This window comes from Cetorhinus maximus, chromosome 4, assembly GCF_964194155.1.
Source record: "Cetorhinus maximus chromosome 4, sCetMax3.hap1.1, whole genome shotgun sequence".
Taxonomy (NCBI): Eukaryota; Metazoa; Chordata; class Chondrichthyes; order Lamniformes; family Cetorhinidae; genus Cetorhinus; species Cetorhinus maximus.
The window spans coordinates 112,844,710-113,133,067 of NC_135882.1; the positions used below are offsets into that span (position 1 = coordinate 112,844,710).

The following is a 288,358-nucleotide window of genomic DNA, read 5'->3' on the forward strand; positions in this document are numbered from 1 at the left end:
CTTCCTTATGACAGACTTGAGATCATTAGTATAGTTTAACTTGAAACAATATTAAGATCTACTTACAAAGATCTCAGGGTAAGAGCATGTTTTTTCAAGACTCAGGCTATTCTTCGCCTAGCTCTCTTGGAACCTTTTGGTCATCTGATTCCTGATGTCACAATTACATCATTAATATCATCATGGTCTCATTAACGTAACATTAAACCATTACTCTAAGTTCCTGACTGTCAGCCACACAACCAACTTTTGTATCACCTGCAAACTTCCAATTCATGTCCTTCCATTTAAGGCTATTTCATTGATATAGACCACAAAAAACAAGGGTCATATTATTGAGCCCTGCAGAAGCCCATTGTAAACAACACTCCTATTACAAAAACCGGCCAGTGTCCTATGAGGAGTGATTGAGTAGAATGCTTATTCAGACTTCTTGTTCACAGGGTACAATGAAAAATATTATCTAACCGAACCAGCCAGTTCCTTGAACTGGTTAAAGCTCAGAGCATAGTGAAATGGTGGCAGACAAGTTGCCTGTTTTACAGCCCAGCTAATCATCATCTCCATTGATTTTAATGAAACAGCAAATTGGGGTGGGTACAGATGGTCTGGGGTAAATTGGTTGGGGTTTAAATTAGGCTGAGTGTTAAATGGACTGATTCATAAATCACTGATTTTTCACCTGGTGGCAAATGTTAAAATTACCTCTCCCCACTGTCAGCCTAATTATTTTGTTGTATTTTATTTTCTGTCTCCTAACAGAATCTGTATAATTTATTACGGTGTTAAAATTAACATGCAACCAGTTAAATGAATTGATTCCATTTCCAAACAGGAAATTTCCCAAACCATTTGGACAAGTGAACGATAAGAAATCAGTCTCAAAAGTAATGCAGTTTGTCTTAGCATGAACTGGATATTTTCTGAAAGAAAGAACCTACATTTATATAGACTTTTCACATCCTTGAAACGTCTCAAAGTATTTCACAAAACCAACAGGCTAAAAATGGCAATAAAAAATACAGATCAGTGATTGACACACAGCAACAACTTCCAAAGTTAAGTCCAACCAGTTAGTTTTGAAGTGTCCTTACAGCTACTTATTGTAGGTAAACACAGTAGCAACGCTGTCCTTGATGTCCCTCAAACTTCGCTGCAAAAATTCCTTGGGGTAGTGCCCTAGGCCCAACCATCTTCAGCTCCTTCTTCACTGACCTTCTCTCCATTGCACAATGTTCAATACCATTTGCAACTTCTTAGATACTGAAGCAGTCCATGCCTGCATGCAGTAAAACCTGGGCAACATCCAGGCTTCGGCTGATAAGTAGCAAATAACATTCACATCACACAAGTGCCAGGCAATAGCAATTTCCAACAAGAGAGCCTAACCACCTCCCCATGACATTCAATGATTGGGAGCAGCAGGTCAGTGTGCAGCAGGTCAGGATCATTGTGAAGCAGACCAGGAGGAGTGTGCGGCAGATTAGGATCACTGTGAAGTAGCCTGGGAAAATGGTGAAGCAGGTCGAGATCATTGTGAAGCAGCCTGGGAGGAGTGTGAAGTAGGTCAGGATCACTTAAGTGAGAGAAAAAAAAAATCAAACTGATATTACAGGAAGGCCATGGGTTGGTTGGCTAGTGAGCACTGTAGCTTTGTTTCCCTTTCTCCAAAGTCAAGAAGTTAGTCTAAGTGGCTGGGAAATTTATTTTTTCTTTAGAAGGGTCAAGTAAAGCATTTCAATAAATCCCCCTATATTTAAGTGATAGCAAAAGAAGAGAAGCGAGTAGCTAGTGAGCCTTTATATTTTTAAATGGCAAGTTTTATTAACTAATAGATGGCAGAATGGCAGGGCAGCTCTGACCCCTGAAGTGCACATCTTGTTCCATTTGGGAACTCCAGGAGATTTCCTAATCCTGGATAACCATATGTGCAAGGAGTGTCATCAGCTGCAGCAGCTCGAGCTCTGAGTTTCGGAGATTGAGCAGCAGTTGGCATCACTGCGGCACATCTATGAGGTTGAGAGCTTTCTGGGTAGCATGTTTATAAATGTGATCACCCCTCAGCTCAGGAGTATACAGGGAGAGAGTTGACCACCAGGCAGTCAAGAAGAGTTAGGCAGATAGTGAGCAGACAAGTGGAAGATGAAATTTAATGCAAAGAAGTGTGAAGTGATTCATTTTGGTAGGAAGAATGCAGACGGACAATGTAAAATAAAGGGTACAAATCTAAATGGGCTGCAGGAGCAGAGGGACCTCAGTGATAATGCATAAACCATTGAAGGTGGCAGGGCAGGTTGAGAGAGTGGTTAATAAACATAGGGCACCTTGGGCTTTATCAACAGGGGCATAGAGTTCAAAAGCAAGAAAGTGTATGTTCAAGTTGTACAAAGCATTTGTTCGGCTTCAACTGGAGTATTGCAGTGTCAAGAAGATATAATAATGTTATTGGAAATTATTTTTTAAAGTAGCGTTCTAATGTGATCTGTGTCTATGTGTGTGTCTGTATGTATCTTAACTGGATTAAAGCCAGCTAGTCTGGGTGCTTTGGTATATAGTAGTTTTGAGATGTTAATTAGGTAAACATCAGGAGGGTAGAAGGAAAAGCGTAAATTTGCATTTGTTAAAAGAAACCATTCAAGACTGCGGGTGAAAACTTACACCTAGCTAGAAGACACCAAGCAATGTGTTTTTTTTCAGCTTACTAATAAAATTGGTGGGATGAAAGGATGTTATTGTTAGAAGAGGTAAAGTTAAAAGCTAAGTGATACAGTGGAAAATTTACATTCGAAGAGAAATATATGTATAAAGGAGAAAGGAGATTGTGTGTAAGGTAGAGGCATTTTAAGATTCAACAAGTGTGAGAAACCTCCAGACTGTAAGCCTCAAGCTGCTGTCTGCAAGGACTCAGAGCTGAAAGAAACTTGTTTTGAATGCAACTGTCCAGGGTGTGTTTTGTCAGGTGTCTGTTTAAACCCATGAGATTTACTGTTGCCTTAACTGGGATGTAACTGAGAGTCAGATTAATTAGAGGATTTTTGTAGTTATTATAGTAGTAATTTTGTAGCCATATGTATGTGCTTACAATCTTTCTTGTATTAATAAATGTTTAATTTAGTTTTATAACAAAACCTCTGATGACTGAGTGGTCTTATTACTACTGAATTCAAAGCCTGCATCTCGAAACATACAAATTGCAAAAATGGGTTATGACAGTTGTTTCAAATTTCCTTCTGGGATTTGGACAACTCAGCCTTTACCATCGGCTGTGTCATAATAAACTGCCAGTTTGGAAGCCACACTTTAGGAATGATATGAAGGCATCAGAGAGGATGCAGTAAAAATTCATGAGAATAGTTCCAGGATTGTGGAACTTCAGTTACGTAGAATGACTGGTGAAGTTGGGACCGTTCTCCTTGAAAAAGAGGAGTTTGAGAGCAGATTTGATAGAGATATTCAAATTCACAAGGCGCCTGAGCAGAGTAGATAGGGAGAAACTGTTCCATTGGTGGAAGGATCGAGAACCAGAGGGTACAGATTTAAGGTAATTGACAAAAGAAGCAATGGCAACATGAGTAAAAGCTTTTTCATACAATGAATGGTTAGAATCTAGAATGCACTGCCTAAGAGTGTGGTAGAGGCAGGTTCAACTGAGGATTTCAAAAGAGAATTGGATCATTATCTGAAAAGGCAAAAAAGTCAGGGCTAGTGGGAAAAGGCAGAGTGACACGAGGTGAATTGCTCCTACAGAGGGTTAGCACAGACATAATGGGCTGAATGGTCTTCTGTGCTGTAACCATTCTATAATTTTATTATCATCATCGAATGCCCCACCATCAATATTTTGGGGGCCAGCATTTACCAGAAAATTAACAATACCAGCCACATAAATACTGTGGCTACAAGAGCAGGTCAAAGGCTGGATATTCAGCAATGAGTGATTCAGTACCCCCTAATTCCCTTCCAAGTCAAACACCATCCTGACTTGGAACTATATTGCCACTCTTCAATTGTCCCTGAGTCAAAATCCTAGACACCTCTTCCTAAGAGAATTGCAGGTTTACCTAAATCACATGGACTGCTGCAGTTCAAGATGGCGTATCACCACCATCTTATCAAGGGCAATTAAGGATGGGCAAATAAATGCTGAACTAGCCAGAAATACCCACCTCCCATGAACAAATGATAAGATACTCTCCAAAGCCTTTCTGCCACCTAAAAGCTCAGATTTAGAATGTGATGAAATGTTTTCAATTGCCTGGATGAGTGCAGCTCTGACAATAATCAAAAAGCTCAACACTATTTAGGATAAAACCGCCTGCTTGATCGGCAGCCCATCCCACCTCCTTAAACATTCACTTCTTCTAGCACTGTCATTTGTTTATTTTATTGTATTGTTCTTTTTTCACCATTGAAATTTATTTGATGGCAGTTTCCATTGTGTTTTAGATTGATAGACAGAATTTTCAGTTCCATCAGTTAACATTTTGCTATTTTAGTATTTCAGTCTTTCATTTGACATTAGAATTTTATAGCTCAATGTTTTAGACATGAGTTCTTCAAATTTTAAAAATTCAATGTCAGATATTTTCCTGATCAGGGTTGCAGTAATTTAAAGGTCAGTGAAGTGATTACCACAGCAGACTAGCTGGTCCCATTGCATGCCCATCCTGTTCTGTGTGGGAATTGCCTTGTTTTTTTGTTTCAATGATGCTCACAGGTCGTCGACATTGTAGCTGAGCTAACTTTATTGATAGCACATTTTCCTAACATAAATGCATATTTCTGCAGTAACTGAATTCTATCAAGACAGATTCCAACATGTGCTATATGACCTTCAAACCCCAGGTCATGTGACTCCCTATCTAGTACAGAATACTGTATAGCATCTAATACTGGAGTCTGCTCCCACAATCAGCTATTATCATGACAGGAATGAGCTAGTTTCTGTGATTCATGAAGGGAGGCAGGGTAAATTGGAAAGCACAGTTGCAGAATAAAGCTGTAGCACAACATTAGTATGTAATCAGAAAAGAGAGGATTCAGGTACAAATTAGGCATTTTACTTTGAAGGATGAAATAGAATACCCAAAGTTAATGTGCTCTGGATGACAAAGGAAATAACAATTTGAGTAGAACAGCAAAAGGAGGCTAATGACAAATGTCAGGAGCAAGATTCAGTTAATAACCAGGAAGATTATGGAAAGTGCATGAGTGAATTGAAAAAGTTAATATAAGAGACAAAGAAAGGTTATGAAAAAAAAGATTAACAGGCAACATTAACTTGAACTCTCAAACATTTTATAAGAATGTAAAGTTTACATAGTTTGCTGTGGCAAAAGTTGAACATATTAAGGATTCAAAGGGGAAATATTCATACACAGGTTGAGTGTCCTTTATCCATATATCCAAAAATCGAAAACATTCAAAATCCGCAATTTTTTTGAACCTCTTCGACCTATAGCGAGGGAAGCCTAGTTGTTTGTCTACCCTGTTTATCTCGTGATTTTTGTCGTGAACATGTCGAAAAGAAACTTATTACAGGTGCTTCATATATTATTCAGTGATGCATCTTTCTTTTCTAGTCATTTTATTTACTTTAGACAATAGTTAGCATAGGCTTAGGTTACTGTAATGTATGTTTATATGAAGTATCCAAAAACTGAAATTATTTGAAACTCAAAATGCAAACGGACCCGAGGGTTTTGGATCAAGGATACCCAACCTGTAGAGGCAGAGGATGTGGCTAAAGTATTAAATGACTACTTTATATTTATCCTCATAAAAGAAGGACATTATGTGAAGATTACACTAAAAGAGGAGTGGGAGGTTATGGACTGGATAATAATTGATAGAGGAGACGTACTAAAAAGATTATGATTGCTGATGTATTATCACCGCTGCTCACCATGTTGTATTATGGCGCCATTGCTGTGATGTCTCAATTATGAGATCTTGAGACTTGTATGTTTAAACATGAACCATTTATTATTAATCTTTAACTATTTACAGATATTGTCTTGCATGGTGCTGCTGCTATGCAGGTAGGCTGCTTCTAGATTGTTCTTTCTAGACTGTCCTCTCAGTCCATTACCATGTGACTCTATACATCATTCCATGGGCGGTGCCAGTCCCACATTAACCCTTGCCCTGCCGAGCACCTTTATATTACAATGGCATGCAGCACATAGAACATCATACAACATCCCCCTTTCTTTTCGAAAGAAAACATTCCTCCCTTCCAATGGGGTATAACTGTTTACAATACAATCTTTACTTGCTATCCCTCCTCCCCCACCCCAAGTCTCTGACTTTATGAATTCAGATGGCCTTGAGGCTTGGCAGGTCTTCCTCACCTTGGTCTGTCACATTTGGAGGAATGGTAGTCATACTCTGTGTTTCTGGTACTTGGTTATCTCCATTTGATGTGCTTTTTGTGCTCCTTCGAGTAGCATTTCTCTTTATTAACAGCCCGTCTTTCTTTTCAGACACTGTGTGTTTGTCCCGTTCCTTCCACAGGTCATGTGCCCTCTGTTCATTCCTAGAGTGGACTCAATTTTTCTTTATCCATGGTGTTCACCATGTTCTTGCTGGATGTATACGCTTTGCACATGGAACCTTCATTTCCACTTGTTTCACAATCTCAGCCAAATATTTGTTTGCTGTTTTATTTTCAAATTGTTTAACAAGCTTATGAATCCTTTCATTCAGCTCAGCTTTTTCTTCTTCTAGTTCCTTGCGCTTCAGTGTCAGATTTACATTTTTCAATCTTATTTCTGTCTTTCTTTCTCTGTCTGCAACAGAACATTGTCCCTGTCTTTCATGTTGGTTTCACTGTTGGCCAGATCTTATTCTGGTGAAGTCTTAACTTGTTTCAGTTCGGTAACTGTGCTACTCATAGCATCATTATCAACTCGCAGCTTGGAAAGTTCAAAGACTTTTTCTTTCAATGTCTCCTCATTGTCATTCAACTGCTTCTGCAGCTCTTCAGTCTGTTCCTTGTAGCTTTTGGCTTCCTCCTAGAATATAGAACATGAGAACATAAGAACTAGGAGCAGGAGTAGGCAATTCAGCCCCTCGAGCCTGCCCCGCCATTCAATACAACCATGGCTGATCTCAATTCGGCCTCAACTCCAATTTCCCGCCCTCTCAACCTTTCAACCCATTACTAATTAAAAATCTGCCTACCTCCTCCTCAAATTTATTCAGCGTCCTGGCATCAGCTGCACTCTGAGGTAGTGAATTCCACAGATTCATGATCCTTTGAGAAAAGTAATTCCTCCTCATCTCTGATTTAAATCTACCACCCCTTAGCCTAAAACTATGGCCTCTCGTTCTAGAATGCCCCACAAGAGGAAACATTCACTCCACGTCTACTCTGTCTATCTTCTTTAGCATCTTATATACCTCAATTAGATCTCCTCTCATCCTTCTAAACTTTAGCGAGTATAGGTCTAAACTGCTCAATCTCTCCTCAAAGGACAAGCCCTACATCTCTGGAATCAATCCAGTGAACCGCCTCTGAACCGCCTCCAATGCAACTACATCCTTCCTCAAGTAAGGGGACCAAAACTGTGCACAGTACTCCAGGTGTGGTCTCACCAATGCCTTGTACAGTTGCAACAACACTTCCCTATTTTTATGTTGAGTCTTCTCTGCCAACTGGCTCTTCAGTTTGCTCAGAGTGACGTTAAATTCATTTTGCTTCTCTTTGTAATTTTCGAGAAGAATCAGTTTTGTCCTAAGGGATTCTTGTAGCATGTGAAGATTCTTCAGCAGGTTTTCCTTTTCTTTGTGAAGCTTGCTTGCTTCATCTTAAGTTTTCCTGTAATTCAGCAAAGTCTCCACTAGTTTCTTCTGCTATGCTTCCAATCTGCTGTTTAAGACAGCCTTCATTTCTTTATGTTGCTGATGATTATGCATTTCTTTTGCATTTGATCTTGAAGGATAGTCAGTTGTTCATTGAACTGTTTATTTTCTTGTTGACCTCTTGCCAACTCACTCTGGGCTTCAGTGCATCATTTCATAGCCACTGATAATTCCAACACAGATTTTTCTGAAGTAATATTCAACGTCCTTTGTAGTTCCTCAGCTACATATTGACTCTTCAAGGAGTCTTTCAGGGTTGAAACGTCTTTGCATGCCTCTTCTGCCTGCCATTTTGCCTGGTTGTACATCTGGCTGTACAACTCTTGATTTGATTTTCCAACTGTGGAATTGAGGGTCATTATTTCCTCCTGGTACATTGTGTCGTCTCTGAAATTTGTTCAGATTTCAAACAGCTTGGCTCATTGAAGACTTGAGTTTATCGTGCATTTTCAAAGGTTGAATCTGATGCTTCTAATCTTTCAGTTCAGCTCTGATGCGAATATTTTCCTGTAGACCAGCTTAATTTTCAAAAAACTCAATTTTTAAGCCCTTCAACTGCTTTTCAGCCATTTCTTTCTTCTGCAGTGAACTCTTTGCATTTAATTGCATTGACATGGTTAGCAACTGTCTTGTGGTTTACTTGAATATTGTCTCCTTCACTCTGGGGTCTTCTGTCTACCTCTCACTGGAGTCTTTTGTTGCTCTCTCTCTGGCGTCTCTTGTTGCCCTCGGCACTTTATGGGGAGTTGCCCTCTCTCTGGGGCCTCCTGTCGCCCTTGGTGCTTTATTAGGAGTTGCCTACTCTCTGAGTTCTCTTGTTGCCTTCAGTGTTTTATTGGGAGTTGCCCACTCTCTGACGTTTCTTGTTGCCCTATGTGCTTTACTGGGGGTGTGCTTCCTCTGGGGTCCAGGCTCTACCCAACTTGGAGTTTAAAATATCTGTCAAAGACTTTTAATATCTCACCAAGTTGAGTATTGATCTGCACATTGGCTGTGGAGTATTTCACAAGCAAATGAACCAAAGATGAATAAAAACTTATCAACTTGTACTTCTCCTGATTCCTTATTTAATCTTGTACTTCTCCTGTATACAAAAAATTGCCTCCTCCAAGACTCCCACCCTTGGGTCTGGGTTAGACCTTTCCATCACAAAATTGGTTTGGCTCTTCTGATGTGCTTTTTTCATTAGTTCATGCTAAGCCAGCATTTATTGCCCATCCCTAAATGCCTTTGTTCAGAGGGTATTTAAGAGTCAACCATATTGTTGTAGGTCTGGGGTCACATGTAGGCCAAACCAGATAAGGACAGCAGATTTCCTTCCCTAAAGGGCATTACTGAACCAGATGGGTTTTTATGACAATTGCCATGGTTTCATGGTCATCATCAGACTTTTAATTCCACATTTTTATTGAATTCAAATTTTACCATCTGCCATGGTGGGATTCGAACTTGGGTCCCCAGAGCATTACCCTGGGTCTCTTGAATACTGGTCCAGTGACAATACTAATGTGAGACCACCTTCCCTGCTTTAAATTTCATTACTCCTTTAAAGGCTATCGGTACAGTAACTATTTTTTTCACTTAAGGCTGCCTGTAGTCTGTCAGTTTGCTTTCTGAGTTTCCCACGCTTTTCTGGTTTTTGGCAAGCTTCCCGGCAATTGTGGCTGCTTTGGTTTTTTTTTAACTTTTGTTTTTACTCTGCAGGTTTTCTTCTGTTTTATTTTAATATCCCGTGCTCCAGGAGATATGGTGGGCTTCCATTCTGATTGGGGCCCATTTGTATTAAACTTCTCAGCTGTTTGGTGGGCAGCCTTTTCTTTTATTTAAACTTAAGCTACAGCGCTTCTTTCTGTTTGCTGTTCTTGCTGTGAAGGGAATTCTTTCCTTTTAAGTCTTTAGAACGGCAGAAATTCTCTTTTTTTAACTTAAGCTCAGCCACCTCATGTTATATGGTGCTGGCTGGCATTGCAGCTTTTCTCCAGCTGCCCTCTGGATGCTGAGCCGTGGGACTGCCACCTACTCTACAATGTTAGTACAGCCTTTTTTGTATTTTTACTCACCGTCTCGTGAACTGTCCAGGTCCTTTGACTCTGTGTCACTGGGGTCTTGCAACTTTCTGTAGTGTTTCTCACTCTACTTGTGAGCTGAGCAGTTTTTTTTTGTCTGTGTCACTCAGGAGTCTTGCAATTTTTGTAGTTGTGCTCACCCATCTTTGCTTTTCCTTTTTTCCTCTGTGTCACTCGGGGGGTCTTGCAATGGACTTCCACTCACTCTGGTGGATTCCTCAATTTCTAAGTCTGTAGTGAAGCTTCTTCAATTCATTTGTGTAACATTCGCGTCATGCAAGTGCCAGGCAATGACCATTGTGCTTGCTTCAGCAGCACATATACCATCTCCAACAAGAAAGAATTTAACCATCGTCCCTTGACATTCAATGGCATTACCATCACTGAATCCCCCACCATCATCACCCAGGGAGTTACCATTGACCAGAAACTGAACTGGACTAGCTAAATGAATACTGTGGCTACAAGAGCAGGTCAGAGGCTAGGAATCCTGCGGCGAGTAGCACACCCCAAAGCCTGTCCACTATCTACAAGGCACACGTCAGGAGTGTGATGGAATACTCTCCACTTGCCTGGTTGAGTGCAGCTCCAACAACACTCAAAAAGCTTGACACCATCCAGGACAAAGCAGCCCACTTGATTGGCACCCTATCCATAAACATTCACTCCCTCCACCACTGACGCACAGTAGTAGCAGTGTGTACCATCTACAAGATGCACTGCAGGAACTCACCAAGGCTTCTTAGACAGCACCTTCCAAGCCCATGACCCTTATCATCTAGAAGGATAAGGACAACAGACATATAGGAACACCATCACCTGCAAGTTCCCCTCCAAGCCACTCACTAACCTGACTTGTAAATATATCGCCGTTCCTTCACTGTCATTGGGTCAAAATCCTGGAACTCCTCCCCCCCTTCACTCCAACAGCAATGTGTGTGTGCCTACACCACATAGACTGCAGCAATTCAAGAAGGCAGCTCACCACCATCTTCTGAAGGACAATTTGGGATGGGCAATAAATGGTGGTCTAGCCAGCGATGTCCATATCCCATGAATGAATTTTAAAAATTGTTTCTCCAAGATTTCTTCTTAGGTGCAAGTCTCTCTGTCAAGCTTTGGCTGCTTTTAGTTTCTCATACCTTGGGATCTGGGTTCATTGTTTAAAATGCCACCTTTCAATTTCCCACCACTGCCATCATGTTGCATTATCACCATTGATCACCATGTTATATTATAGTGCAATTGCTGTGGTGTCTCAATTACGAAATCTTGAGACTTCTATGTTTAAACATGAACCATTTATTTTTAACTATTTACAGACCCCAGATATTGTCTTGCATGGTCTTGCTGCCAAGCAGCTGGTTGCTTCTAGAGTGTTCTTTCTAGACTGTTCCCTAAGTCTGTTACCATGTGACTCGATACATTATGTCGTGGGTGATGCTAATTCTCCAGTCCCATGATAGCACTTGCTCTTCTGAGCACCTTTACATTACAATGGATGCAGGCATACATAGCATCATACAATAACTGAAAGTTGCTAAGTCACCTGGTCCAGTTTTTGGAGTACTAGAATTCTTGTGTCAACTTAATACTTTTGCTTTTAAACTTTATTTTTAAATAACTTGTCCACTGGATGAAATATGTGGAGGTCAAATAATTTGAATGTACACATATATCACCGCAAACCTTTAATAAAGTATCACACAATATAGGTTGCTCAACAAGTATTACAAAAAATCTTATATTGTGCATCAAATATGAGGACCTGGAGTGAACTCTATGCACTCGCTTTCTCAGTGCAATTCACCCAAAATCAGGGAAACCGGCTCAAAAGATCGCAGAATTTCAGGCGTAAATAATGTTTAGCATAAATCAAGTATCCATTTTTTTTTGTGTTAGTTTAAAAAGTGTTGAGCTAGAAGCCTGTTTTAAACCTTTGAGGAGACACTTAAAAATAACCTTTTTTAAGGTGCAGGACATATATGGGCACAATTTGAAAGATTTGGACATAGTTATTTTTTAATTTGTGAAAAACCTGGCTAATCCTGTCAAAATAGGTTATTCACATGTGATAACCTCAACACTGATTAAAATGCTTATTTTTTGTGATAAATGCATTTTCAGTTGCATTAGTCAAACTGTACCATGTCAACACTCTTAAATATATCACACAATACTTTTGAAAGCAAAACTTAAAAAAAAACATTCTAAAATGCTGCCCAATTGGCATTATTCAAATGTGTTAAAAGAAAGCACAAGGGTAAAAAAAAATTTCAGGCACAATTTAACAGAAACTCCACCTCAACATGTGTATCTGTTTTTAATATATGTGTAAAACAGTTTGTTTGTGGTACATTAAAAAAAAAGAACGTGCATTTATAACATCAATAACAACAACAACTTGCATTTATATAACATATTTAACATAGGAAGATACCCAAGGCACTTCACAGGAGTGTTATCAGACATACATTGACACCGAACCATACATGAAGGTATGGTATAGACGACCAAAGCTTGATCAAAGAGGTATGGAGTAATTTGAACACTAGGATGAGAATTTTAAATTTGAGGCATTTCCATACCGAAAGGTGGGTGAAAGAGTCTTGTTGTGAATTGACAATAGATTTTTGGATGCACTGAAGTTTATAGAGGGTGGAAGGCCAGTCAGGTGACCATTGGAATAATTGTTTGGAAATAACAGAAGCAATAATAATAACAACTTGCATTAATATAACACCTTAAATGTCAGAAAAGATCCCTAGGCATTCTACAGAAGTGCAATCAGCAAATGTAATGATATGAAGCCAAAGAAGAAGACATTAGCAATGGTAAGACATTAGCTTGGTTAAAGAGGCATGTTTTAAGGAGAGCAACTTGGAGAGATTTAAGGAGGGACTTTCGGAGCTTAGGGTTTGATGGCTGAAGGCACAATTGCCAATGATGAAGCAAAGGGAGTGGTGCATTTTTAAAAAATTCATTCATGGGATGCGGGCTTTGCAGTCTGGGCCAGCATTTATTGCCCATTCCTAGTTGCCCTTGTGAAGGTGGTGGTGAGCTGCCTTCTTGAGCCGCTGTAGTCCATGTGGTGTGGGGACACCCACAGTGCTATTAGGAAGGGAGTTCCAGGATTTTGACCCAGCAACAGTGAAGGAACGGCGATAAGTCAGGATAGTATATGCACAAGAGGCCAGGGTTGGGAGAACATGGGGTTGTCAAGGGGTTGTAGAGCTGGAAGAGGTTGCATAGATAGAAAGGGCAATGTCATGGAGGGACCTGAACACATGGATGAGAATTTTAAATTTGAGATGCTAGTGGATTGGGAGCCAATGTAGTTCAGCCAACACAAAGGTGATTGCTGAATGGAACTTGGGATGCAGGCAGCAGAATCTTGGGACAGATTCATGGATGATATTACAGAGGGGTAAGTAGGTGACCTTTGTGATGGAGAGGATTTGGGGCTGAAAGCTGATCTCAGGTCACAGACAATATAAATTATGATTTTGATTAAGGCCTTTTTGTAATGTGGCAGTGCGTACCTGAGTTTGAAGCATGGAGCTTCAGGAGAGGTGGGAAAAGATTTGGGAGATGAGGACGCAGGCAGGACTTTGGAGACAGAAGGGAAGTTGAACATGGAGCAGTAGTTTGCAAGGACAGAGAGGTTTTTGGACGGTTTCTTCAGCAGGGGCTGATGACAGTAGATTTGAAAGAGAAGAGGACAATACCTGACGAGAGGGAACCATTTACAATTTAAGGTAGCATAGGGGCTATGAAGGGAATTTGCTCAGAACTTTAGTTAAGGGAGCAGGAGGTGAACCTCTTGAACAAGATGAGCTCAGAGATGACATGATGGGAAATAGGAGTGAGATTTGATAGAATGCAAGTAATCTGAGCTAGCGCAGAGGGAGAATTTGAGGGAAACTTGACTTTGGCCAAGAGGATGGGATGAATCATGCAGAGGCAGCTGACCAATTGGTCCAAACCTTGGTGATGATGATGAGGTCTGTGAGCTGCTCATACTTGTTATTGGCAAGAAGATAGTTGGAGAAAAGGAAGGGGTTATCTTAGCCTTCTAAGATTGTTGGATGAGTTCATGTTTATGAAGCTGGAAAACAAGAACTCATTCAACCCAATTGGAGTAGTCGAGCCTGGAGGTCATAAAAGTATGGATGAAGGTTTCAGCGGCAAATGGACTGAGGCATAGATGGAGAAGTGAAAAATTCTGGCAGAGAGAAGGGCCCAATAGCACTTGATAATGTCCAGCTAACTGATGAAGAATGACTAAAAATTGAAACCTGTTTTACTTAAGTGCATGGGTTCAAGGGTTTGGTTGCAGATTCGAGTAACAACAATCAAGGATAAGGGATTGTGGGTTGGGGTTCTAAGTATCGGTTGGGGTGGGAGGTTGCGAGGGATGATGTCGCTGTTTGGGGCTAGGAATAACAGATTAGATAAGGAGCAGAGGAGAAATTGGGATCATGGATCAGGTGGGAAGTAGAAATGATAAGGGAGAGGGCAGATGGTGATTGTGTTCTTTAATATGGAATCTGAAAGAGCACTCTGTTTCTGATCCCACATTCAGGTAAGTTAATTGGTTTCTTTCTTGCAAGCAACCCATAGGTTTGGTTTCTCTGAGTGCAGCCTGCAAGTGGCACTGGCTACCTCTACACAAACCAACCTTGGAGACGGCACTGCAAACATATACTTGGACACATATTTTTATCTGCAAAATATCTCTTGATTGTCCTTACTCAATATGGTGAGTGGCTGGGAACATGCACAGGCTTCCTGACTGCCATAGTAGGACTTTAGGTTCTACTGTCCTTAGAGTGGACCCCAAGTGGCTTCCATACCAATTTATGGGGGAGAATTTCTGTGGAGTTGGCATGATCACTCATTGAAACTTCAGTAGACAATTAGGGAAAATCCTGAAGGTACAACGTGTACCATTTCTCCGGGAGTTCTACTGATTTCCCATCCAATTTACAAAGAATTCTTGCAGAAATTCCAGTAGTATCTGTATTATAATTAGATTTTTTTTCAGAAGTTGCAGGTATGCTGTGAATATATATGTCCTGTCTGGTGGATACTTTGTCAGCTTATAATAGTTGAATAAACAGCACAATTTATCATGCAATAATAAATGATAAGGGTAATTTGACAACATTGCACTGCTTCTAGGAACCCTGCCAGCAGAGAGTTTGTCTGAATCCCAGACATTTGATCAAATTCTTAACATGATGACAGTAGGTCAGGCTCACCACCAACAATGTGATGTTCTAAAATTACCTTCATGCAGTATACTTTAACATGCAGTGAAATAACACCCAAAATTGCTATAGTCCAGATTGCATGGTGCAATGAAACTTTAAATCATGATTCAATTACGGGAATCAGTGACTGAGTGGTCAGCCACAAAGGAAGGAATGAAAAGGGAAAATTTCATGATGCTGGAGTCAGAGCTTTGCTAGAAAACAGTACAGACTGGAGATAGTGTGATAACTCTGTAGCCCTGATCCTCTGTTCAGTCTCACTGCATTTGACCTAAAATCACAATTTCAAACTTCACATACTCATTATAAGAACGTCTATGTCAAGAATGTAGCACAGCTGAGGAATCAGATGACATGATAAACCATTTGAAATTTCTCCTAATAGTTTATGACTCGCGGGAGTCCTTTAATACATTTTGTAGCATAATCCAATCTGTGTGTTATTACCTTGGCTACTGAGGGTGGATGGAAGTAATGTTTTCCTCACACTATTAGCCTGTTTGTCTGTAAACCATATCTCAAATTCTAATGGATGGATTCCAAGAAAACTTGATGTATGGGTATGGCCCAAAGGAGAACTGATTAGATTTTGGTGGTGATGCAGATCTGGATCTGGATCCTAGAATTTTTTAAAGGATCTCTTATCATTGGGAGATAGGGGGAACTTACTTTTTATTTAGAATGTTGTGGATTGATTAATTTAGAACATTGTTGATAGTTTTACAATGTTGTGGATTGTCTCAGTTGCTGTGCTGGAATTTGTCACAGCTGTCAAAATGTGAGCAGAGTTTTCAGAGTAGGTTGCTGGATATGGATTGGCCTAAGGCCTCCTCTGAGATGGAAGATCTTAATATAAAAGTTATTTTTCAACTATATGGTTACAGAGCATCAGCCAGCCAGGGAAAAGCCTCAACGAAGAACTGCATTGAGTTAACACAGGGTGGCACTCAACTGGGTGCCCTCTTCACTTGTTCTATATATACTACTAATGTACCTAGTATTTCACACTGATACATGATACAGAATTTCTGTCCACCATGAAGTCTTGACAAGATAATTCTTGAGTGAATTAGGTTTCTTCATTTTTAAATATATCTTGTATTGATACTGTGTATATTTTGTAACATTATCTCTTTATTCTTTCAGTCATTTGGATTTTGAAACATGGTTGAATCTGATGCTTCTTGTATTCTACAAGATTGTGACAGCTGCTCAGTTTTCATGGAGATGTCGATTTCACCAACTGTTTCTTTGTTTGTAGTTGAGCTTGAAACTGTCTCCTCAGGCAATTCAGGAATCAATATTGGATCGGGAGTTTCTTCAATTGCAATAAACTCTTCCACGTGTGGTTTTCTCATATCTGTATGCATTACAGATCAGCAATATAGTCAGTGATGAAGCCAAAAATTGATGGGACACAAAAATGCATAGAACTTCAAACATGACCCCAATCTGTCTGGAACCCACTCACATTTAGTTTTAATGAAGGTGGGATGGGAGGGGAGAGGTGAAGATCAATCACTCCCAGGATGTGGATCCCTCATTTAAATATGCTGCATTGCTCAGATTTTTTTCCCCTGTTCCAGCTTGAATACTGGCTGACTAGATTTTGTGGGCCTTGGGAAACATGGCAGCTAAAGGGAGGCGAGGACTGCTGCCTCGATCAGGTAAGTGTCTTCACAGCACTGCTTGTGGGTCATGAGGGGTGCTTCCCCTGGCCCACGAAGCAAGCATCTTAGCATGCCAGTGATTGGACTTACCACTGCCACACCCTGTTGATCTGATACCCTTCCAATGTCACCCATAGCCTTTGATCTCCCACCACTCTGATCTTTCCAGCCCTCTACATCCTTCTCCCATCCTCCCTTGACCTCTCTGGCTCTTTGCAGTCTTCTCATTGCCCCAGTTCCCCCAACACCCCATCAATGTCTCCCGTGATTCCCCCGTCCCCTCCACCACCATCCCCTCCCCCATCTGTCCTCCGTCCTCTATGCTCCCCAGTTGCAGCCAGGACCTTCATCTTAACCATCTGACAGGCAGTCAACCTCTCAATCTTGCTGGCTGTGGCTAGCAAATGGATTTCAAAAATGGTAACTGGATTCTGTCATTAAATTTGGCAAGATCTGAGGTCAACCCATTCTTCCAGGTCTTGGGACTGCAAAATTGACCCCCTACTCCTTCACCACCTCAGTAAATATCGGGGCCTGAATGTTCATTGATATTTTCTGATACAGCATTTCAGGATTAATTGTTTGAAAACAAGTAATGCAAAATGATATACAGTGAGTTTAAACCAGAGAAATTTGTTCAAAAAATGGCTTCCTACCAAAATCCAATGATAGTATAGTGATTTATGATTGTTTTATGTTTGATTTAGTATAAATAACAATAAAAAGATGATATCGGTAATGGAATAATCAGTTACAATAGGATACTGCAATGTAGCAAGCAGGGCCATCCCGAGGGGATGCGGGGCCGGGGGCAAATCGCACTGTGTGGGCCCCCCTGTAACATTTTTAGACAGGTTTCCCCTGACAGCTGGGCCCCTGAGCGTGTGTGTGAAAAGGAGCACCAGCAGCATCTCAGCTATTGAGCACTCGGTTACGTACTGCATATTGACTGTGATAACTGTGTCACATGTATAACTACACCTTGCTTCCAAAGCTCAACATAATTGTTGGCTCTCCTTTTGTTAAAGAGAAATACGTGGGCAAAATTTCTAATTCGGCGGACGGGTGCGCGTGGGTGGCGATCTGCTCAAGCGTGAAATGATGCGCGTTGACACTGGGCGACCGTCCCAATGTCAGTGCGGTGATATGTCATGTGATAGTTCAGTCAGCAGGCGTGCTGCCAACTCCGGCACACGCCCACCGACAATTAAAAGGCCTGTTAAGGCCATTTAAGAATCAATTAAGTTCAATTTTTTGCTGCCCATCCAACCTTACGAAAAGGCCAAGCGGCCTTTGCAATTTTTTGGTAACCTCGCCCACAGACGGGGATGAGGTTTCCAAAAGAAAATAGAAATTAAATTAAAGTTTTAAAATTTAATTAATAACATGTCCCTGCTCATGTGACAGAGTCACATGAGGGGACGTGTTTTATTACATTTTTCAAATCTTTATTCTTTTAAAAAAAAATGCTTCATTTCCCTGAGGCAGCTCTGTGCCTCAGGGAGATTCTCAAGCGCACATGCGCAAAGTTCGCGCTTGCCCCCCCCCCAGCCCCACTCGCACTCCCCAACACCCCCCCCACCCCTCCCAACTCCCCAGCTCGCACTCCCCACCCCCCACCCCCCAACTCCCCCGCTCGCACTCCCCACCACCCCCGCTCGCACTCCCCAACCGCCCACCCCCCCCACGCCCCCAACTCCCCCACTCGCACTCCCCAACCACCCCCCCACCCCCCCCAACTCCCCCGCTCGCACTCCCCACCCCCCACCGCCCCCCCAACTCCCCCGCTCGCACTCCCCACCCCCCCCACCCCCCGCCCCCCAACTCCCCCGCTCGCACTCCCCACCCCCCCCGCCCCCCCAATTCCCCTGCTCGCACTCCCCAACCGCCCCCCCCCCCCCCCCCCCTTGCCCACACAGGCACCACTGAGCGCTGCCGCTTGTATTTGACACTGAGCAGGCCTTAATTGACCCACCAGCATGAAATCACCCTCCAGCGGCTTCCCAACCGCCCCCGCTGAGCCCGCCCAACATGGGCTAAATCCTACCCCATGATCTCTAAGGGATTCCGTTATAACATTTTTACTAACACACCCCACATCCCAACTGGAGAAAACTTTAAAACTTTCCAGCCCCTCATGCCAGCGGGTTCTTTCAGTCCTACACGATGTCAATGGAGATTTCAATGGCTTGCCAGCCCCGCCGCGGGGTGGGGGGGGGGGACGCTGGAAAATTCCAGCCTAAACGTTGGAGTGATGACATTCACTGCGCTCAACCTTTTTTTAAAATTACAAACACGATGCAATAAATAGTTCGCCTTTAAAAAAACTGACTGTCCATCTTCCAACATTAAGCAAATGTGTGTTGCAAATGCCTACTGGAAGAAAAATAAAATAAGAAGCGCAGGGTTTCAGTCGCATGGGACCGAAAATAAATACAGCATGTGAGTGACTTACCCTGCAGGTCGGATGCTATGCACTATATGCTGGCTTTAAAGACGTTAACTAGTTCAGAATAATTCATCTTGCCCCTCTGCGGTGAATGAGAGTTGGAATAAAAGCTGCTCCGCCACTGCTGCTGAGGTCAGCGCTGCTGTCGCCAAAGGTGACGGACGGTGCTGATCCTGCACCACGCTTCCAATCACCCGACCTGCTGCCTTGGTTGGGATTTATCCCAGTTCATATGGTTTTAATCTGCTTTCTCTTCTACCCTTTTATGAGTTTTGGAGAGGGAATACTTGATTTTATTATTCGCTTATATTCACCAGTAAACGCTTATTTTGAGCTTAGAGTGCGAGAGACAGCGAATCAGCTGGTATGTACTACAGGCTCTCTTACATCATGATGTCAAAGCACAGGGCCCGAGGTGGTCGCTCTGATTCGCCGTACCCTATGGACGGCTCTGGTAATAAGAACATCAAGAGATGGCAAATTGAGAACAAAAGATTTAATTAAATCCTTCCTCTCTGATCATGTTAAATTGATTCATAAATAAAGTGAAAATTACTTATTATGCTTCTTGGTTGATTAGGTTTTCTGACTGCTGATTTAAGAACTCTTCAGTAGATTTAGCTGTTAGGTAATGATATCTAAGATGGATAAGTGGGGTAAAAGCACCAGTGTAAAACGATAAATAAAATAATGCTACTGGTTACTCCACTCTTGGAATTTCTAACTTGTTATGTTTAACAGTTGAATGTCAGATTCATGAGGCAGCATTAATAAGGCTATAAATGCATTGTTGCTGCCACTCAAGAAAGCCTACAGACCCCATCACATTTTGGAATTTCCAATTATGCTGCCATATGCCTTGTGTAATATATGCTAAAATGCTATGACTATGTTAGCTTTGAAGTGATTAAATTCATAAGGCAACAGGACTGGAGATGTGGCTTAAGATTCCGGCAGGAAGTCTGAACTAACGTGTTTTCATCAATGAAAGTAAATTTCATTGATCATTCATATCTGATTTGGTTCAGCTGATGATTCATTTGAGCTCAGCAGGGGTGGTTGCCAGGATGGTTTGGTAAAACTTTGCTTTCTGGAGTCAGAATCAGCAAAAAGAGGCAAAAGACAATGGGCTGTAATTTCTAACTAGCGACGGAGATGGCCCATCAGAATTAGAAGAAATAAATACATACTTACCTGTCCTTGAAAATTACACTGACCCTTCTGTTTGCCGGAGCTGCTTGGAGCCTACATCGAAAGACGCCTTTGCAGACCCCAGCGAAGTGCAGCTCTGCCAGATTCAAAGAGGCCACGCCCCTTTTTTTTACCACAGTAGCTACCGTAAAGCAGGTAAGTTTAAAGGGTCAGAGAAATTGTCAGGCCAGGGAAAAGGTAACGTCTAAGGTAAGTAAATAGGATTGGGGGGGTGGGTCGGCGGGTGGGGGGCGGGTTGGAGGTCAGGGGGTGGGTGGGTTTGGAGGTCAGAGGGATAGGGGGGTTGGAAGGTCGGGGGATGGGGAGTCGGAGGTTGAAGTGGGGGAGGTTCGGAGTGAGGGGTCGGGGCGGATGGTGGGTCGGTATGGGTGTTTACAATAGATACCCAGAAGTTAGAAGAGGTTTTAATTCTTCTAACTTTTTCTGGGTAACTATTTGTATAATTCTGGCAGAACCATCTGAAGTTTGTGATTTAAACAGTATTTTCAGATGGTTCTCAGTGCAGGGCTATTGTCCAGAGGAAGTGTGCACTTCTGGGCAATCGCTGTGCAAACCCTTATCTGGGAACCTCCAAGAGAGATTCCCAGTGCGTCTTTGGGGCACCCCACACCCCCCCAAATCCAATGCTGGGGAGCTCGGAGGTTATGGCCCATTGTTGAGGATCAGTCAGGTCTAACAAAAGTTGAAAGAAGGCAGGTCTAAGACTGCTGAGAATTAATATCTAGGATCCAAAGGGAAATAAAATATAAAGTGAATATTCCATCTTCTGTCTGGGTTTGCATGTTGTGCTTTTGCTGTTTTGTGTTTTTAGAAGAAGCATTGCAAAGGAAATTCTTAAGTCTGGGACTATGACTTTTTCCAGTCACATTTTCAGCAACATAACTTTTTTGATTTGTCATGAACCTTGTCTTATTATAATGTTCATCAGTTTCACATATCAAAAGGCTAGAGAATAACATTTTGGGGCATGTCCAAGTTTACTGCATCCAGTTCATAGGTTTACAGGACACATTGGTACGCCTCTTGGCTTATGTTATTGTATTGTATCAGTAAATATTGGGCAGTACGACTCAAGACTGGAATGTAAAGGATGTGGGATCTGCTTAGTAAGAAACTGATGCTACCAAATCCAATAAGATATCTATGGCATGCCCCAAATTTGTGACAGTCATCATCTAATACAAACAAATAGATGCTTTGTTTCAAACATTCAACTAACAAAAACCCTGTGAAACCCAGGATTATGTCAATTACATGTGATGTAATTGTTACAAAAATTACATTTTTCACTTTCTCTCCAAACTAAAGATTTGCAAATATCTATGTTTGCCGTAACATTGCCTTTTTAAAGGTGTGTTTTAAGTGCGCTTGCTAATATTTGCTAAAATGAATGGTGATAATGATGATTGTGTGGCAATTTATAGGTTACAAATAAACTGATTGTTCAAGCACACTGCACTTTCCTTTAAATTGTCCACTTGATGTAATTCAGGTGTCAATATTGTTTAATTAAGTGTTTTAATAGTTGTATAAATAGAGCTGTATAAGTGTCATTGCAGAGTAAACTGACAAACATATTTTCCACTACAAAGAAACCACAGCTATTACTCACTTCCATCTGTATCGACAACGGTTTTTCTTCCAGTTGTAGTTTTTGCTGTGTCTTTGGTCAAAGTTTCCTGAACGTTTCCAGCAGCATCAGCAACGTACATAGCTACGCAAAGTTCTCCGCAGCATTTGGAAATCATCAGCTAGTCAGAAAAATCATTAATTGGTTATGAGAAATCATGTTGCCCTGTGCAAAAGCAATGACATCTAGAGAAGAAACAAAACTGTAATAATGATCTTGCATCCTCCCAATCCCCAGGGATTAATAAAATTACCCACTGAAGGCGGAATTTATTGCCACCATGAGGGAAGTTTGGTGGTGGGGAGGGCATTTAATTGGGTAGGAGGTTACTCAGTGCCTATTCGAGGGACCCGGCATCAGAAGGAGGGGAGGCCCACAGAGCTTGCCCCTGCCCTTTTTTCTGATCCTCCCTGCTCCCACCCTCAATCCCCCCCCTCACTAACCTGTGGCCTTGGTACTTCGCTGATCCTGGGCCTCTGGTGGGTGCGTTGCAAGCAGCTACCACCGCTCCTCCGGTGGCTCTAACAGCAGTGAAGAGCTGCTGGCCTCTGATTGGCAGCTAACTCTCAGAGGGTGGGATTTCTGCCTCCAGGATCTTTGATCCTGGGAAAGGTCTGCTGCGAGCCACTAAAGTGCCTGATTAACATTTGATACGGCGGGCCTGCTCCAAAGTAGGCGATGCAGGGTCTTGCTGGCTCAATATCTCGTGGATGTGACCCCTATTACTTGGATTAAATTCTGCTCTGGTTTACCATTTGACAATAATAATATAAAAACTAGTTACCTCAAAAATTGTACAAATTTTAAATAAAAATGTTAACATAAAAGTGTTGTTTATAATATGAAAGAATGGCACTACTTCTATATTGAGCCATTAAAAAGAACTATTCAAGACAGCACACTGATTCCACAAGCTATGTTTATAAATTAAGCTGCATGGCTGGTACATCTCTCTTTTGATAAGTAACATTTCAAATTACTAAGGCAACTAGCCTAGTATCATGTCTTCCAGTTAAAGCTAATTGATAAATGCTGCATTTAACATTGTAAATAGCATTTTAAACTAACAATATTGTGGGCAGCAATGCAAGTACAATCTAGAATGCTGCAAGCATACGGGATTGTTGCACTACCTTAAAGCTACTGTACAAGTATAAATTGTTGTAGACATCCAACAATAAGACACAAGCTAGTGGAGTGACTCATATTATATGCTATATTCTTCTTAATTCTGAGAATGGTGATGCATCTGCTTAATGAAATCAATGGAAAAGAAAATTGAGTGGAGTGTAAAACAGGTCATCGATTTGCCATTGCCTGTTTTCCAGTACTGCCCAAGACAAATTTATATTTCCTAATATTTTTGTGGTCATAGCAGCGATAAATATTCATATTAACAACAGCATGGGACAAAGTTTGATAAACTTGTTGAATTTGAACTTGGCATTGAAATTGTCCAGGGTAATGAATTTGGTCAAAATTTTACAAAAATGTTCTTCATAAATTCTTTTTAAACTATGCAATTACTTTTCATTAGTAAACAAAGGTGAAGTGTCCAAGTCCCAGTGGGGCTGACAATGGAAACAATCCATCACTATTTACTCCTTATAATCTTAAAGGTCACTATTCCAACCTCCTAGGTTCCCATGAAAAATGTTCCAACTTTACAAGTTTCACTGGTGTGCTTTCTTTGTAGGACAAACTTGGACTCTGTATAGCAACCACAACTTGTATTTATATAAATATCCCATGTTGCTCCACAGGAGTGCTATCAAATAAATTGCCACATTGGGCGACGTAAGCAGATATTAAGACAGGTGACCAAAAGCTTGATCAAAGGGCAGGTTTAAAGGAATGTCTTAAAGAAGGAAAGAAAGAAAGGGGAATAGGTTTGAGAGGGAATTCCAGAACTTGGTGCCTCGGCAGCTGAAGGCAGAGCCACCAATAGTGGAGTGTTTAAAAATGGGGATGCTCAAGAGGCCAGAATTGGTCATGTGCAAAGAACTTGGAACATTGCAAAACTAGAACAGATTACAGAGGTAGGGAGCAGTGAGACCTTGGAGGGATTTGAATAAAGGGATAAGAATTTTATAATGAACCATTGCTGGACCAGCATCTAATGTAGGTCAGGGGTGATGGTCGGGAAGATCTTCTCAGAAATGTTGAAAACTTTGGAAGGTTTTGAGAGTAAATAGTGACAGATTATTTCCAATGTGATTTCATTCTGCAAACACAATCCTGTTGTGTACTCCGAGCACACACAACTTTGTTCTGGGAATGTTAATTGGCAATGTCAACTCATTGACATTTTTCTGCTACAAATAGATATAATGCTACCCTATACATTCAGTGCAAGATTTTCGATTCAAACCGTGAACCGTGATTTCAAGATCCAATGCTCCCAGCAAGGAGCAAGGCTCACAGGGAGCATAGAAATGACAGACATAGGATCTGTCATTTCCAGGAATAAACAATCATAGGCAATGCACTGACCATTACCAGCAACATAACAAGTACAGCTCCCTGCCTGGAGAGAACAACAGAATTATCTTTTATATGGATAGATGAAAAGCAAATTAAATATTGCGAAGTTAATATATAAAAAATGTTACTTATCTCCACTAGAACTTTAGGGAGGGGATAGAAATGAACATAGGACAAAAGAAACTGCAATCTACAAAATCAAAATAGATACTTTGAATATTCAGGCAATATTTTCATAGAGAAACCACGAGGAACAAAGAATACTATTATCATATCAATGTTTTTAAATGGGCTGCAAGTATTTATGCAAAAATATGTTCGTCATTCCAATTTTTGGATTTCCCAACCTATGAGCATTTCGACTTTTGAGAATCCAACAGCTGAAAGGTCTTCCGCACAGCAGCACCTCATCGGAAACTGGGAAGTTTCAGCAGCGAGTCTGATAGTCCCTGTATAGCTCAACCACAGTATTTGCATCTTACTTCTGGATTTCCCAACCAATTAGAGCAGGTAGACGTGATGATGTCCCAGCAATCTGTTTCAGCTGCACTATTTAAAACCACCTGTGAGGGTAGGAGTGGAAGCATTGTCAAAGTATCAAAACAGAGCCAGCAATGGGTGAGATGGAGTGTCAACATGCAAAAGCAGCACTGCACTTTTCAAATGCGCCCCTGGACATCATGTTGTGGCTGTAAGGACCTGTAGGGAGATTCTCTTGCCCATTGGTGGGAGGAAGAAGCCTATCACAGAGAACAAACAGTTGTGGCTGTGGAAATCAATAGCATAAGTGTGTGCCTTGCGCCTGGATACAGTGCCACAAGAGGTTTAATGATCTGTTCAGGGCATGCCATTATTCAAGTACAAACCCTCTCACTCTGCCTTCCCTAGCCTCTGCACAACAGTCCCAGGCCAACAAACCTTGCATATGCACCCATCCCTTTCTGTCAAGGTACCTCATTTTCCCATGTGACCAGCTACCACTGACATGGGGAGCTGGTGGCATGGTCACAGGACTAGTAACCTGGAGACCCAGGGTAGTGCCCTGGGGACCTGGGTTCGAATCCCACCATGCAGATGGTGGAATTTGAATTCAATAAAAAATCTGGAATTAAAAGCCTGCTGATGCCAATGAAACAATTGCCGATTGTCATAAAAACCCATTTGGTTCACTGATGTCCTTTAGGGAAGGAAATCTGCTGCCCTTACCTGGCCTCATGACACACATGACTCCAAACTCTCAGCAATGTGATTGACTCTTAAATGCCCCCTGAACAAGGTCAATCGCATGGACAGTAAATGCTGGTCTAGCCAGCGATGCCCATGTCCCACATCCCATGAATTAAATTTTTTTTAAAATGCTGTCATCTTCATCTTCATGCCGCATCCATCCCTCATAGTGGCCTTCCACAAATGATGTCCTTCCATCCCCACAAAACATTATACTTCTCACATTCAGAGGTTCTGTCTATCCTTTCAGGAGAAGAGAGCACAGAACAGAAGGGAGGAGCAGAGAACCAGAAGTGTGCTTCCAGTCATTGCCACCTTGTTAGGATGAGGAGGAAATGGAAATAAGTTGGGTTTTAGCATGCATGGCCATTGGCAATGGAAATATGGGAATACCCGGTGGCAGAATCAAATAAAGCACAGCCATGTAGTATTTAACACTTATTTTGTTGACTTGATGTTAGTAACCACTGAAATATGATGATCTACAAAATGATGACTGAGGGACCATTGATGAGGGTCAGCATGCACTCAGTTGCCTGCTGCATCTAATATCCTTTGCAGATGGACACTTTTTTCATGGATGTAGACATCAGTGCGAAGGCTCAAGACATCGTGGTCCTCATGCTAAAGTTGGACTCCTAACATCTTTCTCCAATTGTGTGCAGTGCCTCTCAACTCGTCGGTTCGAATTAGTGTACTTCACCTCCCACAGGCCCTATGAGTGACCTCTATGAGGTGATGCCAGAGGAGGGCAGAGGTCATTCTGAGGATCCACTGCCACAAGATTCAGAATCACAGAATCTTAACGGCACAGAAGGCCAATCGTGTCTGCACCGGCTCTCCAAATGAGCATTATGACCTAGTGCCATTGTCCTGCCTTTGCCCCATACTCCGGCACATTGTTTCTATTCAAATAATCATCTAATGCCCTCTTGAATGCCTTGATTGAACCTGTCTCCACCACACTTCCAGGCAGTGCATTCCGCACCTGAACCAGACGTTGTGTGAAAAAGTTTTTTCTCACGTCACATTTGCTTCTTTTGCAAATCACTTTAAATTTGTGCCCTCTAATTCTTGATCCTGGAAACAGCTTCTCCCTATCTACTCTGTCCAGACCCCTCATGATTTTGAAAACTTCAGTCAAGTCTCCTCTCAGCCTTCTCCTCTCCAAGGAAAACAGTCCCAACTTCTCCAATCTATCCTTATAGCTGAAGTTTCTCATCCCTGGGGCCATTCTTGTAAACTTCTCCTGCACTCTCTCCATTGTGTTCACATCCTTCCTATAATATGGTGCCCAGAACTGTACACAATAGTCCAGCCGAGGTCTAACAGTCTCTTATATAAATACAGCATAACCCTCCTGCTCTTGTACTCTATGCCCCTATTAATAAAGCCCAGGATATTATATCCTTTATTAACTGCCCTCCAGCTGTCCTGCCACCTTCAATGATCTATGCACATATACACCTAAGTCTTTCTGCTCCTGCACCTCCTTCAAAATTCCACCCCTTATTTTATATTGTCTGCCCATGTTCTTCCTACCAAAATGCATCACCTCACACTTCTCCGCATTTAACTTCATCTGCCGCCTATCTGCCCACTCCACCAACTTGTCTGTGTCCTCTTGAAGTTCCAAACCTCCTTCTCGCAGTTCACAACAATCCCAAGCTTCACATCATTCGCAAACTTTGAAATTGCCCCCTGCACTCATTCAGACCAGCTCAGATATGGGGTCACCAAATCAGATAGTCGGGTTGTAACATTGTGAAATCTGGACACTTTTTTCATGGACGTAGACATCAGTGCGAAGGCTCCAAGATCTGTTCAGCTATGCGTTAATGCTGAGGCTCAGGAGTTGTGGTTCTGTCAGCCTTTCCAGAGGCACTGCACACAATTGGAGAGTGATGTTAAGAGTCCAACTCTAGTAAGAGTACCATGATGACTTGGACCTTCATGCTGATGTCTATATGCCCATGGAAAGGGTTGCCACCTGAAAGGGGCGTTAGATGCAACAGGCAACTGAGTGCATGCTGATCTTCATCAATGGCCTGCATACTCAGACTGCCACCTTAAGCAGAATTGAGGAAACCCTTGCCTTGGCCATTCAATGCCTCACTGAAATGTAGCAAAGTGCTCCCCAGCTCTTGGTTAGCAGGAAAGCGTGAATGGGGCATGAGAGGGAAGATGAACATAGGGCATATAGAAATGGTGATTCACCTTCCACTTCTGACTCCTTGCCCGCTCTCATCACCCCCCACCACCCGCCACCAGTCAGTCTCCCAGATCCTGCCTCCTATCCTGATGGTCGAGTCTGCAGTTGCACAGGTGCAGGTGGGGTAGCCTTTGGCAGGGCCTTCAGAAGTTCAAAAGCCCAGAGGATGTCAACCAAGAGCAACTAGGCAGTCAGAGCAGGGAGCTGAGCAGTTTGCTTCCAACTTTGCTGAACTACAGAAGTTGCAACACGTAGGGGCACTAGAAAAAGCAAAGAAAGAAACTTGCAATTTTCATGATCTCCAGACATCTCAAAGTGCTTTACAGCCAATACAATACCTTTTGAAGTGTCGTCACTGTTGTAATGTAGTGCCCGTTGGCGGCGTGAGTGGACGATATGGTGAGAAGGCCAAAAAAACAGTTTCATGACGTCGTGACACCAGTTTGAAATCGTCCACTCTGCCCATCAATGGTGGGCCGTGTTTCTTGCCATCGGATGTCGGTACTTCATTTTAATGTATCTGCATATCATTAAAAGCCCAGCTAACAAATCATTCTCCAATGCTGGATTGTCCGAGATCACGTGACATGTTTCAAAGCGGCCTGTTTCCTGGGAATGCATGATTTGTGAAGCGGGATTGGGATGATACAGCGTGAAAAACCACCGTTGCAGCCGGTGGGTAAAATGTTCTTTTTACTACCCGCTATCGCACTTGGTGCAAATCTGGGATGATTCCGCCCAATCTGTGCACATCACATTTCCACAAACAGCAATATGTTAATGACCAGATCATCTGTTTTTTGTGATGTTGATTGAGGAATTAATATAGGTTTGGTGATGCCTTCCCTGCTCTTTCAAATAATGCTATGGGACCTTTTGCATCTATCCAAGCAGGGAGGTGGGGCTGTGATTTACTGTCTCTTCTGAAAGACAGCACCTCCAACAGTGCAGCGCTCACTCAGTACTGTGCTGGAGTGTCAACTTTGATTTTTGTACTCAAGCCCTGTGAGTGAGCCTCGAACCTGGAACCTTGTGACTCAGAAACAAGATTGCTACCAACTGAGCCACAGTTGCCACGAAAAGGGAAAGGATTTGTAGTTGCAAGTAAAAGTGTCATGATTCTGTTTTATAGTTTTCAGCCATAAACCTTTTTTCAAAACTCTAATGTCCATTTTTGACTGCTGGTAGCCACGTGTGCCCTTCTGCCTTCTGAAGAATTATGTGATAAGAGTTAAAGACAAGCAATTTGTGTCTGAGAGGAATGAATTGAAGCTTGTGGAACTGCTTTGTGATAGGGGCTTGTAGAGGGGTGGGGTTGGGGAGGCACGGTAGGTTCAGATTTAGATTGTTAGATAGCTGCACTGTCTCAAATTAACTTAAGTATGCCTGAATCAGTCCTTTCCAGGCATACCTAGCAGCTAATTGTGAGCTGCAAGTACCCTCGGTACATCAGGCTCCTCCTCCTTCTCCTCCTCCTCTGAAGATGCAGGCCTCTTATCTCTATCCTCCCCTCCTGGAGCTCCTGTCTCACTGCTGAGTAATGTTGTGCAAGGCACAGCCGAACACTATGATTTGGGAAATCCTATTTATGGTGAGCTTGCTACCAGCACAAGACCAACAGGTCACTCACATCTGTGATATAAGGATGTCTGTAAGCGAGATCTCAAGTTGGTCGGGATCAGAGTTGAAGCATGCAAATTCCTTGCTGCTGATCGGAGTGCCTGGAGACAAACAGTCAGGAAGGGCTTGGAAAGCGCAAAGGACGAAAGAAATAACCAGATAGTGGAAAAGAGAGCTCGCTGGAAGGAAAAAACATCAGTAGACCTTGAGCCAACGCTCTTTAGCTGTTCCAGCTATGGAAGGGACTGCCTCGAATCGGCCTCTACAGCCACAAAATTGGTGTTCAATCCAGAAGTGACATACACCTCGTGAGCAGTCCATTGTCTCCCAAGATGGACTAATGCCAATACTATACTATTTGGTGCATGCTCAAGGGCATTCCCAGATCTGATCAGGCACCTGAATCGAAACTTCAGCAACCCAATAGCTTTCTCAATGACAACTCTGGTGCTTAGATGGCTTTAGCAGTGTTCTTTCCTTGGCATCAGTGATCAGGATCCTCAAAGGTGTCAACAACCATGTCTTCAGAGTCACCCACTGACTCTGCTTGGAGGTGCAAAGACCTATGGGGGACTTGACTGGTGCAGGATGAAGGATTATGCAGCTCCCTAGGAATCTTGCACAGACATGTATGCTGATCTTTCGGTGATATTAAACATTGATGGAGTGGATTCCTTTGCATTGATGAATGTTGCTTAGTGATCTGTGGGCACCTTGATTGCCACCTGTGAGCAATCTATGACTCCATGCACCTGTGGGAAGGAATCTAGCCAGAGCAGCCAATCCAAGGGCCCTTTCATTCTGACTGGACTCATCAATAGCTAAGTGCACAAAAGGCAAAAATGGCATCCATCGTATGGGGAATGCACTTGCAAGCAGCAGATTGTGACATTATACAAATATCACCAACAGATCCCTGGAAGGAGCCACAGTGAATGGAAGGAGGTCTTCTTCAGGAAGCATGTCAGGAACTGTGTGACACAAAAGTCTGAATCTCCTGAGGCACTGTTTCTCAGCAAGCTAATTTCCTGCCTGTATACCTCATACTGGAAGTATTGCCTTCGTCGAGCTGAGTTCTGTGTCTGTTCCCTCTTCTGTGGAGCAGTAGGTGGCTGAGGAGAAGGCAGCTGCTGCTCTCACTGCTGCTAGTGTTGCTGGTGCTGCTCTTCTTGTTCATCATTAGAGGTCCAAGGCAGAACTGCATAAGCAGCTCTCATAAGCAGCTGATCTGAAGGTTGACAGCTGGAAATGCAAATCAAAGGCAAAAATCTCTAAGGTAACAGAAATGACATCCAAAGTTTTGGAAATCCCCTTCAAGGTAGTGAAAGCACATTCTCAGAACAAGCCCTGTGAGCACAAACCTTTTACTTAGACAAGGAAGCAGCTGTCACATCTCAGTCTTAAAGCTATCCTTGTCTGTCAATTGCTCAGACGCGTCAATGTCTGCTGTCTTCCATCTTGTTGTGCCTGACGAGCTCCAGGAAACTTTTGTGACCGGTTAAAGGCAGAGAATATGGGTTAAAACAGCACTTCGTTACCATTTAAGATATTTAAATCTCAGACTCACCTATTCAATGGGGGGTTTCCCGTGCGCTAACAATGCACTCGGGTTAAATGCGAAAGACATCCGTTCCTGCCTGCTTCCCAACACTTCTGGCCTTTTAACCTGTCACCCACCAATCTGGCAGGTGAAAATGTGTCACCTCTCATATCCATGCTCACCTTTCCCAGAGCTCTATGTTTAAAATCCTCAAGTCAGGTTTTTGCTCTGCCAAAGTACCAATGGCTGTGAGAGTGGTAAATTATTCCTTCTTGATCTGTCTGCAGCCTTTGACACCATTGACCACACTACGTTCCTCCCATACCTCAGTTGGGCAGTACTGCACTTGCTTGGTTCCATTCATACCTATCCAGACATAGCCAGAGAATCATCTGCAATGGTTTTCTCTTCCTGCTCCCATACCATTTCCTTGGGAGTCCACCAAGGATCTAACCATGGCCCCCTTCTATTTCTCATGTATGTGCTGCCCCTTGCCAACATCATCTGAAAATATGGCATCAGTTTTTACATGTATGTTGATGATGCACAGTTCTACCTCACTGCCACTTCTCCCCATCCGTCTGCTGTTTCTAAATGGTCAAACTGCTTGTCTGACATCTAGTACTGGATGAGCAGAAATTTCCTCCAACTAAACATTGGGAAGTCCAAAGCTATTGTCTTCAGTCCCTGCCATAAATTTAATTCCTTAGCCAACATCTCCATCCCTCTCCCTCAGCCCAAGGCTGAACCAGACGGGTTTGCAATTTGGATGTTGTATTTGACTTCATGAGTTTCTGACCACATATCTACACCATTGCTAAGACCGCCCACTCCCACCTCTGTAATACTACCCAGCTCTATTCCTGCTTTACCTTAGCTGATGTGAACCCCTCTCCCTTGTTATCCCCAGACTATTCCAATGCGCTCCTGGCTGGCTTCCCATCTCCCACCCTCCAAAACCTTGTGCTCATTCAAAAATCTGTTCCCCCATGTCCTAACTCACACCATCACCCTTCACCCGTGTGCTCACTGACTTGCATTGGCTCAAGGTTAAGCAATACTCAATTTTAAAATTCTCATAGTTGTTTTCAAATGCCTCCATGCACTCACCCATGCCTATCTCTGTAACCTCCTCCAGCCTATAACCCTCTGAGATATCTGTGCTCTTCCAATTCTGGCCTCTTGTGCATCCCGATTTTGAGCACTCCACTATTGTTAGTTTGCCTTCAGCTGCCCTAACTTCTGATTCTCTTCTGAAACTTCTCTACCTCTCTTTCCTCCTTTAAAATGCTCTTTACTAATCTCTTCATCATCTGCTTTAATATCTCCTTATGTGGCTCGGTGTCAAACTTTGTTGATAATGCACCTATGAAGTGCCTTGGGGTGTTTTGCTACATTAAAGGTGCTTGTATAAATACAAGTTATTGTTGTTGTTGGTACCCTGGATTGCAGCCAGCTCACTACACAGGAACTGCATTCTGGTCCTAGTATTCTGCAGATACTCCTTCAGAGGATTTGGAAGAAATGGTTAGAAATATGCAGGAGCTATGGGTAGAATTTAACGGTCCCTCCCGCTGACCGAACCTTTTGATCCTGCTGAAGTCAATGAAGTTTTGAGCAGCTCGCTACATTTTTTAGCCCCGCCCCACCTCAATGGAGCTATAAAATTCCACCCTATGTTATGGAAGCAAGTTAAGCCAACTAGTCTGTGTCAACATTTATCCTCCAGTTGATCAAATTCTACTTACGCCCTTTTTCTATGTCCCTCAAACAACTTTAGCTTCAACAACATATCCAATCCAACCTTGAATGTTGATGTAGGGCAGAATCGTCCCAGATTTGCATTGAGTACAGTGGCAGGCGGGAAAAAGAATGTTTTACCCGTTGGCCACAATGGCGGCTTTTCTCGCTGTATTGTCCCAATCCCGCCTCATTATTCACGCATTCTTGGAAAATACGCCATTTCACTGGCGAATGGCCTTCATTTCACCCGCCACGCCGTTATTTCACTGCTTCCTCATGCCAGGTGCCAGATTGAAAGTGCAGCTGCATGTACACCTCTCAGTGCCTTCAGCCCAGGACTGTTGCACAGAAGACATGGCCCCTAAAGGCAAGAAGACTGCAGCCCCATGATTCAATGATGCATCCCTGGGACACTTTTTGGACACCGTTGGAGCCTGCCGCCATGTCCTCTACCCCGGCTCTGGCTGCAAGAGGCCCATCAATCTTACCACTCCGATTGGGAGGCGGCGGCAGTGGTGGTCAATGCCAATGCTGCACAGAAGAGGTTTGCCATCTGGTGCAGAAAGAGGATGAATGATCTCATCCGTGCCACCAGGATAAGGCAACCATCTCATCACTCTAAATTCATACACAAGACCATCACACATTCGCAGGCATCTCACTGACTGCTAGCTCAAGGGACATCACCAATCACTCTCTCACACACACCCTCACATCTCCATCTGGCCTCATCTCCTCTGGAGACTGCATCCTCAGTCCTCACCATCTAGAGGCCACTTGCAAAGATCAGCATGTATCCCTACACACACCCTGGGATACCCCCTTCCCCTGTAATACCCTAGCCCTACAGCGTCTTCCCTTGCTTGAGGCCACTTCTCCCCATTCCCCAAGCAAACCCTAGCCCTGCAGCCATTAAAAAGCCACCGCTGCCTCACGGCTGGTATTGCAAGTAGAGACTTGCCCATGAGCCCCCCCCTAAAAGTGATGTGATGCTGCCTGCGAGGCCTGTCGCTGATGATGGCGAGTACTGCTCAAAGCAGGGTAGGCAAACAAGCCTCAAAGTCCCGAGTTACATGCAGCTCGCCAAGTGCATGTCGCTTATGTTCAGTTGTGAAACACATCGTTGTGCAATCACGCCGATGTGCCCAGATGATCCAACTTGACGGGGGGATGACTCCGGCAAGCAGGACTTATAATGATATGCAGATGTATTAAAATGAAGTTCCCGACGGCGGCTAATCTTGTATCTGATAGAAATTTGAATAAGGTAAATGTTGCAATTATGCTTTTATAAATTCTAGGGGAGTGAATCTTTGGTTTAGTCATAGCATTCTGGACATTAAGTCAGAAGTTCAAAGGTTCAAGCCCCACGCCAAACAATCCAACAAGCAGAAACTAATATATAATCTCTAAATAGTGAGTTGACATCCAGCAGGACGTTCACATTTAGACAAAGCAGCTACTGACTCAATGACAATATTCCCACTTTGGAGTCAGACGACCCCACTGCCAGTTCTGAATACTGGATTGACATTCAGTGAGGGTACAGGTACTTGCACCCAATAGATGTAAGAACTCCCAACTGCCCACTGACTCCTTCCCCTCCACCCCACCATCATAAAGGGTATATAGAACTCTTTAGATTTGGTTGTAGCCCACCCAGGAAAAGGTACTTAGAGGTTAAAAACCATAAGAAAACTACTGTTCCCCAGTAGGTGTCTGAAAAATCTTGTGTGCCAGATATGATTCAGATGGTAGCATTCTCACCTTGAGTCACAAAGTTCCAGGTTCAAGTTCCCAGGACTCGATCAGCACAAAAATCCAGGTTGACACTCCAGGACAGTACCGAGGGAGTACTGCACTGTCAGTTGTGCCGTCTTTTGGATAAGATATTAAAACGAGGCCCCATATACCCTCTCAGGTGGATGTAAAAGATCCCATGCCACTAGCTTGAATAAGAGCAGGGCAGTTGGCCCTATTGTCCTAGCCAATGTTTATCCCTCAATCAACATCCCAAAAAATAGAGATTATCTGGTCATTATCACATTGCTTTTTATGAGAGCTTTTTATGCATAAATTGGCTAGTGTGTTTTCTACTTTATAAGTGTATACTGCATTCGCTGCTCCCAATGCGGTCTCCTCTACATTGGAGAGACCAAACGCAGACTGGGTGATCGCTTTGCGGAACACCTTCGGTCTGTCCGCAAGCATGACCCAGACCTCCCTGTCGCTTGCCATTTCAACACACCACCCTGCTCTCATGCCCACATGTCCATCCTTGGCCTGCTGCAATGTTCCAGTGAAGCTCAACGCAAACTGGAGGAACAGCACCTCATCTTCCGACTAGGCACTTTACAGTCTTCCGGACTTAATAATGAGTTCAACAATTTCAGATCATGAACTCTCTCCTCAATCCCCACCCCCTTTCCGATCCCCCTTTTTCCAATATTTTTTTTTACAAATATATTTTTCTTTTCCCACCTATTTTTAAATTTATTTCGATCTATTGTTTCAGCTCCACCTTTTAGCCCATTTCGATCCCTTCCCCCCCACCCCACCCCCACTAGGCCCATCTGCCACTAGCTTGTCCTGCTTGCTGCCCTTAATGTCCCCATTAGCACATCCTTTAGATAATATCACCACCATCAACACCCCTTTGTCCTTTTGTCTATGACATCTTTGGCAGTCTCTTCTTGGCTTCCACCTATCACTGGCCCCCTATCGAGCTCTACCTGCCCCACCCACCCCTCTCTACCAGCTTATATTTCATCTCATTTCTATATTTTTTAGTTCTAATGAAGGGTCATACGGACTTGAAACGTCAACTGTATCCCTCTCCACAGACACTGTCAGACCTGCTGAGTTTTTCCAGGTATTTTTGTTTTTGGTCTTTGAAAGTACTCCATTGGTTGTAAAGTACTTATAAGTGATGTGGTGGTGAAATACACTATATAAATGCAAATCTTTCTTTTTTTAAGTTAGGAGCTGCCCCAGGGCAGAATGCAATGGATGGACTGTGTAAAATTGTTACAATCTTGTCTCCTTATTAAACTCTTGAGACTTTGGGAATACACTTTCTTCCCAGTGGAGCAGGTTAAAGGACTTAATGATAATGTACTGCACGCATATTAAGATATGATTAGACACATCTGTGCTTCTCTGGTACCCTGGATCTATTGTTTGTTTATTATGTCCCAGTTTCCTTTGAGTCACTGACTTTGGATCATTAATCCTTTTCACCCTAGCCTTCTGATGTCCATGTTAACTTTGTCAGGTATTAAATTTTTATGCACGTGCTTGTCTTTCTGGGGTGGATTTATCACTTGTGTTCCAAAGAATGCATAATTTCAGAATATTTTCCATAACTGTTTGGCTGCCATCATTTTGAGATTGTTCCCACAGCAAGTATACAATGCAGTAAATTTTCATCTTAGTGCTTTCTGTGCAGGGCTTCATACATTGAGAGCATAGCAGAAATTTGAGTGTATGGTACCTGCAATTTTCCAGCCATTAAGTGAATGTTATACAGCTCATTTCATAACCCATGCTCCTCATTGAAGGAGCTCTGCAGCACTGGTGGAGCCTCGGAAAATTTATCCAATAGTGCAGTTCGTTCATTTTCATTGATTCTAAAATCTAATTCATTAGGAGATCTGATGCACATTAGCATTTTCTATCCACAGTTTGTATAAATTCCGTATATATCAGCCATGTGAACATTGCAGTTTCTAGTGTTCTCATGGCTTAAAATAGACCCTCTGAGGTCATAACTGGGAACAGTGCCAATTTTCAATTGCAACCATGGATGAGCAGATTCTGAAATTACTGACTGCCCATGTCAAATAGATAGTTGTGTTTATCGTGTTTATCTTCTGCATTCACTAGTTATTTCACTAAATAATCCAACTTGTAAGCTATGATGATACTCCTAATGAACTTTGTACTTTCTGTTGGTGAAATTCAACTTTGGTGGGGGCGCAGAACAGGTGATAAAGAATTGGTTGCTGACCTGAATTTCCTTTCCATTGAAGGCAGTTTTGCATCCCCTCTGATGCTGAATTTCACTCACTTTGGGCCAAAATTGACAGCATCCCATTTAATAGTCTTGAGGATTTTCCCATGGCAACCATGCAGTTATGCCTTGCTTCTTCCCAGAATAGCAGAGTAGTATTCCAGTGAAGCACCTGATGTATTTATGGATTCCAAGGAAAGGTAGGTTGTAGCCAATAAAGGTATTTTCTTGTCTTATTTGTAACCTTGGTCTGGGTCTATTATAACACCAACTTTGGTAACTTAAATGCAACAAATAAACCACAATAAGTAAGCAGCAGGTCAAGATGTCATTCAATTAGTTACCAATGTCAGTTTAGCATCACTGGTAGCCTGAAGCACTAGCTTGTTAAAACTTCCAATTGTATTTTCTCAGGGTAGATATATACAAATAGTACATGAGGAATCATCTTGTGCTCCAACATTCCTAATAAGGAGTATGTGGTAAAGTGGAGTACCATGTACCTTTAAGAGAATGCAAGTGGACTAACCATGTGATAGTACTGATCAATCACTATAAAGCGCGGGCTACTGGTTAGCTGTGAGTCTAGAGCTGGAGGTGGTTGTGGGAGCATGGAAGGATTTAGTGTTCTGCCTTCTGTTGCAATAAACAATCACAGTTTGTCCTTATATTGGTCTCTCTCCGTTATTGATAGCGAGCATCAGCTAAGTGTATATGAAGGTGTGCAATTTGAGTTCACTTGGCTAGTGAACTCATAGACGCAAGATGTAAAACTGGCGATGAGGATGGGATTAGCAAAAAGAAAGCACCCTGAGTGAGAATCCACAAGACAGGTGAGAAAAATGTCAAAAAGAGAATCTGTACTTAAGTTGTAAAATAGACAGCAATCAGAGCGGAAAGCAGTACTGCAGTTTTAAATTTAAAAAAAGAGAAAAGAAAAAACCCTGCAGAATCGTGATCATGGGGATCCTGCCAAAACTCAAAACGAGCGCGAAACATAGCACAGAAAAGCTGATAGCTGCAGAGAAGGAGTTGACAAAAAAATGGTGACTGCTCTTAAAGTGGCAATACATTTAAAGAGGTACATGCAAGAAAAATGGCTATGGACAAAAAATTATAAGAGACCCCAGAGAGGGGGCAACTCTGCAGAAGGCAAAACACGAATCGATCGATGGCAGTCAAGAAAGCCACGGTAATCCAAACACCTGAATTCGTCATTAACTGGGAAGCCATCAGAAGTGCAGTCTCCTTGCAGTCATTCACGGTGCCGCAGTTCAGGCGTGTCGATCCATTTGACCTCATTTCAGATGGTTGGTCTCAGTATGTCAAACGCCTAACGTTCTTTTTTACCACTAACGACAATGCGGGGAGGAAAAGAAGAGGGCGATTCTTTTGTCCACATGCGGGACTGAAACATATGGGCTGATCCACAGTCTCACATCACCTAACATCCCCGACTTGAAGACTTTTGACCATTTAATAAAAATTGTACAAAACCATCTGAGACCACAGCCCTCAGTCGCTATGCAGTGCTTCAAGTTCAATTCAAGGAATGGGCTTCCAGGGGAGACAATAGCTGACTAAGTTGCCATTTTAAAGGTATTAACTGAACATTGCGAATTCCGAATATCTATTAGTGATATGTTGAGAGCGTGACTGATGTGCGGGATTGGCGATGATGCTATCCAAAGGTGTTTGCTAGCCGAAGCAAACCTAGACTTCAATAAGTCATTAGGATTAGCCACAGCCATGGAGAGTGCTGTTGGAAATTCGGAAGCTATAAGAGATGCACAAAATGGCGCTGTCCATCTGACAGGGCGGGACAGATGGGCAACAAAAGGCGCAAAACCATTGGACCTCACAGAAAGGCGGGAAATGCCCCCTATGTACAGATCAGTAAAAAACAGCAGTACTACAGTGAAAACCCACAAAATGAATGAGAGAAATGCATCCAGGCATCCAGTGGGTGATCGACAACTCAAACAAGTTGAATTCTTTCTCTGCCACCGCTATGGTCACATAATGCAGCATTGCAGAGATAGGCTGAGACAGCATCTTAAAGACAAAGGGAGAAATAGTGAAATATGTCTCATGGAAGAACTAGAAGAAATAGGATCTGACACCCATTCATTATATAACCTGAAAGTGGGTAGAACCAAGCCAATCCAAGTAGACATTATGGTTAATGGACAACCCGTTAAGATGGAAGTCGAAACTGGAGCGTCGATGTCTGTCATTGGAGAAAATACATTCAGATACTTGAATAAAGGAACTCACCCTTTAAGATTGAAAGTTTTGGACACTAAACTGAAAATGTACACAGATGAAGAAATAAGACCAAAAGGGATATGTCAAGTTAAGGTGCAGTATGAGGAACAGTATGCAAAATTACCCCTATTTGTAATGTCAGGCAGGGACTGAGTCTCCTCGGAAGGAACCAACTGGGAGAGATGAACCTTGAGGGCCCGCCAAGTTCCCAATTGGAAACCAGAAGCATTACTGCAGGAAAAAATGAATGCGGGAAGACCCAACGGGAAAAGCCCATGGAAGAGTTACACCCGGACAGAATTCAAGCTGAAGTCAGCATCCTTCAAAAAGAAAAGGAAAACCTAGTAAATGACTTTCGTGCGCTACAAAATTCAATCAGCTCCCAATTTGTGTCACTGAAAAGATATGAAGAAGAAAAGGAAGAGTTAAAGCTGTCTCTAACTGAGTTAAATAACGAATTAGCTGAGAAGGGGCAACAATATGCGATTCTCCAGGAAACAATTAATAAGAATAGGAAATAATTGAAAAAGCTGAAGCAGCAGCTGTGTAAAAGCCCTGAAGTTTTAAAACTAGAAGGCTCTGAATTCTCAGAAGAGTGTCAGAAAACCCAACTATTGAGCTCACTCACATTCAGCTTGCGCCTGAGTCTGGTCCAGCCAATAATGAAATTAAAGAGAAGACCGAGATATGGATCAGTGCTACCAAGAAAAGAACATGCAGAAAGAAAAAGAGGAATTATTGACCATCCTCAAAAAGAAAAACAACTTTTTTTTAGCTCTGTGTTGCTTTGCGCTTGTTGCCCTTTACCTGTTTCAGTTCGGAGGGGAGGGGCAGCAGGAGTGAACGTGACCACACCCGGAAGATGGTGAAATCATCCACTGAGGAACCTAGTGGACAACTGTACCCTGAAAAGGAGGTCTTGGAAAAACCAGCCGAGGTTGTTGAACTGCAGCGCTCAACACGTCCGAGAAAGCCTCCTTAGAGACAAGATTTGTAAATAGTTCACATGTTATTAAGTTTGTCCACTGTATTTTTTAAGTAAAGGGGTAGGGATGTGGTAAAGTGGAGTACCATGTACCTTTAGGAGAATGCGAGTGGACTAACCATGTGACAGTACTGACCAATCACTGTACAACGTAGGCTACTGCTGTCTAGAGCTGGAGTGTTTGTGGGAGCACACAAGGATTTAGTGCTCTGCTTCCTGTTGCAATAAATAATCACAGTTTCTTCTTATGTCGGTCTCTCCATTATTGATAGTGAGCATTAACTAACAAGTGTATGTAAAGGTGTGCAATTCAAGTTTACTTGGCTAGTGAACTAATAAGGAGTGGCATTCAAAATTGTATCTTGGGTTCACAGTTACATTTAATTTCAATGGACAGAAGGTCAAGTTGTTTCTGTATTATGTATGAATCAATGGACAATTGATTGATTACAGCACATTTAAATTTATTAAGCAGATGCCTAACTGTGAGCATGTTTTAGTCCACTTCATTAATGGGAACAGAATATAATGGTTCAGCTACTAATGCAACTGATGTATACATGAGCCCTGTGCAAAGTTAGATTGCATCCATTGATATGAATTTAGCAAATTCACCTTTGATACATTAAAGAGCAATTGCTGCTCCATACAATTGACTTAGACCGAAGATCTGACAGGATAGTTTGGACTACATCGAGTATTAGAAGAAGATTTCGTTGCATCTGTAGGCAGGTGGATTTGCAAATAAGTAGCTGCAAAGTGTGTTGCACTGTATGGAATGTTGAATTATGAATACTACAGTTTAATACAGCCTGGAGAATTTTCTACACCTGCCAACTTATCTGATAACGTGGGTCTTTGGGCAGAATCATCCCAGATTTTCACTAAGTGTGATAGTGGGCGGGTAAAATGACGTTTTTCCCGCCAGCCGCAATGGCGGATTCTCACACTATATCGTCCCACACCCGCAGCATTAATTATGCATTCCTGGGAAATACACTGTTTCCATGGTGAGCGGGCGCTCATTCACCCACTACGCCATCACCTCGCAGCTTCACCACACCAGCTACCCATTCTCCTCAAGGAGTCAGTAAAGGGCCCTTGGGCACCCATAGGGAGGAGGATCAGCAGGTGTATCCCTCAGGGCCATCCATGCAGGTGACTCCGGAAGAATCCAGCCCATCTGAATCCCTTCTTCTTGTGACCTCAGTAGCTCCAGCTCCACAGGCCGATGAGGGTGCCACTGCCATACGACAGGGCCCTGAAAGCAGGCTGGGGCCCTCCAGGTCTCAGCCCTCCAGAGGACACCCATCAAGGTCATCACAGACAACAGTGTGTAGCAGTCAGCAGGCTGCCTCCACCTCCACTGTGGATGTCCGGGGAGCAACAAGACATAGTGGCAGTTAAGAAGATGTAGTTGCACAGCCTGGGCACGGGCGTTAATCACGTGTACATGCTGTTCATTATTGTCAATAAACTCCCAAGAGTGTCTCCCTGCCTATGGCTCCTCGTTTTGATGAACAGCATTTGTGTTGCTCAGATGTGAAATCTTTCTGCACAAGATAAAGGCAGGTGTCTCAGTCCAGGGCCTCTTCCCAGTGCTTTGTGCAGCCTTCAGATTAAAGTGATGGTCCGGCTTCACTCCCTGGACATATTACTGATGCCTGCACATTGACGATGCTTGTCATTGCTGCCAGAATGTCGTGGGCAGGCATCACAGAGTTCCATCATTCTCTCTGTGTGCTCTCAGCACCTTTAAGGTGGGGCTGGCCCCCACCTCTTGAGCATCTGTGACCAGTGATGTTGTGCTCCTGAAGGGCTCAGGTGCTGAAGGTGGACAAAGGATCAGGTGCGTCTCCATGATATGACATGATAAAGGCAAGAAGTCACTTGTGGGAGTGGTGTACAGGCCCCCTAATTGTAACTACACAGTCGACAGAGTATAAAAGAAGAGATAATGGGGGCTTTCCAGAACGGTACAGTAATAACCATGCGGGGATTTTAGTTTACATATAGACTGGAAAAATCAGATGGGCACAGGTAGCATAGATGAGGAGTTCATTGAATGTTTTCAGGATAGTTTCTTAGAACAGCATATTCTGGAGCCAACCAGAGAGCAGGCTATACTAGACCTGGTATTGAGCAATGAGAGAGGATTAATTGATAACCTCACAGTGAAGGCACCCCTAGGTAGCAGCGATCATAATATGATTGAATTTTACATTCAGTTTGAGGGAGAAATGAGTGCATTCAAGATTAGTATTTTAAACTTAAATAAGGGCAATTATGAGGGCATGAAAGCAGAGCTAGCTAAAGTGAACTGGAAAATGAGGATAAGGGATAGGTCAATAGAGATTCAGTGGCAGACATTTAAAGGGATATTTCAGAATACATAGAATATATGCATTACAATGAGAAAAAAACATTCCAAGGAGAGGGCCCACCATCCGTGGTTAACTAAAAAAGTTAAAGACAGTATCAGACTTAAAAAGCACATAATTACGCAAAGATGGGTGGCAGATCAAAAGATTGGAAAGAATATAAAGAACAGCAGAGAATGACAAAAAGATTAATAAGGAGGGAAAAGTTAGAGTATGAGAAAAAACTAGCTAGTAATATAAAGACGGATAGTAAGAGTTTCTATAGATATTTAAATAAGAAAAGAGTTAACAAAGTGAGCATTGGTCCTGTAAAAAGTGTGCCTGGGGCATTGATAATGGAAAGTAGGGAGATGGTGGATGAATTAAACAGGTATTTTGCTTCAGTCTTCACTATAGAGGACACAAGTAACATCCCAGAAAAAGCTGTAAATCAGGAAATGGAAGGGAGGGAGGAACTCAGGAAAAGTACCAGGGAAATGGTATTGAACAAATTGTTGGGACTGCAGGCTGACAAATCCCCAGGTCCGGATGGACTTCACCCTAAGGTCTTGAAAGAAGTGGCTAGTGAGATAGTTGATGTACTTGTCTTAATTTTGCAAAATTCCCTGGATTCGGGGACAGTTCCATTAGATTAGAAAATAGCAAATATAACTCCTTTATTCAAAAAGGGAGGGAGACAGAAAGCAGGAAACTATAGGTCAGTTAGCGTAACATCGGCAATAGGGAAACTGTTAGAAGCTATTATTAAAAATGTTATAGCAGCACACTTAGAAAGATTCAAGGCAATCAGGCAGAGTCAACATGGTTTTGTGAAAGGGAAATCATGTTTAACCAATTTATTGGGGTTCTATGAAGGAGTCACATGTGCTGTGGATAACGGGGAACCAGTGGGTGTACTGTACTTAGATTTCCAGAAGGCATTTGATAAAGTGCCACATCAAAGGTTATTGCAGAAAATAAAAGCTCATAGTGTAGGGGGTAACATATTGGCATGGATAGAAGATTGGCTAGCTAACAGGAAGCAGAGAGTTGGCATAAATGGGTCTTTTCTGGTTGGCAGGATGGGATGAGTGGTGTGCCATAGGAATCAGTGCTGGGGCCTCAACTTTTTACAATTTATATAAATGACTTGGATGAAGAGGGCCTCCCGAGCACACCTGCCTTGTCCAGCCAGGGCGAGGGCCTCATCACCGTCAATGTCGCCTTCAAGGATCTCCTCTGCCTCATGACCATCGATGTCCTCCTCATCAGAGGAGACCTCCTGCTCCTGCATCTCCTCCTCAGCCTGCTCCTCTCCCCGTTGCAGCGCCAGGTTGTAAAGAGCTCAGCAGGCGATGACGATGCGTGACGCCCTCTATGGATTATATTGCAGGGCTCCACCAGACCCGGTCCAGGGACCAGAACCTCATTTTCAGCATCCCGATGGTTTGCTCCACCAAGTTGCCAGTTGCAGCATGAGCCTCGTTATACCTTCGCTCTGCTGCAGCCTGAGGCTGCCGCACGGGTGACATCAGCCATATCCTCGGTAAGTAGCCCTTGTCCCCGAAGAACCAACCCTGCAGCCCTGGAAGACCTCAGAGATCTGTTACCGACTGAGAATGTAGGAGTCATCGACATTCCCTGGAAACCATACGCAGACTACAAGTTGCATTTCTGGTGGTTGCACACCACCATTCAGAGAATAGATGCCCTTGAGCTTGACGTAGTTGACTGCTTATTGCCACGGAGATCTTTAGCACCACGTGAGTGCAATTGATGGCGCCCTGCATCTGTGCAGATCCCAAGACCTAGGCAAATCCAATCGTCATTGTATCCTGGCTCTCTTGGTCCCGGGCGAAATGCACAATGTGTGCTATCGTGAAGATGGCATCCTTGACATCATGGATGCATTTGTGGGTGGAAGCTTGTGATATCCCACAGAGGTCTGTGGAGCCTTGAACCAAGCCACTGGTGTAAAAAATGAGCACAGCGGTCACTTTCATGGCTACTGGCAATAGATATCTCCGTGACGTCAAATCCTGCAGCAGATGGCAGATGTGACCAACCAGTTCCCTTGACATGTGCAGTCTTTGGCGACACTGGTTGTTGGTCATCTGCAGGAATGAAAGGCGGCGTCTATAGACCGTGGGTCTAGACAGGCGTTGATCAACGACAGCTTGCAGTGGCTCTTTGGCAACGTGTGTGGGAGCTCCAACTGCCCCTTCTTCCTGAGGGTGCTGCTCCTCCCTCTCTGCAGCCAGACACCTCTGTTGCTCTCTTCTCAGTCGTCTCCGCTCTGTATGCCAGAAGGCATACAGCTAGTTCACCAAGCTCCATGCTCCTGATGGGCTCCTCCTGCAGGATTAAAGAGAGGGACGCGTAGGTTTGCTTGGGTGTACTAAGAACCTCTCTTGGTTAAGCCTGAAGGCCCATTAATGCGTGCTGGAGATTGCTGACCACCACTTAGATAGCCAGAGTTTAGTGCGCTGCATGGCTGCCCGAAACCCGAACCATCTCCTCCCACTGGACTGCATGCTGTGCTCTCAGCTCAGGTGCAGACATTCTCCTAACCCGCACTGCAAGGCTGCACTGTTAGCTTGAACCATGGGGGGACTGGTCCAGGCCGGGATGATGACATTGCAAGGAGCTGTGAGTGCCTCCACCAGTGACTGCTCCACGGCCAGCTTTAGCAAGGAGATTGTTCAATGTGCCCAGTCGTCCAATTGTTCTGGAGTCCACTAAAATGCACATTAGTTTGCAGTCTGTGCTCAAGGTGTGAACAGCATTTGGTGGTACTTGCATGCCTCTACATTGCTTGAGTGGGCAGATAAGCTAGAGGCCCAACTCTATGCATGACAATCTGCCTGTATCTGAATTGTCTCAGCTGCAGAGGAATGTTCACATTTATACAAGGTTCCCCTAATGCGTGGCCGCTTCCCTCTCCCCCACAACATGTGCTTATGCACTACCTTCAACCACAGGGCAGCCTTTGCCCCCACCTCTAAGTCGCCTCAACCACAGGGCAGCCAATGCCCCCTCGCCTCCAACGTGCCACAACCTTGAAGTCCAACAGGTGACCTGGGCGAGTGTTGTGCAACGTTGTTGTGTACTCACCTCTGAGTTCTCCTCAAAGTGCAGCCCGCCAAGTGCATGCCTTACATATGCTGTTGTGAAACATGTCGGCTTGGCCGGCAGACAATCCAGCAGGGATGTGTGATTCCAACACACTGGCCTTACAATGATATGCAGATGTAATACAATGAGGTTCCCGACATCCGATGGCAGGAAATGCGGCCCGCCACTGATGGGCTGAGCGAACGATCGCAAACTGGTTTCATGACGTCATGAAACCGATTTCTGGCCTTCTCGCCATATTGTTCCGTCACGCCTCCAAGCCCGCCCAATGCCAGCAGGCATGGACAATTCCACCTCCTTTGTTGGTGCCATGTAATTGAATTGCTAAAGTTGGAATAAACCCTAATCTATATAGTATAAGGGTCTTGCACATACAGGGTTAATGTCGGCCTGATTACAGTACCGCCCACACAGTGATATAAGAAGGCTTGTGACCCAAACCTTGGGTCAGTGTGGTCTTGAATAGGAACGTGTAAGACCTAGACATGGAGATAGCTCCTTGCCTGTACCCTTTGCATAGGAACAGGAGTAGGCCATTCAGCCCCTCGAGCCTGCTCCACCATTCAATTAGATCTTGGCTGATCATCTACCTCAACGGCACTTTTATGCACTATCTTCATATCCCTTGATGTCATTAGTCTCCAGAAATCTATAAAATTCTGCCTTGAACGATTGCACATTCACAGCCCTCTGGGGTAGAGAATTCCAGAGATTCACCAGCCTCTGAGTGAAGAAATTCCTCCTCATTTGAGTCTTAAATAATTTACCCTTTATTCTGAGATTATGTCCCCTGGTTCTAGACTCACCATCTAGGGGAAACATTCTATCTACACCCACCCTGTCACGCCTTGTAAGAATTTTGTAAATCTCAATGAGATCACCTCTCATTCTTTGAAACTCTAGAGAATACAAGCCTAGTTTCCTCAATCTCTTTCCACAAGACAATCCCGCCATCCCAGAAATTAGTCGGATGAACTTCCATTGCACTCTCTCTATGGCAAGTATATCCTTCCTTAGGTAAGGAGAGCAAAACTGTACACCATGCTCCAGGTGCAGTCTCACTATGGCTCTATACAATTGCAGCAAGACATCTTTACTTCTGTCCTCAAATTGCCTTGCAATGAAGGCCAACATTCCATTTGTCTTCCTTATTCCTTGCTGCACCTGCATGCTAGCTTTTAGTGACTCACGAACAAGGACCCCAGGTCCCTTTGGACACCAACACTTTCTAACCTCTCCCCATTTAAGAAATACTCTGCCTTTCTGTTTTTTCTACCAAAGTGGATAACTTCACACTTATTCACATTATATTCCATCGACCATGTTCTTGCCCATTCACTTAGCCTGTTCAAGTCCACTTGAAGCCTCCTTGCGTCCTCCTCACAACTTACATTCCCACCTAGTTTGTGTCAACAGCAAATTTGGGAATATTACAGTTGTTCCCCACATCCAAATCATTTATATAGAATGTGAACATCTGTGGATCTAGCACTGATCCTTGCGGTACCCCACTGGTAACAGCCTGCCATCCTGAGAATGACCTGTTCATTCCTACTCTCTGTTTTCTGTCTGTTAACCACTTCTCAATCCATAGCAGTATATTACCCCCAATCCCATGCACTCTAATTTTGTTTACAAACCTTCTGTACGGGACCTTATCAAAAGCCTTCTAAAAATCAAAATACACCACATCCACTGGCTCTTCCTTATCTTTGCTACAAGTAACATCTTCAAAAAACTCCAATAGGTTTGTCAAGCATGATTTTCTTTTCATAAATCCATGCTGACTCTGTCCAATTTTACTATTACTTTCTAAGTGTCCAGCTATCACACCCTTTATAATAGATTCAAAGATTTTCCCTACTACTGAGGTCAAACTAACAGGTCTATAGTTCTCCATCCTTCCTCTCCCTCTCACTCATTAAATACTGGGGTTACATTTGCTACTGGAACCATTCCAGGATCTATTGAATTTTGAAAGATAACCACCAATGCATTCATTATCTCTATAGCCACCTCCTTCAGCACTCTGGGATGTAGCTAATCTGGTCCAGGGGATTTATCAACCTTCAATCAAGTTAACTTTTCAAGTAATACCTCTTTACTAATATTAATTTCTTTCAGTACCTCAGCTTCACAAGTTGCTTGATTGCCTGGAATTTCTGGGAGATTTTCTATATCTTCTTCTGTGAAGACAGACACAAAGATCGGAATTTTCTGCTAATGGACTTTTGGCTGGTATGTCAAATTTTCCATCCCACCCGCAACGATTATGGTCACTATTTCCCAAAGGCTTGTTTACAGCAAGGTTATTACATAATACTAAATCTAAAATAGCCTGATCTTTAGCTGGCTCTTCAACATACTGCTCCAGAAACCCATCTCGTACACACTCCAGGAATTCATCCTCTACTGGTAATGTTTACTCAGCTGATGTGCAAACTGAAGTCGCCCATTATTACTGTATTACCTACATTACATGCATCTCTAATTTCCTGATTTATACCATGTCCAACATTACCTATATTCGTATTTCCTATATGAATGCCCATAAACAACTCCCACCAATGTTTGTTGCCCCTTTTAGATTCTTAATTCCACCTAAACTTTCGATCTAAGATCTTCTCTCATTAATGTACTGATCTTGTCCCTGATTGAGAGCACTACCCCTTTTTGCCTATCCGTCCTAAATATCCTTGGATATTCAGTTCCCAATCTTGATCACACTGTAGCCATGTCTCTGTAAAGGCAATTAAGTTTACCTTTTACCTCAGTTTGTGCCTTCAAATCGTCAACCTTGTTGCAAATGCAGTATGCTTTAATTCTGCTTTTTTAACATTATTCTGCATTCTGATCCTATTTGATGCTTGCCTCTGCTTCATCTGTCTTCTAATTTTGCTTACTAATTTTCTACTTCCTGTTACTTTTGCTTCCCTACAATCTGAGTTCTATCTCCCCACCAATCTAGTTTGCAGCCTTCCCAACAGAAGTAGCAAATCTCCTTGCTAAGATTATCCTAATTCGTTCCTGGGATGTGGGTGTCACTGGCTAGGCCAGTATTTATTGCCCGTCCTTAATTGCCCTTGTTCAGAGGGCATAGAACGGCAGATTTTCTTCCCTAAATTAGTGAACCAGATGGGTTTTTATGCCAATTGGCAATGGTTTCATGGTCATCATCAGACTTCTAATTCCAAATTCAAATTTCACCATCTGCCATGGTGGGATTTGAACCTGAGCCCCCAGAACGTTATCCTGGGTCCCTGGAATACCAGTACAGTGACAATACCACTATGCCACCACCTCCCCAACCCATCCATCTTGTAAAGGTCCAACCTGCCCCAGAACCGGTCCCAGTGTCTCAGAAATCTGATGCCCTCCCTCCTACACCAGTTCTCTAGCCACATGTTCAATCACTCAATTCTTCTGTTCCAATACTCACTAGCACGTGGCACTGGGGGTAATCCTGAAATCACTGCTTTTGAGGTCCTGCTTTTTAATCTCCTTCCTAGCTCCCTAAAAGTTCCTTTCAGGACCTCATCCCCTTTCCTACCTATGTCATTGGTACCAACATGGATCACACCTTTTGGCTGTTCACCCTCTCCTAGAAGAATGCCCTGCAGCTACTCTGACATCTTTGACCCTGGCATCAGGGAGGCAACATACCATCCTGGAGTCACGTCAATGGCAGCAGAAATGTCTGTCTGTTCCCCTAACTAACGAATCCCTTATCACTCTCCCATTCTTCTTCCTCCCCTCCTGTGCATCTGAGCCACCTGTGGTGTCACGGACTTGGCTGTGACTGCACTACTCTGAGGAACCAGTGCCTCCGCCAGTATCCAAAATGGAAAACTGATTAGCGAGCGAGATCATCTCAGGAGACACCTGCACTACCTGCCTGGTTCTCTTAGACTGCCTTGCAGTCACTCGTTCCCTGTCTGCCTGCATGCTCCTAACCTGCGATGTGACCACCTCCCTAAACACGCTGTCCATGTAGTTCTCTGCCTCGCAGATGCCAGCATAGTGACTCCAACCACTGCTTGAGTTCTGAAACCCTGAGCTCAAACTTGTGCAGCTGGTGACACTTCCTGCAGATGTGTTTGTCTAGGACACATGGTGCATCCATGACTTCCCACATTCCACTCGGCCAAGCTTCCCTGCCATACCTTAACTTTACAGACTATTTATTATAAGTAGAATAGCTGACCCAATTACTCACTAACCAGTTCCTTCCACTGCACTGAAGTAGAAAGTAGAAAAAGTGAACCTCCTCCCCCTTCACCAGACTCCCCACTCACCAAACTCATATCTGCTTGCTCTGCTTGCAAGCTGCACTCTGTTTTACTGTATGCATGTATATAGTTACAAATAGTTAACAAAGATTTGCTGTCAATATGCAGAAGACTACAAGGACTTCTTTAACAGAAACATCCTGTAACCAAGACCATCCCAACATGGTGTCAGCTCGAGATCAAAAACCCTCAACCCCACAAAAATGCTGAAAGACTAAGGGTGGAATCATCCCAGATTTGCACTAAGCACAGTAGCGGGCATGAAAAAAGATGCTTTACCCATTGGTCACAATGGCTGGATTTCACGCTGTATCATCCCCTTCCTGGTGCATCTCACCTCATTAATAATGCATTCACGGGAAACACTCCAGATTGCTGGTGGGTGGGCTTAGATTTGCCTGCCACGTGGTGACCTCAGCACTTCCTCACTCTAGGCGCCATATTTAAAGCACACCAGAGCGCAGCCTACTTCATGTCCAGAGACCAGGACTGCTCCCGGTAACAGATGATCCCGAAAGCAAAGAAGATGGCAGCCCCAAATTTAGTGATGCCTCTCTGGGGCACCTGCTGGACGCAGTGGAAGGCTACCGCAATGTTCTTTACCCCTGCTCTGGCCACAGGAGGTCCACCAGAGTCACCAATCTGGCCTGGGAGGTGGTGGTGGCAGGTGTGGTCAGCGCAAATGGAGCACAGAGGAGGTCAGCCATCCAGTGCAAGAAGAGGGTGAATGGTCTCATCTGTTCCGTCAGGGTAAGTCAACCACATCATCACTCTCAACTCACGCTCTCAAACCCATCACACATCCACAAGGATCTTACACCTCAAGGGACAATACCACTCTCACACACACCCTCACATCTTCATCAGACTCAAATTCTCTAGAACTTGCATCCTCATCCCATCCACACAAACAATCCATGAAGTGCCGTACATCCTCTCACACTCTCTCCAACTGTTTTCACGCAGGGGAAGCTGGCCCACAACAGCAGGGAGAGGTCCCAGACCAGTGGGTGGAAGTGGCCCACATTAGGCCCCTCACTCACTTTGAGGAGTGTGTCATCGCGCTGACTGGTGAGGATGTGAGGTAATTGTGAGGTCGGCGGTGAACACCCACCTGAGGATCCTGCACCACATCCTCCCTCTCTCAATGCAACTGAGAGTGCTCTTTCTCCTGCTTTGACTCTGCTGACATGCACTAATTACCTCTTCTTTGGTTTACAGGGAGCTCTACCAAGCGACCGATGCCCTCAGCCAGCCAGTCCCTCAGCTCCACCCACCTCCAGCGAAGAGGACGCCTCCTCCATTAAAGAGCTGGAAATAAGCAGCCTGGAAAACCCGTCACAGCGCTTACCCACACCCTCTACCAGCGCAGAGACACACACCTTGGTGGGATCTAGATCTAGAGCAGGCTTGGGTTCACAATCTGGTGGTCACTGCATGCCTGCAACAGGAGGAGGCAGGTTCAGCCGAGCTTCCCGGCACTCGGAAGATGCACGGGAAGGGTCATCTGTGAGGTCCAAGTCAGATGACGAGTCTCTGGATTTGGCCTTCCAACTCATCCTGGAGAGTCAGCAGAAGGCAGGGGAACATCACGCAGAGCTGTTGGAAGCCCTCTACAGAGTAGCGCACGATTGGGGGATTACGTCCGCCTGCTCTCTGATGAAGTGGTGCCCACAAATGTGCGTTTAGAGGTCTCCATGGAAAGGATAGTGGACGCCATGGAGACCCTGGTCCAGCAGAATGCGGAGATGCACACCGACCTGCACTCCATCACAATAGCCATGAGTTCCTGCAATAACAACGTGAGAGGGAAACGGGGCACTTCGACGTCCCTCCAGGTGCTCCTTCCCCTCAAGGAGTCAGGCCAGGGCCCTCAGGCACCTGGAGGAAGGAGAAGCTGCAGCTGGACACCCCTGGGTCATCCACTCAGGAATCTCAGAGGCTAACCACTCCCTCCAAATCCCCTTTACCTGTGACCCTGTCAACCTCATCCTCTGTCACTGCAGAGGGAACAGCTGGCCCACAGGAGGACAGCCAAAGCAAGCCAGAGCCCTCAAGACCTCGGCTCTCTAGAGGACACATGCCAAAGTCAACAGAGGCAACAGGGCCAACCATTGCACAGGTTGTCTCCACCCCTGCTATGGATGTCAGGGCAGCATCTGGAAGAAGTGGTAGGCCTAGAAAAGTTAAGAAATTCTGATCACAAGTGATTGCATGGGTGAAAATATTTTGTCACTTTATAATGTGAAAATATATTTACTCTCACTGAATAATGTGTAATGTTGTCTTTCAGCTTCATTGACAGGCTTCGCGAGTCCTCCCCCTGCATCCCCCCTCCACTAGCAATTCAGCTGCACGCAGCCGGACCATGAGTGATTCTGGAGGGAGAAGTGTGTATGTGGCAGGGCCTTTTGGGGCCTCGTACAAGCACTATCCCACATGGAGACTTCATCCATTACACTCATCTCACTGTCCCAAGCATTTTCAATGCTGCCTGCTGGGGTTCCCTTTCACTTGTCCATCTGAGCTGACCTGCATCTCTGACCACCCACTGGTCACACTCCCATGCAGCACCTGTGTCCGTCAAACACACGGCTCCGCTCACTTTCGATTTCTGCGAATTGGTAGTTGTTAAGTTTATCGTTAGATTCCCCCATCTTTTCCCCTCCCCCAGTCACCCAAGTCCTTTCCCCCATCACTGTGGACCCCCCCTAACATCACCTTCCACCTCCCCACTGTCACCTACCAACCCAAACCCTTGTCATTCCAGGATGTCCAGGTGGATATGCACGTTCCCTACCATCCTAAGAATCCCACCCCCATCCACATTGGTCTCCCCAATCTCCTCCTTCCCCACCCCCAGGGTCCGTGTCTGCCTCCAAATCCCCACCAACCACCCTCACCGTCCCTTCTACCGTTACCAACTCATCCTCAGCTTCCCGCCCTTCGGCTCCCTCTGCCCCCTCTCACACTCACCATTTCCTTCTACCACATCCACCCTTGGTTCACTCCCCAGGATGCAGTCATTGACTCCACAGACCTCCCCCCTCTCTTGCATGTTCACCTAGACATCCCCCCCCCCGACTTTACTCCCTCCTCCGCCCTTACTCCCTCCTCCCCCAAGACCACTTCCCTACTCCAAACTTCCTCCATTACATCTTCCTCACCCCTCACATCTACCTCCCCACCCGCAACCTCACCCCCCCCCCATGACAGCTTAGTACCCCCCCGCCTCCCAACTTCACCCCCCACCCCACCTCCGCGCTCCGTACATGTTCCTCTCCCACTCAAAGCTAGACTTTCCTCTCCCACTCCCAACTGGTACACCTTCCTGTCCCACTCACAGCTGGACCTTCCTCCTCCCCCCACTTCGCCGATCATCCATAACAGCCCAAGGCCAAGACCGTGATGTTCCGAAGCAGACCTGAAGCATCAACAGGGACCTTCCACCTTCTGAGAGCTGCTTCACGGCGGAGCCATGTCCGTGAGGATCCACCTAGCATGCGATGCACATGTTCCTCCAGGGTCCGGTAGCTGTAGGGTTTCAGTATCATCTTCTCCTTGGGGTGTCGGCAATCTGAGCAAGGCCCTAACGGTAGGTCCCAAGGCATGTCACACTTGTCCAGATGTGTTCTAGACCTATGTGCTTTCCCGCCGGTATAATGGTAAATCAGGCATGAGGGGACAATTCCAATCAGGCCTTACTTTGCATCCCATTACCAGGATGTAAACTGGGTTCACGATGGCCTCCAGTGAGATTCGCGTACTACCATGGCGAGCACCATTGGATGATCCCGCTATGATTTCACGTCGGTATGAAGCCGATTTCTGCCCGTCACACTGAATGAGTCAGCTGCCAAATTTGATGAGCTTTTAAAATCCTTTGACATTTACTTCAACTTGCAATCCAAATGTTGGAGAGAGCTGAATTCAATAAGAGGGTTCAACTGTCTGGGAAACCTGCTTATTCCTTCATAAATGCCTACAGGATGGCAGAGGGGTGTGAATATGGAGTTTTAAAGACTGAACTCATCAGAGACAGTCATGGTGGGTGTTGCAGATAATTCATTCTTTGACCTCCTACAAGCTAAAGATGATTTTACCCTAGACAAGGCAATCCAGCTACGGGAGCAACACAGAACAATTGAAAGGGGAGAGAATACAACATGGGGCAGAAGCCAACCCACAGTCCAGCTTATCAGGTCACAAATATGCAGGGAAAATCCAATCAGGAAAAGCAATTCCTAAACAGCCCAGCAGAGCGACCTTGCCAGCATGCAGTGCAAAGCGCCCTCAGGAAAGATCAGTGTTGGAATAGCATTAAGACAGTAGTAACAATATAAATGTGTAAGGCTAATAACAATGTAAGACATGAAGTAAACTAGTGTAACTCTAGATCCATGGGATAAAGCCTTGGGGGGAGGTGTAGTCTGGCACATACATGGTTAATGTGGGACTAAGTACAGTACCGCCCACACAGTGATGTAAGAAGGCACATGATCCAGACTTGGGTCAGTGCCATGTTGAATAGTGACATGTTAAGACCTAGACATGGAGATAGCTCCTTGCCTGTACCCTTTACTGTATATATGTATATAGTTACAAATAGTTAACAAAGACTTGCTGCTAACATATAGAAGACTATGAAGACTCCTTTAACAGACACATTCTGTAACCAACATCATCCCAACAATCCGCAGTGTTTGAAATGAACGCTCAAATGGAGTGATGTTTTTCAGATCTCAAACACACTCCTATGGAATAATATACCCATTCCTTCCACTCCCATGCCACGGAATACATTTTCTCCTGAGTGGCCTAGTATTGCAGTGAAAGGCTCTATTACACCACGGAAAATAAATTTGGCAGCTTCACTTTCTGCTAATGCTCAGCATGATGGAAGGTATAATGTTCCTTAGAATCTACTTTAAATAAATTGGACTGCTGAACATTTAAAAGCTCTTCAAAAAAAGGCAGGTCATCATTTTGTGGCCTATAAAAAAACTTCAATGGACTCCAATTACTGCCAATGTGGTAGATAGCTAATTTAGCAAAGATCAACAGTTGCCACTGTAACCACAAAAAGTTTTCCATTCCTAAATGCCAATGGGTGACCTGTGCTGGAAAGTTTTTGCTTGTGGGTCTTGCAGGAGGGTGGGCTGGTAATGCCTCCACAGTGCAATCAGCTGCTGATACTCACACTTGTATGTGAATGATGATCGCTAGGGCAATGTAATAAAGGATTTTAGACATCTATCTGTCCATACTCCAGCATGTGTCAGCCTTCTTTATTGAGAGAACTCCAAAAACTGATAAAGAATAACCAGCAAAACCTACTTGATTAGTACCTACCAGTCAGAGCTGTTGCCCATTTGAATGTTTTTTTAGTATTGTTACGTATAGTTTTGCTCTTTTCACAGGTTGGTAGATGTACCACCAAGCTTTTAATTTTTTTTCTATAAGCCCTATGATAGAATATTGTTCTTCCTGTCATTGCATACAGTGAACTTTGCCAACATCTCCAGCATGCTATTCACTCCAGGTATCCCTTAGTGAAGAAAGCCTGGTTTCTCTTATTCCTATGTACATCCCTCTGTCTATTTGTGCACTGTAATTCCTCTGGGAAAAAAAATAAGAGAACACTTCACAGAATCATCTTGGATATACCACTAACAGATTGCTTTCCTTATTACGGAAACCTAGAATGTAAAACAGTCCTTCAGCTTATGCATAATTGAAAATAAATCTACCTAAGACAATGGCCTTGATATTAACCTCCACAAGGAGAGGGTCGAGGTGTGCATTAGATCATTTTCATGTACTGTACATCAGAGTGTCCAAGTGTGAGCATGGAGGGGTGGAACACTAATTCACATATTTAAATTTAACTCCCATGGTGCAACTGGGAGACTGATTTAAAATTGATTGTTGCTGCACAGATTTCTCAGGGGTTGGGAAATCCAGCAGTGAAATTGAGATGGGAATCCTCAGCTCCACAAGGACATTGCCTATTTCTGCACACTTTGTGGGCCAGGAGAAACAGGAGTGCTATCCCCGTCCCCAAATGTAGGCCTCCCCTCAATCCTCCCAGTTGCTGGGCCTCTCCTGACACCTGATTGCAAACGACCATCCCCAAGAACCCCGGCTGTGATTTGCAACTGCTGATATTTCCATCCTGCCCATTGGCATCCTGCTGTTAAATTTGTGGAGGACCTCCGCATTCCTGACCTTGCCGGGTTCTTGACCTTTTTTTTACCTCATCAGCACCCTCCCCATAAGCATCTGGGCCAATGTTTTTGATTAGACATAGAAATCAGGATGACCCTTAATTAGATTAATGATATTTCATTTTCTAGTGAGCCTCATTACAGACTTGACTATTTGGATCTGCCTGTGCGATGCAAAGGTTGCAAAACATAGCTGTCTCTTCCCTGACTCTATCAATTAGATTCAACTACATTGTTTCTAGCTAATGACCAATGGAATACTCTGGATAGTCCACATATTACCAACCATCCATTATTGGTCAACATCATAATTTTTCAACATTGACAGGAACGTAAACCTGGCAGCATCACATTAACCACCTGTTGCACATCCTGCTTGGATTTTCCATTCCCCAGATGGGGAATTTTCACTCTTGGGCAGGAAGATGGCAGGATTCAATGGTCACCTGCCCAAGAGCTGCAGTGGAGGCCAGCTCCTTGTTAATGGTCAGGCCTCATTAACATCCCATTGATAGCTTTGTTCCCAAAATGGGTGTCCAGAGGCAGTTCACATATTGGGTTTCCGAAAATCAGGCAACATGGAGTTGGCAGGCTGGCAATCGGGTAAGTTGTACAGCTGGGAGAGCTTTCAGGGTGTTTTGCAGGTGGAAAGCAGGCAGGCGCTTGGTTCAGTAGACAATTATAGTTACACAGGGGTTCTAGTTAAGTGATTTGCATATATTCAAGCAGTTCCAGTCTGATTAAAGCAGGTGTCTCAACCAAAGGAAATAGCCATGTGATGAAACCTAAGTCCTGTTCTGTCTGGAAGGAACTGCAATTTCTCATATGGACTTTAACAGAAAGCAAAATCAGACAGCATATATAATCCATCCATTGCCCCCGCTGCCTGCCCCAGAAGCTGAAAGCTCCCCCTTAATGTTAGCACTGCAACCAGAGCTGGATGTGTATCAGTGACATGGCCGAAAAGCACCTCCCCTGCCAGATCCTGTCCGCTCAACTCTCAAATTTTCCATGTTCCAGGGAGGACAAAGAAACACTTCAAAGACATTCTGAAAGCCTCTTTGAAGCGCAACAGCATTGACCTTAATTACTGAGAGGAGCCTTGCTACCAATCATTCAGAATGGTGACAAACTGTCCATCAACTTTTCCACTTGTATATCGTTTCCCCAGTTGTCATGCCTTAATGGTGAGGCAAAGTGACTTCAGAGAAAGAAAGAAAAGGAAACAAATCTTACACTCATAATCCCAATGCCTGATTGAACATCCTGTCGCATGTGCCTGCTCAATTATATAAAGACCCGTGGCAGAAACCTGTGACCCTGAGTAAACGTCACCCTCGAATTGAGGGACAGCTGACAACGAATGTTAGCACAGTAATAGTTCCCACATCTGCTGGTTTCAACCACAAGCCAATGGGTTCTTGCTGCTGGACAAATTAGTGGAACAAAAGTAACCCCAATAAATTTAGTAACATGAATATTTACACAAATATTTCCTTTCAATGGTCTCTGCAGTATGATTAGACAATTGTGGAACACTCGTAACCTGACACAATGGTGTGACACACAGTGTAAACAGAACAACAACAGCCCTTAGCCACCTCAGACAACCCCCGCAAATCAGTGACCAGGGTTCCTGACTGAAATAGGCAGGGGCCTATTTGACTATACAAATCAGGTATCTATGCTGGTTGAAGGACTCTACTTGTAATTTTCAGTACAAATAGATGGATCATGCATGTAAGCTGCTCCTATTACTACTTGGGCTTGAGTGTCCTAACCAGTGGTCTTTAAAAGTACCACTGGAGGCTACTCATAAAGCAACACCTAAAAATGCAATTTTGTGGGGCCTTAGGGAGCAGAAATACTCCGCTACACCCCACGAAAGATTGTGATATGAACTGACTGCTCAGTGAAAGAGAAAAGAAAGTCTTATATTTATATAGGGCCTTTTATGACTTTAGGATTTCCCAAACCACTTTACAGCTGATTAAGTACATTTTGAAAAGTAGTCACTGTTGTGTAATGTAGAAAGTGCAATGGACCCTCCTTTATTATTTTTCTCTGGCTCAGTACTGCTATGGAACCATCAGAGTTTCCATCCCCTTGGACCAGCAAACTACCCATCAACACTTGTCAAGCACTCAGCAGCTCACCGATCGCAAGACCCATGGTTGAGGCCTAGCTCTACTGGTATCGAGCAGGTGGTGCAATCACATCACCTGCTGCATCCTCCCAATACAGGTGAATTCTGAAAAATCACCTAAGTGAACATTTTCACATTGCCAATGGTGGATTGCCACAGAGATACAAAATTACAATAGAAGTATGTGTAAACATTAACCCAGAAATTGCTGTAGAAATGAGTAACATGAATTGGATTTTTAATGTCTCTTCAGGCCATATTATTTTTGAGCCGCAAAGTAGTGGAAATGCAAATTGGTAATGGTGTGGTGAGGTCAACGGTGTATCTGGGACCTGATGGATATTGGGTCAGATGGTCTATCTCCTTATCCAATTAAATTTAAGGACATAGAAAGAAACAGAATGAATAATGGAGAAGGAACTAATGTGAATTAGAATCCAATTAGATAAAGAAAGAGAAACAAGGGGAGACAAAGGATGATAGGATTAAGAGAAATAGAAAAAAGGAGATAGAAAGGATAATTACGAAAAAAAAATGTAAGCATTTTAACTTTTAACTATCTCTAGGAAAAATTTACTAGCTACAGTAATGAGCTTTCAGAGTTTCAATTGTTCTCCAAAGTTGAGTGGCTTGTTAGGACCATAAATCACTTTACCAGAGCAGTTGCAACATGGGGCAGGATATTTACGTCAGCGAGTGGGGGGCGGGGCCCGCTCGCCGACGCATAAAATGACACGGAATGACGTCAGGTGGAACTCCCAACGTCGCCCCGCATCATCTCCATTTTCAGGTCGGCGGGGGCGCAGCTGAATCATCCGTGCGCCCGCCGACCGGTCAATGGCCTATTGAGGCCATTTGAAAAGTCATTAACCTAATTAATGGACCTTCCCATCCAACCTTAGGGTTGGCGGGCAGGCCAGGAGCCCTGGCGGGCTTCAGAAAAAGCATTAAACCTCACCCACAGGTGGGATGAAGTTTCATGAGGGATTTTAAATTTTTAATAAAGGTTTGAGTTTAAGTCAATGTCACATGAGGGGACATGTCAGGGAAATTTTTTAAGCATTTACGTTAAAAGTTTTATTCCTGAGCTGATCTCCCTGAGGCAGCACTTAGCCTCAGGGAGTTCAGTGTGCTCTTTAGTGCGCATGCCTTAATCGGCCCACCCAAGTGAAATGGCGGCGCAGCCCCCATTGGGGGCGCCAATTGGACCCGCTCCTGCACTTGCCCCCCAACGGGGGTAAAATTCTTCCCATGAAATACCAAATGTCTGCAACAAGGTTACTTTGTGATTACCAGCAATCTCTTGATACTCAGGGGGAGACTGATGGCAAGGTCATGATTTTATGAGCAAGTTGTCCTGCAATTTGTGATGATCTGCAATTCATCACGTATCTCTTCCTTGCCACAAATTGTTACTTACACATTAATTTAATGACCTCAATGGTGACCCTTGTTGACCAGCTGAAAAGCTGGTGGCAACGCTGCCACAGCCATGATGGAGGCCCCAAAAGACAAGTGAGTGGGGCAGCTTGCTGGGGCAAGTCAGGCAGACCCTGGTGAGGGGAGGTAGGGGATGTTGTGGCGGTCGGGAAGCTCTTTCAGCAGGGGCAGCCCTTGCTGCCGATGGGGGGCCCTCCATGAGGCACATGATGTCTGACCAGGAGGGCACTTCCCTTCAAGCCTGCAGGGAGGCTGTCAGGGTGTATCTGGCGACCTACCACTAATAAAGTATCAGAAGCAGAGGGAAAAGAGACTTAAGTGCCCATAACTTGGCTGCCTCGACCTTCGCTTCCCCGGATTTAATCGGCAGGGAGTCGGGAATGCAATGGGCCCTTCCTCCTGATTTTATGCCTCCCACCATCCCTACCACCTCCCAGCCTGCTCTTGGGGGTGGGGAATTAAATCCTACCCACTAGTGTGCACTGTCAACTTGCCATTATTCTTCCAGCAATTTCTGGGAATTAATGCTAAATAACTATTGTGAACAAACACTGATAATTCTATTTCCATGAAAGCAGTCCCCTAGTTGGGTCTTGGGTCCATTACCTATTGCAATCACATCTTATTCCACCTAGGGCAGGAATTTATGGCCCCGCCCACCGCTGGGATCATCCAATCCTGCCGAAAGTCAATGGACTTTTGGCTGAGCCACCAAATCTCCTGTGGCGTATCCCAACACAATGGGGCTGGAAAATCCCAGCCCTAATTTTAATGACTTAAGTACAGTATTCAGGCGGAAGTCAATTGTCTGATCCCATCACCATGCCTCAAGGTAACACCGGTTTCCCAAGATATGTACGTATTATATAAATATTACTTAGTACAATTTTGAAATTATTTTGTTTATTTTTTACTAATGATTCTTGTAGAGATTCATTAATGCACATTTAGGTAATTATCACTGCCTCAATCCTTTAATTAATTTTTCTAAATCTTGACAAAAATTACTTTCTACATCCTGTACTTAGTGCACATTCAAAATCATGTGAATTGAAGTTTCGCCCATGAACAATAAAGAAATATTAGTGCACGTATGTGAAAATGACAGCAAAGTGTATGTGTTGCATAATCAATAAAGAATGAGTTTAGTAAGGTTTTCACATCAAGAAGCACCTGTGCCTCACTGTGGCTGGAATAAATCATTGCTGTAGTAATAGGAGTGAAGTCAGTAATGGGTTTAATAATCAAGAGATGAGTTAATATAACAACCATCAATGTTTTCTCTCTTGAAGTTTTAAAGCTGTCATCTTGCCTACGAAATACTCTCAATTCAGTGTGATTTATGTGAAGTACCCATGCAAGTAGGCTAAACCAGATTTACCACAAGAAACCATTGGAGGATAAATACCATTGCTTAAATTTATTCATACAAGGGATTACCAGTGACAAACAAGTGTTAACTCAGATGCATTTGTGCACACTGCTGCTCCCAAGTTGAACAAGTTAAAATTACAGTGTCTCTTCTGGGCATTCCAATTAATCTATTACTGAAATATGGAATCAATTAACATATTTGAATCTCTATCACTGGCTTGCATGAGTTATTCTTCTTGTAACAGTTATGCACACTTTGTTGCAGGAGCCGAGTTCCTAGTTTTCAAGTTATTCAGAGTCACTCAGTAAGCTGTCTCAAGGAACTAATTCAATGTCTGAATATGCTTAAATATGACAACACGCTGAAAAACCTAAAAATCTAATCGCAAAGAACCCATCAAAGATGGCAGAGTAGTGACTTTAAGTCATGAATTTGGAGCTGTCTGGAGACAGGTGAAACAGAAACCTATTGCTTGACTATACTACAATAGAGCTATCCTTGAATTGCAACCATACAAGATTCGTTCCAATATGAACCTGGTAGTGTAGGAGTATTATTAATTTCAATGGATAAAGTTGAGTTGGGCAAGTGACACTGTAATCTTAAGTACAACATAGGAGCTGATGAATTAGAAAGAAGTGACAAACAAACAAATGTGACAACATTCCTTGAAAGAAAACACAGTGGAACAAGGTGGAGGTAAGTGTGAAAGATATGTGCACCATTTATTCATGTATTGCTATGGGATTTTATTGATTACAGCATCAACATCATTTGGTGTTCACATTGAAAGTTAGGACACAAAAAGAAACAATTGGCTAACAACCTATCTACAGGAATTCTATTCTCAATGCTTCAGATGCACTCAGTGACTAGTTTAGTAGAGCCAATGAAAGTCTTAAAAACTGCTGCTTGAAAACCATTCCTCCAGTCTCACCTTCATTCTTCAAGTAACAATAAACTAACCTCCACAACAAAACTTACACACTGCCGATAATATGTTAGCCAGAGCTTGCTCGCTCGCTATCTTCCTCAATACAATTGCCTCACTTTTTCTTTACTGTTTTTTCCTGTTCAACTTGCTCTTCTTCGTCCTCAGGGATGAACACACTTACAGTAAAATCACCCGTCTCTGTGCCATATTTGTTTTTTACGAGGATGCTGTATTTGCCAGAGTCCGCAGTTCTGACATCGGTGACAGTGAAGGAAGCAAACTTTCCCGAGTCAAACTTCAGTATCAGATGAGCATCTCCCAGCAGCTCCCTGTCGTTCTTCAGCCAGGAAACTTCAGGAACAGGTTCTCCCCAGACATTACAAGTAAGGTTAAGTGCCTAAAAAGAAATAATAAAAAAAAGTCATTTTTCTTAACAAGCTGCAAATGAGCCATTAAACTGTAAAATGTAATTACTTTAAACTCTAAAACATCTTATTTATTTCAGTGTGTGGTTCACCTGCTTAAACAAGGATTAGATTTTATAATTAGCTCTCAAGATTTTCTGTTGATCATTCAAAAACTAGAGGTTAAATATCTTCTATGATAAGGAATTATTAATACCAATCAAATTTCTTAAATGTAATGCAAAATTTCTGCCCTCAAATTGTTTCATTGTATTCTATGCTAAAAGGCCACAGTTAAAATGTAGAACAGCATCATACTTGTCAGCCAACAGTCTAACGACATGTACCCTCCCTTAAAAAAGGAAAATATTGCAGATGTTGTATTTCCAGCATTTTTCTGCTTTTATTTACCTTTCCTTCCTGGATTGTAACAACATCAGGCAAACCTCCGATAACACGAGCACGATCTAACAGAAAAAAATTCTCTTAGGCATGACAACATGAAGGTACATCTTAAAGTGCAGATTTCCTGATACAAAATGACACAGTTATAAGTGCCATAGTAACCCAACATGGTCAGAACTAGACAGTGGAAAAAGCAATTTTAATTCCCACTTTCAACTTGGTCACTTTGGGGGGAGCCCAGGTGGGAGTTAAGTGTTTTTCCAATGTGGGACTGTGAAATATTGGAGGGTAAGTCAATCACAAGACATTTTTATGCCCCTGCACGGGTATCTTGGAAAAGAATTGCAAAGCTGCGGGTTTGTAATTGAAATGGTCTAATTGAATGGTGGAATAGGTTCAAAAGGCTAAATGGCATCCTCCTGTCCTGATGTTCCTATACACAGTCCAGTAAAATTATGGAATTTTTAGAGAAAATATTGAATTTATACCCTCAGAAAAGATTGACAATTTTAAATACAACTATGCCAGTTACCTCAACAATCCATTTATTAAAGCTGCAATTTAACTATATAAAAATACTTGATATTTTTTAAAAATACCTGAGAATATGATACTCACTTCTTTCAGCGATTGCAGCCTGTCTGTTTATTAAAAATTCAAAAAAGTAAAATAAATTAAAACAAAAAATGTTAATGTGCATATGAAGCAATTCTATGCATACACATTGAGAATTATAAATATATTTTGATATCACCAAAACAGTGATACCATAAAAACAGACATCCGCTCGATTTTGCTATCGGTGGTATTGAAAAAGGAGAAATGAGAAGTAATCAGGGTGGTAATGTTATCTGATTTTTTTTAACTGACTAAATGCAGAAACGTTTGAGACTTTTAAATAAAACAAGATACAAACACAATACATTGGTAACAAATGACAATTCTGTGAAATGAGTATATTTATTTACAAATGCTTTAGTTTTAGTTATTACTGATTTACTGTTACCGCAAGATCTATGATAAACCAATAAAAAACAGTGCAGTGCTTCCCCGATGATCCAGTTACTTAACACACTGACCACATTCTACAAGAAGCAGGTCCTAAATACTACATTGTTGTGGATACTGTAATCATCTAAAAGAATCGCAAATGTTCTACATTTCCTTCCCCCTAAGTGGCCTTGGGTTTTTGATCTGTTTTACCCAGGAGACTACACAGCAGCCTAAGGGAGTTTCTTGATGTGATACTCAAGGCCTTATATGCAACAAGCTAGATAAACCAGCAATCTTTTCCAGTCTGATGTTTTGAATGCTCATATGAGTAGATCATTCAAACAGGCTCAATCTCCAGTATGTGTTGTATTTGCTTATCTGAGCATGGGCTTTTCTTTTTATTTGTTCATGGGATGTGGGCATCACTGCCTAGGCCACCATTTATTGCCCATCCCAGTCAACCACATTGCTGTAGGCCTGGAGTCACATGTAGGCCAGACCAGGCAAGGACAGCAGATTTCCTTCCTTAAAGGGTATCCGTGACCCAGGTGAGTTTTTACAACATCATTAGACTTTTAATTCCAAATTTTCATTGAATTCAGGTTTCATAAGCTGCCATGGTGGGATTCAAACCCAGGCTCCCAAAGCACTACCCTGGGTGTCTGCATTATTAGTCCAGCAACAATACCACCACACCACCGCCTCCCCTAAGATTATGAAGTGAAAAATTGAATGTGCTGTTGCTTCAAACTACTATCTAACAACAACTGTTGAAAATACATGTGCATGGACAACAGATGGACTTAGGACTGAATAACTACTGAATTATCTAATCTGAGGGATGGAGGTTGCAAGTTTAGAATTGTTTGTTTCAAATGCCTCCCCTTTTCTCCTCTCTCCCCCACCCTACCCCACGGCCCGTCCAATGTTGAGAAAATTTTTAAATTGGTCAAGAGGCATGTTTGTCCCCCAAATTTTTCGTTTGTACATTGAAAATTGGTATGCTACAATTCATTTTAAATCATTGTCATTCCTTTATAATTTTTTTCAATTCTAAAAGTAGGGAAAATAAATGGTATTTATGGTTAACCATTTCCAATAGACCTACCAGATTATTGCTTTCCTAAAAGTTGCCTGAGTGGTCAATCTCTCAACCTGCCCCAATGCACAGAGGACAAGACTGAATGAAAGACTGACTTTGTCTCAACGCTTCATTTGTCTTTGCTCCTCACAGATACTTTCTAGCATATTCTGGTTCCATTACAAAGGTAACCATTTGCATATGCATCAGACGCAACCAAAATTAGAAAATTGTTTAAAACAACAGACCAAATTGAGGGCACAATATAGTTGTAATGAGACTCATAATTGAAATCTACTGTCAGTCTTTATGTTGTTCAAAAGAAGAATTAAGTTAATGCTTTGGTGATTTAAATATGCCTGAATTTATATTCTGCAGGACTTGTGTACTTTTGAGGCTATTATTTTATCAGACTTATCTAATAAGTGGCCTACTGCATAAAGATTGAGTAACATTTAGCTTACTGAATAACTTTCCATTCTGTTTTACTCATCTCACTTTCAATAATAGGGCTACATGGGAGCCTTCTTCTGATCGCTTCAGACTAGGCATGTAATTCTTGCTCTTTATCTTTTTATAGTGTTTACTTGCCATTAGTTTTGTTAGAATATGGAGAATTGCCACATGCTTACAGCATGCAGTAGAAAGCGTTACCAGCAAAAGAACACATGTTGTGAATGTATTAGCTTTTGCATCTAGTTGTTTAATCCACTTTACAAAATGAAGAACGTGATACAATTACAGGAATAGCCAAAGTTTCCTTTATTGACAGATAGTGGACTGGCCTTTTCCTAAATGGGTTTCCCTGGATGAGCAGTGCAGTTTCCATGCTCCTGCTTTAGTTATACTGGGGCTAATTTTTACCTTCACTGCCTGGGTGGTAACCTGACGGAACGGATTGCAATTTCATCATAAGAAAAATTGAGCAAATTTTACAATGACTGCCAATCTGCTGTCTTTTACAATTTCTTTTTTCACTACCATTAGGCCATTAGAATGTGCACAGTTCCATAAATAGTGACTGATTTGATATGAATATTAAAGGAGAAATTATTAAGCCAGCAGCATTGAAAATAAGAAATGTTCAAGAAATATTGCTTAACTGCCTGTGACATTTCACAGAGAGAGAGAGAGAGAGAGTCAAGACCAAAGACAAGCAGGGTTAGAAAGCATGGAGATAACTAGATCTAGGGAGGGGGAAGAGACATCTTCACAGGGTGGCTCTACTGGCTAAGGTTACCCTACTGCTGAATGACTGTGAGGTGCAGGAACGCAAAAGGTTATCACATTGTTGTGACAGAGCACAATTAGTAGCCCAAGGGAATAACCAGTTGAATACTTGTGAGAAGTTGAAATGATGGCTATTTAGGTCAGAGAGTGGGCATAGTTATAAACATAGATTTATGAGTTGTTGGAATGGTTTAACAGCCTCTAAAAACGTTTACATGAAACTGCATGTTCCGAAATCTGGAAAAGAGTTCAAAAACTGCTGCAGGCCGATCTACTCCAGTGAGATGTTCCTAACATTAGCAAGTAGCACTGCAAAACCAGTGTCATAACACCCCCTACAGGAAAAATGGATATTGCAGGTAAATTTAATGGAAAATGCCTTAAGGGTTTGATATGTTTTCAATGCATTAAAAAATGAAATGCAGTAACTCACTTAACATTTTTAAATTATGCTTGGCATTAGCTTGAACTCTAAAAAGTGCCTGTTTGCATACAAAGTGTATGTTTGTCATACCCTATCTAAGATCACACATAGGGAATGAAGGAAACCAGCACCTGCGGAGTCATAAAAACAAAAAACTGTGGATGCTGGAAATCCAAAACAAAAACAGAATTACCTGGAAAAACTCAGCAGGTCTGGCAGCATCGGCGGAGAAGAAAAGAGTTGATGTTTCGAGTCCTCATGACCCTTCAACAGAACCTTAACCTTGTTAGTTCTGTTGAAGGATCATGAGGACTCGAAACGTCAACTCTTTTCTTCTCTGCCGATGCTACCAGACCTGCTGAGTTTTTCCAGGTAATTCTGTTTTTGCCTGCGGAGTCATACTCCAGCAAGGAATCAATAACAGTTCTTAGTAAAATTGGTGTACTTACTTCAGCCTCTGGAATTCTGCGAAGGCTTCATCAAATACTTTAAGAAGGAGAGAGACAGGAGTGGTTGTTAAATGTGCGATACATTAGTTCACCAACTACATTGCAATGAAAACCATTTCAATTTCCTGCTTGATAAAGAACTGGCTTTGCAGATCAGCTGCCTGTCATAGAAACTGTCTGATTTTCATTCCTATCAATTCAAAAGAGCTGTCAATCTGCAACGCCAAATTTACACCCAGGCGACAAATTGACAATCTACCTAATATGTTTATATTATCGCCACTGCTGCTATCAGATTTAATTTTTCACAGGTCACACCTCTGATTTGATAACTGAGAGTATAGTCCATTGAGGGTCTATAGTGCTGCACTAATTCATCATAAAATTATAGGATACAACTTCCATGCCCACGTGATATGAAATCAGGATAAAACTGAAGTCATCAAACCGAGGCTAAGCACCTCCCTGATGAATACAAAACCATTGTAATTGAAGACTATCTCCTAATACGACTGGTTACAGAGCTAAGGCCTTAGAATAGGACATTTACCTGTCCTAATTTGGCGGAAAGCCAGATGTTATGGAAAGATCTAAGTGAGGGAAAGTGCTTTAGTGTAATATGGTCAGCAAAATGGTGGAGCACATTCAATTAGCTGAATTACCTACTCCTGGTTTTGACAGTCCTCGCCTAGTTAGATGTGCTAATAAGCGTCACATACTGTGGAATTTGAAATGCGTGGCACAATGTGTAGTGGATTAGAATCAGCAAATGGTTCAACCTTAACAGAAGCCTATAAGTAGCATTAATTCTGGTGCTTTACTGTACTTGTCAGAAGCAATTAAACATCCTTTAATATCAATAAAACTAACAAAATACGAAAAAATATTTTCATACATAATAAATGACTGTTAGGTGTTTTAAACTTTGCCCTCTATCCACAAAGTAGCTTTAAAGCAGTCTGTGCATGGTATTTCTAGATAATAACACTCAGATGGCATCCATACTATATAACTATTATTTATGATTCCATCATCACCCAGGAGACAGTTTCACAAACCTCTGCATAATATCTTTATTCTTGTAGCCAATTGGCAGAGGTTAATTTTTTCACCCATCCATAATCAAAAGACGAAATTCTAGACCATTATCCTCATCAATAATATTCTATTGATGAATAGAATCATTATATGAAACGAATAACCTCACTCATCAAGCAAGTTTACTGTACTTATATTTACCACTATCACTTTTCATTTGTTTCTAATGTTAGGAATTGTTCCCACTTATAAAGAGGAGCAATATCAGTCAGAGGAATGCAATGCTTTTATTCTCCACACTCTCAGCTCAATTACAGCATGGACTAGAAGCTTCCTCAACAGGTCTCAATCTCAACTTGGTAAAGCCCTGTCTGTACCTATGTGATTATTACATTCTTTAGGCTCATAGTCTCTCTAAATCAAATGTCCACCAGAAAGACGTTGAGATTATTTCCAACACATTTTCCTGAGGAACTTTGCAAACATTGGAAAGAGGAAATGTTCCCTTTGACAACAGAACTCAAGTCACAAAAACGAAAACTACTATAATGTGGCACAAAGTGCCTTACTCCTGTTTGTTCATTTTAGCTGTCATAATATTATGGTTCATTTATTTAGACAAAAGCGGCACAGATACCGGCCTGCAATGTGTAAATTTTCCTGAACCCATATATATGAGGAATGTGCTACAACAATGGGGGAGCTGAAGTTTTTCCCGAATCTGCTGTCAAAAGTCTTCCCACAGAACTGCTGGGCTGGTACCAACACATGGATGGATCAACTTTATTATAATATTAAAAAAACATGAATAGAAGTAAATCTGTTTTTCCTACCTGTCCCTGATAATTCAACTGATTTTTTGTGTCCTGTTTTTCCATCAAAGAGTTCAAGAGTGTATTTGCCTGTATCCTTCTCGGTGGGTTCATTAATCTGCAGCCAGAGCTGCTCTCCTGTAACACCGCTCTTCACTCTCTCTGTGGACGCAAGCTTTGTGTCTCTGGAGAAAGACAGTAGGCATTATAAAATAATCTACACTTGAGGACGTGTTTTAGCTCTAGCTTCCTCACAATCTAATAAGATGATAGTTCCAATAACAGGCACAAAACCTTGTACCTCTCTACCCTTTTCCTGTGAAAACAAAATAAAGAAAAGCGGTAGGTTTTGTGAGTCACACATGTGGGAGTGTGGGTTCGTGAATCGGAAATGGAGGTCAGTTCCTCCAACGTACATTGCTCCCAAATTCGAGTGTCAAATGTACTGAAGAAAGTGATCTCTTACTTGTGGTACCAGATGATCTTTAAATCGTCCAAGTAGTAAGAAACAAAGGAGTAGACTCTGATACCATGTTCTGTACTCTGTACCTTCAGATCTGTTGCAGTCTGAGCTGTATTGTTAACAGAAACACAGTTTCTATACTCAATTTATAAGCACCAGAGAGTGATGAAAATATAGTGCAAGGCTTCTTCTGAGAACACTTACCAGCTGCACGGCAAACTTCACTTATCACATCACCGAAAGCTGCAAAATTAAGGTTAAACAAGTTTGATATGGCAGACTTCATGACTACAGTGACATTTTTTCTATCACAATTACCCTAAATTTCATGATTGCAATGGTGCATTCAGATGTGTTCTGCTTCACATCCTGACTCTTGATAATAACTCCCCCTTCCCCTCTGTATATAAGAGCTGACCAACTTCTGGGCATTTCAATTGTGGAACAGCATTTGCAGAGGGCACTGGTCAGAAAATTGCTGGCTTGCAGATCGGGATTTACATTGATTTCAATGAATTCCTTTCAATTGTGCGTTCCTGTAAATATCAAAGCCAAATGTCCCTTTTTTTCAGACCTGGGAAGCCCATTTGGTATGTTCACCACGCCTTGAAAGTAGTTCCATCTGAAACAGTCTGATCATCTTTTTAAGCTTGGTTTTAAGGTTTCTTACAATCTCAAACCTATAATGATGCTGAGCAACTTTAAAACAATGTTAATTTTCCTTTAATAAGTTCCCTGAAGGCCCTTACTCTTTGTGTCACTGGGTGTAGATGCTATATCAAGTCCATCATGGCCTGCGGATATAGGAACTCCCAGCTTAGCAGCTGTCTGCTTCTGAACACTTTACTTCTACTTAAATGACCTTGTAAAGTGTAGGTTTCTTACAAAGTCAAGCGGGGATTCCAGAATGTAGGAAAGGTAGAATTAAAAATTATTTAACATTCTGGGCCTTTTATGACTTTGGATTTGCTTGCTGCATGGTTTTACTGATGGGCCTGGCATTGGGCACCTCTTAGTTAGAATTGCGATGGAATCCTAATTGCAATATTGGACCATATTTAAATATACTTATGAGATCCCTGTTATGCTCCAAAAACCCAGGTAGTGAAGAATAGAAATAAAACCAATCTTCACACATTTTTATAAGCATTTATTTACTAAACTGCACATCCTAACTCAACCACAGTTTCAGTCTGTTCCTATTTATCGGAGCACAAATGAATCCCCAGTTAATGCCCACTGCCTGCATACAATTAAAAACAATCAACATACAATTAACAGATTCCCACCTTTCACTTGAAATAAAAAATAGGAGCTTATATGCAAAACCAAAATTTCAAAACAAATTACATCAAGCACCACTATCATCTGTACAAAGCATTACATTGCAAGATACCCTCTAGGACCCCTAACAATTTCTTTACACATGCATTTCTTTTTGTAACACTGTTGGATAGTTGGTGTCTTGCATCCACCCATTTAACTTTAGAGGTTCCTTTCTCTCCAAGGGTATTGATTCATGACAACAAGGTCACGCCATAACCTTTCTCACTCACGCTTTTTGTAGAGTGTATATTATCACACAAAGAGTGATTTTCTACATTCCATTCAGTGGGTATACTACCTTTAGTGTGCCTATTGTATAGAATCTCACTTAAAGTACTGGACAAATTGAATCCTATATCCGCTGCTGCCACAACAGCCAGTCTTTTTTACAGCCAGAGTACATTTAATAACCCTTTTAATTTTCTTTGCTTCCCAAGCTAAAGGACAATATTTTCCATCCTCACCTATCAGAAATATTATAAAGCCAGCTGCAATAGAATACACATCAGGAGAATAGCATGTGAAGCATCGCTAAAAATGACTGTTCTTCGTGTCACCTTAGGATGTGAACTTAATTGGGCCTTCATCCAGATTTAACTTCCTTAATTTTAATTGCCCTTATAATATTTTCTACTTTAGAGTGTTTCATCGTAGTACTTAACTCCAACAGATCACTAGTAGCACCTGGTCAAGTCCGAGTGCACAAGCAGTTCAACTGACCAATCAAGCTTCACAATTGCTTTGTCTTTTATTTATGACATCATCCTTCTGTGACGATTCAGTATGATTAACTGAATGGGAGTAACACTCTATAAATAGGATTGTTGATATAGGGCAAACTTTTCTGTTCGGTGTGCATCCCAACGTCACTGCATGTCATTCTGATCTTTCGTTCGGCTGGCGCGCACCATAGTCAGCTGCGTGCCCGCCGAACTATTAAAAACTTGTTAAAGCCATTAATAAACTAATTAAACTGATTCTCAACGCTGCCCATCCAACCTTAAGGTTGGCAGGCAGGTGAAGAGCCCAAGTGGCCTTTGCGTTTTGCATGAAACCTCATCCATGGGTGGGATAAGGTTTCATGAAGGTTTTATTAATTAAATAAAACATTTTCTGACAATTCATAAACATGTCCCAGCTCATGTGACACTGTCACATGAGGGGACATGTCTGAATAATTTTATTCTTTCATTTTTGAAACTTTAAAACTGAACTTAATCTCCCTGAGGCAGCTCCGTGCTCCAGGGAGATTTCTGCGCTCTTCCACGCGCATCACGCTGGGCGGGCCTTAACAGGGAGAAAATTCTTCCCATAAAATTATTCCAGATCTACTTTGCTTAATATCAAAACTAACATATTTAAAAGCCCCACAAGCCTGACACCCAATTTTAAATTCTACCCCATTCTTACTAAGAACATTTCTCAAATTCTGTAGAACAACACCATAAGAAATCATAAACATGCATCATGAAGATGCCTGAAAAATTTCCTCCATAATACCAAAACAATGTTGTGGCATCTGGCTTTAGTAGAACATAACCTATTTTTGGGAAAACGGTTCTCACCAAAAAAACCTCGAAGCATTATTCAGGTCACAAACACATTTGTTTAGTTTCCGTAGTTTTTCAGGTAGTTTCAGAAACACTTTTCTATGAAAAGTATTGTGCTACAGAAGGGCTTTTATGTTGAATGATCTACACTCCCATGAATATGTGGTCAAAAGAGCTAAAAAGGATTTTTAAGATTAAAGATTTTCCAGTTGCGGGAGAATCCACCCTTACATCTGTGTCACCCAGTCACTCTTCAAAATCCCTAGTAACTAACATTGCTTCAGCCTTATAAGCCCCATGTACAAGAACCTGTTCAGTACAAATCCACCTATGTGAAAATGCTGGTTGACCCTTAACTGGTACCTCGGAATAAACACCAAATTCTCTCCAACTATCTAACTCCCTTTTTTTGTCTTTCTAAGTTTAATTTCAAGTTTATTGGCAACCACCAAAACCACCTGGTCATGAGGACTTTGGCTTCTAATTCTATTGTGAAACTGTTCCGTAGCCTTTATTTCATTTTCTAAATGATTCAAGCTACAGCCTCTACTTCCATTCCATGTTTGCAGGGATCACTAATGTTGCACTATCAGAAGTTCTCTCTTCAGTTTATGATCATTTTCTGACACAAGCATCACTTCAATTCTCACACTGTGTACTCTCCATTCTCTCATCTCATTTTTCCAGTCCATGGAACTTGCTTCTTGGTCATAATCCTAGACATTCAAACAATATTTAAACTTGTCATTAGCTTTTCCAACATATCCCAAATTCCTCCAACCTTTAAACTCCTCTGGACTATATGTCATGCGAGTGACCAGCTGGGCAATTGATGTTTGGATGTGATAGCTCTGTCCTGTGTATCATGATCATTCACATTACTACCATCCAACCCTTGATCTACTGTATTCTGTTCCTCAGAACCCTCATCACAAAACACATATATTTGAGATATGCATGTTTACTTCTATCAGCTGTTCAGAGTCCAAGATTTTGCAATTAATTCCAGTCAATTGTGAGGAATGAACCTTAGCAGTTCGAATACCATCTTTGAGAAGTACTGTCTTACCATCATGACCGATTACCTTAACCTTTCCATTCCCTATGACCCTCACTTTTATAATACATCAGATCTCTTGAATTAAATTTTGCCTCAGACAGACTTATATGGTACCTCACTGCTCTTCAAATTTTCTGTAAGATCTCAGTCTTGATGAAAGCTCATCTCCCTGAATGTAAAGCTTTCAAATGTGCAGAAAAAAATGGGACTTAGTGCAGTACCTTCTAGAGAAGAATTCTATTGCACAGAAGGCAATTTGGGATTTTGCCCAAAGACTAATAGATCCTTTAATGATCTTGAGTGAATTCTTTGCATGAATCACCCATGCCAGGGTGGCTGTTGACTTGCTGATCAGCTAACGTTTTATGTAGCATTTCATCAATCACCGCATGATTCCTTTCACAGAGTCCTTTGCTGGAAGAACTTTCAGCTGCAGTATTCATGACTATGGTGCTTATATTTTTACAAGTCTCTGAACGCGTCCTTGGCAAATTCCTCTCCATTATTGGTCAGAAGCTTTGCTGTGTACTTGTCTTGTCCTATCCACTTCTCTATGATTTTGTTGAAAGGGGCCCTTTTCTCTTTACTATGTATTATTATAGGAAGACTAAATCGGATCATCAGGACGATAAAATGCAGGATGAAAATATTTTTGCCTTTGTTTAGACCTATTGTGACCATATTGTTAAAGTCACAAGCCAATGGAAGGCTTATGATTTAGAGATTTCACATTCTCGCCATTCTCTTCTATTAGTCTCACACAGTCTTAATTATTGCATTTGCATCTTTTAGCAGGATTTTTAATCTTTAGTAAGTCAGGCGAGCAAAAAGTCTATGTAAGTTTAAGACAATTTGCTTTCAAGATAACATCTTAACCAATCTGTCCTATACATTGTTGAAGTTCAAGCAATATCCAGTACTGCAGAATTAAAGGATTCCACAGCTAATACATTCATCAAAGGATTAAAACTCCTTGTGACCATAAACTTGTTCGGTTTCATCATTATTTTTATCCTCTTCCTCAGAATTCAACAAAGAATTCTAATAGAAGGTACAAACCTAATCTTTATTCAACTGATGGGCATCCACTTCACAAAATACTTTACCTGTGATTTTACTTCTTGCAGGAAGCAGCAACGCCAAGGCTTGTTCTCCATACCTTGTTTTCTCTTTAGTAGGGATGTAACCCGTGTCAACATAGCCATTTGATTATGAGTTATTTTGAGGATCCTGCCACTTTGCTTTGGGCAGTTCACCATATAATGATACTTTGAGTCACACCTGAAGCACCTATTAACTGTTTCTTGTGCATTCCTGGCATTCATTCAGCCATTATTTTTGTTTGAAGTCTGTCTTCTGCTGTAATAAAAGATGCTTTCATCCTCATTCTGCCTGTTTTTAATCCTTCCAGTGTATTGATGCCTGCATCCATTATCTGGACTATTTTGAAATCTGATAATCATTGAGTCTTCTACTCTTTGTGTCATTGTGGAATGTCTCATTTGTTCCATGAAGGCCGAAGGAAATGACTTTCCCCAGAAATTTTTTTAAGGCACTAGACATCTGATTAAACAAGTTCGCCGTCTGCTAGAATCTAACATCAGTTAGAGCTAGTTGTCTGTCCATATGAGACACCTCAGCACAGTCCAGTAAATTAAATGTTAGCACCAGTCCAGGAATCCCCAAATTGAATTTTGTCAATCTTTTATATAATCTGTTAACATTCATGATTATTCATCCATTGAATGACCATCTGTTTCCAAAATCAACCAAATTCTGTGATGCCTCATAGGCAATTTACATATCATCTTTCTTGTAAGTGTCGCCCAAAAACTTGAATATAAGGTCCAAATATTCATCACTACCCAACTGACACATATCCATTTCACAAAATACTTTACTTCTGATTATACTTCTTGTAGGAAGCGACAGGTATACCTTGTTTTTCCTTTGGTATTGTAATAACCCATTCAACATATCCACTTCATTCATCCACTGGTCATATGGTTCAGACTCTGAGAACATTGGATGGTAATCATATCCCAACAATTAACATCTATTTTCTGCCATTTTCCACAAAGGCCACTAGGGGGAGACTTTTCTCCCCCTCAGTGGGGCTGAGCCGGAGCGGGCGCAGCCGATCACTGCCCCCGATCGCCTGCGTGCTGCCATTTTACATGGACGGATGAAAGTGCGCAGAAATCTCCCTGAGGCACACAACTGCCTCAGGGAGATTAGTTTGATTTTGAAAAATTTAAATAAAGAAAAGAAAAATTTAAGACATGTCCCCTGATGTGACAGTGTCACATGAGCTGGGACATGTCTATGAATTTTATTAAAAATTTTTATTAAAGTTTAAAACCCTTCATGAAACCTCATCCCATCTGTGGGTGAGGTTTCATGGTAAATGCGAAGGCCTCCTGGGCTCCTCACCTGCCCGCCAACCTTAAGGTTGGACTGGCAGCTCTGTTAATTATTTTAATTGATATTTAAATGGCTTTAAAAGTCCTTTGACTTTGGTGCGTGCTCGTCGAACTTAAGATCTGAATGACGCACGGTGACGTCGGGACACACGCCCGACATCACCACACGTCATTTTACGCGTCGGCGAGTGGGGCCCGCCCCCGCATGCCGACCCGAAGATTCTGGCCTAGGATTTTAGTTTTGTAGGCTGGGATTTTCCAGCCCCACCCTGGCAGGAACTTTTGACATGACTGGAAGATCCTGGTGGCAGGCGGAGCCGGAAAATCCCTACCCTGGTTTCTAACTTTCACCTTTAGGAAACCATCCTCCACTACCATGCTATACTCCAGAAAGCCAGGTGACAAAGGATAGAACTGGAGTCAATGTTTGCACACGTTGGTAAGTATTTATTTCCAAACATGTACCTCCTAACACAACCACTACAGTTTCGGACTGTTCCCATTTATCGTAGCTCAAATGAATCCCCAGTTAATGCCTGCCACCTGCATGCAATTAATACAACTAATATACAATTAACAACTCCTACATGCCTTTGACAGGTGCATCAACCACCTCCAAAAAGTGAGTAGTTAAAATCCTGCAGGTGATACCACTACTTTAATCACCACTGAACCCCTTCCTGATGAATGGACAGGGTTAAATTTGGGCCTAAGATCTATTTAATTGCACTGATGAAAACGTAAATGAATTTCAACCCCATGCCTTTTTACTTCAGGTTATGTTTAATGGACTTTTTGTATATTTTATTGAAGCTTGTACAACATTGCACCACATTGTTAATCTTTACCAAATGTACCTTTTTCAAGCAGTCGGAGCAAACTTGAATCTCTTCCCCTGTCATCCTTCAGCACAATTTCATAAACACCAGCATCCTTCTTTGAAAACTGTAGGCATATTTTAAATATTTTATTGGAACAATGTGTCCGTTGCACACAATATAATTATACTCAACTCTCAGAAGCCATTTGGAATTGTGGGCTATATTTTCTGCCCTTCAAAGTTCTCACGTGAACAAGTACACTGCTCATATTGGATTCCCCTCAATGCTTTTCAGTGTATTGACTTTTCTGAGGAAGTTTATATGACTGTGTTAAACATTCCCATAGAATTTCTGGTTGGAAAATATGCCCTGGTGACATTTTGTGATACAACAAATTACTGTGCCGAAGTTTTGGTGTACACCCTGATTTTCTGCCACTATAGAAGTCTGTTTTTTGCCACTCTCCTGTTCTCTCTATAGCACACACATTTGCAGTCAAAAAGATGGACAAGTGATCAGTTAGCTTAGATGGCTAGATTGTGATGCAGAATGACACCAATAACATATGTTTAATCCCTGTACCGGCTGTGGTAGTTCATGGAGACCTGCCTCCTTGTCTTGCTTCACGTTTGATGTGGAGTGGTGCCCCTTATGCTAAATAACCAATAATCTCTCCCTGATGGAGAGAGATGCCGCTGGTCTTTTGTGGACTATGGTTAATTAGTGATCTGATTCCACTGCCATTGCTGTTCACAACCAGTCTCATGGAGGCAAACAAAAGCTGTCTTGAGTACCTGCTTATTTTCCCTTCCTTACTGAGGGAAAGGGCCTGGCCTCCAATCAACATACCCTCATGACGATGCTGTCTTGAAAATGTAATAATTTTCATATTATTGTGATTTATTGTAAAGGTAGGTTAATAGTGGGGATTGGATTAGTTTCTTTGTGTGGATGTGTGGGGTGGGGGAGGGGGGTTCAATTGAATTGGGGACAGCTGGTCTGAAGCTTTTGAGTTATCAAAAGGGAAGCTAGGTTTGAAATGCTAAATACGTAAACATGGTTGAAGTTTTAGAATGTGAGGTGTGAGGAACATTTGTATGTTTAGATAAATTAGGTTAGTTTAAATTTCAAAGAGATGGTAAGGTTTTACACCTAGCCATAAGAAGCTAAGCCCAACAGTGTGTTTATTTTTCCCAAAGTTTACTGATAAAATGAGTACTATGAAAGATTTATATTATGAGAAAAGTAAAGCTGCAAAGACATATTGGAACAATGGAATTTACATTAAAAAGGGAGAAACCTGTATAAAGGAGATGAGGTTATGTGTAAGGAGAAAGAATTCTAAGATCTAACGAGTGTGAAAAAGCCTCCAGCATGTATGTATCAAGTTGCTGTCTACAGGAACTGAAGCTAAGAGAACTCACTGTGAATATCACTGTCCAGTGTATTGTGTGCTTTGCCTGGGTCTGTTGAAATCTGTTTTGTTTTACTGTTGTCTTAATGGAGGTGTAACTGGGAGCTAGATTAATTAGGGGATTTAGGAGTTATAGCAGTAATTTGTAGACCTATGTATGTGTTTAAAATCTTTCCTTCTATTAATAAATGTTTAATTTAGTTTTTTTTTTAAAAAGCCTCAAAGCTCAGTGGCCTTATTACCACTGAATTCAAGGCACGCATCTCAAAATAAAAATACAAATTGCAAAACAGTTGTGGCAGCTGTTTCAAGTTTCCCTCTAGGATTTGAGCAGCTCAGCATTTACCATCTGCTGTGCCTTAACACAACTGGGGGCTCGTCCGGGATATATTTGAAGTTCCTTGATTGGTTTGGAGTTGGTGAACTTTAAGGTTACGAGTGCAAGAAGTACTTTGAATTCAGGAGTTGGTGTGAGTTTTTTTTATGTGGTGAGACTGCAATATGGCTTTGGCAGTTGCTAAGACTTGTCTGGAAGTTGAAGTTATAACTTTGGTTGGTTTACAAAAAGCAAATAAAGCTAAGTTAATGGAATTGGCAGATAAGTTAAAATTAGGATTGCCTGCAAGGGTAAGGAAATCAGACATAATTGAAGGTGAAGCACAGCATTTGAAATTGGAAGGAAAACCCGAGAGACCAATTTCTCCAAGGGGTGGGTCATTGAAATGGGCTCAAATTCAGTTGCAAATGAAAAAATTAGAACTAGAGGCAGCAGAAAAGGAAGGGGTAGAGAAAGAAAAAGAATGAGAAAGGGCATTCCAAAGGGAACAGGTAGAAAGTTAGGGGAGAGAAAGAAAACAGGGAAGGGAATTAGAAATGGAGAGGTTAGAAAAGGAGGAAAGAGAAAAAGAGAGGGAGAATTCCAGCTTAAAATGCTGACAGTTATAAAAGAGACACCAGAAGGTGCGGAAGGACTTATTTCTAGATCGGAACCCAGTGGAGAGATGTTTAAATTTGTACAAGCTCTTCCAAAGTTTGAGGAAAGAGATGTTGAAGCATTCTTTATTTCACTTGAGAAGATAGTTAAACAGATGAAATGGCCACAGGAAAACTGGACATTGTTGTTACAATCCAGGTTGGTGGGCAGAGCACATGAGGTTTATGCTTCACTGTCAGAAGAAATGTTGGTGAACTGTGATGTGTTAAAAAAAAAAAGTCTATTTTGTGTTGATGCCTGAGGCATACGGGCAGAAATTTAGGAATATGAGAAAACAACCTGGGCAAACTTATATGGAGTTTGAGAGAGTAAAACAAAGCAATTTTGACTGATGGATGCGGGCATTAAAGATAGAGAGGGCATATGCAGCTCTTAGAGAGGTAATTCTTTTGGAAGAATTTAAAGATTCAATTCCTTCGGTAGTTAGAACTCAGGTAGAGGAACAGAGGGTTGAAACAGTAAGACAAGCAGCAGAGATAGCTGATGATTATGAGTTAGTTCATAGAGCTAAACCTTTTTATTGTCACCTTTTTAAATCAGAGAAGGATAAAAAGGGGGAAGGTAAAAGGAAGGTAAGTAGTCAGGGAAGAGGAGTAGGTGGGAATTTCCAGGAAATTTTTGTCAGAATAAAAAGGAAGGTGTTGAGGGCAGAAGTGACACTCATAAATTGAGGTGTTTTCATTTTAATAAAGTTAGACACATGATGTCAGTGCTGTTGGAAATTAGAGGGAAAATCTGTTGGGATTGTTGGGGTGCAGAAAAGTTCTGGAAGTAAAAGTACTGTGGGTTATGAGGTTCAGGCACAGGAAAAACCAATGGTTTGTGTACAGGTAAAACAGGAAGAATCAGTGATAGGCAAAGAAGTGGAAATGTGTTCACAACTTACCCAAGAGAGCTCTGAGGAGCAGGTTGCAGAAATGTTTAAAGATTTTGCATGCGAAGGGAAAATCTTTCCATGTGTACAGGGGGAGTAGGTAAAGATGTTAAAATTTTAAGAGACACGGGCTAATCAATCCTTAATGTTGTGGGATAATAATATTTGTTGTTCAGAAGGGGTATTGCAGGAACAGGTGATAATAAGTGGGATTCATGGAGACGCTAAACCTATTCCATTGTGGAAGGTACATTTAAAGAGTAGGTGGAAAACAGGTGAGGTGATTGTTGGAGTTGTGGAAAAATTGCCCATTACAGGGGTTCAGTTTATTTTAGGTAATGATACAGCTGGGTCACAGATGCGGGTGATGCCTACGGTAGTTGAATAGCTTGTAGAGGTGCTTTCAACAAAGGTGCTGCAGAGAGAGCATCCTGGATTGTTTCCAGATTGTGTGATAACAAGATCACATGCTCACATGTTGAAACAAGAAGAACAGGAAATTAAGAGGCAGAGAAAAAGTGTGGAAGTCCAATTAGCTGACACTGTTTTTGATAAGATTGTTCAGGATGAACGAATGGAGGATAATATAGCTGAGGTATTTAGCTCAAGCAGTTGGTAGAGTTACAGAAAAAGGATTTGTTTTTTATTCATTCATGGGATGTGGGCTTCACTGGTTGGGTCAGCATTTAATCCCCATCCCTAGTTGCCCTTGAGAAGGTGGTGGTGAGCTGCCTTCTTGAAACACTGCAGTCCATGTGATGTAGGTACACCCACAGTGCTGTTAGGAAGGGAATCCTGGGTCTGCTGCCCTTGTCCTTCTAGATGGTCATGGTTGGCGCTTGGAAGGTGCTATCTAAGGAGCTTTGGTGAATTCGCAATACACAAATAAGACAGCTCTATCAGACAGCTTACTCAGAAACACAGGCAGAATGTATTCCAGAATGTTATTACCTTAAGGGTAAAGTTTTAGTGAGAAAATGGCTGCCTTATCATGTTTCAGCAAATGAAAGCTGGAGGGAAGTGCATCAGATTGTTATACCATTTGGATATATAAATGAGATCCTTAGAATTGCTCATGAAATTCCAATGGGGGACATTTAGGAATCAGAAAGACACAGGCGAAAATACAAAAAACATTGCATAGAGACGTAGTCAAATTCTGTTGAACATGTCACATGTGTCAGGTTTTCAGGAAACTACAGGAAATGATTAAGCCGGTACCTTTAATTCCAATTCAAGCATTTGAAGAACCTTTTAGTAAGGTCATGACTGATTGTGTAGGACCCCTCCCTAATGTTAAATGTGGAAATCAGTACTTACTGACTATAATGAATGTGTCTACAAGGTTCCCTGAAGTGATACCTTTGAGAAATTTTACAACGAAGAAAATTGTGGAAGAATTGACAACATTTTTTACAAGGTATGGTTTACCTAAAGAAATACAATCAGATCAGGGTTCAAATTTCGTGTCACAGCTGTTTAAAGAAGTAATGAACAGTTTGTGGATAAAACAGTTTAAGTCAGAATCTTACCATGCTGAGTCACAAGGGGCTTTGGAAAGATGGCATCAAACTTTAAAAACTATGATGAGGGCATATAGTCAGGATTATCCACAGGATTAGGATAGGGGAATTCAATTCTGGTTATTTGCTATTAGGGATGCTCCTAATGCAGCAACTGGTTTTAATCCTTTTGAACTAGTCTATGGTCATGAGGTAAGGTGACCACTGAAATTGATTCATGGGAAATTGGTGGGTCAAAATTCAGAAACTACTCTCCTGGATTATGTATCAATCGTCAGAGAAAGATTGGACATAGCATGTAAACTTAATAGCTTACAGTCAACATGGGAGGACCATTTACTACATCTGGAAGAATTATTTAATCGATTACAAGGAGCTAATTTGGTAAATTAACTTGGCTAAAAGTGAATTTGCAAAAGCGCAAGTTACATATCTAGGTTATACCATTGAACATGGTAAGGTGGCTCCAAGAGATGTGAAAGTAAAGGCTATCATGGACTTCCCCATGCCAATAACAAAACGAGAAGTTTTGAGATTTCTGGGCATGAGTGGGTTTTACCGGAAATTTGTACCAAATTGTAGCAGTGTGGTTGCTTCATTGACTGAACTATTAAGAAGAACAAGAAGTTTCAATGGACACAGGAGTGTCAGAAGGCATTTAACAGTTTGAAAACTGTTTTGACTATGACACCAGTTTTGGCAGTACCCAATTATGCCAAGCAATTTAAATTTGCCATTGACGTAAGCGATATAGGCATTGGTGCCATATTGTTACGAGAAGATGACATTGGAAATGAGAAACCGATAGGGTATTTTTTCCAGAAGTTGAATGTCCAACAGAGAAGATATTCAACGATTGAAAAGATCTGGTATTAGCATTGCAGCATTTTGAGATTTACATTGCAAATAATTCATCAGAAACAAGTGTTTATACACACCACAATCCTTTAAAGTTTCTGAACAAGTTTCGAGACAGAAGTGCAAGGCTATTCAGATGGAGTTTATTAGTGCAACCATTTAATCTACAGATTATACATGTGGCTGGATGAAAAAATCTGACTGCAGATGCATTGTCAAGAGTTTGAAGTTAAAAGGGAAAATTGAACATTTTATATATATACAGTTATTTTAATGCAAGTCTGGTAATGTAATAGTGTGAGTATATAGATAAGTATAGGAGGTAGTGTAAAATGGGTTGAGAAAATGAAGCTGTCTTTTTAAATTATGCTGGTTCATTTTCCAGTAAGGAGTGGGGGGTGTCACGAAAATGTAATAATTTTCACAATATTATTGTGATTATTGTAAAGGCAAGTTAATAGTGGGATTTGGATTAGTTTCTCTGTGTGTATGTGTGTGTGTGTGTGTGAGGGATTTAATTGAATTGCAGACAGCTAGCCTGGAGCTTTTGAGTTACCAAAAGAGAAGCTCGGTTTGAAATGGTAAATACATAAACATGGCTGAAGTTTTGGAATGTGAGGTGTGAGGGACATTTGCATTTTTAGATAAACCAGAGTCATGAATTTTAAAAAGATGGTAAGGTGTTACACGTAACCAACGGAGGCTAAGCCAAACAGTATATTAATTTTTCACAAAGATTACTGATAATATGAGTACTATGAAAGGTTTATTTTATGGAAAAAGTAAAGTTGCAAAGACATATTGAGGCAATGGGATTTACATTAAAAAGGGAGAAATTTGTATAAAAGAGATGAGGTCATGTGTAAAGAGAAGGAGTTCTAAGATCTAACAAGTATGAAAAGCCTCCAGCCTGTATGTATCAAGTTGCTGTCTACAAGAACCGAAGCTAAGAAAACTCACTGTGAATATCACTGTCCAGTGTACTGTGTGCTTTGCCTGGGTCTGTTGAAATCTCTTTTGTTTTACTGTTGCCTAAACGGAGGTGTAACTGGGAGCTGGATTAATTAGGGGATTTAGGAGTTATTATAATAGAAATTTGTAGACCTATGCATGTGCTTAAAATCTTTTCTTCTATTAATAAATGTTTAACTTAGTTTTGTAAAAAATACCTCTAAGACTCGGTGGCCTTTTAACTACTGAATTCAAGGCACGCATCTCGAAATAAAAATACAAATTGCAAAACAGTTGTGGCGGCTGTTTCAAGTTTCCCTCTAGGATTTCAGCAGCTCAGCATTTGCCATCTGCTGTGCCATAACGGATGTAGTCACCGCCATGAAGTCTAATGTTATGGTGACTATGGAACAAATTAAATGTGGTGAAAATTAGGCACTTTTGCTGTATAATGTAACATGTTATTGGCTTCTCTCCCCAAGTTCACTTATGGAACCAGCTAGTTTTGGTACAATAGATTGCATGGAATTGATTTTTACTCCTGGGAGTAATGCAGCCCTGTAAGTGCCTGGGGGAGCAGTACCAAGAAGGCTTGGCTGATTTTAACGGCCAGGTGTCATTAGCATCCTGCTTGCTGAATTCCCAACTAAAATAACTGGTGGTCAGCAGGAAGTGGCTGTCCAGCTGATAAAAACAGTCAACTCAGAGGCTGCAGCTATAGACCCAAAGGCGAAGGTCCCTGGCACAAGATAAGTGCATTGGAGGACTTGGGGATGGGAAGTGGATGCCTAGGTTAGGGGAGGTCTCCTGACACCCAAGGAATCCTGAAATAAATACTTATACTGGTCTGACACTCTTCTGATCCTGAATCCAGATCCCAGCAATTCTGGCCTGGTGGGGGAGGCATCACTGCTCCCCCATTAAGGTAAAAATAGATGTTGAATCAGTCTATGTCATTTGAATGCAATCTATATACATAGAGAGCTGGGGAGCTGTTTGTGCTGTATGCAATTTAGAATTGCAAATGCCCAAATTAGGCTGGGAATGAATAGATAAACTCTCGTTTGTATTTTAATTGCATTTTCCCCCGTCAGATTTCACCAGGTAGTGTTAGTTAGGAATAATTCCATGGCTTCTGTGGATTCCCTCCATAACTCCCAACAGTAGAAGCTACTAGTGAAATGACATAAATGGCTGAATCCACAACGATTACAGCAAAACACCAGGAAAACTCCAGTGGCCTATATTTAGTCAGGTGTTTGAGGGAGAGGTCAAACCATTCAATTCAAATAGAAGCATTTTGAGGGTTTTATCTGTATTCATGTTTGATTAGCAGTTCTTTTCCAGGTGTCTCTGTAAGGGATGAGAGAGGTGAATAACAAGTAGCACTTCTAAACTGTTCTGATGGGCAACTTAAATGACCATTGCCAACCGTTAATCGGGCCTGTTTTTGACAACCAATTAAATGCTTTCAGGAGTCCTTTCAGCCTGGAAACTCCTTTTGGTGCCGTTTTTATCAACCTAATGGTAATGGACACAAGTAACTTGCTGACACCCAGGTTGCCTGGTGCAAAGAAGCCACAAATTGCCAGAAATCCAACAGGCTTAAGACATCCCATCAGCATTGTCTCCTTTTGGCATCATGACAGAACCTCTGTCCACTTCAGGCCACAGCGGGAATTAGCCCCATCTACTCATCTGCATGGAGACCCAGTGTTTCCAGGTCCTATCCAATTCTCTCTCCATCTTTACCATTGTTCCCTAGGCCCTGGATTCCATCTCTTACTGATGAAGTTTTCTCTGCTAGATTTAGTTAAAGAGTGATAATGCTATTTATTTAATTAAACAATAGACAACCTCAATGTCTTTTACAGCAGACATAGCTTCAGCGATATAGTTAAACATTGTTTCCATACCTGTTGAACCAGCAAAGTACACACGCCATCCTTGAAGTCATGCTTCTCATCAAACATTATCTCTCTATCATCTTTGTACCAGATGATTGATGTTTCCTTTTTAATGTTAGCCACCTAAGTAGAAAGAAAAGAGAAGTTGGATCACAGGTTGGTTTGGTTCTTCCTTTATTTTGAATTTTCACCGAAAATGGCATTTGGCTTCTCTATGTTTTTGTTCCTTTATCCAAATTTCCAATCAAACATTTTTTTTGTTAGCCCTTGATGTTGACCCATATTGAGTTATGGTTATATTAGCACTAGCTAAACTCTAATACTTGGATTGCATTATGGTTCTTTGTACATTAGCTATCTCCTGTATCCATGCATGTCCCTATTTTATATGTATGGCCTTGGCAGTGAGGGGCTGAAATTACATGGCCATTTCAGTGGACTCCCATTGGAGCTACCTTTCTCAGGGCAGAGTCTTATCCCAAATAAGGCCACTAGCATTGAGCTAATGGCAGGGATTCCCTACACTGGGGGCAGAATTTTTCCCTTGGCAAGGGTGCTCGGCAGGTGCGGGCGGGGGTGTGAAGCCGATCACCGCCTGCGATCGTCACTGCACCGCAATTTTACATGGGTGGGCAATTAAGGCCCACCCGGCATGGAACGTGAGCAGAAGCGCTCAGTGCTGCATGTGCAGGCGGGGAGAGGAGGGCGAGCAGACCTAGCACAAACTTCGCGCATGCGCGCAAAAGAGCGCTTCAATCCCTCGGAGGCACGGAACTGCCTCAGGGAGATGAGCTGCTGTTTAAAAAAAAATGAAGAAAGTAAAAATGTCATAAAACACGTCCCCTCATGTGACTCTGTCACACGAGCAGTGACATGTTTTTAATTGAAGTGTTAAATTTTTATTTTATTTTTATTTGCTTTAGGAAAGGATGAGGTTTCCTAAAAAATACAAAGGCCGTTTAGCCTTTTCGCCTGCCTGTCAACCATGAGGCTGAATGGGCAATGAAAAATTCAGGACAATTGTTTATTTAATGGCCTTAATAGGCCTTTTAATTGTCGGGGTGTGCGCTTCCGGCTCTGGCGTGTGCCCATCAACCTAACTATTGCGAGAGTGCGTGTTGACGTCGGCATACTCGGCCGACATCAACGTGTTTTATTTCACTCTCAGGCGTGTCGGGTGTGCGCCCGCACGCCAAGCATAATTTTCTGCCCTGGGGGTTCCCACTTCCTCAACCTCTCAGAGCCCTTAGTCATCTTTAGAGGCCTGTAATTTGAGAAAAAGGTTGCACACTAGCCTCAGGACTAGCAGGAGTGCAATGCATCTAGGGTTTAAGATCTGAGTCATGGCCTGAATTCTTGAACAAAGGAAATGAATTTTGCTTCAGTTGCTTTTAAATACTTGTTTTAAAGAACATTGAACATTACATTCATTCTTCTTTCTTGGAGGGGGTAGGGGTAGCAGGCTTCCTGACCAGTGTGGATTGGCAGATGCCCAAAATGCACCTCTCGTAGCAAACCTGCCTGCCATACTTATGCTACCTGGACTTCCTACTGACCCCACATACTGCGACATAGTCAACACCAATGATTTCTGGTGGACACACTCCCACCTCACATGTCAGGGTCATGGCTGATTCTATTTTGATGCCTGACTGTCAACAGGTTATTAAACAATAGACAGCATGACAGACAAGCCTGGTCCCATCCCTGCCCAATATCCAATCTGTATGGACACTTTTTATCATGGTCAGACTTCACACTTGCCCTATCATACTCCGTAGCAGAGTATTATGCACCTGCCTGGCAAACGTCATCACATACACATCTTGTGGACATTTGATTGAACGCAAAAATGTGCATCATAACTGGAACCTTGCTAGCAGGCTCAGACAGCCAAGGCCCCTGTACAGCCAACCTCTACCGCTGAGGCCTCAGTACCAACCCCTTACGCACTTGTGGAAAGACTCAAACAAAGATGCATGTTACCAAGGAATGCCGCCTCTACAGACTAAATGGTGGGCTAATCACCTTAAACTCAGCAAATGAGGACACAATCATTTGGTTTCAAGGATTTGCATTCGCTGAACAATAAATCATGGTCAATGGAAAGTAATTAGGAGCAAATTTCTTTCTCCCTCTGTTATGAATTTTTTTTAGGATTGTAGATTATTCATGAAACCTCACATGGGTATAACAACAAAACTTTACTAAACCTCACACTAAGTAAATCAGTTCTGATGAAATGCTTTTGATCTGAAATATTGGGCTGAGTTTTCCTGGCCCTAGGTGGAGGGTAGCCAATGCAGACAGACTTAGGGACCAATTAGTAAAGCAGCTGAATCTTCCGCTGAGGCAGAAGTCCAGTAGGTGCCTGGAGAAGGCCTATGGGCAGCAGACCAGAAAGGCTATCAATTTGTCTAATTGCTCCCCCATTACAGAGCCATGCGGATTAGAGGGTCACAGCCACATCTACAAGCAATCCTGTGGAGGGCTTTCCTCTCCACAATGATGTCCTGACAGCTGTGGCCATTATTTATTTTTGACTTTGCTGAACTGTTCAAAGTGCCTCCACTTTGAGGCGCTCTTGCGGTCTCCTATCCGCATCAGTCGTGCCCGCATCTCCCAGTGGGGCTGCCAGCCGGCCTGTGCTGTGGGCCTCTGACCAGGCCACCTACCTTGAGAACCCGCCCGCCATCCTTCATTGCATGGTGAATACAGAGGCAGCCAATTAGGAGCCCGCCTACCAGAAGGTGCACTGGCCAGTGCCCTGACGACATGCGTGGTCTTGGCATACCCATATCATTTTGACTTCGGGGACCTGCTGGCCACAGGAAAATTCAGCCCATTTAACTCCATTTCTCCACAGATGATGCCAGAATTTAAAAGGGCGGGAACCTCAAGCACCAGTGATTTAAAAGCAGTGGTGACAGTGCTGATTAAAAAGAGTGGGAAGGACAAACAGTAGCAGCTAATACCAGACAAACAACTCAGAATAGAGCTGTCAACAGCAATTTCAGTGCCATTGTGAGACCAGGTTCGTAGGCTGTACATCCAGGCTATTCCCTGGGATCAAGAACCCTGGATGGTGGAAGTCCCACCCACTGACAGCTGCTGGCTAATCAGATGCCAGAAGCTCAATTGAATGGCAGAGCTACTGGGGAGGTGGTGGCTGCTGCCAGTACAACACCCACCTGAGGTCCAGTATTGTCTCTGGATCCCAGGCCTGAGATGAGTGATGTCGGGATGGCTGTTGTGGGGTGGTGGCCATGGGTGAGGGGGTAGGGGGCTGTTGGCAGCAAGGGCAGGGTGTAGCAGGCCCTGCTTCCCAATGCTGGATCCCTCGATCAAGCACTGAGTGTCTATGAACAAGAGAACCCCTCCCAGTAGCCTGCGAGCAACCCTGCACGGATTTGCTTATCGCGCTCTCTGCATGGCAAGTTGCTGGGTTAATACCAGCGGCAGAAGGAAGAGGCCCTTAAGTGGGCGTTAATTTCCCACTTAAAGGGCTCAGTTGGCACAGGGCCAGGAAGGCTATCCATGGGCTTAATTTGGGTGGAATTGGGTTCACCACCCACACCCTCCCACCTGATTAAATATCCCCCACCTCCAAACTCGTGACAGGGAGGGCATAAGATTCTGCTCATAGATTCTGGCTTAATGGTAGAAAATCATTGGGAAAAAGGAAGGGAGGAAATTAAAGCAATCACTAGGAAAAAAGTACTAGGCAAACTAATGGAATTAAGGGCTGACAAGTCCCCCAGATCTGATGGACTGCATGTTAGGGTTTTAAAAGAAGCAGCTGCAGAGACAGTGAATGCATTAGTTGTAATCTTCCCAAAGTCTCTAGATTCTGGAAAGGACCCAGCAGATTGGAAAACTGTAAATGTGATGCTGCAATTCTAGAAAGGAGGGAGACTATTGACCAGTTAGCCTAACATTTGTCACTGGGATATATGTTGGAATTCATTATTAAATGAGTAGCAGGACATTTAGGAAATCATAATACCATCAGAGTCAACATGGTTTTATGAAAGCGAAGTCATGTTTCACAAATTTATTAGAGTTTTTTGAGCAGGGCAGGGTGAATAAAGGGTCAATAGTAGATGTCGCGTATTTGGATTTCCAAAAGGCATCAATAAGGCGTCACATAAAAGGTAGGAGCCCATGGTGTCAGGGGTAAGATATTATCATGGATAACTGACAGAAAACAGAGAGTTGGGATAAATGGGTCAGTTTCAGGTTGGCAAACTGTAACTAGTGGAGTGCCACAGGGAACAGTGCTGCAGCCTCATCTATTTACATTCTGGTGAAGGGGCTTAGTGTGTTGTAGCCAAATTTGCTGACAATACAAAGATAGGTGGAAAAACAAGCTGTGAGGAGGGTACAAAGGGACTGATTTTCAAATCGGGCTTGTTAACCGAATGCCTGGATAACTTATGGCTACTGACCCCATGCACATCTACACCGCACATATGTTGCCATTTTAGAAGGTAAATGCCCTAATTAGGTGCGAGACCAACTCGATGCCCAATTATACTGAGCATAACCAGGAGGGGGTAGTTGCCTGCAGAGTGCGAACAGCAGCCATGCTGGGGCCTGCCAGTATCTTGCATGCCGCACCTTGAAGTGTCAGCCGCCTCAGTGAGCACAGAAGTGGTTAAACAGCCAAATGGAAGGTAAAGTGCATGATCCAGTGCAAGAATCCCCAGCTTCTGAAATTTTTCAACGTAGAGAAAATCTTTAACTTTCGCTTGCTTTGAACCCAACAGTGCACTAACGTGCATCAGACTGTTCAGATTCTGCATTTTCAACTTTAAAAATTCCCATCTTGCCCTCTGCAGCCTGTTAACAACCTCCTCAAAGGGCTTAATAGACAGTTAATTAGAAGCGAACAGGTTCCCCATTCCGCACCCTCCCCCTTTGAAAATTGTTCACGTTCCAGAGGCAGTGGGATCCAGTGCTGCCGCCTGGGAATGCCATTTTCAATTTGTGCCTGCACCCTTTTCCAACCCTACTGGCAACTGAAAATCTCACCCAAACAGTCTACAAAGGGATATAGATTGGTTAAGTGAGTGGGCAAAAATTTGGCAGACGGAGTATAATGTGGAAAAATGTGAGATTATCCACTTTGGAGGAAGAATAGAAAAGGAAAATATTTAAATGGAGAGAATGGCAGAATCTGAGGTTTTAGAGAGGTGGCAAAAAGATTCAGAAGAATGGTTCAAGAGATAAGAGACTTCAGTTACGTGGATAGATTTCAGAAGTTGGGGTTGTTCTCCTTAGAGAAGGTTGAGTGGAAATTTGGTAGAATTAGTCAAAATTATGAGGGGTCTAGACAGAGTAGATAGAGAAAAACTGTTCCCATTGGCAGAAGGATCGATAACTGAAGAGAACAATTTTAGATGATGGAATATAGAAATGAGGTGAAATATAAGCTAGTTGAAGGGGGTGGTACAGGTAGAGCTGGATAGAGGGCCAGTGATAGGTGGACCTCCACCTATCACTGGCCCTCTATCCAGCTCTACCTGTCCCACCCCATTCAATCAGCTTATATTTCACCTCATTTCTATATTTCCTTAGTTCTGTTGAAGAGTCATCCAGACTCGAAACATTAACTGTATTCCTCTCCGCAGATGCTGTTAGTCCTGCTGAGTTTTTCCAGCTATTTTTGTTTTTGTTTCAGATTTCCAGCATCCGCAGTATTTTGCTTTTATTATAATATTAGATGATGATTCTTTTGCCAAAGGCAACATGAGAAAATACCTTTTAATGCAATGAATGGCTCGGATCTGGAATGCAGTACATGAAAGTTTGGTGGAGCAGATTCAATCAGGACTTTCAAAACGGAATTGAATAAGCACCTGAGAGAGGAAAACAATTGCAGAGCTGTAGAGAAAGACTGGGGGAGTGGGACTAGCTGAGTTGCTTTTGTAGAGAGCTGGCACAGGCACCATGGGCTGAATGGCATCCTGTGCTGTAACCATTCTATGATTCTACACTTCTCTGTTGATAGTTCAAGTGAATAAGCAAAATTTTGGCAAATGGTTTCAGTGTAGATAAATGTGAGGTCGTCCACTTTGGACCTAAGAAGAAGGGAACAGGGTGCTACCAAAATGGTAAAAAGCTGGAAACAGTGGAGGTTAAAGAGGCTGGCAGGATCCGGGTAGACCAATCATTAAAATCATGGTTAAGTGCAGAAAATAATCTAAAAGGCTAATGGAATGCTGGCCTGTATACCTAGAGGACTGGAATACAAGGGAGGGTTAAGTCATGCTTCAGCTATACAAAGCCCTGGTTAGACCACACCTGGAGTACTGTCGGCAGATTTGGCACTACGGTTTAGGAAGGATATGAAGGATTTAATGGCCTTGAATGGAGTTGCAGGTTAGGTTTACCAGAATGACAGCTGCACTCCAAAGATTATATTACAGGGACAATTTATCCAAATTATGTTGAATTCCTTGCAATTTAGAAAGTTAAGGGGTGATTTGATCAAAGTTCTCAAGGTATTAAGGGTTAGATAGAGACAAACTATTTCCACTCAGTGGGGAGTTTAGCACTAAGGGGCATAGTGTTAAAATGAAAGCCAGACCTTTCAGGAGTGAATTTAGGAAATCTTTCCACACAAAAAGTGTGATAGCAGTTTAGAACTTTCTGTCGCAAACTGCAATTAATGCTCAGTCAATTGTGAATTTTAAATCTGAAATCGATAGATTATTGATGACCAAAGATATAAAGGGGTATGGGGCAAAGACATGAATATGGTCGCAGATCAGCCATGATGTCATTGAATGGGGGAAACAGGCTTGAAGGGTGAAATGATCCATTCCTGTTCTTATGTGATCTAGTTACAATGCAATGAGCATGCTTTTGAAGAGCTGTAGGATGCTTGTGGACAGATTATACTCAGGTGTTCAAAGTTCATGTAGATGACTCCAAAAAGGGAGATTGGAGTTGTCCTCACAGGACAATTACCCAAAGGTAGAGCATCCCATTGTTCGGGATGAAGCTAAAAGTCTTGTGATCTGGATCTGGAGTACATGATGCCCCAAAGTCCCAAATGTTGCATACTCAGCCAGTGTAATCAGATGCTGGACCATGCAAATTGCAAATAGTTGCAGTTAAATCAGCAGATTTAAATTTCCTTGCTCTAAGGAGCTGCTTGATTGAAACTACTGTAGCCACTGAAGCCTTTATAACTCTGATACTGTTCTGCACTTTCATGCCATCCCATGCTTTGAAGCATAGATTTTCCTTCCCATCACTGACCCTATCTCTAGGATTCCGCCTAGGTGGACCCCCAGAGTTTTAGCCTATGTTTGGAGTTTACCATGGGAAATGGCGGGGGGGTTGTGTGGGAAATGATTGCTGCTGCAGGGGACTGGGGTTTGCAGTAACTTAAAGAGTGCAGATAAAGAATATATTGGCTTGAATCTTCCAATATTGGGAGCGGCAAATTACTCAACTTAAGTCGCTGATGCACCTCTGGACCCTGAGGAAGTCCCAGAGCATACAAATGTGCGGTACTTACTCAGAAAGTTTATACTTCCGATTGCTATTGTTACCCTGCATGGATTTCTGTATGATTCTCTATAAGAGAGGGATGAGATGGCCATGTCCACACAGATTGGGCTGTTTGTGCTATACTTAACCTGGTTTTTACACAGACTTACTCAGAGCTATACCTAGCAGGTGTAAAGCCTGCTCAGGAGGCTGACTATAAGTAAATCAGCTGGTGCATCATGTCCTCCAGTAGCATGGCAACCCTGACAATGCTCACCCTCCCCTCCCAACAATGTTCATCCCCTGCCCGACAATGTTCAATGCCCTTCCGACAATGTCTCCCCCCCTTACTGACAATATTCACCCTACTACCAAAAATGCTCACCCCCCCACCTCCCCATCAATGCCCACCTCTTCCCACCACAGTTCAGCACCTCTGAAAATGTTCACCCCGGCCCCTCCCAACAATGTTACCCCCATGGCAATGTACACACCCCTCCTGGCAATGCTCACCTCCATCTCGGCAATGCTCATCATCCCCCCACCCTGACAATGATCATCTCCTGTCCTGACAATGTTCACATGTAAGAATTGTTCCTTTTACCTTGCATTTCAAAAGTACACTGCAGTCTTCATTAACTTCCCATCCAAGATATTCAACAAAATGAGGACCTGTTAGCGTAAAAGATATATCATTACAAATAGAAAAAAACAATTCACATCTTTATCACAGTCATAGAAGGTATGGAATTCAACTATCAAGTTTAAATTCTGGCTTAACCTTTGAGGAAAACCCTCTAATAATTTTATTAATATTATTGCTTTTTGCTGGTATACCCAAGGCAGTGCATAAGAAGCAATGATGTTATATCAAGTAGTTTCACATACAGCTGTATTGTACCAGATTCGAAGAGCAGGAATAATAGTCTCAATTCTGACTCAGGCTGGTAGTCATGAAAGTAGGCGCCGAGGCGAACAGCAAACCATCCTGCTCGGGGTTTCAGCTGTGTAGATCCCAGTTAGTTTCTCGCAGGAAGCTGCAGCTAGTCAATGGGCAGCTACAGAATGTCAGGGAGCAGGAGGATGCTGCCAGATACCCAAGGAAAGCTCCTTGACACTCTGCTAAGTAGCTGGTAAAACAATTGTGATCAAGAGACTGGGGTGTCCTGGGGAAGGGGAGGTCTAACCTTAAATAAAAGCAAACTCTGGCAGATGCTGGAAATCTGAAATTAAAACCAAGTGCTGGAAAAACAGAGCAGGTCGAGCAGCATCCGTGGAGAGAGAAACAGAGGAGTTAACATTTTGAGTCAAATATGGCTTCTTCCAAAGAAGAGTCCTACTTGACTCAAAATGTCAACTCTATTTCTCTCCACAGATGCTGCCAGATCTGATGAGGGGTAACCTTTTTTTGTGCACGAGATGCACCACTGCTCTCCCAGACCTCACATGGAAAGTTAAAAAAAATAAACTATTTACTTTGGTGTTTCTTCTAACTCAGGTTCCTCTTCACAGCTGGGTGGGCATAGTGGAAAACCCACCATGGCCACAGGCCTCTTGTTAAAATCACAGTCAGTCTCCAATGATATCATTGGAGGCCACTCTGCATGCTTAAAGACCCAGCCATTTTCAGCAGCTGTCTATTCCACCTAAAATTGAAGACTGCAGGTAATAAACGGGTTAGCATCAGTTAAATTTTAACCACCTGCCCATCTGGTTTGCACTAAAAATCCAGGGTTAACATTGTCTCTATCATGGCTTAGCTTTATTGATTCATACAAGGAAATATTAATTGCTGCACAATATATTACTCAGATTTTGCCATTACCTTGTTTCCTGAGCCATTCCCCTCTCTGGAATTCTGCTTCTTTCTGCAGACTCTTAAACACTGAAAAGAAGTTTTGAAAAAACTTTGATAGCAGAATAGTGGAACATTGTATGAAACCAACTTTCGCACTGCTAACAACTAATCAATGTGAACTCTAGTAATTATGCATGAGTGCACTTCCAAATTTTGCAAGTGGTTATGTTATTATGAATAAATTTGCATCCCGGTTATATTTGTGTCACTGAAGGCATTTACAGAGTTGCTCAAATGTTTAACAATTTTTGAGATAGATTGTTGCATAAGTGTGTAGTCAAAATGACCTGTATTTTCCATGTAATGTAAACAGTTACACGAGTGCAAGGCTGTTTGATAAATTCTCTTAACATTGCATTGATTTACTCCCATTTGGAAAATATTGATGTGTAAACATTGAAAAAAAGAGAAAAAAGAAGCCTGTCAAGAACTTGTTAATATTCAGCCGTTTTATTTCCATGAAAGCAGTTGGAACATTGCTCAACTTAAAATGGTTCAAAGGGGATAATGCCAATGTATAGTCAGACCTACTGTTTATTTACTGTCCACTAAAATCCATTGAAATATGGCCAGAACCTGGTTCTGCTGGATTGCTGCCCATACTGCTCACATCTCCACAGACAAGTGATGTCAGGATTGAGAGGGGTGTGAGTGGAGCCAGGGATGGGATCTCCTACACTGGTACACTACGCAGGTACAGTTGGTAGCTGAAGCAGTACTGGAGGTTGGAATGCTAAATCAAATGAGGTGTGGAGGTCTCCAGAGGAGCATTAGTGGGACCCACTGGAGGATCCAGGAGAAGGAAGAGGACTGAATACCAATAAAAAAAGGTAATTTAAAAAAACTGGATCAGCCTGGTGCGCATGGGGAAGAGGGGGGCACAATGAAGGGCTCCATTAGGATCTTTGGGGAGTGGGTACTTTGGAAACGGTGGCATGGGTGGAGTCATTTGCTGCACCGTTCTGATTCATTTTCCCCTCTGAAACAGTGAACTCATTTTCACGCTACACATTAACCCTAAGGCTATTGGTCTCAAACGAAAGAGGCAAGGCAAATTGAACCAAGTAGCATTCACTGAGAACCAAGAACTACTCTTCATGCCACAGACTGTCAAGGTAAATGACATGCAGGAGTCATCTGCATTTGATCAACAAGTCACAATTGGGCATTGCAGCCAAGGCTTGTAAGTACAACTATTTTAGAAAAAGACTTGGAGATGATCCATAAGTGCCATTGGTAATAGCTGCACTTAAAATTAGATTCTTCATTTATGTTTAGTGCATCCATGGTGTCCAATATCTATTGTTTGTGATTGACATTTGTTTTCATGAAGACAAAACCAGTAAAAAGACTCACCATCTCCAATCAGAACCAGACTAGATTGGTTACTTGCTTTACCATCCTGGAGCTGTACAGTGTAAGTGCCTTCGTCTATGTCCTCCAATTTCTCCATTATCATTTCCACTAAACCAGTTTTCTTATCCACCTGTATTTTATATTTCTGAAAAGCAGAAAAGGAGTTTGAAACAAAATAAAAAGCAGCTTTACTTGTTTTCCTTATTCTGTGAACTATTTTTCAATTAAATAAAGGACTCAGATTTCTTCCAGGTTGCTCTGTTAACGAATACAGAGAGGTAATTTGCCTTTTGGCTTTCTTCTTTATCCCACTGTTCGGAGCTTCCCTCAGTTCTTCAGCTGAGATTGAAATTTAATATGTGGAAACTACGAGAATCCACTTGTATATCATCATCTAGTGGCACTAGTTTTTGAACCTGCTTTGACAGCTTCGTTTTCTGTTTGAGATTTCTCCACATATCTCCAGCAGAATGCAGGAAGAAATTCACCAGAAAATACTATATTGGTACCCTGTTTTCCTTCATAACTTCCAAGATTTTGTGTTGGAAGTAGCAGGGGAGGTGTAACAAGTTTAAAATTTGATAAGGCCCATCAATGGGTGCAGGGATCACGATGTGTGATTAACTATTCCCACTGAAAGTAATGCAAGCAGCACGCAAGCTTGGTGCTGGTTGCTCATTTCCATGACAGTAGCATGTAGTCGCTGAATGGCTCCACGCTCAGCTGGAGGGACCCAAGTCTGTGTGAGGTTACTACCAATTAAAGCTATAGCCTGCATTTCCTAAAGCAAGTCTGCATCTTTTAAAGCAGGGAGGAGGGGTGTATTCTGGCTGCAAAAGCTCATTCCACCAGCAGAAAAACACACTCGGAGCAGGAAGAAACCTGAGAAGGACACAGCAGGCCAGAGAGTAGGTTTCCTCCTCCCTCTGCAAACATCTTCCCTGCTGTCTCTGCTCCATTTCCCAAGATGCTGCAGCTCAAAGAGAACTGCAACTAAAATCCCCATGACTGGCAGAAAGAAAGTGGTGCGCTCAGTGGCCTTTCCAAACCACACAACACTTTCCAAAGGTCCAGGACCACTCCCTTCTGACTGAAAATGTTTCTGTCAACTCCTCTAACAACACAATATTTCCACTAATTCTGCAGCAGCAAATAGATAGTCAAAATCACCTCACCTGAACAATGAATGGTGATATCTTTAAGTAGCACTCACTGGTGGGTTGGTAGGAAGTGTTTACCTTTGCGTGGCTAAAAGAAACATTAACAGGAGTGGCGAGGTCCAAAATTGGAAGGCGGGCATTTACACATTGACTGATCTGCCTCCTCTGCATATTTCCGGCACATGCACGAGATGCCCCTGCTATCATTCTTCGCAACATGGTGATCAGCATGGGTTGTACTGCAAGTGGTCAGGCGTGGGCCACCTGCCACTTTTTCTTTGTTTACAGGTTCCTGCAGCCTACTGGTACTATGGAGTCCAATTTTGCTGCACAAATCTCCACCCTTAGGCTAGTATCTCACTATGATAATCAGCTGACTGAGATATATCATCCAGCATATTTCCCTTTATTTGCACTTTAACAACAGAGTGTAGTGTTAGGAACACTTGTACATTTCTGCCATCCAGTGTTGCTATGGAGCAGAAGGAAATTAAAAAAATTAAAGGTCCAACCGGGCCTGTGCAGCATGATCAATTGCACAGTCTAAGATGTTTTTTATTAAAAAGCCAGCTTTGTAGTTGCTTACTTACTATGTTATCCCACAGCAAATGCCAAATATTCACCACAGGCATTCTTCACCTGCCTAACATATTCAAAATAGGCTGACCTCGGAAAATTAGCCTGAGTTTGAACCTTCATTCCCGACCAAAATGGATTCCACCAAATCCCAGCCTGATTACCTTATGCGATAAGCAACAATTAAAAACATTAAATCACTTTCAAAATGGCACAGTATTAATTAACATTGGAATCAGTTACTGGCTTTCTTCCTGCTTCTATAATACTTAAAGTATCAATTCTGCAATGTAATTTTCTAAAAATAAGTGGACTTGTAACAGAGTCTTCTGGTTTGAATACCAGGGATGGCAATCATTCCATAGCTTGCAACTATTGCTGGAAAGAAATTTGACTTGTATTTACTTGGCTACTGGGAGAAGTGGTGGGGAGGTAATAACTGATATTTTGGACTTGTCCACTGCATGTACTTTTCCTGTCAGCCAATCACAATCACCATGCTGAAGTCCATAGCTCTGACCTTACAGCTGAAAGATGAATTCTGGGAACTCCTTCAGGATCCTATCAAACAGCTGCCGCAACTTCCCCGCAAGATCGGTGAAAATCCCAAATAGACGCAAAACTTTTTGACACTGAAACTCCGTCGATTTGGAAATTCCTCGAGGAAAGTTCCAGAGGCCATAAGGTAAATAGCCATAATTAGATCACCAATAAGGTGAACTCATGCTTTCACTGAATCATCTGAGAATAAGATCCTCATCAACACTAAACTCTCACATGTCCTGTAGATTGGCTAAAATGGAAAAAAGTGATGAGTCATATTGACTTTCATCACTTAGCTAATAAGCTCTCTTATGGCTCACTGAATAAATGCACTATGTAATAGTACTGAATTGTACAGACCAGGGAGTACCAGATTTGATCACAAGCTTTTACTGAGCTCCATCAGGTCAACATTGGCAGGGACAGCACAATTCATTTAAATATGTCAGATCAGGAAGGTGGGAGGAATCTGACAGGGTTCCCACTGCTGAGAATTATCCAGTTTCACTGCTGAATGTTCTGTGTATTTTTCTATTGTTGAGAAACCAAGGTGAAGGCCCAAGTTCCATTGTTCAGGTGCACAAAGTTGAAGATGTAGATGTTAGATGAGGAGAGGCTGAAGCTGAGTAGTTATATCCACTGTCAAATACCCTGCCTCACTCAGCTCACACCTGCTGAATATCTATTTACATGAGGTACCAGAGGACTCCTAGCAGCTAAGAAGTTTCAGTGCAGCAAAACTCCCTTCTCGCCTTCGAGAGGATGAGAGCAAAAAGAAAAAAAGTCCAATTAAATTCTTCTCCTGCATTCCCAATAAATACATTTAGATTCTTTAGTATCATGATTGATAATTACGTCTGTATTTTACCCAGCTTGGCTACGAAGCCTATGAAATCTGCACCTCTGCCAGCCAATTAGAACTTCAGTCTCATTGACTGCCTGAATGCCAGTAATAGTTTAACTTCAGCATGATCACTCCTTCATTTAAAACAAAAATTCGTCCCCGCAGCTGCATCAAGGACAAGTTATTTTACATTCAATCCAGTTACTATGAGCAAGATTGGGGGTTGTTGATCAGCTTGTTGTATTGTGATTAAGATACCACACTCTATACTATTTCTAAGTTAGACATCTAAATGGAAATAGGTCTTCTGAGATCAAGCAATACTCTGTTGTAAAAACCCAAAATGCTGGAAATACTCAGCAGGCCAGGCAACATCTGTGAAGAGAAAAACAGAGTTAAAATTACAGTTGATGACCTTTAATCAGAATCCTGTTGCCTTGTGAGCAGCCCCTACCAACCAAACCACAGGTGGAGGAAAGAATGAAAAAATCCAAAATACTTGTTTTCTGTCTTCACTCATGCGTGGCTGTGAAATTAATGTGAGGGAAGGGGTCTGGCAGAGGATATTTACTTCAAGAAGGTATTTCTAGAGTAAATACTCTTATTATGATTTGAAAATTCAAAATAGTTATGCTAACTAGGTAACTTCATTCCTGGGTCACATTTGAAACCTTCAGGCAAGAATTTCTCTACCCTATATGTCTCAGCGTTGTAAATGTGTTGTTGACAATTTCCTTTGCTACTTCAGCTGGAATTGTTAACGTATTCCTTTAAAATCCATTTACAGCGTTGCTATTCTTAGCTCTGGTCACCAGTGATAAAGAGTCTACAAATAAATGCACACCCTTGGTAAATAATTTCTGAGCTCCAAGAATTAGTAAGAAACCCACCTCGTCATTTTTTATCTCCTTGTCATTAAAAACAAATTTACATTGTCCATTTGGAGAGAAACGTTCAGCCTCCAACCAGAACCGCACTTGTCCCTTCTCCAGTAGTTCGACTGCTAGTTCTGTCTTCAGAGGTACAACTGTCAACACATGTAATATGATCATTTGTCACTCTGTCAAATTTTATGTTACCTTAAATAGATTTACAACATTAAACCAGAGGATTGCAACAAGCATAACTCTAGGGGATAACTAGGTTTCGAATGCTTACCTGGGAATTTATGTTCATGACTAAGTTCAAGCAGACGCAGTAGCTCTGCAAAGAGAGGAAAAAAACAATTTTAACAAGTTTTGAAAAGCCATATGATGATTTTCCTCTCAAATTGTTAAATTAAATATCAAACCAAGAAATCAGGTTGCAACCTACTGGAATCGATTCAATGACACAATAACAACAACTTGCATTTAGGAAAGCCAAAGTTGTTATCTTCAAACCCTGCCGTAATCTCTGCATGTCATCAATTCCATCCCTCTCTATAGTCACCATCTCAGGTTGAACCAGAATTTTCACACTATCAGGCTCTTGACTCCAAGGTGAGCCTCATAACCTCTTCCAGACATTAGCTGTCTTTGCCCCATCTCAATCATATGCTGCCAATACCCTCATCCATGTCTATGGCCGTCCAGATTCAACTATTTCAATGCTCTTCTGGTTGGCTTCCTATCCGCCTCACTACATAAAATTCAGTTAATCCCAAAACTCTGCTGTTTATATCTTGTCTCTCATGAAATCTTGTACATTGTGCTCACTGACCTACATTGGCTCTAGGTGTCCTGATATCACATATTTAACATTTTCATGCTTAAATTCCTTCATGGTTCAGTGCTCATCCTGCTATCATGTTGATTTATTTTGCAAGCACGCTTTTTAAATATCTTTTAAATTATGTTACCTCAACACAATAATTTTTTTTATTCATTCATGGGATATGGGCATTGCTGGCTGGGTCAGCATTTATTGCCAATCCCTAATTGCCCTTGGGAAGGTGATGGTGAACTGCCTTCTTGAACCGCTAGTAGTCCATGTTATGTAGGTACACCCACAGTGCTGCTAGGGAGAGAGTTCCAGGATTTTGACCCAGCGACAGTGAAGCAATGACGATATTTTTCCAAGTCAGGATGGTGACTGGCTTGGAGGGAAATTGCCAGGTGGTGGTGTTCCCATGTGTCTGCTGCCCTTGTCCTTTTAGATAGTAGCGGTTGTGGGTTTGGAAGGTGCAGTCTAAGGAATTAATCTATCCCCAGTTACATTGTTATCACCCTTTATAAAATGATGCATATTACATTTCACTGTACAGTCCAAATCTGGAAGACGGCTGCGCTAATCTTTTCAATCATTTAAAATATCAAATGATCTGGTTGCAATGAGCTGCTACTATATTTACTTTACCAGACCTTTACCAAGAGTGCATAGTCCACGGATTTAGATAGAGGCTATAGCAGTTAATGCTGCTCAAAAGATCCTGGGGAGAATTTTCTCCCCATCAGTGGGGCTGGATGGAAGCAGGCATGAGTGGGCACTCCACTATTTTACTTGGACAGGCCAACTAAGGCCCGCCCAGCGTGATATGCACCCGGAAGCGCTGAGTGCTCCCTGTGCAGGCGGGGGGAGTAGGCTGAGTCAGGGCCTGCGCTCTTTCGCGCGCATGCGGGTGGAAGAGCACGGAAATCTCCCTGAGGCATGGAGCTGCCTCAGGGAGATTAGTTTGATTTAGAAAAATTTAAATAAAGAAAAAAAAATGCTAAGACATGTCCCCTCATGTGACAGTGTCACATGACTTGGGACATGTCCAGGAATTTTATCAAAAATTTTGATTAAACTTTAAAAACCTTCATGAAGCCTCATCCCGCCCGTGGATGAGGTTTCATGATAAATGCGAAGGCCGACTGGGCCCTTCGCCTACCCGCCAACCTTAAGGTTGGATGAGCAGCTCTGTTAATCCTTTTAATTAGTTTTTAAGTGGCCTTAACAGACCTTTGACAGTTTGGCAGGAGCGCAGCCAACTCCGGTGCGTGCTCGCCGAACTGAAGATCTGAATGACGCGCGGTGACGTCGGGACGCACACCCGGCTTCACCGTGCGTCATTTTATGTGTCGGCGAGCGAGGCCCAACCCCAGACGCCGACCCGAAGATTCTGGCCTCTGAATTTAACATTATTTCCTACTTTTTAAGAATAAAACCCAACTTATTCATTAACAGTACTTTACCAAAAGGAGGCACAGGAGAGATTTGGCGACAGGACTGGGGCTAATTCCTTCGCTTCATAAACTTGGGAGACTCATCTGAAAGCACCCTCTTTCCCCCCACCATGGAGACAGTCACCCATCTGAATCTGAGGGAATGCAGTGGCTGGTTGGTGCATAGGAGTGGTATATCAAATGGCAGGAGGTACTCAGAATCTAGGTAAACTTCAAAGAGCAGGTACTAGGAGGCCTCACAATCGGGAGTGGAGGAGCTGGGGAGCACGGGAGGCTTGAACTTTCCTTCCGGAAGTAAAGGCACAGTCCTGCTTCCCCTGGTCCCACAATTAAAGTTTTTTTTAAAAAGTATTAAAAAAAGTCTTCTGACCCTGACTCATGTTCCCACTTCCTTCACCTGGCAGGAAAGGCACAGTACCCTTGCTGCTCAGACCACTGCTTAAAAGTGCAGTCAGGCCTCGATTATGTAATTGGGCCCAAACAACGTATTTAAAAAAGGACCATGCCCAATCTGAACATGTGTCCTTCCTGTCCATTTAAAACTGACATGAGAAATCCAACTTCTGCATACAGCGCCAGTTGCTACTCCTACCTTAGTTTTTAATGTTCTCCACTGCAATGAGCAATATGTCAAAAATGCAGTGGAGACTTTAGCTCTAGGTATGATTTCAATCAACATTTTAAAAACTAATCTATTAGCATCTCTGCAAATTGGATTTGTAAATACAATTAAATATACCTGCTTCATCTATGGCATAACTGGAAGAAACTCCATCTGTTCCAGTGACAACACAAGAGTATATACCCAAATCATCCTTCCCTGGGTCATTGAAAATGACTTTTGCCCTATTTGAGAAAGAAGTAATTCAGGGTATTTGAACACATTGTATACATGTTGTTGAGCAGCATATTCTGTGTAAAATTTTGTATTAGTTGCATTTATTTTCCTTTGTTTTCCCCGTCTCTGTTCAACATATGACTTTTCCATGTTGTTAGTATAATAATTAAAGTTTGATATGGTGCAACACAGTGCAACAAAGCTTGTTGAAGTATTCAGCACTTGATATCAAACTAATAATAATACATCTGTTGGCGAGGGCGTTGGACAATCATTGTATGAATCAAGTTGCATTTTCCCTAGGCCAAAGTATTGATGAATCAACAAATGCCTCAATAACCCTTTTAGTTTACTAATACTCTGAGAAATGAATAAATACATAGGCTGGGATTTAATGTGGGTGACGGGGTCTCGCCTACCAATGGGTGACCCGGCGTCGCTTTTCTCTTGTCAACCCGACGCAATTACATTCCAATTGGGCAGTGTCAGGCCTCCCATCCGATTAAGCCCCAAGTAGGGTGGAACTCCCATCCCTAAGAGCTGTGGCCAATCAGAGCAGACCTTTAGTACCAAGAGCGGTGGCCACTGCTGGTATTACACCAGGCCTTCACTAGGGATCACCATTGGATCCCTTGAAAGAGGTGAGTGTGGGCGGGATGGGGCGGGCTTGTTGCCAGCAAGCGGTGGTAGGGAGTCAGAAGCTAGGGCAGGCGTTTAGGGGATTCAGAAGCAAGGACAGGGGTTGGAGGGTTCAGAAGCAAGGACAGGAAGGCGGTTTACTGAACCTACCCTCCCACTTCTAGGTCTCCTGATTAGGCACAAAGTTCCCATGGAGTGCCCATGTGAGGGACTCCCATGTAGACCACTGGAAAACCCAATATGTGATGAGTCCCCCACCCGCTGTTGGCTGGATACCAGTGGCGGCAAGATGAGACCGTTAAGTGGCCACTTAAGGGCCTCAATTGGCCTCTGAATGGGAAGGCTGCCCAAAAGCCCCGGACTCGATTGGTGGGAGGCAGGAGGGTGCTGGCACCAAACTCAACAGGGGGGGGGGGGTGGGGGTCGAGGGGCACATTAAATTCTGCCCATTGGCAAACAAGAGTGTCAAATACACTGATGCAGGTTGCAGTCTATTTAAAAAAGCTTCATTTCACCTATTTTCAAGATTATTTCCAACAAAGCATAGAACATCTTTTCCATGGTTTATAGCATTCTTTTCTCTGCCTAAATAAACTGCTTTTCGTTTCACAAACTGTATCCAACACTATGAATAGACTTGGTAACAAAAAATGGATCAGGATCTCCCTGAAAGGAGCAGTCAAGAGTGGCAGCAGGAGCCCCATTGCAATATAATAACAGAAAAATGTAATTACTTTCCGCCTTTTGTATCCATAGTAACTCTTGATGAGTCAATGATTTCTTCATAATTCTTAGACCAAATGAACTTTGAACCTTCAAGCATGTTAGCACATTCGAAGTTCAGAGAAATAACTCCATCATCATCCACATCGACAGCAATCTCTTTAGTACCTGAGAAAAGACAGAAAAGATTGCTTGCAGAATTCTAATTTTCCTTACAAGTTGGAGGCTGATCACTCTGACTATGTCAGTGCTTGAAAACTGGAACCTTTTCTTCAAATACTGCTGGGCCTGCAGAGCTGTATATTTGGTGAGAGTCTCACGTGATTTCACTCCTTGCAATCACACCTATGCAGGAGAACCCCTTTTCCCATGGCACAGAGCTGAACAGAGAGGCCTCATAAGTTATATGATCTTTTCTGCTCTGTGACAAATGCAATTTGGTGTTACATACCAATGGAAGTAACAAGCAATGTGGATAAAGGGGAACCTGTGGATGTGCTATACTTATATTTCCAGAAGGCATTTGACAAGGTGCCACATCAAAGGTTATTACACAAAGTAAGAGCTCATGGTGTAGGTGGTAACATATTAGCATGGATAGACGATTGGTTTGCTAACAGGAAACAGTACACATAAATGGGTCATTTTCCAGTTGGCAAGATGTGACAGGGATCAATGCTAGGGCCTCGACTATTTATGATTTATATCAATGACTTGGATGAAGGGACAGAATGTATGGTTGCTAAACCTGCTGATGACACAAAGATAAGTAGGAAAGTAAGTTGTGAAGGGGACATAAGGAGTAAGCAAATGGACACTGATAGGTTAAGTGAGTGGACAAAAAATTGGCAGATGGAGCATAATGTAAACTTGTCCACTTTGGCAGGAAGAAGAGAAAAGTAGCATATTATTTAAAGGGAGAGAGATTGCAGAGCTCTGAGGTACAGAAGGATCTGGGTGTCCTGGCACATAAGTCAGGAAAAGTTAGCATGTAGTTACAGCAAGTGATTAGGATGGCAAATGGAATGTTGTCATTTATTGCAAGGGGAATGGAATATATATGTAGGGAGGTTTTGCTACAGTTGTACAGGGCATTGGTGAGATCACATTTGGAGTATTGTGTACAGTTTTGGACTTCTCATTTAAGAAAGGATATAAATGCAGTTCAGAGAAGGTTCACTCAGCTGATACCTGGGATGGGGGATTATCTTATGAAGAAAGTTTGGACAGGCTGGGCCCGTATCCATTGGAGTTTAAAAGAATGAGGGGTGATCTTATCGAAACATGCAAGATCCTGAGAGGACTTGACAGGATGGATACTGAAAGGATGTTTCCCCTTGTGGGAGAGACTAGAAATAGGGGACACAGTTTAAAAATAAGACAGAGATGAGGAGACATTTCTTCTCTCAAAGGGTTGTGAGTCTTTGGAGCTCTCTTCGCTGGAGATCGATGGAAACAGGGTCACTGAATATTTTTAAGGCAGAGGTAAATAGATTCTTGACTATCAAGGGAGTCAAAGGTTTTCAGGGGTAGCTGGAAAGTGGAGTTGAGGCCCTAAACAGATCAGCCATGATCTTATTGAATGGCACAGCAAGCTTGAGTGACCAATTGGCCAACTCCTGCTCTTAATTCGTATATTCTTATGTTCGTATGCACACAGGGGGTTGGCTGGTTTTTTGAAAACAGAAGCTCAAGCCTCTATGCTACCACAGTTTCTTCCTAACTGCTGTGTGGGGCCAAATGTTATAGTTACCTCTCTCTACACAACCTGAGTTGTAATTCTTGTTGATGTCCTGGAGCCCTGATGCTTTGAACACATTGTTTGTGTGATTTACCATTGGATTTATGTGAGAAAGGTTTTACATGTCGTAAAAATTCTTCCAGTGAAGTTAAGGGTAAGCATTGCAATATTGTGCATAGGAGGTAGTGAGATCCTAAGCATGTTGGTCAAGCAGATTTTTGCAACAAAACATTTGCTATCCATATTACAATTATCTACATTCTGGATGATATATCTAGATATTCATGAGAAGAAGCCGTGTACAAATTATTGCCTCTTTTCAGAGCATTTCTAATATGTCTTTATTTATAGAATAGTTTATTTCTAGAATATATATTTACAGTTGTCCTTTATCATTGAGATATTGTAATATCACACGTATAAGACCAAAACTTGGGAGTTCAAATTTATCCACTAATGTCCATGATCTTGTAGAAGGTCGCAGATAATAAAGGTTTTATGTTATAAGAAAACTTAGAATTTCATTGCTTCGCTTTGATTTTTTTCCTGAAGAGATTAACAAAAAGGTTGCTTAGTTCTCCAATAAACACAGCATGGTACTTTAAACCACATTTCTATTTTTTTCCCATGGATAGTGCCTGAGGGGCTCAGCTCACAAATGAAAATCTGAGCTCCAGGCATTGTCCAAAGTTGATAACCCTGCAGGTCAGGTATAATAGAAGAGTAGGAAAAAATTTGAACATTTGCAATAAAAGCAGAAAATACTGGAAAACTTGCTCATTAGTTGGGTTGGTAATGCCAACCTGAGTTATACAAACCAGAAAGTTTAAGTTTTAATTCTGGGAGCAGAATTTTCAAAGGCCGACGGGGGCAGGAAACAGGTGTAATTTCGTGCTGTTGGCTGGTGTGCCAGTTTGCCAACACAATCCCACTATCAAGCTATTTCAAGAAGGCCATTAATCAGAGGCTGACAGCATCCCCAATCCCAACACCCAAACCCACCGCCCCCCAACCCCATTCTCCCCTCCCCACCCCAATGTTAGGAGCGCAGTATCTGCCTGGAGGTGGCCTCCCAGTAGCAGACTGGGAATGTTTCAATAAGATCACCCTCATTTTTTAAGTGCTCTGTAGTGTATTGAAAATTGCATTGTGCATTTTGTCCATGTAAGGCTACCATACACACATGTAGAGGGAGTCTAGAAAGAGAATAAAGGAATCTAGGTTTTAACAGCACGTGCAGTGTTGATTCTGAATGCTTCTTACTGAATCTTACTGTGTCTTCCCAAGAAGACATGGTCCAGGATGCCTTTGAGGCCCCCATCTCTTTCCACTGTTGTGGCTGCAGGCTGCCCTGAGGGGGGGAATCCCCTCCACAATAGTGGTCCGGCAGTTGTGACCATTTTTTAGTTGAAATATTTTTAAAGTGCTGAGAGGGCATCTAAAGATAGAGGTGCCCTCTCACTTATTTACCTCCAATGGCAGGCTGCAGCTCCTTCAGTGCCTCCTATTGACCCTCTAGCTTCAAAAGCCCACCCCCCATCTTTAATTGGAAAGTGAGCCTGCTGTCGGTCAGAATTGGCCTATCCAGCAAAAATCAATGTTAAGTTGAGCTCTGGGCAAGGTGTGAGATTGGGACCTACATATGATGCCAAAATGGAAAATCCTGCCCTTGGTATGTGCAATGAAGATGATCTGAGTGAGAGTGCCATGAAGAATGCTATAACTAGCCTTGGTGTCTTTGGACCAAGCAGGGAAATTTTAGCTAGGGACGCGTTAAGACATTTGATCTATGCTTGGCTCAATTCCAGAAGTCCTAGGCATGATACCTTACTGAAGTATACATTCTTCACGTGGGAGACTGGATAATGTCAGTAAGCTATATAACCTCATAGTGCATCGAACTGAGCCTGGCTTACACACAGAATAATTTCAGCTGATCACTATCAGGTGGAGAACCCTGGTCAAATTTCTTCTCTCTCCGGGGTATTCGGGTTAATTGCAACATCTAATTGCTGTCACAGCTGGGAAAAAGTTAACTCAACATAGACAGGGTGTTATAATTCTTGGATTTGTGTTAGGTATTTTCTCAGGTTTATGGTGCCAGTCAGTCTGAATAATATGTTGAGGAATGTGTATTGCTAAATATCAAATCATACAATAATGGCACCCGGGGGAACTAAATGATCTGAACTGAATATTGTGTCTTCCCCACTTGCTTTCAACTTCTTTAAGCAGGCAGGCCAATAGCACGTGAATGAGATGAAGCCAAGTCCAAATCAATAATCTGCTTTATTTTACAGAAGCAAGTGTAGAATGACAGTTAAAATCAAAACTCACTTACTTATTTAACTCACGGATTAAGTCCATGATGGGAAGGCTCATGGATGGTCATCCGACCCCTCTGCCAATTGAGGCCCTAGGGTCTCATCCCACCGCCACAGGTATAAAAACAAAGCCAGGCAGAGAGTTTGTGATGTGAGGAGCACAACAAGCAAATCCGGGTGTGTTTGCCTGCAGGCTCCAGAAGTGAGTCCCTCATTCAAAAGTACTCAGTGCCTGATCTAGGGACTTGGCATCGGGAAGGGGGAGGCCGCTGAGAGCCATCCCCCTGCCCTTGTTGCCAATTCCCCTCCCCACCCCTCCCCCATGACACCCACCATGCTGTTATTCATCTTGGCCTGGCATCCAGTGTCAATCCGAGGCCTCGGATGGGTGTTGTGCTGACAGCGGCCACTGCCTCCCCAGTGGTGCTGCCATTCAATAGAACTGTCGATCTCTGATTGACTGGCAGCTCTTGGCAGGCGGGACTTTCATCCTCAGTGTCCTCTATTCCAGCAAGGCCCACCGCTGGCCTGTCAAGTGCCTGATTGGCACATATTGCAGGGGGCCTTCCCGAAAGGAGGCAACACAGAAAAATCACCAGCTCTCCAACTGACAGCCGAGACCCTGGTCACCTCCACAAAATTCCACCCCTAGTGAATAAGATCATTTTTCTATTTTCACTCATATCTGCAAACTGGTAAAACAAACCTGGTGGTGTTTCTGCGGTGATTGGCTCTGTTAAATCAGATGGTTTTCCAACACCTGCCATATTCACAGCTCGTACACGGAAAACATAAGTCACACCTTCCTTCAGACCTTCTATCTGTTGGCAAAGGTAGGGGATTAGTGAGACTTTGAAATGATTTAAAAATGAATTTGTCAGTCCCTTTTTATCAACATGCCACCAATAAATATCATAAGGAACATCAAGCTGCTGGCTCAACTCTCCACATACAACTTATTACCCACCTTCATCCCCACCCTTCACCTCAGATTCCGGCAGTAAACAATCTGCATCTAAATGGAGAGATCCAACAGTAGGACTTTGCAGTGGGACCCTCAAACAGATGTTGGGCCTCTTATTTGTATATGCAAAGACCCTAACAGTTGTTTCAGGCATGGGCACTGCACACTGGTCTTTTAGCCTTTATCAATTTGGCAGGTGATGCACTTCCTGCACATAATGAACATGCATTTCCTACTTGCCAAACTGAAGGTTTGTGAGACAATTTAGCGCTTTCTTAGACTAACAGTAAATATCATACAGATTGGATTTTGCCAAAATATCTTAAGTATCAATTTCTGAAGAGGACTAGATGGTTTGCCTTTGGTAATTGGTATGTATTTCACTTTGTAAAATTGGAATGTTGACATGATACAATTTGTACATTTCATCAAACAAACGCAACCTGAAAAAATGTGTTCATCAAATTAAGAGAATAGGAATTCCAATCTGTTTTTTTACCTTTATATATCTCTTTGATGTTTCCCTTTCATTGACACTTCTCCACATTTCGTCATCTTCATCTGCCTCCCGAATGTCAGCATAGTACCCAGTCACCTCACTACGACCCATATAGACTGGAGCTTTCCAGAGGAGTACCAGTGAATTCTTTCTGATCTCCGTGTACATAACGTCATGAGGTGGTCCTGCATTAGTTTATAAAATGTGTTACTTCACACAAAGTACTGCCAGGACATAATGGTAATGATAGCATACTTAACAGTAAATGTTTTAAGCATTACCAATTAGTGTCCTCTCTAAATGTTATATCCTCTAATTTAATAGATTACAGTAGAGCTGAAAAAGAAATCCCTATTTATATGGACATCCCCATTATATCCTGCTGGATATTTCTAGTATAAGTGTAAACGCGTTCTTCTAGAAATAGGGACCAGAGGAATTCTTATCCATGGATTAATGATATCTTATGTTATCAATCGTTGCCACAGTAATCACATGGTTAGCAGTGTGCTCCATCTGTCATATGCTTGGCAGTATTGCTGATAATAAAGAAGCCATAAGGCCATAAGGCATAGGAGCAGAAGTAGACCATTCGGCCCATCAAGTCTGCTCTACCATTCAATGAGATCATGGCTGATCTGATAATGCTCAACTCCACTTTCCTGCCTTTTCCCCATAACTTTTGATTCCCTTACTGATTAAAAATCTGTCTATCTCAGCCTTGAATATGCTTAACAACCCATCCTCTACAGCCCTCTGTGGTAAAGAATTCCACAGGTTAACTACCCTCTGAGAGAAGAAATTCCTCCTCATCTCTGTCTTAAATGCCCTCTGGTCCTAGACTCTCACACAAGGGAAGACAACCTTTCAGCATCTACCCTGTCAAGCCCGCTAAGAGTCTTATATGTTTCAATAAGATCGCCTCTCATTCTTCTATACTCCAATAAGTACAGGACCAACCTACTCAACCTCTCCTCATAAGAAAATCCCTCCATACCCGGGATCAACCTAGTGAACCTTCTCTGGACTGCCTCCAATGCCAGTACATCTTTCCTTAGATAAGGGAAACAAATCTAGGTGTGATCTAACTAGTGCCTTGTATAGTTTTAGCAACCCTTCCCTATTTTTATACTCTATTCCCTTTGAAATAAAGGCCAACATTCCATTTGCCTTCCCTATTACCTGTTGAACTTGTATGCTAGCCTTTTGGGGTTCATGCAACCCCCAAATCCCTCTGTGCCACAGCTTGCTGCAGTCTTTCTCCATTTAAATAATATTGAGCTCTTCTATTCTTCCTGCCAAAGTGCGTAACCTCACATTTTCCCACATTGTATTCCATCTGCCAACTTTTCACCCTCTCGCTTAACCTGTCTATATACCTCTGTAGACTCTGTGTCATCCTCACCATTTGCCTTCCCACCTATTTGTGTGTCATCCACAAACTTGGTGATAGTACATTCACTTCCCTCATCCAAGTCATTAAATAATTGTGGCCCCAGCACTGATCCCTGTGGCACTCCACTAGTTACAGGTTGCCAGCCTGAAAATGTCCCCCTTATCCCAACTCTCTGTCCCTCTATTAGTTAGCCAATCCTCTATCCATGCTAATATACTACCCCCAACGCCATGGGCTCTTATCTTATTAAGTAGCCTTATGTGTGGTACCTTATTGAACGTCTTTTGGAAATCCAAATATATTACATCTACTGGTTCCCCTTTATCTATCCTGCTTGTTACCTCCTCAAAGAATTCTAATAAGTTAGTCAGGCATGATTTCCCCTTCATGAAGCCGCCTCTGCTTGATTATATTATGCATTTTTAAATGCTCTGCTATTATCGTTTATAATAGATTCTAAGATTTTCCCAATGACGGATGTTAAGCTAACTGGCCTATGGTTCCCTGATTTTTGTCTCCCTCCCTTTTTGAATAATGGTGTTACATTGGCATTTTTACAATCCTCTGGGACTTTTCCAGAATCTAAGGACTCTTGAAAGATTACTACCAGTGCATCCACTAGCTACTGTAGCTACTTCCTTTAATATCCTAGGATGCAACCTATCAGCTGCAGGGGACTTAGCGGCCTTTAGCCCCATTAGTTTCTCTAGTGCTTTTTCTGTAGTGATAGTTATTGTATTTATTTCCTCGCCCCCTTTTTCCCCTTGATTATTTAGTATTTTTGGAATGCTATTAGTATCTTCTACCATGAAGACTGAAGCAAAGTATTTATTCAACTCCTCTGCCATTTTCTGGTTCCCCATTATTATTTCCCCATCCTCATTCTCTAAGGGACCTATGTTCACTTTGCCCTCTCTCTTTCTTTTTATATTATTAAAGAAGCTCTTACTGTCCATTTTTATATTACTTGCTAGTTTACCCTCAAAGTTTATTTTCTCCCTCTTTTTTTTGGTCATCTTTTGTTGGTTCTTAAAACTTTCCCAATCCTCTGGCTTACCACTAATCTTTGCCACATTGTATGTTTTTTCTTTCAATTTGATACACTCCTTAACTTCCTTGGTTAACCATGGTTGGTTTATCCCCCTCCTAGAATCCTTCTTTCTCACTGGGATATATCTTTGTTGTGGGTCATGAACTATTTTCTTAAACATCTGCCATTATTCATCAACTGTCTTTTCTGCTAAACTCCTTTCCCAGTCCACTCCAGCCAACGCTGCCCTCATTCCTTTGTAACTACCCTGATTTAAATTTTGCACACCCACCACATGCAAACAATTTATTATAACACAAAGTACTAACAGCAGTTTGTTTTTATTTTTCCTGTGCACTGTGCACAGGAGACCAAGGAGAAGATGTTCAACTGCTGGCTGCTCGCTGAAAACAGAGAACCAACAGTTGAAAATTTAGTGAGGACCTTGCCCACCTGAAGCAACTTTCAGACAGGCCTTTACATGGAGGCTGTTTCGTTATGAAAATCAGATCCCTATGCCTTCTATAAAACCTTGATTGCAACTTATGAAGAGAAAAGGGTAGAGCATGCATGGCACATGCTAGTTCTATTTCTCCAGACTGGAGAAATAGCTCTCCAAAAAGGTAAGTTCTGGGTTTTTTAAAAAGATTTTGTGGAACCAGAAACAGGAAGACAGTTCATCCCGACGCCACAATAATCCACCGGCGGACATCCAGTCTCTTCTTGTGCCCTGATCCCAAGCACAATTTTTTCTAATAAACAAGTGTCTCTTACTCTTGCTTTAATAATAATCACCATTATAAGTATATTATTTCAGAGAGGAAGTAGACCTGCCTGGAACAGCAATGGTCCATTCTTCACACTTAAACTTGTCACTCGGCAGAGATGGAAGGCCAACTCCTGCCACATTCGCTGCACGGACTTGGAACTGATATACCATGTTCTCCTTCAGGTCATGGATCTGTAGTAAGTAGTCAGATCAAAAATTAGAGGGAGACAGCACAGCTACTTCACCAGATATATTGATTAATATTAAAACAATAGCAAAATACTTTGGATGCTGGCAATCAGGAATAAAAATGGAAAAGTCAGCAGCTCTTCATAACCAGCACACCGATGGAAATGATGGCTACTGCCAGTATTTCAGCAGTCCCTGGGAGGAGGAACAGTCATCACGCCTCAGAACACAGGGAAATGAGAGACATCGTAGGGGTCAGTCAGGCAGGCCCTGGCAAGGAGTGGAGAGCGTTTGGTTAAAGGGCAGAGGGCAGCACCTGTTGCCAGCAGATCCCTCCATTCGGCACAGGATGACCAAGTAGGAGGAACCAGCTCCCCAGGCCATAGGCAGGCCTGCCAAGATATGGTGGCCTGCCCACATGGCATGGCCTCTCCGAGCCCCGCCATCGGGTTGCAGGCTGAGGCCCTTAATTAGCCACTTAGGGACCTCATTTGGTCTAGGGGTGGGAAGGCCACCTTGACTCTTTCCACCCCAGACTTAACTGGCGGAGCCAGGAAGGTGACAGCTTACTCCTGGCCCTGGGGTGTGGAGGTTAATTAAATTCCACCCACTAACTCTGTTTCTCCGTTGATACTGCCTGACCTGCTGAGTATTTACTTATTCTGGGGAAGTTATAATCCATTTGATTCTATGTAGCCATATTTTAAACACGTTCCAACATCAGGATGCTCGACTCTGCAGATGTGTGTGGCCTGCTGATTATACATTAGTAACTAATGGAAATCCATTTCTATTGAAATTAATATGAGTTGTCCCAGGATGAAGGTAGCATCCCTTGCACAACCAATGCAAATGGAATGAAAGAAAGGAGACCTGACGTGGTGGGGAACAAAATCAAACTTATTTCAATAAAAGTGATTTATTTTTCTTACATTTAGTTAGACATTTGAGAAGAATATTGAACTGAAAGTTTTTCCTTACAATTTCTAAAGACGTTCAGGAAATGAGCCTTGTTTCACTTACTCTGTATGCCCGATCACTGATAGCTTTGATATGGGCTTCTTTCCATTTTCCAGGGATACCATCAATAACCTCAAGATAATCCACAAAGTAACCAGTTATGTCAGAACCACCTTGGAATTTTGGTTGTTTCCATCCTAACACCATGGAGTCATGGACACTTTCAAGAACTGTAATTGCATAAGGTGGGTCTGGAGCAGCTGTTTGAAGATAGAGTACATTAGGTTAGTATTTCATTTCACTTGACGGTTCAACCTCTTCAATGCAAGTCTGACCATTTGAATAATTTTTGAGCTATGACATAAAGGAAGTCTTCTGTATATTTTACAAAGAATGAGTGAAGTAAACTTGAATCTGATCAATACAGTGAGTTTTCCATGTAATGTATTGGTTATGACTTTAAATCACAACTGTATGGAACTTTATATTAGAGTGGAATCATAAGAAGAAATGCCAGTGAAACTTAAACTCAGCAAATGTCTCATACTCTCTTTTCAACATGACATCTTATACTGAAACAGAGATAACGACTTGGCAGTGGCCCTTTCTTGAAGTTTCAATTTTGAATGCCATTACAATTCAGTTCCCGTAAAAGACAATAGAATTTCTCCACTATAGATTGAAATCCTGTTGTGCGATATTAATTATGAATGTGTTAACACCCTTATTAAGAGCGTGCATACAAATGAATTCACACATTCATAACTAATATCATGTAGTACGTATAATTCAAATATTTCTCTGTGTTATGTGAAAAAGGATGGAAGGCAATGTATGATGTGTGCTGTGTAATTATTGGTCTCTGATAGAACATACACAAAAATTAAATATGCCACCTCTCGAGCTTCCTGGAATGGGTTGGTAAATGCAACATGTAACTGAGCTATACAGATCAGAAAGTCATAGGTTTAATCCTCAGTGTGTGCTGAGTAAGTTGATCTTAACCAGGGCAGCAGCTGGAGCAATAAAACTGGTCTTGTCGCCCTGTTAGTGCAAGGAACATCAGCCAAAGTTCCAATTCTTGTTCACCATCCTGTGACATCTGCTGAAAAGCACCTGTGTGTGGATGTCAGATGAAAAGAAGATCGTACTGGGTTTTGATTCCCCAATGCCCAGCAGCTTGCTGACACTCACTGTATCCACTTACGCATGAAGTCACATTTTAAAAAGTACAAGGGAGCTGTCAGTATCTGTGGAACCATAACTTGAGCAGAAGCCAATGACCTCAGAATAGGAGAAGAAAAATGGGGGAAAAATGGCTACAAAAAAGAATCTATACTTCTACCAGAACCAGTCTTCACAAACTCAGATTCAAAGATACATCATCGTGCAAGTTAATCATTCTATTAGAGTGAAATTGTTGAAGAGGGATAACCAATTGTGTAAATTGACAGAAATCACAGTATTTGGTCATTCATTTAGCTGTTAAACCAAGTGGTGTCCCTGCTTGCTGTCATCACTCAGGTAGCATTCATTTCTCTTAAACTTAATCATAATTTCAAGTCCAGTAAGACATCACTGGACCATATACAGAATCAATCACCCCTTAACTTTCAGTTTAGAAATTAAAAGAATAAATGCACCAAGACGGTCATGATGTATGTCTATTACTATTAGCAATATTAGCTACAGAATGCTTAGCAGGCTCTGATGTCATTGCTCCGTCCAATGTTTTAAAGGAGGGTCAAACTCATTTAGAATAAGAGTTACATGAACTCTTACACTTGTGAATTCACCAGTTCAAAAATGCCAGAGAGTGTCAGAGAGGAGTTTATGTACATCTCCACAAAGCATGAGAAGATATTATATTAATAGTCATTTGGTAGTACAGAACTTGAGTATTGCTGGAAAAAGAGATATTTCGTCAAAGTTTTTCATCTTGCACTCATCAGGACAATTCGCAAGAATGCAACGTAAGGGAAAACAACAAATTTATACTGTATAAGAAGGGAGTGCCAATTGGAAAATGGACTCTGATTGGTAGAGGCATTGCCATAGAGAATATATCAGTTGATTGTGACTGACAGTTAACTGCCAAGCATTGTTTGAAATTTAAACCAGGCAGCTTGACTCTGATTGGGCAAGGCATTGCCCTGAGGAATGAACAGTGAATGGCTGTCACTTATTTTTGTTTAGCTGAAACAGGAGCAGTGAGTGTACATGTTCTTTCTGTTTGCAAAAAACAGGGTCCTGTGTATTAATACATGTAGCTTTCAGTACACGGAAATGTGCCACACTACCAGCCTGACTGACAATCTTGAATTAGTTGTCAGCATAATTCTTAGTATACAGAGGATTATTTAGCAATTGTTGTCCAATCACGGATCATAGAAACATAGAAAATAGGAGCAGCAGTAAGCTTTTCAGCCCTTTGAGTGTGCTCCACCATTCAACAAGATCATGGCTGATTGTCTGTCTCAAAACCATACTTCCGCTCTTTCCCCATACCCCGTGATACCTTTAGAGTCTAGAAGTCTAGAAATCTATTTCCTTCTAACATATATTCAGTGACTTGGTCTCCACCGCCTTCTGTGGTGAAGAATTCTACAGCTTCACTGCCCTCTGAGTGAAGAAATTTCTCCTCATCTTAGTCCTAAATGGCCTACCTTGTATCCTGAAACTGTGACCCCTTGTTCTAGACCCCTCGACCAGAGGAAACATCATCCCTGCATCCAGTCTTTCCAGCCCTGTCAGAATTATTTTATACGTTTCAATGAGTCCCCCTCTCATTCTTCTAAATTCCAGTGAATATAGACCTAGTCAATCCAATCTCTCCTCAAACGACAATCCTGCCATCCCAGGAATCAGTCTGGTGAACCTCCGCTGCACTCTATCTATGGCAAGTATATCCTTTCTTACGTAAGGAGACCAAAACTGCACACAATACTCCAGTTGGTTGTCACCAAGGCCCTGTGCAGCTGCAGTAAGACATCCTTGCTCCTACACTCAAATCCTCTAGCAATGAAGCCCAACATTCCCATTTGCCTTTCTAACTGCTTGCTGCACCTGCATGTTTTTTATAATTTTTAGAATGATCGGTCTAAACGGAGTTGGTGTATTTGGTGACCGCTTTGGTGCTTTTCGAGACGGCGTGTTTCACCAGTTCCCCTGGCAGCATGAGGCGGACGCTGTTTTGGATCTCCCTGGCCGAGATGATGAGGTGCTTGTTGTAGTGAATGAGGTGCGAAGCCTTGGAGGCGATGCATTCGAAAATGTTGACAATGAAGGAATTCATAACACTCATGGCCTTGGACGAGATCCTGGTGGAAGGGTGGACCTGGGTCAGCATCCTGTACATGTAAATGGAATAGCTCTGCTTGCGAGATTTCCTCTGCTTGTTAGGGGGCTCCTTGGTGACTTTAGTCAGCAACTGCTTTTCTGCCTTGCGGGACGCACCGCCCTTTGCCGCAGCCGCCACCTCAGGCATTCCACTCGATTTGGACTAACTCAAGTCAGTTCTGCTGCACCTGTATGCTTGCTTTCAGTGACTGGTGTACAAAGACACCCAGGTCCCTTTGTACATCAACATTTTCCAATATATCACCATTTACATAATACTCTGCCATTCTGTTTTTTCTTACCAAAGTGGATAACTTCACACTTACCCAAGTTAAACCGCAACTGCCATGTATTTACTAACTCACTCAACTTGTTGAAATCACCTTGAAGCCTCTTTACATCCTCCTCACCACTCACATTCCCACCTAGGTTTGTGTTGTCTGCAAACTTGGAAATATTACATTTGGTTCCCTCATCTAAACCATACACTACTTGCTGTGCGTGGTGGTGGTAGAATTGGTTGAAACAGGACCGCGACGTGAACGCTTCTACCTTGGCCCTTTCAGGTGTATTCAGAAGAATGGTCTTCCTCAGGGAAGCGTGCTTGCACGCTGCTGTACAAGATCTACACGAATGACCAACCTATAGACGGTGTCACACGCCGTTTTATATATGCTGATGACTTATGTGTCACTGCCCAAAGCACTGATTTTAACACCGTGGAGAAAACGCTTTCTGAGGCCTTGGAGGGACTAACATCCAACTATGAAGAAAATCACTTTCGCGCAAACCCATCAAAGACGCAAGTTTGTGCATTCCACTTCAGAAACTGTGAAGCCAAATGCCAGCTTAAAGTAACCTGGTGTGGAGCAACACTGGGGCATTGCGAGCACCCTATCAACTTAGGAGTCACCCTTGATAGATGCCTCACCTTCAAGAACCACATCGAAAAGACAAAGGCAAAAGTGAGCGCAAGAAACAACATACTGAATAAGCTCACTAACACAAAATGGGGAGCAAGCTCGAAAACATTGCGAACCAGTGCACTTGCTCTTTGCTATTCCACTGCCGAATACGCCTGCCCTGTATGGGAAAAATCTACTCATGCTAAGAAGATGGAAGTCGTTCTGAACGCAAGCTGCCAACTTATCACAGGTTGTTTAAAACCAACAAACACCAACAGCCTATATATCTTGGCGGGTATCACTCCCCCTGATATAAGAAGAACGGTAGCCAGCAAGAAAGAGTGACTCCGTCAAACATCAGATGAGAGGCACCCTCTACATGGTCATACACCTACACCCAGCCGCCTAAAGTCAAGGAAGAGCTTCATGAACAGCGTTGTTCCATTACAATCAACCCCATCTGAAGCCCGCATCGCCTTGTGGAAAGACTGGCTCGCCAGTCTCAAACAACCCCAGCGATGGAAATTCTACCGGATGAAAGCCTTCCCCCGGGAGCTAATTGCAACTGGGCAACCTGGAAGTGCCTTAACAGACTTAGGACTGGTGTAGGTCGTTTAAAGGGGTCACTATGCAAATGGGGATATACAACCAGCCCGACAACGTGTGAATGTGGAACTGAGCCACACACTATGCAACATCTCCTGCAATGCCTATCGCTAGAGGAGCCCTGCACTGTTGCAGATCTTGCCAAATTCAACAACAAGGCGCAAAAATGTGTCCAGTTCTGGCTGGGCCATGTATAGACTGTCCATGGAAACGATAAGAAGATCTAGGTCATTGATATATATCATGAATAGCTGGGGCCCAAGCACTGATCCCTACAGTACCCCACTAGCCACCGCCTGCCGCTCTGAAAAAGACCCATTTATTCCTACTCTGTTTCCTATCTGCTAACCAATTCTCAATCCATGCCAATGTATTACCCCCAATCCCATTTGCTTTAATTTTGCACACTAACCTCTTATGTGGGACTTTGTCAAAAGCTTTCTGAAAATCCAAATACACCACATCCACTGGTTCTCCCTTACCTACTCTGCTAGTTACATCCTCAAAAAACTTCCAGTAGGTTTGTCAAACATGATTTCTCTTTCATAAATCCATGTTGACTTTGTCTAACCCTGTTGATATTTTTCAAGTGTCCTGTTATCACATCCTTTATAATAGACTCTAGTATTTTCCCTACTACCGATGTTAGGCTAACCAGTCTGTAATTCCTTGTTTTCTCCCTCCATCTTTTTTTAAATAGTGGTGTTATATTTGCCACCCTCCAATCTGTTAGGACTTCCAGAATCTACAGAATTTTGGAAGATGACAACCAATGTATCCATTATTTTCATGGCCACCTCCTTTAGTACCCTAGGATGTAGATTATCAGGCCCTGGGGATGTATTAGCTTTCAGTCCCATTAATTTCTCCAGCACTATTTTTTTACGAATATTAATTTCCTTCAATTCCTCCTTCTCACTAGTTCCTTGGTTATTTGTGTCTTATTGCATGAAGACAGAACTAAAGTCGTTGTTTAATTGCTTTGCAATTTCCTTGTTCTCCACTATAAATTCTGCCATTGCGGAATGAAAGTGATCTACATCTGTCTTCACTAATCTTTTTCTTTTTACATACTTATAGAAACGTTTACAGTCCACTTTTGTGTTCCTTGTAAGTTTTCTCTCATACTCGATTTTTCGCCTCTTCATCCATCTCTTTGACCTCTTTTGCTGAATTTTAAACTGTTCCCAATATTTTGGCTTACTTTTTCTAGTAACTTTACATGACTCCTCTTTGGATTTAATACTATCTTTAATTTCTTTTGTTAGCCATGGTTGGGCCAATTTTCCTGTTGTGTTTTTGCGCCAGAAAGAAATGTATAACTATTGCATTCATTCCTTAAATATTAGCCATTGCCTATCCATGGTCATGCCTTTTAATGAAGTTCCCCAATCTATCTATCAAGCCAACTTGCCCCTCATACCTTTGTAGTTTCCTTTGTTTAGATTTAGGACCCTAGTTTCGGATTGGAATACTTCACTTTCCATCCTAATGAAGAATTCTATCATGTTATGGTCACTCTTCCCTAAGGGAGCCCACACAACAAGATTATTAATTAACCACTTCTCTTTGCACAATACCAAATCTAGGATAGCCTGTTCCTTAGTTGGTTCCTCAATGTACTGGTCTAAAGAAACCACCTCATTAACACTGCAGCAATTCATCAGCCAGGGTATTATTGCAAATTTAGTTTGCCCCATCTATATATAGATTAAAGCCACCCTTGATTACTATAGCACTCTTGTTACATGAGTTTCCTGTTTAATGCCATCCCATACATTACTACTGTTTGGAGGCCTACATACAACTCCCGCTAATGTTTTCTGCATCCTTTACTAACAATGCCACACCACCTCCTCTTCCTTTTTGCCTATCCTTTCTAAATATTGAGTATCCTTGGATATTCAGCCCCCAGCCTTGTTCAACTTGCAGCCATGTCTCCGTAATCGCAATCATATTGGACTCATTTACATCTAGCAACTCAAAACTGGGCATCCATGAAGTGCTGTGGGCCATCAGCAGCAGCAGAATTATACTCAACCACAATCTGTAACCTCATGGCCTGGCACATCCCCCATTGTACCATTACCACCATGCCAGGGATCAGACCTGGCTCGATGAAGAGTGCAGGAGGGCATGCCAGGAGCAGCACCAGGCATGCCCTCAAATGAGGTGTCAACCTGGTGAAGCTACAACACAGGGTTACTTGCATGACAACCAGCATAAGCAGCAAGTGATAGACAGAGCTAAGCGCTTCCACAACCAATGAATGAGATCGAAGCTCTGCAGTCCTGCCACATCCAGTCATGAATGGTGGTGGACAATTAAACAACTCATTGGAGGGGCAGGCTCCACAAATACACTCATCCTCAATGATGGGGGAGCCCAGCACATCAGTGCAAAAGATAAGGATGAAGCGTTGGCAACAATCTTCAGCCAGAAATGTCAAGTGGATGATCCATCTCGGCCTCCTCCTGAGGTCCCCGGATGCCAGTTTCAACCATATTGACTCACTCCACATGATATCAAGAAATGGCTGAAGGCACTGGATACTGCAAAGGCTATGGGCCCTGACAATATTCCGGCAATAGTACTATAGACTTGTGCTTCAGAACTTGCTGCCCCCCTAGCCAAGCTGTTCCAGTACAGCTACAACATGAGCATCTACCTGACAATGTGGAAAATTGCCCAGGTATGTCGTGTACACAAAAAGCAAGACAAATCCAACCCGGCCAATTACCGCCCCATCAGCCTACTCTCAATCATCAGTAAAGTGATGGAAGGGATCATCAACAGTGCTATCAAGTGGCACTTGCTTAGCAATAACCTGCTCACTGACACTCAGTTTCAATTCCGCCAGGGTCATTCAGCTTCTGACCTCATTGCAGCCTTGGTTCATGCATGGACAAAAGAGCTGAACTCCAGAGGTGAGGTAAGAGTGACTGACCGAGTGTGGCATCAAGGCGTCCTAGCAAAACTGGAGTCAATGGGAATCGGGGGAAAACTCGCCACTGATTGGCCTCAGTTCCAGAACATCACTGCAGGAGATCTCAGGGTAGTGTCCTAGGCCCAACCATCTTCAACTGCTTCATCAATGACCTTCCTTCCATCATCCATCATAAGGTCAGAAGTGGGGATGTTCGCTGATGATTGCACAATGTTCAGCACCATTCGTGACTCCTCAGATACTGAAGCAGTCCATGTCCAAATGCAGCAAGACCTAGACAATATGCAGGCTTGGGCTGACAAGCGGCAAATAATATTCGTGCCACACTAGTGTCAGCCATGACCATTGCCAACAAGAGAGAATTCAATGGCATTCAATGGCATTACCATCGCTGAATCCCCCACTATCAACATCCTGGGGGTTACCATTGACCAGAAACTGAACTGGACTAGTCACATTAATACTGTGGCGACATGAGCAGGACAGAGGCTAGGAATCCTGTGGCAAGTAACTCACCTCCTGACTTCCCAAAACCTGTCCACCATCTACAAGGCACAAGTCAGGAGTGTGATGGAATACTCCCCCTCGCCTGGATGAGTGCATCTCCAACAACACTGAAGAAACTTGACACCGTCCAGGAAAAAGCAGCCCACTTGATTGACACCCCTTCCACAAACATTCACGTCCTCCACCACCGACAACCAGTAGCAGCAGTGTGTACTATTTACAAGATGCACTGCAGAAATTCACCAAGTTTCCTTAGGCAGCATCTTACAAACCCATGACTGCTACCATCCTGAAGGACAAGGGCAGCAGATACATGGGAACAGCACCTCCTGGAAGTTCCCCTCCGAGCCATTCACCATCCTGACTTGGAAATACATCGCTGTTCCTTCACAGTTGGCGATTCAAAATCCTGGAACTCTCTCCCTAGCAGCACTGTGGGTGCACCTTCATCAGAGGGACTGCAGCAGTTCAATAAGGCAGCTCACCACCACCTTGTCAAGGGCAATTAGCGATGGGCAATAAATGCTGGCCTAGCCAGCGACGCCACATCCCATAATAAATAATTTTTAAAATTTACCTCATTGCGACTGCTCCATGCATTCAGATACAGGGCCTTTAAATTTGTCTTTTTAACATTTTTACACATTTTTTGTACTATGGCCCTATTTGCTGCTAGCCCTTGCTTTCTCTGCCTTCCACTTTTGCTTTATACTTTTCTATCTTTCATTTCTATCCTTGTTTGCCTCTCTTGTGTCTCCTTGCTCAGGTTCCCATCCCACTGCCACTCTAGTTTAAACCTTCCCCTGCAGTACTAGCAAATACCCCTGCAAGGATATTGGTCCCTGTCCTGCTGGGGTGCAACCCACACAACTTGTACAGGTCCCACAGGTGCCACCTTCCCCAGAATCTGTCCCAATGCCTCAGGAATCTAAACCCCTCTCTCTTACACCATATCTCCAGCCACGCATTCATTTAATCTATTCTCCTATTCCTGATCTCATTAGCCAAAAACACATTCTGCCTATCACACAAATGAGTAATGTGGTATGTAAATTTCAGTGCCAGTGATGGATTGTATCAAACAGCATGTCCCTTCCGTTGTGTGCAACGGCCAAGGTGTGATTCCATGATTGGACAACATTTGCTAAATAACCCTCAGTGTGCCGCGAATTATGCTGACAACCAATTTATGATTGTCAGTTGGGCTTGCAGTGTGGCGCATTTGCGTGTATTGGAAACTGCATATATTAATACACAGGGCCCTGTTTTTTGCAGACAGAAAGAACATGTACACATATTGCACCTGTTTCAGCTAAACAAAATAAGTGACAGCCTTTCACTGGTTCATTCCTCAGGGCAATGCCTTGACTAATCAGAGTCAAGCTGCCTGGTTTAAATTTTAAATAATGCTTGGCAGTTAACTGTCAGTCACCATCAACTGGTGCATTCTCCATGGCAATGCCTCTACCAATCAGCGTCCATTGCCAACTAATCAGCACTCTCTTCTCATACAATATAAATTTGTTGTTCTTCCTTACGTTGTATTCTTGCGAATTGTCCTGACAGGTGCAAGGCAAAAAGCGTCAATAAAATGCCTCTTTTTTCAGCAATACTCAAATATTGTATTGTGAAACATCCAGTGTTGTTTGCTCTCATCTTGCACCAGACAGTTACTGAGTGCCAGAGCCCTGGTTGGAAGTTAGCAAGTGGTAAAATACAAAAGGATATTGAAAGAAGAAAAACTGACATTTTTCAAATTGGAGGAAAACAAACATATTCAATAAAAATCTATAGATTTGAAAACATGACATATCTTGATCAAGATTATCATACTGGTGAGAGTGTGTTAAGATTACTGGCTCAACAGTAGTCAAATAACTAGAGTGTTTATGAGTTGCAAATGTGCTTCACACAAGTGAAAGAACACTATCGTGCATGGTCAATACTACAATACTTGATATCTTCCACAAAAAATTGGATTAAACTGAGAAACATATTGGTACATTATTGGAAAGTGAAACAAACATCCACACCAACAAAGTATATATATTCGCTAGCAGAACTGAAGCATTTATTAAAAAATTCCAACTAATACTATTATCTTTTTATTTAGTTGTACCATTTTCAAATAGTTTTATTTAAATGTGGGTCTTAAAGAATTATTAGGAGTGTTAGGTTACTGAGTCTGAAAGAATTGAATTCATGTGCACAGCGAATGGTGAATTATTCCTAGCTGCAAGGTTGTATATCCATAATACTGTTTAGTTAGTTCTTCAACTGCCTGGCTTACTAACTGTTTTCAGCCAGTAACCCCACAATAAAATTGATTCTAGATGCTAGAACAAAAAACATTTAAAACAAATGTTATTTTATCATAATAACAGCATCTTTAATGTAGTAAAACATCCAAAGATTCTCCACATCAAAAGATTTTTTAAAATTGCCACTGAGTTAAAGAAAGAGTCATTAGAAACAGGTGACTAAAATCTTGATCAGAAAGTTAGATTTAAAGAGAGTGTTAAAGAAGGAGAGAGAAGTGGAGAGGTGGAAAAGTTTAGGGACAGAATTCCAAAGCTTAGGGCCTGGACAGCTGAAGGCATGTACATTAGCGGTGGAACAAGGGAAGCCAGAAATACAATAAAGACCACAATTGGAGGGAACCAGAATTCTTGGAGGGTTACACGGCTGGAAAGGTTACAGAAATAGGAAATGGTGGGGCCATGGAGGGATTTGAAAAGAAGGATGAGATCTTTAAAATTGTGGCATTTATAAGTCGGGAGCCAATGCAGGTTAGCGAGCACAGGAGTGATGATAGAACAGAATAAAATCATCAAAAGATAATATAAACAATTTGAATTTGTCCCTAAGATGAGAAGCTGAACCTGTTTGGTTAAAACTTATTACACGTACGCTTCCTCAGTCTATAATTTCAGCCATGACCAGGATGAAGTAACCTGCTTACATTTCTTTGTTGAACTGATTTAATTACAGAAACTATCTTCCTGGAAGTGGATCATACTAATCAATATCATTTGGTTAAAAGGAAAATTAATTATTAGCATTTACTATTTAAGTACAATTAGTTTCAATGATTAGAAAGCAATGGAGCTGCCTCAGGGAGATCAGTGTGATTTGAAAAAATTTTAATAAAGAAAAAAAAAAATTTTAAGGCATGTCGCCTCATGTGACAGTGTCACATGAGTTCAGACATGTCAATTAACTTTAATTTAAAAATTTATTTAATTTATAAACCCTTCATGAAACCTCATCCCGCCTGTGGATGAGGTTACATGATAAACGCGAAGGCCGCCTGGCTCTTCGCCTGCCCGCCAACCTTAAGGTTAGACAGGCAGTTCAATTAAATACTTTAATTAGCTTTTAAATGGCCTCAATAGGCCTTTGGCAGTTCAGCGGGCGCGCAGCCAACTCTGCTGCGTGCCCGCCAAACTGAGGATCAGAATGACGCGCAGTGATGTTGGGACGCACACCTGACGTCACCACACATCATTTTACACGTCAGCGATCGGGGCCTGCCCCCGCTCCCGCTCACCAACCCGAAGATTCGGCCCATAATTTTAATCATGGCTGAGTTAACATTTGTAAAAACAAAGCAATACTTTGTTACTCTTATGTGCCATGTCCCTATCTATTGAATTCAAAATTCAATTGCTTTTTCCAACAGCTTTATCCTTTTGCACTAACACTTGTAAGGAACTATCTGTTCATCCACATGCTTCAATGTCTTTGTATTAAGTATATGTTCCCTTGATTTTGTATCTCAAAGTGTATTACTTCATATTTAGCTACATTAAGTTGTTCAATTGTCGCCTGTTTACCCATTCTGCTAACCTGTCTATCAGACCATAAAACCATAAGACACAGCAGCAGAAGTAGGCCATTTGGACCATTGAGTCTGCTCCACCATTCAATGAGATCAAGGCTGATCTGATAATCCTCAGATCCACATTCCTGCCTTTTCCCCATAGCCCTTGATTCCCTTACTGATTAAAAATCTGTCTATCTCAGCCTTGAATACACTTAATGACCCAGCCTCTACAGCCCTCTGTGGTAAAGAATTCCACAGATTCAATACCCTCTTAGAGAAGAAATACCTCCTCATATCTGTCTTAAATGGGCGATCCCCTTACTCTGAGATTATGACCTCTGGTCCTAGGCTGTCCCACAAGGGGAAACAACATCTCAGCATCTACCCTGTCAAGCCCCCTAAGAATCTTATATGTTTCAATAAGATTGCCTCTCATCCTTCCACACTCCAATGAGTACAGGCCCAACCTACTCACCCACTCCTAATAAGTAAATCCCTCCATGCCCGAGATCAACATGGTGAACTTTCTCTGGACTGCCTCCAATGCCAGTATATCTTTCCTTAGAAAAGGGGACCAAAACTGTTCACAGTATTCTAGGTGTGGTCTAACTAGTGCCTTGTATAGTTTTTAGCACGACTTCCCTATTTTTATACTCCATTCCCTTTGAAATAAAGACAAACCTTCCATTTGCCCTCCCTATTAGCTGCTAAACCTGTATGTTAGCTTTCTGGGATTCATGCGTGAGGACCCCTTCTGGGCCGCAGCTTCCTGCAGTCTTTCTCCATTTAAATAAGACTCAGCTCCTCTATTTTCCCTCTGTAGACTCTTTGTATCATCCTCACCACTTGCCTTCCCACCTATTTTTGTGTCATCCACAAACTTGGCAAGAGCACATTCACTTCCCTCATCCAAGTAATTAATATATATTGTAAATAATTGTGGCCCCAGCACTGATCTCTGTAGCTCTCCACTAGTTACAAGTTGCCATCCTGAAAATGCCACCCTTATCCCAACTCCCTGTCTTCTATTAGTTAGCCAATCCTCTATCCATGCTAATATATTACCCCCAATACCATGGGCTCTTATGTTATTAAGTAGCCTTATGTGCGGTACCTTATCAAACGCCTTTTGGAAATCCAAATATTACATCTACTGGTTCCCCTTTATCTATCCTGCTTGTTACCTCCTCAAAGAATTCTAATAAAATTTGTCAGGCATGATTACCCCTTCATTAAGCCATGTTGACTCTGCTTGATTATATTATGTATTTCTAAATGCTCTGCTATTACATCCTTTATAACAGACTCCAACATTTTCCCAATGACCGATGTTAAGCTAACTGGCCTATAGTTACCTGTTTTTTGTCTCCCTCCCTTTTTGAATAAGGGTGTTACACTGGCAGTTTTCAAATCCTCTGGGACTTTTCCAGACTCTAAGGATTCTTGAAAGACTACTACCAGTGCATCCAACATCTCTGATGTAACCCATCAGGTCCAGGGGACTTATTGGCCTTTAGCCCCATTAGTTTCCTAGTACTCTTTCTCTAGTGATTGTTATTGTATTTATTTCCTTGCTCCCTTTTGCCCTTTGATTCTTTAGTATCTTTGGAATGCTATTAGATTCTTCTACCGTGAAGACTGATGCAAAGTATTTATTCAAGTCCTTTGCCATTTCCTGGTTCCCCATTTTTATTTCCATTCTCTAAGGGGCCTATGTTCACTTTGGCCTCTCTCTTTCCTTTTACATTATTATAAGAGGCTCTTACTGTCCGTTTTCACATTACTTACTAGTTTACCCTCAAAGTTTATTTTCTCCCTCTATTTTTTTTTGGTCATCTTTGGTTGATTTTTAAAACTTTCCCAATCCTCTGGCTTACCACTAATCTTTGCCACATTGTATGTTTTTTCTTTCAATTTGATACTCCTTAACTTCCTTGGTTAACCATGGTTGGTCTATACCCTTCCTAGAATCCTTCTTTCTCACTGGGATACATCTTGTTGTGAGTCATGAACTATTTTCTTAAATGTCTGCCATTGTTCATCAACCATCTTTTCTGCTAAACTCCTTTCCCAGCCTACTCCAGCCAACAAAGCTACCCCACCACCCTTTCCTTCCTGCCTGTCCTTTTGAAAATTCACATACCCCTGAATACTTAGTTCCCAACTTTGATCTCCTTGTAACCATGTCTACATAATGGCGATAAGATCATACCCATTAACCTCTAGTTGTGCAGTTAATTCATTTATTTGGTTCTGAATACTATGTGCATTTAAGTAAAGAGCCATTAATTTTGCCTTTTTACCATTTTTTTCCCCTTTTGACCCTATTTGCTGCTGTTTTTTTATGTTTGTGCACTGTCCCTTCCTGTCACCCTCTGGGTATCAATACCTAAATAGCTGCCCTGCAATGCTGCCATATGCTTTTGTTTTGTAAGCTTATGTTTCCCCTCTCCAGAACCCTCCCCGCCATCTCCTTTAAGTCTTATGCAGTCCTCCTCACTCTTTAATACTTGTTACATCGTACATTTTGTGACTGATCTTATTCTCTTAGGGCAACTAGGCATTTACAATAAATACTGCTTTTTCCACATCCAAAGAACAAATAAAAATAATTATAATTCGATATAAAATGGTTCTTCGCAAATGGAGTGCTAAAGTATCTTTGCTTTTAATGGAATTCTGAAAGTACCATGATGAATAGTAATAGCTTACTGACAAGGATGACAACTGCAATTTGCTGAGTCAAGAATGGCAGTAATTGCCTTGTAGTATAAAGTGAAAAAGATAACCTGTTCAATTATCTGGCTAAACTGGTCAATTCTCAACTCATAAGACTGAATATGGAAACAATATACACAAAGATCATTCCCAACAAAACAGCTATGAGCACATTATGATTTCACTCCTTTCCTTTCTAAGCTCCATTGCGTGTATACACACACATACACACACACATACATACACACACACACACACACACACACACACACACACAATCCCTAATGCCAAAGTCCTGATTTTAACATTTTTTCAGAGCCACATTTCTTCATAGCTTTCTCCAGTTGTATATTTTCCCCATAGCCCTCACTGCTCTGAATAAAGGTTACTGTTCATGTTCCAATTGAATATTAGAGAACAATCTTTCTCCTATTAGGCCCTTACCCCTTGAAATGCTCTCTAAAAATAATTAACTGATATGTCTCTCCCTCTTCCTTCCAAAGCCTCCTTAAAATTTATTGCCTAAACCATGTTTTGGTTCCACCTCCAATCTACTCCTACCTCCTGCTCAAAATGCTTCTCGTCCTTTGTAAAGTATTTGGAGATTTCCTTTCATGTGAGAGGTGTTAATAGTTTTTTGTTACCATTCATAAAACCTTCCTAACAATTAAACATCAATCACATTTATTGAGACCAGATCAGTTCTTCTCAGAATAGGATTCCCCCCCTTTATGTGTTTAATTTTAATATTGTTTCCCTGATTTCTCACCTAGGTTATCCTTCTTCTTGTGCATATCTTGTACTTTAGGGCCCTTCTCATGTTTATCTTGTACCTTAGAACCCTTCTTGTGCATATCTTGCACCTTTGGGCCCTTCTCACGCTTATCTTCTATCTTTGGACCCTCCTCATGTTTGTCTTGTACCTTTGGACCCTTTTCGTGCATATCTTGTATCTTTGGGCCCTTTTCATGCTTATCTTTATTCTTTGGGACCTCCTCGTACATATCTTGTACCTTTGGACTTCTGAGATTAGACTTGCTTGTCCGTTCTGCATTTACCTCCTTTGGTTCTACGTGTGGCAAATTATCATAGCCAGTGGGTAGCGGGTGTCTGTTAAGCACTGCATCACAACTTAGTAAAGTGTCACGTGCGGGCTGAGATGCCTCATGCTTGCCATCCCAGCGTGCACATCTTTCTGTTAGTCCGCCAGTGTTACCACTTTGTTCAGGAAACACACCATGAGTCACTCCTCCTCCTAGAGTTAAATAAAGTAATTAATCAGGCATTCATGAACAGATCTGATTGTGCAACAAGATATACTTCATTTTTTCAAGGATGAAGAAATGAAGACAAACATGTCATACAAAAAACAAGGAAAGACATACAAGAACATGTTTTGCTAAATATTTAATATGGCAACAAGCAAAGCTCAAAACAATGGATAAGATGCATCTGTCCCTATAATAGACAGAAATACAATGCTCTGACTACTAACACATAGCATTGCACTTTCGAAAGAAGAAGAGTATAAAATTTTATGTTAGCAATAGTTTTGTACTGGCATATGTTAAACAGAGTAATGTTTGTTTTTAAGTATCTAAAACATTCAAAAGCTTTCAACAATCACTTTGACAATTATGAGAACCTGTAAACCTTTTTCATAAAATAGAAAAGGTTTGTGTCTGCAGTAAATATCATGACTCCAGTTCATCTTATGAATCTAGTATCTATCATGAATAGCTTGAATGTCTGTCAATTTATTTTTTCCTCACTGGACAAATGACTGGGTTTTCTCCTTTCTAAGCTTTTTTCTACTTTCATGTTTCACCAATCTTATTGCACAGAACTTCAGCCCAATCGCTCTGCAACATAAACAATTCACTAAGTTGCATCCATCGACATAGCTTCTACCCCATTCCACTGTAAACCTATAAAAATAAACTTCACATAATTACAAAAACAATAATTGAGAAAGACAAGTTTCAAGCTTACACTTAAAGCACCCAATCCCATCGCCCTGTGCCTTCCCCTATTTTACACACAACAGCCTGCACTGTAGATACACCCCCTCCAGTTGGTAAGCACTACCTTTACTACCCACACCGTGTAATTCATTCCCTGACATCCTTTGGCCAACATGAAAAATATATTTGCAGCAGCAACAACAACTTGCACTTATAATGCCTTTAATGTAGGAAAATGTCATAATGTACATCACAGGAATATAACCTGACAAAAGGCCAAAGGCATACTCATGTTAATTAATGCTTACCACCCTCCAGTGCTATCTCTGATTCTCCATGCTCTCCTCATTGCTCTCCACAAAACCCTGACTCTAGCTGTGCTGCACTCTCTTGCTTGATCGCTCATACAGATCCCATTGTGAAGGACCATCAGAGGAAAAGGCAGAAACTGTAGTTCAGTGAAAATAAAAGAATGCAGTTCCCCGAGATCACTGGAATAACAGGAGAAAAGCACCAGGTACGATGAAACAATAACAGTGAGATAAATGCACAGAGGAAATGTTACTGTTTAGAGACGCAGGAAGAAAGTAACAAATTGAGAAACTCAGAAGAAAGAATCAGAGTAGCATAGAAATAAATAGTAGTCAGAAGAATAGAAACAAAAAAAGAGAGGAGAGAGTACCAAGAGGCACATTGGTAGACTAATGAAGAATAATGGAGATGTGACCATGAGGGAGAAACAGGGTTTGAAATTGGTCTTCATCAGTAGAACATGATGCACTCAATGAATTGGCAGTCTATTTTCTACCGACTTCAATGGAAACTTTATCCAACAGAGGGCAGTAGTGAGAAGTGACTGAGAAGCATTCTGGGAAAAGTCAGTGCAGTCACTGCAACTCAGGAGGGGATCGAGGAGGACCCACTGTCAAAGAACGGAATAGCCCCAAACATTATATTGCTGTAGTGTTTCTATCCCTCCCTCCTCCTCAAACCAAAAAAAAAGAGAGAGAGGGAAGATGCAGTGCCTTCAGGAGTGCACCGGACGTACGAGGGACACTCTTCTGAAAGTGGATATTTTAAAAAAGCAGCTGATTGGTGAGTAAATCCTGGTGGGTTTTTTTTCAATCTATTAAAGTAATTCATTGCTTAATACTGAGGTAGGAGCTACAAAAAAAGTATAGAGTAGTAATTAGTCAAGAAACAAGGTTCCTAGCTAACATAAATAAGGCCCCAAGCTAACATATTTTTTGAGGGAGTAGCTAGCTTAATCGAGAGGGATGTCATGGCAGGGTGACTCAGACCCATGATATGCTCCTCCTGCAGGATGTGGGAAATGAGGGACGCTTCCAGCATCCCTGGTGACCATGTGTGCGGAAGGTGTGTCCAAATGCAGCTTCTAGCTAACCGGATTTCAGAGCTGGAGCTGCGGGCGGACTCATTGTGGAGCATCTGTGATGCTGAGCAAGTCGTGGATAGCACGTTTAGCGAGGCGGTCACACCGCAGGTGAAGATTACACAGACAGAAAGGGAATGCGTGACCATCAGAAATAGTTAAAGATCCAGGAAGGTAGTGCAGGAGTCCCCTGTGGTCATCCCCCTCTCAAACAGATATACCGCTTTGGATACTGTTGGGGGGGATGGCCTTTCAGGGGAAAGCAGCAACAGCAAAGTTCACGGCACCGTGGGTGGCTCTGCTGCTCAGAGGGGTGGGAGGAAAACAAGTGGCAGGGCTATAGTGATAGGGGATTCAATAGTTAGGGGCACAGACAGACGCTTCTGTGGCCGCAAACGTGAATCAAGGATGGTATGTTGCCTCCCTGGTGCCAGGGTCCAGGATGTCACGGAGCAGCTGCAGGACATTCTGGGGAGGGAAGGTAAACAGCCAGTGGTCGTGGTACACATTGGTACCAACGTCATAGGTAAACTAAGGGATGAGGACCTGCAAGCTCAGTACAGGAAGTTAGGAGATAAATTAAAATGCAGGACCTCAAATGTAGTAATCTCAGGATTACTCCCAGTTCCATGTACTAGCGAGAGCAGGAATAAGAGGATGGACAAAATGAACACATGGCTGGAGAGATGGTGTAGCCGGGAGGGATTCAGATTCTTGAGGCACTGGGACCGGTTCTGGGGAAGGTGGGACCTGTACAAACTGGACAGGCTGCATCCAGGCAGAGCTGGGACCAGTGTCCTTGCAGGGGCTTTTGCTAGTTCTGTTGGGGAGTATTTAAACTAGTGTGGCAGGGGGATGGGATCCCAGGAGTAGGATCAGATAGGTCAGATTCAGATCAGAAAAATGGAGGTAGAACATTAGCTAGGGACGTTGTGATAGACATGGAGTTACAGGAGAAGCAAAGTTTAAAAAGTGTCCAGCAAGGGAAATTGACGGGTTTAAACTGTTTATATTTCAATGCAAGGTGTATTACAAATAAGGTAGATGAGTTAAGGGCACAGGTAGACACATGGCAGCAGGATGTCATTGCTATAATGGAGACCTGGCTAAAGGAGGGACAAAACTGGCAGCTTAATATCCCTGGTTATAGAGTCTTCAGACACGATAGAGTAGGAGATAAAACAGGAGGAGGGGTAGCAGTAATGGTTAAAGAATCAATTCCAGCTGTGAGAAGGGATGATATACTAAATGGGTCAACAAACGAGGCTTTATGGATTTAGCTTAGAAATAAAAAAGGCACAGTCACACTACTGGGAGTAAACTACAGACCCCCAAATAGTGAAAGGGAGATAGAAGAACAAATATGCAGGCAAATTTCTGCTTGTAAGAACAAGAGGACAATAATAGTAGGAGACTTCAACTATCCTAATATCAACTGGGATTCAAACAATATAAGGGGCACTGAGGGAGAAAAATTCATGCAGTGTGTCCAGGAAAATTTTTTCAACCAATTAGTGACAAACCCAACGAGAGGAGATGAAATTCTAGACCTAGTCTTGGGGAACGAAGAAGGGCAAGTGGGTGAAGTGACAGTTGGCAACCATATCGGGGACAGTGATCACAATTCAGTTAGATTTAGCATTACCATGGAAAAGGACAGAGACAAGGCAGGAGTAAAAGTCTTGAACTGGGGGAAGGCAAATTTTGCAGAAATGAGAAGGGACTTGGCTAAGGTGGACTTGACAGCACTGCTGGAGGATAAAATAGTGGAAAACCAGTGGGAAGCATTAAAAAGCGAGATCCTAATTATACAAAGCAGACATGTCCCCTCCAAAAATAAGAGTGGTACTGCCAAATCTAGACCCCCCTGGTTGTCTCGAGGAATACAGGGTGAGATCAAATAGAAAAAGAAAGCGTACGATAGGCACAAAGAACTAAGCACTTGCAGATAGCCTAGACAAATATAGGAAGTGCAGGGACGAAGTAAAAAAGGAAATATGGAAATCAAAGAGAGGGCATGAAAAACGATTAGCAAGTAAAGTTAAAGATAACCCAAAGATGTTTTACCAATACATTAATGCTAAAAGGTTAGTTAAGGAAAAAGTGGGACCCATCAGAGATGAAGATGGAAACTTGTAGATGCAGAGGCTGTGGGAAGGTTTTTGAATGAATATTTTGTCTCCGTGTTTACAAAGGAAAGAGAGGATGTCGATATAGTAGCCCAGGAGGAACGCTGCGAGACATTGGACGGGATAGTCATAAAGAGAGAGGAAGTACTCGAAGGGTTGAAATCCTTGAAAGTTGATAAGTCACCAGGGCCAGATGGATTGTTTCCAAGGCTGCTGAAGGAAGCCAGGGAGGAGATAGCAGATGCTCTGAGGATGATTTTCCAATCTTCACTAGATACAGGGGAGGTACTGGAGGACTGGAGAAATGCAAACGTAGTTCCATTGTTTAAAAAGGGATCAAAGGAAATGCCAAACAATTATGGGCCAGTTAGTCTTACATCGGTGTTGAGCAAATTAGTAGAATCAATCCTGAGAGATAGGATTAACTGTCATGTGGAAAGGCATGGACTAGTCAGGGATGGTCAGCATGGATTTGTTAAAGGAAGGTCTTGCCTCACAAATTTGATTGAATTCTTTGAGGAAGTGACAAGAAGGGTTGATGAAGGTAGTGCAGTGGATGTTGTGTACATGGATTTTAGCAAGGCATTTGACAAGGTCCACATGGCAGATTGGTCAGGAAAGTAAAAGCCCATGGGATTCAAGGTAATGTGGCAAACTGGATAAAAGGTTGGCTTTGTAACAGGAAACAAAGGGTAATGGTCGATGGATGCCCTTGCGAATGGAAAGTTGTCTCAAGTGGTGTTCCACAGGGCTCAGTGTTGGGACCCTTGCTGTTTGTGTTATATATTAACGATTTGGACGTGAAGGTGGGGGGCACGATTAGGAAATTTGCAGATGACACAAAGATTGGCCGAGTAGTGGATAGTGTAGAGGATTGCCATAATCTCCAAAACAATATAGATGGGTTGGTGGAGTGGGCGGTAAAGTGGCAGATGGATTTTAACATAGAGAAGTGTGAGGTCATACATTTAGGGAGGTCAAACAGTTATAGGGATTACACAATAAATGGGAATATACTAAGAGGGGTAGATGAAGTGAGAGATCTTGGCGTACAAGTACACAGGTCCCTGAAGGCAGCAGTTCAAGTAGACAAGGTTGTAAAGAAGGCATATGGAATGCTCTCCTTCAGTGGCAGAGGTATAGAATATGAAAGTAAGGATATAATGTTGGAATTGTATAAAACACTGGTGAGGGCCACAACTGGAGTATTGTGTGCAGTTCTGGTCACCACATTACAGGAAGGACGTAATAGCTCTGGAGAGAGTGCAGAGGAGGTTTACAAGAATGTTTCTAGGGTTAGAAAAGTGTAGCTACGAGGAGAGATTGGATAGGTTGGGGTTATTTTCCTTAGAACAAAGAAGGCTGAGAGGTGACTTGATTGAGGCGTACAAAATTATGAGGGGAATAGATAGAGTGGACAGGATAAAATAGTTTCCCTTGATGAAGAATTCTAGAACCAGGGGACATAGATTCAAGATAAGTGGCAGAAGGTGTAGGGGGACATGAGGAAGAACTTTTTTACGCATAGGGTAGTTGGTGTCTGGAATTCACTGCCCAAGTTGGTGGTAGAGGCAGAAACTCTAAACTCTTTTAAAAAGTACCTGGATCTGCACCTTAAGCTGCAGGGCTATGGGCCGGGTGCAGGAAGGTGGGATTAGAAAGAGCACCTGATTTGCTCGCAAGCACGTTTTACAATGCTGGCAAGGATCAATTTCATCCACAGGGAAAAGAGGGAAGGTAACAGTAAGAGGTACAAGTGAAAAATAACTTGCAAAAATAGCTTGAAAGAGAGAGGGAGAGAGACACAGAGAAAGGATGGAGTATCAGAGAAGAAGACAAAAAAAACAGAGCTACAGTACACAGTCACAAGCAGCAATTCAATTGGGCCCTAAATCTCTTCAGATGGACGGAAAACCCCACTAATATCTCCCAAACGCTCATATGCCTCCCTTCTAAGAAGTGTTAAATGCTCCACAAGTAGCACCAGTAAAACCCACCTGATCTTAGTCTCTCAGCCTGAAACTCACCCTTAACCGTTCCTAGTTCAACTCCTGTCATGACAAATAATCTTCAAAGATAACTGCAACACCTAACTGAAAACTAAAACAGCAACATCAGTTCAGTACAGTTAAGATGTATGAAATTCTATCTGACAAAACTATTCATGACAATACCTTGGCAGATTTAATAGCATCATAAAATATTTAGTGAATGAAAAAAATAAGTTGCTTCAGTAATTTGTCTTATTAAATAGTTGTATTTATTACACCAATGCTATGTAATCTGATAATCGTAATTATACTGTTGTATCTAATGCCCAACAAAGATCTCACAAGTTGCTCAGTAAACTAATTGTTTATTGAACTGGAACTGGGTTGAAGGTCCGCAATGCTCATTAATAATTAAATATCTAATTTAGATTTATTAACACTCTAATTGATTTATTTAAACCTAAAATGAAAATGCTAAATGATATTGAGTAGGAGGTGCATGGATTAGTTTTTGATAAACGCAGGATTTTGCAGTGTGGGCATTTCACACACCTAATAGAGCTCATTAAATGTTTGCTTACATGAGACAAAGCAATCTGTTAGAGCAGGCATCAGCAGTGTTGGGAACAGGCATTAAATGTGCTCTTGTATTGTTAAACAGGCAACAAGCAAAAACTGTAGTAGATGCAGATCAGAAAAGAAGTTAGATGACTTTAGGTATGAATAAGATATGCACATGGTGGTGTTTTATGGGATACATTACGTTATGCTGGAGCAAAGTTGGTAATCCATAGTTCAGGTAAGCTTTGGAACATATGACTGTGAAGCAGACTCATGTGAGGTTTCTTACAGTGGCTAATGGATAGGCTCAATGGAAAAGAATATGCTTTCCATGTGATACAGGCACAGTGCATGATCAGAACAACGACTTATGGCATCAGGGATGATAAAGTGATACAGATGGCACTGTGAAAACAGTGTGTCATTAATTAAACAGCAAATTCAAAAATCAATAAATGCACTTCCAAAAGTAAATTATTTCATTTCCAGAAATAAATAAATACACTTTCAAAGATAAGATGAATGTTCAAACTAAATCCACCAAAAATAAGTAAATGTATTTTCAAAAATAAGTAAATGTATTTTTAAAACTAAATAAATGCACAGTTAAAAATGACAGTTGCATATGACAACAGTTTAAATGTTATTACCTACCTAAAGCAGCTTTGACTTCCAGTGCCTCAGACTCAGGTGAGAATTGACTCAGCCCGGCTGCATTGACAGCCCTGACTTGGAACTTGTATAACTGTCCGGTTTGTAGCCCATGACAAATAAACCTATTAAACAAAATACTTCATTTCCAACATCGATAATTGTTTTTATAGATTTATAAAGATGTGTCACAGTAATTTTTTATTCATGTTTCAATTAACATTTTTCTTACTTTTTATGGCTACAAGTACCTGTATACCAAGAGTTTTAATTCAGTGGATAACTCTGGTCTGAATTACACGCACCCCCATCAGTGGGTTTTTCGACAGGGGTGAGCGTGAAATTGAAGGAACACGATTCCATCTGGGTTCCTGCCTGCCCCAACCTCGCAGCGATTTTACACTGGGCTGGGCAAGGCCTCGGAAGGGCTACCCGTCCTTGTCCCAACTGAGGCCCTTAAGTGGCCAAGGGCCGTTTCCCATCCAGCCTCAATTTTTAGGCTGGTGAGAGGATTTACCTGCCATGGGGGAAGCCCAAAGATAAACGGGCTTAGATCTCAGGCGGGGTGGTGGGGGGGGGGGTGGGCACCTCCATCGGAAGCCCCCTTATGACTTCAGGCGACCCCGTCCCCCCTTAAGGTCCTGTGACCCGTTGACCTCCCTCACTAACAGCAATGCCCAGGAGATTAACCTTCTATTCCTGGAGACTCAACAATTGGGTAAGGTTGACAACCCCGCTGTAAACATGTTGATGCTTTTTTATGAAATTGATTTGTCTTTAGCAAAGATGTTAACCCATCTAAAATAATGGAGCAAAATTCCTGGGTTGGAACAGCATGACAAAGTTGACTGGGTGAGGCTTGGGAGTTTGGGGGGAATCTAGAACGAGCAGATTCCTAACCTGTTTGTGCTGCAACCTAAATGGAGAGGGTAGTGGTGGGGGAGAGTTGAAAGGGACCATGATTTTTTATTCAATCCCAACATAACTAACATAAAAAATCCATCTCTTATAGGTTTACAAGGAAAGGAAAATTTAAGTGGAGTACTTTCTATTCAAATTATTCCACCAGCACTTTTCTGCCCAAAAAACCACATTATTTTATGTTTTCTTTCTCTGAAGCCACTGGTCATGTCATTGATGTTGAGGGCTTATATGCTGTTCTACTCCTTTTAATGGGGGTGGCAGCTTTGAAACGGCCAGCGACCAATCTCAAACTGCCTGACCCTGCCAGCTGATACCAAGGTGCTCTCAATCTTGATCGGTTTAGATGAATGAATGTTGCACTTGTTCGATTGTGGTCTGGTGATTCCCTGTTCTTCCAAAATATAAGAAAATTAAATGAAATGTGAGAAAATATCAAACAAATAGGTGCATGATGCAGAACCAGTCAACACGACAAACAGAAAGGGTTTGGTGTTATTATAGGCATTTTCTCCAATCCCAGCATATGTTCTGTACACTGAAGTCTTCAGATATGAAGAGCAGTAACTGAAACAATACATCTATGGAACACAAAAAGGTACCTCATTCTTATATCTGTCTTAGTGTTTTTTCTCTCTTTAATTCACACACAAGTTCCAATTAGGCATAAGTGGCATCAGCCTCTCTATGGTTCCCCAGCAAGGTTTAAAGTGCAGTAAGCATCTAAATGCTCACTGACAAATTCTGAATCTAACACTCTTCACACACACTCATTCTCCCTCCATCTCATTCATTTTGATCCTATCTTATCCCTTCCTGCTTCATTTTTGTAAGGCTCTCTAATGGCCTTCAAGCCTACCTTTTTCCTTTCACTGGTTTGTTGTTGCATGGTTCCCATTTTCCAGATCCACTGATGCTTGCTTCAATGTAGTATCCAACCAACTCTTTTGCATCTTTTGACTCTTCCCAAGTGACTACCATAGAAGTGTCTGTGTTCCTCGAAGGCACAACATGAGTAGGAGGCTTTGGAACATCTGAAGGAAAAAAGGCAAAAATTTAGAAAGTATTGAAATGAACGTGGTTGTTTTGACTCGTCTCAGAGGCCTTATACTCTGTATGATTGACCATTGATTGAAGATAATTGCCAACTGTATTTCTATGCATTTGGTTTAAAAGGGATACTCTAGAATCAAATACTTTAAAGCTTCGTCCTTCAGAATTTGTGGGGCAAATGTAAACTTCTTTTTTTCTCAGGTCCAATCTCATTATTCTGTTTTTGAGAAGATTGGCGCCACATGGAAAAGAGTGTGTAGCAGCAACAGTAAAAAGAACCAACAAGATTTAGGTTGTACACTCAGGCAGACAGAGCATAAGTCACAGGAAGGGATAATTAACAAAGTACAAAGCACTTGCTCCGAACCCTACCTGGAGTACTGTGTACAATTCTGATCAGGGAATGGTGACATCCTGGCAACAATTATTGTAAGGTAATATGGTAAGGCGGGCAGGCCAGGTCAGTTAAGGTTGTATTGTTCACACTTACCAAGTTTGTCTGTTACTTCAGTAAATTCTGTTGCCTCAGAAGGCGCACCAATGCCAGCAGAGTTAGCAGAGCGGACACGGAAACGATATGATTTACCCTCAGCCAGATCAAACAATGCGAACCGCGGAGACTTCACGGGGATCTCTGGGTTAACCCTCTGCCAGTCCTCGGTGCCTGCAACACACTAATGCAAACAAGCCAAGAAAGGGCAAGTGAGCATAAAAGTTCAGGAGTAAGAAAGACAAATTCACAATAGTTAAAATAGCTACTAGTTGGGAAGTAGAGTGCTTTCAATCACACCAGTTGATGACTCACTTAGGGCTGGATTTTCCCTGTGAGTACTGCCACTGGAGAATCTGCTGGGATCAGATTCATTTCCATGTTACTGGGAAGAATAAATGTTAATTCTTCTGATCGAGCCACCTTTTCCCTCCTTACCAACCCACCCAAAAGAGGCAACCCAGGATGACAATGCAAATACTGCTAGAAACTTCCCAGTAACACGGATATGAGTATGATCCCAACAGATTCACCAGTGGCAGTAGAAAGGATGAAAAGCCTGAAGAGCTGGGTATTATGTCACTTGATGATGTCATGAACAAGTGACAAAATGATATCTGATGCAACATTTAACAACATGTCGCTTATCTGTAAACAATTATAAACGTAATTGCCAATATTTTAGAGATGCCTCTTTGATGCTAAATAAAAGCTATAGTAATACGTCCAGACTGGAAGGTTATATATTTGTCCGTAATTAATTTTATCAACATAAAAAGTGGTTTGAAAATTGGCTTGGTATGGATAATACAGTACTCTCTTCATGTTAATACCCTTTATAAAGCCATTTTAGAAAAGGTAGCAATTTAATGTATCGAGTACACTGAGAAAATAGTGATGCATACCTACACAGTTCCACCTAAATTTTGCATCAGTAAAACTTGACTGGATTTTTCTTAAATAGCTTAATTCCTTTGTAAAAAAAAAGAAAGCAGCCAAAGGAATCTCATACAAAAGTGATCTGATGATCATAGGTTAATATTTCACAACACAATTTTACTCATACACATTTAAACATATTTGGGAACTGCGTTACTTTTTTCCACATGTGTCTTGAGGTATTGCTGAAACAAAAGACATTTTTTGTTGAAGCTTGCACTCATCAGGACAATTCACAAGAAAGTACCAATGATGAGTGCAAGACAAAATACTTCAACAAAGAATGTTTCTTGTTTCAGCAAAACCCAAGTTCTGTACTACCAAATGACTATTTGTCTTGAGGTATTTACCTTTTCTACGTAATACATGATTCCTTCATGGCCTCGTTGACCAGGAGGTTTCCAGCTGAGGACAACATAATTCTTGGTAGCTTCAGTCACAGTAAGTTCTATAGGTTGTCCAGGCACTACACCCTCTGTTGGGATAGGAGTGGAACAACAACTGTTTACTTTAGAGGTGAAACATTGTCCAGAGATTTCCCCTCCTGATCATCATGCAGAGAAAGGCTCTGATGCTGCTAGACTCAAAATACCTGCAGACACTCAGGTCTTAATGTCCCTGCTTAGATACTGTGGAGCTTCGGCACACTGGATTTCCACCTTGTCTGCATTTCCCTGACTCTGGACAATTTCCTGAGCTCAGTGTACTTACATATGTAAATTTACATTTACATGAAAGGCAGGTGCTAAGTCCATTTACAGTGCAGCTGGGCTGCCCCAGCTGAAGGGTGGGAGGCTGGTGGGGGGAGGGAGGTTGGTGGGGGGAGGGAGGTTGGAAAATTGCTGTGGTGTGGTATGGCTTTTAAAAACTTAATTAAATATTTAAATTTTTACAATTGCTGCTCAGGTAACTAGTCAAGTATAACCAACTGACTTTGTCAAAATGGGCCTTCAAATTTTAGAAACCTCCTTTCCTCTTCCTTAGCATTGCCAGTTGCAGGAATGCATCTATGGGCCCAACGAAAAATGCTGTAGGCCTTTGGCAACCCCTCTTATAATCACAGCCTTCTCCAGGATTTACTTTGATAATAGCCGACATTAACTCAGCCCGAACTAAACAAGCTTCATTGGGAGGGCCCACTTGGTGCCCGTTTGGCACTTACATCTTGTTGGTTCCAGTTAAATGAGGCTCGGGCTTCAAAACGGTTCTGGTCTCTTTGTCACTGGTGTGGGAGCTGGCTGGCCCCATGAGTCACCTACCCAAAAGCTAAAATCTCCCTCAATTAAGACTAATAACCCCATTCTCACAAGTTCAATAAAATCTTCTGAGAAAAAAAAAGAAAAATACATAGTCAGAGTTATACAGCACAGAAACAGGCCCTTCGGCCCATCGTGTCTGTGCCAGCCATCAAGCACCTAATCTTCTAATCCCATTTTCCAGCACTTGGCCCACAGCCCTGTATGCTATGGCATTTCAAGTGCTCATCTAAATACTTCTTAAATGTTGTAAGGAAATTACACCAGGTACCATGTTGGGATTTGAACGCATGTTAGAAGAAAAAGTGTTTTGATTGATTCCATATTGTTACAGGTTGAGTTTGATCTCACAGATTAGGAAAAGACATATTCTTTACCTGTTGGTTCTTCTTCTGTTACAATAATCTGTCCCGTCCATGGGGCTAATGGCTTTCCTGATAATTAAATAACACAAAAAGATAAAACACAGTTTTAAACAAACCTGAAGAAGAGTTTTCAAAACCTTTTTATTGTGTAGGAAAAGATAGGTGGAAAGAATTAACCAAACTTGGGAAAATGTGCATACCTATGGCATTAAATAGAATATATGTTTAAAACTAAAGCCATTAGCTGCATTTTTTAATAACAAAATTCTGCATTTCTTTGAGGAGGAGACAGATATAGTGGGCGGAATCTTCCGTTCTGGAGTCTAGGGCTGGAATTTTCCAGCCCTGCCGCAGCAGGTTCCACTGCAGTGGATGTGCCGAGCCATTCAAACGCCCATTATCTTCAGTGGGACTAGAAGATCCCACCAATGGGAGGGGCCAGAAAATTCCAGCCTAAGTGCGGTGGCGGGCGTGGAAGTGAGAATGATTTCTGCTGGGAGGCAGGATGGCTGAGCACATGCAAATTGCGTTGTTCAGCTCATTACCTATGCAACCGCAAGGAGCATGGCAAGTCTCATGGCTGGGTTGTGCTGGAAGTCATTGACCCCACCAGCACGTTATGGGATCGAAAGTCCGGGCGCCATATTTAAAGGATACCCGTACAGCCATTCACTCACTGCAGGCCGGGAGCTTCAGTCTGGCGGTCATTCAAGATTCTGCCGAGCCCAGAATGTCACAGAAAAGACAACATGTGGCCCCACGGTTCAGTGAAGCCTCCCTGCAGACTCATCTCCAGGCTGTCCAGGCCCTAGGAGACATGTTGGAGATGCAGACACAGGCAGGGGAATATCAGGCAATGATGCCAGAGGCTATGCGCAGACTGGACTGAAGGCTGGAGGAGTCTGTTCATGTTCTATCTGCTGTTCTGGCTCCGGCATGCAAGCACTTCCATGGAAAGGGTGGCGGCCACCTTAGAGACCTAGGTCCAGCAGAATGTACAGTGGCTGCTGGATATGCACTCGGACCTCCACTCCATCGCTTTAGCCATGGGTGCAGTGCAGCAGTGCTTCGGTGAGACGGGATGAGACACCTCGACCTCCCTCAAGGTGCCTCAGCGAGTCAGGGACATCCACAGGGAGGAGAAGCACCAGCCAGGCATCCCTGGGGCTTCATCACAGGACATTCCAAGGTTACCCTGCCGCTCTATCTCCCCTATGCTAGTGACCCCATCACCTCTAGCAGGCTGAGGGGGTGCACCTGCACCTGAGCAGGAGACCATTAGCAGGCTGGGGACCTCTAGGTCTTCTGGCCACCAGAGGACACCTACCAAAGTCAACACACTCAACGGGGCATAGCAGTCAGCAGTCTGCCTCCACCTCAGCTTTGGATGTTAGGGCTGCACCTAGACATAGTAGTAGGCAACAAAAGATTAAGAAGTATTCAAGGCACACAGGTGGCATGGGTGTACAACCGTTGTAAATAGTTTTGGCACTTGTAAGTATATGTTCACTTGCACTGTTTGGAAGTTTCCTGGATTCCATCTTGCCGCTAGTTGCTTCAGTGGTCGCAGGCATTTAAGGGTGTGGAATTGGGACCCCTATCAGAGTCTGATAATGAACTTCTATAGATTCAGTTCTCTCACATTATCAACATAGTGATTATTAAATAATCCCACATATGCATGATTAAGCAGTGGCCGTCATTTGTGAGTGTATGGCCTGGGCAAGCATCATGAAAGTCATTGCTTGCAGCTCATCATGTTCTGACCTCTGAAAATATGTTCAGCGAGGTCACTGCATCTCCTGCTGCTGTTGCTCTGGTGTCAGATATGGGTGGATGTCACGGGTATGTGAGGCGAGTTCAGTCTATATGAGTGGCAAGGAACACCAGAGATGAAGTTTCAGGGCTAAGAGATTGAAACTCTACACTGTCTCCTCAACAGTAGAAAACCAGGCTGACCTACATATCTGGAGGAAACTCTGGTGGGCACGTCCAATCTTGAATGGCCTTCCTTGGTGATTTGTCATTTTGAGATAACATGCAGGTGAAGGCTGCAAGTAAGGAGGTATTGTGCAAGTGAGCCTTGATTGCAAGAGGGATTTGGGTGTAGGTTTTAAGAGGTGTTTGTTGCAGTTGACTGAAGCCTTTGTCAGACCTCACTTGGGGATTTGTTTGGCCTGCTCATCTCCTTAGCAAGGGTGGCGGTAGACCTCGCATAAAGGGTTTGCAACCAAAGTGCATTGGACCTCATTGAAGGACCTGGGTTTTAGTACATGAGGTGAGAGAGAGTAGAATGGGCTTGTGTGATGGACCGTGCCAAGAACTATAAGGCTATCCATGTGAAGCCTCAGCAGCTCTAAAGGGCTCTGCAGGCTCCATGTAGGGAAGATGTTTACCTTGGCTGGGGTGTCCACAATGATGTATCACAGTCTCACACTAATCCTAAGGCCACCTAGACTGAGACTTGTAGGAGTCTCAGCGAGTGAAGGTTCTGGATTGGTTGCAACTAGGCAACTCATAGTGCAGGTGAGGCACTCTCTGTGAGTGGACTGCAAAGTAACCTTAAAACCTCTCAGCATGATGACAATGTCAAGGGAAATGGGTTTAATGGGTTTACTAGGGGCGAGTGGTGATTGGGGGGCAGAAACACAATATTTCCTGATTAATCTGCATGGAGGAATGATCTTGAGGGGCAAAATGGTGTTTTCATGCTGCTCCTCCCTGTGGACCCATATATCTGCCTCTGCCTGAAAGAGCTCTCTGTCAGGTTAACCTCCCTTTGTCAGCAAGTGTGAGGTTGACATAAGTCAACTGCTGAGGTAAGATTTGTTAATGCTTCCAAGTTACTGTGTACACGAACTTTGGGAGGGCAAGGTTAAAATCTCATTTCTACTTACAGGTGCCTGAGGTTATAGTAGAACAGAGTACTGTGCAGGTTCTAATGCGTGCATTTAGTGCCAGGGCTCTCATATCAGCACAGTTTGGTGCAAGCAGAGGATCAAAGCAACAGCAGGGCAGATGGTAACTAGTGCAATTTAATTCAGCTACCACAAATCAAGGTACAGTAAAACAAAGTATATTGTCTGTAACCAAAAAGGAGCTGGGGCCTTCCAGCCAGCGGAGGATAGAAAACAAAAAAGTTAAAGAAATGTGTCAGCAGCTTACTCTGCCTATCAGATTGGCCAGCCTGTCTGCCCTGCTATGCCTCTGCATATGGCTCATTGACATCCTGGCACTCGGCAGCTCCATCCCCTTCCCCTAATGAGGTGGCATCTCAGTCCTCCATGTCTCCCTCAGCCAAGCAACCCTCCCACCCCCACTTTGTAGCACTAGGTTGTGCAGGGTGCAGCAGCCAACAATGATCCTGGACATTGTGATGAGTATTGGAGAGCCTGCCTGAGTGGTCCAAACATCTGAGCCTCATCTTTAGGAGGCCTATCATCTGCTCAATCACGGATCTGGCGGCAATATTGTAGCTCTCCTCCGCAGCAATTTGCAAACGGTGAATTGGCGTTACCATCCAAGTCTTCTGGGAGCATCCCTTATCCCCAAGGAACCAGCCATGAAATCGCCGAGGTCCTTCAAAAACTTGGGGCACATGGGAGTGGGTCAGAATGTAGGCATTGTGAGAGCTTCCTGGGAACCAAGCACAAACACACAGGATTTGCCTTCTGTGATCACATATGAGTTCAAAGAGTGGAATCCTTTTCTATTGATGAGCGAGAATGGCTGTTGCCAGGGTGCTCTCAAGGCTACATGTGTGCAGTCAATTACACTACATTTGCAGGAAACTTGCGATTGCTTCAAATCCCAATGTTCTAGCAGCCTGGCTTTCGGGATCCAAGTGGAATTGAACAAATTGGTGCAGTCTCCTGAACAAGGCATCTGTCACCTCCGGGGAGCACTTGTGTGTCGCTGAATGGGAGATGCGACATAGGTCCCCAGTGGAACCCCTGAAGGATCCACTGGAAAAGAAGTTTATGGTGGCGGTGATCTTCAATGCCACTGGCATGGGCTTCCCTCCAAGTCCTTGCAGCCATAGGTCATTGTGGAGAAGCCGACAGATGTAGGCAACCACATTCCAGATCATTCTAAGGCGCCTCCAGCTTTGCCTTTCACTCATTTGTGGATAGCTGCATTGCCTGCGATATACCCATGGTTGGCCATTGCTCGCTATTGCAGTGGACCCTGTTTGCCAACATCCTGACCTTCTTGAGACCGCTGCCTCTTGCTGTTCAGACCATTGCTTCTCCTAGCCCTGTGCCAACCTGCAACGGGCCCTCCTTCTCCTTATCTGGATGAGAGCCAGTGGCAAAGCAGGGTTGCCTGAAGCCTGCATTATCCAGGCCTCAGTGGATTGGTGAATGAATTGAAGCATATTCTTTGCAGGTTTGCCTCCATCTCAGAGCCACCAAACCAGGGCTAAGCCCTGTGCCTGGTTTACTCCTAGACATGGCATCCCCACCCCATCCCTTCCTGTTGAAGGACATCCTGGAGGACCAGAGATGGGAGTTCCTCCCGTTTGTACCTGACTGCATATGGAGAGCTCTTTGACCAGGGTGATGAGAGCCATGTGTGAGAATCCTCCCCCTGACATTATTCAGCTTGCCTCCACTACCTCAAGGCTCCATAGAGAAACCATTGCCTTGGCAACATACTAACCGCATGAGCCCTTGTCGCCATGACCATTTTCCTGGGAGGATAGAGGTTTGGAGTCAGGAGTTTGCTGCCGTCCTTCAGCCGTGCCCCTTGGAGGCATCAAGCTCCCTCCCTCCCTTCATCCCTGCCTCTGACAGCAGCAGATGGCAAATTGCACAGAATGAACGGCAGCTCCACACCTTGCTGGGATTTCGATGTTATGAGACCCATGAGTCAGGAACAAACCTGCTGCAATGTGGGCTTCACCATAGAGAGGAGAACATAACTGAGCATTGTAGACATCCAGTTGCCTCATGATTATTAGGTTGGCCAATTGTGCTGACCTTGAACTCCACCCACCCGAAAAGTCCCTCCACCCAATTCTAGGTATCACAGTTTTACATGGAATGTGTTGCATTGTTGTTACTTGGAAAATGGTGCTGTTAATTTTCAGACTCACTCCACAGCCTTCCACCCTCCCCCGTCACTCTCCAACTTCCTTCCATCACCCTTCGCCCACTCAATATCACCATTCCTCTCCCCTCTGTCACCTTTGAATGTCCTCCAGTTATCCTGGACATTGTTACCATCCACTTCGACATGCCTTCTCTCCCCTCAGAGCTGACACCTGTAACTGTCCCCATGCCCACCCTGATCTTGACCCCTCCCATTATCTGAGCCACCTGTGTAGTTCACTTCCCATGACCCACACCCATGACATCTTCACATACCCGGCTGTCATCCTGGACCTGCCACCCTACTGTATCCCACTCCCTCCACCAACTGTGACTGTTCTCTTCCCAGACCAGTACCCTCAGTTCAACTCCCGGAACCCCACCATTGACTCCATGCATCCCTCCCTCTAGGACCATCTCTCTCCCACTATCCTGGCTCTCTCCCACCATCCTCCCCACCCATCCACAGTATCCCCCGACCTAAGGCCCTTTCCTCTATCCCATGTCATTACATCCTCACATTCCCTTGCTACTTCCTCCCCTTTCCCAGATAGTCTTTCCTGAACAGTCTCTTTCTTTACCTGGAGAATCCTCCCCCTTCCCCCTTCTCCTGTCTCCCACATCCAATTTCCGCTCCACCCTATAAAACCCCTTCCACCATTTGCCTGCCTCCCATGTCCAGCCTTCACACAGCTTGTCCTACTGGCACCTGATATGAATCAAGGAATGAGCTGGCCCCAAGAAGGTCAAAGCAGCGCCTACTCACCTCAAAGCCATGGAAGAAGTGAAGCACGCCAGGTGCACGCCACTTGTATACAGTCGTGGAAGTGAACGAAGTAATTTCTGACTAGCAGAAACCTTAATTTGGATGGGAAATTTAATTCTAGCAAGGTGGCCTTTTAATGAGCATGCATGACATGCTAATGCTTGCAAAAGAGCTTCCTGGTATTATTCAACAGGAAGATGAACCCGCCTTTAACGTGCCTTTAAAGTCCCAAGAATGGAATTTCAAAAGTTCATCCTGATGTTGGGAAACTGATTTTTGGCCTCATGCTAAATTAGGCTCCCCGCTCACCAAGCTTCCCACTGCTGCTAGGATGGAGAGATTCCGCTTACTGGGAGAAATGCAGTAGCTGTGGTGTACAAGAACTTTCAGAAAGCCTTTGACAAAGTTACACACTGGCGACTACTGGAGGAGGTTAAAGAGTGAGAACTTAGAGAAAGAGTAGGAAATTGGATTAAAAACTGAACAGAAGATAAATAAAGAGCAGGAATTTAGAACAGTTCATCAGTGGCTTATTTTAAATTACTTTAATTGGCTTTAATGTGGAGATAGTTGCTTCAAAATGGGGCCAGTAGGTTTATGACATGCATTGGCCTCCAAATTCTGTTTGAGGACAGAACAGGTCAAGGCACTCACTTCCTCTACCATAGAGCTGGAAATGAGTCTGACTCAATGAAACTCCCCCTTGCTTGCATCACTGTGGAGAAAAAGGGCCTTACCCCATCGTGTCTCTTCCAGGGAGAATAAAATCAACCCTGGCCAAAGCACCTAACCCTTCCCTGTACCTTGTCTGTCCCTGTGCAGCTTAATGATAGATCAACTAGCACTAGACAGGCGTGATGTTTGCATATTTTTGATATATAAGATAAGAAACCAGATATGTTTCAAACACTGCTCTGGGCCAGGCACCAGGTGACACATGAATTCATCCTCCTGGCGTTCCATCTATCACTAAGGAGATCCCACCCTCAGGCTGATTCACTGATTCAGGAACTCATTCGCATGGTAGATCAAATCTTTGTGTCACTGATTCGATGGCACCAGGTCTTGGTGCTCTAATGTACTGTGCTACCATACCACAGAGGATTGCAACAGCTTTGGTGTGCTTTACTTTTTCTTTCTATCACTTTACATGCAGTGTAGATTCACTCTGAGTAGCGAAAGTTGGAGTTACTATTTGGCCTGTTGTTGTTCACATTAAGAGCATTGCCAAACAAAGAAGATATCAAAAGAGTCACTCTTTAAAGAGTTCCTCTCTCAGAGTAAACAGTCATAGAGAAAAAAGACATACCCTTCAGCCTTGCTCTATCAGAAGGATCCAAGGCTGCCACAGGCTCAGATACACGGGATGGCCTGCTAATTCCAACATGATTGACAGCACGCACACGGAAGATGTAAGAACGACCTTCTACCAACCCAGTGACAGGGAAGCGGGCAAACTTCACTGGGGTGTCATTACACTGAACCCAATGGCTGGTTCCTACTTCACATCTGTAAGCAAAGAAATTAAGTTGTTTGCAGGAACAAACAGAAAATCTAGTGGAGGTAGTCACTTACAATTCTGAAATCATTCTACTATACAAAAATATTGCAGACTACAGTTGTGCAACACATGTAAGGACATTTATATACTGTCTAAACACACTTTTTTCAGTGCTGCTTGCTTGCAGATTTTTTCCTATTTGTTCTTCTCTCCTGAAGGTAATGGCTAGAATAGAGAGCTTCTGGTACCTCACCCAAATGTCCATTTTCATGTGGAAGCTCAGAAAGTAAAGGATAACTCTGGAAAGTTCTGCTATTGGGTCAAATTTGGTTAGCACAAGCAAGCATAGAAAATTGGGTCTGTAGTGACACAGTCCTATCATCAACTGACACTTTATAACAAGGATGGAGGAAAGTGAATGTTATTATTATTCACCTAAAATGCAACCTTGCACAAGCTCACACTCAAAAATCTCAAAACTAAAACTTTGGAAATATTTGCAAAATATATTAAATTTAGTACGTGGAATGTACATTTCATTAAAAATTCATTTTAAGTTCCAGCTGTTACTCCTGCAGGTGGTGCTATGACAAGTATTTTCAAGGGTGATTTTATGGTGAAAATGTATCACCCCAAAGATTGCATAATCCAGCCACCAGTTCCAGTAAATTGCTAAAATTATTTGCATTGCCTTTTGTTTCTTAGTCACTGAAATTTCTACGGTTTTTGCATCATTTGCAGAACTCACGTCCTAAAAGCAGCCTGTAGACTATTTTGTCTGCTACATCACAATGATACCATCTACCTGCCACCCAAAAGGACAGTGGAGTAAGACAGAGAGCTAAAGGGACAGAAGAAGGAGAGATATACAATGACTTAATTGAAGATACTGAGTGTAACACGTCCAATTTTGCTGATCATGTTAGGTGGGAAAGTAAGTTGTGAGGAGGACGCAAAGAAATATAGACAGGTTAAATGAATGGGCAAGAACATGGCTGATAGAATATAATGTGGAAAAGTGTGAAGTTATCCACTTTGGGGGAAAAAAATAGAAGAGCAGAATATTTTTCAATAATGAGAGACTGGGAATGTTGGCCTTCAGAGGGACCTCGATGTGCTTGCAAATGAATCACAGGAAGTTAATGTGCAGATACAGCAAGCATTTAGGAAACCGAATGCTACGTTTGCCTTTATTACCAAGGGACTGGAGGATAAGAATGAAGAAGTCTTGCTACAATTGTATAGGGCCTTGGTGAGACCACACCTGCAGTAGTGTGTACAGTTTTGGTCTCCTTACCTCAGGAAGGGTATACAAATCTTAGAGTGAGTGCAATAAAGGTTTAATAGATTGATTCCTTTGAAGAGGGGATTGTCCTTTAGGAGAGATTAAGTAGACTAAGCCTTTGTTCCTTGGAATTTAGAAGAATGAGATGTGTAAAACTTATAAAACTCTTAAGGGTCTTGATGGGGGTGGATGTTACCCTGGCTGGGGAGTCTAGAATTAGGAGTCACAGTCTCAGAATAGATTAGCCATTTAGGATTGAGATGAGGAGAATTTTTTTCACTCAAACTGTTCTAGATCTTTGTAATTCTCTACCCCAGAGGACAGTGGATGCTTAATCAGTTAAAATTCAACTTAGTGATCAATAGATTTTTTGAAACTAAGGGAATTAAGGTATATGGAGATAAGGTGGAAAGGTGGAATTTCATTGAATGGCAGAATGGGCTAGAAGGGCTAAGTGACCTATGCCTGCTCTCACTTCTTATAGTCTTATGTTTTTAGAGAAGAGAGAAACAGAAGCAAAAGAGGAGAGGCAGAGAAAGAAATAGCAACACAAAGACTATAAAGACAGGTCACAGAGTAGTTATATTCTTCAATTCACTGCGATCAATGGCATGAGAGATCAACTAGAATATTATAAACATAAATTTAAATGTTTACAGAGTTTCTCTGTTCATTATTAGGGTAAATGACTTCATGCACCACAACACGGTATTACATTTTACACATTCCATATTGTGCAATCAGCTTCCTGAATAAAATGAAAATGTAGGTACTGAGCATTTGTCCACCAAATGAGTAGTCTGAAGATATTACAAGACAAACTGGGGACTTGAGTATAAAACACACTCCTAGCACTCCCCTAGGGCCCGCCAACATTCGAATATAAAGAATGAGCATTTGGTTAGGGTAGTAGAGGGATGTTGGCACCCAGAGGACTTTACCCTGAGATGAATTAAAGCATTTAGAAAAGGAGGGAAGAACCTAAAAAATAATGTAAAATAATCCACCTTAACAGAATTATTCAATCAGAACCCAAGGTATCTGTAAATTAATGTAGTGAGAAATATCCCAGTAGTCAATTTCTTTCACCACTCACCTGTCAACAAAATAACCAAGGATGGAGCTACCACCGTCAACTGCTGGCTGTTTCCAAGTTACAATTACGTAATCCTTATTGGCATCTAAGCAATAGACATCCAAAGGAGCTGCTGGGGCCCCTGCAACTTCTGCATCAGTATCTGTAAATAAGACACAAGCTTTCTGATTACATTGGCTATGTTAATTAACCACTTCCCACTTAACAATTGTTTCTCTCATTTCTGGGAAATGCAGCAGCAATATAGCAAGCACCTGGGCTACTGTCAACTAAAAGGGACTTAGCAGTTCAACAGATTCAAGTGGAGGATACAATGCATTCTATTTGCCCTAAGGCAGTCTCATGCCATCATCCAAGGAGCTGATGACCAGTTCATGAGGAGAATTTATTTACTCAGAGAGTTGTGAATCTTTAGAATTCTCTACCCCAGAGGGCTGTGGAAGCTCAGTCATTGAGTATGTTCAAAGCAGAGATTGACAGATTTTTAAATACAACGGCTAAAGGGATAAGGGGATAATGTGGGGAAAAGGCATTGCAGTGGATGATCAGCCATGATTGTCTGGCATGGCGAAGCAGGCTCAATGGGCTGAATGGCCTACTCCTGCTCCTATTTTCCTACCTGACAATGTCCAATGCATTTCTCTCACAGATTGCAGTATTTACCATCCAATGTAGCAGGCATAACAGATACCTGAAGCCTGTTCACTCATTAAATGCACACTTACTGTGGCGCTATTCCCTATCAGATTAGAAGGACACCAACTACAATCACTGCTCGTGCTGAGTTTGTTGGTTGCAACCTTGGTGATGGCAGAAATACTACAATTGCTCTCAGTGTCCCTAGTTATGGGGTGTGGCTGCGTGGCAGAAAACAGCTTCTCATTATTTAGTAATTCCTACTGCTAAATGCACAATGTGGAGCTGAGTGAGACTAGGATTGGGCTGAACTTGATGATTCACATAGTGGGAAAGCCTACTGTCAGCTGCTGTCCCGGCTCCCGCATGACATATAGGCTGTCATGTTTATTTGCACACATACCTCTGACAAACACATATGCACTATGCTGTTCATAGCCAGATTTTGTCAACACACGCATAGTGTACAATCCTTCATCCTCTTTGTTTAGGTGAGTAAAAGTCAGTGTGGCAGTTTCACCACTCCAGTGCATCTGAACCCATTCAGATGCCTGTAACTGAACACCTGGCAAAGAAAATGGAGAAGGATAGAATTGTAAGAGTAGAGCAAGTATGGAGATTAATACAAAGAGATTACATTTCTAGATGTTTTATATTTATTGTCTTTACATGTACACTTGACATTCTTTGTATATGCTAAGTTTTTGTTGCAAGTTATAACTGCTAAACATGAAATCATAGGTACACAAAATTAACAACAGCTAAAGCAATAGACTCCTTGAGAAGATAGAAGGTATTATAAGCAGCATAGAAGGGATTGTAAAATTACAAAGAGATAATAATAGATTAAGGGAATGGGTAAAGCTGTGGCACTGTCGGCAAATGTGAGGACATCCATTTTGGGCCAAAAAGGATGGAACAGGGTACTTTCTAAATGTGAAAAGCTGGAAACAGTGGAGATCCAAAAAGGACTTGGAGGGCCAGGGACACCGATAATTAAAATGTCATGAACAGGTACAGAAAATAATGAAAAAGGCTAATGGAATGTTGACCTTTATATCTGGAGGTCTAGAATACAAGGAAGTCAAAGTCATGCTTCAGCTATACAAAGCCATAGTTAAACCACACCTGGAATATTGTGAGCAGTTCTGAGCATTACATCTTAGGAAGAATATATTAGCCTTGGAGGGAGCGCAGCCTAGATGTACCATAATGCTATCTGGATTCTGAAGGTTAAATTACAAGGAGAGATTATTTTCTGGAATTTGGAAGGTTAAGAGATGTTTTACTTGATGCTTTCAGGATATGAAGGGGAATTGATAGGGTAGAGGGAAACTCTTTCCACTGGTTGGGGAGTCTAGGACTAGGGGGCATATAAATTTAAAGCCAGAACTTTCAGGAGTGCAGTTAGGAAACACTTCCGCCAACCATTGTGTACAGAAATTTGGAACTCTCTTCCATAATGGCAATTGATTACAGATCAACTATTAATTTTAAATCTGAGATTAATAGAATTTTGTGAACTAAAGGCATTAAGGGATATGAGACAAAGGTGAGTGTTTAAAATTAGGTAGCAGATCAGCCATGATTGGATTGACAGTGGAAAATGCTCGAGCGGCTAAATGGTCTACCCCTGTTCATATAATGGCTGCTCATGGGGATGAATCTTCCAGTCAGCATGTGGAGGCGGGTCTGACATGCTGATGAGTAAAATGACGCGCGATAACATCGGGCATGTGTCCCAATGTCATCGCGCGCCATCATGATATTTTGTTCGACGGGCACACGCCAGAGTCGGCTGCATGCTCACTGAAATTTCAACAGCCTATTCAGGCCATTAAGAAAGTAATTAAACTAGTTAAGAATGCTGCCCGTCCAATCTTAAGGTTGGCGGGCAGCCGAAAAGCCCAAGCGGCCTTCGCATTTTTCAGGAAACCTCATCCACGGGCGGAATGAGGTTTCCTGAAGCTTTTATAAAATCAATAAATTAGTTTTCCCACCTTCACAAACATATCCCAACTCATGTGACACTGTCACATGAGGGGACATGTTTAAATCAATTTTTACATAATTTATTAAAATGTTTTATTCTCTATTCAATCTCCCCAAGGCAGCTCCATGCCTCAGGAAGATTGTCGCGCTCTTTTGCACACACAAGCGAAAGAGCGCATGCCCTGACTCTCCCTCCTCCCTCTGCCCGCACAGGTGCTACCGGCCACACGTTACGCTGGGCAGGCCTTAATTGGCCTACCCACGTGAAATGGCAGCACGCAGCCGATCGCAAGCAGCAATGGGCTCAGCGCCCAACCCCACCAGCTCCTGCCCAGCCCGCCCGCCATAGGAAAAATCCATGCCATAATGTTTTTAAAGAAGTAACGTTTAAGTTGATCATAAAAATCTGAGTTTGACTTTCCCAATAGCTCAGTAAGCAATATTATGTGCTGTGATGTGAAACTGTACAGATCAGAAAGCCTCCAGATTCAATTCCGGGCCTGTGCTGCCTCCGGTGACCAGCAGTTATGCACTACTTTTGGAATCAATGTTCTGGGTTGGGACAGGGAAAATGGCAAAATCAGCTGTAATTCTTGTTGCTGGTTGCTATCCACAGTGAACAACTTTGAGAAGTGCCATAAAAATGAAAATGCTGGAATTACTCAACAGATCGGCCAGCATCTGTGGAGAGAGAAACAGAGTTAACATTTCAGGCCTATGGCCTTTCAACAGAATTGGGAAAAGTTAGAGATATAATAGATTCTGAGCAAATGAAAGTGGGGAGGAAAGAGGGTGTTTTCCCCACCCCCCCCACATACACCACCCTTTTATTTGCTCAAAACCTATTAATAAATAACTTTTCCCAGTTATGATCAAAGGTCACAGACCTGAAATGTTAACTCTGTTTCTCTCAACGCTGATGCTGCCAGACCTGCTGAATATTCCATAGTGTCATTTATGGCACAAAAGGAGGCCAGTCAGTTCATCAAGTCCATGCTGGCTCTCTACGGAGCAATCCAGTCAGTTTCACACCCCTACTTGATCCCTGAAACTCTGCAGGTTTATTTCCTTCAAGTGCCCATCCAATTTCCTTCTGAAACATTGCTTGTTTCACTTTCACCACCCTCATGGGCAGCAAGTACCAGGTCATTACCTCTCCCTATGTAAAAAAAGTTCTTTGTCGCATTACTCCTGCATTTCTTGCCCGAAACCTTAAATCTGTGTCACCTAGTCCTTATACAATCAGCTAATAAAACAGTTTTTCCTTGTCTAGACATTTATCAAATGTCCCTTCAATCTCCTTTGCTCCAAGGAGAATAACCACCAGTTTCTTCAACCTAACCTTGTAGCTAAAACCCCCCATCCCTGGAATCCTGCTGGTAAATCTCTTCCACGCTCTCTCAAGGACACTTCTTTCTTAAAGTGTGGTGACCAGAAATACTCAAGTTGGGGCCTAACCAACACTTTATAAAGGTTCAGCATAGCCTCCCTGCTTCTGTACTCATCGCCTCTATTTATAAAGCCCAGGATCCCATATACTTTGCTAATCATTTTCCCAATACGTCCTGCCACATTCAAAGATTGATGCACATGCACCGTCAGGTCCCTTTGTCCCTGTAGATTCTTTGGGCAGGATTTTTGCGTCGGCAAACGGGGGGCAGGGCCCGCTCGCCGACCCATAAAATGATGCACGGTGACCTCGGGCCGAACTCCTGACGTCACCACGCCCCATTTAAATTTTCAGGTAGGCGGGGGCGCAGCAAAATCAGCTGTGCGCCCACTGACCTGCCAATGGCCAATTGAGGCCATTGACAGAGTCATTAAACTAATTAATGGACCTGCTCGTCCAACCTTAAGGTTGGCGGGCAGGCTAGGAGCCCTGGTGGGAATTAGAAAAAGCATGAAACCTCATCCACTGGTGGGATGAGGTTTCATGTAGGTTTAAAAAAATTTAATTAAAGTTTTTTTTTAAAATTATGGACATGTCCCCACTCATGTGACAGTGTCACATGAGGGGATATGTCAGGGAATAATTTTTTTTAAAATTTTTTATATTTTTTACTGTAGAGCCGATCTCCCTGAGGCAGCACTTAGCCTCAGGGAGATGAGTGCGTCCTTTTGTGCGCATGCGCGAAAGAGCGCACTCTCAGGTTTAGGGATTCCCCCCCCGCCCGCACAGGGAGCGCACAGTGCTTCCGTGCGGATGTCACGCTGGGCGGGCCTTAATTGGCCCGCTCACGTAAAATGGCGGCGCACCCCCAATCGGGGGTGCCAATCAGAGGCGCGCCTCTGCGCGCCCGCACTTCAACTTTGCCCCGACGTGGGAAAATCCTGCCCTTTAGATCAAATCTTTATTGGCAGTCCCTAACCCTTCTGTCAAAATGCATCAGCTCAGGTTTTTCTATATTCAATCCCCTATGGCACTTGCCTGCCAATTCTGCTAGCCTATCTCATGTTGCAGTTGATTCGTATCATCTGTTTGCCACTCCTCCAAGTTTGGTATCACTGGCAAATTTTGAAATTCTACTCTGTATTCCATGAGCCAAGTCATTTATATAAAGCAAAAAAAGCAGTGGTCTTAGCACTGGGGAACAGCACCGTCTATCACCCTCCAGTCTGAAAAATAGATGTACTGCCCAATTAAAGATGGCAGGCAGGCTCTCGAAGCTGGAGGGCCAATTACTCATCCTCCAGTTTGAAAGAGTAGTAGAATGCCCTTGCAGTTAATGAGAGGACACTTGAAAATGGAGACACCCTCTCTCCAACTTGTTCAAAATTTAGGTTAAATAAGGTTTTTGCTGGCAGGCAACCAGGAAACGCCTTATCATAGTGGCCTCCAGCTGCTGTTAGATCCATGCAGGAAGGAAGAACCTTCCCTGGAAAACTGGCCCTTCCCTACCCCCCAATCTGCCACTGGGAGTCTGCTTCCGGGCAGCTAAACTGACCTCCGTTGCCCCCATTAACCTGGAGGCTGATAGGAAAATCACAGTTTGTCTCCTTTAGTTGGCTTTAATTGGGGCTTAACTAGTTTGGTGGGCTATCCGTTGCTTATGAGCGAGTAGCCCAGCTGCCCCCTATCTCACCTTTGGGAAAATGGTCTGGGGGTAGGATGGAGGCGGAAGGTGCTATTTCTAATGCCTGTTAAACTCCATTCCTGGCCCCGACAGGCACCCAAGATCCATCCTCAGGTGAAGAGAGTGTTTGGATTTAGTGGCAAGATCCCACAGTCAAAGAGCTTGCTGTTACTCATTATCTATAGGCCTGAATTTTTCCCACGTTGGGCAGGTTTAGCAGGAGCGGGCGGGGTGGTCGCAGAGCCGACTGCTGCCCAATATCGACTTCGCACCGCCATTTTACGCGGGTGGGCCAATTAAGGCCCGCCCAGCGTAATACACGAGTGGTAGCGCTGGGCACTACCTGTGCGGGCAGGGGGAGGGAGAGTCGGAGCATGGAGCTGCTTCATGGAGATTGAAGCGCTTTTGAAAAAAATAATTAAATGCAATAAAAATGTAATGAAACATTTCCCCTCATGTGACTGTGCCACATGAGATGGGACATGTTTGTATTTTTCAAAAAAAGTTTTTATTCTATTTGTAAAAGATTTAGGAAACCTCATCCGGCTCGTGGATGAGGATTCCTAAAAAATGTAAAGGCCGCTTGGCCTTTTCACCTGCCCGCCAACTGTTAGGTTGGACGGGCAGCATAAATTTAAAATTAATCAGTTCCTTAATAGCCTTAATAGGCTTTTAATTATCGGTGTGTACCCGCCAAATGAAACATCGCGAGACAGCGTGATGATGTTCGGACGCATGCCCGACATCATCGCGCGTCATGTTTCGTACTGGCGTGTCGGGTCCGCCCCCATACGCCGACTATAAAATCCTGGCCATAAGCTCGCACGTGAAGATTGGTCACTTTGATGAGATACGGTGGTGGGTGTGGGGGGAAATGGGGAAGTGGGGGCTAGGGTATGAGCGCTGCATATACTTCAGTAACATTCCATGCTGTTAGGGAGGAGGCGAGATAATTAAGTAACTGTTTTTAAGTGGTTTGATCTTTGGTGCCTTGCCAATTAACTGCAATTTCATGACGATTCCTCCAACACACAGACAACACTTACCATCGCGCCACCACTGGATCTCTGGCTGGAATCGCTTTAGGTTGGGGTGAACGATAACAGTGCAGCCCAAGCTCATCGTGTCTCCTTCCTTACCAAATGACACGTCAAACTTTTCAACGATGTGCACATCAAACTTCATATGAGCATCACCAGGGTAAAAGTCATCTGTTCAAATAAGAAGATTAATTATTTTTTTTTAGCGCTTTCCTTTCACTGTAGTATTTTGTTTCATTTCATTTTCTTTCACTGTTCCCTTTCTAATTCTCGCAAGTAATTCTTGATAGATGTCCTTGCGAGCAGTTACTTGGAATTGAGATATTCTGCAAACAGTTAGTGAGTTGCGCTCTCCAGGCATTATTATCAACCCCTGGAAGGTTTACAATTGGGTACATGGTTTGCCAGATCTGTCCAGTACAAGATAGGATATCATCTTTATTTTCCATTCACAAACCCTTTGGCAGCTACTGCCGTAAGTTAGCAAGGCTAAGGTTAGAACCAATTGTATCAGTGTGATATGGGCACATATTTAGCAACAATCAACCAAACCACTGGTGGTATTGGTAATAAGGCAGGCTGACAACTTATTTATTACATGGAATAAAGTGTTCATTAACAGAATGTGCCCAGGTTATTTTTGGAGTGATTTAAAGTTATGACATTTTTGTACTTTAGTTATTTTAAATAAATGCAAAGGCATGGCAGTTTTATGGAACAGAAAAAAAATGATATTGATCTTATTTGTCAATATAATACACCAAAATTTTGTATGGTAAATTCAGATACAATAAAATGCCACTAGACTGCACAACTAAATGAAACTACGTTTATAATGATACTATTTTCTTAATGCTAAAATCTCAGGTCTAAATGTACTAAGTTACAAAATGGTCCAAAATAAAAAGCACTGGAGTTAAAAACGAGGTTGATCCACATCTGAAAGAGAAAGAAAGATTTATATTTTAGGTCTGTTCATTGTTCAGAGCTTGTAGAGTCAGGCTACAAAAATGCTTATGTTAGACTACAGGGATGTCAAGATATTCTCAAAACAGAGGGTAGAGGAGAATAATCAGTGGTCACAAGAATTGAAATCTGCTATGTCCATCACTTTCCCCGTCCTGACTTGCTGTGTTTAAGTTCATCAGTTGTAAGGAAGACAAAAGCGCAATACATCAATCCATAGGTCTCTTCAAAATGCTGATCAGCCAGTCGTGCTTTCCAGCATAGTTTGTTTTTACTTCAGATGTACAACATTCACTTTTTTCTTGTTTTTTATGGAAATTATGCCTTAGTATCACTGATTCATCTTTACCAATGTTTTTTTTCAAACCTGTCTAGTGTTGAAGTCTAATGTTTTAAGGTTTATTTTAAATTAAGCTATTTTTTTCTAATGCATAAAGTTCACAACGTCAACTAATGATCTGACATTCTACAGCATGGAGTTCTTTGCACTTTTCTCTTCAAGTACGTTGAATGATATTTTGGTTGTGCTCTGCATATTGCACCCTCTGTAATCGACCAAACCAGAAGTGGCCCAGTATCAGCAACCACAGAATTCATTATTAACTGGTTGCAATGTTATTTTTAATTGAGAAAGCTATGAAGAGCCAGTGTATCAAAAAAGTTGAAAAGAGCAGAAAACTGTATAAAACATCTTAGTTAGGTAATGCCAAGGCTGGAATTTTCCAGGCCCTTTGGCGTCGGGCGTCATAGCAGGTGGAGGGGGGATAATATGCTGAGAAAGCCAAAATTTGGTTTTACGCCATCATTAAACCAGTTTGCAATCATCATCTCCACCCATCAATGGCAGGTAGCGTTCCCCGCCGTCGGGAACCTAATTCAATGCTTTAACATCTCATTATAAGCCCAGCTCGTTGAAATCATGCCCCCCACGCTGGATCATCCGGGCACATCAGCAGGATTGCAAGCCGACGTGTTTCACAACTGTACACAAGCAATGTGCACCTGATGGGCTGCACTTTGCTCAGGACTTTGAGGTTTGTTTACCTACCTTGCTTCAGGCAAAACATGCAGTCATCAGCGCCAGGTTTCACAAGGAGCACCACATCACTTTTAGGGGGCTCACGGTCAGGTCTCTACCTTTCAGGCCAGCTGTAAGGCGGCGGTGGCTTTTCACTGGCTGTAGGGCTGGGGCTTGCTTGGGGAAGGGGGAGATGTGGCCTTAGGCAAGGGAAGAGGCAGCAGCGTGAGGGCTGTACTGGGGAAGGGGGGGTATCCCAGGGTGCGTGTGGGGGGCATATGTTGACCTGTGCAAGTGACCTCAAGAGGGTGCAGGCTGAGGAAGCAGTCTCCATAAGAGATGAAGCCAGATGGAGATGTGAGGATGTGTGTGAGAGAGGGAGCGGTGATGTCCCTTGAGCTGGCAGTGAGTGAGACGCCAGTGAATGTGTGATGGGCTTGTGAGTGTGTAGGTTTAGAGTGAAAAGATGGTTACCTTACCTTGGCAGCATAGATGAGATCATTCATCCGTTTTCTGCATTGGGTGGCCGACCTCTTGTGTGTAGCACTGGCAATGACCACCTCTGCCACCGCCTCCCAAGCTGGAGTGGTGAAATTGATGGGCTTCCTGTGGCCAGAGCGGGGGCAGAGGACATTGTGGCAGGCCTCCACGGCGTCCAGAAGATGTCCTCACTGAATCAGGGGGGGCTCCGTTCTTCCTGACTTTTGGGGCCATGTCCTCACCGGAGCAGTCCTTGGCTGCAAGCATTGAGAAGTGTGTGCATGGCTGCAATTTAAATATGTCGCCCTGCATGAGCATGAGGTGAGGTAACGGCGTGGCATGCAAATCGGAGGCTCCCGCCAGCAATAAGGCATGTTTCTTGTGGTTGCATAATGAATGAGGCAGGAATGGGACGATACGGCATGAAAACCCACTATTGCAGCTGGCGGGGAAACAAACTTTTTTCCCGCCCGTTCCTACACTTTGTGCAAATCTGGGATGATACTGCCCCAAGTTTCAGGTTTTAAAGTCTACAGATTATTGGATGAACTTTTGTGCATGTCAACAGATAGGGCAGATATTATCCTGTTTTTTTAAATCCAGGAGTAAGTAACTATATTCAAGCCGGTTATACTAATAAATATGATACCTACAAGAAGGAGGTGCAAATCTTCCAGGTTGGAATGAGAAATCACCATGCTCTCCCTTGAATCCTGAAACAAATAAGAAACAGATGGAGGTTTGTTGGTGCAAAACTATACTCAAGCTACTAAAGCAGATTAATATGAAAAATTCATTTTGTGGACATACTTTTTACCACAATTGATGCAAAAGCTGAAAGCTCTCCCTTTACATTCATGGCTGAAGCCCGATATTGGGCAGTGTCATCAAAGTCACATCTGAAATGGAACAAGATGGCAGAATTAGATGCAAAAGAAAACAAAACTAAGTAGAGCATTTGGCAAAGTTATCTCCACATTTAGCTTTTTAATTCACTAATTTTTTTCCTTTTCCTCCTCCCCAGAAGACTGGTTGGGATACAGTTGTGTAAGTGTGATCACCATTTAGTATCTGACCAGCTCCATTTGCCATGCCTTTCAAAAAGTAAGTTCTAAGGCCTTGATTTTGTTTAATTTCTAAAACAAAATCTGCATGTTAAGCTCTCCTAGCGGTTCAATTGGCACAGTTAATGCCCTGCGACACGACACGTTGCCAGTTCAACTTTTGATCTGTGCTGAGTTAGCTGCGGAATAATTGAACTTAACAACTCAAATTCTATGATTGGCATTCACTCTGTGTTTAGCTTCCACTTAATGTGCTATCTGGTGATCCCATTACTTGCCAAATGCAATGAGATCCACCACGATATTCCCATGAGTTATAGCTGCTGGATACTTTCTATGGATTTCTGCTTTCTACACTAATGTTTCCAATGTTTCTTATCTGAGGGCATCCAGACAGAGTCCAGAGTCTCTCTGTGACTCTGATGACTGGACAAAATCTGCTTTTACTCGTCACAGAACTTGTGTGGCCTTATTGTATAAATTGGCTTTGCATTACCATAGAACTCTTGAGTTACCAGAAAACCGATACGCTCGGTGGAGTAACGGTCTGGAGCCCACAAAAAGCAAGGGAGAATATCAGAGACAAAATTGGTGGAGGCAAGAAGTTAAGAAATGGAGGGCGGAATTTTACACTGGCAGAATTTTACAGTTCCGCCAAAGTCAATGGACTTCTGAATGGCTCGCCTCATTTTACGGCTCAGTCCCAGCCATGACGGGACCATAAAATACCACCCGTAACTGCAGCAGTACAATTTTTCTTGTGTCAGCATTTGATTAGTGGAAACATTCTTACCAATTCTGAGACTTCAGCATATAATCTAAGCTAACATTTCAGTGTAGTACTGAGGGAGTGATGTGATATCAGAGGTACCATCTTTCAGATGAAACATTAAACCAAGGCTCTGTGTACCTTTTCACACCAATGTAAAGAATCTTACAGCACTAGTTGAAAAGCAGCAAGGGAGTTGTCCTAGTGTGTGAACCAACTGTTAGGAAAGAGAGACAGTTTAAGTAAGTTGCATTGGTATTTATAGATGTCAGGAATGAGTTTTAGCTTTAATGTTAAGTTTGATTTGTATTTCTGTATTTGTGTGTTAAGAAAGCTCAAATTGAGTTTTAGTTTCACTTCAAATAAGGTGCCTGCTTTTCTAATGAGAGTTTTACAACTTAAACTAAGGTAAACAAACAAGGGTAGAAGAATTGGACTGTTGCCCAGCAACAGGGGCCCAGGGAGGCAGATCCCTCCCACAGACACACATACAGAAAAGCTAGAAACAGCAGTTTGTTTTGGAAGCTGTTGGAGAGGAGATCAGTTGGTTTGAAGACAGCTGTGAAGCAGAAGTAACCTAGAAGGGGCATATAACCAGTCCCAAGCTAAAGTTAGTTGAAAGTAGCTGCCAGAAGAGACTGGGGCAAAGGGATATCAAGTCCCATGCGAAAGAAAAGGCTACAAAAATCCAGGGGAGTGGAACAGGGGAAAGTCCCAAGAAGACCTTTTAGTCAAAGGAAGGACAGGAACCTGGAAAAGGTCCTGCTAATGAAGTTAAGAGTGAGGGGCAGAGAGAAAGGCTCCAAGCTTCAGATTTAAACAGACAAAAGCTGCAGAAAGCAGATTTAAAGCAAGAACAGCTTGCAAGAGGCAAACAGGTCCAAACAGACAACTGAAGGTCTGTAAAACGTTGCTATGGCATGTGAAGCAATGGCACTGTTGATGGCTGAGACAGTGAGAGAGAATGCATGGAAGATAGCTTGAATGCATGTGGTGACTAGGGAAGAGGAACATCAGAAGGCGAGCTCGAAACCCTGGAAGTGAACCCTTGCGGAAGGCACCTGAGAGAAAGTGTCCATTTGGGAGAAGATTCCAAGGTGAGCTCTTGAGAGTGGAGATTGGAAACCGTCGTGTGAAAGACGGAGTTCAGTGAGACTTGTTGACTCATGGTGGGACAAACATCTGGGGGCAGCTGAGGAGAGATCCATAGCATCTGTCTGGAGTGGCATCTGTCACTTGATTTCAGAGTGTGGTGTGCCTGACCACAAGGTGCCTATTGGTTTACATGGACTGTGTACTTACTATGGACATTAGAGTATAAGATAGCTTTTGTAACTTGTGTTATCCTTACAAATCTGTATATATCTGTAAAAGTATAGTTGTGATTGAAAGGGTATTGTAATCTAGTTCATCTTTTCTTGTTGAATAAATGTTTTATTCTTTTGTTTAAAGTTCATCAGCTGACTCCTGTGACTCTATTCAATAGCTACTCTCCACATATCTAAACAAACAATTAAAAGTTAGGATCCATCAAGCTGGGTTCCACTCTGGGATCAGGCTTGTCCAGAGTTAATATCAGCTGGGATCATAGCACAACATTTATCCTTCAACCAACAATGTTAAAGCAGATTATTTGCTTATTTATCTCACTGCTGTTTGAGGGGCATTTCTGTGCACAAATTGGCTCTTATGTTTCTTTACATTACAACAAGATCTGCATAGGTGGAACTGTATCAGGCGGAACTTATATATTATAAATAGAACCAATAAAAGCATAATCATTGAACATATTTAAAAGTAGCAACTTTATAGCTGAATGAGCATTACCTAAATCAGAAGGGAGCGGGTTTGATCAGACAAACAGGGCAGTTCTGTAGTTTTGATGTTAACATTTAGCTATTTATAACTGGTGATAATAGATTCCTGCACCATTTGACTGAAAGGTATTAGCTTAGCAGTTCTAATTAATTTGAGCCTTGGAAATGCCAGCATGGATGAATTAATTTCAATGTTGGACAATGCTATATAGTAAATCATTTTATTTCAAGCAGATTTTTAAAAGATCATCAGGATCCATTCCTCTGTTAAGTTTACACAATGGTTGCTATTCTCCTTGATTTTCCAGCCAGCAAATAATGAACATGGATTGAAGAATCTTCACTATGTTTAAATTAAGTCATGTAGTGATATTTATATAGGTGTTGAAATATCTGATTGCTGTTGCATTCACTGAGGCATCCATTTCAAAAATATTTCCTGTTGCAATTAATGGGCTGAATTTGCTAACATCAGAAATCTTTTGACTATTGAGTGTGATATATAAATACACTTTCACGCAGTTGTTCGCAAGAGGGGATGGGGAGGACTTTCAATCATTTTCCTTCACTGCCCTTAAAGTTTTGTTAGCACCCAGGGTTCAAAAGCCACATTCATTTTGAATTAAAGAAGTGTAAGATGTCATTCGGCGATTATAGATATACCAAGGATCCAAATTCTGACAGCACCATTGAACCAAAGGAACTGAATGGGGCATAACTTGCATCTTCCTTGAAATTGTGGCACTCACAATATTGGCATATTCCATTGTGACACTGTCATATTCGGCTACTTTATAACAGTAGTATGAAATTTAAGGCTGTCCTTCTTAGAACTGAATGTGTTTCTTTCTGATCAGGGCATCAAATTTGGCAGCTTTCTATGAATTTTTTCTATGGAGTCACGCAAATATTCATAACTGACTCATTTGTGAAAGGACTATTATATGGGGACATGATTATTCTGCAAATTAAACAATTTTACACAAATTCTGGGATTTTCAACATAGTGCTGACAAGCCAGGAAGAGAAGTAGGAATCAGCAGACATGACAGAGCAGTGGGAGGCATTAAGGAGGAGCCAGGGAGTGCACAGAACAAATATTTTCCCACAAGGAAAAGCAGACGGGCCTCACAAATCTATACTCCCCTATATGTCAAAGAGGTTCCATAGTAGGATAAGGAAAATGAAGAAAACATTTTTCAGATGCCAAGATCTGAATACAGTAAGTCTTCACTTTAAGTCATCTTGCTTTATGTTATTTTGCATCAAAGTCATTCAGTCTTTAGGGCTGGTATTCCCAATTTGCATTGTCATTTTGGATTCAAGTTCATCTTGCGCCATTTCATGTCGTCATTGTGCATCATCGTTGCATTGTTTCATGTCGCTGCAACACTGGGTCCCATGATCCAATTGCCGCCATTTGAATCAAGTGCAATTAGAGATTTTCATCTGCACTCAAGGGAACTGAGATTTTTTTTAAATGCTCTGAATCAAAGTTCTCAAGAAAGAATATCCAAATCAACAGGGAAGTTGAAGCCTGGGCTGTTCATTTCTGTGAAGAAAAGCCTCATTTCTTGACACTGCAAGCTGATTTTAATTTGGAGCCCCACGCAGTCTGCTACTTTGGGTGAGGCAGAGAGAGGCATTTATGACTGTACACAGGTAAAATGCTTTCCTCATGTCTCAGGCTTGTTTGGGTGAAAAATAGAGGGTGTACAGTACTTAACCTTCAGGAAGCTGACTCTGCAGTCTTCTGATTTATTTTGGAGCCCCCAAGTCTGGCTCTTGTTCTCTGCAGCAGGTAAGGCAGAGACCATTTTAAAGCCAATAAGAGAGCCATTTCCTGAAGTTGAGGAGAAACCATTTTAAAGTCCCTAATTCCCTGTCAGGTTTGTGACTTAATGCTGCAATCCCTTGGAATAACATGAGTCACAAACACCCAGCCAATAGTGAGCCTGTTACTGCTAAGAAAACAAGAAAAACCATCAGCCTAGCAGTGAAATTGGATATTTCAAAGCATCTTGAGGCTGGAGAATGAGCAGTCAATATTGGCAGAGCACCCCCTACATCAATGGGAACAATCCGCAGTAACACTGACAAAAATCAAACGAAATGCGCAAAGTGTCACACCTTTTAAGTGTTGGCAGGGTGAATCAGACTAGAAACACCATAATGGAGAACAAGGAAAGACTCTTGGCAGTCTGGATCACAGGATCACAGAATCACAGAGTGCAGGAGAGGCCCTTCGGCCTATCGAGTCTGCACCAACACGTGAGAAACAACTGACCTACCTACCTAATCCCATTTACCAGCACTTGGTCCATAGCCTTGAATGTTATGATGTACCAAGTGCTCATCCAGGTACTTTTTAAAGGATGTGAGGCAACCCGCCTCCACCACCCTCCCAGGAAGTGCATTCCAGACCGTCACCACCCTCTGGGTAAAAAGGTTTTTCCTCACATCCCACCTAAACCTCCTGCCCCTCACCTTGAACTTGTGTCCCCTTGTGACTGACCCTTCAACTAAGGGGAACGGCTGCTCCCTATCCACCCTGTCCATGCCCCTCATAATCTTGTACACCTCGATCAGGTCGCCCCTCAGTCTTCTCTGCTCCAACAGAAACAACCCAAGTCTATCCAACCTCTCTTCATTACTTAAATGTTTCATCCCAGGCAACATCCTGGTGAATCTCCTCTGCACCCGCTCCAGTGCAATCACATCCTTCCTATAATGTGGTGACCAGAACTACACGCAGTACTCCAGCTGTGGCCTCACCAAGGTTCTATACAACTCCAACATGACCTCCCTACTTTTGGTAGCTATGCCTCGATTGATAAAAGCAAGTGTCCCATATGCCTTTTTCACCACCCCACTAACATGCCCCTCCGCCTTCAGAGATCTATGGACACACACGCTAAGGTCCTTTTGTTCCTCAGAACTTCCTACTGTCATGCCATTCATTGAATACTTCCTTGTCAAATTACTCCTTCCAAAATGTATCACCTCACACTTTTCAGGATTAAATTCCATCTGCCACTTCTCTGCCCATTTGACCATCCCGTCTATATCTTCTTGTAGCCCAAGACACTCAACCTCACTGTTAGCCACCTGGCCAATCTTTGTGTCATCCGCAAACTTAGTAATCCTACCTCCCACATAGTCATCTATGTCGTTTATATAAATGACAAATAATTGGGGACCCAGCACAGATCCCTGTGGTACGCCACTGTACACTGGCTTCTAGTCATTAAAGCAGCCTTCTGTCATCACCCTCTGTCTCCTACAACTAAGCCAATTTTGAATCCACCTTATCAAATTACCCTGTATCCCATGTGCATTTGCCTTCTTTATAAGTCTCCCATGTGGGACCTTGTCAAAGACTTTGCTGAAATCCATATAAACTACATCAACTGCACTACCCTCATCTACACACCTGGTCACCTCCTCAAAAAATTCAATCAAATTTGTTAGGCATGACCTTCCTCTGACAAAGCCATGCTGACTATTCCTGATCAAACCTTGCCTCTCCAAGTGGAGATTGATTCTCTCCTTCAGGATTTTCTCCAATAGTTTCCCTACCACTGACGTGAGACTCACTGGCCTGTAGTTCCCTGGCTTATCTCTACAACCCTTCTTAAATAGCGGAACCACATTAGCTGTTCTCCAGTCCTCTGGCACCTCCCTCGTGGCCAGAGAGGAATTAAAAATTTGGGTCAGAGCCCCTGCGATCTCCTCCCTTGCCTCCCTCAGCAGTCTGGGACACAGATCATCTGGACCTGCAGATTTGTCCACTTTTAAGCCTGACAACACCTCCAATACCTTGTCACTCCCTATATCAATTTGCTTAAGAATCTCGCAGTCTCTCTCCCCGTGTTCGATACCTTCATCCTCATTCTCTTGGGTGAAGACGGATGTGAAGTATTTATTCAACACTTTAGCGATGTCCTCTGGCTCCACCCATAGGTTGCCTCCTTGGTCCCTTATGGGCCCTACTCTTTCCCTGGTTATCCTCTTCCCATTGATATACTTATAGAATATCTTGGGATTTTCCCTACTTTTACCAGCCAGAGCTTTCTCATATCCCCTCTTTGCTCTCCTAATTGCTTTCTTAAGCTCCACCCTGCACTTTCTGTACTCCACTAATGCCTCTTAGTTTGTTGGTCAAGCAAGCAAAAGCCAAAAACCTCTATGAAGACCTACAGGATGAGCAGAGTGAGTGTTCTCAGTCGGAAGGCGGAATCTTCTTGTCCTGCCAGCAGTGGGAAGCTTGGCAGGCAGGGATCTTAATTTGGCTGGAGGCAAGAAATCAGTTTCCCAACAGCGGGATGAACTTTAGCAATTAAATTCTCGGGACTTTAAAGGCGGCTTAAAGGCAAACAATGTCGGCAAGCCTTTCTGTATGCATTAATGTGTTATGCATGCTCATTAAAAGGCCACCTTCCCGGAATCAAGTTCCCCGCCAGTCAGAAATTAGAAGGTTCATATTTATGGTTCCATGTCAGTGGCATGCACCTGAGTTGTTCCATGACTTTGAAGTGAGTAGCCACTGCTCTGCCCTTCCTGGGGACTGCTCTCAAAGTTCAGCCTTTGACTCAGATTGGGTGTCAGTCGGCCAAGTTGAGCAAAGGCTGGACACGGGAGGCAGGCAGACTAAGTGGGGGAAGGGTGGAGTGGAGGCTGGATATGGTAGGCATATATATGATATAAGGGTGGAAGTCTGGAGCAGAGGCTAGAGATGAGAGGCGAAAGATGGAGCGGGTGATGGATACTGGAGGCAGGCTCAGGGAGGAAGGCTGTCCAGGGAAGGAAGAGACTGTCCGGTGCAGGGAGGGAAGTTGTCCGGGGAAGGAAGACAGACTGTCCAGAGCAGGGACAGAGGCAGTGATGGAATGCGAGGGTGCAGTGACCTGTGATGGAGGGCAGTGACCTGTGATGGAGGGAAGCGCCTTGCATGTTGGGTTTCGGGGTCTTGTGGTTGGGCAGGGGAGGGAATTTCTGAACATTGATGATGGGAGAGAGATGGTACTAGAGGGTGAGGTCACTGCTGTCTACAGTGGAGTCTTGAGAGTTGAACTGAGGGTACTGGCAGCAGAGGGAACGGTCACACAGAGAGGGCGAAGTAGGATGCAGTCAAATTCAGGGTGATAGTCGGGTAGCTGAAGGTTTCAATAGATGGTGGGGGGAGGTTACGGGATGGACAAAACAGGTGGCTCAGATAATGGGAGTGTCAGGGTCAGGGTGCACACAGGAACAGTAATGGGTGTATGCTCAGAGGCGAGAGAAGGCATGTGGAGGGTGAAGGTTATAGGTGCAAGGCCAACGGGGGGAGGGTCAAGGGTGTCGGGGGGAGAAAAATGGTGATATTGGGTGGGTCAAGGGTGATGGAAGGAGGTTGGTGGTTGACAGGTGCAGGGTAGAAGCAAATGGAGTGAGTCTCAAATGTGACAAGCAGCATTTTGGCATTCTCTGCTATACAACACTGTCACTCTAAAACTGCGATCCTCGAAGTGGGAGGCAGATCTTTTTGGGTGGGTGGAGTTCAAGGTGAGCACAATTGGCCAACTAAAGGGGCACCCTAATAATCATGAGACAACTGAATGTCTACAATGCTCAATTATGTTCTCCTCTCTATGGTGAAGCCCACATTGCAGTAGGTTTGTTCGTGACTCATGGGTCTCATAACATCGAGATCCTAGCAAGGTATGGAGAAGCCATTCATTCTGTGTGATTTGACATCTGCTGCTGTCAGAGGCAGGGATGAAGGGAGGGAGGGAGGTCGATGTCTCTAAGGGGCACGGCTGAAGGACAGCAGCAAACTCCCGACTCTAAACCTCTATCCTCCCGGGTGAATGGTCATGGCTGACAAGGGCTCATGTAGTGTGTCTTTCTAAGTTGCCACGGCAATGGACTCTCTATAAAGTCTTGAGGGCAATGGGCACAAGCTGAATAGTGTCTGAGGCGGGGTTCTCGCACATGGTTCTCATCACCCTGGTCAAAGAGCAATGTCTCCATGCACAGGCAGGTATGAACAGGAGGAACACCCATCTCTGCTCCTCCAGGATGTCCTTCACCTGGAAGGAGTGGGGTGGGGATGCCATGTATAGATGGAAGCCAGGCACAGGGCTTAGCACTGGCTAGGTGGCTTAGAGATGGAGGCAAGCCTGATAAGAACATGCTCACTAGATTGATTTCTGCAATTTGTTCACAGATCCACGGAGGCCTAGATGATGCAGGTGCTAGGCAACCCTGCCTTCCCACTGGCCAGATGAGGAAGAAGAGGGCCAGTCACAGATTGGCACAGAGCCAGGAGGAGCCATGGCCTGAGCAGCAAGGACCAGTGGGGCCACAAGAAGATCAGGATGCTGGAAACCTGGAGCCAGAGCAATGGTGAGCATTGGCCCAACCACGGGCATATTGCAGGTAGTGTACCTTGCCGGAGGCAACTTAGGATATCCTGGAATGTGGTCACTTACAGCTGTCAGCTTCTCCATGATGACCTGAGGCCACAAGGACTTGGAGGCAATCCCATGCCGGTGACATTAAAGGTCACCGCTGCCTTAAACTTCTTTGCCAGTAGCTCCTTCCAGGGCTGCATTTGGGACGTGTGCGGTATCTCCCAGTCAGTGACACACACTGCATCCATGAGCTGACAGATGCCCTGTTCAGCAGAGTGCACCAATTTGTCCAATTACACCTGGATCCCAAAAGCCAGTCTGTAAGAAAATTGAGATTTGCAGCAATTGCAGGTTTCCCACAAGTGCAGGGCGCTATTGACTGCACACTTGGGGCGTTGAGAGCTCCCTGGAAACAGCCAATCACATTCATCAATAGAAAAGGTTGAATGTGCAATTGGTACGTGATCACAGAGGACAAACTCTGCATGCTTGTGCTTGGTTTCCAGGAAACTCTCACAACACCTATATTCTGACCCACTCCCAGGTGCCACAAGTTTTTGAACGACCTTGGCAATTTCAGGACTGGCTCCTTGGGGATAAAGGATAGCCCAAGATGACCTGGCTAATGACATCAGTTTGCTGGAGGTGAGTGCTGCTGAAGAGAGCTACAATGCTACACATGCCTCCACCAGGTCCACGATTGAGCAGATGATAGGCCTCCTGAAGATGAGGTTCAGATGTTTGGACTGCTCAGGCGGGGCTCTCCAATACTCACCACAGACAGTGTCCTGGATCATCGTTGCCTACTGCCCCGCACAACCTCGTGCTACAAAACATATCTTGGCTGAGGAAGACATGACAGATTGAGTTGTCTCCTCCGACGATGAGGATGGTGAAGGGAATGGTGATGCACGTTGTCACAGAGGAACACTGCAAGGGTACGGCATGGCAGATAAGCCTGTGACAATCTGATAGCTAACAGATTCCAGGCAGAGTAAGCTGCTGAGACACCTGTTTTATTCTTTCATAGGATGTAGGTGTCACCGGTAAGGCCAGCATTTATTGCCCAACCCTAATTGCCCTTGAACTGAATGGCTTGCTAGGTCATTTCAGAGGGAAGTTAAGAATCAACCACATTGCTGTGAGTCTGGAGTCACATGTAGGCCAGACCAGGTAAGTACAGCAGATTTCCTTCCCTAAAGGGCATTAGTGAACTAGATGTGTTTTTACAATAATCGATGGTAGTTTCATGGTCACAGTCACCATTACTGAGGCTAACTTTAGATTCAAGAATTATTTCTTGAGTTTAAATTCCACCGACTGCTGTGGTGGGATATGAACCCATGTCCCCAGAGCGTTAGCATGGGCACCTGTATTACCAGTCCAGTTTCATTACCACTGTGCCACCACCTCCTCATTTCCCTTACTATTTGGTTTTCTATCCTCTGGAGGCTGGCAGGCTCCAGCTCCTTTTTGGTAATAGACATTAAACTTTGTTCTAAAGTACCTTGATTTGTTATTGAATTGAATTCAAATGCACTACTTAACATCTGCCCTGCTGTTGGTTTGATCCTTTGCATGTGCCAAACTGTGCTGATGTACAGAGCCCGGGTGTTAAATGCACACATTAGAACCTGCAAAGCACTCCGTTCTACCGCAACCTCAGGCACCCATAAGGAGAAATGAGATTTATCCCACGCCCTCACAAAGTCCATGTACGTGGCAACTTGGAAGCAATATCAAATCTAAACTCGACAGGGATGCACTCATGTCACCTGACACCTGCTCCCAAAGAGGAGCCGACCTGACAGAGAGCTCTTTCAGGCAGAAGCAGATATATGGGTGCACAGGGAGGAGCAGCATGAGAACACAATTCAGCCTCTCGAGATCACTCCTCCATGCAGATTGATCAGGGAAGATCATGTTCCTGACTCCCAGTCGCCACTCACCCATAGTAAACCCATATCCCTTGACATCTTCTTCATGCCAGAAAGTTTCAAGATTACTTTACAGTCCATTCATGGAGAGTGCCTTACGTACACTATGGGTTACTGGGTTGCAACTACTCCGAACCCTCCACTCACTAACTCCTACAAATCTCAGTCCTAGATGGTCTTAGGATTAATGCGAGACTGTGATCTGTCATTGTGGGCACCCCAGCCAAGGTAAACATCTTTCCTGCATGGAGCCTGCAGAGTCCTGTTAGAGCTGTTGATGAGGCAAAGGGACACCTGGAGGGTGGTCAAGGTGCCCTGTCCCCCTTTCACCTATCCAGTGCTGACATCAGGAAATTTATACAGTGCTGGGGGGGATGGGGGTATCCCAGGGTGTGTGTGGGGGCACATGTTGATCTGTGCAAGTGTCCTCAAGATGGTGAAGGCTAAGGAGGAGGTCTCCAGAGGAGAGGAGGCCAGATAGAGATGTGAGGGTGTATGTGAAAGAATGAATGGCGATGTCCCTTGAACTGGCAGTGAATGAGATGCCAGTGAATGTGTGATGGCCTTGTGAGTGTGTGAGTTTAGAGTGATGAAACAGTTGCCTTACCCTGACTGCACGGCTGAGATCATTCATCCTCTTTCTGCACTGGATAGCCAACCTTTTCTGTGTAGCTTTGGCACTGATCACCATTGCCATCGCCTACCAAGCTGGAGCAATGAGATTGCTGGACCTCCTGCGGCCAGAGCGGGGGTGGTGGAGGACATCACGGCAGGCCTCCAAAAGGCATTCCAGTGACCGGTCACTGAACCTTTCTTGGCTTTCACTGCAGCAGTCTTTGGCTCCAAGCATTGAGAACTGTGAGTGCGGCTGCACTTTAGATATGGCACCTGGACTGAGGAAATGGTGAGGTACCAGCGTGTCGGGTGATTCAGAGGCCACCCACCAGTGAGACTGTGTGTTTCCTATGGCTGTATAATTAATGAGGGGGAAGGCGGACAACACGGCGTGAAAACCTGCCATTGTGGCTGGCGGGCAAAATGTCGTTTTTCAAGCCTCCTACTGCACTTAGTGCAAATCTGAGACGATTCCGGCTGATGCCAGGATTTAATGCTGCCAAAGATCACCTGACTGTTCTGCTTGTTGGAAACGCTGCAGGAGATTTTAAGTTTAAGCCCTTAGTGATGTACCAGTCTGAGACACCACAGGCATTGAGGGGTTATTCCATGGAACATTTGCACGTCATTTGGCATTCAAATAAGAAAGCTTGAATGACATCTCTGTATGACACCCTGCCTGGAGGGAATGTTGCACCAAAACAATCTCGCCTTCAAAATATTGCTCCTCTTGCATAATTGCCCAGGTCATCCTGTCAGCCTTGATGAAATGTTTGAAAATGTGAAGGTCACTTTCTTGCCACCCAACATGACTTCATTCATACAGCCCATGGATCCGGGAGCAATAGCAATGTTTAAAGACTACTATCTACACCGCACCTTCTCCCAGCTCATCAAGGCAGCAGATGGTGAGAATGCTGCCATCTGTCACAGAGATTTGGCGTGGCTACAACATCCTCAAGGGCATCTACAATATCGCTGATTCATGGGATGAAGTCACGTCATTGGGAACAGTGCCAGGCTGAAATTGTAGCCCGGGCGTGCCAGTGACCACAGAGAATCTCATGATGCTGTCCCTGAGGTTCAGCATGAAATCATCACCTTGGCCAGGAAGGCTGGCTGACTTGGTGGATTTGCTTGGTGAGGAAATGTCCAATGAAGAATTAATGGAACTAGAGAGTCAATGAGATGAAGAGAAGACTGTGCTGAAACACCATCCCCTCAAGCTTAGTCAAGAGCTATCTAGCTCATAGAAGAGGCATTGTAAATCTTCATGGAGGATGACCCAAACAGAGAATAGTGTCAAAGTGAACAGCATGATCAGTGATAGCATTAACTGCTACAAGGAGATCTACCGGGAGAAGACTTTTCTGCTACAAGGAGAAGGCTTTTCAAGGTTGTTGACGACCTTGGAGCTTTGTCTCATTAACTCCACCATGACCTGGTTGTTGTATGCTGCCTTCAACTCAAAATTAAAATCACTCCATCTCCAGTCATTGGCCTTTTCAGAAGAAAAGGACCAGGATCTCAAAAGTCATCATTCACCAGGCAACAGTGATCGTCACACTCCCATCTATGTTTCTGAGGCTTGGAAAACCTGTAGCAGGCACCTCGAGGCCCCACCAGCAGTGCCTTTGAAAGATCCTCCAAATCCAGTGGCAAGAAAGGTGGTACAACAGCAGGGTCATCTCCCAAACCAACATGCCCTGCATCAAGATGCTAATCACGCAAAGCCACCTCCACTGAGGGCTGTCTTGAAAGCATCCCTGAAGAGGTCAAACATCTCCTCCGATTCATGGTGACCGACTAAAATGGGACAAGGTTCATTCAGGAAGGCACCGAACATAGAGACACTTTGTCAGGAACATGCGAAGTCAAGGTGGCAGAGAATGTGGAAAAACCTCCAAACAACTCATCTAACTGAAATAAAAACAAGTGCTGGGAGAACTCAGCAGGTCTGGCAGCAAGGGTAGAGAGAGAAACAGAGTTAACATTTCGAGTCCAATATGACTCTTTTTCAGGACTCATCTAACTGACCCTCCAAGCAACAGCTGCCGACATATGGCACAGTCTGCAGATTGTGCATTGGATTTATCAGCCATCTCAGAACCTATCGAACCAGAGTGGAAGCATGTCATCCTCAAACCCAAGGGACTGCCTAAGAAGAACGAGGGGGAGTGTTATCTAATTTGAATTTATACAATACTTATTTTATATTTTAGTTATTTCAGCAAGGAATGCACAGTGCTACACACGTACGGTACAATATTTCAACTTGTACATTGGTTTTTCTGGGCAAGAAATGTCTGAAGCAACCTAACTCCAATGTTAAACATTGATTCCTATGGGAACCCATGATTCAGTTAAAATTGTTTCACTTAAAATCGTGATTGTCAGGAACACAACCACAACATTAAGTGAGGACTTACTGTACTGCAAAAAGCCTAGTGGATTACAGGAAATGCAAGGATGAACACAAAAAGGAATTTAGGAAAACAAAGTGAAGGCATGAAAAAGTATTAGCAAGCAAAATCAAGGAAAACCTAACGATGTACAGAATTTTCAATCGTGGCAGGCAGGGGCACTTAATTTGACATGATTGAAAAAGCCAGTTTCCCGCCAGCTGAAAATTAGTTTGGAATTTTGTTCTCCAGACTTTGACGGCTGGTTAACAGTGGGTTGAGTTGTCGAGAACCACATCTGCATTCATTAGCATCTCATGCATGCTAATTAAAAGGTTACCTCGCCAGAATGAAGCTCACCCTCCAAAGTAAGTTACCCAAGTGGTGTGCACCTGGCAAGCTTCATCTCTTTCATGACTTTGAGGTCAGTAGATATTGGTTTCTCCTGCTTGGCAACATTGCATAACTTCACTTGAGTGTCGGTAACAAACACTGTGCCAAGGCTGGTCAGTGAAGGCAGGCGAAGGCTCGAAATCCAGGGGCAAAGGTCAGTAGAGTGGATGGGTGGAATGAAGGCTGGACAGGGGAGGCAGGATTACTGGGGAAGGGAAAGAGAGTGTCCAGGAAGAGGGAGGGAAATTTTCTTAGACAGCAGTGTCGGTGATATCAACAGTGGGTTACTGCGCAGGTGAGCTCAGGGTATTGGTGATGGGACGCAGCAGCCACTGTCAAAGCGGGGATGAGATGAGGAAGGGTGGCAGGTCCTGAGTGAGAGTCTGATAGGTAAAGCTCTATTTGGGGTGGGGGGGAGGTGGGGGGTGGTCACGGTGGGGGACAAGACTTGGATAATAGGAGGGGGCAAGGTCAGGTTGGGCATGGGGATTGTAACGGGTTCTGGCTCTGAGGGGAGGAAAGGCATGTGGAGATAGATTGTGATAGGGTCCAGGATAATGGGGGGAGAGGAATGTTGATGCTGGAGGGGTCAAGGGTGATAGGGGGAAATTGGTGGGCGACAGGGGGCAGGTAGAAGGTGATGGATTGAGTTTGAAAGGTGACGTGCGCCTTTTTTCCAATCTGACCTTGACCATGCAGTTAGTCAGTCAGTGAGATCCCACAAGGTGGGAGGAGGGTCTTTTCGGGCGGTTGAAGTTCAAGGTCAGCTCAAGTGACTAACTGAAGGGACACCCTAATAATTATGAGGCAACTGTATGTTCTCCTCTAAGCCCACATTGCAGCAGGTTTCTTCCCAACTCAGGGGTTTCATAACATCGAGATCCCAGCAAGGTGTGGAGCTGCCGTTCATTCTGTGTGATCTGCTATCGGCTGCTGTCAGAGGCAGGGATGAAAGGCGGGAGGGAGGTGGATGTGTCCAAGGGACACGGCTGGTGGACGATAGCAAACGCCCGACTCCAAACCTCCATCCTCCTGGGTAAATGGTCTTGGCTGACAAGGGATCTTGCAGTTAATCTTTCTATGCTGCCAAGGTGATGGCCTCTCTATAGCAGTGATGGGAAACCTAGGCTAGTGAGTGGGCCACATGATTGGCTCTCCTTCATCTCAGTGAGCTGCAAGATTGAAATGGGGCATGTGCACTAACCAAGCATCCATGAATAAGAAGGGGCATGCCGACTGAATCGTAGCAGCACTTTGATTGGAAGCAGAGGGAGCACATGGTTCTTACAGTCAATGTTGTGTGCAATCAGCACACACCTCACTTCACACGCACTATTACTTTAGTAATACTGTCAGGAAATAAACTACGCAGACAGAAACCAGCAGAATCTGGCAGCACTGCGCATGGGCAATGGTCATAAAAACGTCTCGTGGGCCACACTCAGAAACCTGATGGGCCACAGGTTGCCCACTACTGCACTATAGAGTCTCAGGGATAGTGGAGCCAAGCAGAAAAGTGCCCGCGTGAGGCTTCTTGCACATGGCTCTCATCACCCCGGCCACAGAATGACATCACCATACGTATTCATGTGTGAACGGGAGGAACATCTGTCTCTGGTTCTCCAGGATGTCCTTTACCTGGAAGGGGTGGGGTGGGAATGACATGTCTAGACAGATGCCAGGCGAAGGCCTTAGCACTGGCCTGCTGGCTTTTAGATGGAGAGAAACCTGGAAAGGACATGCTCACTAAATGTATCACTTCAATTCATTCACACATCCACTGAGGCATCGATGATGCAGGCAAACCTGCCTTGGTAATGGCTCTCATCCAGATGAGGAGAAGGACGGCCCATGCAGGTTGGCATAGGGCCAGGAGAAGCAGGGGCCTAAGCAGCAAAGGGAGAGCCTCTATAAGGCCAAGAGGCTGGCAAACTGGACCACTGCAATGGCCCATCTATGGGTGTATTGCCGGCAGTGCTCTTATCCAGAGGTGCAAGAAAGGCAAATATTTGAGGCATCCTCGTATGTCCCAGGATGTGGTTGCTCACATAAGCCAGCTTCTCCAGTATGAGCTGTGGCCATTAGGACTCTGTAGGAGTAACACAGGGCTTCAGGCCTGCATTGAGTGGCTGCGGTTGAAGGTGGTACAAGCACATGTGGTGGGGGGGGTGAGGGAAGCGGTCACATATTAGCAACACCTTGTATGAAGTGACCATTCCTCTGCAGTGAGACAGTTCAGGCGCAGCCACGTTGACATGATTGCGATCGGGCCTCTAGCTTATCTACCCACTCAAGCAATGCACAGGCATCAAAGTGCCACCAAGTGCTCTAGAGCTTTTCACCCCTTGGACACAGACTGCAAACTAATAAGCATTTTAGTGAACTGCAGAACAATTGGGCGACTGGGCACATTGTACAATCTCCTCGCTAAAGCTGGCCATGGAGCAATCACTGGTGGAGACACTCATAGTGCCTTGCAATGTTATCATCCCGGTTTGGACCAGTCTAACCCATGATCCAAGATAACAGTGCAGCCTTGCAGTGCAGGTTAGGGGAATACCTGCGCCTGAGCTGAGAGCACAGAATGCAGTCCAGTGGGGGAAGCTGCAACCAATCAGTCAGTTGGGTGAGGTTTCGGGCAGCCATGCAGCACATTAATCTCTGGCCATCCAGAGGCCAGCACTCTCCGGGACGTGTTAAGGGGCCTTCAGACTTAACCAAGAGAGATTCTGAGTACACCATGCCAACCCTCTCTCTTTCATCCTGCAGGAGGAGTACATCGGTAGCATGGAGCCTGATGAACTAGCTGTATGCATTGTGACATACAGAGAGCGAATACGACGGAGAAGAGAGCGACTGAGGCGCCTGATTGCACAGAGGGAGGAGCAGCACCCTCTGGAAGAAGGGGCAACTGGGGCTCCCGAAGAGCCAGTGAGCCGTCGCTGGTCAGCACCTAGCTAGACCCAGGGTCTAGAGACGCCGCCTTTCATTCCTGCAGATGACTAACAACCTGTGTCGCTGACAACTGCGCATGTCTAGGGAATAGGTTGGTCACATCTGCCAGCAACTGCAGGATTTGGAGCCACAGGGACATGGAGATATCCACTAGCAGTGACTGTGAAAGTGAGTGACAGTGGTGCTCAATTTCTATGCCAGTGGTCCCTTTCAGGGCTCCACAGGTTGGCATCCATGAGGTCACGGATGCCATCTTCGCGATGGCACACAACTTTCTGCATTTCGCCTGGGACCAGGACAGCCAGGATGCAAGAACGATTGGATTTCCCAGATCTCGGGTGTCTATGTCATCCACAAGGGATTCCATTCACTGAATGTGCAGCTGGTGTGCGACCACGACAAACACATCCTGCAGGTCTGTGCACAGTTTCCAGGAAGTGTCCACGACTCCTACATTCTCAGTTGGTCACAGATCCCTGAAGTCTCCCAGGGTCCAAAGAAACTGCAAGGATGGCTCCTTGGAGACAAGGGCTGATGATACCTGTGTGATGGCCTCAGACTGCAGCAGAGTGAAGCTATAACGAGGCTCATGCTGCAACTCGCACCTTGGTGGAGCAAACGATTGGGATGCTGAAAATGAGGATCCAGTGTCATGCATCATCATTGTCTGCTGCGCCTTTTACAACCTGGCGCCGTATCAGAGAAAGGAGCTGGTGAGGAGGAGATGAAGGAGCTAGAGATCTCCTCCAATGAGGAGAACGTCGACAGTGATGACTGTGAGAAGGTCCTCGAAGGCGACAATGATGGCGATGAGGCCCATGCACAAGCCAAACAAGGCAGGCGCTCTCAGAGGGCCCTCATAGCTGCTCAATTTGTGGTGAATGATGACGACATGCAGTGAGAAGACACCATAAGCTCCTTACATTGCATTCATGAACGTTTGACTCCTGTCTGGCTAATAGCAGCGCACATACTCTCTGTGAGAATGCTCCTGTCATGGAGATGCAGTGGAGGCCCTAATAGTCACTCAATTGTAAGAGGACGATGACGACATGCAGCATAGACCTTCACATAGAAGTAGCACTGCAGGAGCCTCAGCCCTTACCCTTATCCAACAGGTTCAAGATTCTTGCTCCCTGTGTGGACGAGAGTGGGGACTATAGGAAAGATGAGCAAACTGACCATAGCACCGTGGTACAGGGAGCCATTCAAGTAGGGGGAGAAAAGAGAAATGTAGTTGTAATCAGGGATAGTATAGTTAGGGGAATAGATACTGTTCTCGGTAACCAGGATCGAGAGTCCCGAAGGTTGTGTTGCCTATCTGGCGCCAGGGTTAAGAATATCTCATCTGGGCTGCAGAGGAACTTGGAGTGGGAGGAGATAGATCCAATTGTCGTGGTCCATGTAGGTACCTATGATATAGGTAGAACAAGGAAAGAGGTTCTGCTGAGGGAATACAAGCAACTAGGGGTTAAATTAAAAAGCAGAACTAAAAAGGCAATAATCTCCGGATTACTATCAGAGCCACGAGCTAATTGGCACAGGGTCAATAAGATTAAAGAGGTAAATGCGTGGCTCAAAGATTGGTGTGGGAGAAATGGGTTTGAATTAATGGGACATTAGCACCAATACTGGGGAAAGAGGGAGCTATTCTGTTCGGACGGGTTCCACTTGAATCATGCTGGGACCAGTGTCCTGGCGAATCGCATAACTAGGGTTGTAGATAGGGCTTTAAACTAAATAGTCGGGGGAGGGTTCAGTTGCATGTAAATATAAAAAAATCAAAGTTTAAGGAGAGGATAAGAGTGCAGGTTAGTGACGAGGCTGATTGTTACCAAAAAGTGAAAGGAAGGGACAGAGTGTGTGAATGCCATATTGCACCAAAGAATCAGGTAAGAGTAGGGAAAATTGACAATAGGGAAAACCTAAAGGCTTTGTACCTGAATGCGTGTAGTTTTCGGAATAAAACTAATGAGTTAACAGTGCAAATAGAGATAGAGATAAATAGTTATGATTTGGTGGCAATTACTGAGACGTGGTTACAGGGAGAACAAGTTTGGGAGTTGAATATCCAAGGGTACTCAGTGTTTCAGAAGGATAGGCAGGGAGGAAAAGGAGGTGGTGTAACTTTGTTAGTAAAGAAAGAGATCAGTGCTATAGTGAGGAATGATATAGGCACTGGAGAGCAAGACATAGAGTCAGTCTGGGTAGAAGTAAGAAATAGCAAGGGAAAGAAGTCCCTGGTGGAAGTAATCTATAGGTCCCCAAACAGTAGTTCAGCAGTAGGGCACAGTATAAACCAGGAGTATATAAACTGGGAGCATGTAAGAAAGGCACGGCAATAATCATGGGTGAATTTAATATGCCTATAGACTGGACTAATCAAATTGGCAAGGGTAGCCTCGAAGGAGAGTTCATAGAGTGTATTAGAGATTGTTTCTTGGAGCAATATGTTGTGGAACCAATCAGGAAGCAGGCTATTCTGGATTTGGTTTTGTGTAATGAGATGGGATTAATTAATGATCTCATAGTAAAGGATCCTCTAGGGAAGAGTGATCATAGCATGCTAGAATTTCAAGTTCAGTTTGAGAGCAAGAAACTTGAGTCCCACACTAGTGTTCTGGAGTTAAACAAAGGTAATTACATAGGCATGAGGGCAGATTTGGCCCTAGTGGATTGGGCAGGAAGACTACAAGGCAGGACAGTTGATGAGCAGTGGCAGATATTTAAGGAGATATTCAAATCCTCCCAAGTAAAATATATTCCAAAGAAGAAGAAAGATGGTAAGAGGTGGGAAAAGCATCCATGGCTAGGCAAGGAAGTTAAAGATAATGTAAAGGCAAAAACTAAGGCATACCAAATTGCAAAGGTCAGTGGCAGGCTGGAAGATTGGGAAGCTTTTAAAGATCAACAAAGGGTTACTAAAAAAATAATAAAAAGAGCAAAGGTAAATTATGAAAGAAAACTATCGCAAAATGTAAAAACTGATAGCAAAAACTTCTACGAGTATATAAAAGGAAAGAGAGTAGCTAATGTGAATATTGGTCCCTTGGAGGATGAGACCAGGGAGTTAATAGTGGGGAACGCAGAAATGGCAGAGATGCTTAATCAATATTTTGCCTCAATTTTCACGGTGAAGGACATTAGTACAACCCCAATAGTAACAGGTAGTGCAAAGGGCATAGAGAAGAAGGAACTTAGAACAATCAACATCACTAGAGAAAAAGTAATGAGCAAACTATTGGGATTAAAGGGTAACAAGTCCCCAGGACATCAGGTCCTGCATCCCAGGATCTTAAAGGAAGTGGCAGTGGAGATAGTGGATGCATTGACTATAATATTCCAAAATTCCCTGGATTCCGGAAAGGATCCAGAGGATTGGAAAAATGCTAATATAATGCCTTATTCAAAAAGCGAGGGAGGCAGAAAGTAGGAAACTATAGACCAGTTAGTTCAGCGTCTGTTGTTGGGAAATTGTTGGAATCCATTATTAAGGAAGTAGTAATGGGGCATTTGGAAAGTCAAAATGCAATCCATCAGGGTCAGCATGGTTTTATGAAGAGTAAATCGTGTTTGACTAATTTACTAGAGCTCTTTGAAGATGTGACAAGTAAAGTGGATAATGGGGACCCTGTAGATGTAGTATATCTGGACTTCCAGAAGGTCTTTGATAAGGTGCCGCACAAAAGATTAATACACAAGATAAGATCACATGGAGTTAGGGGTAATATATTAGCTTGGATAGAGAATTGGTTAACCAACAGAAAGCAGAGAGTCAGGATAAATGGGTCTTTTTCTGGATGGCAAGCTGTAACTAGTGGGATGCCACAGGGTTCAGTCCTTGGGCCCCAACTACTTACAATCGAAATTAATGTCTTGGATTCAGGGATAGAAGGTATTATAGCTAAATTTGCAGATTACACCAAAATAGGTGGGAAAGTAAGTTGCAATGAAGAGATAAGAAATTTACAAATGGATATGAACAGATTAGGTGAATGGGCCAAAATTTGGCAGATTGAGTTTAACATGGATAAGTGTGAGGTTATCCATTTTGGTTGGAAGAATAAAAAGGCGACTTATTATTTAAATGATGAGAAACTTCATAATGCTTCAGTACAGAGGGATCTGAGTGTCCTCGTGCATGAATCACTGAAAGCTAGTATGCAGGTAATAAGGAAGGCAAATGGAATTTTGGCATTTATTGCTAAAGGAATAGAGTATAAAAATAGGGAAGTGTTGTTGCAACTGTACAAGGCATTGGTGAGACCACACCTGGAGTACTGTGCACAGTTTTGATCCTCTTACTTGAGGAAGGATGTAGTTGCATTGGAGGCGGTTCAGAGAAGGTTCACTAGATTGATTCCAGAGGTGCGGGGCTTGTCTTATGAGGAGAGATTGAGCAGTTTAGACCTATACTCGCTAGAGTTTAGAAGGATGAGAGGAGATCTAATTGAGGCATATAAGATGCTAAAGGGGATAGACAAAGTAGACGTGGAGCGGATGTTTCCCCTTGTGGAGAGGCCATAGTTTTAGGCTAAGGGGTGGTAGATTTAAATCAGAGATGAGGAGGAATTACTTTTCTCAAAGAGTCTTGAATCTATGGAATTCACTACCTCAGAGTGCATTGGATGCCGGGACGCTGAATAAATTTAAGGAGGAGATAGACAGATTTTTAATTAGTAACAGGTTGAAAGGCTACGAGGAGAGGGCGGGAAATTGGAAATTGGAGTTGAGGCCGAAATGAGATCAGCCATGATCGTATTGAATGGCGGGACAGGCTCGAAGGGCTGAATTGCCTACTCCTGCTCCTAGTTCTTATGTTCTTATGTTCTTTCTCAAGAGAAGGACATGTCTGACTAAGTTATTTGAATGTTTTGAGGAAGTAACAAGGAGAGTTGATGAGAATGGTATATTTAATGTATTTAATGCATGGATTTGAGCAAGCCATTTGACAAGGTCCCACATGGCAGACTGGTCAGTAAATTAAATGTTTATTGGATCAAAGGGCAGTAAATTGGATCCAAAATTGCCCCAATGGTAGGAAGCGAGGGGTTATGGTGGGTTGGTATTTTTGTGACTGGTCAGCTGTTTCCAGTGGGGTTCCGCAGGACTCAGCTCTAGGTCCCTTCATGTTCGTGGCATATATCAAAGATTTAGACTTGAATGCAGGGAGCATGATTAGTTTGCAGATGATATAAAAATTGATCATATGGTTGATAGTGAAGGGGAAAGCTGCAGACTGCTGGAAGATATCAATGGACTGGTCAGGTGAGCAGAAAAGTGGCAAATGGGACTCTATCCAGAAAAGTATGAGATAATGCATTTGGGGAGGGCAAACAAGGCAAAGGAATACTCAACAAATGGTAGGATTCTGAAGTGGACAGGAACAGAGGATCTACAGATTCCTGAAGGTGGCAAAAGAGGTAGATAAGGTAGTCGAGCATAGGGGATGCTTTCATTTATTGACCAGGGCCTAGAGTAAGAGCAGCGGTGTAATGCTAGAACTATATAAAACACTAGTTAGATTGCAACTAGAGTACTGCATACAGCTTTGGTCACTGGATTACAGGAAGCATATGATCACACTAGAAAGGGTACAGAATGGAATTACAAGGATGTTGCCAGGAAGGGAGAAGTTTAACCAAGAGGAAAAATTAGATAGGCTGAGATTGGTTTCTTTGGAACAGAGAAGGCTGAGGAAAGATTTAAATAAAGTGTACAAAATTAAAGTGCCTAGGTTGAATAAATAGGATGGAATGGACCTATTTCCGTTTGCTGACAGGTCATTAACCAGGTGGCATAAATTTAAAGTAATTGGTGGAAGGATTAGAGGGGAGCTGAGGAGCAATTTTTTCACCCAGAGGGTGGTAGGGGTCCGGAACTCCCTGCCTGAAAGGGTGGTAGAGGCAGAAACCATTATTACATTTAGAAAAATATCTGAATATGCACTTGAGGTGCGGTAACCTACAGGGCTACCAAACAAGCGCTGGAAGGTAGGATTTGTCTGGAAAGCTCTTCTTTAGCTGGCATGGACATGATGGGCCAAATGGTCTCCTTCCGTGCCATAAATCTTTCTGTTTATTTCTATGTTTTCAATGGGGAGTACTGAAATATGCTACATACTTGCAAATTCTTCTTCAAACAAAATCAAAACTAAAGCATAATTTTTACCTAAATTTCATTTTTGCCGAATGTAACACTTTCTTCCATTCTTAAAAAAGATTTTTCTGAACCCAAGTGTAAAATGATCTGCACATGCCAATCTTTTATTTCCCTCTTCTATATTTTTGTCATACCTAAATTAAGTAGCTAAATATGAACACCTGAATTATTGACAAAATGATACTTGTCAAACTATTCTGGACCGTCACTTAATGGCCCAAATATCAATTTATTGCAAGTCTAAGATAATGATTATTAATGTTATAAAACCAATTCTTAAGCCTATAGAAAAATTTTTTAAAATAAAAATGAAAACATACAAAACCTGAAAGTTATAATTACAAACATTAGGATATAAAGCCTTAATGCATTTGGCTGAATTTCATTTGTCCACTATTTTAGCAGAGGTTTTTAATCAAGGGGTTTATGTCTCCATTAAAATAACTATAAGCATTAAGTGTATGACATTCATAATTCATGTAGAGTAACTTCAAGGCCGTTGTTCTAATTATCTGGGTCATGTCATAATTGACAGTAACTTGTAACCTGGCTTTATTCTAAGAAAATTTTGAAAAGAATTAAGTCTTTATAGCATGCAAGTAACACAGTAATCTGAATATTCAACTTGTATCAGATTGTATTCTGGTTGTGAATCTAACTGTTGTACCTTGCCTCCAAATGAGTGACAATTTCTAACACTTCTCTCTTTACTTATTTGGTGGTACTGCTGCTACCCAGATTTCTCCTTTACAGTTGATCCTCCAAGTGCTTGCATTCAGTCAAGTACCTTGACTGCCAGGAACAGGTCCCATAATTTTCCAGTGTGCATTTGCGACATGCAAGATAACTCGTCACATGTAACAGTTTGGAAAATGCCATTTGTTCAGCCTGGAAAGCAGGTGAACAAGTCACCTGTAAAGGCAGAAGCTGCAGGCTGCTGAAGTCAGCAGCCTATTATAACAGAGCAATTGTCAGTTTTACTGTGAAATCCAAACATAGCATTTGCACCATTCACAATTTCGTTAACAGCTTATCAAATTTACAACAGCCAGAATTTGCTGTCAAATTAACAGTGAAGCTAAATGGTGCTTGCCATTATCCATGGGTAGATGATACAGCAACATCAGGCGAGGAGCAGATACACCGTTAAATGTAAATATTTAAATGTTGCTGCCCGATTTGCACCACTTTCCCATTTGCGGAAATGCTATTTTCACAAAGCTCAGCATCAACATGCATTGAATGTCATGCAGTTACTGTATATGTGTGGTAGATATAAACTAAATCTGCCACAGATTTTTAGGGCTGTGTAAGAACACTTTTATTGACACTATAAATGTGAATTGCTGCCAACCAACTTCTCTGGCACTGAAAATTAATTATTGCAAGTATGGAGTCTTACTCCTTCACATTTTGAATTTTTTGGGGAGATTTTAAAAATGTCAATTTCAAGTTTTTTTTTATACTTTTCCTGCTTCATTTTTCTCCCTCTCAATCAAATCTTTCTTTCCTTTCCTTTTTCTGTACCTGATCTAACATTGAATTCACCCACTTTAACTCTTCTCAGTTCTTCCTTTGTTCAGTTCACAATTGTTAAATCTAATTGATTAAGGGGATTTTGTTGTTTGCTCTGTTCGTGCATGCCCTGCATCCCTCGCTGAACAGTTACCAGCTTGCATTTACAGCAATGTTGTGGGCAAAAATGCAGACAATGTTAAATGCTCCACTCCAGCAAATTCTGGCCCACTCATTGGTATGTGCAACAGGGAAAGGTAGGAAAGAAAGAGATAAATTGATTATCTCACTCCATCTATCAGAGTTACTAGTGCCCATTAAGATTTGTGCATTATTAAGAAATTGTAAACAGAAGTACAACTGTCAAGACTCTTTGCAAAACATCTGACTGCTAATAATGGACTCTTGTTAGATACAATTTCCCATCTCCATTAGTGTCTAAGTCACGCTGCAGCTGTTACTGAATTATTGACAGAATTACCAACATTATTTCCTCTTTTAACACAAACTAATTGATCTTAGATTAAAGAAAGAAAATAGCTTCTCACTTGTTAATTTCCAAAGAATGAACACCATATTTACTGTTGATGACGTATTTCCCAGGATCAGTGTGGACATTGATGGACACATTGTTTTTGTACCTGAGTGTTGGAATAAAAATGGAGTTAAAATGTAAACTTGGTAAGTATCACTACTGCTTTACACTAATACTTTTCCCAATCATGAACATTATATAGGCAAGTAAACAGTAATGAATCCAAAAATAAAAGGTATATCAACACCAATTCCTAAAAATAATTTAAATAAAAATGTTGTTCAGTACTGCTCAGTAGCATGGTTTTATTAAGAAATGTGTTCTATTCACATTCTGATAAATCCTATGTTCTATAGGCTGAGGCAAAATCAGTCCAGCTCTTAATGGGCACTGGTCCACAACTGGCAGTTCTAATCAGACAGGATGTAAGGATAACTGGGGTAGAAAGTGGAAACGGGAAACAATAACCTTTGTTCCAGAAAGGATGTTTCAGAAATACGCTTTATTATTATCAGTCATGCTTTCAGCTGCCTGGGCCCAAAACCTGGGCCAGGAATCTCGTGTCAACATCTTCCACCCTCTGACTTAATTGGGGGAGGTTTTGCCGTCACCGGGTGACTGAAGTGGGGCCCCTCCCATGATTCAGTGGGCCCAGCCGCCATTGTTCCTGTCACAATTAGCTGCATTAAACCCAGCCCAAAGAGAGGATAGAGAAAAGATTAGCAGACAACAATAAATTAAATCCTATTAAGGACCCAGTGGAAATTTTCATGTAGAGGCAGAGGACATGGCTAACGTATTAAATGAATACTTTGCACTAAGCGGATGTTGTAAAGGTTATTTTAAAGAAGAAAGGTAGTTATGGACAAGATAATAATAGATAGCAAAGACCTACCAAAAAGATGATTACTGGAAGTTGGAAGGCTGGCATTTATATACTGACTTTCAAAACCACGAGATATCTGAAAGTGTTTTATAGCCAATGAAGTACTTTTGAAGTGTAGTCACTGTTGTAATGTAGGAAATGCAGCATCAAATTTGCACACAGCAAGCTCCCATAAACAGCAATGTGATAATAAGCAGACCAGATAACCTGTTTTTGTGATGTTCATTAAGGGAATAATATTGGGCAGGATACCAGAGATAACTCCCTTGCCCTTCTTTGAAATACTGTGACAGGATCTTTAACATCTAAAGAGGGCAGGCAGAGCCTCGATTAGTTTAACATCTCATATGTAAGCAGCACCTCTAACAGTGAGCACTCCTTCAATACTGCACTAGAGTGCTCAAGTCCTGGACTGGAATATTCCCATCCCCGATTGGATGGGAACGGTAGAGGGACAGCAAACAAAATGGCTGTTGAGTGGCCTGGCTGGAAATCCCACCTCCATTTCCATCATCTGCTATTTTCCCGCGGGTGGGGGATCGAGCAGACCCTGAATAGGCTCGTTCCTATTAACAAGCTAATTTACATGCCCATCTCAGGAAAATTCTGCAATTTTCAGTGAGGCAACCACGGAGTTCAGCAGCTGTCAGGTTTCAGGTGAGTTGCATGGAGGCAAGAACAATGAGTTGGTAGCGAAGAGATTTTAAAAATATAAATAAAATGGTTTTGCCAATCAGAATTTAACGGGTTCAAATTCTAATTCTCCCTGTATTTCAATTTGATAACTGAGTTTTACGCTTTTGGTTATCAGGTTCATGTTGTCCGGCGAGCGCTAGCTGCCCCCTTGATATTAACACGTTTGTTGGTGCTTGAAACTATACAGGCAGAGAGACCAATTGACTGAACAAACACTGATAGTTTATTGGAACAAAGGACAGAGCACTAACACAATGTATGCTTCTTCAATCACCTTCAGCTCTAAACTTACAGGCCAGAAACTTACCTGTGTAAGTTTCTTTCAGGAATCACTGGAGTCAGGGAGGGTCCCAGAGGACTGGAAAATCGCTAATGTAACCCCCCTATTTAAGAAGGGAGTGAGGCAAAAGACGGGAAATTACAGGCCAATTAGCATGACCTCGGTCGTTGGTAAGATTTTAGAGTCCATTATTAAGGATGAGATTTCAGAATACTTGGAAGTGCGTGGTAAAATTGGGCAAAGTCAGCATGGTTTCATCAAGGGGAGGTCATGCCTGACAAATCTGTTAGAATTCTTTGTGGAGGTAACGAGTAGGTTAGACAAAGGAGAGCCAATGGATGTTATCTACTTGGACTTCCAGAAGGCCTTTGACAAGGTGCCACACAGGAAGCTGCTCAGTAAGATAAGAGCCCATGGTGTTAGAGGCAAGGTACTAGCATGGATAGAAGATTGGCTGTCTAGCAGGAGACAGAGAGTGGGAATAAGGGGGTCCTTCTCAGGATGCCAGCCGATGACTAGTGGGGTCAGGAGGGGTCAGTGTTGGGACCACAACTTTTCACTTTATACATTAATGATCTAGATGAAGGAACTGAGGGCATCCTGGCTAAGTTTGCAGATGATACAAAGATAGGTGGAGGGACAGGTAGTATTGAGGAGGCGGGGAGGCTGCAGAAGGATTTGGACAGGTTAGGAGAATGGGCAAAGAAGTGGCACATGGAATACAACGTGGGCAAGTGTGAGGTCATGCACTTCGGTAGGAAGAATAGAGGCATAGACTATTTTCTAAATGGGGAGAGAATTCAGAAATCTGGAGTGCAAAGGGACTTGGGAGTCCTAGTCCAGGATTCTCTTAAGGTTAACTTGCAGGTTGAGTCGGTAGTTAGGAAGGCAAATGCAATGTTGGCATTTATTTCGAGAGGACTAGAATATAAAAGCAGGGATGTGCTGCTGAGGCTTTATAAGGCTCTGGTCAGACCACATTTAGAATATTGTGAGCAATTTTGGGCCCCGTATCTCAGGAAGGATGTGCTGGCCCTGGAGAGGGTCCAGAGGAGGTTCACGAGAATGATCCCAGGAATGAAAGGTTTAACATATGAGGAACATTTGAGGACTCTGGGTCTATACTCGTTGGAGTTTAGAAGGATGAGGAGGGATCTAATTGAAACTTACAGAATACTGAAAGGCCTGGATAGAGTGGACGTGGGGAAGATGTTTCCATTTGTAGGAGAGACTAGGACCCGAGGGCACAGCCTCAGAGTAAAGGGAAGACCTTTTAGAACAGAGATGAGGAGAAATTTCCTTAGCTAGAGAGTGGTGAATCTATGGAATTCATTGCCACAGAAGGCTGTGGAGGCCAGGTCACTGAGTGTATTTAAGACCGAGATAGATAGGTTCTTGATTGGTAAGGGGATCAAAGGTTGCGGGGAGAAGACGGGAGAATGGGGTTGAGAAACTTATCAGCCATGATTGAATGGTGGAGCAGACTCGATGGGCCGAATGGCCTAATTTCTGCTCCTATGTCTTATGGTCTGTGTCGAGCAAGCTGGGTGGGAGCGGGCGGGGGCGGGCGCAGAGCCAATCACTGCCTGCAGTCGGCTGTGCACTGCCATTTTATGTGGGCATGCCAATTAAGGCCCGCCCAGCGTGACGAGCAGCCAGTAGTGCGCAGCACTACCTGTGCAGGCGGTGGGGGGAGGAGGGAGAGTCAGGGCCTGCGAAAGAGCTCAGAAATCTTCCTGAGGCAGCTCCGTGCCTCAGGGAGATTAAGTACATACTGAAATTTTTGAATAAGGAAAAATAAAAATTATTTACACATGCCTCCTAATGTGACAGTGTCCCATGAGCTGGGACATGTTTATGAATTGTGCAAAAATTATTTATTTATTTAATAAAACCTTCAGGAAATCTCATCCCACCTGTGGATGACGTTTCCTGAAAAACGTAAAGGCCGCTTGGGCTCTTCACCTGCCCATCAACCTTAAGGTTGGACGGGCAGCGTTGATAAGGCCTCAAAGGTAGTGATCTCAGGATTACTACCAGTGCCAAGTACTAGTCAGAGTAGAAATAGCAGGATATATCGGATAAATATGTGGCTGAAGAGATGGTGTGAAGGGGAGGGTTTCAAATTCCTGGGGCATTGGGACCGGTTCTGGGGGAGGTGGAACCAGTACAAACTGGATGGGTTACACCTGGGCAGGACCAGGCCTGATGTCCTAGGGGGAATATTTGCTAGAGTGGTTGGGGAGGGTTTAAACTAAAATGGCAGGGGGATAGGAATCTATGCAAGGAGTCAGAGGAGGGGGAATCAAGGGCAAGAACAAAAGACAGAAAGGGGGATAAGAAAAGCGATAGGCAAAGAAATCAAGGGCAAAAATCAAACAGGGCCTCAGTGAAAAATAGTGGGAATGCGACAAGTAATGTTAAAAAGACAAGCCAGAAGGCTTTGTGCCTTAACGCGAGGAGCATTCGCAATAAAGTGGATGAATTAACCACGCAAATAGATGTAAACAGGTATGATATAGTTGGGATTACAGAGACTTGGCTGCAGGGTGACCAGGGATGGGAACTGAACATCCAGGGGTATTCAGTATTTAGGAAGGACAGACAAAAAGGAAAAGGCAGTGGACTTGTATTGCTGGTTAAAGAGGAAATTAACACAATAGTGAGGAAAGATATTAGCTCCGATGATGTGGAATCTTTATGGTTAGAGCTGAGAAACACTAAGGGGCAAAATACGTTAGTGGGGGTTGTATATAGACCCCCAAACTGTAGTGGTGATGTTGGGAATGGCATTAAACAGGAAATTAGAGACGCATGCAATAAAGGAACATCTGTAATTATGGGTGACTTTAATTTGCATATAGATTGGGCAAATCAAATTAGTAACAATACCATAGAGGAGGAATTCCTGGAGTGTATATGGGATGGTTTTCTGGACCAATACGTTGAGGAACCAACTAGAGAACAGGCCATCCTAGACTGGGTATTGTGAAATGAGAAAGGAATAATTGGCAATCTAGTTGTGCGAGGCCCCTTGAGGATGAGCGACCATAATATGATAGAATTCTTCATCAAGATGGAGAGTGACATAGTTGATTCTGAGACTAGGGTCCTGAATCTTAATAAAGGAAACTACAATGGTATGAGATGCAAGTTGGCGATGATGGATTGGGAAATGTTACTTAAAGGGATGACGGTGGATAGGCAATGGCAAACATTCAAAGAACACATGGGTGAACTGCAACAATTGTTTATTCCTGTCTGGTGCAAAAGTAAAATAGGAAAGCTGCCAAACCATGGCTTACAAGGGAAATTAGAGATAGCATTAGATCCAAGGAAGAGGCATACAAATTGGCCAGAAAAAACAACAAACCTGAGGATTGGGAGCACTTTAGAATTCAGCAAAGGAGAATCAAGGGATTGATTAAGAAGGGGAAAATAGAGTATGAGAGTAAACTTGCGGGGAACATAAAAACTGACTGTAAAAGTTTCTATCGGTATGTGAAGAGAAAAAGATCGGTGAAGACACATGTAGGTCCCTTACAGTCAGAAACAGGGGAATTTCTAATGGGGAACAAAGAAATGGCTGACCAACTAAATATATACTTTTGTTCTGTCTTCACAAAGGAGGACACTAATAACATACCAGAAATGTTGGGGAACACAGGGTTTAGTGAGAGGGAGGAACTGAAAGAAATCAGTATTAGTAGGGAAATGGTGTTGGAGAAATTGATGGGATTGAAAGCCGATAAAACCCCAGGGCCTGATAATCTACATCCCAGAGTACCTAAGGAAGTAGCCCTAGAAATAGTGGATGCATTCGTGGTCATCTTCCGAGATTCTATTGACTCTTGAACAGTTCCTACAGATTGGAGGGTAGCTAATATAACCCTACTATTTAAAAAGGGAGGTCAAGAGAAAACAGAGAATTATAGACCAGTCAGCCTGACGTCGGTAGTGGGGAAAATTCTAGAGTCCATTATAAAAGATTTAATAACTGAGCACTTGGGAAACAGTGGTAGAATCAGACAGAGTCAGCATGGATTTACAAAAGGGAAATCATGCTTGACAAATCTACTGGAGTTTTTCGGGAATGTAACTAGTGGAGTTGATGAGGGGGAGCCAGTGGATGTGGTTTATTCGGACTTTCAGGAGGCTTTCGACAAAGTCCCACATAAGAGATTAGCATATAAAATTAAAGCGCATGGGATTGGGGGTAGTGTATTGAGATGGATGGAAAACTGGTTGGTAGACAGGAAACAAAGAGTAGCAATAAATGGGTCTTTTTCCGAATGGCAGGCAGTGACTAGTAGGGTACAGTAGGGATCGGTGCTGGGACCCCAGTTATTCACAATATATATTAATGATTTAGATGAGGGAACTAAATGTAATATCTCCAAATTTGCAGATGACACAAAGCTGGGTTGGAGGGTGAGCTGTGAGGAGGATGCAGAGATGCTTCAGTGTGATTTGGACAAGCTGAGTGAGTGGGCAAATGCATGGCAGATGCAGTATAATGTGGATAAATGTGAGGTTATCCACTTTGGTAGCAAAAACAGGAAGGCAGATTATTATCTGAATGGCTATAAATTGAGAGAGGGGAATGTGCATCAAGACCTGGGTGTCCTCGAACACCAGTCGCTAAAGGTAAGCATGCAGGTGCAGCAGGCAGTAAAGAAGGCAAATGGTATGTTGGCCTTCATAGCCAGAGGATTCGAGTACAGGAGCAGGGATGTCTTGCTGCAATTATACAGGGCCTTGGTGAGACCACGCTTGGAATATTGTGTGCAGTTTTGGTCTCCTTATCTGAGGAAGGATGTTCTTGCTATAGAGGGAGCGCAGCGAAGGTTTACCAGACTGATTCCTGGGATGGCGGGACTGACATATGAAGAGAGATTGAGTTGGTTAGGATATTCGCTGGAGTTCAGAAGAATGTGGGGGGATCTCACAGAAACCTATAAAATTCTAACAGGACTAGACATGGTAGGTGCAGGAAGGATGTTCCCGATGGTGGGGGAGTCCAGAACCAGGGGTCACAGTCTGAGGATAGGGGGTAGACCATTTAGGACTGAGATGAGGAGAAATTTCTTCACCCAGAGAGTGGTGAGCCTGTGGAATTCGCTACCACAGAAAGTAGTTGAGGCCAAAACATTGTGTGTTTTCAAGAAGGAGTTAGATATAGCTCTTGGGGCGAAAGGGATCAAAGGATATGGGGAGAAAGCGGGAGCAGGCTTTTGAGTTGGATGATCAGCCATGATCATAATGAATGGCGGAACAGGCTCAAAGGGCCGAATGGCCTTCTCCTGCTCCTATTTTCTATGTTTCTATGTTTCTATGAAAATTACTTTAATTGGTTTTTTTAATGGCATTAACAGGCCTTTGACAGTTCAGCGGGCGTGCAGCTGCCTCCGGCCTGCGCCCGCCGAATTAAAGATCTAAATGACGCATGGTGACGTCACCGTGCATCATTTTATGCAACGGCAAGTCGGGCCCGCCCCCGCACGCCAACGTCAAAATTCTGGCCCATGTCTAAGAAGGCTTTTAGTTCTGTAGTGCTTTTCAGTGCAGGTGCCTTGCGAATAGCCTTGACCTTTTCTTCCACAAAGATGCAGGCCCTGCGTGTTGACTTTATGGCCCAAGTAAACTACCTCTATAGCTTGGAAAACACATTCTTCTCATTTCAAGCATACCCCCAATTATGAGAAGTGTATCAGCACCTCCTCCAAATTAGCTGTTTTCATCAGTTAGTCCAGTGACTAAGACATCATCCAGATAAACATCGACATGGGGCAGAACCTGAAGCAGATTTTCCATGGTACTTTGCAAAATAGCACACGCTGATGAGACTGCAAAGGGTAGTCAAATATATTGATACAATCCTCGATGTGTATTGATGGTCACAAATTCCCTAGAGCCTTCTTCCAACTCTACCTGCTGGTGGGCATGGCTCATGTTGAGTTTTAAATATGTGCTGCCCCATGTCAATTTCGAATATAATTCTTCAATCTCACGTATCGGGTGTCAATCAAGTTTGGCTATGCTGTTTACAATATTTAGCCTGAAGCTCTCCTTTCAAATCCATATGACCTTAGTAATACATTTAGAAAGATAAGGTAGAGCTGACTGCGTTTTCATAGTTTACTTTCTCTAAATAGGTAGAATTTTATCTTGCTTTGGTAGACAAATAGGATGGGGTGATGTATTGTCTGTATATAATAAAAGTCATTACTTACCATGTAACCCGAGGCTCAGGCCAACCTGAGACAGTGCAGTGTAACTTCACATTCTGCTTCTCCCAGACAGTGTGAGATCTTGGCTTGATTATAAACTCAGGCATACGAAGCAGGCTGTCCTCTCTCAGTCTTCTGTGAAATTCTTGAGTATCGTAAATCTGAGGTGAGACACAGAAAAACATGAGGTTGACCCAGTGCAAAACATTTCAGCATTAGCAACACTGTCAGTTAAATATTGTACATCCGTTTTTACAACTTAATCAAAAAAGCAATCAAATTTGCATTCTGAAAGAAAATATTAGCATATGCAATTAAGAGAAGTCAGCATTCTTCAAGTTCTTTATGGAAAAGTATGTAGAAAACTATTATAGCCTGTCATGATGCAAGTGTCATGACAATGAGTCACTGTGGGGAAGTTTCACCCTCCTTGTGGCAGGTGGGCAGTCACATTGGGGTGGGTGAAATATCCAGTCTGTTCCCACTCGGCAGGGATTTCTACAATCTGATTATTTAGGTGGCTGGGCAGGCCATTTAAAACAGATATTAGAACACTTCCATGTACCACTGAGGGGCGTAACAGCTGTTTGGAACCCTCAGGGAAATGGGCTCCACTGAGAGGACGTGCTTGTCTCAGATTTTCCATGATATCTCATGGCCTAACCAACGGTTGCAAAAACAGTATGCAAGCCCAGTTAAACTTTTACCTCTGCGGATCTCATTATTATGACAATACGGTTGGTGGGTCTTTTCAAAAGCATTGTGAAGTTAACATGAAGAATGAATGATTTATATTGCAAATGAAAAGTTGTTGATTCCTATGGTCCATCTGTGGAAATAGACACACCAGCATCTTGGCACTAATCTTGGCCAATTCTTGTTTTTCTTTAATTTACCATTTTGCATTTACTAAATGTACTCAGATTTCAGATTCAAATTTTACTGTGGGACAGTTGGGCTTAAGACCTGCAAACTATGAGCACTGCTTTTGCATTTAACCTTTTGTAATGTGCTGGGAGGGATTATAGGTTCCTCTGCAGAGCCAATGGTAAAAGGGGCTCGCTTTCCACCCTTCTGTTTTGGCGGCCCATGAAATATTGGGGCCCAATCCCATCAGCATCACAGAAGTTCATTGTTCATTTAATATTTCACAGAGAAGGTATAGTGTGTCCTTTGTCAACTGTACATCATCAATGTAAATGCTTCTGGTGACAGGAAGAGGATGAGTTTCCAGGGGAGAGCTTCTAGGGCTGAAATGGGGTTAGCAAACTTTCTAAACTCTATCCCCCCCATCATCCAAAACCCCCAACATCGATGTGCCTTTGTTCCTCTGCTAAATTTCGAGGTTAGTAACATTTGCGTACTGTCGGAGTCACCCACACCATTTACAATATGGCTATGGTGTCCACATCAGGTCAGCACAAGAAACGTTTCAACAGGTTGTAGCCAAATCATTGCGTCAGAAAAAGGTTTGGAAAGTCCTGTTTCCAAAAAGACTACTCTCCCTACTGTAATCATTCATTAAGAGATTCCTCTCCCTTTCAAAACTGCTAAAAAAAAAGGTCTATCCTCCATCCCTGTGTCCAGTCAATCATCAACCTTTCCTTCCTCTCCAACAGACTACCCAACTGAGGACTCATAGAAACATAGCAAAATAGAAGCAGGAGTAGGTCATTTGGCCTTTCGAGCCTGTTGTGCCATTCATTATGATCATGGCTGATCCTCTATCTCAACGTCATACTCTCGCTCTCTCCCCATACCCTTTGATGCCATTAGAGCCTAGAAATCTATTTCCTTCTCAAATATATTCAGTGACCTGGCCTCCACAGTCCTCTTTGGTAGAGAATTCCACAGGTTCACCACCTTCCGAGTGAAGAAGTTTCTCCCCATCTCAGTCCTAAATGGCCAACCCATATCCTGAGATTGTGACTACTTGTTCTATATCCTCCAGCCAGAGGAAACATCATCCCTGCATCCGGTCTGTCCAGCCCCGTCAGAATTTTATACGTTTCAATGAGATCCCCTCTCATTCTTCTAAACTCCAATGAATACAGGCCTAGTTGGCCCAATATCTCCTCATACGACAATCCTACCATCCCAGGAATCAGTCTGGTGAACCTTTGTTGCACTCCCTCTATGGCAAGTATATCCTTTCTTAGGTAAGGAGACTTAGGTAAGGAAACTGCACACAATACTCCAGGTGTGGTCTCACTAAGGCCCTGTATAGCTGCAGTAAGACATCCTTGCTCCTGTATTCAAGTCCTCTCGCAATGATGACCATTTGCCTTCTTAACTGCTTGCTGCACCTGCATTCTTGCTTTCAGTGATTGATGTAGAAGGATTCCCTGGTCCCTTTGTACATCAATATTTCCCAATCTATCACCATTTAAATAATACTCTGCCATTCTGTTTTTCCTACCAAAGTGGAAAACTTCACATATTTCCACATTATACTGCATCTGCCATGTATTTGCCCACTCACTCAACTTGTCGAAATCACCTTGAAGCCTCTTAACATTCTCCTCACCACTCACATTCCCACTTAGTTCTGTGTCGTCAGAAAACTTGGAAATATTACATTTGGCTCCCTCATCCAAATCATTGATATATATTGTGAATAGCTGGGGCCCAAGCAGTGAACCCTGGGTACCCCACTCGTCATCGCCTGCCATTCTGATAAAGACCCATTTATTCCTACTCTCTATTTCCTGGCTGTTAACCAATTCTCAATCCATGGCAATATATTACCCCCAATCCCATGTGCTTTAAATTTGCACACTAATCTCTTATGTGGGACTTTATCAAAAGCTTGTTGATGTAGATGTAGATGATCAGGTCCTGGGGATTTATTGGCTTTCAGTCCCATTAATTTCTCCAGCACTGTTTTCTTAGTAATACTAATTTCCTTCAATTCCTCCTTCTCACTAGACCTTTGGTTCCCTAGTATTTCTGGGAAGTTATTTGTGTCTTCCTTCTAAAAGACACTTCCCCACTGCTTCCTATTCAATTTCTTCAGTCTGGTTCCAATTGGCTGCAGCACCGAGACCACCCTCATTAAATTCTATAATGTTATGTGCAATTGTGACCATAGCACATAATCCATCACCATCCCACTCATCTTGTCTGCAACATTCTATATTCATCATCCTCTACCAGCTCCTCTGTCGTCAGCATTCATGGCACTACCTATGCCTGGTTTTATTGCTACCTTCTCCTTTGCACTCAGCACATCTCCTGCAATGCCTTCTTTTGTAGTACCCTTGTGGGCTCGTTGGTCTTTTAACCACATGGGTCCTCCTATTCTTCATCTATATGTTACCCCTCAGTGACAATCCCCATTAGCAGTCATGTCAACAATATGCAGCTTTACTATTACCTTGATTCCTTGACTGGTACTCTGCTGTTTGACCATCCATCTGAGATCAAATCATGGATGAGCCAGAACGTCCTGCAGCTCAACATTAGAGACCAAAGCTACCTTTGGTGTTTTTGAATTCTGTGCCTCATGTCCTGATTCCATCCGGCTTCTTGGATTCTCATTCAAGATTACCCTCAAGTGTCACGCTCAAACTTGAGCTGAACTTCAAACCCCACATCCATACAAAACTGTCTATTTGTACTTCCAAACATACATCCATACCTGATCCTCACTATTGTAGCAGCTCTTATTAATGCTTTTGTCACTGAATTTTTTTCAATGTCTTATTTCTCATTCCTCCAAACTCCATAAATACTAATACATCCATAAGTCTGCAACCCACATTGTGTCCCACAAAGTTCATCCCTCCTATCTCCCCTGTATCTTTGCTAACCTCTCCTCATTCCTCAGTTTTACAGACTTCAAAGCCTGTGCCCTCCAAGATTTCACTTCATCCTGCCTCAATGATCTTTTCCAGTCCTATGTCCCAGCTTGCATCCTCCATGCTTCCATCTCTGGTCAGTTACATTTCCCAATTCCAACTGTGTTACTACTGATAGCAGTCACAACACTCTAGCACTAACCCCCCCACTTCCTTCTCAATGCTCTCCATCTTGTTACATCTCTCCCCACCTTCAAAAACATCCTTAAACCTACTTGTTCAACCAAGCTTTCTGCTCTCTTAATTAAGCTCCTATTTCTGCTTTGGCCTGATGTTGAACAATGGAGAGCAATGGGATGTTCTGTTATTCTAAAGGTGCTTTGTAAATATAAGTTAATGTTATAACCATGCTTGTTAACGGGAAAAGAAGGCTATGCTAAAAAAATAATGCACACTGCTTAAAAGGGCACTGTAATTCCAACGTACTAAAATAAAGATGCAAAGGACATATTCAACGGACCTCGGGCATTAAGTTCAGAAATTTAAAGCTGCCTCCCCAGTTTTTAAATGCATTGGAACAATATAGCTCAAATTGCAAACTGTGAAGTCAGAAGCTGTAAAACTGTTTTCTTGTCAATAACACACTGAGATAGTGTCAGTAACAAGGAATTGCATTCACGCCTTCTTGGTTTATACAGCTTCTAACTGCAATGCCTTACTCTGTTGTTTGTTATTCCTCCTTTGCTGCTTTGTACATATGTAAATAGTACGTAATAATGAAGAACATCATTCATTTTAGTCAAATGGCAGATTAACTCATTACTGTGATATGCCATTGATTGTGATTTCCCACACTACTCATTCCTGCTTGCTAGACCATTCCAAAGCTCCCACTCTTTGACTTATCTCATTGCTGGCAATCATTCCTATGGTCCTGGTGGGCAGCCTTCCACTATGTGACATTCCATGCTGTCCCACCAGCCATCTGTCATTTCCTGCTAGTTTTGGGCAGGCAGCTGACCAAAGACAGGCAGATGGGGTTCCAGGATCTAAAATCTCCTGTGCCTCACAATGCCGAGATCAGGGGAATTTACTGCTTCTCTCAAACCCCTCCCACCCTGAATTAAAATTAAGAATACAGCTTCCATTCTCACCATCCAATCATCTAAGCAAGGGATTGAATGCTGTAGACTGCGTACTTTCTTTGGGCTGATCAGCCATGATTTCCCCTCTTGAAGCAATAAAGCGTGGTACAAGATATATTGTCTAAGAGGGGCAGACTCTCTGGTTTCAACAGCACAGGTACTTGCACCCACTCCTAAAATTTAAATGACTGCATTCCCTGGATTGAAGTGACAAACAGAAGTTCGAGTCTAGTGTCTTCAAGAGAGGAAGAGGACAGGAAAGGGGAAGAAAATCAGTACCACAAAGCATTTATAAATTAAGGAGTTAGGAGCAAGAAGGAAAGGAAGGCAAAACATTTTTACCCAAACAGCCGTAGAACTGAGAACTAATTACCAGCGAAGACCATTGATCTTCTGTTATTAATGGGTTCTAGAGGCAACTAGTTGTACTTTCTTAAAAGAAAGGGGTTAGGGTTAGGGTTATGGGGATATGGGGAAGAAATGAGCTGACCTATCAAAAAGAGATGGGCTTGTTGTACATAAACTTTTCCTTCTACTAAAAATTCTTATTCCTTCCACTGAAATGAACTGAGTTTTTACTGACACTACCTTTGGTTTAGTGTCTGATGCCTGCTGACTGGATTGAATACCGCTCTTTAAACTCACCTGTTTATTCAGTGAAATGTGCTCAGCAGACTCCCGGATGGCAACTTTTCTTGACCTGTGCATTGCAGTCTTCTGAACACTATGTTCTTCAGCAGCATCTCTTTGGAATAAATGAGATTCTCCATCGAAAAGATTCACTTTAGACTGTTTGATACTTTCATGTTTTGTGCCAGTAACTCCACTGATATGCTCATGGCTAAACAAAGACAAACAACACATAAGTTAAATCTTTCTTATCAACATTACTGTTTCCTATGTATAGCTTGCCCTGATTTCTTTTATCTTGTATTTCTCTTTCACGTTGTAATTGGTTACTTCAATTACATTATTGTCAATTTGCCAATGGACAAGCTAATCTGTAAGTACAGGCACATTTTATGATAACAAACTTTGCTCTTGATCTATTATAGCCTTGAAATTAAAACCATAGAACTTTACACCACTGATGGAAGTCATTCATCCCATTATGTTGATACTAGACTAATACAAAATTAGTCCCATTGCCTGCTGGCCCCCCATAGTCCTATACCTTTTCCCTGCTTCAAATATTAGTCCTACTTTCCTGTAGCAAGTGCAGGACTTTATGTCTCAACCTTGTGACAAAGCATTTGATGCTCCAGTAATAATACTTCATGTAAATACATTTCTTCTTACCTCTTACCTCACTCTCTCAAAGCCAGCATTTATTGCCCATCCCTACTTGCCCTTGAGAAGGTGGTGGTGAGCTGCCTTCTTGAACTGCTGCAGTTTGTGGTGTAGGTACACTCACAGTGCTGCCAGGGATTTTGACCCAGCGACAGTGAAGGAACAGTGATATATTTCCAAGTCAGGATGGTGAGTGTCTTGGAGGGGAGCTTCCAGGTGATGGTGTTCCCTTGTAGCTGCTGCCCTTGTCCATCTAGATAGTAGTTGTCGTAGATTTTTAAGGTGCTGCCAAAGGAGGCTTGGTGAATTTTTGCAGTGCATCTTGTAGACGGTACACACTGCTGCCACTGTGCATCGGTGGTGAAGGGAATGAATGTTTGTGGATGGGGTACCAACCAAGCAGGCTGCTTTGTCCTGGATGGTGTCAAGCTTCGGGTGTTGTTGGAGCTGCACTCATCCAGACAAGTGGAGAGTATTCTATCACAGTCCTGACTTGTGCCTTTTAGATGGAGGACAGGCTCTGGGGAGTCAGGAAGTGAGTTATTCGCCACAGGATTCCTAGCCTCTGTCCTGCTCTTGTAGTCACTGTATTTATGTGGCTAGCCCAGTTCAGTCTCTGGTCAATGGTAACCCCCAGGATGTTGATAATGGGGGATTCAGTAATGGTAATGCCATTGAATATCAAGGGGTGATTGTAAGATTCTCTCTTGTTGGGGATAGTCTTTGCCTGGCATTTGTGTGGCGCAAATGTTACTTGCCATTTGTCAGCCGAAGCCTGGATATTGCTCAAGTTTTACTGCATTTGGATATGGATTGCTTCAGTATCTGAGGAGTCATGAAAGCTGCTGAATATAGTGCAATCGTCAGCGAACATCCCCACTTCTGACCTTAAGTTCGAAGGAAGGTCATTGATGAAGCAGCTGAAGGTGGTTGGGCCTAGGATACCACCCTGAGGAGCTCCTGCAATGATGTCCTGGAATGATTAACCCGCAACAACCATAACCATTTTCCTTTGTGCTAGGTATGACTCCAATCTGTGGAGAGTTTTCCCCGATTCCCTATGACTCCGGTTTTCCTAGGGCTCCCTGATGCCACACTCAGTCAAATGCTGCCTTATGTCAAGAGCAGTCATTCTCGCCTCTGGAGTCCAGCTCTTTTGTCCATGTTTGAACCAAGGCTGTAATGAGGTCAGAAGCTGTATGACCCTGGCAGAAACCAAACTGAGCATCAGTGAGAAGGTTATTGCTAAGCAAGTGTCGCTTGATGACCCCTTCCATCACTTTACTAATAATTGAGAGTAGACTAACGGGTCAGCAACTGGCCGCGTTGGATTTGTCCTGCTTTTTGTATACAGGACATACCTGGGCAATTTTCCACATTGCTGGATAGATGTCAGTGTCGTAGGTGTACTGGAGCAGCTTGGCTAGGGGCACGGTAAGTTCTGGAGCACATGTCTTCAGTACTATTGACGGAATATTGTCAGGACCCATAGCCTTTGCAGTATCCAGTGCTGTCAGCCGTTTCTTGATCTCACATGGAGTGAATCAAATTGGCTGAAGACTGGCAACTGTGATGCTGGGGACCTCTGCAGGAGGCCAAGATGGATCACCCACTTGGCACTCCTGGCTGAAGATTGTAGCAAATGTTTCAGCCTTATACATTGCACTCATGTGCTGGGATCCTCCATCATCGAGGATGGGGATACTTGTGGAGCCTCCTCCTCTAGTGAGTTGTTTAATTGTCCACCACCATTCACGACTGGATGTGGCAGGACTGCAGAGCTTAGATCTGATCCATTGGTCTTGGAATCGCTTACCTCTGTCTATCACTTGCTGCTTATGCTGATTGGCACGCAAGTAGCCTTGTGTTGTAGCTTCACCAGGTTGACACCTCATTTTTAGGTATGCCTGGTGCTTCTCTTGGCATGCCCTCCTGCATTCTTCATTGAACCAGGATTTATCTCCTGGCTTGGTGGTAATGGTAGAGTGTGGGTTATGCCGGGCCATGAGGCTACAGATTGTGTTTGAGTACAATTCTGCTGCTGCTGATTGCCCACAGTGCCTCATGGATGCCCAGTCTTGAGTTGCTAGATCTGTTTGAAATCCATCCCATTTAGCATAGCGGTAGTGCCACACAATACGATAGAGGGTATCCTCAATGTGAAGATGGGACTTCATCTCCACAAGGATTGTATGGTGGTCACTCCTACCGATACTGTCATGGACAGATGCATCTGCAGCAGGCAAGCTGGTGAAGATGAGGTCAAGTATGATTTTCCCTCTTATTGGTTCCCTCATCACCTGCGGCAGACCCAGTCTAGCAGCTATGTCATTTAGGACTCGGCCAGCTCAGTTAGTAGTGGTGCTACCGAGCCACTCTTGATGATGGACATTGAAGTCTCCCACCCAGAGTACATCCTGCACCCTTCCACTCTCAGTGCTTTCTCCGAGTGGTGTTCAACATGGAGGAGCACTGATTCATCAGCTGTGGGTAGACGGTTCATGGTAATCAGCAGGAGCTTTCCTCCCCATATTTGACCTGATACCATGAGACTTCATGGGGGCCAGAGTCGATGTTGAGGATTCCCAGGGTAAGTCCCTCCCGACTGTATACCACTGTGCCGCCACCTCTGCTGGGTCTGCCCTGCCGGTGAGACAGGACATACCCAGGAATACTGATGGTGGTGTCTGGAACATTATCTGTAAGGTATGAATCCATGAGGATGACTATGTCAGGCTGCTGCTTGACTAGTCTGTGAGACAGCTCTCCCAATTTTGGCACTAGACCCCAGACGTTAGTAAGGAGGACTTTGCAGGGTCGACAGGACTGGGTTTGCTGTTGTAATTTCTGGTGTCTAGGTCGATGCTGGGTGGTCCATCTGGTTTCATTCCTTTTTATTAGCTTTTTAGTGGTTTGATACAACTGAGTGGCTTGTTAGGCCGTTCCATTTCAGAGGGCATTTAAGAGTAATGTGGTTGTACATTATTGAAAATCAGGATCAGGTGAGGTAAGGATGACAGATTTCCTTCCCTAAAAGACATTAGTGAATCAAATAGGTTTTTACGATAATCGACAATGGTTTCTTGGTCATCATTAGACTTTTAATTGCAGATTTTTATTGAATTCAAATTCCACCATCTGTGGTGGTGGGATTTGAACCCACATCCCCAGAGCATTACTCTGGGTCTCTGGATTACTCGTCCAATGTCAATACCATGCCACTGTCCCTTCAAGGATGCTTCACTGACCCACTAACCAGAGGAAACAGACTTTTCTTATTCAGAATGTTCATGGTGTTAAACAGCTCTATTAAATCTTCTCTTGTCTTTCTCTGATGCAGTGGAAACAGTCTCTCAAGTCTCCCAGAACTATACTTTCCCACCTCTGGGATCATCCTGCTGACTTTACACTTTAAAAGTTCTTAATGGCTTTATTTTATAATGAGGTACCAAAACTGCACATTGTAGCTCACATGTGTTTTGTACAGATGTATTATTACTTATTTACTCTTGTACTATCTGCCCCTATTTATGAAATAAAAAATTTATTGGTTTTTGTATGGTCTTATCTGCCCACCCTCACACTTCCTAGGAATTATGTATTTAAAACTGTGATCTCTCTTTTCATCACACCCTTCAGCATTCAGTACATTCTCCCATTCCTTACATTTTTTTCCACAAAATTTATTATCTTAGCTTATTCACATTAAATTGAACCTGTCACCAGTCCACCCATTCAACTAACCTTTTTACACTCTGTGAGCTGTTTGCTAACTCCCAGATTTGAGTTGTCAGCAAATTTCAAGATTGTGTCCACTGTGCCCAAAACTAAGTCATCAATATACTTCAAGAACAAAAGTGCTTCTACTCGTGACCCATAGGGAACATTTTGTCCAATCTTTCTCCAGCCCAAACAACATTCATTTGCCTTTATCCTGTATTTTATGACAACCAACTTTCTGTCAAAGCTGTTACATTTACACTCATACCATTCTCTTGATCTTTTCTAATTTGAGATATACCTTAATATGTGTCATACTTTATTAGATATTTTCTGGAAATCCACATTGGCTATATTTAATGCCTTTCCTTTATTTATCACTTTTGGGAAATAAGTCAACAACAACTTGCATTAAACATAGAAAAAGTCCCAAAGCACTTTACGAAAAGAAATACTAGGCGGGATGATCAAAAGCTTGGTTGAAGAGATGGACTTTAAGGATAGTCTTTAATGAGGAGAGGAAAGTGGGATAGCAAAGGGATTTAGAAAGCAAATTCTATGAGGTTTAGATGGCTGTATGCATGGTATAACAAAGGCAATGGGAAATGCACAAGAATATAGGGTCACAAAAATGAAAGGTTTTGGGAGTGGGGTTGTAGAGCTAGAGAAGATTACAGAGACAGAGAGGGTTGAGGCAATGTAGAGAGTTAAATGTGAGGGTGATCATTTTTAATTAGAGCCATTGAATCACCAGAGTTAATATAGGTCAACAAGGAGAGGGATGATGGGTGAGTGGGACTTGGTGCCGGATCAGATCCAGACAACAGTATGTTGAAAGGACTGAAGATCACTGAGTGTGGAAGATGGGAGGCCAGCCAGAAGAGTTAGAATAATCAAAAAGTCTGGAGGTGACAAGGGCATGGATGACAGTTTTGGTGGTAGATGAAAAGAGGCTAGGGCAGAGCCTAATGACAATAGAGATGTAGAATTTGATGGTTTTTGTGTTAGAGAAGATATGGGGTTGGAAATTCAATATGAGGTGACAGAGAATGCTGATGTTATATCACATAATAACATAAGAAATAGGAGCAGAAGTAGATCATATGGCCCGTTGAGCCTGCCCTGCCATTCAATATTATCATGGTTGATCTTCAACCTCAACTCCACTTCCCCGTCCATTTCCCATATCCCTTGATTTGCTGAGAGATCAAAACTCTTTCTATCTCAGCCTTTAATTTATTCAATGATGAAGCATCCAAACCCTCTGGGTTAGAGAATTCCAAAGATTTACAACCCTCTGAATGATGATATTTCTCCTCATCTTAGTCCTAATGATTGGCCCCCTTATCCTGAGACATGTGCCTCCGTATTCTAGACTCTCCAGCCAGGGGAAACAACCAGTCAGTATCTACCCTCTCAAGCCCTTTCAGAATCTAGCATGTTTCAATGAGATCACCTCTCAGTCTTCTAAACTCCAGAGAATATAGACCCAATTTACTCAGCCTCTTATCATTGGACAACCCTGTCAGTCCAGAAACCAATCTAGTGACCCTTCACTGCACTGCCTCCATTGCAAGTATATTCTTCCTTAAATATGGAGATTAAAATTGTACAGAACACCAATTGTAATAGCCCTGTACAATTCGAGCAAGACTTCCTCAATCATGTACTCCAATCCCCCCGCAATTAAAGCCAACATGCCATTTGCCTTCCTAATTGCTTGCTGCACCTGCATGTTAACTTTTTGTGTTCCTTGTTCAAGTATACCCAAGTCTCTATGAAAAGTTTCGTGTCTTTAAAAAATGATCTGCTTTTCTTTTCTGTTTACCAAAGTGAATATCTTCATCTGCCACCTTGTTGACCATTCACTTAACCAATCTATATCTCTTTGCAGCTTCTTTCTGCCCTCCTCAAAGCTTACATTCCCACTTCACTTTGTATCATCAGCAATCTTGGATACATTACTCTTCATCTCTTCGTCTAAGACATGAATCTAGGCTCTAACTAGAAGAGGATCCTTGCAATACACTGCTGGTTACAGGCTGCCAACTTGAAAATGCCCCATTTGTCCCTACTCTCTACCACCTGTCCATTAACCAATCCTCCATCCACTTTAATATATTATCCCCAGCTCCATGAGCCCATACCTTGCACAATAACTTTTTACGTGGCAGCTTATCGAATGCCTTTTAGAAATCCAAGTATATTACATCTGTTTTGAACCAGAAAACAGTCTTAAACAGTCCTTGCGGGTGGCAAAGGAGGTGCAATCAATAAAAAGGGTACAAGGTTTGTGGCAGGGTTTGAAGATAATGGGGTAAATATTCATCTGTGCAGCGCCACTCAGTGGCAAACAGCATCGCAGGCTGCTACTTGTGTGCTCCATGCGGTGTTCCTCACTGGTATCAATGGAGATACCAATGCTCCACAGGTAGCACCTTGCAGCGCTGCCACCCCAGTGAATCAGCCAAAGTAGTGCAACATGAATAAATTTCTTTCCCCAATGACTTCAGCCTTCCAATATTTAACTGATGGAAAATGTACAAATCTGGAAATCATAGAGTATTTACAGTTATAAAATAAATAATGATTGTAATTGTCTGCCAATAACATATTTGGGCTTTGCATTTATATGTGACCTCTAGGGTGTTCAATTAGATTTGACATGCATCTATAGATGCTAGAATGCTCTCCTGAGCACTTTTCTAATCCCTAAGACAGTAATAGAGTCTCTAATTCCCTTATCTGTATAACTGTGTTACTCGTGGTGTACAGTCATACCATCCTCTGAAGGCAGGCACTATATAACCAACAGCTTCATTCTCTTACCCTTCAGAATGGTAGTTGTGCTTCGCTCTCTTCATTTGAGGGCTTGCAGAGGAGGCCTCTAACAGTTCATCTGAAAACTTGGATCTTACTCTGCAATAGTAACAAAATGAGACAGAATTTATTGGTGGTATTCTTCATTGTTGCATACATAGATCAAACAGGTAGGATGGCTTTGCCCCTCCTTCCTTACCTCTGTAATCTCCTCCAGCCCCACAACCCTCCAAGATACCTGCACTCCTCTAATTCTGGTCCCTTTTGCTCCACCATTGTCTGTCATGCCTTCAACTGCCTAGGCCCTAAACATTGGAGTTCCCTCCCTAAACCTCTCCACTATTCAACCTCCAAGTAGGCAGGCTGTGACTATTGGGATACCGCAAGGATCATTGCTTAGGCCCTAGCTTTTCACAATCTGTATCAATGATTTGGATGTGGGGATCAAATATAATATTTCCAAGTTTGCTCAGACACAAAATTAGGTGGGAGTGGGAGTTGTGCTGAGGATGCAAAGAAGCTTCAAGGGAATTAGACAGGCTGCAGTGAGTAGGCAAGAACATAGCAAATGGCAAAAAATGTGGAAAAATGTTAACTTATCCATTTTGATAGGAAAAGCAGAGGTGCAGAGTATTTCTTAAATGTTGAGAGATTGAAAAGTGTTGATGTGCAAAGGAACCTGGGTGGCCTCATTCATAAGTCATTGAAAGCTAACATGTAGGTGCAGCAAGCAAATTGAAGGCAAATGGTATGCTGCCCTTTATTGCATGGGGATTTGAGTGCAGGAATAAAGATGTCTTGTTGCAGTTGTATAGAGTCTTGGTGAAACTGCACCTGGAGTATTGTGTATAGTTTTGGTCTCCTTACCTAATCAAGGATATACTTGCCATAAAGGGAATGCAATGAAGGTTCACCAGACTGATCCCTAGGATCCTATGAGGGGAGAGTAAGGAGGCTGGGCCTATATTTCCTAGAGTTTAGAAGAATGAGAGGCAATCTCATTGAAGCATACAAAATTCTTACAGGGCTTGTCAAGGTTGATGCAGGAAGGATGTTTCCCGTGGCTAAGGTCTAGAACCAGGGTACACAGCCTCAGAATAAGAGGTAGGCCATTTAGGACTGAAACGAGGAGAAATTTCTTCACTCAGAGCATAGTGAATCTTTGGAATTCTCTGCCCCAGAAGGCTGTGGAGGCTTAGTCATTGAGTATGTTCAAGACAGAGATTGATAGATTTCTAGATAGTAAAGACATCAAGGGATATGGGGATAGTGAGGAAAAATGCCATTTAGGTAGATTAGCCCACGACCTAGTTGAATGGTGGAACAGGCTCAACGGGTTGAATGACCTACTTCTGCTCCTTTTTCCTATGTTCTCCCTTTAAGATGCTCCTTAAAGCCTACCACTTTAACCAAGCTTTTGGTGGTTTTTCCTAATGTCTTCTTATGTGGCTATGTGTTAAATATTGCTTTGATGCTCCTGTGAAGTACCTTGAGATGGTTTATAATGTTAAAGGTACTATATAAATACAAGTTGTTGTTGTAACACAGCCAACCTGAAATACAACCCCAAAGCTAATGGCTTTTGAATTCCTAAGTTTATCTAAAATATTTTGTTAGATAATAGAATATTTAATGTTGTTATTGATTTCAAGTCATCCACGAATCACTCCCAGTTCCAGTAGCAATAGAATGGGTTATAGACTGACTCCCTGAGCTCTCAGGTGATCAAGCAAATACTTAACGTGAAACTAAGCTGATTAGGAATATAAAATATTTTTTGCTGGATTAACTGATCTCAATGAGATCTACGATAAGACATTACAATTGCAATCAATGTCCCTGGACTGAGGTTCAGAAAAGGCACCCATATTTCTCAACCCTGATTGCTATCTTAGGAATGAAAGAACAGCAGTAGGCCATTCAGCCCCCAAGCCTGTACTGCCACTGAATTAGATCACAGCTGATTTGCACCTCAACTTCATTTAGGAATTTAGGACACAGGAACAGGAGTAAGCCATTTAACCCTTCAAATCTTCCACCATTCAATAAGATCATGGCTGATCTGTGACCTAACTCCATATACCTGCTCTTATCCCATTTCCTTAATAGTCCTGATTAACAAAAATCTATCAATCTCTGATTTAAAATTTAAAATTGACCTAGGGTCAACTGCCATTGGCAGAAGAGAGTTCCAAACTTCTACCACCCTTTACGCATAGAAGGGATTCTGAACTTTTCACTACTGTAAGGTGTGGCTCTAAGTTTTAGGGTCTTTAATTTGGGTTAAGATGGAGGAATGAAGTGGGCCATGTGACCAGCAACAAGTTTCGAAGGCTTGGTTGTTAAAGGTTCAAGGGGGGCCCAGATTGCTTTATTGGGAGGAAGGTACAAGATGTTCACACGTATAAACAATGACCTGAGCAGCTGTGCTGATGTTGGATAGACTGTTAGTCTTCAAGTCCCAGGGGGGTGTTAAGAAGGTCAGGTTTTGTAAATGGTTATACTTTGAACTGTCTATTTAATTCCAAGGTAGAATGGAGTTTCGGTGGGGGGGGGGGGGGGTCTAGAGGATAGCTAATTAGAATTTTACCTGGATACATGACCCATGTGATTCATGTGGCCATGGAATTGGGCTTTGAGAGGTGAAGAGTCCATAGGAAGCCATAGTAAGATAATATTGAAAATTTTCCAACATATCACTGAACGTCACAGACACGGTCAGTCTGGAAGAATTTAAGAGAGAGCAGAGAGATAGAGTCAGCAAGCCTCTATTGTTCACCACGCAAAACACGGGTGGGAGCTCACACCCAGTTTGAAGAGACCAAAGTTGTGAGGGTTTAAATGAAGCTGGAAGGTTCACTTAGCTCTGGCTAAAGGAAAGTATCTCCAGGGTAACCCACACAGTGAAAGTCAGCTTGGGAATTAGAAGTTATCCAGTTGGAATAGGTAAAAGGAGCTAAGAATCGCTTTGGATTTGTTCCTGAAGAATGAAGTGTCTACTAAGTAAAGTATTACTGTACAGGGAGATTTTCAGTTGTTTTAAATGCTAATGGGGGACTTTTTCTGTTGTTTAGAATATAAGTTGCCTACTGAAATAGTTTTAAGTCAATGTTGTCAATGTTAAGTCAATTTAGTTTGGTCATTACAACAGAAGTCTTAAAACTTGAAATCTTGTCATGTGATCCTTTCAGCCATTCACTGGAAGTTCAAATTTTTATTTTCAAGTTATTGGTCTCTACAGGGATCGGAACACAGGGTTCCAGCATCTGCAGTACTTTGCTCATAATGTTTTAATCATCTACATATTTGGACTATTAAGGACCATTTAGTACTCTGATCTGCCCTTTTTAGGTTCAGCGTGGATGACTTCACGTTTGCCTGTACAGAAATTTATTTGCCACAGTTTTCCTATTCACTTAATCTATTAATATTTCTCTGTAATTTTGTTGCTTCCTTCTACACTGCTTCAAACTGCCACCTATCTTTGTGTCATCAGAAAACTTAGATATGTAGCTCTCTATCCCATCATCAGTTTTTAATGTATACAGTTAATATTTAAGGCCCAAACACAGATCCCTTTGGGAAGTATTCATTGCATCCTCCCACTTAGATTGCCTGTCCATTATCCCTGCTCTCTGTTTCCTGCTGCTCCAATTTCATAACCAAGTCAATGATTTGCCTTCGATTCTAAGAGCTTCAACTTTAACTAAAATTCTCTTATGAGGAACCTTATCAAATGCCTTCTGAAGTCCAAGTATATAACTTCAGAATTCTCCTGCCCACTACTTTAGTCACCTCTTCCAATTACCCACCTTTGCTCCATATCCTTTGGTACTCCTACCTAACCAAAATCTCATCTCAGTCCTGAAAGCAACAATTGTTCTATAAACCATTTTGGGCAGCTTTTTCTGAAGAGACTTCCAAATTTCTAATAATGTTTGAGTGAAGATGTACTTCCTTTAATTTTCTTGATTAGCCCTCTAACATCTAGGCCGCCCCTTAATTTTCTTGTGGCCTGTGCTAGATTGTAAATGTCAACTAAGAACAGTATCCGGTTTGCCTGTTTCCCAAAGTCATTCTGACTGCCTAGGATCACAAAAGTAGAATTATCACGGAAGGTGCTATCCCCTAGCAGGAGTTGTCAACTTCAGGAGAGGAGAAAGTTAGAGAGGCAGAAAAAATACTTTCATTTTTTTTCAAACACTTCTTTTTCAAAAAAAATATTTTAGTGACTGCTGTAATATTGCTGATATAACATACTGATTAACATACTGTTGAATAAATAAACGGTTTGGTATACATCATCACAGAAATTTAATATGTGATACAGTAATTGGAGCAGTATTGATCATCAAATAACATGTGTGTGTGTGACGAGCTGTCCTGGAATTCTGCTATTCTTCAATAAAGACCCCTTTGTTTAGATTACCACTCATTGTCATAGCGTTTGGCGTGTTTGTGTTATGAGTCAATAACACATCAGAGACCTCATAACAGGGCATAATAACAAGAACCTAAACTCGCATAAGGGCATTTATATGGCATTTTTAAATGAAGTAAATTCAGCCAAGCTTTAAGTACAACACCAACAAGCATGCAGAACTCATCAAAGTCAAATGAAGTCAAATCATGACACTTTTGTACCACAGCTGCATACCAAAAGTAAAGATCTTGTTGACGATTCATGTAGTCACTTTTATATACTATTTAAAGCTAACACAAAAACAGAATTACCTGGAAATACTCAGCAGGTCTGGCAGCATCGGCGGAGAAGAAAAGAGCTGACGTTTCGAGTCCTCATGACCCTTCTTAAAGCTAAGTTGGTTTTGTTTCTCAGCACCAATTAACTACAGTGATTGGAACATTACTACATTTTAACCAGCAAAATCATTTGTCCGGTCTTCTACAATCTTTGACATTTATCCAACTCAAGGTAATTTCAAGATTAAGGTTGCATTTTATTAGACTTGTAGCCTGTAAATCTATATATTCCTCTCTCATGAAATATAATCATAGAAAAAAGCTGTTAAGCCCACCTTTGCTGTCTTGGCTCTTTGAAGGAGCTATCTAGTTAGTCCAGACTTTTCCCTGCTCTTGCCCCACAGTGGGAGGGATCCTCATAGCCTAGCCTAATCCTATCCTCAACAAATGTTCTCACATATTTTTCCCCAGATGTTATTGGATAACAATCAGGAGTAGACACCTTGCTGATGTGCCCCCTTCCCAGCTTAGAAAAACTGAAACAAAATGTAGCACTCTCACTCCCCTGAGATTCACAATTCAGCAGAGATCAAAGATCACTTATGGGAATTTCCAGGTCTCTGTGGTTCAGTGAAGTTCTACCCCAACTTGAGTCAGTATCTCCAAGAGACCAGAGGAGAAAATAATAAATTAATTAATTTAAGGGAATAAACTGCAGTTATTTTGATTGCACTTCTTTCCACAGTATTTCCAATTACAAAACAAAAGATGACATTTCCAACTGAAAATTGGTACTGGTATTAAGTGCAGTGCCAACCCACCACCAAAGCAATGCATCAGTGGAACCTATTATACAGTGTGTAAAATGGGCCATTGTTGCAGGCTTAAAACAGAGTTTAGTTAGCAGACATCTTGATTGGCGATAAGTCATTTCCTGAATCACTAGAACTGATTAAACCCATATGTGAGATAATGCCAATCAGAAAACACATTCTGACTGAGCCATGTCAATCACTCATGATATTTGTGCATTGAGTCAAGATCAAGTATAGCCTTCAGTTGAAGCATAGTTTGAAGCATAGAGATATTTTAATCATTAGACATTCTCTTATTACCATTTTAAAGTTATCTATTCTGTCCTTATTTTAACATTTCCATCATAGATTTCTGCTTCCATACAGTGCCACCACCGGCCATAAATTGTAGTTAAGGAGCATTAAAGGCAGTTTCAACTGTATATTTGCAAATAAGAATTTAGGTGGAAAAGTTGACAGAAAGTACACACATGTGATTTTAATATATTACTAGCCAATTTCCTGTTGCATTATTAACAGGGAGCCAAAAGAGATTTCTTTTGTAACAGGTATTACCAATAAAATACAATGGGAAAGCACCAATGAAAGTAGGTGTAACTTACATGAACATTTATTTTATAATACCATTATACTTTTGAATACTACTCCATATCCATAACAATTAAGACTTAAAATTGAATACATATATAAGATATAAATTATGTATAGTATTGGGACTGATGTATGTACTTGAAAATCAAATGTGTATTTCTATGTATTGACTGTTGTTCTTTTATGTCATATCAGCCCACATCAGCAAAAAACCTAAAACATGTTCAACTTTAGTAAAACAATTATCGAATCATACAGGTGAAAAAGGAGCATGTTTTTGCTAGCTCTTTGAAAGAGCTAACAATTAGTCTCACTCACCTGCTCTTTCCTCAGTCCTGCAAAGTTTTCCTTTTTTAAAATATACATCCAATTCTCCTTTGAAAATTACCACTTAAGCTGCTTCCACCATCCTTTCAGCAAATGCATTCCCGATCACAACGACTCATCGAGTGAAAATGTTTCTCCTCATCTCTGCCCTGGCTTTTTTGTCAATTATCTTGCATGTATGTCCTTTGACGACTGATCTTCCTGCCACTGGAATCAGTTTCTCTTCAGCTACTCTATCAAAACCCCTTATAATTTTGAACATCTCTATTAAATCTCTCTTTAGCTTTCATTGACTTAGGGGAATGCTAATTCCTAGGCTGGGTGGCACTGGGTTCCTCCAGAGCCACTCAGCTCCTGAGCTCATTACAGCCTTGGCTCAAACATGGACAAGAGCTAAACTCCAGAGGTGAGATGAGAGTGACTGCGCTTGATATCAAGGCCACAATTAGCTGAGTGTGGCATCAAGGAGCCCTAGAAAAACTGGAGTCAATGGGAATCAGGAGAAAAACTGCCAGCTCTGAAGACGTGTCATATGGGCTCAGAACATTAACTCTGTTTCTCCCTCCAAAGATGCTGCCAGGCCGGCTGAGATTTTCCAGCACTTTCTGTTTTTACTACAGTTACATTACTTTGGGAGCACTTGGTACTTTAGCTAAATTTTAAATAGGGCAAGTATTTTTTCAATGTTCATTCCACATGTGCCCAACAACATTTCGCCTAAGCTGCGCAGCCACCTATAAGTTCCCACATAGGCCAAGAGCAAGACAGTCCCTTTAAGTTACCAACCATGTGTGGCCTCACAAAAAAATTTAAAGGGCCCATGCACTTAAATGAATAGGCCACATGTAATAAAAGATGTGCATCTATGTGGCTGCCCAAAACAAAAAAAATAAGTTTATGTACATGCTTGATTTTGCTTTTTATTTGAAGTTTGTGGTAGCAAATGCAAACAACAACAGCAACAACTTGTATTTTTGTAGCACTATTAACATAGTCAAACATTCCAAGGTGCTACAAAGGAGTGTCATAAAACAAAATTTGTCAGTGAGCCAGATATTACAGCAGATAACCTTCTTGGACAAAGAAGCAGGTATTAAAGAGCATCCTAAAGAAGGAAAGAAAGGAAGAAAAGTGGAGAGGTTTAGGGAGAATAAGACATGGCTGCTAATGGTGGAGCAATTAAAACCAGGGATTCTGAAGAGGCCAGGATTGAAGGAGCACTGGCATCTCGGAGGTTGGAGGAAGTTACATAAATAGAGACAATTGGAGGGATTTATAAATGAGGATGGGAATTTTAAAATCAAGACATTGCTCAAGCCGGAGCTGATGTAGGTCAACAAGTACAGGGTGATGGGTGAATGAGATTTTATCCAAGTTAGGACACAGGCCACAGAGTTTCAGATGACCTCAAGCTTACGGACGGTAGAATGTGAGAAGTTGGACAAAAATGCATTAGAATAATCATGTCTAGAGGTAACAAAGGCAAATGCAAAAAAATTAATATCAAGGGGTTGAAGTGCTGTGTGATATTAGTTATAAAGCTGTTTTCAAAAGTAGGTTAATACCTTTGTCAGAACAGTTAAATAAAATAATTTAACAAAAACACATTAAGGTATTTTTACTAATATTTCACAGTGGAATTTCTTTTCTCTCTATAATTTTCTTTGTATTCTAGCTTGTGCCATTTACCCATCACTGCTACATTCACTGACATACATTTCCAGTCCTGCAATGCCTTGATTTTAAAATTCACAGAATCACAGAATTGTTACAGCGCAGAAGGAGGCCATTTGGTCCATCATGTCTGCACCAGCTCTCCGAATGAGCAAGTCACCTCGTTCCATTCTCCCGCCTTCTTCCTGTAACCCTGCACAATCTTTCAATCTAATTCCCTTTTAAATACTTCAATTGAACCTGCCTCTACCACACTCCCAGGCAGAGCATTCCAGAACCTAACCACTCACTGCACGGAAAAGCTTTTCCTCATATCACTATTTCTTTCTTCATTATATTACTTTAAATCTGTGCCCTCTTGTTCTTGATCCTTTCACGAGTGGGAACAGTTTCTCCTATCTACGCTGTCCAGACTCCTAATGACTTTGAATACCTCTAGCAAATCTCCTCTCAGCCTTCATTTCTCTAAGGAAAACAGACTTAACTTCTCCAATCTACCTTCTTAACTGAAGTTCCTCATCCCTGGAACCATTCACATTCTTATTTTCAAAACATTCATGGCCTTGCTCCTCCCTATCTCTATAATCTCTTACAGCCTTATAATTCCCCAAGGTCTATGCACCGCTCCAATTCTGGCCTCTTGCACATCCCATATTGCCTTCATCCTTCATTTTTTGGTCATGCCTTCAGCCGGCTGGGCCTTAATTTCTGGAATTTCCTCTCTAACCCAGGGTTCAGGGGGGTGGGGTGGGGGTTGGTGGGGGGGTGCAGGGGCAATGGCGTAGTGGTACTGTCGCTGGGCTAGTAATCCAGAGACTAGCCATGACAGATGGTGGAATTTGAATTCAATAAAAATCTGGAATTAAAAGTCTAATGATTTTGACCATTATCGATTGCTGTAAAAATCCATCTGGTTCACTAATGTCCTTTAGGAAATCTGCTGTCCTTACTCCAGACCCACAACAATGTGTCTTAAATGCCCTCTGAACAAGGGCAATTAGGGATGGGCAATAAATGCTGGCCTAGCCAGCAATACCCATATCCCATGAATGAATAAAAAAAAACTCTTCTATGTTGTGATGCTCTTTAGCCAAATTTTTGGTTACCTATCCTAATACTGCCTTATGTGGCTCACTGCCAAACCTTATTAGATTACACTCCTGTGAGGCACCTTGGGATTTTTAATGATGGTAAATATAAATGCAATTTGTTATTATTTTCTCTTTCTTAAGATGTACAGGAGTTTACATTACTGTTTTAGGTCATTGCCAACACAGAATGATGGAGTAAGTGTCATTCTGCATGCTACATTCTGCACCATGTGCGTAGGTAAATTCATTGCTGATGGTACACAACCACAAAATTGTGTGCACTAGGGTGAAGATGTTTATTGATAGGTGTGTTGTAATTTGGAAGGACGGAGAATAAGTAGCCTTGTTGGATATTGAGGTGGCACTTGGAACCGTCTATGAGTGGGGAACTGTGGGACTAGGCATCCATCCCTTTAATCACAGAATCATAGAATGGTTACCATGCTGAAGAAGGCCGTTCGGCCCCTTGTGGTCTGTGCTAGCTCTTTGCAAGAGCACCTCAGCTAGCCCCACTCCCCAGCCCTTTGCCCATAGGCCTGCAAATGTTTCTTCTTCAGATAATTATCCAATTCCCTTTTGAAAGTCATGAATAACTCTGCCTCCAACACACTCAGGCAGTGCATTCCTGATCACAACCATGAAAAAGCTTTTTCTCATGTTGCACAACAACACAAGAAATAGAAGCAGGAGTAGACCATATAGCCCATTGAGCCTGCTCCATCATTCAATATGATCATGGCTGATCTTGGGCTTTAATTCCATTCTCCTGCCTGCTTCCCAAATTCCTTGATTCCCTTAAATGTTGCAACGATGGAGCATCCACAACACTCTGGGGTAGAGAATTCCAAAGATTCACAACCCTTAGAGTGAAGCAATTTCTCCTCACCTCAGTCCTAAATTATTATCATCCCCTTTATCCTAACACTGTGCCCCCATGTTTAAGATCCCCCGACCAGGGGAAAAAATCCCACTCTGTCTACCCTATTGTCATGAAACTATCACATTTTTCATAATATTATTGTGGGATATTGTAAAGTCAGCTTATGTGTGTGTGTGGTTCTGTGTGTGGCTGATTTAATTAAATTGTAGACTGTTAGACTGCAAGGTTGAAATCATCAAAAGAGTCAGGTGTAAAAAGGCATTTAAAACGTTAATGAGTGAGCTATGGTAAATTCAGCAGATAGGGTGTGAATGAAATTTGCATTTTTAGATAAGGGGAAAAGTTGTTGGAGTTTCAAAGAGACATGGTAAGGTTTTTATGACTGGTGAGGGCAAGGTTTTTATGATGATTTTTCCCAAAAGTGCTGACCATAATGGCAATATAAAAGATTTTTATACTTTGGGAAAAGTAAATTCCAAAGACATAGGGGAACAAAGGGATTTCCAGATTAAAGAGGAAGAATTTTTTTTTTATTCATGCGTGGGATGTACGCTTTGCTGGTTGGGTCAGCATTTATTGCCCATCCCTAGTTACCCTTGAGATGGTGGTGGTGAGCTGCCTTCTTGAACCACTGCAGTCTATGTGGTGAAGGTACACCCACAGTGCTGTTAGGAAGGGAGTTCCAGGATTTTAATATAATTCCAAGTCAGGATGGTGAGTGACTTGAGGGGAACCTCCAGGTGGTGGTGTTCCCATCTATCTGCTGCCCTTGTCCTTCTAGATGATAGTGGTCCTGGGTTTGGAAGGTGCTGTCTAAGGAGCCTTGGTGAATTCCTGCAGTGCATCTTGTAGATGGCACACACTGCTGCTTCTGTGCATTGGTGGTGGAGTGAATGATTGTGGATTTGGTGCCAAACAAGCAGGCTGCTTTGTTCTGGATGGTGTCAAGCCTCTTGAGTGTTGTGGAAGCTGCACTCATCCAGGCAAGTGGGGAGTATTCCATCACACTCTTGACTTGTGCCTTGTAGATGGTGAACAGGCTTTGGGGAGTCAAGAGGTGAGTTACTCGTCGCAGGATTCCTAGCCTCTGACCTGCTCTTGTAGCCACAGTATTTATATTGCTAGCGCAGTTCAGGTTCTGGTCAATGGTAACCCCCAGGATGTTAATAGTGGGGGATTCAGTGCTGGTAATGCCATTGAACATCATGGGGTGATGATTGGACTCCCTCTTGTTGGAGATGGTCATTGCCTGACACAAAGTGTGGTGTGAATGTTACTTTCCACTTGTCAGCCCAAGCCTGGGTATTGTCCAGGTCTTGCTGCATTTGGACATGGGCTGCTCCAGTATCTGAGGAGTTGCAAATGGTGCTGAACATTGTGCAATCATCAGCGGACATCCCCACTTCTGATCTTATGATGGAAAGAAGGTCATTGATGAAGCAGCTGAAGATGGTTAGGCCGAGGACATCCTTAAAGAAAGGTGGAAAGCTGAATGAGGTGAGGCTGTGTGAGATCTGAAAGGTACACCGTGTGAAACAGACTTGGAAAAAAGCCTCTAGCCACTTTGCAGAAGCCTGCTGATCCAGTATCCACAGTTGGGTAAAAAGACTTTGGAATTTCACTGTTGAGTGGGTGTTTGTGGTAACCTTGCTGGATTGTCTCTATAAATTTAAAATCTATTTTGGACTATTGCCTTAAAGGGGGTGCATAGTTGGGAGTCTGACTAATTAGGAAATTTTGGGAATCCTTATCATTAAGCAACTGTGTAATTGTAATAGTCGGAATGTGTTTTACTCTTATCTTTTGTTAATGAATGTTTTAATTTAATGTCTAAAATCTCAAGATGTTAGTGGACTCATTGCTTCTGAATTCAGTGCACAAACCTTCTCATAATAAATACAAATTGCAAAACCATTGTGATAGCGTGGTCAAACTTCCCTTGTGGATTTGATCAACCTGGCAAATACCACCTACTGCATCATAGCACATATCAAGCCCCTTCAGAATGTTGTATGTTTCAATGAGATTGCCTCTCATTCTACTAAACTCCAGAGAACATCAGCCCAATTTGCTCAGCCTCTCATCATAGGGCAACCCCCCCACCAAATCCCAGAAACTAATTTAGTGAACTTTTCTTTTCCTTTACTTTTTTTGCAATTCACCTTAAATCGGTGTCCCTGTTCTCAAACCTTCCGCCAATGGGAACATTTTCTTCATATCTGCTTTGTCCAGACACCTAATGATTTTACCAAATCTCCTCCTAACCTTCTCTTCTCCAAGGAGAACAGCCCTAGCTTCTCCAATCTATCCACCTAACCAAAGTCCCTCATCCTTTGAACCATTCTTGTAAATCTTTTCTGTACCTTTTCTAATGGCTTCACAGCTTTCCTAAAGTGTGTTGCCCAGCATTGGATACAATACTCCAGTTGAGACCAAACCAGTGTTTTAAGAAGGTTCACCATAACTACCTGGCTTTTGTACTCTATGCCTCTTTTTATAAAGCCCAGGATCCCTTATGCCTTTTTAATTGCTTTCTCAACCTTCCCTACCACTTTCAATGATTTGGGCACATATATCCCCACTTCTCTTTGTTACTGCAGCCCCTTTAGGATTGTATTCTTTTATATTGCTTGTATATCTCCTTGTTCTTCATACCAAAATGAATAATTTTACACTTATTTGCATTAAATTTCATCTGCCATGTGTCCACCCATTTCACCAAGATGTCTATGATCTCTTGAAGGCTATCTCTCTCCTTCTTACAATTCACAATAATTCCAAGTTTTGCAATTCCAAGTCATCTGCAAATATTGAAATTGTCCTCTGCAGACCCAAGTTTAGGTCCTAATAGAGATCAAGAAAAGCAGTGGTCCTCATACTGAACCTTCCACCTGTATACCTTCCACCAGTCCAAAAAACAATCCATCTCCAATACTCTCTGTTTCCTGTCACTCACCCAACTTTGTATACATGTCCCTTTTATTCCAAGGGCTTTAAGTTTGCTGTTATGAAGTACCTTATCACATTTTGGAAGTCCATGTACATCATGTCAGCAGCATTACTCTCACTGGCCCTCTCTGTTACATCATCAAAAATCTCAATCATGTTAGTTAAACATTTGCCTTTAACAAATCCCCGCAGGCTTTTCTTAATTAATCCACATTTGTTCAAGTGACTGTTAATTTTGTCCTGGACCATCAACTCTAAATGCTTTGCCACCACCAAGGTGAAACTGACTAACCTCTAGTTGCTGGGTTTATCCTTACATCTATTTTTGAACAAGCGCGTAACATTTGCAATTCTCCTATGCTCTCCCACCACCGCTATAGCTAAGGAGGATTGGAAGATTACGGCCAATGCCACCCAATTTCCACTCTTACTTCCCTCAATATCTTTGGATGCACATCGTCCAGTCCTGGTGACTTATCTTTAAATAAAACTAGCCTTTTAATACTTCCTCTTTATCCAATTTTAGCCCATCCCATGTCTCAACTACATCTTTCACTATGGCTCAGGCAGCATCTTCTTCCTTGGTAAAGACAGGTGAAAAGTACTCATTTACCCTCTGTCTCCATGTGTAAATCTCCTGTCTGGTCTCTTACCAGTCCTACTCCTCCTTTTACCACCCTTTTACTATTTATGTGCCTATAGAAGACTTTTGGATTCCCTTTTATGCTAGCTGCCAATCTCTTCTCAAACTCTCTCTTAGATTTTATTTCTTTTACATTTCTCTCCTGAATTTTCTATATTCAGTTTGTTTCTCACTTGTATTATCAACCTGACATGATCTTTGGAACTCTCTTCCTGAAAAGGCAGGGATGCAAGCAGAGTCTTTGAATATTTTTAAGGCAGAGTGGATAGATTCTTGGTAAGCAAGGGGGTGAAAGGTTATCAGGGGTAGGCGGGATGCAGATTTGGGCTTACTATGAGGTCAGCCATGATCTTATTAAATGGAGCAGCAGGCTCGAGGGGCTAAATGGCCTACTCCTGCTCCTTGTTCATATGTTCATATGACATTAGTCATACACCCCCTTTTCTGCTTCATTGTGCTCTCTATCACATTCATCATCCAGGGAGACCTGCTTTTGTTTGTCATACCTTTCCCTTCCATGGAAATGTACCTCAACTTTACCAAACTATCTCTTCTTTAAAGGGAGCTGATTGTTCCACTACATTTTTTCCCACCAATCTTTGATTCCAATTTACCTGGGCCTGATCCATTCTGATCCAAGTGAAATTGGCCTTCCTCCAATTTATTGTATTTACTCTGGATTGCTCCTTGTTGTTTTCCATAGTTAATCTAAGCCTTATGACATTATGATCATTGTCCTCTAAACTAAAGTGTCCTACTGGCACTTGATCAACTTGGCACAACTTATTCCCCAGAACCAGATTCAGAAATGCCTCCTTCCTTGCTAGGCTAGAAACATACTGACCAAGAAAATTCTCCTGAACACACTTCAGAAACTCTTTCCCCTTTCTGCCCTTTGCATTATTACTATCCCAATCTGTACTATTTTTGGATAATTAAGGCTCCATAACTACTCAACAGTTCTTGCACTTCTCTGAAATGTCCTTGAAAATATGTTCCTCTATATCTTTCCCAGAATACCACTTGTAATGTAATGGTACTCTATTGTTCCTAAGCTCTAACTAAATGGATTCTGTCCTTGACTCCTCTACAGCATCCTGCCTCTCCAGCAGTGTAATCGTCTCCTTCATCAATACTGCCATCCCTCCGACCTTTCGTCCCTTCCCTGTATTTCAGAACACCTTGTATCCAGAATACTTATTACCCAGTCTTTCCCTTTTTTGAGTCAGGTCTCCATTATCACCACAATATCATATTCCCACGTGTCTATCTGTGTCTGCAGCACAACCACCTTATTTACCACACTCCCTGCATTCACTTACATGCATGTTTAACAGAATTCCCTCTTAGGGTAAGCCTGGTGCTTTCCTTGTTCCAAATGCAATTTGTGCAGCCATTACTTGTTCTGTTTGACAGATGCACTAAAGGTTCTTTGGCCGTACGTTTATTGTGTGTGTGGGGGGTGGGGTGGGGGTAGAGTGAGCCACCTTCTTGCTGATTTGAGCCAGTTTACATGCGTTTTTTTCTTGTCCCGCTGGCAGTCAACCAAGCACACTAGAGATTATGTCTGGTGATCATGGGTTGAGTGGCCCTAGGGTACTTTCACTGCACAACATTCTTCTCTTGAACAAAAACAGAATTACCTGGAAAAACTCAGCAAGTCTGGCAGCATCGGCCGAGAAGAAATCAGTTAACGTTTCGAGCCTTCATGGCCCTTCGGCAGAACTGCAGCATAGTTTCAACAAGGGAGAAATATAAATTGGTTTAAGGTGGGTGGGGCGGGGGGGGGAAGAGACACATTGAGGGTGTGGTGTGAGCAGATAATCAAAAGATGTCACAGACAAAAGGGTCAAAGAGGTGTTGAAGGTGGTGGTCTTTGTCTGAGAAAAGTGCTAATTAAGAATGGAAAACAGGATATTCAAAGTACAGCTCTAGTGAGGTGGGGTGGAAAGACTAAAGGTTTTAGTTTTAGATTTAAAAATAATGGAAATAGGTGGGGAAAGAAGAATCTATATAAATTATTGAAAAAAAAGCGGGTGGGGGGGAAAAGAAACGGGGTGGGGATGGGGGGAGGGGGAGTTTAAGATCTAAAGTTGTTGAATTCAATATTCAGCCCAGAGGGCTGTAAAGTGCCTAGTCGGAAGATGAGGTGCTGTTCCTCCAGTTTGCGTTGGGCTTCACTGGAACAATGCAGCAAGCCAAGGACAGACATGTTGGCAAGAGAACAGGGTGGAGTGTTAAAATGGCAAGCGACAGGGAGGTTTGTTAACTGATTTCTTCTCCGCCGATGCTGCCAGACTTGCTGAGTTTTTCCAGGTAATTCTGTTTTTGTTTTGGATTTCCAGCATCCGCAGTAGCTTTTAGCTTTTTGTTTTTATTCTTCTCTTGAGGCTGGCGCATTTGGGAGCTGCGTAACATGATTTCAACTTAAAATCCACTCTACCGAAGGATTAGAGATCCATATAAAATAAGAATCACAACATCAATTCAAAACAAAAAATGCTGGAAGTGTACAGTGGGGGTTGTCCCACACTATTTAAAAATAGGGTTACCTTTTTTGGATAGGGTCGTTCACCAGAACTCAGTTCCTGGAGAATCGTTCCGCTCAAATGGTTAGCTTGCATTTTCAAACACTTTCCATTTTCCGTTCAGATTGCCAGCATTTTTTTTTAAATCACAACGCTAATTCAAAGTAGCCTACCTATCCAATGAAGTTGAGTGGAATTTAAGGACGCAAGCAACATGTATATCAGCAGGACAAGAAAGAAACACTTCGCAACGTCAGACAGGGTAATTAGAAGAGATTGCCAAGGCTACCGGACCCTTTTTAATGAACAGATCATAGCCTCGAGTGTCTGCTTTCCAAAGGACAGTCGACTAAATATAGTCAATCTATTATAAAAGTTCACCCAAGGTCAGCAATAAAAGTTTTGCACATTACTCCACGGTTTTCTGGGCTTTTTAATTTAGATTGAACTGCAGGATGAATCATTAAGTAGTGTGATAATGAAAATCTAACAGGCTGTCTGTATTTAATAGTTCCCTGAAATCTAGATCCAAACACATCATGAATTTACAAAGATTCAGCTTTTTTTTATTAAATACTGGATGGATTGGTATAAAATACTTTAAAATGCAATGTTATCAGCCTTCCATCTGTGGAGATTGTGAAATCTGGGTCCCCGTGCTGTGCTGGTCTTGCGGCCCCGGGCAGAGTGTGTGTGTGCGCGCGACCCGAACTTATGTCTTACTTGTGGGAGTGAGTTGCAGTACTCCGCTTTTCCTCTTGGCGGTACTCTTGCATAGTGGACGACAGCGTGGTGTTGCGGTAACCGCGGTCATAGTGCCGATGGTGTTTCTGGTAGAAAGGTAAAGACACCGAGGACATGCTGGGCACGTAAAATCCAAACTGTTCCCAGTCGGCTGGACCAATTCTCTAAATCTGTTCATAGACAAATCGAGAAACATTCAGGCACGAAGGACAACAGTTTTCTCTATTAATTTCAAAAACTGACAAAACAACATTAATAAAGGCTTGCGAGCGTGTTGCTGATAGAGGAGTGCGCTCGTTGTAAAATATAGGGACTAGCATTCTCTGCCTGCCCTTTTCTGGTCTGACCCTTGAATGGCCGAAGCAAGTAACATTTAAAACGCCGCAGCTAAGGTTTCAAAGATTTTTTCAGTGGCCAACAGAATGCAACAATGCATTTGCTTTATGCATCAATTAGAACTATTAATTATAGGAAATGCGAACGTCGAAAAATCTGCTGCATATTTGGAAGTGTTGCTTTAGTATATATGTAACGCTTTGTATAAAAATACAATGGGATCTATTCGAATGAATTCGAATAGTTTGAACTAATCCCCACGGGAATGACACAGCGAACTGACCTTTACAATAACACAATTTTGCTGTAAACATAATATTTTGTCTTTCACCCAACTTTCCTTTCTTCTGTATTTACTTCTCTATTTCAAAACCGTCATGAAAAATATTCTTACAAAATTTATACCCAATCGCATTCCCTTCATTTGAAAAAAAAATAATCTTAGTTCATTCCCATTTCTAAATGTGTACCCAAACCCTACTCCAAACACCGATTAATAACCAGTGTTTCTGACGGAGTTCGCCCGGTGAGCTACATGTTGAAAGTACATTTAGAACTGCACCAGCCAGTCGCTGGCGGGGCCGTACACTTTAAACAAATAAAACTAGCATTTAAATCACAAACTCCTGCTCAACGGATTCAGAACCAAGTGCGCTTACCAAATGTCAACTGTCTGTTGGAGTTTTGGTGTAAATGCTGGCGATAAAGGCTCAGGGTGATGAATCAAGGAAAGCGATGGGAGGAAGAAGGCTGCAGACTAGGCTCCAGGGTTGTACAAAAATAATGTCTCCCGTCAGTGGAATGTCAAAGCCAGAGTCCCGGCCTTTTATGGCCAGGAGGATTGATAAATATAGCACTCGGAGCAAGCAATCAGTCCCTCATAGTTAGTGATCACGACGGATTCAACTGCAGGTAAAAGATTATTATGCAGTGAAATCGGAATTTGCAAATACTTGAGTTAAAGTTCCAATTCCACAAGAGCTTCTTAAATCACTAATATTAGCCGCCCTCTACTCCTGGCACGGGGTGAATTCTGATAGCTGGACCCAAGCCTCCTTAGTGATTAAATATACATATGTGGAGGTGTGGTTTGAAAGATACAGGGATCACTATATACATCGCTCCAATGAGCAGTGTAAATGTATCCCCTTTAAAGAAAAATCTGTGGAGGGAACAATGACAGAAGCCAACTGACAAGCAAATATGCGGCAAGTGTTGAATGAACCAACAAGAGGGAAAAACATTTTTGAACTTTTCCTCACCAATCTACCTGTGTAGATGCATCTGTCCATGACAGTATTGGGAGGAGACAAAGTCCCATCCTCACATTGAGGATACCCTCCATTGTGTTGTGTGGCACTACCACCGTGTTAAATGGGATAGATATCAAACAGATCTACCAACTCAAAATTAGACATCCATCAGCAGCAACAGGATTGTATTCGACCACAATCTGTAACCTCATGGCCTGGCATATCCCTCACTCTACATTACCATTAAGCCAGGGGATCAACCCTGGTTCAATGAAGAGTGCAGGAGGGCATGCCAGGAGCAGCCCCAGGCATACCTAAAGATGAGGTTTCAACCTGATGAAGTTACAACACAGGACTACTTGCATGCCAAACAGCATAAGCAGCATGCGATAGAAGGGGCTAAGTGATTCCACAACCAACAGACCATATCTAAGCTCTACCTTGAGTGTCCTGCCATCCATTCTTAATTAGCACTTTTCTTAGATAATATCACCACCATCAACACATCTTTGATCCTTTTGTCTGTGACATCTTTTGATTATCTGCTCCTATCACTGCTTGCTTGTCCCTACAACCACCCCACCCTCAACTTCTCTCCCCCCGCCCCTCCCACCTTAAACCAGCTTATATTTCACCCCTCTCCTAACTACACTCAGTTCTGTTGAAGGGTCATGTGGACTCGAAACATCAACTCTTTTCTTCTCCACTGATGCTGCCAGACCTGCTGAGTTTTTCCAGGTAATTCTGTTTTTGTTTTGGATTTCCAGCATCCGCAGTAGTTTTTTGTTTTTATCTCTGTGTTTAATTGACTGCCACTGCTCTTCAAGAAATGCCTTCCTTGAAGAAGTATTGCTCTGTTCTCCGACAGGATTTCTGCCTGTCTCTTCTGCCCTGTTCACCTTCATTGCTTTCCATTTCTCTCCTGGTGTTTGACAAGGTGTTTACTAAAACCCGCTTTCACAGCCATATTTCCTTTCTCAGTGACTGTCTCCGTCTCCGACTCACCCTATGTGGATTTCAACTGAAATTCCATGCCTCTTGTTTCGAACCCACCCAGGATTACAGGTATCTCCGGGACATAATACGTTTCTCGGACTGCTATTCCCGTCGCATTCTGAGATCCACACTCAGTGCCATGCGTTGCCATATGAACACACTCGACCTCTCCCTCCAGCAGCACCGCCGCACCCTTTTTCAAAGCTGCACGTGCCCCCAGTTTCATTTTATTCTTCGCCTCATCCGACGCCTCAACAAGAAACTTTTTCTCTTTCTCTAAAGTGCTAAGGAATGCAAGCTCCAACAAGTCATCAACACCAACACCCATCTGGGACCCTCCACCCCTGCTTGTCCCTCCGTCTCCACCCCATATTCCAATCCCAGCCCCAGCCGCGTATTCACAATACCCCCTGACGTTCCCCTCTCCGATGCTGAACGTTCAGTGCTCAGCAAAGGACTTAGTTTCATACCCTTACGCCCTCATCTCAATGAATTTCGGGCTCAGCACGATGCTGAACTCTTCTTCCGCCGTCTTCGTCTCCGTGCTCACTTCTTTGGGCAGGAGTCCTCTCCCCGTTCAACGGATCCTTTTACCCACCTCCAATATTCTCCCTCCACCTGGACCCCTCCCTCTGGATTCTTACCTTCTCTTGATCTTTTCATTGAGAACTGTCGGCGTGACATTAGCCGTCTCAATTTCTCTGCTCCTCTCACCCATTCTAATCTGTCTTTCTCTGAACTTACTGCACTCCGTTCTCTCAGGTCCAACCCCAACATTGTCATCAAACCCGCTGATAAGGGTGGTGCTGTTGTTGTCAGGCGCACTGACCTCTACCTCGTGGAGGCTGAGCGTCAACTCGCAGACACTTCCTCCTACCTCTCCCTGGACCATGACCCCACCACGGAACATCAAGCCATTGTTTCCAGGACAGTCACTGACCTCATCTCCTCTGGAGAACATCCTCCCACAGCTTCCAACCTGATAGTCGCCCAACCTCGGATGGCCCGCTTCTACCTCCTACACAAAATCCACAAACAGAACTGTCCTGGCAGAACGATCGTGTCAGCCTGTTCCTGCCCCACGGAACTCATTTCTCGTTATCTTGACTCTCTTCTCTCTCCCCTTGTCCAGTCCCTTCCTACCTACATCCGTGATTCCTCTGACACCCTACATCACATCAACAATTTCCTGTTCCCTGGCCCCAACCGCTTCCTCTTCACCATGGAAGTCCAATCCCTCTACACCTCCATCCCCCATCAGGATGGTCTGAGGGCCCTTAGCTTCTTCCTTGAACAGAGGCCCGAACAATCCCCATCCACCACTACTCTCCTCCGTCTGGCTGAACTTGTTCTCACACTGAACAATTTCTCCTTTAACTCCTCTCACTTCCTCCAAATAAAAGGTGTGGCTATGGGTACCCGCATGAGCCCCAGCTATGTCTGTCTCTTTATGGGGTATGTGGAACATTCCTTGTTCCAGTCCTACTCCGGCCCCCTCCCACAACTCTTTCTCCGGTACATCGATGATTACTTCGATGCGGCTTCATGCTCTCGTCGGGACCTGGAAAAATTTATTAATTTTGCTTCCGATCTCCACCCCTCCATCATTTTCACATGGTCCATCTCTGACACTTCTCTTCCCTTCCTTGACCTCTCTGTCTCAATTTCTGATGATAGACTGTCCACCAATATCCATTACAAGCCTACCGACTCCCACAGCTACCTCGACTACAGCTCCTCACACCCCGCTTCCTGTAAGGACTCCATCCCATTCTCTCAGTTCCTTCACCTCCGTCGCATCTGTTCTGATGAAGCTACCTTCAAAAACAGTTCCTCTGACATGTCCTCCTTCTTCCTTAACCGAGGTTTTCTACCCACGGTCATTAACAGGGCCCTCAACCGTGTCCGGCCCATCTCCCGCGCATCCGCCCTCACGCCTTCTCCTCCCTCCCAGAAACATGATAGGGTTCCCCTTGTCCTCACTTATCACCCCACCAGCCTCCGCATTCAAAGGATCATCCTCCGCCATTTCTGCCAACTCCAGCATGATGCCACCACCAAACACATCTTCCCTTCACCCCCCTTGACGGCATTCCGTAGGGATCGTTCCCTCCGGGACACCCTGGTCCACTCCTCCATCACCCCCTACTCCTCAACCCCCACCTATGGCACCTCCCCATGCCCACGCAGAAGATGCAACACCTGCCCCTTCACTTCCTCTCTCCTCACCGTCCAAGGGCCCAAACACTCCTTTCAAGTGAAGCAGCATTTCACTTGCATTTCCCCTAACTTAGTCTACTGCATTTGTTGCTCCCAATGCGGTCTCCTCTACATTGGAGAGACCAAACGCAAACTGGGCGACTGCTTTGCAGAACACCTGCGGTCTGTCCGCAAGAAAGACCCAAACCTCCCTGTCGCTTGCCATTTTAACACTCCACCCTGCTCTCTTGCCCACATGTCTGTCCTTGGCTTGCTGCATTGTTCCAGTGAAGCCCAACGCAAACTGGAGGAACAGCACCTCATCTTCCGACTAGGCACTTTACAGCCTTCCGGGCTGAATATTGAATTCAACAACTTTAGATCTTAAACTCCCTCCCCCCATCCCCACCCCATTTCTTCCCCCTCCCTTTTGTTTTTTTCAATAATTTATATAGATTTTTCTTTTCCCACCTATTTCCATTATTTTTAAATCTACAACTAATACCTTGTTAGTCTGTCCACCCCACCCCCACTAGAGCTGTACCTTGAGTGTCCTGCCATCCATTCTTAATTAGCACTTTTCTTAGATAATATCACCACCTTTAACACCTCTTTGATCCTTTTGTCTGTGACATCTTTTGATTATCTGCTCCTATCACTGCTTGCTTGTCCCTACAACCACCCCACCCTCAACTTCTCTCCCCTGCCCCCCCATTTAAACCAGCTTATATTTCACCCCTCTCCTAACTACACTCAGTTCTGTTGAAGGGTCATGTGGACTCGAAACGTCAACTCTTTTCTTCTCCACCGATGCTGCCAGACCTGCTGAGTTTTTCCAGGTAATTCTGTTTTTGTTTCAGATCTAAGCTCTGCAGTCCTGCCATGTCCAGTCGTGAATGGTGGTGGATAATTAAACAACTAACTCTAAGAGGAGGCTCCACAAATAGCCCCATCCTCAGTGATGGAGGATCCCAGCACATCAGTGTAAAAGATAAGGCTGAAGCATTTGCAACAATCTTCAGTCAGAAGCGCCGAGTGGATGATCCATCTTGGCCTCCTCCGGAGGACCCCAGCATCACAGATGCCAGTCTTCAGCCAATTCAATTCAATTCACTCCACGTGATATCAAGAAATGGCTGAAGGCACTGGATACTGCAAAGACTATTTGCCCTGACAATATTCCGGCAATAGTACTGAAGACTTGTACTCCAGAACTTGCCGCACGCTTAGCCAAGCAATTGCAGTACAGCTACAACACGGACAGCTACCTGGCAATGTAGAAAATTGCCCATCCACTAAAAGCAGGATAAATCCAGGCTAATTACCATCCCATCAGTCTGCTCTTGATCATCAGCAAAGTAATGGAAAGGGTCATCAACAGTGCTATAAAGCAGTACTTACTCAGCAATAACCTGCTCACGGACACCCAGTTTGGGTTCTGCCAGGGCCACTCAGCTCCTGACCTCATTACAGCCTCGATCCAAACATGGACAAAAAGAGCTGAACGCCCGGGGTGAGGTGAGAGTGACTGCCCTTGATATCAAGGCCGCATTTGACTGAGTGTGGCATCAAGGAACCCTAGCAAAAGTGAAGTCAATGGGAATCGGGGGAAAACTCTCCACTGTTTGGAGCCACACCTAGCACAAAGGAAGATAGTTGTTGTAGCTGGAGGTCAATCATCTCAGGGCTAGGCATCACTGCAGGAGTTTCTCAGGGTAGTGTCCTCAGCCCAACCATCTTCAGCTGCTTCATCAATGACCTTCCTTCCATCATAAGGTCAGAGGCGGGGATGTTTGCTGATTGCACTATGTTCAGCACCATTTGTGATTCCTCAAATACAGAAGCAGTCTGCGTTCATATGCAGCAAGACCTGGACAACATTCAGGCTTGGGCTGATAAGTGGCAAGCAACATTTGAGCCACACAGGTGCCAGGCAATGACCATCTCCAACAAGAGAGAATCTAACCATATCCCCTTGGCATACAATGGCATTACCATCACTGAACCCCCACTATCAACATTCTGGGATTGACTGGGGATTGAATTGGAGCAGACATATAAATACAAGAGCAGGTCAGAGGCTAGAGATTCTTCGGCATGTAACTCACCGCCTGATTTCACAAAGCCTGTCCACCAGCCACAAGTCAAGAGTGTGATGAAATACTCTCCACTTGCCTGGATGAGTGCAGTTCCAACAACTCTCAAGAAGCTTGATACCATCCAGGACAAAGCAGACCACTTGACTGGCACCCCATCCGCCACCCTAAATTTTCACTCCCTCCACCACTGGCGCAAAGTGGCAGCAGTGTGTACCATCTACTAAATGCACTGCAGTAACTCATTAAGGGTCCTTCAACAGCACCTTCCAAACCTACAACCTCTACCGCCTAGAAGGACAATGACAACAGATGCAAGGGAACACCACCACCTGCAAGTTCCCCTCCAAGCCACTCACCATCCTGACTTGGAAATATATTACCGTTCCTTCACTTCCGCTGGGTTAAAGTCCTGGAACTTCCTCCCTAACAGCACTGTGGGTGTAATTTTAAAATTGGATTTTTTGCATTAATTAATTACTGAACCAAATAATTTTGTGGCTGAGGTTGTAACTCCCTTTGCTGAACATGATCTTTCTACAGCCCCAGGCTCAAAATATTTAAAATAATGAATGCAAAGTATTTTAGAAATTGATGGCCCAAGTTTGCTTTCTCTCAATCAGTTTGCCCATAATATTTTGGTTTTTATCCTCCTATAAACTTGATGTCCACTTGTCTTATCCAATAATTATCCCGCTGAGTTTTTACAACTATTTTTATTTTTGTTTCAGATTTCCAGCACCCGCAGTATTTTGCTTTTGTCTTATCTAAATATTTGTTCTTTCTTGTTCTAATTATGCCAGTGATGCTTCCTAGTGTAATTTGCATAATTGGCTGGTCCAAATCGCTTGTGTCTTTTTTATTCATTCCCAGGATATGCTGAAACTGTGTAAAATGCTGGTTAGGCCACAGCTAGAGTATTGCATGCAGTTCTGGAATCCGCATTATAGGAAGGATGTGATTGCACTAGAGAGAGTGCAGAAGAGATTTACCAAGATGTTGCCTGGGCTAGAGGATTTTACTTATGAGGAGAGATTAGATAGACTGGGGTTATTTTCCCTGGAGCAGAGAAGATTGAGGGGGGACATGATTGAGGTGTATAACATTATGAGGGGCATGGATAGGGTAGACAGGAAGGAACTTTTCCCCTTGGTGGAGGGATCAATAACCAGGGGGTATAGATTTAAGGTAAGGGGCAGGAGGTTTAGAGGGGATGTGAGGAAGATTTTTTTCACCCAGAGGGTGGTGGGAATCTGGAACTCACTGCCTGAAAGGGTGGTAGAGGCAGAAGCCCACATAACATTTAAGAAGTATTTGGATGTGCACTCGTGATGCCATGGCATACAAGGCTATGGGCCTAGTGCTGGAAAATGGGATTAGAATAGTTAGGTACTTGTTTGACTGGCGCAGACTTGATGGGCCGAAGGTCCTTTTTCTGTGCTGTAGACCTCTATATAGGCATACATGCCAAGACCAGCATTTATTGCCCATCCCCAATTGCCATTAAGAAGGCGATCGTGAGCCACCTTCTTGAACCAGTGTAGTCCGTGTGCTGTAGGCAGACCCACAATGTTGTTAAAAAGGGAGTTCCAGGATTTCGACCCAGCGACAATGAAGAACTGGCAAAATATTAGACTGGAATAAGTCAGCTATACTTATTCTCAGCTATGTACTTGTTGAGACTCTCCAGAAAATCTGTTGCTTTAATATATAAAAGGAGGGATTTCATAATACTCAGCAAGTATACATTCCAGTAAGAAATAAAGACTCTTAGGAGAAGCAGGCACCATCTGTGGCTAGCTGTGGAAGATTAGGATAGTATAAAATTGAAAGAAAAAGCATTCAATTCTACGATGGTTAATGGTAGGACAGAAGATTGGGCAGAATTTAGCAAACAGCAAAGAATGACTAGATAAAAATAAGGAGGTAGAACTTAGAGTATGACAGGAAGCTAGCTAGAAATATAAAAAACAGATAGTAAGTATTTAAAAAGGAAAAGAGTAACAAAAGAGAGTGAGTCTGGGGAATTAATATTGGGAATAAGGAAATGGTGGAAGCTTTGAGCTGATATTTTGTGTCTGTCATCACGTTAGACGACAAAATTAGCATCCAAGAAATACTTGTAAATAAAGAGGTGAAAGGGAGGGAGGAACTTAAAGCAATTACACTCATCAGGGAAAGGGTACTTGGAAAACCATTAGAACTAAAGACTGACAAGTCCACAGACCTGATGGCCTGCATCCTAGGGTCTTAAAAGAAGTGTCTGCTAAGATAGTAGATGCTTTGGTTATAATTTTCCAACGTTTTTTGGATTCTGGAAAGGTCCCATCAGATTGGGAAATAGTGAATTTAACTCTTCTATTCAAGAAAGGAGGGATACAGAAAGCAGGAAAAGAGAGAGAGCCCATAAAGCAGTGGGAGTTCAGAGAGAGAGAGAGCCCATAAAGCAGTATGGAGTTCAGAAAGAGAAAGAGAGTCCATAAAGTAGCGCAGAGTTCATAGAGAGAGAGCCCATAAAACAGAACGGAGTTCAGAGAGAGAGAGAGAGACCCAATAAAGCTGCGTGGAGTTCAGGGAGAGAAAGAGAGTCCATAAAATAGCGCAGAGTTCAGAGAGAGAGACAGCCCATAAAGCAGCGTGGAGTTCAGAGAGAGAGATAGTCCATAAAGCAGCATGGAGTTCAGAGAGAGAGAGTGAAAGAGCCCATAAAGCAGAGCGGAGTACAGAGGGAGAGAGCCCTTAAAGCAGCGCAGATTTCAGGGAGAGGGAGAGAGAGTCCATAAAACTGCATGGAGTTCACAGAGAGAGACCATAAAGCAGAGCGGAGCACAGAGAGAGAGAGTCCATATAGCAGCGCAGAGTTCATAGAGAGAGAGAGAGAGAGCCCGTAAAGCTGCAAAGAGAGAGAGAGTCCATAAAACTGTATGGAGTTCAGAGAGAGAGACCATAAAGCAGCACAGAGTTCATAGAGAGAGAGACAGTGCCCATAAAGCTGAGTGGAGTATAGAGAGAGAGAGAGAGCCCTTAAAGCAGCGCTGAGTTTAGAGAGAGAGAGAGAGAGAGAGAGAGTCCATGAAGCAGCACGGAGTTCAGAGGGAGAGAGCGAGAGAGAGTCCATAAAGCAATATGGGGCTCAGAGAGAGAGGGAGAGCCCATAAAGCAGTGTGGAGTTCATAGAGAGTGAGACAGAGCCCATAAAGCAGCGTGGAGTTCAGAGAGAGAGAGAGTCCATAAAGCAGCACAGAGTTCATAGAGAGAGAGAGAGAGAGCCCATAAAGCAGCAGAGAGAGAGAGAGAGAGAGAGAGAGCCCATAAAGCAGCAGAGAGAGAGAGAGCCCATAAAGCAGCAGAGAGAGAGAGAGAGTCCATAAAGCAGCACAGAGTTCATAGAGAGAGAGACAGTGCCCATAAAGCTGAGTGGAGTACAGAGAGAGCGAGAGCCCATAAAGCAATGTGGAGTTCGGAGAGGGAGAGAGAGAGAGAGAGAGAGCTGATAAAGCAGTGTGAAGTTCAGAGAGTGCAAGAGAGCCCATAAAGCAGCATGGAGTTCAGTGAGAGAGAGAGAGAGGGACAGAGCCCATAAAGCAGTGCACGCTCAGACTGAAGAAAATAACTGTGACATCTGTCATGAAAAGTCAACTAAAGCCACAAATTACTTATGGGCATGTTGTACTTTTTAAGGAAGACTTGTGTGTTTTTAAAGAAATACAAGCAAGTGCACTGAGCAAAACATGGCTGATAATGTAAAGTGACCACTTTCTGGACAATCCCAATGTGGATTACACTGACAGACCTGTCCTGAGAGCACATGGAATGTCACACCTGGAAAGGTGTCATGTTCTTCTTCAAGCAGAGACACTTGAAACGGAAATAAGAAAGATGCAAAAGACAAACTTTAATCTCCAGTGGTTGCAGAGAGAAAAAACTGATTACCATGTCTCAGCAGTCATCTAAAATCCATCTCCTGTTGATTCATATCTCAGAATGTGTATAATGGTCTGAGATAAAAAAACAGACTCTGGGCGCAAGGTGTAGTTTTTTTCCCCTCACAGGAACACAAAAGGGAAAATGGGTAATTAAAAAGCTGGCTGCAAAGCAGTGCTTGTGTGCTAGTGTGCTGAGAGAGTGACAGCACAAGAAGACCAACTAGTCACCCCTACAGTTGCAGGCGAAGTCTCTCTCTCTCTCTCTCTGTTGCTGAAGGCAAGGCTCAACAAAGCCACAATAAAAAAGGAAATCGGACAGCTTCTTCAGCTAACCTGCAGAACCTGTCTCCAAAACAACTGCTAAACTGCCATAACCAGCTCTACCAAAATCACCAAACATAACATCCGTAACGTTTCGCCATCTACACCTTCTGGACAAGCCAAAGACTGATTCCAATATCTTTTTTTAACTTTCATTTGGACTCTTAACTTTTTATTTCTGATCTATGTGTATGTGTGTTGCATTTTATTACTTTTCTAGGGTTTTTAGTAACTAATAAACTTACTCTTTCTTTGGCGCAGGAAGGCCTGCTTTAAAATGGCTTCTTCTAAAAAAAATACATTTAGTCTGGGAAAAGGCATCCACGGCGGGAAGGGATCCCTTTTAAATTAACCTTGTTGTGACCAACTGAGGGGGCTGAATAAAGAAGGGGAGCCAGCTCATTCCTCTTCAGCTAGGAGCATAACAAAATTGGGGTCCCATTTGAGAAGTTAACAAATTGAGGGACCTCGCCTGGGGACCAGTCAAAATACATCACAAGAAAGTAGTAAGTTGATTGGCCAGTAAGTGATTGATGTAAGGGACAGTATGTTAATAACTAGCTTAGGACACCGGAGGTAAGGTAGATCAATAAATAAAAGGTAGTAAAACTTTAAAATAAAATAAACAAAATAAAATGAGTAAAATAAATACCTAAAACATATACCTGTGCAATTAAGAAACACATAACTTTTAGTTGTAGGTGGTACTAGCATGTAATAAACACAGTGAATTGTAGTATGCATAGGAATGATTCTAAGTTAATTAAGAAAGTAATTAAATTAAGTAAATAACGTAAGTAACAATGGCAGTCCAGGTTTTTTGCAGCTGTGGAATGTGGGATTCTGGACACTAAGACAATCCAGGACAAACATGTTTGCAGAAAATGTAAGTAGCTAGAGGAATTCTGGGTCAGGATTCTTGAGCTGGAAGCTACCTGCAAACACTACACAACATCAGGGAGGGGAAGAAATACCTGGACACTTTGTTCCAGAAGATGGTCATACATCTTAAAATAGGGTCGTCTGTTTTGGCCAGCAGTGGGGGACAGGAGGATGTGACCGTGAGTGAGGCAGGTAAAGGGACCAAGCAGACAGTAGTGGAGGAGCCTCAGACTTTGCAATTGTCAAACAGGTTTGAGGTGTTTGCAATGTGTGTGGACAAAAGCAAAGTCTGTAAGGCAGTTGAGCAGACTGGCCATGACATCATTGTACAGGAAGCTGTTCAAACGGGGAGAGCACAAAGGAATGTAGTGGTAATAGGAGACAGTATAGTGAGGGGGATTGACACTGTTCTCTGCAGCAAAGAGCGAGAGTCCAGAGGCTGTATTTCTGCCCAGTGCCAGGGTTCGGGATATCTGCTCAGGGCTGGAGAGGAACTTGCAGTGGGATGGGGAGACTCCAGTAGTCATGGGCCATGTAGGTACCAATGATATAGGCAGGACAAGGAAAGAGGTTCTGCATTGTCAGTATGAGGAGCTAGGCACCAAAATAAGAAGCAAAACCTCAAAGGTAATATGAAAAACAGCAAAGAATGACTATAAGATTAATAGGAAGGGAAACATTAGGGTATGAAAGAAAGCTAGCTAGAAATGTAAAACAGATAGTAAGAGTTTCTATAGATATTTAAAAAAAGAAAAGAGTTAACAAAGTGACCATTGGTCCTATAGGAAGTGAGTTTGGGGAATTAATAATGGAAAATAAGGAGGTAGCGGATGAATTCAACAGGTATTTTGCATCAGTCTTCACTACAATAACATCTCAGAAATAGCTGTAAATCAGGAAATGGTCCCTTCCCTTGGGAGGAACTCAAGAAAATTACAGTCACCAGGGAAGTGGTACTTAGCAAATTGTTGGAACTGCGGGTTGACAAGTCCCTGGGTCCGGGTAGATTTCATCCTAGGATCTTAAAAGAGGTGGCTAGTGAGATAGTTGATGCATTGGTTCTAATTTTCCAAATTCCCTGGATTTGGGGAAGGTGCCATTAGATTTGAAAATATCTAATGTATCTCCTTTATTCAAAAAGGGAGGAAAACAGAAATCAGTTAGCTTAACATCTGTCAAAGGAAAAATGTTAGAAGCTATTATTAAAGGCGTTATAGCAGGGTACTTAGAAAAATTCAAGATAATCAGACAGACTCAACATGGTGTTGTGAAAGGGAAATCATGTTTAGCCAATTTATTGGAGTCTTTTGAAGAAGTAATTTGTGCTGTGGATAAGGGGGAACCGGTGAATGTACTGTACTTAGATTTCCAGGAGGCATTTGATAAGATACCATATCAAAAGTTAGCGAGGAAAATAAAAGCTCATGGTGTAGGGGGTAACATATTAGCATGGATGAAGATTGGCTAGCTAATAGGAAACAGAGGGTGGACATAAATGTAAAACAAAAACAAAAAATGCTGGAAAAACTCGGCAGGTCTGACAGCATCTGTGCAGAGTTAACGTTTCGAGTCCATTTCAAGTCACCTCATTACTCATTGTTAGGCATCAGGCTCTGTCATACGGACTTGAAATGTTAACTCTGTCTTTCTTTCCATGGATGCTGTCAGACCTGATGAGTTTTTCAAGCATTTTTTGTTTTTGTTTCAGATTTCCAGCATCCGCAGTATTTTGCCTTTATCTGTGGGCATAAATGTGTCTTTTTCTGGTTGGCAAGATGCAATGTGTGGTGTGCCACAGGGATCAATGCTGGGGCCTCAATTATTTACAAGTTATGTAAATGACTTGGATGAAAGGAACGAAGGTATGATTGCTAAATTTGCTGATGATACAAAAGATAGGTAGGAAAGTAAACTGTGAAGAGAACATAAGGAAGCTACAAAGGGATATAGATAGGTTAAGTGAGTGGGCAAAGATCTGGCAAATGGGGTATAATGTGAGAAGAAGTAAAATTGTCCATTTTGGCAGGAAGAATAAAAAAGAGGTTATCTAAATGGCAAGAGATTGCAGAACACTGAGATGCAGAAGGATCTGGGTGTCCTAGTGCATGATTCGCAAAAGGTTAGTATGCAAATACAGCAAATAATTAGCAAAGCTCATAGAATGTTATCGTTTATTGCGAATGGAATTGAAAACAAAGTAGAGAGGTTATGAAAAAAGCAAAAAACTGCGGATGCTGGAAATCCAAAACAAAAATAAAAATACCTGGAAAAACTCAGCAGGTCTGGCAGCATCTGCGGAGAGGAACACAGTTAACGTTTCGAGTCCATATGACTCTTCAACAGAACTAAGTAAAAATAGAAAAGAGGTGAAATATAAGTTGGTTTAAGAGGGGGGTGATGGGACAGGTAGAGCTGGATAGAGGGCCAGTGATAGGTGGAGATAGCCAAAAGATGTCATAGACAAAAGGACAAAGAGGTGTTGAAGGTGGTGATATTATCTAAGGAATGTGCTAATTAAGGGTAGAAAGCAGGGCAAGCAAGGTACAGATGGCCCTAGTGGGGGTGGGGTGAAGGGAAGGGATCAAAATAGGCTAAAAGGTAGAGATAAAACAATGGATGGAAATACATTTTAAAATAATGGAAATAGGTCCATTATTTCCATTAATGGAAAAGAAAAATCTATATAAATTATTGGGGGAAAAAAGGGGGGATCAGAAAGGGGGTGGGGTTGGAGGAGAGAGTTCATGACCTAAAATTGTTGAACTCAATATTCAGTCCGGAAGGCTGTAAAGTGCCTAGCCGGAAGATGAGGTGCTGTTCCTCCAGTTTGCATTGAGCTTCACTGGAACAATGCAGCAGGCCAAGGATGGATATGTGGGCATGAGAGCAGGGTGGAGTGTTGAAATGGCAAGTGACAGGGAGGTCTGGGTCATGCTTGCAGACAGACCAAAGGTGTTCTGCAAAGCGGTCATCCAGTCTGCATTTGGTCTCTCCAATGTAGAGGAAACCGCATTGGGAGCAATGAATGCAGTAGACTAAATTGAGGGAATTGCAAGTGAAATGCTGCTTCACTTGAAAGGAGTGTTTGGGCCCTTAGATGGTGAGGAGAGGGGAAGTAAAGGGGCAGGTGTTGCACCTTCTGCGGTTGCATGGGAAGGTGCCGTGGGAGGGGGTTGAGGTGTAGTGGGTGAGGGAGGAGTGGACCAGGGTGTCCCGGAGGGAATGATGAAGGGAAGATGTGTTTGGTTGTGGCATCATGCTGGAAATGGCGGAGGATGATCCTTTGAATGAGGAGGCTTCCAACCTCATAGTCTCCCAACCTCGGACGGCCCGCTTCTACCTCCTGCCCAAAATCCACAAACAGGACTGTCCCGGCAGACCGATCGTGTCAGCCGGTTCCTGTCCCATGGAACTCATTTCTTGCTATCTTGACACCATTCTCTCTCCCCTTGTCCAATCCCTTCCCACCTACATTCGTGATTCCTCTGACACCCTACATCATATCAACAATTTCCAGTTCCCTGGCCCCAGCCGCCTCCTCTTTACCATGGACGTCCAATCCCTCTACACCTCCATCCCCCACTGGGATGGTCTGATGGCTCTCCGCTTCTTCCTCAAACAGAGGCCCGAACAATTCCCATCCACCACTACTCTCCTCCGTCTGGTTGAACGTGTTCTCACACTGAACAATTTCTCCTTAAACTCCTCTCACTTCCTCCAAATAAAAGGTGTGGCTATGGGTACCCGCATGGGCCTCAGTTATGCCTGTCTGTTTATGGGGTATGTGGAACATTCCTTGTTCCAGTCCTACTCCGGCCCCCTCGCACAACATCAATGATTGCTTTGGTGCTGCTTCATGCTCTCGTCTGGACCTGGAAAAATCTATTAATTTTGCTTCCAATTTCCACCCCGCCATCATTTTCATATGGTCCATCTCTGACACTTCCCTTCCCTTCCTTGACCTCTCTGTCTCAATTTCTGGTGATAGACTGTCCACCAATATTCATTACAAGCCTACCAACTCCCACAGCTACCTCGACTACAGCTCCTCACACCATTGCTTCCTGCAATGACTCTATCCCATTCTCTCAGTTCCTTCGCCTCCGTCGCATCTGACATGTCTTCCTTCTTCCTTAACCGAGGTTTTCCACCCATGGTGGTTGACAGGGCCCTCAACTGTGTCCAGCTTATCTCCCGCGCATCCGCCCTCACACCTTCCTCTCCCTCCCAGAACCATGACAGGATCCCTCTTGTCCTCACTTATCACCCCACCAGCCTCCGCATTCAAAGGATCATCCTCCGCCATTTCCGCCAACTCCAGCATGATGCCACCACCAAACACATCTTCCCTTCACTCCCCCCGGTGGCATTCCGCAGGGATCGTTCCCTCCGGGACACCCTGGTCCACTTCTCCATCACCCCCTACACCTCAACCCCTTCCCACGGCACCTTCCCATGCAACCACAGAAGGTGCAACACCTGCTCCTTTACTTCCCCTCTCCTCACCGTCCAAGGGCCCAAACACTCCTTTCAAGTGAAGCAGCATTTCACTTGCACTTCCCTCAACTTAGCCTACTGCATTCGTTGCTCCCAATGGGGTTTCCTCTACATTGGAGAGACCAAACGCAGACTGGGTGACCGCTTTGCAGAACACCTTTGGTCTGTCTGCAAGCATGACCCAGACCTCCCTGTCACTTGCCATTTCAACACTCCACCCTGCTCTCATGCCCACATGTCCGTCCTTGGCCTGCTGCATTGTTCCAGTGAAGCTCAACGCAAACTGGAGGAACAGCACCTCATCTTCCGGCTAGGCACTTTACAGCCTTCCGGACTGAATATTGAGTTCAACAATTTTAGGTCATGAACTCTCTCCTCCATCCCCACCCCCTTTCCGATCCCCCTTTTTTTCCCCCAATAATTTATATAGATTTTTCTTTTCCCACCTATTTCCATTATTTTAAAATGTATTTCCATCCATTGTTTTATCTCTACCTTTTAGCCTATTTCGATCCCATCCCTTCACCCCACCCCCACCAGGACTATCTGTACCTTGCTTGTCCTGCTTTCTATCCTTAATTAGCACATTCCTTAGATAATATCACCACCTTCAACACCTCTTTGACCTTTTGTCTGTGACATCTTTTGGCAATCTCCTCCTATCACTGGCCCTCGATCCAGTTCTACCTGTCCTACCCCGCGCACCCCCCACCTCCCACCCCCGCTTAAACCAGCTTATATTTCACCTCTTTTCTATTTTTACTTAGTTCTGTTGAAGAGTCATACGAACTCGAAACGTTAACTGTGTTCCTCTCCACAGATGCTGCCAGACCTGCTGAGTTTTTCCAGGCATCTTTATTTTTGTTTTAGACAGGTTATGCTTCAGTTATACAATGCATTGATGAGACCACATCTGGAGTACTGTGTACAGTATTGGTCTCCTTATTTAATGAAGGATGTAAATGCGTTAGATGCTGAGAGGATTTTTCACCTTACGAGAGAGACTAGAACTAGGACACAGTTTAAAAATAAGGGGTCTCCCATTTAAAGCAGATATTAGGAGAATTTGTTTCTCTCAGAGGGTCCTCTATAAAACTCATCTGAATACTCGATCATTCTTCTTGCTCCAATGCTTACCAACATCAGTGATAACACCTTTGCAATATTTTGCTTCTCTTTCATCCTACCATTATTTCCCTCCTCAAAAGGCCATATAAACATTTATTTTATTCAAATGTCTATTCTATATCAACTGCTTGCCTATTCAGGTTTCTTGAATACATTGTTGCCACTTAGGTCTGTGCTCATATCTCCCAACATACTTTCTTTCAATCCATACAATTTGGCTATCATCCTGCCTGAATATTCACAGGATGGCTAATGGACTATTACCTAATACTAAGGCCCTCAGTTGCCACTATAGGCTTAGAGAGTCGTGATGTTTTACTTTGGAAAGTGCTGAGTTTGTGGAGATATGATTGAGATTTTTAAAATAACAAAAGGATTCGTCCCAACCCAAGAGGATTCGAGCCATTTGGATTCGGGAGGAAAGGGTACTCTCTAAGTTACAAAAACAGAGAACCAGATTAAATGCTAGAAGGTGCTGTTCACAAAGAGTTTGCAACATCTGGAACATGTTTCTGGTATGTGTTTGAAGTGAATGTTTGCTGCAGACTTTCAAAATGATGTTCACAAATTCCTGAGAGTGGTAACAAATCTAGATATAGAAGACAGGTAGTTCACCTCATCACAATAGTCCCTCAGAGCTTGCTTGATCATCTTTGAGGTTTGCAGAGTTTTTTTCCTGAACTGCTGTAAGTTTTTTTCCTCACATTTTTGGCCATTCCTAGAGATTACATGGTTGTGTGGATAGAGAGAGGATGATAATGTGCAGAAATTTCACCATGCCTGGATAGGACAGGTTTGATGGATCAGTTCCCTTTTTTGTTTATTTTTGTATGTATTTTTCTGTACAGAAGAAATTACTGGAATGTACATGGCTCTACACATGGTTGAAAGTCAACTCATTGTTAGGTGTCAGGATTATCTGCCCACCATGCATTCTGATAATCTTTCTCTCCCTCTCTCTTTCTCTCTCTCTCTTCAGGTACCATGCCCTGAGAGAGCACTGGCGACCATTGACCTCTCCGTTAATCTTTCTCTGGAGGCATGAATCATTTTTGTTAGTGGTACATCATCCAGTTTGCAAGGCTTTTTAAAATGATTGTTCTTGGTCTACATCAATCTCTTACCATCGTTCCTTCCCATCAACATTAGACTTTCTAAATCATGATTTCTTATTATGTGCTCAAGAAGTTCCCATTGTCTCTTCCTGATCTCGGTCAGCAGAGTTCTTTTGGTCTCAGATTTTACTAGCACCTCTTCATTGATAGTGTGACTTGTCCAAGATATCTTCATTATTCGCCTCAAAAACCACAACTCTGCAGTCTCAACTCTTCTCTCCATTACTTCACTGATCGTCCAACACTCACTTCCATATGTCAAAATTGGTGTGATGTAGCATTCCAGGATTCTCAGCGTTGTTTTCATGGTTAATTTTGAGTTGATCATAATCTTTTTTACTTTTTGAAATGCATCTTTGGCCATTCCACTTATTCACCTTATTTCTTGGTTGCACTGTCCATCTGATGTTAACATATTCCCTAGGTAACAATATATGTTACCTGTTTGACTTTTTCATACTTCACTGTGATCTTACATTCCAGTGTAATTTTCTTTTTCGAGACTGCTAGACATATTATTTTCTTACAATTTATGTTCAGCTCTTTCTTCTCACTTTCACTCACTACTCTACCCAAAACCTTTTGCAGTTTCTCTTCAGAGTCAGCAATAAGAATGGTGTCATTGGTATATCTTATATTATTAAATTTGTAACCTCCAACTAATGAGCCAGGAAGGTCTTCAATCGCTCTAAAAATATTTTCACTATACAAATTGAATAAATCTGGGGAGAAAACTCACCCATGTCTGACCCCTCTTTAAATCTTCACAAAATCACTTTGATCATTCTCAACTTTTACAGCTGCAGTTTGTTCCCAATAAAGATTTCTTATCATCCTAAGATCTTTGCCATCAAGGTCAAGAGACTCTAACATGTTCATCAGTTCTTCATGTTTCACCTTATCTATAATCTATAAATCACCTTATCTATAATCAATAAAATACATGAATGCACCTTTTTTCATCTCTATGGCTCTTTCTGATAGCATGCATACCATAAAGATAGCATTTCTCGTTCCTCTATCTTTTACAAAGCCACATTGAAGAGCTGAAATTTCTTCAACAAGGGAAATGTTCAAAGTATCACTGTTAGAATCATTAAAAAGCACCATTCAAATTAAAGAAAAGAAAGAAACAAAAATGGACGACAGATGAAATATTGGACCTGATGGAGCACAGAATGAAGGTAAAGCAAATAGACAATGGAAATATCAGGAATTGGATAAAAGGGTCAAACAAAAGTGTGTTAAAGAGAAGGAAAAGTGGTTGAACAAAAATATGAAGGAATAGAAAAACATAAAAACACACGCTCAAGAACAATGCATAAATACATTAGGAAAATCACAGGAACAGTTGGGTGTACATCTGGCGGATGCATCAAAAGGAAACATAGGGAAGCTATCATGGAAAGAGACCAAATGCTGGCAAGATGGACTGAATACAAGGCTTATTTGAGGACAACAGACAAGAAGAAAAGCCAACAATTAAGAAAAATATGGTTCAAAGACCTTAAAAGGCGAGGTAAGAACCAACAATAAATAAGATGAAAAACAATAAAGTCAAAGGCCCAGATGAAATAGTCAGCATACAAATTAAAAGTTTGGAAGACTTTGGAATGACAAACTGACTGTCATTTTTAATGAAGTTTACAGCATGGGAGTTAGAAGAGTTAGAAGAGTTAAGTAAATCAAATTTATTGTGCTCCCTAAAAATCCTGGAGCAATTAAATGTGAACTCCATCCCACTATCGGTCTGATGAGTCACATTACTAAGATTGTACTTCAAGTTATGATGAATAGGACCAGGAACAAGATAAAGCCAGAAATTTGAGCTCTTTAGTTCTGTTTGTACTACATCTAAAATTGCAAAGGATATGGCTATTTATTTATTTATTGTTTACTTTTATCTAAAGTCCTCTTCAACAGATCACAATTCATTTTTGTTGGATAATCCAGCTTAAATCTCATCAATTCTTCTTGTCAAAGTTCACCATATGCTGCTGTTTTATTGACAACTTGACTGGGCACCAGTGTTTGCAGCTCAATCTGAATGGACAATGAGCTCAACATTTCTACAATAGTTCAGTTTATTATGAGAGCCACTCGTTGCAATATTGTTCATCATGGATGCCATTCTGGGGAAGAATCTGTCACATCAGAGTCAAATACACTTTGTTAAACTGAAAAACTGAAAGAAGATTAGAAAGTATAGGCTGTCCAACCTGTCAAGGTCATGTCCAATCTACTTTATCAGGCATTTTACGCAAACTCTTCAGTAAAAATCCTATGATGTTTTCCCCAGTTCCAACTCCCACAACACAAAGTAAATAATACAATCCATCCATGTAATATATATTTTCCATTAAGTTAATTCTTTTCTCAGTTCATTATAGTCCTTTCATACTTCCAGAAACCCAGGAATAATTATGTTCCATATAGCATTAACCTTAGAGTTTCCAAATCTATACAACTCTTTTTAAAGTTTTTAATTGGCAAACCATTAGCTGGGAACCTACCTGCACAGCCACTACTCTATTTATGTGTACAGGATCTTCTAAATCTCAGGCCTTACTTGAAGTTTGTTAATGTTTTTTTTCTAATTACTTACTTAGAGACCAAGTTAAATAATCTATTCAGATATATGTTTTCCATTCTTGTCAATATTTTTAAAACCTGTATCATATTCCTCTTATTCTCATTTTCTCCAGTGAGTTCTGTCCTATTTGCTTTTCCTTCATAACTTAACCTAAGATTAGAATTCAACTTGTTTGATCTCCTCTGAATTCTTTCTAGAAAATTATCTTTTGAAGTAAGGGTGCCAAAAACTGCAGGCAAAATTCCACATTTGGCCTCTCCAATAATTAACACAAATCTATAATAATTTATTTTGACATATAATCAAACATCTTCATGATGCTTTTCAGTATGATAGTTGATCTGGATTATTAATAGGAGTATTACCTTTCAATGAATGGATAGTAAATCACACCAAAATCTTTTTTCCTTTCTAGTTTTACGAATGAGAGTTGCTTCATCATTGTGTTTCGTCTGCACAGGCTTAGAATTATCTCCATCTCTGTTCATATTCAGCCAGGTATTTTGCAATTTGACTGTACAGTGGAATGAACATGTAAGATCCATTCATCCTATAATCTTTTAATACTTCTGCATGTTGAGAGCATGCTTTAACTATGGCATGTTTATTTGCAGACACAAAGAATGACAGTGGTGCAAATAGAAACAACTAAGAAGTAACAACTGGAGTTTTGCAAGGAATTTATTGAAGTATAATTAGCAAAGAGGGATTGGGGAGGTCTACAACGTTAAGCCCTTTCTAAAGAAAACAGGCCTATTTTTAAGCATGTCATCATCATTCCTTAAAATTAGGAAGTAAAACTTTGTAGTAGTTTTTAAGCATAACATGTAAGACTGAACATACTAAAATAATACGATATATGTATGCTAAGATCTGCTGCTTATCCAAGCTGCAGAAAATATCAACAACCAAATTAGTAAAGTGACTGGTTACACAATAATCCAGTAACTTTATTGTGAAGCATTTTGGGAAATCCTAAGAAAAAGATAAGACCATGATTGAAATGCAAAATTCTTTCTTTTCTTTTACCACAGTGGGAAGTGTATTTATATGTTGAGCCACGGAGACAGTGGCTGGGATTTTGTCAACAGTGTGCTATTCCTGACGTCATAGCCAGAACTGTGTGCCACTTATGTTCTCTCTCTTTTTCCTATTTCCCATACTATTACAAATAAAATTCTAAGTGTCGGTAGCATGCATGGGAAACGCATGTGATTCAGCGACATTGGTGAAACCTGCTGTCAGCTGACAATGCAGCAGGAATGGGCGGCTTATTAAGGAACCTCCCGATCAAACAGGGAGACTCTGCACCACGGCCACAACTTTCCTGCTCAACTATCTCACCATTAACATAAGACTTGAGAGCACAAAGGTGACACGGCTGCTTTGCAAAATTAATTTTCACTTGTAAATATTTCACATTCCATTGGTTTCACTTTTTTCATCGTGCATCATTGTTATTTGTTGAGATTAGCTTAGTCAGAGAACTAAATATACTGGCACATCTCATGGTGGGCAAGCATTAATGGTTACAGGGGCGTTAAGGACATTTCCTTTATTGTGGACGAAGCAATGCTGTGTGTTTTGTTCATTCTTTATTGAATGTTCATGTTAGTGTCCAGTGTTGTAGTCTCCACTATGTGGGATATGGCTGAAGTTGTAGGCTCAACTGGCTCTCCATTCTATGCATTGTAAAGGACATTGTCCGAGATCACTCTTAGTGGGATAATTGAAATGTTGTAGATGAACACAAAGTCCTGTAAGGACTCTGTCAGCCAATGCCCTGAAATGAACACACATTTGGACAGTACTGGCACCCACTTTAGGCCCTTCATTTTCTTACCTTGAATGACTGTCCCATCATCAACCCACCACCACATCCAGGACACCAGGCCCTTCCCACTTCGCTCCTCCGCCCCCAACCCCAACCTTTGTCCTCCTCTGGATCCCAATTTTCTTTTTGGCAGGAGACGGCGCTCTTGACTGCTATCTTCGAGAATCTGTAATGGACACCCATGCCTCAACGGCTTTCATCTCAAACACACACCAAGCATCGGTCGCTCAGGTTGAAATTCCCAGAGTGCTCTGAACCTTTGGATACAATTGTCTTAAAATGCACTCTTAAAGTTAGTTTGATTCTTCCCTGCTGCAATTGTTCTTGAGGCTACATGCTGTGAGCACACATATAGGTTGTACAGACGGTTATCAAAGGCATGGGTGACTCATCAGGACCTTGTTTAGTCTGATACATTTTCTCACTTATATTTAGGTTTTCAATACCAAGAAGGAGCATTATTTTTGCAGATGTCTGTATGTTGTAAATTTCGGGGTCTGCATTTTCCTTTAAATCCCTTGTACAAGCAACTAAAAGGATTTGTTTTCTAATCACTATCTTCCAATTCTGAGTGACCAATCCAAAATCTGCCAATGATTTGTTAACCTCAAGGGGGTCATCCCTGTCCTTAACCCTGCCCAATTCTCGGACACAGGTGTGTGTCTCAGTGTGAGTGAGAAGAACCGATCACTCCCCTTCATCCATGAGTTGTTCATTCTTGTCTCCAACAGTTGCTGCAATGGAAGGCGGTTTGTCCTCAGGAGGAAGGGGAAGATATATGGTCAAAGGGGTAGGAAGAGCAATGCACAATGGTGCAATGGCTGGGGGGTCCCAAGTTCCAACCATCTCTACTGGTGGAGGCGGTTCTGGCCAATCCCAAACCGACAGACATACTTCTAGATCTGATGGTGAGTCTGAGATTGAAACTAGGATTGGATTTTCCCCGAGTAATTGCAGCAACAACTGTGTCATGGATGGGAAGCTGCCAACTAGGAGCCTCTTGCTCTCTCTGTTTCTGTAGCTCTGTCACTTCTTTCATCCTGAGCTCTCACTCTTGTTCTAACCACTGTTTTAATTCTTGGACCTGCTGATTCCTGTTTGGTAGTGCAGAAATATGTGCCTTATGCCAGAGGGTCTTTATCTATAGCTGGCCTCTACAACTTTAAGTCCACTTTTTCTTCTATAAAAGTGACTACGTCCTGGAACTGGACCTTGTTTTCCTTTATCAAACATTCCAACAGGAGTGTTTGAACCTTTAGGCTGGACTTGTGGTCCAGCTCCTCTTTATACTGGGAGGAGCGGTTGGATTTCGGTCTAACATCTGTCTGAATCGATTGACAGCGATAATTTTTCCAAGTATGAACCATTAACTTGGTGGAACACACTAACTATTTTTCCTTAACTTTTTGCCAACCGAATTTACAGTCTTTTTGTTTTGCCCTGTAACATGCAGTTGCCAGAAATTGTAGGAATTTGGATGGGTTTATTAAAATATTGGGCTGTAATTTTCAAGCTCTAGGGCAGTATAACTGGGGGGTGCCTCAAAGGTGTGTTAGGGAACCCCCACCCCACCCCAGAAGTTCTCAGGTAACATTTTGCACGGCAATTGCCCAGGAAGCACAAACTTCCTATGGGCAATAGTCGTGCACTGGGGACCATCTGAAATTTGCGATTTAAATAACAAACTTCAGATGGTTCCTACATCAGTCTTACATCAATAGTTACCCAGGAAAAATTAGAATAATTAAAACCACTTCTAGTTTCTGGGTTATAGAGGCCTACACCGACACCCGACGGGATTCCCCACCAACTCCCAAACCCACAAAGGACTCCTCCAACCACCAACTACCCCTCTCAAAAGGGAGTCCAAAAACCTCCTCCCACCCCGACTAACCCCCACCCACTGGACTGTCCTTACCCTCCCGATTACGCTCCCCACAGGACTTCCCCAACCCCCGACTATCCCCCATGAGAGTCTCCCACACTCCAACTACCTGTCCCCATGGGACTGCCCCCACCACTGGACTATTCCCCAAAAGACTACCCCCAAACCCTCAGGGACTCCCTCCACACTGACTGCCCCCCATGGAACCTCCTGATCCCCCTGACTACCTTCCCAAGGGACTCCCCCACCCCACTGACTACATCACATGGGATGCCGCCCCCATGACTCCCCCCAACCTCTGACTACCCCAAGGCCTGAGCTGAGCCAACCCCTCTGTCCCCATTGACTGTCTGAGCCCCCACCTCGACTAGCCGACCCCCTTCCCCAACTGTTGGGCCCTACCCCCAAACCACCCGACCCCACCCAGAGTGCCCAACCTGCCCCGAGTGCCTGACCCCCACCCTGGCTGCCCAACAGCTCATCGCTACTCCCCCCACCAAATTCTAACTGCTTACTTGACACAGTTACCTTCTCCCTGGCTTGAAAGTGGCTGGACCTTTAATCTACCAGGTTTACGGCAGCCAGTGCCATAAAAAAGGGGGCGTGGGCTCCTTGTGTCCAACTCTGAAGACCTTGACAGAAGGCCCCGGGAAAGCACTGCCCTGCATAGTACTCGTCCGGCCTGATTCGGAAGGTCGGTTGAGAAAGGATCGGAAAGAATTGGAGGTAAAAAAAGTAGGAGCGGAGTGGCAGTCTGACTCGAATTGCCACTCCACAGAATTTCAGGCTCATTAAATTACTTAAGCCCAATCAACCTAATCACCACTGATTAATTTAACTCAATCAAATTTGGAACAAGCCTTTTAACCTATAAGGTAAAGCAGGACTCCTCAAATGGTAAATTTAAAAAAACTTATTTAAAAGAAAAATACTTATCAATACAGAGTTAAAATACAGAAAAACTTAAGATCGAACATATGGCAGTGGTGGGGGATTTGTATGGGTAAGCCCTCTTAATCGAATATACAGAACGCATAGTTTATATTACAATCAATTCACTACCTTCTTTCTGAACCAGAAAAAATTTCTAACTGTAAATAACTCAATTATTACAAAAGGGAAAAAAAGGTATATTTATCAGTCCAAAACAGACTTTTAAGACTTCCAATGGTTGGTCAGGCCACAGAAGCAAAGCCCTCAGTACCTCTTCGTCAACAACAATTCTTTACCAGAATCTTGCCTCTTTAGCCACTTCCAGTGCATGGCTAGCAATGGGCCTTTTTTAGCCTCGGGTTTTTATCCATTTTATTGGATGTCGTGCTGTGTCAGGTCAGGCTCTTGTTAGCTCATTGATTGGTCCTTAATTATGTCTTTCGATGATAACACCTCAGTGCAAAAGGACAGTTTATGGAAGACAATATCTCCTTACTTACTAATCTTGATCAGGTTGTGAACAATGAGCCTTATTCTAGAGCCTGACCATGATGTTCTGTGGCTTATCAAAAATTAGAAATTGGTTCTTTTGTCTGAACAGTTAAATCTCGATATTTGTATTCCTGAGTTTCTGCTAGCTCTGCATTTGCTAGAAACATTTTAAGCTTATACAGTATTAATCCAGTCTCTTCTAACATAATTCACGATTATTGATCTAATTTTCAATTATAATTCAATTCAGGCTCACTACTTACTTAATCGTCTGCTTCTTATATAAAATCAATATAATAGTTAACGAAAAAAGTACAGAATGTAGACTGGCTGCAGAAAACCACATGTATGTGTTAAAATGGCTTCCTTGACCTTGTTATATTACTTCAGTAAATATAAAATGAAACTAATCTAAAATTTATCCAGTTCTACTACAAAATTACTATCCAACCCACTTACAAGAGTTGACATTTCGAGTCCTCATGACCCTTCAACAGAACTGAGTAATATTAGGAGAGGGGAGAAATATAAGCTGGCACTTACAAGGCCCAGGCTAATCAGTAAGGCTCTAAGAGTCTGATATTGGGTCACATAGACATACAGAATAATCCCTACATCATAAACAAACAGTGATAGTGAAGAGCAGCATTACCCCTAATTCTAACGCCACAGGACTTTCTAGGTAACCAGAGGGGGAATTTCAGGGTTCAAGTATTCTCTTTTTTTTTTATTTGCCCCTCGGACAGCTGATGCTTTCTTTTCTGCATAATGAACAAAACATTGATTGCAAGTAAATTAAGAGTGAATTAATTTAATCCAGTTGTGCAGTGATTGTGATGTTCATCTTTAAGTGTTTTGTTGGTGTTGCTTTGCTCATTGGGCTAGTTGTTTATGTGCTTCATTCATATTTTCTCTAGTAGTTGGAGCAGTGACACTGACAGGCTATAGGGGAAATGAAGACCTGCCACTTCCATCTCAGATAATCTCTGATGAAGCATCTGATCCTAGGAGCCTTCTTTGCTGGAGCTGCTATGAACTCATTGCGTTGACTATCGTGTCACTGCTACCAAAATAAATTATAAATGCCTACTTGGATACTGCTCCACATTTGTCTCATGAAATCTATCACCTCACTGATCTACCTGAAGTTTAGGAATCTCTTCTTCATGGTTTCTGATAAACAACCTCCAAATGAGTTGAAACCAATTATGACTGCATCTTGGAATGTGGGCCCTTTGAACTATGGCAGCACTGATCACATTCATAAGAGAGGGTACTACTGTTTAATGGCCTGTATGACTGAAGTCACAACAAGTATGGAAAGAAAAAAGGCTTGCATTTATATAGTGCCATTCCTCCTGAACCCAAGATGTCCAAAAATGCTTTATAGCCATGGAAGTGTAATCACCAATGTAGGAAACATTGCAGCCAATTTGAACACAGCAAGCTCCCACAAACTGCAATTGGTAATAGCCAGATAATCTGTTTTTGTGATGTTGTTTGAAGGATAAATATGGGCCAGGGCACTGCGATAATTCCCCTGCTCTTCATTTAAATAGTGTCATGGGATCTTTGATGTCCTCCTGAGAGATCAAAAGGGGCCTTGGGTTAATGTCTTCTTTGAAAGGCAGCAACTTCAGTGCAGCACTGGAGTGTCAGCCCTGATCTTTGGGCTCAAATCCTGGAGTGAGATTTAAACCCACCATCTTCCAACCCAGTCGGTGAAAATGCTACCAACTGAGCCACAGCAGGGAAGTGCTGTCATACTTAACTTGCAAGCTGCTGAAATGTATTATATAGATTGTTCAAATTATTAATGTAATTAAAATGTGTTATGACCCCAGACCAGACCCTCCCAAATTTATGTTATAATCTGGCTAGGGATTGTCATGTTTTATAATAATATAAAGGCACCAATCACTCATATAGGATGGTGTAATTATGTTGTGGGTTCATTTATTTAGACTAGATGCATAAGAACAGCTATACAAAGGTAGAAAGTTTGAAGACATCAGCAGCAGAGCTATGTGTGTTGTGTTCTGCTCACAGGCTAAAGTAAAACTGAGACTGGATCATATGGCACACTTCCCTTCTAGTGATGTCATGCTGATATCCCTTAAAGGCATATTACAACATCCCCATTTCTTTAAGATACTTTCCCCCTTCTAAAGAAGCATAACTATTTACAATACATGTTCATGTTTAGTTACCATTACATAAGTGTATAGGACTGGTGAATCTATGAGTCTCTAAAGCGTTGAGGTAATCTGCTGGTATGCCCAGATCTTGCAATGGTAACCTTGTTTGGCAGCTTCTTTAATGGTTCACAGTGATCTGTGGGGTTGTCATTCATGGATGTTGTTCCTGGTTGCATTTGGGATCTAGTCCTCGATGCCATAGGACTGTATGGTGGTTGAGGAGCTGGAATGAATCTGATTTGTCCTTGGTTATGTTTCACCATTACATGTAATGACTTCATAGGACCTTGGTTCTGACTAAAACCTTGTCACCTCGCCTGGTTACCACATACCTTCTGTGGGATCCTGGATGCGAACTTTTTTTCCCAATTGTAAATTTGGCAATTCTGTACCCACATTTTTATCGTGCACATTGGTGATCTTCTCTTGAAGTTTTAAAAGTTGCTTTCTAGTTTCTGTGAGAGTAAAGTGGGTAGGAACAGGTGAATCGTCAGACGAACATGAGCTCTGCCAGTAGTGGAATAGTTGCACATAAAGGTGTCACTCTCAGATGTAACAGTGCAATGTGTAGATCTTGTTTGGTCTGTCTACATTTAATAATTAGGGATTTCACCATGCAAATCATTCATCCAGCTAGGCCGTTAGATCTAGGGTAATGAGGAAAAAAATTAGTGTGATATTCCAGTTCTCACACGTATCCTGAAATGGCTTACCAATAAATTGCCGACTATTATCCGTAATGATCCGTAAGGCACACCAAATAAATTGAAAATAGCACTTAGAGTGTGAGCGACAGCTGTTCTTGAGATATTGTGCAATTGTCAAATAATGGGGTACTTGGTAAAGTAATCAATGATAACGATGAGGTCAGTGCCATGGACATGGTAGATGTCAGGTGCAATTTTGGACCAAGGCTGGGTAGGAACTTCATGTGGAATGAATGGTTCTTTGTGCTGAGTGGCATATGCTTTTGATATGCCTCGCACTTCTTGACACATGCACAGCCCAGATATTTTACGTACTTCAGGCTGAGGACCGCCCCTGCATGCTTGCACAGAACGAATAAAGAAGAACGGCGCGATGACCTGGGACGGAGTGCCATTATTGAGTGAGTGTCCCAAGGAGTGGGACATGGGAGTGGGACATGGGAGCTCCCAAACCAGGGAGGGAGACAGGGAGGTCCCAAAAGGAAGTCCCAGGTACGGGACAAAGACAGGGGACAGAAATAGGTCCTGTTAAGTTAAGTTAAAAGAAAGGAGAAGAGAAATAGGCTCACAAATTAAAGAAGGAGCTACAGGGAGCAGACTTTAAGTGAAGTGGGCACAAGAGAAGACCTAAAGGCCCAAGAAGGGAGCTGAAGGTTGGTGACTTTTAGAATTTGCAGAGGTCAAACTTGGCCAATAAGAAATAGTTACCAACTTCCTTAGGACAGATCATTTGAATCTTGGCAAACACCTTGGATGGTGTGACGATATATATGTTTTCCACGAGACTGACAGTGTAAAACCTGTGTTCACTGTTCATTGTTTCACTGTGCACATCATTGTCATTTTCTGGTTTGTCAATCACCTCATGTATACGTTTCTAATGGGTTACCAATGGTCATTCTTTGTGCTTGAAGGCACCTTTGTGTATAGTCTGTTTGGATCAGTGCACGGCTCTTTGTAGCTGCATCAGCCTTTGCTCTAGCACACTGCCACTGCCAATGGTCCTTCCTGTTGCATTTGCAGAATTGATTAAAAGCTGGGCATTTCCTTGATGCGTGCAGAAGGCCACACCTTCCACATGTCTTGCTAGATTTGGGTGTTCCAGTGAGTATGTCAACAATTGGGGTTGCATTTAGGACCTGTAATCTTTGGCGACCTGCGAGGATCGCTTCGTATTTATATCCAGCATTGAGTAACGCGTCAATGGTATACATTTTGGGCTCGTCTAACAGATATTTCTGGAATGCTTCCATGGGACTGGGTGCGGTCACCAACTCAACAATTCTGTCTGCTCATTCTGTGTCTGAAAAATCACAGTACATACCCTTTTCTCTGCATCTGCTGATGAAGTGGTCTATGGATTCGCTGGCTGTTGTCAAAGTGACATGAACTCTAGCCGATGAATACGGAAGTTTAACCAAATACTGAACCGGTCTTCCAATGTGGTCCATAAGTTTTGGGGATCTTTTAGCTCTTCTTCATTTAATCCTGACATGGTCAGCCCGTGTAGGCCTTCATTCCCAATTGTTAGGTGAATTTTTATAACTTGATTGTCTGGTTGAGACACACCTGAATCAGGAAACCATTGCGCTGTAAGTTGTTTAAACATTTTGAGTTTGGATAGTAGGTCAGCTGCATCCCAATTCAAACTGGGGAATTTTGTGGACATTTTGACAATATCCCTTTGATCTTCCTCTTTGTTTGATTCAATTTATCGTTCAGCCAGTCCTGAGGCTATTCACTACAATCACAACGTTCTCTGACCTGATTATTGTAGTGGCTTCATTTGGTTTTTTTCTGTTTGACTCTCCCTCGCAGACTATTGATCCAGCCCACATCCTGGTCACTTGCCTTTCCTATCTGTGCTAACCTGGTGCTGATCCTCTCATCGTACTGTCCCACTCATGGAACTGACAGGCTATGCACTGCAATTTTAACATATAGGATCTGTCTGCTTACCAGCTCTTTATTTCAGCACTATTTCAGCCCTTTGTCTTCAAAGCTTTTCTGTGCAGTCACCACACTACGATTTCAACATTCTCCAACTCTGCAGCTTAATTGTGGTATGATTGAAATGTCATGGGTCACCTCATGCCATATAGCACAATCTAAGGCTGTTCACCATGTTGTATCTGTACCTAATCTTGCTCCCACGCTGTTTTACCACTGCTGAACACCATGTCGTGTTTTTATAATGTTATAAAGGCTCCAATCACTCATAAAGGATGGTGTAAATATGTTGAGGGTTCATTTATTTACACTAGGTACATAAGAACAGCTATACAATAGCAAAAAGATTGAAGACATCAGCAGCAGAGCTGTGTGTGCTGAGTTCTGCTCACAGGCTAAAGTGAAACTGAAACTGGATCACATGACACATTTCCCTTCTAGTGATGGCATGCTGCTATCCCTTAAAGGCATAGTACAACAGGGACCAGTAACTTTTTGTTTTAACTGGACAAAGTTTGAGATCCCAGGTATTTGCTAAGAGAATAAAGCCAGAAGATTCCACGGTTTTTGAATAAACGAAATAAACTTTACTATACAAAATCAGAAAAATAAAACAATTTACAATATCTATTTTATACTCTAACATTAGGAATTAAAATGAGGTGAATATGAAATAATAGGCCAACTGTGGTCGAACACACCAAACTGCACAATAAATAGCAGATGCGACCAAGGCAGATCCCATTGATTTCTCAGCAACCCACCCAGACATCAGTGCTCTCTGGCAGTTATACAATCTTATTAAAACTCTGTTTCCTTTATGGGGAATTGCAAGTCTTCACTCTTCCCTTTCGAAGATCTAGCCTCAGAATTCCCTCCAAAAATTGTTCCAACTTGGACTGCCTCAATGACTGCTCACCTCCCAGGGCTTCAGTCTCATCTCCCGAGACTACATTTCCCTGGATTCCCGAGTCTGCACTCTAGCACAGACTCACAGGCACAACTCCAGCTCGTCAGCCATGCCAAGCGGAATACCACTGCTCCAAAGGGTTACCTTTTCCCCAACGGCCCACAGAATGGAATCACCAACCTCCGCTTCCTTTTTAGCTCTCCAGGGCTTCTCCTGTGCCCTCAATACCTGGAGCCTACTAACCCAGCCTCTCAGAGCTAACAGCAGCACTTTAGTTGCATGGAGTTTCTTCTCCTGCTCCTCACTCTCTGACCAAAACTGACTGATACTTGAACTGTTCTTCACTAATCCTTGAACTAACCTGGGTGACCCATCAAAATATTTCAAGAGGGTCCCGCTCTTGTTGCTAAGCAGGATCAAATATAACAAGTCTGGGAACATCCTGTACCCTGAATGTTACAATCTCCACGGGTGCTAGCTTACAAAGTACACAGGGACAAAAAATAAATTGATTTCATGATAAATCGGGTAGGTTCTATGATGGCTGGGTGATCCTCCCTGTCAAGTTGATGTGGGAAAGTCAAGAATTTCCCCATAAGCTGTCAAGCATAAAATTAAATATCTCAAAAGCGTTCCATACTCCAATTTCTATTTCTTTGAATCTCAGTAGGTATCACATCCTGAAAGCACTCCTTATTCAACTGATTGCATTCTTTCACAAAGGAAAAGGAGGAAGGAAAGACAGAAAAACAATGAAGAAAGGAATGGAAGAAGGGAAATAAATTAACTGCAGGTAGCGATAGATTAAGGTGTTTGAGAAACAGAAACCATGTCTAGTGCAAGCTCGATGTACCGAAGCTGCAGTGCTAATTTGATACATCTCCCATCACATCTTTGAGCTAATGTTGCTTGAGTAGAAGGCAATCAGCAGCACCCATACTCTCTGCTGAAACATAATCAGCATGCTAGCGTCTACTTGAAAGTTACATCTCTAAGCAAATTTAATCTGTAGCACGAGTACACTAATTATCTTTGAGAACTAGATTGCTATAATATTGCTTTACTTTGCCAATAATTACTCAGAAATATATCTGTTTAAGTTTGTAACTATCATTTGTTTAAATTGCAGTTGTCATCAAACAGCATGAAGGGAGCTGTACTCATTCAAGTAAAGGAATAACATAAAGATAAAAGCAAAATACTGCAGATGCTGGAAATTTGAAACAAAAACAGAAAATTCTGGAAAAACTCAGCAGGTCTAACAGCATCTTTGGAGAGAAAGACAGAGTTAACATTTCGATTCTGTATAGCTCTGAAGAAGAGTCATACAGACTCAAAACGTTAACTCTGTCTTTCTCTCCACAGATACTGTTAGGCGTGCTGAGTTTATCCAGCATTTTCTGTTTTTGTAATGGAATAACATAGGTTTTTCCTCAACCAATTTTCTCTGCCAATTTTTCCCATTGCCTCCTGTCCTGAAGATCTTGACTGATTGCTTAAAAATTTTTAATAAACTATCTGTGTTGTAAGCATTACCTGGATAACAATTATAATAAGTCAGTTTAGAGGCAATCCCAAATATTAGGGATCATACTACTCTAATTTGCCCAAAGTCCATCGTTTTGCTGAAATTTATCCAGACTTTAAAAATTAAATGTTTCCAGATCAAATAGTTTGAAAAATTTTGAAAATTAGTCATTCGGCATAACGTGATGTGCTTATGATAAATTGACTAGTTGATATCTTGTGCTGTTACGCAGTGATCCAAACTAATTCTAACTCTTCTTGTAACTGTGAGCTGAAGTTTGCACTGTCCCACACCACGCCCCACAGCCCCCCCTACACCCACCACTTCGGTGTAAAGTTCAGGGGCGAGCTCACCTCTACTTGGCCAACTTGCCTCCACAGCCATTTAATGGTCATCAGGTTGTTAATTGACTTTTGGCAGGCCTTCTGCTCCCAAATGGCTAGCATCTCTCTGGTCCCTGCAGCTGCAGCAGGAGTGGTGGCCACTGCTGTGATGGAGCCCAGGCAAAGGTAAGTCCGGGGTCTTGCCCAGGCCAAACCAGCAAGCACCGGCGAGGTGGATAGGGATCAGAGTGGACAGGCAGGGGAGGGCGGGGGTAAATGTAGATGTGGAATACCTTGGGGTGGGCCTCCGATGGGCACAGGGGACCTGTAAAGTAGCTGCCTCCCTTGCCTAACTACTAGAGGAAACATCACCCCTGCATCCAGTCTGTCCAGCCCTGTCAGAATTTTATACATTTCAGTGGGATCCCCTCTCATTCTTCTAAACTCCAGGGAACACAGGCCTAGTCAATCTAACCTCTCTTCATATGACAATTCTGCCATCCCAGTCTAGTGAACCTTTGCTGCACTCTTTCTATGGCAAGTATATCCTTTCTTAGGTAAGGAGACCAAAATTGCACACATTACTCCAGGTGTGGTCTCACTAAGGTCCTGTGCAGCTGCAGTAAGACATCCTGTACTCAAGTCCTTTCGCAACGAAGGCCAACATACCAACTGCCTTCTTAACTGCTTGCTGCGCCTGCATGCTTGCCTTCAGTGATTAGTATTGTGGTGATTGAAGGGATAGCTTTTCCTACTGCCTATCAGGGGCCACGTGTTCTTGGGGCATCCAGCGTATGAGCCCGAAGCACAGGTAATCTGGGGGGGGCGTGGTTTTCTATTCGTGGACCTCGTTCAGTCATGTAGCTTCTGAAGAGCTCTCTTTAATAAAATTATCTATTTCTTGTTGAAACTTGTCCGATGCGTCAAGTCATTACATTTGCCGATGAGGGTAAAATAGCACCCACGCTGTTTGTGAGTCTATCAGTTCTTAAGGAAAAAAGTAAAGTATACTCACCAGTCATGCCACTCTTCGGCAGAATCGATCCTTATGACGCAACTGTGGAAGACTGGAGCCAATATGCAGAGCACCTTGGTTTTTATTTCATAGCAAACAAAATAACTGCTTATGGCAGAAACTGAACTGGACTAGCCATATAAATATTGTGGCTACAAGAGCAAGTCAGAGGCTAGGAATCGTACAACGAGTAACTCACCTTCCTGACTCCCCAAAGTCTGTCCACCACCTACAAGGCACAAGTCAGGGGTGTGATGGGATACTCCCCACTTGCCTGGATGAGCGCAGCTCCTACAACACTGAAGAAGCTTGACACGAAGTACGCTTGATTGGTACCACATCCACAAGCATTCAATCCCTCCACTACCGACACACAGTAGCAGCAGTGTGTACCATCTACAAGATGCACTGCAGGAATTCACCAAGGCTCCTTAGACAGCACCTTCCAAACCCACAGCCACTAAGGGCAGCAGATAGATGGGAACACCGCTACCTGGAAATTCCCCTCCAAGTCACTCAACATCCTGATTTGGAAATATATCGCCGTTCCTTCACTGTCGCTGGGTCATAATCCTGGAACTCCCTTCCTAATAGCACTGTGGGTGTACCTACACCACATGGGCTGCAGCAGTTCAAGAAGGCAGCTCGCCACCACCTTCTCAAGGGCAACTAGGGATGGGCAATAAATGTTGGCCCAGCCAGTGAAGCCCACATCCCGTGAATTAATTTTTAAAAATGTAACTATCAACACGCACAAGGGTCTGTATCAATATACGCGTCTGCCCTTTGGAGTATCGTCTGCCTGTGCAATCTTGCAAAGGACAATGGAGAGTCTTTTACAAGGACATCGCTGAGTAGTAGCATTCCTAGATGCTGTTCTGATCATAGGATCAACTGAAACCGAACATTTGGTCAACCTGGAAGAGGTGTTAAAAAGATTTATAGAAGCTGGTGTATGATTAAAGAAAGAGGAATGTATATTCCAAGTACCAGAAGTTACTTACCTGGGTCACTGGATGGAAGCCATGGGTTTACACCTTGTAGCAGAGAAAGTTAGGGCAGTCAAAGAGGTGCCCTCTCCATCCAGTGTAACCGAACTCAAGTCTTTTTTGGGCATGATCAATTATTATAGCTGCTTTTTGCCTAACTTGTCAACAGTTTTAGCACCATTACACTTGTTCTTAAAAAAGAATCATCGTTGGTTATGGAATTTGCAACAAGAAGAAGCCTTTGTGAAAGTTTAGAAGCTATTACAATCATCATATGTACTGGTACATATAACCCATCAAAAGAAATAATATTAACATGTGATGCATCTCCTTATGGTGTGGGTGCTGTGCTATCACATAGGATGGATCAGAAAGGCCAATCGGCTATGTCTCCAGAACCCTCTCTGCAGCTGAGAGGGTTATTCCCAACTAGAAAAGGAAGGTTTATCAATGATATTCTGAGTGAAGAAATTCCACCAGTATCTCTGCATGTTCGACATTTCACATTGTGTCTGACCATAAACCATTTAATGGGTTGATTCAATGAGGATGAAGCCATTCTGCCAATAGCCTCAGCAAGAATTCAGCATTGGGCTGTGATATTATCTGCATAAGAGTATTCTTTATGCATCGTCCTGGCTTGCATATTGCAAATGCGGATGCACCCAGTCATCTCCCGTTACCAGATAGCATTGTACATGCTACAGTGCCACAAGAAGTTGTGCTTGCACTGAATTTCTTGGACTTTTCACCTGTGTGTGCTAAGCAAATAAAGAATTGGATGAACAGAGATCCAATTTTGTTGAAAGTCCGAGACATTGTAGCGCAAGGGTGGTCAAATTCACTGGTGTCTGACGAGATGAGACCATTCCATGACCGAAAAACAGAGTTAAGCTGTCAAGATAAAATCTTGTTGTGGGGATCAAGAGTCATTGTCCCTTCGCAAGAAAGAGAACCACTCTTGACGGAGCTTCACAGTGCACATCCAGGCATATCGAAGATGAAAATGCTTGCGTGAAGCTACGTCTGGTGGCCAGGCATAGACAGTGACATTGAAAGTATGGTCAAGCACTGTCTCCAGTGTCAGCAACAACAGAAGTTGCCTGTTTCAGCTCCACTGCATCCGTGGGAGTGGCCTGGTCGACCCTGGGTTAGACTACATATATATTATTTAGCACCATTCTTAGGTACCATATTTTTATTGATTGTAGATGCGCAGTCTAAATGGATGGGTGTGTATGAAGTCAGATCTACGACATCGAGTGCAACTATTAAAAAACTGCGTCAGTGTGTTAGTATAGATGACCTACCGGAAGTCATCATTTCGGATAACGGTACAGTCTTTACCAGGACAGAATTTCAGAGATCCATGAGTTTAAAAGGAATCAAACATATTAAAACGGCACCAAATCATCCCTCATCTAATGGGCTTGCTGAAAGAGCTGTGCAAGCTTTCAAATCTGGAATGAAAAGGTTATCCAAAGATACTCCAGAGACTCAACTTTCCCGCTTTCTACTCAATTGTTGTACGAAGCCTCATTCAACTACAGGTTCAACGCTGTCTGAGTTATTGATGAAACATTGGATACTTACAAGGTTAAGTCTGGTGTTTCCAAACCTAGAAGGGAAGGTAGAGAAGAATCAGAGTAATCAAAAGTTGAATCATGATCTGCAGGGCAAAGCTCAAAGGTTTACTGTGGGAGCCACAGTTTTCATGTGGAATTTTGGGAGTGGACCTTGTTGGATTCCTGGTACAATCGTCTCAGAAACTGTTCCCTTGTCCTTCCAGGTGGAAGTGGGAGACTGCATTGTTCAAAAACATGTGGATCATCTTAGGAATAGAGAGATATTCCAACAACCAGCTAGTCCGCCTATGATTAATGTCGAACCATTAGTCCCTGAGGTGACAGGTTGACCTAGAGTAGACATACCCAATGTCTCTGTAGAGATGCCTAACCCTGAACTGCCACTTTCTAATGACGTACCTACAGTTCCTGGTCATGTCAATCCAGTAGGAGAACCTCAAGTAGTACAGCTACATCTCTCTAACTGAATAAGGATGCCACCTCAGAGACTTAATCTTTAATCACCTGACCTGTATATATGTATATGTTGTGGATTAAAATGTACTTTGTAAATAGGACATGTTAAAAAAAAACTAAAGGGGGAGAAAATGTAGTGCTTGAAGGTATAGCTTTTCCTAATGCCTTTCAGGGGTCACGAGATTGATCTTGGAGGCTCCGACGAATGAACCTGAAGCGTGGGTAAACTGAGGGGGCATGGTTTTCTAGTCGTGGACCTGGTTCAAGAATGCAGCTTCTGAAGAGCTCTCTGTAATAAAGTTATCTGTTTCAACTAGAAACCTGTCCGGTAGGTCAAGTCATTACAGGTGGACAAGGACACCCAGGTCCCTTTGTACATCAACATTTTCCAATCTATCACCATTTAAATAATACTCTGCCATTCTGTTTTTCCTAACAAAGTGGATAATTTCACACTAATCCATGTTATACTGCCATGTATTTGCCCGCTCGCTTAACTTGCCTAAATTGCCTTGAAGCCTCTTAACATCCTCCTGAGCACTCACATTCCCAAGTTTTGTGTTGTTAGCAAACTTGGAAATATTGCATTAGGTTCCCTCATCCAAATTATTGATATATATTGTGAATAGCTGGGGCCCAAGCACTAGTCACTGCCTGCCATTCTGAAAAAGACCCATTTCTTCCTACTCTCTGTTTCCTGTCTGCTAAGCAATTCTCAATCCATGCCGATATATTACCCCCAATCCCATGTGCTTTAATGTTGCACACTAACCTCTAATGTGGGACTTTATCAAAAGCTTTCTGAAAATCCAAATACACCACATCCACTGGTTCTCCTTATCTATTCTGCTAGTTACATCCTCAAAACATTCTAGTAGGCTTGTCAAACAGGATTTCCCTTTCATATGTCCATGTTGACTTTGTCTAATCCCGTTGATATTTTCTAAGTGCCCTGTTATCACGTCCTTTATAATAGACTCTAGCATTTTCCCTACTATTGATGTTAGGCTAACCAGTTTGTAATTCCCTGTTTTCTCCCACCCTCCTTTTTTTAAATAGTGGGGTTACATTTGCCACCCTCCAATCTGCCAGGACTATTCCAGAGTCTACAGAACTTTGGAAGAAGACAACCAATGTATCCACTATTTCCAGTCCACCTCCTTTAGTACCCTGGGATATAGATTATCAGGCCTTGGGGATTTATCAGCTTTCAGTCCCATTAATTTCTCCAGCACAATTTTTTTCGTAATACTAATTCCTCCTTCTCACTTGACCCTTGGTTCCTGAGTATTTCTGGGAAGTTTTTTGTGTCTTCCTCCGTGAAGACAGAACTAAAGCAGTTGTTTAATTGTTCTGCCATTTCCTTGTTCTCTATTACAAATTCTCCCATTTCGGACAGGAAAGGACCTATATTTGTCTTCACAAATCTTTTTCATTTTACATACTTTTAGAAGCTATTACAATCTGCTTTTATATTCCTTGCAAGTTTACTCTCATACTCTATTTTTCCCTTCTTAATCAATCTCTTGGTCCTCCTTTGCTGAATTCCAAATTGCTTTCAATCCTCAGGCTTGCTACTTTTTCTAGCAACTTTATATGACTCCTTTTTGGATCTAATACTATCCTAAATTTCTTTTCTTAGCCAGGTTTGGACTGCTTTTCCTGTTGTGTTTTTGCACCAGAAAGGAATGTATAACTATTGTAATGCATACATTTGTTCCTTAAATATTAGCCATTGTCTATCCACTGTCATGCCTTTTAACGACGTTCCCCAATCTATCTTAGCCAACTCACGCCTCATACCTTCGCAGTTTCCTTTGTTTAGATTTAGGACCCTAGTTTCGGATTGGACTACTTCACTTTCCAACAAAGGAAGAATTCTATCATGTTATGGCCACTGTTCCCTAAAGGACCCTGCACAACAAGATAGTTAATTAACCCCTTCTCATTACACAAAACCAAATCTCGGATAGCCTGTTCCTTAGTCAGTTCCTTGCCGTACTGGTCTAAAAAAACCATCTCATACACACTCCAGGAATTCATCCACTACAGTATTATTTCTGAAAAAGAAAACCATGTGTCCTGTTTGATCTGTTCTGTTGTTGCTACCTGTGATGCGTATTGCTTGGGCAGCATGAAGCAGTCTTGTTGAAGTTTTAAAAAGTCTTTATTAACATTACTGAACTTTGTACAGTAACAGTAGCAGGTAAAGGAATGAAGAGGACTCCATACTAGGGCCTTACATGTTGCTACCTATCTCTAGGCTGCCCTTAGTTCTAGGTCTTGTGCCTTCTTACATCACTGAGTGGTTGGTACTGTACTCAGTCCCATGTTAATACTTTAGGTACCAGATCGTTCTACTACACCACCACCCCAAGCCTTTATCCACTGGTTATAGACTGACATTAGTTTCCTTACAGTTTGCTTCAAGTCTTACATCACTATAAGTCTTGTGTACTTCATTTTAGTGTTACAACTATAAACTATTCTAACTCTAAGCTACTTCATGATTAACATTATCACATTAACAGCATGCATTAACAATCTTCTTACTCCTCTTACTTCAAGTCTTTGAAATTGGAGATTTGGACGGCCTAGAGGTCTTATACACCTGCTATGCCTCGTTTGCCATCCAGCCGGGAGAGTGGTAGGCTCTAGTGGTTCTTGATCTTGGCAGTGGTTTCAAGTTTGTATATGGATGTAGGCATGGCTTCATACACTTCTTCCATTGACGGATGCTGCAACAGGGCTGGTCGGTCTGGTTGATGTAGCAGTGATTTGTTGTAATGAGTGGTGATCATTTCCTCCTGGGTGGATGAAAGCAGTGTTCATCAGGTTATCGATGGCTTTCCTTCTTCTTTTTTGGTGTCTAGAAGCTTTCTGTGGGAGAGCAGTCCTGTGGATGGAAGAAGCGTAGGGAGGTAGCTCACCTTGTAGTTGTGTAGCTGTGTTTGCGTGAGGCTACTACCTGTTCCAGCTGATTCTGTGGTTTCAGCATGCTGGTTGATAGTGGTTGGGGCTGTGTTGGTCGGCACCTTTACCGCCTACACCATGGTCGCTGGTGGAGGCAGGGGTTTCTCTGGAGTTCATTCCAGCTCTGGCTTCACCACCACTGGGAGTGCTGTGGTAACCTCCTGCGCGGTGGGTTGGTCTGGCCATTGTGTAGGTTCGGGGATCTGAAATGAAGAAGAATAGATCTGTTTCATGATCAGAGAAGAGAGGTTACAAAAAAAGTCAATATTTAAACATTGGGCCTTCAGGAGGATGCCTTTCAGGCTTGGTGAGGACCATGGTTGTCTTCCCATCTTCTGCTGATTGAAGGAGATCAAGAGCTACGCAGGTATCTCTGCTAAGGAGTGAAAAGGGCTGACTCCGCACAATGAACATAAGCTCCATAATCTGTTTGTCGCCGTAGCTCAGTGGCTCCTGAATCATATCAATGACTGGGAGTTGCACTCCCCCTGCGCCATAGAGTGAGGTGTCCATCATTTGGACCCAACGGTGTTAGAGCCACGGTTCCTCATCAAATAGGATTGTCACTCTGGCACCAGAATCTAACTTACTGTTGGTTAGATGACCATTTACTGAGATGTCTGCATTCCAGAAGGAAGAACCGCATTGTTGGATGTCACACAGGAAGAAAGACTGTGCGTCTTCTGGGTCGGTGGCTTTGATTTCATGGAAGATTCTCGGGTTGTCTATGCAGCGCTAAGGTTGCGACTGACACAGCTGACTGAAGTGTCCCTGTCTGTGGCTATGGAAGCATTTGGCAGCACTCATAGGACATTGGTCCTTCCTGTGAGTGCACTTTGCACCGTAGTGCTGGCACGGTCATTTGGCTAGGTGGTTGGGGCATGGCTTGCCTGGCTCGGATGGTCCATGTGCTTGTGTGGCTTGATGTGGTGGACCGAGGTGTGGCTTCTGCCCCATGAAGTGCCTTCCCCTCTGAGAACAGTCCTGCAGCTCAGACAGTCTAACTAGCTGGACAGCCTTGTCGAGATTAAGGTCTTTGACTTGGAGAAGGTCGGAGAGTGAATCATTCGCAACACCCACCATGATTCTGTTTCAGATGAGTTCGGATTTCAGTTCACTGTCTGAAGGATTCTCATCCTTTTTCCCTGCAGTAAAGATCATTCATATAGGAATCGACAGACTCCCCGGGCTGCTGGGCTCTCATGTTAAATTTGTCACGTTCCAAAATCTTGTTAGATCTCAGGTTGAAGAAAACGTTGAAGGATTTTAAAACATTGTCAAATTGAGCAGACAATTCATCTGTTGCTTGCCTGGTGATGATGTAGTCTGCAACTGGACCAATGGACTAAAGTAATGCACTAACTTGTTCTGCCTCCAACTTTATTTAACCCTGCAGCAATTCTATATCTCAGAAAACTTTTCCTCCAATAACTTCAATTGTGAGTGTCGTCAGGGCCATAGGTGAGGCCCATGATGGTGGTAGTGAACAACTGTGTTCTATCTTTAAAGTATTTTAATGTGTGGGTGTCCCTTTAAGAGTGAAGAGGTTTTCAAGATGGTGTTGCCGACATTGATGAAAATGGGAATTTCGCCCATTTCGCAGTTTCGGTGTGAAATTCAAAATGGCAGTGGCAGTCAGCTGGGGAAAAAGAAACCTCAATGTGACTGAGTTGGTCTGCTGCTGAGGGACATTTTAGTCATGATGGTGTGCTGCTGTGATGGGTCGGGAGGGCAGAATTCTTGCTGACTGTGAGGCCAAAGAATCACAAGGGACCCGATGTGATTTTTAAAATTCCTCCATGTTTGATCTCTTTTTTGGTTTTTTTGTGACGATCCGGACTCGGGGTGCCACATGATCAACTTGAAACTTGATCACACGGTCACAACAATTTTGCAATTTGTATTTTATTTCAAGAGGGGTGCCCTGAATTCACTAGTAACAAGTCTACCAAGCTTCGAGATTTTTTTACAAAACTAAATTGAACATTTATTAACAAAAGAAAAGATTTCAAGCACCTACATAGGTCTACAAATTACTACTATAATAACTCCTAAAACCCCTAATTGACCTGGCTTCCAGTTACACCCCCATTAAGGCAACAGTAAAAAAACAAATAGATTTTAAACAGATCCAGACAAATCGCCACAATACCCTGGACAATAGAATTCAAAGTGGCTTTTCCCAGCTTCAGACCTTGCAGACAGCAGCTTAATGCACAACTACTGGAGGCTTTTCACACTTTAGGTAGATCTTACAATGCCTTCCCTCTCTAACACATAGCCTCTTCTCATTTATACGTGTTTCTCCCTTTCAATGCAAATTCCATTGTTCCTATATGTCTTTGGAACTTTATCTTTCTCGTAATATAAATCTATTCATGGTGCTAATACTATCAGTAACCTTTGGGAAAATAAACACACTGCTTGGCCTAGCTTCTCTGGCTAGGTGTAACATCCTACCATCTCTTTGAAATTCAAACTACTCTGATTTATCTAAAAATGCAAATTCTCCTCACTTCACCTTCTAAAACTTCAGCCATGTTTATGTAGTTAGAATTTCAAACCTAGCTTCCTTTTGATAAGGCAAAGCCTCCAGACCAGCTGTCTCCAATTAAATTAAATCCCACACACACAGACACACACAAAAAAACTATCCAAACCCCACTATTAACCTACTTTTACAATAAATCACAATAATATTGAGAATTATTATACTTTCATGACAAGGACACCAAGTCAGAGTTCAGGCTAGCGATGAAATGCACAATGGAGTTTCTGCCTCATTGGATATTTTTTTAATGGTTCACATGGCTGGCCTGCCTGGAACTTTGAAAGGATTTTATCTCACCCTGCTGGCTGCTGGCTCTGCTTTGTTGAAGCTGATCTTCCACAGGGATTCAGTGGACACTTTTGCTTGGGCGTAACTTCTGCCCTTTTTCTACTGCCTGTCCCTTGTGTCTCTGGAGCTTTTCAAGTGAGTTTTCTCAGCATCTTGCTTCTTGAATGAGGTTGTTTCAGGGCAGAACCATTGCTGGTGTCATTTTCTTGAGGGTTCTTCAGCCTTTTAGAGAGGGTGTAGATTTTTATTCCCCACTGCTACATGATCTGTTCTATTCTCACTACCCGTGATGTGTTCTGCTTGGACACCATCAATCAGTCTTGTTGCAGTTAGAAATAAATGTTTATTAACAGTATTGAATTATGTACATATTGACAGTGGAGGGTAAAGGTATGAAGAGAACTCCATACTATGTCCTTACATGTTGCTATCTATCTCTAGACTGCCCTTAGTTCCAGGTCATATGCCTTCTTACGTCACCATGTGGGCAGTACTGTATTCAGTCCCATGTTAACTCTTTAGATACCAGATCCCTCCACTACAATTTTCAGTGGTTTTTGCCTTAACGCCTCATTTATCGAAAGACTGAAACAGTCCCCTTCTCATTTTAAAAGTTAGAAAATGTCAACAGCATTTGCATTTAGCTGGTGATGCAGTTGAGATGATACGCACAAATGGCACAACTCATTGATGACCTTTCCTCCATGAATCAAGGCCTTATATTTGGCATTCAAAACAAGTATAATATCACGAAGCACAATTAGTAATGGAAGAGCACCCAATGTCATAAAAGAAAAACCAACAAATTAAAAACCACCTTGAATAACCCCCAGCCTCCACATTAAGGGAGGAAGAAGTCTACAAGAGAATGATCTGAGTCAGTGGCTGGAACAAGTTGGAAATTTTTTAAACCAATTTTCTGTCCAGAAATAGATATCATGCAGAGGTCACATGCCAAAACCAGGAGACCAAGGCTAGCCTAAAAGTTGTCCTCAACTCACTAACATTATTTGGGCTAGGTATCAGCATTCGTCACACCTCCATTGGCAGTTTGTCCATATTGGCTTCACTGATAATGGCAAAGAGAGAATTTTAAACTAAGTAGTGGGGGCAAGGATACAAATTTGGGAAGCTGTGGTGAATCAAAGAGTAGAGACAAGGCAAAAGAGAAATGTATTATTACGGGAAATGAAAAACCGTGACAGGAAGGGATAGAGAGTGCACATCTAACAGTAAATCAACAGATGAGACTAGAGGTTATAAAAAGAATAAAAGGATAAAACTAAGGGCTCTTAGTTTTAAGAGCATTCAAAACAAAACAGATGAACTGAGAGTGCACATGGAAATAAATAAGTACGATTTGATAGCCATTACAGAGATATGGCTGCAGGATGACTTGGATTGGGACCTGAATATTAAAGGGTATAGGACATTTAGGAAGGACAGAAAGCAAGGAATAGGTGGAGGGGTAGCTCTGTTAGTTATGGATGGCATTAACACAATAGAGAGGAAGAACCTAAGCTCAGGAAACCATGATGTGGAAATGGTTTGGGTAGAGATGAGAAGTGGTAGAGGCAAAAAGTCACTTGTGGGAGTCGTGTACAGGCCCCCAAATAGTAACCACTTGGTAGGATGAAGCTTAAGGAAGAAATAATGGGAGCTTGTCAGAAAGGCACTGCAATAATCATGGGAGAAATTAATCTATATTAATCTAGATATAGACTGGAGAATTCAAATTGGCCAAGGTAGCCTAGATGAGGAGTTTGTAGAATGCTTCCTGGATAGTTTCTTAGAATATCATGTTCTGGAGCCAACCAGAGAGCAGGCTATACTAGACCTGGCATTGTGCAACAAGATGGCATTAATTAATGACCTCATAGTGAAGGTACCCCTAGGTAGCAGCAACCATAATATGATTGAATTTTACATTCAGTTTGAGGGAGGGACTATGGGTAGAATTTTGCCCTTGGTAGGCGGGCAGGCCCCACCGGCTCAGCGGCGGATGGACAGACGGCCCCCGCTGCCGAAACGGGGCCCGCCGCCATTTTGAGTGGGCGTGCCAATTAAGGCCCGCCCAGCGGCCTGCCTGACGGGAAGTGCTATGCGCTTCCTGTGAGGGGTGGGGGGGGATTCCCCAACTGTCAAAGTGCGCTCTTTGGCCCATGCGCATGAAAGAGCGCACTGCTCCCTGAGACTAAGTGCTGTCTCAGGGAGATTAGTGACAGCGTACAAGCCTTAAAAAATAGAAAAATAAAAATATTATTAACATGTCCCCCTCATGTGACAATGTCACATGAGATGGGACATGTTAATAAATATGACATCACATTTATTAAAGTTTTTAAAAAGGAACATGAAACTTCATCACGCCAGTGGATGAGGTTTCATGTATTATCAAAAGCCCGCTGGGGCTCCTGGCCTGCCCGCCAGCCTTAAGGTTGGACGGGCAGGGCCTTTAATTACTTTAATTACCCTGTCAATGGCCTCAATTGGCCATTGACAGGTCGGCGGGAGGACAGCTGATTTCACTATCCACCCGCATTCCTGAAAATTTAAAGGGACCGGAATGACGTTGGGGGTTCCTACCGACGTCATCCTGCATTATTTTCTGTTGGCAAGCGGGCCCCACCCCCAAATCGCCGACGGGAAATTCTGGCCTATGTTTTTAAATTTAAATAAGGGCAATTATGATGCCATGAAAACAGAGCTGGCTAAAGTGAATTGGCAAATTAGGTTAAGGGATAGGTCAATAGAGATGCAGTGGCAGAAATTTAAAGAGATATTTCAGAATACACAGAATAGATACATTCCAATGAGTAAGAAAAATCCCAAGGGTCGGATACATCATCCGTGGTTAACTAGAAAGATTAAAGATAGTATCAAACTTAAAGAAAAAGTATATAATTGTGAAAGGTAGGTGAAAGACCAGAAGATTGGACACAATATAAAGAACAGCAAAGGATGACAAAAGGATTAATAAGGAAGGAAAAATTAGCATACAAGAGAAAGCTAGCCAGAAATATAAAAACAGATAGTAAGAGTTTCGATAAATATTTTAAAAAGAAACGAGTTAACAAAGGTAGCATTATATAGAAAGTGAGTCTGGAGAAATGATAATGGAAAACAAGGAAATGGCAGATGCATTGACAGGTATTTCATATCAGTTTTCACTATAGAGGATAAAAGTAACATCACAGAAGCAGCTATAAATCAGGAAATGGAAGGGAGGGAGGAACTCAAGAAAATTGCAACCACTAGAGAAGTAGTACAGAGTAAATTGTTGGAGCTGTGGACTGACAAGTGCCCAGGTCCTGATGGACTTCATCCTAGGATCTTAAAAGAAGTGGCTAGTGAGATCGTTGATGCATTGGTTTTAATTTTCCGAAACTCCCTAGATTCAAGGAAGGTCCCATTAGAGTGGAAGACAGCAAATGTGAGCCCATTATTCAAAAAGGGAGAGAGACAGGAAGCAGGAAACTACAGGCCAGTTAGGTTAACATCTTTCATAGGGAAAATGTTATAAGCTATTATTAAAGAAGCTATAGCAGAGCACTTGGATAAGTTCAAGGTAATCAGGCGGGGTCAACATGGTTTTGTGAAAGGGAAATCATGTTTAGCTAATTTATTGGAGCTCTTTGAGGAAGTAACATGTGCTGTAGATAAAGGAGAACCAGTGGATGTACTGTACTTAGATTGCCAGAAGGTATTTAATAAAGTGCCATATCAAAGGTTTTTGTAGAAAATAAAAGCTCATGGTACAGGGGGTAACATATTGGCATGGATAGAAGATTGGCTAACTAACAGGAAGCAGAGAGTAGGTGTAAATGCGTCTTTTTCAGGTTGGCAAGATATAACAAGTGGTGTGCCACAGGGATCAGTGCTGGGACCTCAACTGTTTACAATTTATATAAGTGACTTGGATGAAGAGATGGATAGGATGGTTGCCAAATTTGCTGCTGACACAAAGATAGGTAGGAAAGTAAGTTGTGAAGAGGACATAAGGAGGCTACAAAAAGGTATAGATAGTTTAAGTGAGTGGGCAAAAATCCGGCAAATGGAGTATAATGTGGAAAAATGTGTCTAAATGGTGAGAGATTGCAGAGCTCTGAGATGCAGAGGGATCTGGGTGTCTTAGTGCATGGATCGCAAATGGTTAGTATGCAGATACAGCAAGTAATTAGAAAAGCTAATAGAATGTTATCACTTATTGCGGGGGAATTGAATACAAAAGTAGGGATAAAAACAGAGAATGCTGGAAAAACTCAGCAGGTCTGTCAGCATCTGTGGAGAGAGAAACAGAGTCTGATCTTGTCTCCACCTTCAGCATGGGTGACTGGATAGTGATCAAGAACAGAAACCTCAGAGGTACAGGCCCCAACCTTGGCCGAACACCCCTGACTGATGTTTCCAGACTCGTGCCAGAGTTACGGCAAGAACTCACTGGAACATCCAAACAATTTCAAGGCCATAGTCTCCTGTTTCATTGTCCTACTAAATCACTTTAAAAAGAATACCTTTCAGTGATTTCCCTTCTCCTTTTGTTATTTTTATGTATCATAAAGCTGTCAGCTCACCTCCAGGGTTACCCTTGACTGACTATCAGGAGATGTACTCAAACAATCCTGTTAATAATTCCTGTTCACTTTTGTCTTCAATCCGACCTCCTCTCCATCTCCCACTTCCTTCCATTCCTTGAAGACGTTAATTTAATTATATAAATTGCATTGACTATTATATTCCTTGGCAAAATAAACAGTATCAACCTGTGTAGCTTTATCACTAATAAAAAAAAGCTGTGAAGGATCTTGATAATAAACAGAAATTTTGGGAGCAAATACGTACAGATTTACATACCATCCATCAAGTACCCACTTAACAATGAGTCTTTGACATTAATCACGGGTCAATCTTTCCTCAGAGGCAGGCTGGCTACCAGAGTCATTCTGATGTCTTGAGGCTGTCATAACATGTAATTTTAGAATCTTTCTCTATCATTTTCCCAACTGCAGATGCTTAAACATATTACATCAGGTATTGTAAGTTATTTGTGAGGATTCCTAGATGTCTTAGGCAGCATAGCTTACGTATTCCCAGGAACCAAGAGTTCTGGAGATTAAGGTTACATTATTTCTACTTGACAGTGCTTTGGGGAAACTTCCTTCTACTTGGCTGATGGGGAGGTCCCAGGAGAATAATGCACCATTTTGTAGGACATCGTAGGCGAGCCTGATTTTGTAATAAAAATAAAAAGTGCTAGAAATACTCAGCAGGTCTGGCAGTACCTGTGGAAAGAAAAACAGAGTTAACGTTTCAAGTGCAATATGACTCTTCTTTGGAACTCTGATTCGGAACTCGGTCAGCCTGACTTTGTCTTCATTATCACCAGGGGTGACTGGATAGTGACCAGGAGTGGAAACTTTGGTGGCGGGGAACGTATTTTATGCTGCCCACAAGAGCAGGAAACGTGACTAGATTAAGTGGGATGCGAAATTTCAATCTCAAAATGGTGGGTTGTGATGCAGCAATAAACTCAGCGGGGTGTTTATGGCAGGCTGAGCATTATACCGGTCTGAGGCAGATTCATATTTGCATGCCATGAATACTCATTATCATGAAACAGTTTTCATAAAGTCCTAACCTCAGGATAAAGTTAATGGTGCATGAGAATCTCGTGACACCCATTTCACGATCACTTAAAGGTGGCGTGCTGTGTGCTATTATGACTAAGGTACACAGTTCTCCACGTTGAACTCTGTGACACAAGGCGGTGGGGGTTGAAAAGTTGGTCTTTGGGTGCAGTGGAGGGAAGGGCCTAGAGTCCTGGGTGTGGTGGGTCTGTAAGGGTGGAGGGGCTGGATTCAAAGCAGGGATTGAAAGATGATTGATGAGCCTAAAGGGTGGGGTCAATGCTGTCGATATAGGGGTACTGAAGGTCGAATTGAGAATGCTGTGTGGCAGAGCGGACTGTCACAGTCAAAGCAGGCCTTGTACTCGGTATTGGGGCAGGTCCAGAGTCAGTGTTGGGTATTGGAAAGTCTCATGGGGGCTGTCACAGGAGCAGACAAAAGCATTGAGGAGGATAGCGGGACGATTCAGGGTCAGAGTGGGGATTGACATGCTCACAGGAGTAGAAACAGTGGGGAGTGATGGCATGTGCAGGGAAATGGTAATAAGGTCCAGGATAACTGCGGGGAGGTTCAAGGGTAACAGGAAGAGGAAAGGTTACGTTGGGTGGGTCAACTGTGATGGGGAAAGTGTGAGGGAGACAGGGGAGGGTAGAAGGCACAGGAACTGGTCTTAAAAGTCACATGCACCATTCTTTTAAGGTCTCATGTCAAACACAGCTTCTTTGAATGTAAGCTCGATCGAAGTGGAGTGGAGTTCATGCTGCAACAATTGGCTGGTTAAATGGACTCCATAATAATTAGCCAAATGAATGAGAACCATGGTAATCTTCCTTCTTCACAAAGTGCAATTACTGCAATAACCATGAGTCTCATTCGCCCAACTTTCCTGCAACCTTGGGAATATGAGGAAAGAATGCAACAGAGGCCGCAAGCCAACAGCAGGCAGCACCAGAGAAATGCAGACATCCAGTGAAGGCATCAGCGAAGATGGGCAGTGGCGCATCAATGTACCCAGAGGACAAGAACAAACTACCTCCAGATGTTAGAGAAACGACACCAGACACATCTAAGGATGTTTTTGGAAATGGTCACCGAGGTGTTGGATTGTTTATCAAGATGTGCAGCCACGTGGATTTGGTGAGAACATTATGCCAGTGGCCCTCAGAGTTACAACGGAGCTCAATTTCTATGCCAGCGATGGTTTCCAGGGTGCGACGAGCGACATATATGGCATCTCTAGGTTTTCACACATAGATGCATAAAGGAAGTGGCCGATGCCCCATTTAGTCGCGCCAATGATTTTATCCACTTCACCACCAATAAAGACAGCCAGGTGGCAAGGTCAGCTGCGTTCAGTGCCATTGCCAGGCTCCCTTGAGTGTAAAGTCAGCTGCAGTTGTAAAGCATAAAGAGTTTCACTCCTTGAACGTACAATTGGTATGTGACTACAAGGGAATAATAATACGGGTCTGTGCTCGTTTCCCAAAAAGCTGTCGCAACACATACATCTTGGATAACTCATGTCTCCCAGAGTTTTTTGAAGCCCTAGCCCAGGATGATGGCTGGATCCTTGGTGACAAGGGCTATCTCCTGTGTACATGGTTGATGCTGCAAGTGTGGCATCACCAGAGTGAGGCAGATGAGTGCTACAATCAAGCTCATTGCTATCATTGAGCACACCATTGGGCTTCTTAAAATGTGCTTCTTTTGCCTTGAGCGGTCTGGAAGGGCTCGGCAATACACACCCCAGGGGGTGTCATGAACATGCTGTGCATTGCACAACCTGGTGCTCACACGGCAGGTGTTGGAAAGGGAAGAACACAAGGATGATCAGCCTTCCTCAGATGATGAATATCTGTTGGAGTATGAGGAGGCCATAAATCCAAATTATCCTTTCATGGATGCCAAGGCCATGGAGAGATATGCAAGGGTTGCCAGGACAACCCTGATAGAGGTATACAAAATTATGAGGGGTATAGAAAGGGTAGACAGGAAGAAACGTTTCCCCTTAGCAGAGGTGTCAATGACCAGGAGGCATAGATTTAAGGTAAGGGGCAGGAGGTTTAGAGGGGATCTGAGGAAATCTTTTTTCACCCAGAGGGTGGTTGGAATCTGGAACACACTGCCAGAGGGAGTCATAGAGTCATAGGGGTCGATAGCACAGAAAAAGGCCCTTCGGTCCATCGAGTCTGCGCCAGTCAAACAAGAACCTAACTATTCTAATCCCATTTTCGGCCCATAGCCTTGTATGCCATGGCATCGCAAGTGCACATCCAAATACTTATTAAATGTTATGAAGGTTTCTGCCTCTACCACCCTTTCAGGCAGTGACTTCCAGATTCCCACCACCCTCTGGTTGAAAAAATTCTTCCTCACATCCCCTCTAAACCTCCTGCCCCTTACCTTAAATCTATGCCCCCTGGTTATTGATCCCTCCACCAAGGAGAAAAGTTCCTTCCTGTCTACCCTATCTATGCCCCTCATCATTTTATATGCCTCAATCATGTCCCCCTCTAAATCTCCTCTGCTCCAGGGAAAATAACCCCAGTCTATCCAATCTCTCCTCATAACTAAATGCTCATGCCTTCCAGACTCACTTGCTCTCTCTTCTAATTTTGGTTGTGCATCTCCCCCTGCTGAACCTCCCAGGTTCCCATCCCCCTGCCAAGTTAATTTAAACCCTCACAACCCTAGAAGCAGGAACCCTCACAACATTTAAGAAGTATTTAGATGAGCATTAGAAATGCCATTGCATACAGGGCTATGGGCCAAGGGCTGGAAAATGGGATTAGAGTAGATAGGTGCTTAATGGCTGGCATAGACACAATGGGCCGAAGGGCCTGTTTCTGTGCTGTATAACTCTATACTCTATGACTCTATGATTCTGACAACCTGATCCATACAAGGTTCTCACAACAACAAGGCATCTGCATGACCATCACTCCATTGCCAGAGGTGGCGTGAGCAGCTGTACATGTTCCACAGAATGATCATCACAGAAGTAACAATTCACATGAACATTCATTAAAGAATGAATGAAAATGCAACACATCTCATTCAGGGATAGCATCTGTGTCTTTATCTCCTCTCTAGCCATCAGTTGCGAGAAACATAGGGTGGGCCATGACCATTACATCTCATACTATGACAGACTCCAACACATCTCAATAATTATGAACAATAACAGAGAACAAATTATACTGCAGATATTTTAACAAGCCAGGAGAACATGGATAAATCACCTGTGGCACCTTAGTGCTCATACTTCTTAAAATTTTCTTTTTCTACCACTAGGCCCAGGTGCAATCCCAACATCAGTAGCTGAGGAGGAGGCAGTCTGCTCAGTGTCATGCCCCATTACCTTGGATGACCATGGTGGGCATCTTCTGGAAACAAGGGTCTTGAGGGCTCCAGCCTCCTACAGGCCTTCTGCACTAGTGCAGGGGTGTCCCCATTGGCCTCACCTTCTGGAGCTGTAGGGACCATTGGTGGAAGAGATGAAGAGACACTGCTAACGCTGGGGGCATCCTGGGACAAAGGCCCCATGGTAGTTGGCAGGCACTCCTGCTCCAGTTGAGAAAGCAAAGGCACTTCCCTGTATCCCTGAGGGGCCAGGGCTCCTAGAGGGAGATCCAGTGGCCTCATTCCCCTCTTGCCTAGTCACTGCTGCGCTAAGCCCATGGTGAGAGGGATGGTATGCAGGTCGGAGCACATATGGATCGAGAGGTCGACCTCACTCTCCATGGCAATCGTCATCCTCTCCATGGAAGAAGCCATGGGCTCAAATGCCTTAGATATGGCAGAACTCATGGCATGCATGGATTTCTCCATACCCTGCACAAGGCTGTCCATAATCCTTGACCTATCCGCCATACTTTCCCCTGGCCTCTGCTGCATGTTCGGCAGACTTTTTGTGGCTATGACCAGAGGCCCATTATTAACATGGAGCTCAGCAGGGGCCTGATCACCAGCAATCCTCTGATCATCTGGGGACTCAGCTGTCACGTCTTCCCTCAGCTGCTGGGACATGTCTGTGATGTGTTCACCAGATTGTGTTCCCAAATCTACACGTGACGCCTGCGCGGATTGAGTGGGCGTAACTGTGCTGGTGGAGGTGGGTGATGAGGGAAATGGGTGTAACTGTGCTGGTGGAGGTGGGTGATGGGGGAGATGGGTGTAACTGTGCTGGTGGAAGTGGATGATGGGGGAAATGGGTGTAACTGTGCTGGTGGAGGTGGGTGATGGGGGAGATGGGTGTAGCTGTGCTGGTGGAGGTGGGTGATGAGGGAGATGGGTGTAGCTGTGCTGGTGGAGGTGGGTGATGAGGGAGATGGGTGTAACTGTGCTGGTGGAGGTGGATGATGAGGGAAATGGGTGTAACTGTGCTGGTGGAGGTGGGTGATGGGGGAGATGGGTGTAACTGTGCTGGTGGAAGTGGATGATGGGGGAAATGGGTGTAACTGTGCTGGCAGAGGTGGGTGATGAGGGAAATGGGTGTAACTGTGCTGGTGGAGGTGGATGATGAGGGAAATGGGTGTAACTGTGCTGGTGGAGGTGGGTGATGAGGGAAATGGGTGTAACTGTGCTGGTGGAGGTGGATGATGAGGGAAATGGGTGTAACTGTGCTGGTGGAGGTGGGATTTGAGGGAGATGGGTGTAACTGTGCTGGTGGAGGTGGGTGATGAGGGAGATGATGTGCCTCCTCTGGGACACTGGCTGCTTTGGCCCCGAGGTGGAGTCTTCAGGCTCCTCCCATGGCTGTGGCCTGGTCCTTGGATGGTGATGACCTGTAGTGAAGAATAAAAGAATTACATTGAGAATCATTACAATTTGAGTGCATCACAATTCATCACATCCTTCCTGTGTTCCCATTTGCCACCATTAGGATGGTTGCCTTGTCCTCCTTACTCCTGGCTGGTTCAGCCTCACTGTCTGTGACAGATCACACTCACTCTTCACAAGTGATCTCCATCACCTCCTCCTCAGTTGCTATGAGCAGTCTAAGGTCAGGAACTCCTCCTCCTGTGCATCCCCACTCTCTGGCATTGTGGGTCTGCTTGTCCTGCATGACAAAATGCGGAGTTACTGACATGTCAAGTGACACTGAACGCCCTTGTCTGCATGCATTCCTATCACACATACAGGCCTGTCATTCACATGTTGAATCCAAACTCACACAAAAGGCAAACTTCCAGACACTTTGGCCTCAATTGCCATGTGGCACTAAGGTTGATCACGCATTCAGTCTTCAGGCACAGCTGCCCATTTTCACATACACATTATTGATAACCACACAAGAGATCCTGCTGAAACTGCAATACTGGCACCTACCTTTGTGATTGGAGCAGGTCGTTGACCCGTTTCCTGCACTGGAATCAGGTTGCACCGGACCCAGGTTCAGCACATGTCGCCATGGTTGCTCAACTCTCCTGCCAACACCCTCCAGTCCACCTTGGTCTGGCAGGAGGGTCTTCTGATGCCCTCTACAGGAAAGAGCACCTCCTGCCTTGTCCTGAGCCCTGGAGGAGAACATGCAGGGAGGTATCGCTGAACCGTGGGGCTAGTCTGATAGGGCTCCAATGAATATGGCACTCTCAAGCACTGCAGTATTCTAGCAGTGATGGGCATCCTCCCTGTTTGACCAGGGGGCTCTTTAATAGGGCACCCAGCATTGTCAGCTGACGGCAGGTTTCACCAATTAAAAGTTTCCCCCACCACAAAATCACACGTGTTTTCCATGCACAACCAAAAGGGAGAAAGCGGAAGTGGTGTGCAGTTCCGGTTATGAGATCGGGAATGGCACACTGTTGACAAAATCATGGCCTTTATTTAATTTTCTGCTCCTTAACCCAAAGGTTGCAGTACACCCACAAATATCCTTGTTGAGGTTAACTAACTCAGCACAAACTAAAGTTTGGAACTGGGAATCTCTTGCATTCACTGAACAAGTTGACTGAGCCATCAGGGAGCAGAATATTTTACAAAGAGGGTGCTTTGTACAATTATCAGAGGTGCATCAACAGCTTTTTTAAGTGTATGATTTTGTGACGATTTCAGCATAAGGAAATGGCACAAAATCATGTATCTAAAGGAAGTGTTAATGAAGAAAGTGGTTTGCGCAGGCAAGTAACAGATGATTTTCTTCCTCCTCCTCATCTTCTCACTCTCTCTATTTCCTAAAATAAACTCCAAGGTCATTGAGATTCTTACAAACACGAGTTAAAATGTTTGGGTTTACTCATATCCAGACACCTTACAACAAGCCAAAAATGTGTCATATAAGCACCGCCCAATTCCCAGGATGCTTTTAGCTCAGTGCGATTAAGGTAGCAAACGAGTGGTTCCGTTCTACTACACAGTATAATAAATTACAATGGTAGGCAAATGTTCCCTAGAATCTATTTTAATCCTAACAATTGTTGCTATCATTCCCCTTTTGTCATGGTCATGTCATCCGGTTTCTGCTTGTAAATTAAAGGACTTTCCATGTGCTCATCCCATTCAAGATAATTGCTTTTAGCAATCTTTTGAGCCACTGGAATACCATGGATCACTGAAAACTTTACTTTCTATTTCAGATTGAAAGCACTTTTTTTTTTAAAGAGTTTAGGTATTTCAACAGCATCCTGAAATTTGATCCTATTTGACTAGTTCAGCATTTATTTTGTTACCAATAGTAACTCCTTTTGAAAATCAATTGCTGAATTATATTGAGAATATCTGGGAGGAAAGGCATGACAACAGGGTCTACGCCTCAATAGTAATTAATTGCCTGCAAAGTTTGGCACATCAAGGTCATGATAGGTGCTACAAGAAATACAAATTTGCTCTTTACAATTAAATCAAGGGTCACATTATTTGTCATGCCCATAGACGTGAAAGAGATCATAAACTGTTTAAATCAAACCCTACTTTCTATTTATTTAAAAATAGATTTTGCAGGACCAAAAACCATGGCTGCTACAGATCACATGATTTGCAAGTTGGCTGGAGTTTTGGAAACTTTCAACAGTAATGACAGGACAAAGCTCAAGTCTCATTCTTGTGGAATCTCACATCTATCATTGTGTGGACCCATTACAATCAATGAAACAAGGGAACAGCAGTCAGTCTGCCTCCCCAACCTGGACTTATAACAAAGAGAATGCCATCAAAACTTGTTATATCTGTGTAGGTGCTAATAGCCACCATCTATCTCTTAAGGTAAACAATGGATTTCAAACAGAGATATAGGCTGGGATTTTCCATGCCCGCTGGCATCGGGCATGTTCAGTGGCATGAGGGGACAATACATCGAGAAGACCAAAAATCGGTTTCACAACGTCGTGAAGCCAGTTTGCGATCATCCACTCCACCCGCCACTGGCGGGCCATGTTTCCCGTCATCAGACATCAGGAACCTCATTGTAATACATCTGCATATCATTATAAGCCCAACCCGCCAGAAACATCCCCCCACCCACTGGATCATCCGCCCACGTCGGCATGTTTCACAACAGTATATAAAAGGAGTGCACTTGGCAGACTGCACTTTGAAAGGAACTTGGAGGTGAGTACACAATAACATTGCAGAGCACTTACCCAGGTCATCTGTTGGACTTCAAGGTTGAGGTGCATTGGGGGAGGTGCGTGGGCAAGCGCTGCCCTGTGGTTGAGGTGACTTGGAGGGGGGAGGGGGGGCAAGGGCTGAACTGCAGTTGAAGTGACTTGGGGGATGGAGGGGGGCAAAGGCTGCCCTGTGATTGTAGCAACTTAGGGGGGGTTGGTTGCAAGGGCTGCAGTTGAAGGTAGCGTACAAGCATGTGTGGGGTGGGGGGGCAGTGGGTGAGGGAAGCAGCCAAGCATTAGGGAGACCTTGTAAATTAAGTGACCATCCCTCTGCAGCTGAGACAGTTCAGGCGCAGCCACATTGACATGCTTGAAGTTGGGCCTCTAACTTCTCTACCCACTCAAGCAAGGCAGAGGCATGAAAGTGCCACCAAGTTCTCCAGAGCTTTGTAGCCCTCAGGCACAGACTGCAAAGTAATGAGCATTTTAGTGGACTGCAGAACAGTTTTATGACTGGGCATGTTTCACAATCTCCTTGCTAAAACTGGCCATGGAGCAGTCACTGGTGGAGGTACTCACAGCCCCTTGCAATGTCATCATCCCGGTTTGATCCAGTCTCCCACATGGGTCAAGCTAACAGTGCAGCCTTGCAGTGTGGGTTAGGAGAATGCCTGCACATGAGCTGAGAGCACAGCATGCAGTCCAATGGGCAAACTTCCACCAATCTGTCGGGTGGAGTAGGGTGGATGTGGGTGGGGTTTCGGGCAGCTATGCACCGCACTAATCTCTGGCTATCCAAATGGTGGCCAGCACTCACTGGGGTGTGTTAAGGGGATTTCTCATTTAACCAGGGGAGGTTCTTAATACACCCATGCTATCCCACGTGTCTCTCTCTTTCACCTTGCAGGAGGAGTACATCAGGATCATGGAGCCTGGTGAACTAGCTGTATGCGCCGTGGCTTACAGAGAGCGAAGACGACTGAGAAGAGAGTGACGGAGGCACTGGCTGCATAGACGGAGCAGCAGCACCCTCTGGAAGAAGGGGCAACTGGGGCTCCCACACATGCCGCCAAAGAGCCACAACAAGCCATTGTTGGTCGGTGCCTAGCTCGACCCAGGGTCTATAGATGCCGCCTTTCATTCCTGCAGATAACCAAGAACCAGTGTCACTGAAGACTGTGTATATCCAAGGAACTGGTCGGTTACATCTGCCAGCTACTGCAGGATTTGGCACCACAGGGACATGGAGGGCATCCATTGCCAGTGGCAGTGAAAATGACAGTGGGGCTCAATTTCTACGCTAATGGGTCCTTTCAGGGTTTCACAGGTGACCACTGTGGGATATCACAAGCCTCCACCCACAAATATATCAATGAGGTCAGGGACACCATCTTTGCGAGGGCACATAAATTTGTGCATTTTGCCCAGGACCAGGATAGCCAGGATGCAAAAGCGATTGGATTTGCCCAGATCACAGGTTTCCCACAGGTGCAGGGTGCAATTGACTGCACTACGTGGTGCTCAGATCTCCGTGACAACAAGCGGTCAACTACATCAACCGCAAGGGATTCCATTCCCTGAATGTGCAGCTGGTGTGCGACCACCAGAAATACATCCTGCAGGTCTGTGCACAGTTTCCAGGGAGTGTGCATGATTCCTACATTCTCAGTCGTTCACAGATCACTGACGTCTTCCAGGGTCCACAGAAGCTGCAGGGATGGCTCCTTGGGGACAAGGGCTGATGGTCGTTGCTGATGACACCCGTGCAGCGGCCTCAGACTGCAGCAGAGTGAAAGTACAATGAGGCTCATGCTGTAACTTGCAACTTGGTGGAGCAAATCATCGGGATGCTGAAAATGAGGTTCCGGTGCCTGGAGCGGTCTGGTGGAGCCCTGCAAGCTAGTCCACAGAGGGTGTCATGCATCGTTGTTGCCTGCTGCACCCTTTATGACCTTGCACTACAACAGGGAGAGGAGCTGGGTGAGGAGGAGATGCAGGAGCTGGAGGTCTCCCCCAATGTGGAGGATGCCAATGGGGATGAGGATGAGGTGGTCCTTGACGGCAACGATGATGGGGATGAGGCCCTCGCACTGCCTAGATGAGGCAGGCGTGCTCGGGAGACCCCCATGCCTGCTAGATTTGTGGAGGATGATGACGACGTGCAGTGAGGAGACACCATAAGATCCTCACATTGCATCTATGAAAGTTTGACTCCAGTCTGGCTTATGGCAGGACACATACCGTCTGTGATAATGCTCCTGTCATGGAGACACAGTGGAGGCCCTAATAGTCACTTGATTGTAGGAGGATGATGGCGACATGCAGTGAGGACAATCCATAGATCTTCACATAGCCTCTGAGAATGTCTGACTCCTGTCTGGTCGAGGGCAGCTCACCTACGCTCTATGATCAGGGTCATATCATAGAGACGCAGCCATGAAACTAAAAGCATCTGATCCTTTGTCCGCCTTCAGCATCTGCGCCCTTTGGGAGCACAGCATCACTGGTCACAGATGCAGAAGCGATGGGGGCCAGCCCCACCTTAAAGGTGCTGAGAGCACACAGAGAGAATGGCGGAACTCTGTGACGCCTGCCCACTGCATGCTAGCAGCAATGACAAGCACCATCGAGGTGCAAGCATCACTAATGTGTCCAGGAAGTGAGAGGCCGGGCCATCACTTTGGTCTGAAGGCTACACAAAGCGCAGGGAAGAGGCCCTGGACTGAGACACCTGCATTTATCTTGTGCAGAAAGGTTTCACATCTGAGTGATACGAACATTGCTCATCAGAACAAGGAGCCATAGGCAGGGAGACATTCTTGAGAATTTATTGACAATAGTGAACAGTATGTACAAGTGATTAACATCCATGCCCAGGCTGTGCAACCACACCTTCTTAACTTTCCTAACCCTGCCGTTATATCTTAGTGCTGCCCGGGCATCCACAGCAGAGGTGGAGGCAACCTGCTGACTGCTACACCCTGTCTGTGATGACCTTGGTGGGCATCCTCTGGCGGGCCGAGACCTGGAGGGCCCCGGCATGCTTTTGGGGTCACGCCATGTGGCAGTGGCACCCTCCTCGGCCTGTGGAGCTGAAGCTGCTGAGGTTACAGGAAGAGGGGATTTGAATTGGCTTGACAATCCCGGAGTCGCCTGGATGGATGGCCCCGGGGTGTGCACCTGCTGATCCCCCTCCCTATGGGTGCCCAAGGGTCCCTGGCTGACTCCTTGGGGAGAAAAGGTAGCTGGATTGAGATCAGGCTGCCCAGCAGCCTGCCCGCGTACTTGCTGTTGGGGGCCAGCTATGGTGTCAGCAATGGGGTTCAGCCCACACAGCAGTTCAGGAGCGATATCCTGGACCAAGGTTTCCATGGCGGCCACCATCCTACCAGTGTTGACCTCGGTGTATCGGCATGCCAGCACTATCACCTCAGCCTGAAGGCGGACAGACTCCTCCATCATGCCTTACAATCTGAGGAGTGCAGCGGACATTCCTTCCTGATGTTCCTGAGCTTGCCTTTGCAGCTCCAGCAACTGTGACATGACCGAGTCCAGAGGCTCGTCATCTGACTTGGATGCAATGATTTTCTGGCCTCCAGCAGCCCTCCGAGTGCCGGACACCTGGGAAGTCCCTGCCACCACCTGCTGTGGATCAGACAGTGCAATGTGCTCGCCAGATTGTGACCCTGAGGCTACTGTAAAGTTAGGTCCCACCAAGGTGTGTGTCTCTGCACTGGTGGGGGGTGTGGGTGAGCGCTGTGACTGAACTTCAAGGAGGGTGCCTTCAGATTTCTCTTCAGAGGTTTCTTTGGGACTTGATTGGAGGCCCTGGGTCATGACTCAGTCGGCTTTTTCCCTGATGTGCCTGCGGAAGCAAGGGGAGATATAATTAGTGCATGGCAGTGGCCTGTGAAAGAGGACACATCACGCACAGCATGATGGACGTTGCATTGCTGGATCCTCACTTGGTAGAGCACTGCTGACCTCGCCGTCAACACAGGACTGGTCCAGGTCCTCGCTGGCCAGCTGGATGGCTCTGTTTTTAAAGTCTGTGAGGACCTTGATTTCAGGCATTCCTCCACCAGTCTGCGACCTCCCCCTCTTGTTGTGTGCCAGCTTGTCCTGCATGAATAAAGGTGGAGAGTGTAAGAGGACACCTGGTAGGCCAGGTGATAAGTGCACCTGGTATGTGTGGGTGATGAGTGGTCCCATGGACGGAATAAGGACAATGAGGGTGTGTGTGAGAGAGTGAATGGTGATGTCCCTTGAACCGGCAGTGAGTGAGGGCCTTGTGGATGTGTGATGGATTTGTGTGTATGTGAGTTGAGAGTGATTTACCCTGGCATAACAGAGGAGGTCATTCATCCTCTTGCAGCGCTGGGTGGCTGTCCTCCTTCGAAGGCATTAGCGCTGACCACCACTGCCACTGCCTCCCAAGCCGAATTAGTGAGGCTGCTGCCCACCCTGTGGCCAGAGCGGGGGTAGAGGACATCACGCTGAGCCTCCACTGCATCCAAAAGGCAACCGAGGGATGTGTCATTGAACCTGAAGGCTCCAGTCTTTTTGTCTTTCAAGGCCATGTCTTCTTTGCAGCAGTCGTGGGCTGGAAGCGCTGAGAGGTATGCGCGCGGCTGCACTTTAAATATGGCACCTGGTGTGCTCAAGCGGTGAGGTGATGTTGTGGCAGGCGAACGAGGGCCCACGTGTTTCCTGGGAATGCATAGTTAATGCAGGAGGTTTGGGATGATACGGTGTGAAAAGCCGCCATTGTGGCTGACGGGTAAAAAGTGGTTTTACCCGCCCGCTACCGCATTTAGTGCAAATCTGGGACAATTCCGCCTGTAGAAACTGATTGCTAACCTGAAACTGACACATTAATGGGCAACACCACTTGACCTTGAGTTCCTCTGGCCTTTGGAAAGTTTTAATGTTACATTCCTGGTCTCCCAGGGCAGACTGCTGTTAAGACCCAGCCTGTCAACACCAAAGCAGGACTCCAGGGTGACAACAAAGCCTGCCTCATGTCTAAACCTCCTAAAAGTCTGGTTCTCTGGAAGATTCCTGCCACCGCCAGTCCAGTGGGCCAAGTCTCTGTATACCAACCTCATCTTGCTGCATCATCA

The 288,358-nt window shown here is 43.0% G+C and overlaps 1 protein-coding gene and 1 long non-coding RNA gene across 2 annotated transcripts; both read right to left on the minus strand.

Moving 5' to 3' along the window:
* Positions 1-16,304: 16,304 nt before the first annotated feature.
* Positions 16,305-227,213, minus strand: myom1b (myomesin 1b). The gene is made up of 39 exons (XM_078540637.1): positions 227,097-227,213; positions 226,081-226,271; positions 209,168-209,257; positions 201,974-202,169; positions 196,387-196,544; positions 188,305-188,397; positions 162,543-162,631; positions 162,386-162,445; positions 159,275-159,439; positions 153,566-153,727; positions 152,527-152,668; positions 149,954-150,153; positions 142,798-142,854; positions 141,515-141,639; positions 140,226-140,409; positions 139,542-139,716; positions 137,765-137,886; positions 114,288-114,484; positions 113,141-113,267; positions 109,881-110,065; positions 109,124-109,238; positions 104,364-104,520; positions 102,892-102,998; positions 100,165-100,209; positions 99,897-100,033; positions 95,884-96,028; positions 94,495-94,554; positions 93,274-93,341; positions 85,176-85,289; positions 76,682-76,769; positions 69,670-69,708; positions 69,469-69,574; positions 69,024-69,187; positions 67,153-67,189; positions 63,594-63,616; positions 62,982-63,037; positions 62,348-62,563; positions 22,152-22,290; positions 16,305-16,568 (listed from the first exon to the last, which is right to left on the minus strand). The coding sequence occupies exons 2-39, from the start codon at positions 226,215-226,217 to the stop codon at positions 16,351-16,353; spliced, it is 4,698 nt and encodes a 1,565-aa protein (XP_078396763.1). The 5' UTR covers positions 226,218-226,271; positions 227,097-227,213; the 3' UTR covers positions 16,305-16,350.
* A 39,181-nt stretch (positions 227,214-266,394) lies between these two features.
* On the minus strand, positions 266,395-270,497 carry LOC144679349 (uncharacterized). The gene is made up of 2 exons (XR_013576323.1): positions 270,071-270,497; positions 266,395-267,425 (listed from the first exon to the last, which is right to left on the minus strand). It is a non-coding gene; the product is annotated as an uncharacterized LOC144679349 (long non-coding RNA).
* Between the last annotated feature and the right edge of the window lie 17,861 nt (positions 270,498-288,358).

Coding starts and splice junctions, on each gene's coding strand:
- myom1b (XM_078540637.1), bottom strand. CDS start 226,217: ATGTCCTCGGTGTCTTTACCTTTCTACCAGAAACACCATCGGCACTAT. Junction 140,410..141,514: donor TCATGTATTACGTAGAAAAG/GTAAATACCTCA, acceptor TGTTTGCATTAG/TGTGTTGCAGGCACCGAGGA. Junction 139,717..140,225: donor TGAAGTAACAGACAAACTTG/GTAAGTGTGAAC, acceptor TTTTTCCTTCAG/ATGTTCCAAAGCCTCCTACT.